The sequence below is a fragment of the Petromyzon marinus genome, chromosome 38 (genome assembly GCF_048934315.1).
Source record: "Petromyzon marinus isolate PM22_M1 ecotype Great Lakes invasive population chromosome 38, UKy_Petmar_22M1.pri1.0, whole genome shotgun sequence".
Taxonomy (NCBI): Eukaryota; Metazoa; Chordata; class Hyperoartia; order Petromyzontiformes; family Petromyzontidae; genus Petromyzon; species Petromyzon marinus.
In genome coordinates this window covers 4801701-5086700 of record NC_133704.1, presented here as the reverse complement: position 1 = coordinate 5086700, position 285000 = coordinate 4801701, and the positions used below count along the sequence as shown (strand labels likewise).

General features: G+C 51.0%; 3 protein-coding genes across 8 annotated transcripts; 2 read left to right on the top strand and 1 right to left on the bottom strand.

Annotated features, from left to right (window-relative positions):
• Nucleotides 1-23734: 23734 nt before the first annotated feature.
• On the bottom strand, nt 23735-51311 carry TOP3B (DNA topoisomerase III beta). 2 transcript variants are annotated; one of them, XM_032967453.2, is made up of 18 exons: nt 51051-51311; nt 48958-49089; nt 48353-48459; nt 47626-47700; nt 44806-44999; nt 44441-44597; nt 43940-44053; nt 42404-42494; nt 41162-41316; nt 40508-40613; nt 39641-39787; nt 38969-39142; nt 37701-37829; nt 36355-36504; nt 35648-35748; nt 31700-31901; nt 30529-30753; nt 23739-27863 (listed from the first exon to the last, which is right to left on the bottom strand). In XM_032967453.2, the coding sequence occupies exons 1-18, from the start codon at nt 51118-51120 to the stop codon at nt 27439-27441; spliced, it is 2754 nt and encodes a 917-aa protein (XP_032823344.2). In that variant the 5' UTR covers nt 51121-51311; the 3' UTR covers nt 23739-27438. The 2 variants fall into 2 exon arrangements, with proteins under 2 accessions (XP_075928691.1, XP_032823344.2); XM_076072576.1 differs by lacking the exons at nt 47626-47700; nt 48353-48459; nt 48958-49089; nt 51051-51311 and having other exon boundaries at nt 23735-27863; nt 44786-44949.
• A 16415-nt stretch (nt 51312-67726) lies between these two features.
• LOC116950057 (syntaxin-1A) lies at nt 67727-257582 on the top strand. 3 transcript variants are annotated; one of them, XM_032967466.2, is made up of 10 exons: nt 67727-68281; nt 77508-77585; nt 190436-190535; nt 220886-220960; nt 221820-221893; nt 223656-223764; nt 226352-226425; nt 227330-227467; nt 232796-232906; nt 234575-235927. In XM_032967466.2, the coding sequence occupies exons 1-10, from the start codon at nt 68252-68254 to the stop codon at nt 234641-234643; spliced, it is 858 nt and encodes a 285-aa protein (XP_032823357.1). In that variant the 5' UTR covers nt 67727-68251; the 3' UTR covers nt 234644-235927. The 3 variants fall into 3 exon arrangements, with proteins under 3 accessions (XP_032823357.1, XP_032823358.1, XP_032823356.1); XM_032967467.2 differs by having other exon boundaries at nt 67728-68281; nt 234578-235927; XM_032967465.2 differs by lacking the exon at nt 234575-235927 and adding an exon at nt 240288-257582 and having other exon boundaries at nt 67729-68281.
• Nucleotides 257583-260214: 2632 nt separating this feature from the next.
• On the top strand, nt 260215-277305 carry LOC116950056 (vacuolar protein sorting-associated protein 37B-like). 3 transcript variants are annotated; one of them, XM_032967464.2, is made up of 5 exons: nt 260215-260910; nt 263475-263648; nt 265347-265518; nt 273225-273310; nt 275710-277305. In XM_032967464.2, exons 2-5 carry the CDS (start codon nt 263475-263477, stop codon nt 275842-275844), a joined length of 567 nt encoding a protein of 188 aa, XP_032823355.2. In that variant the 5' UTR covers nt 260215-260910; the 3' UTR covers nt 275845-277305. The 3 variants fall into 3 exon arrangements, with proteins under 3 accessions (XP_032823355.2, XP_075928690.1, XP_032823353.2); XM_076072575.1 differs by lacking the exon at nt 260215-260910 and adding an exon at nt 260951-261205 and having other exon boundaries at nt 263475-263630; XM_032967462.2 differs by lacking the exon at nt 260215-260910 and adding an exon at nt 260959-261205.
• Nucleotides 277306-285000: the final 7695 nt, after the last annotated feature.

The following is a 285000-nucleotide window of genomic DNA, read 5'->3' as shown; positions in this document are numbered from 1 at the left end:
ATGTGTGTCCTCTGTGTGTGTCTCTCTCTGTCTCTCTGTCTATGTGTCTCTCTCCCTGTCTCTGTTTGTCTCTCTCTCTCTGGATATGTGTCTCTCTCCGTGTCTGTGTTTGTCTCTCTCTCTCTGGATATGTGTCTCTCTCTGTGTCTGTGTTTGTCTCTCTCTCTCTGTCTATGTGTCTCTCTCCGTGTCTCTGTTTGTCTCTCTCTCTGGATATGTATCTCTCTCCGTGTCTGTGTTTGTCTCTCTGTCTCTCTGTCTATGTGTCTCTCTCCGTGTCTCTGTTTGTCTCTCTCTGGATATGTGTCTCTCTCCGTGTCTCTGTTTGTCTCGCTCTCTCTCTCTCTCTGGATATGTGTCTCTCTCCGAGCTTGCATTCATTCATACCTGATGACGGAAGCTTGTGTTGCAATCGAAACGTCGTATTCTATTATTTATTTTATTTTCATTCTACGGGACTTTACCGAAAGAATCAAAGAGTAATTCCTGCAGTCACGAATGCTTCAAATGAAATGTACAGTAAGATGCAGTAAATTATATATATTCATATACAACCAATATTAACAGAATCTATCTCGTGTTTAACAACGCTATGCTAATGTGCAATAATAACCCCCCTATTCCCGCATCTAATTTCCATATAGCTCCCCCGCAGTAAGTTAAATGCATAGAACCATCATCATCATCATCCATTCTCAGCTCTCTCTTCTCCCGATTGCGTCCTCCCAGCACCCCCGGTGAATAAGAATAATCGTACCCGGGCTATCTTGCAACGCCACGGTGGCGGGAGCGGTGGCGCAGTGGTTAGCGGCTTCGCACAGTCCACGCAGACGACACGGCGGATCGAGCTTCGCCCCGCACGCCGAACGAGCAGTTGCCGGCGCTAGCCCCAGAGCGACACCGCTCCGACAGAGTCCACGTCAATCGCTGCTCGCACGCTCACTCGGTCAAATTAAAATATTCCCCACCGATCCCGCACACTCGCACCCTTTGTTAAAATTTATATTTTTTTAAACCGCACGACAGATACACCGCCCTTGTTGTTGCCGTTGTCATTCCGTCGTTCACAACCACTTTAGCTGACAAAACCATACAAATTAATTAATGCAATACAATCACATTCCCCCATCCTCCTCCTACCAATAGCCTCACTTAATAATCTCGATGGATCCTTTCAAGAATTCGCGGCATCGCGTCTTGGCGCGCGACTGAGGCAGCATCTCTTAATTGATTTGGCTTTTTTTATGAACTGGTAAATAATTCACTTGCAAGGTGGTGGTGGCGGTGTCGGTGGTGGCGGCAGTGATGGGTGTATATACACGCAACTTAATTACCAGTCGCATGGCGCAGAGAGAGAACGGATAAGTAAATTAGGTTTGTGATACGCACGCGTATCACTGTGCTGTGTATATAGATCCTTTGCGTGCAGTGGTTAGCACGCTGCACTTGCAACGCACAGGTCGCCGATTCGATTCTAAGAGTGTAAACAATTCCTTAATTGAATTTGTTTGGATCTCTCAGCTTCTCGATCAGCAGTCCATCGGCCTGAAGCTCACCTACTCACTCACTCACCCACCCACTCACTCACCCACCCACTCAGTCACACACCCACCGACTCACCCACCGAATCAACCACCGACTCACCCACTCACACACCCACTCACTCACCCACCCACTCAGTCACACACACACTCAGTCACACACCCACCGACTCACCCACCGAATCAAGCACCGACTCACCCACCGAATCAAGCACCGACTCACCCACTCACCCACTCACTCACTCGTAGCTAGCTGCCTGTAGCCGAGACACCTCCTCATCATCATCCTCATCATCATCATCATCATCCTCATCATCATCTCCCTCATCCCCATCCTTCGCAGCAGCAGCAGCGGACAGAGTGAGCAATTGCAGGGCTGCACTGCCTCTTCACCTCCTCATGCTCTTCTTTCTCCGCGAGCAGATTCAGATCGTTTAATAATAAAAAAATAAACAACCTCAACAACAACAACAACAACCCCCATCATAATCGCGTCTCTTTGTTGTCAGGAACTCAACGATTTCGGCTAAGAAATGACCGGCGAAAGTGCTGCTGTCAGAACCCGCCACTGCTGCAGGGCACAATACCAATTCCCCCCTCCTGTGCCTGCTCCCGCTCCTTTTGACATCGGTAATGATTCCTTGCTTGCCTTCGATTGCCAAATGCCGTGCCTGTACTCACAACAACAGCAGCAGCAACAGCAACAACAACCAAGAACCGCCGCTCGCCACTAAGTGGCCGGCGACGTCACGGGTAGAAACCTCGTGGTGGTCACGCCGAAGTTTCGAGGGCTAACGCGGCTGCTGACGCTGGCAGGAGGTCACGCGACAGACCCAGGCGACATTGGTGTTCAACGCGCGCGGGGGCTTCCGCGACCAATATTGTCCATAATAGAAGGGGGGGTCTTCGGGGAGGTCAGATCGCGGAAGTACAAAATGTGTTGACTGACTGCGCCAATGCGCTGCGATCTGGTCCGCCCGGCGCTCCCGCTCGTCGTCCGTGGGCGTTGCAACCTGCTCCGCCCATGCGGTGCTGTTGGCGGGCGACAGCCCTTCAAACCGCACGGAGGCGTCCTTCAGAGGCCCATCTTGACACCGCTGGCACCAGTCATCGGCAAGTCCAATCAGCTCGGTTGAAAACGTGTTTGATTAGAGCTGCGTTCTTGGCGTTTCGTCCGCTGTCCCTCCCCCGCAACTCCGATTGCCACGGTTGGCTACGTACGGTGCGAAAGAGGTTCAACTAATGCAAAGATCCCCCGTATATGGCCTGAACAGACCGTTGCGGCAAGTGATGTTAGCGAGCACCTATGAAAGCCGGCACGACACACGGGGAGGTGGGTGGCCAAACATCACGCCCGGTCGCCTTTGTCTCCCCAGTGGCGATGTTTACACACCGCACCAGGTACTCATTTGAGGCTGACTCGACCTAGGCGAGGTCCAGGACCGGTTCAAATAATCGTCACCGGTGTTTTGCCGTGAGCGGGAATCGAACTCGGGTCGCCGCGCTAACCGCTACACCACCGCTTCAACAACATACAAACAAACACACACACACCACCAAGACAATGATCCTCCCCCCGTGCAGCTGTTAACACAGCCCAGTAAATATGCCAACGCTGGCCCAACGTCCCACGTTTACTGGGAGCCAATTGCTTTTAGTTATTTTTTTGCGAGCGCCGGTGTAAGACCAACACGGCACACGAGCAAGTGGCTATGGCTCGAAGCACACCGGGCCGCCTTTGTCTCTCCACTGCTAATGCTTGACGACTAAAGTGACCATGCTGACGATGCTTCTGCTGCTACTGACGATGCTGCTGCTTCCGCTGCTGCTGATTCTTCTTCTGCTGCTGCTGATGATAATGCTCTTACTGATGACGATGATGATGATGACGATGATGATGATGGAGTGTGCAGCTGCTGATGCTGCCCCGTGACCTTGTCGGGAGCAGCTGAATCCTCGGGGGGAGGAGGGGGTGGGGGCGGGGAGGGGGCGGCAAGAGGGGGAAGGAGGGGGCGGGGAGGGGAGGGGGGCGGCAAGAGGGGGGGGAAGGGTGGGGGCGGGGAGGGGAGGGGGGCGGCAAGAGGTGGGGGGAGGGGTGGGGGCGGGGAGGGGGGCGGCAAGAGGGAGGGGGGAGGGGCTGGTGTGTGAGGTGGGCGGAAGTGGGGGCGATGCCCAGAAACACGAACACTTATTCACAACCATGGCTAATGACCTGATGAAGCTGGTTGCTGTTGTTGTTGCAATCACTGGCGAAACGCCACGGTCCTCGAATTCTAACTGTTGTGGGTTTGCTCTCCAACACGCAACCGGTGCTGCTGAAGTAGCAACGAATTGGCACGTCGTGTTGACGTGACAAACCTTGCTGATTGGTTGTGCGGTCGAGTGGTGGCGGGTTTATTGACACATTGATACGTAAACGATCTAACCCCCGCCTCCTCCAACCCCCCCCCCCCCCCCCATTTATTGTGTCTAGTTCCTTCTCTTCACGTAGGTACCACTATGAACAGTCTTCTTCATTTAGCCAGGAAAACCTCGTCGAGTCTCGAGGCTATTTTGCAGGAGGGTCTTGCCACGTGGGGGGTGCTTTGGCGAATGCAAGCCTGCCTTCGCGCGGGGACGGAATCAAAAACAACCTGGAGATAAACCCACCACGCGTACGACCCTGTAACGCTCAAAACCTCCGCACAGATATATTCGAGAATCCGTTGCTCTACCGCCTTCTCCTGGCTATCTCGCTCTTTAATCCCACAGCAGCCCCATACGCGCACACCAAAGATAACCCGTGCAGCCTTAACAGACTATCGGGGCAAGTGCTGTTAGCGAGTAGCATCTATGAAAAAGCTGGCACGGCACGCGAACGGGTGGCCAGCACCAGGCCCCGGCCGCCTTTGTCTCGGTCGTGGCGATGTGTTTATTCGCTTGCGGCTGAGTCGACCTATCGGAGGCCCAGGACCGGTTCAGATAATCGTCACTTGTGTTGGCCGTGAGCGGAAATCAAACTCATGCTGGGCCGGGGTTCGTAGCGCAGCGCGCTGACCGTTGCAATGACGCTCCCCACAACAAAGGCAACGACAAAGATCCCCCGTGTAGCCTTAACAGACAGTTGGGGCACACACCTAGACCTACACACACACACGCGCACACGGGCGCACACGTGTTTTCTTTGTTGCCGGAGACGATTGCCAACGTGACACCTTCAGCACCATGGACAGCTCCCTCTGTCGCCCACAAAGTGAACGCATCTGTTGGGTCAAGGAAACCCGGGATGCTTCGCCAGCGAGCTTCCACGTTCGACTTGATTTTGTTTCACCGGGCGACGACTCGGGAAACTCGCATGTAGTCTCAGGTGTAAGAGTGAGCAGAGTGAGTGAGAGGGGTGAGTGGGTGGGTGGGCGATTGAGTGAATGAGTTGCTGAGTGAAGAGATGGCGAGAGAGAGGAGAGACAGACAGAGGAGATTAAGGGAGAAAATTAAGAAAGGAGAGGGGGAGGTGGGTTTGATGGAGGGGGGGGGGGGGCTGCTCACTTTGAAGTTTCCGCCAGCTGGCATCTCGGCAGGGGGCGCTGGGGCGGCGGTTGGGGCTAAGGGGGGAGAGGGGGAGGTTGCGAACTCGGTGGTGGTGGTGGTGGTGCAGGTGGTGGAGGGGTGGGTGGGTGGTGGTGGTGGTGGTGGTGCAGGTGGTGGAGGGGTGGGTGGGTAGTGGTGGTGGTGGTCGTATTGGTGTTTTATGTGTATGTAATATTAGTGTTGATGGTGAGTGGTGTATGTGGATGTATATACTGAGCGTTGTGGTGGTGCTGCGACGTTTATAATAACGAGCGTGGCAGTGGTGTGTGTATGATAATCAGAGTGGTGTGACTGTAGTGGTGGTAGTGTTACGTGTTTATAATAATGAGAGTGGTGGTAGTGTTACGTGTGTATAATAATGAGAGTGGTGGTAGTGTTATGTGTCTATAATAATGAGAGTGGTGGTAGTGTTATGTGTGTATAATAATGAGAGTGGTGGTAGTATTATGTGTGTATAATAATGAGAGTGGTGGTAGTGTTATGTGTGTATAATAATGAGAGTGGTGATAGTGTTATGTGTTTATAATAATGAGAGTGGTGGTAGTATTATGTGTGTATAATAATGAGAGTGGTGGTAGTGTTATGTGTGTATAATAATGAGAGTGGTGGTAGTGTTACGTGTTTATAATAATGAGAGTGGTGGTAGTGTTATGTGTGTATAATAATGAGAGTGGTGATAGTGTTATGTGTGTATAATAATGAGAGTGGTGGTAGTGTTATGTGTGTATAATAATGAGAGTGGTGGTAGTGTTATGTGTGTATAATAATGAGAGTGGTGGTAGTATTATGTGTGTATAATAATGAGAGTGGTGGTAGTGTAATGTGTGTATAATAATGAGAGTGGTGGTAGTGTTATGTGTGTATAATAATGAGAGTGGTGGTAGTGTTATGTGTGTATAATAATAAGAGTGGTGGTAGTGTTATGTGTGTATAATAATGAGAGTGGTGGTAGTGTTATGTGTGTATAATAATGAGAGTGGTGGTAGTGTCAATTGTGTATAATAATGAGAGTGGTGGTAGTATTGTGTGTGTATAATAATGCGAGTGGTGGTAGTGTTATGTGTGTATAATAATGAGAGTAGTGGTAGTATTATGTGTGTATAATAATGAGAGTGGTGGTAGTGTTATGTGTGTATAATAATGAGAGTGGTGGTAGTGTTACGTGTGTATAATAATGAGAGTGGTGGTAGTGTTATGTGTGTATAATAATGAGAGTGGTGGTAGTGTTATGTGTGTATAATAATGATAGTGGTGGTAGTATTATGTGTGTATAATAATGATAGTGGTGGTAGTGTTATGTGTGTATAATAATTAGAGTGGTGGTAGTGTTATGTGTGTATAATAATGAGAGTGGTGGTAGTATTATGTGTGTATAATAATGAGAGTGGTGGTAGTGTTATGTGTGTATAATAATGAGAGTGGTGGTAGTGTTATGTGTGTATAATAATGAGAGTGGTGATAGTGTTATGTGTGTATAATAATGAGAGTGGTGGTAGTGTTATGTGTGTATAATAATAAGAGTGGTGGTAGTGTTATGTGTGTATAATAATGAGAGTAGTGGTAGTGTTATGTGTGTATAATAATGAGAGTGGTGGTAGTGTTATTTGTGTATAATAATGAGAGTGGTGGTAGTGTTATGTGTGTATAATAATGAGAGTGGTAGTAGTGTTATGTGTGTATAATAATGAGAGTGGTGGTAGTGTTATGTGTGTATAATAATGAGAGTGGTAGTAGTGTTATGTGTGTATAATAATGAGTGGTGGTAGTGTTATGTGTGTATAATGAGAGTGGTGGTAGTGTTATGTGTGTATAATAATGAGAGTGGTGGTAGTGTTATGTGTGTATAATAATGAGAGTGGTGGTAGTGTTATGTGTGTATAATAATGAGAGTGGTGGTAGTATTATGTGTGTATAATAATGAGAGTGGTGGTAGTGTTATGTGTGTATAATAATGAGAGTGGTGGTAGTGTTATTTGTGTATAATAATGAGAGTGGTGGTAGTATTATGTGTGTATAATAATGAGAGTGGTGGTAGTATTATGTGTGTATAATAATGAGAGTGGTGGTAGTGTTATGTGTGTATAATAATGAGAGTGGTGGTAGTATTATGTGTGTATAATAATGAGAGTGGTGGTAGTATTATGTGTGTATAATAATGAGAGTGGTGGTAGTGTTATGTGTGTATAATAATGAGAGTGGTGGTAGTGTTATGTGTGTATAATAATGAGAGTGTTGGTAGTGTTATGTGTGTATAATAATGAGAGTGGTGGTAGTGTTATGTATGTATAATAACGAGAGTGGTGGTAGTGTTATGTGTGTATAATGAGAGTGGTGGTAGTATTATGTGCGTATAATAATGAGAGTCGTGGCTGTAGTGGTGGTGGTTAAAACTGGGACGCTCTGGCAGGTGTCGGGAGAGCGGTGAGACTGGAGATGGGAACTCATACTAGACATGACCACGCTTTAAAAAAAACAAAATCCCCTGTAGAGCCTGAACAGACTTTTGGGGCAAGTGCTGTTGGCGAGTAGCAACCCGTTAGAAAAACAGACGATACTGCTTTTCACGAGGCAATGCGCCGTTCGACAGAATGCGAGTGAGAGACATCACAGCAATGCACCCCGCTACCCCCTGACGCGGCTATCTGGCGGGTAGGGTGGCCAAGCATCACGCCCGACCGCCTTTGTTTCCCCAGTGGCGACGTTTACACGCCGCACAGACCCAGAGCCATGCACACACACACACAGACACAGAGATAGCCTCGCCCCGGGTCACCACCTCTGACCCAGTCTTTGTTTAGACATAAAGGGCCACTCTTACCCTCCCGCGGTGAGCTCCATTGATCGCGCTGTTGTTTAATTTCTCCTTTAATCCCCTCCCCGTGTTCTTAGTCAATGAGCCGCCGATACCTTCACCCCCACACCTGACCCCCACCCCCGCAGTTAATTTTAGGACGCAGTAACGGAGCGGACAGCAGCAGCGCCTCCTTCTTAGATCCATAGCTGGGTCTGTACGGAAGTCTGTGGAGTCTGTTTGAAGGTCTATGGGTCTCTATGGAAGTCTATGAGTCTCTATGGAAGTCTGTGTATGTGTGAAGATCTATGGGTCTGTATGGAGGTCTATGGGTCTGTATGGAGGTATATGGGTCTGTATGGAGGTCTATGGGTCTGTATAGAGGTCTATGGGTCTGTACGGAGGTCTATGGGTCTGTATGGAGGTCTATGGGTCTGTATAGAGGTCTATGGGTCTGTATGGACGTCTATGGGTCTGTATGGAGGTCTGTGGGTCTGTATGGAGGTATGTGTGTCTGTATGGAGGTCTATGGGTCTGTATAGAGGTCTATGGGTCTGTATAGAGGTCTACGGGTCTGTATGGAGGTCTATGGGTCTGTATAGATGTCTATGCGTCTGTATAGAGGTCTATGGGTCGGTATAGAGGTCTATGGGTCTGTATGGAGGTCTATGGGTCTGTATAGAGGTCTATGGGTCTGTTTAGAGATCTATGGGTCTGTATGGAGGTCTATGGGTCTGTATGGAGGTCTATGGGTCTGTATGGAGGTCTATGGGTCTGTATAGAGGTATATGAGTCTGTATAGAGGTCTATGGGTATGTTTAGAGGTATATGGGTCTGTATAGAGGTCTATGGGTCTGTATGGAGATCTATGGGTCTGCATAGAGGTCTATGGGTCTGTATAGATGTCTATGGGTCTGTATAGAGGTCTATGGGTCTGTATAGAGGTCTATGGGTCTGTATGAAGGTCTATGGGTTTGTATAGAGGTCTATGGGTCTGTATAGAGGTCTATGGTCTGTATAGAGGTATATGGGTCTGTATGGAAGTATATGGGTCTGTATAGAGGTCTATGGGTCTGTATAGAGGTCTATGGGTCTTTATAGATGTCTATGGGTCTGTATAGAGGTCTATGGGTCTGTATAGAGGTCTATGGGTCTGTATGGAGGTCTATGGATCTTAATGGAAGTCTGGGTCTGTATAGAGGTATATGGGTCTGTATGGAGGTCTATGGATCTTAATGGAAGTCTATGGGTCTGTATAGAGGTCTATGGGTCTGTATGGAGGTCTATGGGTCTGTATAGAGGTCTATGGGTCTGTATGGAGGTCTATGGGTCTGTATAGAGGTCTATGGGTCTGTATAGAGGTCTATGGGTCTGTATGGAGGTCTATGGGTCTGTATAAAGGTATATGGGTCTGTATAGAGGTCTATGGGTCTGTATAGAGGTCTATGGGTCTGTATAGAGGTATATGGGTCTGTATAGAGGTCTATGGGTCTGTATAGAGGTCTATGGATCTGTATGGAAGTCTAGGGATCTTTATGGAAGTCTATGGGTCTGTATGGAGGTCTATGGGTCTGTATGGAGGTCTATGGGTCTGTATAGAGGTCTATGGGTCTGTATGGAGGTCTATCGGGTCTGTATACAGGTATATGGGTCTGTATAGAGGTCTATGGGTATGTATAGAGGTCTATGGATCTGTATGGAAGTCTAGGGATCTTTATGGAAGTCTATGGGTCTGTATAGAGGTCTATGGGTCTGTATAGAGGTCTATGGGTCTGTATGGAGGTCTATGGGTCTGTATGGAGGTCTATGGGTCTGTATAGAGGTCTATGGGTATCTATGGAAGTCTACGGGTCTGCTGCTGCCTCCTCGGCCGTCTGTAGTTCCTGCTCGCGCCTCCGACTCGTCCTCTCTCTCTGCGAGAGCGAGCGGTGTTCCGAGTTGAAGTTGTTGTAATGTATTACTTCAACAGAATGAGTAACGAATCGGACCTGCGGTTGACAATCGTTCATTCTGTTCTCACCCCCCACCCCTCAATCCCCCCGCCCCCATCTCCCCCCCCCCCCCAGCCCCTTCTCCCCCGCCATCCCCTCCACGGACCCACGTGCACCCCTTCCATAGCACGAAGTCGCGACACCCCTCAAAGCCATTTGCACATTCCGGGTGTGAAAAGGGTCTCTTGTGTAGCGAGGGACCCCCTGCAGAGGCAAGTTGGGGGAGGGGTTGGGTAGAGGAAGTGGTGGTCGAGGGGGGGGGGTGATGGTTCTGGGTGGGGTGTTTTGTGCGAATCGAGGGTGGTGTGGATCTTTAGCCCGACAGAGATTGAATCAATCTCCACCATCTCCACCACCACCACCGCCACCATCACCGCCTAAATACACGCGGGATTTGTGCTGATAGATTTTAATTACTCTGTTTGTAACACTACACTCTGACTAATTTTAATATGTACCGCTGGTTATCATTATTCTTATTTTCCTTTCATCGTGACCGTATTCTCCCGAATAGAAGACGCTCCGTGTTGTTCTGATCGCCAGGATAGTGCCTTTCCTGACATTCTCGTTGCTTTGCATCATCTTGCGGGAGATCTGTTCTCCGTAGCAATACATCATCCCCCCCCCCACAACACCCCTTTCACCTAGGCTTTTATGAGTCACCTCAGCCGTGCACCTAGCCTGGCACGAGCGCTGTGGTGAGGTTATCGCCAATTCGTGCATATATATATAAAAAGTCATTCAAAGACGCTCGTAAAACGGACAGGCAACACATTCACGACACCTCCTTGCTCCAGATCTCACCTTTCCCAAAACCCTTCCAGCCCCCCCCCTCCGCCCTCACTGCTCCCACACGACCCCCCGCGACGTCTGATAATGGAGGGCGGCAGCCGCGGACACGGTCCGAATGCCGTCGCTGAATTTGCAGCTCCGATGCGCGGCGAGTGAAGCGAGCGCCTTGGCGGTGGGCGGCTGCTGTTCCACGCGTACAGAGACGCGCGCACTCACGCGCGCGTGCCCACGTGAGTGTGAACATCGCCGCTAGGGAGACAAAGGCGGGCCGGAGAGGTGTTGGCCACCCACTTCTCTCGCGTGCCGTGCCGATCTTCATAGGTGCTTGCTGACAGCACTAGCCCCAGTAGCATGTGAAAGCGATACGTGGGATCTTTGTCTTGTGTGTGTGTATTAAGGCTATACGTGGGATCTTTGTCTTGTGTGTGTATGGGGAACCGTGGCACAGTGGTTAGCTCATTGCGCTATCAAGGCTACAAAGCCAGGTTCGTATTCCCGCTCCCGGCCAACATCAGTGACAAATATCCGAACCGGTGTTCTCCATATATCCCTCCCCCACGTCGAGTCGGCCTTAAAAAATCTATATGTTTAAAAATATATTATCTTTAATGATAGAATATCGTATTATCACAAGTATGACATAAGTATACCAAGTTTACAGTCAATACCACATTGGGAAGTGGCTCAAAATTGAGCTAGAAGATTTGAGGATACGACTCCGACAACAAGACAGCGTGAGTTAAATAAAAGCGTGCAAAAAAATTAATGAGCACCTGGTGCAGTGTGTAAGTATCCCCATTGGGGAGACACCACGCCTTTGTGTGCCGTGCCCAGCCTTAATAGGCGCTCGCGAACAGCGCTTTGCCCAAAACAGTCTCTGAAAGGCTAACACGGACGATCTTTCTTCTCTGTCGCATCTGTGAGTGTGCGGAGCGGTTGCGCAGTGCCTAGCGCGCTGCTCACACTCACACACAAAGACACCAATGACTGCGGCGCCGGTGTATAGGTCGCGTGTTTTTTTTTACAAAGGATGCGGAGTGTGCGGGATCGGTGGAGAATTTTTTTTAATTTGACCGAGTGAGCGTGCGAGCAGCGATTGACGTGGATTCTGTCGGAGCGGTGTCGCTCTGGGGCTAGCGCCGGCAACTGCTCGTTCGGCGTGCGGGGCGAAGCTCGATCCGCCGTGTCGTCTGCGTGGACTGTGCGAAGCCGCTAACCACTGCGCCACCGCTCCCGCCACCGTGGCGTTGCAAGAGAGCCCGGGTACGATTATTCTTATTCACCGGGGGTGCTGGGAGGACGCAATCGGGAGAAGGGAGAGCTGAGAATGGATGATGATGATGATGGTTCTATGCATTTAACTTACTGCGGGGGAGCTATAGGGAAATTAGATACGGGAATAGGGGGGTTATTATTGCACATTACCATCGGGTTTTTTTTCAAGACGAGATAAAATATGTTAATATTTGGTTGTATTTGAATATATAATGTAATGCCATTAAAGTCCCGATTTTAAATTGGCACTGTATGAATCCATCCTGGCTTCGTTCTTAGGCATCTCAGGACATTTCTGAAGAGGGAAACGTAAATTTGCTCAATCAAATGGGTGCCTGTGTGCGTCTCTTTGCATGTGTGCGTCTATATGTCTGTGTGCGTCTATATGTCTGTGTGCGTCTGTATGTGTGTGTGCGTCTCTATGTGTGTGTGTGTCTCTATGTGTGTGTACGTCTCTATGTGTGTGTGCGTCTCTATGTGTGTGTGCGTCTCTATGTGTGTGTGCGTCTCTATGTGTGTGTGCGTCTCTATGTGTGTGTGCGTCTCTATGTGTGTGTGCCTCTATGTGTGTGTGCGTCTCTATGTGTGTGTGCGTCTCTATGTGTGTGTGCGTCTCTATGTGTGTGTGTGCGTCTCTATGTGTGTGTGCGTCTCTATGTGTGTGTGCGTCTCTATGTGTGTGTGCGTCTCTATGTGTGTGTGCGTCTCTATGTGTGTGTGCGTCTCTATGTGTGTGTAGTGGGTTCCACGGAAGCACACACTTTATTATAACACCCCAACAGGGTTTCTACATCAACGTACACAGTTGCTAGACCCCAACAGGGTAACTATATAAACGGGTCAGGTCAGCAACACACTGCCCGATCCACGATGCCGAGCGTAACGACCGAAGACCGAAGAGACGTAGCACCGAGGGTTCCATTCCAGCAGACAGCCTTGATAGCTCTCGGGGCCTCCCTTTTATGCTCCCGACCGTGGCGTCGCTCCACCCTCGGCCACGCCCCCTTCTGGATCTCATCAGAAGGTTCTCGACCGAGCACCACGTGTCCCTCAAGCCACCCTTTGGGCCCTGTCGCTACCCTGCCCCGTTCACGTGCCCTCTCGAGTTCACCCAGACTATCACGTCCTTACTTGCCCTCTCTCTGACCGTAACCAGAACCATGCCCTCTAGGGCCCGCTTCCACGCCATAGCTACTCTGGTGCCAGAAAGAGGCCCAAGATGCACAGTTCCACTCTTGTGACAATAGCTGGCGCAAAACGCCATAGTGACTCCATTTACGTCACTACATATGTGTAGGGGTGTTGTGGGAAGGTAACACACAGTGTGGGAAGGTGACACACAGCCACACCTTGGTGGCTACAACCACGTCCGCTATAGCCCCGCCCTCAGTGGTGTATGGCTATAAAGGGCGGGGAGCCAGAGAGCTCGGGGCAGTCTGTTGGGGCCAAGAATAAAGAACCAGTGAAGAAGGAAGGCCGGCTAGATAGACCCTGGGACTTCCCTGACCGCTGTCCTTTTAAGGGCCGGCAGGGCAAGCCGGTGGTGCGGCCCCAGAGCCTCAGAGCCGGAGCCCTTTTAAGGGTCGGTCTGGTTGGTGGGTGCCGTGATCTGTGCTTGACCAGGGCCAGGTCAGATAGCCACCTCTAGCGCCTGTAGCTGGAGGAACTGGGAGCGCAGGAATTAGGCAAGATAGCCTAGGGGGTGTCCCAGCGTGTATACGGGTAAAGGGGCCGTTACCCCTTCCAGTGTAACCCTTGTTAAGTTGAATAAACAGTGCTGCCTCTACTCCACCGTCTCCGTGTCCCGTGAACCCACTACATATGTGTGTGTCTGTGCGTTTCTATGTATGTGTGCGTCTCTATGCTTGTGTGCGTGTGTGCGTCTCTATGTGTGTGTGTGTCTGTGCATCTCTATATATGTCATGTAGCCCGCATGCCCAGCCACCGTATGCCTAAACAGGTTTTGTTCGGCCGGATCGAGGGGGCTAAACGGGCGCGGTACGGGCTAGAGAAGAGATGGAGTGATGTGGTACAGGAGGATGTGGAGCTGAGTGGACTTGCCGATGACTGGTACCAGCGGTGTCAAGATCAGCCTGTGGAGGAGGCTCGTGAAGGACGCTGCTACTGGGCAGTTGGAGGCAGTCGTCCTCCAACAACAATGGATGGAGGATGAGTGACGCTCACAACAACGAGCAGAGCGCCGGGTGGCTAAAACACAGCAAGTTGGCACAGTGGGGGGCACAGGTGGTGCATCATCCAGTCATCTCTGTCAATCGACCCGTGGCACCTGGGTCTGCCCAGTGACCTCCTGCCAGCGGGCGTTCGACACCTCACGTGGCCTCAACGTGCACATAGCCTGGCACAAGCGTGTGCATGTCTTTGCCTGTGTGCTACGGCTTCCTCCGAACGTGTATAAACACTCGTTAATTGGCTGAACACATCTTAACACACTATAGAGAGAGGACGGCAAAGCTTGGGGCAGCTAATGGCAGCATGTGCTCACCGCGTGAATGGTGACAGACACCATATTTGCGTGAACGACGTCGCCCCTGCTCGCACAGAATGTTAACAAACAAAAAAACGAAACTAGAGAGTGCGATTTATTGTGGCGCTATAAGAACCGAGCGACGCGAGCTGAATGGGACCTGGGGTGCGTAAAAACATTTCACGGATCAACATTCCGGACTTTCCAGGACGCCGCGGTGGCTAGGATAATGTTATCTGTCTCGCCTGGTATGCAGGAGGTCGTGGGTTCGATCGCGACCCTGACGCCTGCTGCTGTATATTTGGAGTTGGCGTGTGTGTGCGTCTCTCGCTCTCTCTCTCTCTCTCATTCGCGGTGGTGTGGATTTTTCTCTGGGTCCTCCGGTTTCCCCCCCCCCCCCTCCACATTCAGAAAGACGCGTTTGGAGTATGGGCCACTTTGTTGAGCTGTCATTTGTGGCCAGGTCGCTTCTGAAAAAGAGCTACACAGCTCAGTGGGCCTGACCTGGTAAAATAAAAAATAAAACAGTTTATAGTTTTATAGTTTTGTTTAAATGGAATACTGTATCCACGTCTCCCACGTCTCCCCCGTCTCCCCCTCACTCCGCCCCCCCCCCCCCACTCCCCCCTCAATTCACACCACAACCACAGCCGGCCCTTTTACTTCTCACACTTTCGACACCATCATCATTATCACCACCACCGCCACCACCAACCTCCCTTCTCTGTCACTTAGTAAAATACACTGAGTGAGCGCGGGAGAGAGGGGTGATGTGTAGTGGGTTAGGGGGCTTGACGGGGAGGGGGGGGGGCAGGGGGGGACGAGGGGAGGGGGGAGAGAGGGGGGCATTGCGGTCCCTGTGGAGGGATACGAGCCTGGCATCTGCTGCACGATTGGCGTTGTCTTTGAAGTCTCCCCCTGATGATGACGATGATTTCCCGCACCACCGATTGGCACGCTTGGCTACGTACGGTGCGAAAAAGATTAAACAGCATCCATACGGTGATGGCGATGGTTAGGATGATGACGGCTGTTTATGACCGAGTTAGTTTAATTGTAATTCATTGTATCCGCGGGACATTGTTGGCAGTTTCAAATTGATCAAACAATAAGAGGAGGTTTTACCCAAGCGTCCTTGTGGCAAAACATGCGAACCAACCATGGTCTGTACGCATTGTCTTTGTATTTGTAGAGTCCGCGTGATGCAAGTGCAGCACACAAAGACAAATATCCCCCATGTAGCCTTAATAGACTGTTGGGGCAAGTGTGGAGGGGGGGGTGATTTGCACCTACGCCCGACCGCCTTTGTCTCCCCCACTGCTGATGTTTACAAACCGCGCCACAGTTAACTTGCCGCACGCGCATTTTGCAATGTCGCGCTGCGGTGACGAAATGTTAACTGCCTCTCTTGCTATACAGGAGATCGTGGGTTCGATCTCAACTCGGGCGCCTGCTGTACATTTTGAGGTTGCAGGTCTCTGGCCCCGTGGTCGCGTGGATCTTTATCGGGGTCCACCGGGTTTTCCCTCCACATTTAGAAAGCAAGTGCGCGTTTGGAGCATTTGGCTGCTATAAATGTCAACGTGATAAGCCCCTTCGCTGAGCTGTCGTTTGTTAGCCAAGTCGCTTCTGGACAACAGAGTGGCTCAGTGGGCCCTTACTTGGTAAGATAAAAAAAAAAATAGTTCGTAGTTTAGTGCTAGTTTCCATTGCTTTTCCATTGCGAAGTCTCCCCGAATCCCAAGACTCTCGTTTTCAGGAGGCTCCTGCCGCTTTGGAAGGCGAGGCCACGCAAGGATTGCCATCAATTATGAGAATTTGTCTTCGCGGGATGGGGATGCAAACCGGAGCGGTGGGGGACAGCTCCCACTCCACAGGCATTCGGTACGTATCGGCTCCGACTTGCTGTACCGTCATCTCGAAGGTAGCCCCGCGTATCTGTGAGCCATCGGCGTCAGGTGCACCGCCCTGCTCCTCTCCCTCCTCCTCCACGCACCCCTCCCCCTCACCACCCCTCCACCCCTCCGCATCTCCAATTAGTGCTCGGCGCAAATCAATATACCCGCCTCACCCCCCCACCCCCGCCCCCTATCCGCACAGACCGACATCATTTCATTGGCTTTGCTGTAATTACTAATTAGCCACTTAACCAATTACCGAATTACAGAGGGACACTGGGAACCCGAAAGCACCCTGCCTCGATCTCTCTCCGTCCCTCTCCCCTCTCCCTTTCTCTCTCGCTCTCTATTATCGCCTCTCTCCTCCTCGCTCTCCACTCTCTCCGTTCTCTTACCTCCCTCTCTGTCCTGCACCGGTCTTCTCTCTTGCATACTCCCACCCCCCCAACCTCACTTCCCTCCCTCCCCTCATCCCACGCTCTCTCCCCACTCTCTTCCCTTCCTTCCAACATCTCTCAATAATCGGCCATGATCATACTCTTTGGTTCTATTGGGTAAAGTCACCTTCATCAGGTGATGAAGGCCGCTTGTGTTGTGGCCGAAACGTCGTGATTTTTGTTATTTTATTTTTTACCTACGTGACTTTACCCAATAGAACCAAAGAGTATGGATCCTAGCAGTCACGAAAGCTTTAAATCTAGAACGGCCATGATCAATTTACTGCAGGATGAAAGCCTCCGCTCCGTGCCGTCGCCATCCTAACCCGAAGCTCACGATGTAACAATCCACGTAGCAATATGCCCACCAGCTGATTTCGCGTGCTCTCTCTCTCTCTCTCTACATGGCACTCCGTCCTTCGGCTCGATCACTTGGCCATCATCCATTCTCAGCCATAACGTGCCCCGCCAGAGCCTATATACTTGCTTAATAGTCACTATGATGTCTCCAATAGTATGTATGTCAACTTGTAACGCTGCAGTGCCACCGAATATTAATTCATTTCCTCGCTCTCTTTGAAAGGCGCGAGGAGGAACCACAGACGGCTACCAACAATTGCCCAACATCTGCGGTCCTCGATATATAGATATGAATATGCTTTCCGCCAATAATAAATGATGCCCGTTTAACACGTGGAATGTGGAGGGAGGAATTTGGAGCGCACGCAGTAAACTCACGCGTGCGCGTCCCGCGTTATAGTCGGCGCGTTCGGCGCTACAACGGGCGCGTTCCGCGTTGTGCCACAAGTGTCCCCGCGTAGGAGAACCGTGCGCTTGAGCGACAACGCGTTGCGTGAGCGAGCGCTTTAGCGATGACTCGCCGTATGTATGTGCATGCAAATGTAACTCTCTGTATTCATGTCCGTACGTGGCCTCGCGATGTGTGTGTGGGGGGGGGGGTGGTGGGGGGGTGGTGTGATGTATGAATGCATGAAATGTTGACATCAATCACCATCACCTTTTTTTGCTGGCAAGGTGATGATCTTACAAATGTATAAATAAATATATAAATGAATAAACACGTCAATTTACAATTCACCCCGGCGTGTCACCAACCCGAGTCATAATTCATTATTATAGATCATTGTACCGTTGCCATAGGGAACACACCTTGCGTGAGAGGCTTCCATCCAGCGATGGATTGATCATGGCTGTTTTTTTTTATTTCAAATCATGATTTACGTCTTCATCCAGGAAAGCCAAGGGCTGAGTGCCTGGCCCCTTTTTCAGGAGGGTCCTGCCGCCGCTACATTGAGGCCTTATTTTCATTATTTAAAATGTTTTCAGACAAATTAACGATATGTTGTGTTTATGATTCACGTGGGAAGGGGGTGTTGGTGGTGGTGGTGGGTGGGGTGAAGGAAAACGGAGCACCCGAAGGAAACACGCCCTGCGCGAGGCGGCAACACTCCATCCCCCCGGACAGATGGGCACAGATGGAGATCAGTCCCCTTGCTGTTACCGCCTTCCCTTGATTCATCACGATGGCCGTGGTGGTGATTGGTTGATGTTAATGACGGAGAATTTTCGAGGAGGGAACGAGGGAGATCGCGTCGCCGTGCTTGCCATGCGTGTGCGTCATCATCATTAGAAGCTGATCTATCAACTGCTGGATGGATGGCACTCCGAATTGAGGTCACCCTGTTGAAGATTCGTTTCCATTCACGCGTGAATCGGTGACGCATCACGTGACGAGACGCCGTCTGGATTTATGGCTGGAATGTTTTTTTTCACAGACAATGGAGATAGACAAAATACGTAGACACACACCCAGACATAGACACACATACATGGACACACAGACATGGACACACAGACATGGGGGCACACACACAGACATAGACACACAGACATGGACACACAGACATGGGGGCACACACACAGACATGGACACACAGACATGGACACACAGACATGGACACACAGACATGGGGCACACAGTCATGGACACATATACATGGACACACATACATGGACACACAGACATGGACACACAGACATGGGGGCACACAGTCATGGACACATATACATGGACACACAGACATGGACACACAGACATTGATCCCGCACCTCCGATTAGCACGATTGGCTACGTACGGTGTGAAAGTAGTACTCGCTACGTACATACATACACACACAGAGACATGGACACACACACACACGTGCGTGAGTGAGTGGGGCTGTTGTTGTTGTTGAGGCGATGCGTCGGGTCTCCCGTTATGGGGCCGGGGTCACGGCGTGAGGCGCGCGGCGTCTCTGCTCGTTAGAGTCAACCACGTGCTCCGGCAAAGATCCCCCGTATAGCCTATCACGGACCGTCGGGGCAAGTGCTGTGAGCGAGGAGCACCGATTGGAAGGCTGGAACGGCACACGAGGGGGTGAATGACCAGAACCACGCCCGACCGCCTTTGTCTCCCCAGCGGCGATGTTTTACACACTGCACCAGGTACTCATTTGAAGCTGAGTCGACCTAGGGGAGGCCCAGGACCGGGTTTAAATAATGCTCACCGTGAGCGGGAATCGATTTCGGATCGCCGGGTTCGTAGCGCCCTCACGCACACGTGGAGAAAGCGAGTAACAAAACAAAAAAAGTTTTAAACGATTGATTTTATCGTACCATTTTTATTTATTTTATTATGTTTTTTTTCTTCAGAATTGACCTAGCCACACATTTATTAGTTCAACCAAGTGGCTTATCATCGCGTGGACACTTATAGCAACCAAATACTCTTAAACGCGTGACGTTGATTCTAACTGTGGAGGGTGAAAAAGTAGAGGGCTCTGAGAAAATGCCACGCGACCACGGCTCGAGAGACACCGCAAACTCCAAATATACAGCAGCAGCAGCAGCAGGCGTCAGGGTCGAGATCGAACACACGACCTCCTGTATACCCGGCGAGGTAGTTAACATCTCATAGCCACCGTGATGATGATCATGATGAGAGAGACACCGCAAACTCCAAATATACAGCAGCAGCAGCAGCAGGCGTCAGGGTCGAGATCGAACACACGACCTCCTGTATACCCGGCGAGGTAGTTAACATCTCCTAGCCACCGTGATGATGATCATGATGAGAGAGACACCGCAAACTCCAAATATACAGCAGCAGCAGCAGCAGGCGTCAGGGTCGAGATCGAACACACGACCTCCTGTATACCCGGCGAGGTAGTTAACATCTCATAGCCACCGTGATGATGATCATGATGAGAGAGACACCGCAAACTCCAAATATACAGCAGCAGCAGCAGCAGGCGTCAGGGTCGAGATCGAACACACGACCTCCTGTATACCCGGCGAGGTAGTTAACATCTCCTAGCCACCGTGATGATGATCATGATGAGAGAGACACCGCAAACTCCAAATATACAGCAGCAGCAGCAGGCGTCAGGGTCGAGATCGAACACACGACCTCCTTTATACCCGGCGAGGTAGTTAACATCTCCTAGCCACTGTGGCGCCCAAGGTGGAGAGAAGGAAGGGGGATCGGGATGGGATTGTTTTGGATGATGAGGGAGGGATGGAGGGATGGATGGAGGGGTTTGTAAAAGCAAGGGCAGGAGGGAACACGTGGGGAATCGGAGTAGGAGGAGGTGATACAAAAGAGAGGCGCGGGGAAAGAGGGAAGGAGGTGGGGGAGAGAGGGAAGGGGAGGGAGGAAGGAGGGGAGGAGGGGAGTTGGACAAGCAAGAGCATGGACAAACACGTGGAGGAGAATGGGAGGGGGGAGAAATATGATGAGGTGATACAAAAGAGAGACGCAGGGAAGGAGGCGGGAGGGAGATGGGGGGAGCTGCGATACTTGATCTCATCTGACAGCAGCGAGCATCGTCTCCCCCACCCCGCCCATCAGCCCCGTCCCTCACCACACCCGCTTCCCACGGCGCTGGCGACTGTGGTGATGTTGGAAGTTGTGATGTCTTGGCACGCGTGTTCACTCACCAGCCGCGCTCTCAGGTGGAGCAACAACAACAACGTGAACAACATCGAGAACAACATCAACGACGAAAAAAAATGTCTATATAGCTCAGTGGGTCTTACCTGGTTAAAATTAAAAAAAAATAGTGTTTAATAGTTTTATTGTCAGAGCCGCCACTCTCGTGGCCGAGTTCGTCTCAGAGACACTCAGCCCGCACCGCTGAGGACCTGGGTTCAAGTCCTGGGTCAGGGTGTGTATATCTATCTCTGTAAGTATGGTTCATAATGGCCATGTCAGAGACACCGAGCCGGCACCGCTGAGAAGTTGGGCTCGCCGCATAGCACCAGACCTCGGAAGATAAGCAGCGTTAGGACCCGGTCCGTGCTTGGGATAGGAGACTGCATGGGTAAACCAGGCGTGGGAAGCAATGATATGGCAGCACTGCCTCTCCGAGTCTCATGAACGCGCTTTCTCAGGAGGGTCCTGCTACGTCGGGGTGCTTGTTCCATGGTTGGTGATTTTGGCTCGGTGTGGTCGCCGGGAGAAAAACCCCACCGGGCACACACCCGCACAGATGGATATAAGAATCCACTTGCGTCTACCTGCTGCTGCATTCCACCTGGATGCCTCCCCCCCCGCCCCACCAATCCGAACCCCGCCCAGAGGAGTCACTGTAGCGCGGGTCACAGTGACCCGCATTGTCACGGCGAAATGTTCATATCTCTTAAGTCTGTTCGAGTACATATATTTATTCTCATTTCAGAAGATTACCTTTCTCGGTACAACGAGTTCCTGATGGGTTTTTTATATTATTAATTCTATTCGGCAGTGGTCTGATTTAAGGAGAGCGATGTCTTGCTGCACGACACGACAGGAGATTGCGAGCGAGAGAGGTTCGCGGTCGGAAACCTGAGGGCCGCCCTGATTAATACTCACGATTGGGGAAGCTGCTGCTGCTACTGCTTCGTTGGCAGGGGTGCCCAAGCACAGCCAACAACAACAACAAAAGAGGCTCAACACACTCGTCAACAACACTGTGGCCTTAAAATCTAAAAAAAGATCAAATAAAATCGACGAATATATATGCTATGATGAATGGCCTTTGCCCGAAACGTCGCCGATTATAATTTTATTGAGGCCAGTGTTGTTGACAGTGTGTTCAGTTTATTTTATTGAACTCATACTGCGGCATTAAGCTTAAATAAATAAGTAAACGCACGCGACCGGTTATGTTTAACTCGTATTGGACGTTACAGATCCCGTGACCGTTATGCGCACCATTTGACAGTTGTGTGCCGGCCGGCCACGTGGTCCAAATTTGGCAAATTTGCAATTACACCGAAAATAATGACTCCCGTTGGGATTTATACGCAGCAGCAGCAACAACAACAATCGTCGCCACCCCTATTCAGAAAACCCGACAGGATCCTCCTGAAAATGAGTCCCACGACCCAGTGTTGATTCTCCGGGATAAATGAGCAAGAAGAGGCGGAGTTTTGTTTTTCTTCCGAATTTCGACAAGAAGCTCAATATTTCAAGAGCCGCGATGCACTGCATGGTGAATACGAGGACGGGTAGTTGTGGTCACGAAGCACAGTCCTTGAAGAGGCGGCACGCGGCTCTGGAGCCGCAGGCCGCCCACCCCAGATCTATACAGAGACAAAGGTCCCCCTACGGCGTAAGGTCACACAAACTTTTGGGGGAAGAGGGGGGGGCGAGTGCTGTTACGCCATTTGCGAGCAGCAGCAGCAGCACCAATGAAGGCCGTCACGGCACGTGCCGGTGGTGGGTGGCCAACACCACGCCCGGCCGCCTTTGTCTCTCCAGCGGCGACGTTTCCCAGCACAATTAAAATTCACGCCGCAGACGACAAAGCTCCCCCCCACCCGTGTTTCCACTGGTGCTGGTGGATATATCCCCACGCCCCCCCCCCTCTCGCTCCCCAACGCCTGTTACCTCCGCCGCCCCCCCCCCCCCCCCCCCCATTGAGTCGGTCAACACGCGCGACCTTTAAACCGCCGCCAATTATGCAGCGGCGAGGCGCGGCGCTGCCCTTTGGCGGCTGAAGCTTCGGAAAGAATCGGCGCCGTGGCGGAGGGCGGTGTCCCCGCGCCGCCTAAGTGGGCCCACTTTGTCGCGACGGGGCAGGAACGGTTCGGTGCAGGGAGGGACGAGAGGATGCCAGTACTCCCGCTACTGCTGCCGACGGTGATGAAGATGATGATGAGAACCAGGCAGCCGAGGGTGGGGGGGGGGGCAGAGATAACGCATTTATTCGTTCACTCACCCCGTGTCCATCGAAACCAATTTGGGCAGATGAGTGGCCACCATTTGTAAGGTGGGGTGAGTGGGCGGGGGGTGGAGGCTCAGCCCCCAGCCCGCTCGGTCATGACCACGGTGTTTAAATCATCATCATCATCATCATCGCTATCAGCTGTGCTGTGGTTGTTTTTGTACAGATTTCTATTGGTTTGGTGACCCCGGTCACTCTTGCAAACGAGACTCTATCCTGGTGTCTTGAGCTCTCTCACAGCTGGGTTAAACAAAATAAAACTTTTAACATTGAACTTGGTGGCTGGTGGTGGTGGTGGTGCGGGGGTGGCGTGAGTCGCCACTGCAACAGCGCCCCCTAGAGCGTAGCGTGCGCTATGGGAACGCCCGACTGGTGGGATTTACGCGTGCTGTAGCAGGGAGATAGTACGTAGGGGTGTTGCAAATGAATGGGGAAACATCACTGGAGATCCATTGCAATCTGGAGAAATCCTTCCATCTACCACCACAAAAGAACAAAGACTCCCCCCCCCCCGTATAGCCTTGACTGTTGGGGGCAAGTGATATAAGAATTGGTTTTACCCTTTCTGGCAATAAAATAGGTGTAAAGATGTTAAAACAAAAACAAAAAAACCTTTTGCAAGGAACCATGTCTGCATTAACCACACATAATTGTGGTGAACATGCAAACAAAAACAGAGCATTTTAATGTTTGGATATTCCAGCTGGAACATTACACACCGTGAAACGTGCTGCTACGACACAAACATGACCATCTTTCATAAAAAAAAAACGGAGAGTTTACGGAGTTCTTAAAAAAATATTTATGACATGTTCACCACAAGTACTGTGTGTGGTTAATGCAGACATGATTCCTTGCAAAAGGTTTCAGTCTGGTGTTCTGACATCTTAACACCCGTTTCATTTTTTTAAAATTTAAAGCTTTCGTGACTGCAGGGATTCATATTCTTGGTTCTTTCGGTAAAGTCACCACCACGTAGAAGGGAAACCTATTCTTATATTTTGATGGGGCAAGTGCTGTTAGTGAGCACCTATGAAGGCCGGCACGGCACACTAAGGGGTGGGTGGCCAGCACCACACCCAGCCGCCTTCGTCTCCCCAGTGGCGATGTTTACACACGGCACCCGGTACTCATTTGAGGCTGAGCCGATCTCGTAGAGGAGGCCCAGGACCAGTTCAAACAATCGTCACCGGTGTTGGCCGTGAGGGGATAATAAAACTTGGGTCGCCGAGTTCGTAGCGCAGCGCGCTAACCCACTGGGCAATCGCTCCCTATACCACCACCACCACCACACCAGACTCCCAGTGTCGTCCACACGTCCCCACAGATCTCCACGCAGAGAGGTCACTCGCAGGGAGGAAAGTGATGTTCCAGTGGCGATGAAGAGACGCGTCCTGTGACCGTCTGAGTGGTTTAATGAGCGAGGTGAAGAGTTCTTCTGGGTGGAGATTAAAGCCTTGGGACACAGATGATGATAATGATGACAAGCCAAGTGCATCCATTACACTACGAGTCGGCATTTAGAAAAATCGATAATTATATATAACCAAGGTTCGAATATCCCGGCTCGAACATTACGCACCGTGAAACGCACAACTACGATAGAAACATTACCATCTTTCATAAGACGGAGAAAGAGTTTACGGGGTTTTGAAATATTTATTGATAATTTCGCCCCCCCCCCCCCGTTCTTATGTACAATATTAAACGTGTAAAGCCATTTGCAAAAGGGTCATTTGTCGACTTGATGTCTTAATATTCGTACACTTTCTCACCACATCCCAGCTCGCACCCCCACACCACGGAGCTGTATAAAAGTTCTGGTGGCAGTAAAATGTAAAACCGCCGTGATAACTACAAACACATAGAGAGACAGCATCGACACACTCATGTAATGCCGCTTCCATTGTAACACCGATCACTGGCGGCACCCAAAGGGCCCCACCGAACTTCAAATCTCTTGTTCAGCGAGGAGTCCCGGCTACATCGGGATGATGTTCGGCTCCAGTTCTATTTACTCGCGAGAGTTTGGCTTCGTGTCGGGTGCTCATTTCAGGCTAAGTCGACCTAGGGGAGGCCCAGGACCGCTTCAGATAATCGTCAATGGTGCGTGTTGACCGTGAGCGGGAATCCGAACCTGGGTAGCCGGGGTTCCTAGTGTGGCGTGCTCACCGCCACAAGGCTACAGCTCCCCCCCACAACACTCAGCGATGCCATCTCCTGGCCACAACTCACAAGAGAAGCCCCACACCTACAAACACATGGTAAGCCACAGGGCTTGCCGTGTGTAATGGATATACATTGTTATTTATATGCATACATTAACTCCCCCAATCCCCTCTGGCCTTTGCACCCGATTGGCTCATAGGTGGCGACATCACATTTATATCCCTCTATTTAAGAACGATAACAGGAGGATTTCTCCACAAACCTGGCTGTCCGCCTGATGATGCTTGCTGTAATAACTGGTGAAACGTCGGGACTCCAATTGTAAATGTTGTGGGTTTACTCTCCAACACACCGGTGCACTGTACTAGTAACGAATTGGCACGTTCTGTTCACGTGACAAACCTTACTAATTGGCTGTGTCAGGTGGTGGCGGCTCTAACGACTCTTTCATATTCACGCGATCTGACGCAAAACAAAAACCTCTATTCCGGACATGGCAAGCTCCCCCCCCCCCTAAGTGGTTGGTCACGCATCTGAGTGACAACTCGCCAGGCTAAAAAAAAACCTGCTGAGACTTTCGAGAAGCGGGCGAGGTCGGGCGCCTTCGCGGAGGTGGGGGGGGGGGCTGTCGTGCGCCGAACGTGATCGCGTCTCTTCCTCCGGTGAATAAAGTGGTCTCAACGCCACCTTCGAAACTACACTCTTGCGCTGCATCACCCACGCAACCACACTCGGCAACAACAACAACAATCGCAACCAAGCTGCAGTCAGCAAAACACGACGAAACTCGTGATAAGGCCAAGGGCTCAGTTGCATAAAACGATTCGAGTTCAACATTCCCTTAGTACTCCCACCCCCAACATGTAAATCAGGAACTAAATAAACATGCAGATATTTCGCCTGCTTTACATAACTGTCCCTCCACATATAAAAGTGTTTTTTTTTATTCCACATCCCATTATGTAGATGTGCTGCAGTAGAATTATCTGCTTGTTTATTTTGCTACTAATATTCTCCATAACGACACGAATGATCATTCGGAATTAAACACATTATACTGCTGCTGCTGCGTTGGCAGTGGTGCATAAGCCCAGTTAACAACACACTCAAAAAAAGCAAGCCAACACATTTGTCAACAACACTGCGTGTGGCCTTAATGTGAACGAGCATACAATAAGGCGCCGTTTCTGGCAGTGGTCCTCCTTCATAGCACATATAGAGGCCAGAGAGGTACCTCCTCTGTTTATGTGCTGTGAATTAGCGGAATTTCAAGAAACGTTTGCCATTACTGAGTTTCCCAAAATCCACTCCTCACCCCCCACCACCAACACGCTCCGTTTTTCCACCAATTCACCCGCACGGGTCTCCACTCATATTCTCTCTCTCTCTGCCAATGCACCAAAAAACTGCCTGGAATCCCATCGCTTCAAACGCGCCCATTGGTTACCCTAACACCTCGATCACAATTTGATGCTAAGCTGCGATTTATTTACGATGAATTGAGTTGCAATTCCATTTGACGTCACACGTCCGTGTTTGTTCACATATTAGTATGGTACTATAGTCACCATATATCTCCTGATTAATGTTTCCCGCGGCTTAAGTTTTGTAATATTGTGCTGTCTGTGTTCAGTGTGGAGGAAAATCTTCCCGAGCAGATTTGCGCTTCTGGGAAATTATGTTTTGCAATATTTTTGTTATTCCTCGAAACGCGATAGACGCAGTTCTTTTAATTCTAGATTTAAAGCTTTCGTGACTGCTAGGATCCATACTCTTTGGTTCTATTGGGTAAAGTCACGTAGGTGCAGACAGGTCCAGACAGTCTCGTCCCTTCACCTGATGAAGGCCGCTTGTGTTGTGGCCGAAACGTCGTGATTTTTTGTTATTTTATTTTCACCTACGTGACTTTACCCAATAGAACCAAAGAGTGCAGTTCTTTTAGTTTTAGTTCTGATTTTGATTTGCTATGCTTTGGTACTTTTGATAAACCCAGGTTCACTCTTGCAAATTAAGGCATCGTGAAGTGTCAAAGGCTCACTGGCAGACATCACGGGACAGACCCGGCTGACATGGGTGGACTGACTGAGATGACTGGCAGATGCACCACCTGTGCGCTCCGCTGTGCCAACTTCCTGCATTTTAGCCAAGCACGCGCACACACACACACACGCAGGCACACGGGCACCACACACACACACACACACTCGGAAACGACCACCACCTCAAACGAAATATGCGTCCAACGCCGCCATCTTATCCCTGGGCTTCCTGCCCCCGCGGAACCCCCCTCCGCCCCCACCCCTTCCCCCCCTGCCCCCCACTGTGCCAGCTCCCGCCGGTGCCCCCCGGCCCCCACCACGCCGCGCCCTCTGCGCCCGCGCGTGCTTCAACTGCACAAGCGGCTCGAAGACGGGGTCGCAGAACACGCAGCCCACGTGCCGCGTCGCTCCGTCGGGCAGCGGCGACCTCACCACCTTTGCCCCGGCGGCCGCCGGCTGCTGTTGCTGGTTGTTGTTGTTGTTGTTGCCGGCGCCGGCTGGCGCCGCCGGGTACTCGACTTGGACGAGCGCTGCTTCGCACGACTCGCAGGCCCACGCCGCGCGGGCACAATCCTCCACGTCCGGCGGGTCCAGCTGAGCCTGCGTCCCTGTAACAGCGACGGCGGCGACATCCATTGAGCGCCGCAGGATGGCAAGCCTCTACAGCGCCGCCGAGTGGTGATGGTGATCATGATGCTGATGAGATTTTTGGGGGGCGCCGCAGCGGCGAGGTGTTAACTACCTCGCGTGGTATACCGGAGGTCGCGCGTTTTGATCCTGACCCTGTATGTTTGGAGTTTGCGTGACTCTCTCTCTTAATGGCCGCGTGGATTTTTCTCCGGGTCCCCTAGTTTTTTCCCCCTCCATATTTGGAATCAACAGCCTGCGTTCAAAAAGTATTTGGCTGCTACAAATGATAGGCCACTTCGTTGAGTTATCATTTGTGGCCAGGTGGGTTCGCTGAAAAAGAACTGTACTCCCCACTCTGCCACACGCAGACTTCCCTCACTTACACCGTCACGTTTAACATTCCGCGCACTAGTCAGGTCCTCGCGGCCACCAACGTGTTTTTATCTCTCAAACAACGGACGAGAGCAGCAACTTAATCAATTCATAGTAAAGGTTTTTGGGTTAGATCGCGTTTATTTATAAATGTGTCGTAACCCTCCACCACCGAACTTAATCAATGTCGAATAAACGCGAGTGCTTAGCGCCGCTCGGGCAGCTGGATAGCCGAGCTGTCACTTGCACCCGCCGTGAAGCCAAAGTCGCGCAGACGTGACAGGTTCAGATCCATCTGCCGCCTGATTGGGGGTTCTGCGCGAGTTATAAAGAGCACAAACTGATCTTGAGTGGAAATTAAAGACCCGGGTGATGTTAGTCGTCGTCAGCCAAGGATGAAGGACTCCCCACCGCCCACCCCCCACCGCAAGCCATCACCGCACCTTTACCTCCTCCCACAATCCTGCCACGCAAGATCCTGCACGCCTAGCTCCGACACACACGCATGCGTGTATGTACTGTATGTTGAACTTCTTTCACACAGTACGTAGCCAACCCTGCCAATCGGAGGTGCGGGAGAAGGAAAACAAACTAAACATGAAAATAATTCTTCAGAAAATGAGTTTTCAATCTAGATTTAAAAGTGTATAGCTCCAGTGGCTTCCTAATATCGGAAGAAAGAGCATTCCAGACGGACACAGAAGTGCATCTGAAAGTGCGCGATGCAGTGACTGTCTCTGTCTGCATGTGTGGCCTTCAAAGAAAACTCGATAATAGGTGACGTTTCGCGTAAAGGACCTTCGTCTAGTGCTCTGAAGTGTTCCTGAAGAATGCGTCGAGTCGCCTTCACGTTCTTAATGCTGCGGTGAATGCGTAGTGCCTCTAGTGGCTGTGGGAGTTATGTCAACCAATACTAACAAATCGTATTCATGATAAGCAGCAGCAGCAGCAGCCATGGTCTATCCACTGCTGGATGAAGGCCTCCCCACCAAAACGTTTCGGTGAACTTTCTGTTCTTGAGGTCGCCCTTGCAAGAGGGTTGACACAATGTCAATGCTAAACGGGCACTTGACAGGTTAACTTACGAGACAATTACCGTCGGTTAAATTAATTAAGGTTTAATGATTGAGCAGCGATCTCTCCCATCAGTGGGACCACGATGCGGAGGGGGGTAGTGAAGTCGGGAAATCAATGGCTCTATCGATAACGCCAAGGGGAAATATATGTGACGTGAATAACATAATTCAAGCAAAACTAATTATTATTGCGATTCCATTTTCTTACCCGGGAGGATCCTGCCAAGCTCTTTGTGCAGTAGCAGGCGGCGATGTCGCTGCCACGCGTGATCACAATTCAAGTAATTTTCCACGTCGTTTTGACGTAAAAATTGGGAAACGTGACACCGGCCATGCAACGGGCTACTCTTGCGAGTGACGTCGCGTGGTCTTTTGACATCCGCTGTGAGCGGAGGGGACGGCGCATGGATGTTGAGGACGGTGAATTCACACCGCGGCGTTAATCTTTAACGGGATGGGGTCATTGGAATGTTTGCGATTTTGTATTTTAATTTGTGCCAAAATGTATTTACATAGAGCATCGTCAGCCATGAGCAATCCACTGCCGCACGAAGGCATCTCCGTGCCACGTCAGTCACGGGGGTTGTTTTTGGCCGTACTTCACCACACGCTGGCCCAGAACCGCTTCAAATATTCACTCGCCACCGATGTTAGCCGCCACTGTGTCTGTCCCCCCTGTCCCTCCCTGCCCCTGGGTCTGTCCCGTACCTGTCTATCCCTGTGTCTGTCTCTCTCTGTCCCAGTACGTCTCGACAACCGTGCACGTACCTGTATCTGTCTGCATTTATCCCTGCTGTGTCTACATCTACATATGTCTGTATCTGTCTCTGCATCTGCTTCTCTCCTTGCATCTGTCGCTGAATCTGCACGTCTGTCTCCCTCTCCGCATCTCACACCTGTCCCTTGGGTCTCCCACCTGTCCCTTGGGTCCCCCGCCTGTCCCCAGCGTCTCCCGCCTGCCCCCTGCATTTCCCACCTGTCCCCGTCTCCCACCTGTCCACTGGGTCTCCCGCCTGTCCCCTGCGTCTCCCGCCCGTCCCCTGCGTCTACCACCCGTCCTCTGCGTCTCCCGCCTATCCCCACTCTCTCCCAGTCCCATACATCTACCCCCCCCCCCCCCGTATCCACCCCTCCATTCTTTCGTGGCACCTCGTCCTCGTCTCCGAACAGCAGTAGCGGCACCACAGGCGCTCACCCGACGATGACGATGACGCCGCCGCCGCCGCCACCACCTTGACGCGCAGGGCGCCGGCGAAGAAGTGCACGAGCACGCTGCAGCGGTTGCAAACCATGCGCCAGCGCGGGGCCGACAGCGGGTCGAAGACGAGCACCCCCGCCTCACACTCCACGCACTGGCCCACGCCCAGCGCCAGCAGCGAGTGGGCGCACGTCGGGTGCGTGCACTCGTTGCAGCCCATGCCTGCAGCGGGGGAGGGAGGGAGGAGGGAGATATAGAGGATGGGAGCGACAAGGGAAGAGTAGGAGGGAGGCATGAGGGGAGAGCGAGGGAGGGATGTGGGGGGGGCAGGGAGGGAGATGGAGGAAGGAGAGAGGAGGAGGAGGAGGAGGAGATGGTGAGAGAGGGGCAGGAGGAAGAGGGAAGGAAGCCCAGTAAGTGGGATTACGGGGCAGGATTACCCAGAGGATTACGATGACGGATTACACGGAGGACACGACGAGGATGGCACGAGGAGGAGGAGGAGGAGGATTACGGAGATGTTTTCACAGACGGACAGACACAAAGGGAGCGGAGGGAGGACACAAACGATAGCACAGAGCAAGACACCCAGGCATGCCGCTACTCCCCTTGCCCCTAGCGTGAGCGGAGATCCAGACAGCCGCCTCAGCGCCTCCGACACGGCCACTACGGACCGCCTGATACCCAGATTTGAACACATGATGTCACCAGCGATGGGCTCATTCTCTGTAACCCACCCAGCCACCCATCCACCGCTGAGCCACATGGCCACGACACCCAAGACTCCAGTCGTGTTGGTAAATGCCGTGAAACAGATATTACAGAGCTACTTCTTGGTACCCGTTCATCAACAATAATAAGAATTTACATTTGTAAGGCGCATTTCATCCGCAGATCCCATTGCACCACCCTGTTTGGAAAGCAGGAAATAAACAGAACCAGGATAAATTGACCAAAACTAGGGGTAAAGGCCAATTTAAAGAGGTGAGTTTTCAAGGCAGCCTTAAATATATCAAGATATATTGGGAGCTGCACTGACCACATTTGCTAAAACCACTGCAGGGCAATGCTCTAACCCGAGGGGCATGGTGGGGGGGGGGGGGGGGGGGGGGTTGTCTAGGTGGGAAGTGAAGGAGGGAGGGGGGGAACGATGACCACCCCCGCCCACCTTTCTTCATGTCGGGAAAGGGTGGGCGGCTGTAGCAGTAGGGGCACAGTGGGTAGCTCTTGCCGCGAGGCCCGGACGTCCACAGCACCAGCTCGAACTCGTCCAGCGGGCAGCGCAGCTCCTTGTAGAGTTTCAGGGCGCCGCCGTGGGGTAGGCTGTACGTGTCGTCGCAGTGCGAGCAGTGCAGGCGGCTCGGTTTCGCCTGCGCGGTAGGGGGGTGGGGGGTAGGGGGTGGCAGACATCGTAGCGGGAGGGAGGCGGTCGCAGAGAAGAACAAAGAAGGGAGTGATGATAATGATTGAATGTTGACAGAGCATCCTCCTGGAGCCATCTCAAGAGCGAGCTCTGCCCGCGATAGGCGGCTCGGTTTCGCCTGCTCGGGCGGGGGGGGGAGGGAGTTGGGAGCGGCAGAGATTGTAGTGTAGCGGGGGGGCGGGGGGGGAGAGGCAGTCGCGGAGAAGAGAAGGGAGTGGTGATAACAATTCGATGTTGATCGAACGTGTCTCAAGAGCGAGCTCGACCGGCGATAGGCCGCTTCCATCTCACCACGGTTTTTTTTGCAAAGGGCAACCCCCCCGAAGTGACAGCTGTGCCCTGTGTGGCACAAGGTGACTACTTCAGCAGCTGGTCTGTGAGAGGGCCTTTGGGTCTGCTATTAGGATGGGGTGGGGCTATGATTGCTCATCCCGATGAGGAACGGAGGAAGGTGTTGTGGTTCTGACAGGCGAAGTGGCGTCGTTCTACGAGAGATCACGTGACGTCGACGTCATCACAACCACCGACCAACACAAGAGGTAAAGGCGCAGCCCTGCAATTGCTCGCTCGTGGTGGCCAATGCTGGAGGGATAGGTTTTCACTGGAGCGAGCCCGAGAGACAGCCTCCTCCTCTCAGAGATATTTATGGCCAATTCTTCCGCACTGAGCAGACGTCTCGGAAGAATCAGAAAATTTAAGCTATTTTTCACACGTGTCCAGTTGAGGCAGGTCAGAACGCTACAACAACAAACAATAAAAAAAAACACAATATGGGTGAAAGGTCTAGGAAAGGTAAACAAATCACTTAAAAAATATATACAAATAAAACCAAACTATTTTTAGCTTCATCAGGTAAAGCCCACTGAGAGCTCTTAGTTGATTTTTCAGAAGCGACCCGGCTATTAAAAATGATAGACGTTTGGACTACCCACGCTCTACCCCGCCGGACACACGACCGCCCACCCGCCGACCAACTGCGGTGTCACTTGGAAAGCCCGCACCATCGTTGCAACTGCCGCCCGCACCGGGAGACGGGCGCGGAACAGGCGACCCCACCGGCAGGCCCCGTTTCGCTTCTCTCGTCTGATTCACGATCGCTCAGCGACCCGTGTCCTCCTCTCAGCGCAATTCCAAAGCGCGCGTCCCTCCGCCCGCTGCTTAAACACCATCCATCATCTGGCTTAATTTGCATGATTAGCAGCTGCACAGTGTGACTCTATATGTTTGTAATTACAGTTGCTAATTGAATGCCCTGAGGCCAGTAATGCACAGCAGCCAGCAAAATACACAGAGAGAGAGAGAGAGAGTGCGAGCACGTGCAAGGATAGCAAACCAGAGGTGACAAGCATCAGGTCACGCGACATTGTGAAAACAAAATTATAATTATAAGATCATTGATTTATCCAGGGAAGCCTCGCCGAGTCTCAAGACCCCAACTCTAGGTGGGTCTTGCTACACTGGGCTGTTTGGCCAATTCCGTTTCGTGAGACCGCATGGTGGTGGGAAAAAGCCACCGTGCAATACACGCAGGGGGACAACACTCAAAAAACTCCACACGGGGGGTGGATTTGAAAAATCGACTTGCTGTACTGGCCATCTCCTGGCCAGCTCACAGCCCGATATAAAGCATCGAGCTGTGCAATTGTGCAGAAATAACGACGTTGGCAAATCGGAATAAGGCGCCGTCTATGATTGATATTTTACGAGCTGACCGATCGGCGAGAATTGACGAAGCAATGGATCGTAGTCATAGCATTTGCATATACAGTGGTGTATGAGGTATCTTATCTAAGTTGTTCAGCAAGAGGAATAGACAATAATAAAAATAACACAAATGCTGATTTGCAATTTCTTTATCAATCCATTGCTGGATAAGGGCTTCCCCACGGCAGATCGATCAAAGGTATTGTTTTGACCATACCTCTCCATGCCGGCAAGGTACGGGTTTGGTGCAGTGGAGGAAAGGAGAAGTTGGAGTTACCCAAGACCGGTGCAGGTACGACTCGCCACTGACGTTAGCCGTTGCCGCAAAGCGAACCGGGTCGCTTAATGGATTCATAATCGCAATGCGCTAACCACTGTGCCACCGCTCCACCCACAAACAGAGAGCGTACGTATGTATGAATGTTTAACTTCTTTAACACCGCATGTAGCCAACCGTGCACACTGCAATAGCGTTGTTCATTATCATCCAATAACGTCCAGCGGTAGCCGACGCACCAAGCACTTTGACGATCCATTCTGGTGGATCTCAACGGGATTCCGATTCACCAGAAAGCTGTGACCATCAATTACGCAGATGGGTTAAAGCCTGTAATATACTTTAGCCATGAAAGCACTAGCGCCGTCTATTGGTAGAAGTTATTAAAACATTTTTAACGTATGAATTCTTAAGTTGGAGATTTCTACTTGCCATCAGCTGTAACGAGCACCATAGCTTTATCGCGCTTGCGATGTTAGCGTCCGTTCCGATTTTGTCTCGAGGTCCACAACGACATCGTGCATTCCATCCCGCGCATTGGTGGCCACCGAAGCAGATATGGTTCCCGGCGCTAGCAGAGGCTGTTTCTTTGAATGCTCACGTGCGATGCCAAAGACGCCTTTCTTGGCATCCCGATGCATCGACTTGGTCACAGCTGAAAACCGTTGCATCTACGAGAGCGGTCTCCTCGCAATGGAGAGCTTAGTCTGCCGGGGGAGCCGGCTGTGTCACTTTTTGGACACCGTTGCCCCGTCCTGCATGCTCAAAACTCCTGCAGCAGAGTGTGCACTTCGGGCTAGCCGTCGACGTCCCAAGCGGACTGCGATCCTCAAAAGGAATGGCACCGCCCCTGTGGTGGTCGCCCCTCCCCCCTCGCACACCCCCGCCGTGATCCATGTGAATAAAAAAAGAAAATCACTCCAGACGCCGGCGTATGACAGCAAGAGCAGTTCATGCGAATGCTGTCGCAAGAGGTCACACGTTTGGCGCAACGGTCCTTCGCTGACTGCGCGTGATGAATAAAGATACAACCGCTCTATTTTGGAACGCGCGCGGGCTTAAACAGATGCTGTTCGTACTCGCTACGACCGTTGTTCGCTGGTGTCTTGAACAAGCGCGGCCAATTGGATAAATCACCTAAATCACAAAAATTGCTTGATGGGTCCTTCCAGTGCACGCTATCTCCACTGACGACGGCATTTTGGCGGCACGGAAGAGAACGTTTTACGGGGGCGCACGGAGCGCGGTGTGGAAAGGGCGCGTGCTCACGTCACGTAGCTTCATCGCGGCTGTGTAACGGGACACAATTTCAAATGAGACAAGCCTCTTTTTCTCCCCCCCCCCCCCCCCCCGCGCATTCAAGATTCGCGGAGTTACGGAGAGGATTCTTTTTCACCCCCCTCACCGCAACCGCGAGCCAGCAGCGTCACGTGACGCGCCACGCACGAGCGGGCGACGACAGCTTTGACCGTTACTGGCACTGGGTGGTGCTATACGAGGAGGACGTGAGCTCGTGTTGAACGGCGCGTCGGGATTCCGAGCGTCTGACAAGGGCGGTGTGAGGTCGCGCAGAAAGAGAGGAAGAGTGAAGGATACACACACCAACCCCACTACTACGGAGAATGAGAAGTGAGAGTTGCTTGTGCAAACACCCACTCAACACCACCTCACCCCGCACCTACTACAACGGCACACGTAGGGCAACCTCTGACCTGGATGTACTTCATAAAGCGACGGCATTTCCCGCAGCGCGAGTGAGGTCTCCCAGTGGCGGCCAGCGGAGAAAAGGAGACCTCCATCAGCTCATCCATGCCTGTTCCACCACAAAGAGAAAGGCAAAGACCACCCGTGTAGCCTTTTAAAAGACTGTTGGGGCAAGTGCTGTTAGTGAGCACCTATGAAGGCCGGCACAGCACACAAGGGAGTGGGTGGCCAACGCCATGCCTGGCCACATTTGTCTCCCCAGTGGTGATGTTTACACACTGCAGCGTGCTCACCACTGCGCCACCGCTCCCCACAGATGAAAACACACACACACACACATACAGACACGTACAGACACACACACGCACAGAGAGCCATTCCCATGTTCCCAGCTCAATTACGTCTGCCAAGCAAGGATTAGTGTAAGGTTTATAATTACAATGATGATAATGATGATGACAATGATAATGATGATGACAATGATGACAATGATAATGATCATGACAATGACGACTAATGACAATGATGATGACGACCACGATCATGACGATGAGGAGGGTGACGATAATCATTACATTAAGGGTGATGAAAAGGCCACGATGCTGATGATGATGACGAAATAAATAACGGATGACGATCAAGCTCATGACAACTGTGAGAACGACGACGATGATGATGATGATGGCGGCGATGACTAGAGTAAGACAGCGCGCACCGGCAATGTGGTCGACGAAGTAGTGGAACTTGCGCTGGAAGATGCTGAGCGTGTGCTGCAGCACAGCCTGGAAGTCGGCCTTGCCCATGGCGATCAGATTCAGCTGCTTCTCCACCGAAGCCCGCATCGTGGGTAGCACAAGCTCCGGGTCTGCGTTTGCACAACCACACATTAGCCTTCACAGACTCTTGGGAAAAGTGCTGCGAGAGAGCGCCTATGAACGACGGCACGCGAGGAAGCGGGTGGCCAGCAGCACGCCCGACCGCCTCCCGTCTCCCCACGAGGTACTCTTTTCAGGCCGACTCAACGTAGGGGAGGCCCAGCACGGGTTCGGACATTCGTCACGGGCGATGGCCACGAGTGGAAGTCGGACGATGGCGCGCACGCAGGTATGCGCACGCACACACGCACACAACGTTCGGATGAGAACACTGGCAAAAACAATCTGGTAAAAAGGAGGAACATTTTGAAAGGCCACGGGTTGATTGTTGAATGCACACGAAGACTAATGGTGTGCGGTGGGGGTTTGGCCATCGTGCTAAAAGGGATGATGGAGTGGATTTGCGCGGCATGCAAATCCAATGTCCGCTGAGAGTGTTCAAGCCGAGCTCCGCGCAACTAACATCAGGAAGCGACACGGCCCGTTAGAGAGGGAAATGAGGCTGGCAGGGTGGGCACGGATGACGGTGGGGTGACATCAGTGTGACCACAGGTGAGGGAGGGAGTGAGTGTGGGACGGGTGAGAGCAGGCCGAGGATGAGATACGACTGCAGGTGAGGGAGGAGTTAGTAGGGGGTGGTGAGGGTGAGATTACAGTGCAGGTGGGAGAAGGGTGAGTGTAGGAGAGGTTTGTGTGACGGTGGGGTAAGAGGGAGGGGTGAGGGTGGAGTGCGGGAGTGGCGAGGCAGAGACGAGAGATGGGCGAGGTCAGATTGAGAGCCGGGGTCGTGAGGGAGAGGCAACGTTCCCATGAAGACGGCGTAATGGAACTAAACTACATAGCTCTTTTTCAGAAGTGACCTGGCCACACAAATGATAGCTCAATGAAGTGGCTTATCGTGTGGAAATTTACAGCAGCCAATTACCCTAAATGCACGTTTCGAAATGTGAAGAGGAAAAAAACGGAGGGCCCGGAGAAAAATCCACGCGATCGCCGGGAGAAGATGCAAACTCCAAATATGCACGCGTCAGTGACAGGAACAGAACCCATGCCCTCCTGTACACCAGGCGAGGCAGTCAACATTTCGCCACCGGAGTGAGAGGTGAGGGAGAGGCGAGGTCGCATGAGGGATGAGGCGAGTGTTCGGAAGTGAGGAGGGCGATGAGGTGGCGGCGAGGTTGCCCACCGATCTTGTGGTAGCCGTGCACCAGCACGATGCCCAGGTTGGTGGGCTTGAGGCGGCGACCGCTCTCCACCGTCACGTAGTTGCGCTGGCACACGTTGTTGATGTGCACGGGTATGCTAGCGTCCGTGCCTGGCAGAGAAGGGGTGGGGTGAGGGAGGGGGGCAGGGTGAGTTGGAGGGGGGGCGTCAAAGGTTAAGGCAAGTGCGAGTCGAGGTCCATTGCCGGGGTGCCTGTTAGGACGAAGGAGAAATTATAGCTTCTACGTGACTATTGTTAGACTCTATCCCTACGAAAGAATAGGCTTTACCCTTCCTCGCAAAAAAAACAGGACGTGTTAAGATGTTCAAACACCAAACAGATACCTGTTTGCAAGGCATCAAGTCTGCATTAACTACACATGCTTGTGGCAAAACATGCAAACAAACATGTGCTGATAATATGCATTGTCTTTGAAAATTATTGGGAGCGTCATGATGGTGCGTGTATGTATGTTGAACTATTTTAGCATCGTACGTAACCCACCGTGCTAATCGGAGGCGCGGAAGGCCAACAAGCTAAACATAAAAAAGCAGTTCTAAAGAAATTAGTTATCAATATATATTTACAAGTGCATAGCTCCAGTGGCTTCCTAATATCGGTAGCAAGAGCGTTCCAGACGGCCGCAGATGCGCATGTGAAAGCGCGCGATGCGGTCACCGTCTTTGTTCGACAGCCAGCCAAAAGCCGCTGCTGCTGCTCGGACGACTGGGGTACGCGCGATGGTTTATGCCCCTTAACGAGATCAGCGAGGTATTGCGGTTAAATTGTGGCGAGCACTTTGTGTGAAATAAATAATGGGAGACGTTTCTGGCAATGGCCCTTCGCCACAGCACACCGAGAGGCCACTCTACCCCTCGAGCCTCCGTGTGTGCACTGCAGAAGGGCCATACATTTTCTACTATTGGCAAATGTGTAGAGTTTTTAAAGATTATTCAGTGTCAATGAAGGCAGGTATGCAATCGAGGTGTTTTAGCGCAACAAATACGTTGTTTTTTCTGTTAAGGACATAGTGCTATTGACGGATGCGTTGTATCGCTTTGTGTTGTACTTCATTGCACTGCGTGGACCGCTACCCCGCGAGTGCCGTGGATGAGCACGCACAAAGACAAAGATCCCCTGTATAGCCTGCACCAAACTGTTAGGGAAAGTGCTGTTAGCGAGCACCTGTTAAGGCCAGCACGGCACACGACGAGGGAGGGAGGTTCTGTGTCGTTGTGCCGGTGTCGTACCAATGCCGTGCTTCTCCATGAGTGTGATGAGCTCGGCCTCGGTGAGGTAGTCCGGCGGCCCCGTCTGCCTCTCCAGTAGCGCCACGCTGTCCACCGGCAGCTCATCTCCGGCCACAACCGCCGGCAGGCTCTCCTCAAGCGGGATGGCCTGCCAGGGCATCACCTCTGTGTAGCCTGCGCGGTCAAACGGCATCACAAAAGACAAAGATCCACACCCCCCACCACCGGCACCGTATAGCCTCAAACGAACTGTTGTGGGGTAATCGCTGTTAGCGAGCACCTATTTCGGCCGGAACAGTGCACGAGGAGTTTGGTGTGGCCAACACCAAATCCCCCACACCTTCGATGAATACGGTTGGCTAGGTACAGTGTGAAAGAAGTTAAACACACATACATTCATACAGCCGCCTTTAGTTGTCTCCCCAGTGCTGATGTTTAAGTACCACGCCAGTCACTAATTTAAGGCCAAGTCGCTGACCAAGCGGGAGGGCCCATGATCGGTTCAGACGTTCCATCACTGAAATGTTGGTCGTGAGCGGGAATCTAACTGGTGTTGCCGCGTTCGTTGCAACGCGCTAATCACCGCGCCACTGCACACCCCACAGCACCACACACACAGGGGAGCCAACATTGGCCGGCACGCTCCGGCAAGCTCCGGCGACACCGACGTACCGGCCGACACGAGTGTCTTGCCCACGCAGTGGAAGGTCTCGCACGCCAGCGACAGCGTGATGGTGGTGAGCAGGTAGCGGCAGTCTTCGCTCACCGTGGCGATGAAGTGCCGTACGATGTAATCGTACAGACGCCACGCATCACCACCTGGCGATTGTAAGAAAACAAATACGTCCGGTGATTAAAAACCGCACGCTCACACGATCGGTTGTAGCTCGCTCGTCAACTGTCCACTCGCTCACACACTCACTCGTTAACTCACTCAGGCGCTCGCTTGCTCACTCCTTCAGCCACTGTCTTAATAAGTCACTCATTCGCTCACTCACCCACTTAGGTGCTCAATCGCTCACTCACTCCAGCACGTGCCACGTCACGAAATTCTCAATTTTGAGAAGTGAAATTTAGCTAAATTAAAGTGCAGAAAAACACGTTATGATAGGGTTTAATTATACCAGTCTTTGGGGAATGATCAGCTCAACTCACCACACTTGAGAACCTGGTTTTTAACGATTTTTTTTAATTTGGTGGCGATGCTGCTGCTACATTAGCATTGGTGCACGAGCCAAATCAACAAAAAGGACTAAACACCTTCATCAATAATAATATGGCCCTAAAAAGAACAAGCAATGGACCTTCACAGCACATAGATGGGACTCTTAACCTCTCCGGCCTTTCCCTGTGCCCTAAATACTGCCTATTATATAAATGTTATCTCTCTTTACGGCCACAAAACCGATTATTGACTAACGTACTGAGCTGGTTTAATCACAGGCATCTGAAAGCCGGAACTTGAGCCCCATGGTCTCAGCGGTGCCGTCTGGACCCTGGGTTTGTTGCGCACGCGCGCACGCACGCGCGCAGACCCACCCAGCTCGCTCTCCGTGGCCGCCCTCATGGGCGTGATGGGAGGGTGGTCGCCAGCGTCGCTCCCTTTGCGAGGTTTGTTCAGGCCCTGGGCCAGCAGGGCCCTCACCTGTGGGTGGCAAACGCACGCGACCGCACTCAAAAGACAAAGGTTCCCCGCATAGCCTTCACACACTGTTGGGGCGAATGCTGTTCAGAATAAGAATCAGAATATCTATGCATACTGGAGGAATCCGATGACCTATAAGGCTCTTTTTCAAAGGTGTCCAGTCGCGGCAGATCAGAACGTTACAACAACAAACAATACAAAAACACGAAAGGAGTGCAAAGAATAGGGAACGTAAACAAATCACTTAAAATATATATATATACAAATGAAACTAAACTAATGTTATCTTACCAGGTAAAGCCCACTGAGCTATTAGCTTCTTTATCAGAAGCGACCCAGCCAAAAACGATAGCTAAACAAAGTGGCCCATTATGACGAAATTTATAAAAGCAAAATAATCTAAACAATCCAAGCGAGCTGAGGCGAGTTTGGACGAGCTGGTGGTGAGGTATGCATGCATGTTGAACTTCTTTCGCACCGTACATAGCCAACAATGCTAATCAGAGGTGGGGCGAGCGGAGTGCTTATCCGGCCGGCGCTGGGCTTACCAAGTCCCCCCAGAAGGGGCTAGATGCCTGCTGGCGCAGCGCGTCCTTGAGGTCGAAGTTGTCGGGGTAGCTGGTGGTCTCCGTGCGCGGGTAGCTGATGTAGCCCTGGATGTAGAGCCGTTCCGCCACCTGCATGCTGTGCTGAGGCCCCATCCCTCGCATGACGCACGGAGAGATGAGCACAACAGACACGCGCCACCAACTCCTAAAGCAGTGTTCCTCATCGCAAGATCCCCCGTGTAGGCTTACAAGACTGATGGGGAAAGCGCGGGTAGCGAGTAGCTCCTATGACAGTGTTCTTCCACTGCAAGGAGCGCGTGGGCCACCAGCGGCCGCCGGTGGCCTTTGATGTAGTCCCTGACGTGCGGGCCCCCCCGGACAACAGACAAATGTGAAAACACCCCTTGTCGGCAGTGTGACGGCCGTCGCACTGATGTCTTATTGGCGAAAGTGACCCCCCCCCCTCCACTGAAAATAAGTGAAGAACACCGGGCTAAAGGATAGCAATTTACGCATCGCTTCACGTGACTCGAATCAATCGTGACCAATATATTTTTTTCCCACTGAACATCCTCTTAGCACTCATTTTCACCACTGTTTATGAAACGTTGGACCAGAGTATCTATTATTCACACAAACGTTCCGTTCAATAACGCTCATCTTTACGAGCGTTATCGCACTCTCGCCACCACCTGCCCCCCCCCCCACTCACCATTACAGATGGGTAATTGAATAAAACTTTCCCCTCTCGTACCCAATTAGTGCAGATAGGATTCTTGCAGTAAGGGGTAAATATCATTTAAGGGGCTCTTTTTCAAGCGGTAGGCCTCGTGCGACTGCGGGCCGTGTGAAACGAAGCCGCGGACAGTGAAGAATGAAGTAAACCGAACGATTTATTTTACCAGATAAGGCCCACTGAGTCATTACCTTTTTTTCGGAAGCAACCTGGCCACAAATGATAGCTCAACAAAGTCGCTTATCATGTGGAAATTTATAGCAGACAAATACTCTAAACGCATGTTGTTGATTCTAAATGTGGAGCTAAAAACTGAAGGACCCGGAGAAAAATCGACGCGACCATGGGGAGAACGTGCAAACTCAAAATATACAGCAGGCGGCAGGGTCAGGATCGAACCCACAACCTCCTGTATACCAAGCGAGGCAGTTAACATCTCGCCACCATGGCACCCCATTCCGGAAGGTTCCCCGTCCATGGTCGATCGCGATCAGCGACTCCCTTACCGAGAGAGGAGCTGGCTATGCGCAGCATCTCCACCGTGTTGAGAGCCAACGGACGCTGTTTCACCTTCTCCTTCTGAGTCACGGACAGCACCTGACCCACGCCGAGCCCAAGTTAAAATCAACATCTCCTGTGACAGACTATTACACACTTACACACACACAAAGGCAAGAGCCAAAGATCCCCCCCGTATAGCCTTTAACAGACTGTTGGGGCAAGTGCTGTTAGCGAGCACCTATGAAGGCCAACACCGCACACGAGGCGGAGGGTGGCCAGCACCAAGCCCGGCCGCCATTGTCCCCCCAGTGCAATCGACGAGAAATTACTTTCTTGAGCTGCGCGGCTGAGCGGCATGATACAGTATGCAGAATAACAGTTACACGGTGGGTACCCTTAATTATTTATCCCACTATCTTACTGTGAGTGCGTGGAACATAGTATCACGTCAAACTTTTTCGTTACATTATGAGGAAATTATTTTCACCTCAACACACATCTCCCTTAACGTAGCACTTTTCAGAAGCGCATCTACGACCGCGTTAAACGAGGGATTGTCGTATGCTACACACGGCGACCTTCGCTCGTACGCCAATTTATGAAGTGGCAAATGGCAAGCGAGCTGTACCTTACTCTCTGGTTCTTTCGGTAAAGTCACGTAGATAAAAAAATAATAAAAGAAAACACGACGTTTCGGTCACAACACAAGCGGCCGTCTTCAGGTGAGAAAAACGTTCCGCTGTTGTGGCTTCGGGAGGGGGGGGGAGGAGGAGTTTGGCTGTATGGGTTAGGCACGGGAGGGAAGGAGGAGTTTGGCTGTAGGAGTTAGGCACGGGAGGGAGAGGAAGGAGGAGTTTGGCTGTAGGAGTTAGGCACGGGAGGGAGAGGAAGGAGGAGTTTGGCTGTAGGAGTTAGGCACGGGAGGGAGAGGAAGGAGGAGTTTGGCTGTAAGAGTTAGGCACGGGAGGGAGAGGAAGGAGGAGTTTGGCTGTAAGAGTTAGGCACGGGAGGGAGAGGAAGGAGGAGTTTGGCTGTAGATAGTTAGGCACGGGAGGGAGAGGAAGGAGGAGTTTGGCTGTAGGAGTTAGGCACGGGAGGGAGAGGAAGGAGGAGTTTGGCTGTAGGAGTTAGGCACGGGAGGGAGAGGAAGGAGGAGTTTGGCTGTAGGAGTTAGGCACGGGAGGGAGAGGAAGGAGAAGTTTGGCTGTAAGAGTTAGGCACGGGAGGGAGAGGAAGGAGGAGTTTGGCTGTAGGAGTTAGGCACGGGAGGGAGAGGAAGGAGGAGTTTGGCTGTACGGGTTTACAGGGGAGAGGGGGAGGGTTTGTGGCGTGCATGGACGGGTGGGGCTGGAGAAATTATCAAGTAAATGGACTTGTAGTAATCGGACAACAAGACACACACGGGTGGGTGAGTGAAAATCATAGCAGTTGAAACTTAACGCGATTTATCACATCCTTCCAATGATTGCTCAATGTGAATCCATCTTCTCGAGTGTGGATTCCTGCAGTCACGAAAGCTTCAAATCAAGATTGAGCTGTACCTTGGCCACCGTGGCTCCCCGCACCATGGCGAGGAAAGTCTGCGCCACCTCCCGGTCGAACATGCGGCCCCTCTCCCACTCCAGAGTCAGAGCCTGGCCCGCCGCCGTGCTCACCTATACGCGTGTTTGCGTGCCACCACACACACGTGTGCAAATCAGCACATGTACACACGTGTACCACCGCACCCATATGCATAACAAGCAGACATGCGTCAGTCACCGAAATTCACATTTAACGTGATTTTGGGGTCCAAATACTATATCTTCACCTTATCCTGTAGTACCCAGTAACATCTCCTCTACCTTGGCCTGTAGCACCCGATACGTCTCTGCTATCTTGGCCTGTAGCACCCAGTACGTCTCTGCTATCTTGGCCTGTAGCACTGACTACGTCTCCTCTACTCTAACCTGTAGCACCCAGTACGTCTGCTCTACCTTGGCCTGTAGCACTGACTACGTCTCCTCTACTCTAACCTGTAGCACCCAGTACGTCTGCTCTACCTTGGCCTGTAGCACCCAGTATGTCTCAGGTTTGAACGACTGGATGCGGTCATGTCGCTCCACGCAGAAGCCCAGCGTGGGCGTCTGGCACGGCCCAAACGAGACGAGCGACGCATCCAGGTCGCCATACTTCCCCTGGAAGTACTTGGTCTGGAACCTGTGGTAACAAGACGTGCGTGTTGAAGGCACAGCAAATTCATAACCCCAATTAGTAAAAATCCATGTACACCCCTCTGATCACAAGACATCATCCAATCATCAATGCATCCCCCCCGTGCACCCCCCGCCCCCCGAATGTCAACAGTGGCGGCGACGGTGGCGAAGGCGGCAACTTGCGACGCCTACGTGGCAGCTGGCGCCGAGACCTGGTGAAGGCGCATCCGACGCGGAGGTCCACTTCCTGACGAGCGTCCACAGCCAGCGCCTCATAGCGGTTGGGCTCGGCCAGCTTGTTCATGGCGTTGTGGATGTCCGTGTCGGTGATGGCGCTGAACTTGGCTCGGAACACCACCTGCTCGGAGCCACGCTTCACTGGATACGGCGCGATGGCGTCCAGGACCTGCCGAGCCATGGGTGAGATGGGGGGGGGGGGGTGGCAGGGGGTGTGACGCCGTTGGGAGGCGGTGGTGAGAAACTACTGTCGAGCACGGAACCGCCGATCAATCAATTGATCGAACGCGGCACTCGAATCGTCGATGACAGATTAAATTAACTGTCGCAATGACGGTGTGCCTGTCTCAAAGGTTATATGAACATACGCTAGTCAAGCGTAGAGACCTAGGAACTGATGCAGGGATAACTCGTCACTGGCGTTGGCCATGGCTAGGAATCAAACTAATTTGTCAGGAGTTGTGGCGGAGTGCGCAAAACATTGTGTCATCACCCGAAACCCCCTCCCCGTCCCCCAAGTTCATTAACACTATGGATGTAATAGCGGGTTGGGGTGGAGTGATGCTGCAGTGGTTTGTGAACCCAGCAACCCGAGCTTGATTCCAGGCCACAGCTAACATCACTCACGAGTGACATCTGAACCGGTCCTGAGACCGCTTCCCTTAATCAACGCGCACTGGCCAGCATGGTGAGGCAAGGTAAAATAGTGTGGGGAGGCCTTCATCCAGCAGTGGATTGACAAAAAAGTATTAACTCATAGAAAGTCAGCTGGTTAGTTCGGGGGGTTCATAAATGGCGGTATAAATACAGTGAGGGAACAAAGTATTTGATCCCCTGCTGATTTTGTACGTTTGCCCACTGACAAAGAAATTATCAGTCTATCATTTTAATGGTAGGTTTTTTTGAACAGTGAGAGACATTCTGGCGAATTGCCCGATGATGCTGGAAGTATTTACCAGCGAAACGTCGTACTCAAACTGTAAATGTGGATTAACTCTTCAACACACCGGTGGGCTGAAGTAGTGAATTATTTGTCTTTTGTCAACGTGACACTTTTTTTGCTGATTGGCCGTGTCGGGTGGTGGAGGGTTACGACACATTTATAAATAAACGCGATCTAACCCAAAAACCTTTATTATGAGTGAGAGACAGTATAACAACAACAAAAAAATCCAGAAAAATGCATGTCAAAAATGTTATAAATTGATTTGCATTTTAATGAGGGAAATAAGTATTTGACCCCCTCTCAATCAGAAAGATTTCTGGCTCCCAGGTGTCTTTCACACAGGTAACGAGCTGAGATTAGAAGCACACTCTTAAAGGGAGTGCTCCTAATCTCAGCTTGTTACCTGTATAAAAGACACCTGTCCACAGAAGCAATCAATCAATCAGATTCCAAACTCTCCACCATGGCCAAGACCAAAGAGCTATCCACGGATGTCAGGGACAAGATTGTAGACCTAAACAAGGCTGGAATGGGCTACAAGACCATTGCCAAGCAGCTTGGTGAGAAGGTGACAACAGTTGGTGCGATTATTCGCAAATGGAAGAAACACAAAAGAACTGTCAATCTCCCTCGGCCTGGGGCTCCATGCAAGATCTCACCTCGTGGAGTTGCAATGATCATGAGAACGGTGAGGAATCAGCCCAGAACTACACGGGAGGATCTTGTCAATGATCTCAAGGCAGCTGGGACCATAGTCACCAAGAAAACAATTGGTAACACACTGCGCCGTGAAGGACTGAAATCCTGCAGCGCCCGCAAGGTCCCCCTGCTCAAGAAAGCACATATACATGCCCGTCTGAAGTTTGCCAATGAACATCTGAATGATTCAGATGACAACTGGGTGAAAGTGTTCTGGTCAGATGAGACCAAAATGGAGCTCTTTGGCATCAACTCATCTCGCCGTGTTTAGAGGAGGAATGCTGCCTATGACCCCAAGAACACCATCCCCACCGTCAAACATGGAGGTGGACAGATTATGCTTTGGGGGTGTTTTTCTGCTAAGGGGACAGAACAACTTCACCGCATCAAAGGGACGATGGACAGGGCCATGTACTGTCAAATCTTGGGTGAGAACCTCCTTCCCTCAGCCAGGGCATTGAAAATGGGTCATGGATGGGTATTCCAGCATGACAATGACCCAAAACACACAACCAAGGTAACAAAGGAGTGGCTCAAGAAGAAGCACATTAAGGTCCTGGAGTGGCCTAGCCAGTCTCCAGACCTTAATCCCATAGAAAATCTGTGGAGGGAGCTGAAGGTTCGAGTTGCCAAACGTCAGCCTCGAAACCTTAATGACTTGGAGAAGATCTGCAAAGAGGAGTGGGACAAAATCCCTCCTGAGATGTGTACAAACCTGGTGGCCAACTACAAGAAACGTCTGACCTCTGTGATTGCCAGCAAGGGTTATGCCACCAAGTACTAAGTCATGTTTTGCAAAGGGGTCAAATACTTATTTCCCTCATTAAAATGCAAATCAATTTATAACATTTTTGACATGCGTTTTTCTGAATTTTTGTTGTTGTTATTCAGTCTCTCACTGTTCATATAAACCTACCATTAAAAGTATAGACTGATCATTTGTCAGTGGGCAAACGTACAAAATCAGCAGGGGATCAAATACTTTTTTCCCTCACTTTATATATTAAAAATAACTGATTTTGAGCAATCATCTCTTTAATGCTTCTTTACATAGACATAACTAATTAGACAACACTAACACTTTTAAAGATAACTACACTGCTGGATTATGCTGTGTTTAACAATGAGACCACGTGTAAAGCCACCTCACCTCAAAACAAATGTTCTCTCCCTCTCGGTCACAGTCCAGCCACAGCACCACGTAGTCGCATCCTTTGCCCTCGATCTACGTCCCACACACACACACATACACACAAAATCACGCCGCCATCTATAGATGTATAACGCGCAAGTATCCGTCCGTGGCGCTGTGATTCCCCCAAACGGTACGTTGGATGAAAAAAAACATTGAAAAATAAATATTTCTCTTAGCGAGGACATTGCTGCAAAATTGTTGCCCCTTCCGAATAAACGTTTTACATCCACATTTTTTTTACAAAAATAACATGCAATACAAAGCAATGGGAGCCACAATCTTCCAGGAGAGATTCTTGCATTTCGTTGCCAGAATTGTCCGGAAGATGGGTCGCCTATTGACTTACATTGAAACCCACTGTTTAGGAATTACATCACCGTCCCTTCGGCCATGTGGCTTCACCGCGGTGACGTCAGCCTACAGGAGATGAGTACACTCCCAATGCTCATTTGAGCATAAAATCACTTTGAATTTCTTGACTGCACTGAATGTGGTGTCCCAGGTGAGGAAATATGTTCTGGGTCGATCACTCCCAAGGTGGTTTTTTAAAAATGCGTTCATCTTGATCTTTACAACAGAATTTCGCTTGAAGAAAACAGACTACACATCTTAAATTGGCTCTCACCTAGTTTTAATCAAGGACATGTAAATTGTTAATGTATATATGTATGCAAGTCATCACCTGCAAGAACTTCCCCATGCTGAGCTTGGGGTTTGCTTCCTTCTTCTCTGTAGGAGCCTTGCTGAACAGCTCTGCAGGATCAACCTGGTCCCAGTTGTTGTATTTGCCTAACACACAAAGACACGCAAAGATCCCCCGTATAGACCAAATGTACTGTGGGGGCAAGTGCAGCAAGCGAACACACACCTCAACCAGCACCACCACTACGAAGACATGAGTGCATCACAGGAGTTGCTGTGCTTTCATCGAGACTCCAGACTAACCTCATCCAGCACGCAGTGGGTTGTTTCAGTTTCTGTTTCATTTATTAGGTATAGCCCTGTGAACCATGCGGCTCTTGACTCGGGTGCAACCGCAACAAACAAAAACACGAACAAAGAAACATCTTAAAGTGACTACGGGCGACAGAAAAAAATCCAGGAAAAAAAACAGCAAAACCTTCCACAGAAAAAAAAACCACCGTAATCGGCATTAGCGCATAGCATGTGTTAGAGCACGGCGTGCACTAGCGCAATGTGGGTATTAGTGCAGTGCGAGCATCGGCATGGTGTGTGTCGGGCGCGTAGCACGCGTCGGCACGGGCGTTCGTAACACGGCGCCAGTACCGATGAAGTCGAGGGTCATGACGTGACCGCACACGGACGTCATCTTGAAGCGCGCGCTCTGCCCCTGGAACGTGCCCATGTACTCGTGCACCGAGCACGCACCGTTGAGCCCCTTGCGCGACGTCATGCTACCTGCGAGACAGCCAACGGCGCACCATGGAACACAATTCAAGACAACATCCTCGCAGCGGCTTCGTGGCTGGCCATCGAACAAAAGACGGTCACCGCCGCGCGCGCGCTCTTTAAATGCGCCTCTGCGGACGTCTGGAACGCTCTTCGTTCCGATATTAGGAAGCAACTGGAGCTACGCACTGTTAAAGCTAGATTGGAAAACTCGTTTAGTTAGAACTGCTTTTTGTGTTTGGTTTTGTTGTCCTTCCCCCCGCATCTCCAATTAGCACAGTTGGCTACGTATGGTGTAAAATAAGTTCAACATACATGCACACAAGGGCACAATGCTCCAAGGGTGTTGATCATATTTCACCGTGGTGGTTAGCGCGGGTTGAAGTAGATGACCCGGAGCGGTTCGGAAATAAATAGCATTATTATTAGCAAAGAATAATACGAACATTACTTACTTTCCCTGGAAAGCCAAATGGACTCATTTTTATCCTACAATATTGGTATGATTGACCCAGCACCGAGGGGAAATCTCAGAACATATATTTCTCCTGGAAGAATCTGATGAGTATATTAAGCTCTTTTTCACAGACGTCCAAGTAGAGGTGGATCAGCGAGTTACAACAATACAAAAAAAACGATAGGCGTGCAAAAGAGAGAAAAAGTAAGCAAGTCACGATAAGTAAAAAAATATTTTCTGCAGCCACACCTCTGAACATCCTTTCTTGTGAATGTAATCAAAATGAAGGGACGCAAGGTTTCCCCACTCAAACCAGTGTGCCGAGGTGTCCATCTCCAGAGCCAGTGGTGAAAATGCCACATTCCTATGACAGTGACATGTCCATCCACGGAATAACCATTGAATGGACGGCTCTGAATGTAGCGTTAATAGCTAAACCTGCGGCTATAAATGTATTGACGGAGTTACGTTTAACGAGAGGTTGTTTGGCCATACTTCGCCACGGTGGTCTGTGTGAGGATTCTGAAGTAGTGATGGTTAAGGGGTGGGGACCGGTTCAGATATCATACGCCTCTGATGTTCACCGTGGCCGGGAACTGAACTCAAGTCGCCGGGTTCGTAGCGCAATGTGTAACCAATTGCATCACCACTCGCTGATGGATGCGATTACGCGTGGCATATTAATAACGACAGTAGTGTAGACATTCCACGTTATTATGGCTGTGACAAGTGCATCCTGAGAACAACCTCTGTACCGTACCCATAGTAGCGAATGTAGTGTTAATAGTTAACGCTGTAGTATCAAACGTACTGAACAGAGAGGATAGTTAACATAATATCTATGAATAATATTGGTCGCGAAAGCCTACGTGTTAAACTGAGGATAGTTAACAACACACACGATGGCGAGTTGGAGCGTTTAGCGCACTAACCCCACCAACACCCTGCGAACCCGAGTTCGATTCCCGGCGAGGGCTAACATCGATGGCGAGAGATATCCGAAGCGGTCTTATCGCTCCCCCTATCACGCTTCGTCAACATTGACCAGCCTTGCTAAGTCGGGGTCAATCAACCCCAGCGGCCAACACGGCCTTGGGTAGTCCTCCATCCAGCAGTGGAAACACTTTTTTTTTTGGACTTGATGTCGTCCTCTGCCCCCGCACCTTTCTCGACTGGCACGGTCGGCTACGCGCGGCGCGAACAGAAGTTCAACATGCACACCGTGGCTACTGCTTGCAATGGCACAATGCGCGACTCGGTCGAGCCACGGCTAACATCAGTGGCGAGTGTCATCTGAATGAGTTTAAGGCAATCCCCAGGGCTCACTCCCACCACAACTCCCCCCCCACCACCACCTATCTTCACCGAACCCACGCTGGTACGACCAAACGGCTAGGACCGACAACACGGCCGGTGGTGTAGACCTTCATCCAGCAGCGGATAAGGACCGTGGCCTGCGGTGGGAAATGAATGAGAACCGCAATGGCGAGTGAACGGGGGCCTAAGCGGTCACCTTGCGACAGGATCTTTGCTATGGACTGAGACAGAGACGGCTTCTCCGCCACCATGAGCACCGTGCGCATGTCGAAGCAGTAGAGGTCACGGCGATCGCGATGTATTGCTTATTGCCCGGGTTACACTTTAACTGTTTTAAAAACTCTCGCCCTGGGGCTCGGCCTCGCTCGCTCCCTGTGTTGCCCTGGTGATGGCGAAGCCTGGATTGAGGGCCTCTGTTGGGATTGGCGGGCCGCGTCCCCCTGATTGGCTCGCGAACAAGCACGTGGTGCGTGATGTCACGCACCGCCGCGCTCACCCTCACAGCCCCCCCCCCCTCACAGCCCCCCCCCCTCACAGCCCCCCCCCTCACAGCCCCCCCCCTCACAGCCCCCCCCCCTCACAGCCCCCCCCTCACAGCCCCCTCCTCACAGCCCCCCCCTCACAGCCCTCCCCTCACAGCCCCCCCCCTCACAGCCTCCCCCCTTACAGCCCCCCCCCGCAGCCGCCCCCCCGCAGCCCCCCCTCACAGCCCCCCCGCAGCCCCCCCCGCAGCCCCCCCTCACAGCCCCCCCCGCAGCCCCCCCTCACAGCCCCCCCCGCAGCCCCCCCCGCAGCCCCCCCTCACAGCCCCCCCCGCAGCCCCCCCTCACAGCCCCCCCTCACACCACCCCCTCCCCCAATAGAATACGTGGTACCAGAGGTATCGATTAATCGAAGTATTCATCGAATAATTAATCGATTACATCAAGTCACATTTGCGGGAATCGATTCGCTGTAAAAGCGCGTGATCGAGTTCCGCATACTGTCCTGTATTGCATTGATTGATGAATCGATTAATCGATTTATAATCTGTTTACAAGAAACCACTCATCGTGTATGTCAATTACACTGTGGCCTTTAAAAGGAAACGAGTATCTAATAGGCGACGTTTCGAGAAATGGCCCTTCTTCATTGATGTGCTTTGAAGAAGGACCATTGCCCGAAACATCGTCTATTAGATCTGTTTATTTTCCTTTAAAAGCCACACAGAGTGTTGACACGGAGCAGGTTGAGCTGTGTGTGTTGGCTATACTTGTGGGGGAGCGGTAGTCTACCGCTGAGCGCACTGCGCTACGAACCCGGCGACTCCGAGTTCGATTCCCACTCACGGCCAACACCAGCGACGATTATCTGAACCGCCGGTTCTGGGCCTCCCCTAGGTCGACTCAGTCTCAAATGGGTGCCTGGTGCGGTGTGTAAACATCGCCACTGGGGAAGACAAATACGCCTCGGCGTGGTGCTGGCCACCCACCCCCTCGTGTGCCGTGCCGGCCTTCAGAAGTGCTCACTAACAGCACTTGCCCCAACGGTATGTTAAGGCTATATGGGGGACCTTTATCTTTGTTATACTTGTGCATCACCGTCAACGCAGCAGCAGCGCCGTATAATTTGATTGGAATATGAAACACCCACTACCCCGTATGGAACAAACACGCACCACCATACCGTACACAAAATGTAATCGTTCGCTTAAATAGAACATTGACGAAACGTGCATGAGAGCTACAAGGAAGAAGCAACGCCTCTTCCACCAGCTCAAGAAAAATAACACTGACATCAACAAGCTGAAATGTTCCCAAGCAAGAAACTTCTCCAACCAGGCTGAGAAGCAGGCTAGAAGGAACTCCAACATCAAATTCAAGAGCGAGCTTACTGATAATACCTTAGCCAGTGAGAAATGGTGGAGGCTCGTCAACTTCCTGTCTGGTAATAGCTCCACACTCTGACATCCTTGTCATTGTGCGCAACGATCTTGCCCATATCACAGCACGGGATGAAGCAGAAGTATTCTGTGAGGCTCTTGCAAAGAAATGTCGTCTCCAAGATGCAAAAGATCCGGCACCACAGATCGAGCTAAGCACTATCTGCTCAATTGAGAACATCACCTCCAAGCCCGAAGACATCAAAAGGCTCCTAAAGCAACTCAAACCAGGCAAAAGCAACCGGCCCAGATCTAATCCTCACCAAAGGAATGCGGTGCTGAACTTGCAAGCACTCCATGTCGCCTCTTCCACTGCTGCTTCTCAAACCAATGGAAGCTGCCCTCAGTAACCCAAATACACAAGAAGGACTCCAAAGCCGACCCATCAAAGTATCGCCCCACATCCCTTCTCAGCATCATTAGCAAGGCCATGGAGGCAGCAGTGAACAATCAACTTCAAAGGTACATGCTCAACGACAACCAGATCTCCTGCAGGCAGTTTGGATTCGGACCAGGTCACAGCACAGCGGATCTTCTGAATGTCTCCCTGGAAAAGTCTGTGTCACAGTTCTGGACATCAAAGGAGCCTTTGACAAAGTGTGGCGCAACGGCCTATGTGCCAAACTCTCCAACAGATCCATCAGAGTTGTATTGTCCGGCTAGGCCTCAGAACCACAAGGATCAATTCTAATTATCGGTCCACTTCTCTTCCCCATCTTCATTGAGAACCCGATCGATGCCTGCGAGAAACGGCTCTACCTCAACGCTGACGAGTCAACCCTCTATGCTCCAATAAGATAACCTGAAGGTAGTTAAATAGTTAAATATTTAATTTATAATAAAGTAATATATTGTAAACAAAATATTTGTTGACTTTTTTCATTGCTGTATTTATTGTATTCATAATTTGTATGCGACCTGTTGCAAACGTCTTTTTAATTTGACAGTCCTTTTGCTTCTTCACTCATAGGGCAATTCTAAATTAAATGTATCTGCAGAAAGCAACGCAGTGACACCTAGCCTGAACCAGGGATCTTCATCAAATTACCACCTGGGCAGACAAATGGACCTTCGAACCAACAAAGTGCCAGACCATGACACGATCTCGGAAGAAAATTTCATCTAAGCTGGATCTGCATTTTGGTGACTGTCAGCTCGCATCAACTGACAAGCTCGAGATTGTCAGTGTCATCATTGACAGCAAGCTGACGTGGTCCAAACATCTCACCAACATCTCCATCAGAGCAGGACAGAAACTGGGCGCACTGAGAAAGATGGCCAACAAATTTGACACAGAGGGCCGAGCCAGAGTCTACAAAGCTCAAGTTCGCGGTGTCATGGAGCACGCCTTTTTGTGCTGGATGAACGCCCGACCAACTCACCTCAACCTTCTTGACTACATCCAGGGGGAGGCGTTGAAAATAATTGGTGTTGTTGAAGCCATCGCCAGCACACAACTCACCATCCACAGCCGGCAACACCTTTGACAAATTGCTGCTGTTACGGTCCCTGTACAAAATGCACACCAACCATCACCCCCCCCTTCCCCCCCCCCCCCCACCATAGACCATCAGGCCATGCTACCACCCCAATATGAAAGACGCCGTGCCACCCGATTGTGCACAAGCCTTTTCATGTCTCGCACTTGCCTCCCCCCCCCCCCAGTTGCCAGAACATTGCTCCCTGGACAGAAGCTCCCTTCTTCACTCTGCTGTCCGGATATGGAACTGCCTCCCGGAAATACATTGTCGGCGAAATCACCGATATCGGTACCCATGGGCCTTCAAATTTCCTGAGCACGTGCACATCTCCTAACTTCACCGCACGCCTCTAGGGGTGAGTATTTGAGCTGCAGTGCACCAATGATTATGCCAATTATTAGTTGTACTGTCTGATATAGCTGTTGTTCACATTTGCACCCAATACAACAAAAAAAACAGGCGAGGTAGTTAACATCTCGCCACCGTTAGACCGTTAGAGGTTCCCCTCGCCGGTTAGGTTCCTGCTGAGTACGACTCTGAGCGCCTCCGCGGGGAGCCTGACCGGGTGGCTTAGCACGGAGGAGGAGAGGAGACGCAACGCCCACAGCACCACTGCGGGGTGGGTGGGTGGGGGGGGGGCACCGGGAAGATAAGACAAAGAGGGGAAGGGAGGGGGACACGGTGGAGAAGAGAGGAGACAGAGGGGAAGAGGGAAGACGCTGGGGAGAAGGTGGGGGGCATGAGAGAGAAGGGGGGCGGACGAAAGGAGAGGGGGTTCACGGGGAGAATCGGGGGGACACGGGCGGGGTGAGGGCTGAGACGAAGAAGAATGAAGGGTACGGGGGTAGTATGGGGACAAGGGGGAGGAGAGAGACATGGTGGAGCAGAGGGAGGGAGCGGAGACAGTGGGAACAGAATCTTGCACTTTGTGTATATTACACAGGCGACTCGACATGCCCAGAATGACCCCTTTCGCCCCGGCACTAATCCGATAATAACCCACGCATCACAGCTAATCGCCATCATCATCGTCATTACCGCGGAGAAACAAAGGCGGGCCGGCGCGCAGGGCGGGCAGGGAGCAAGTGCTGCTCCAACCAAGATAGCCACGCGGCGTCCCAACTCCTCCTTCAACGCGTACCTCGTGACCCCGAGGTACGGCATCGAAGAGTGGCCGGGCGAACTGGGGCACGGGGTCAAGGTCCCTCGTCGTCTTCATCATCAGCCGATCAATGAGTTGCGCATGCGTGTGAGAGGAATTCGGAGCACCCCACCCGGAGAAACCGACTCGTGCGAGGGTGCAACGTTCTATCCCCAAACAAATGGTGATTCGTCCGCACTCTGCTGTACCGCCTTCTGGCGAGCCTGGGTATGGCACCTTCACGCCCATGGACAGGGAGTTTCACCACATTTGTGCAGTGATCCACCAACCCTCGTGCATAGCCACTGACCGCCCGGAATAAGGGGAAATGTGATAGAGTCGTGGATCTAGATAAAAGATGGGGCCAAAGCTGTGGGCTATAAGCTAAGTCTATGGTTAAGATTATAACAGGAATTAGTGTCCATGCTGAAATTCAGTAGCGGGCAATCAGCGTCTCCCATCCCCACCGGTCCCCCTCTGGGATTCTCGGTCTCACCCTGGCAGGGGGTCGGGCAGAGGCAGTGGCCACCAGATTGGCCAGGTTGTTGAACCCGAGATTTAAGTTAAAGAGCTTCTGCTCCGTGGAGGTGTGCGGTGTGCCTGGACGGGTCCCCCGCGAGGCCCCCTGTGGACAGAAGACCCCCCCCCCCTCACATAACAGGTCCACATCTTCAGCAAAAGGGAATATCAAGATAACCTCTATTTGCACAGGAAGGAGTTAATAGATAGCAACATTATAGCTATGCTCGTTCACCCAGGAAAGCCTCGCTGAGTCTCAATACTCTCTTTCAGAAGGGTCCTGCCAAGTGTTTTGCAGTTTGGAGGGGGGGGGGGGGCGATGTTGCAGCTTCAACTGTAACTTGCTGGTGATTTCTCAGCAATGGAATGATTGGGCCAATGCCAGTTACCTTGCAAAAAATGTAGGGCTAGGAGGAAACCCATGCATTACAGGGAGAGAACATACACACTCCACACAGAAAGGTTTTCGAGCAGGGAATCGAACCCAGGCCCTTCTTCTTCTGTGGCGAAAATGTCACCACTGTGCCGCCCTAAAGGTGTAGCCCTGCAATTGCTCACGTCATGCCACTGCTGGTGGAAGGGCCTCCACTAGAGAGCGCCTCTAGTAGATATTTGGCCTACTCTTCCATATTGGCCAGACATGGTGTAAGTAACTTACGTTGGACAGTGAAATCACACGCAGCATTATGGACAGTGACATCACACTCAGCACCATGGACAGTGACGTCGCATTTAGCATCATGGACAGTAAAATCACATTCAGCACCATGGACAGCGACGTCGCACTCAGCACTGCGGACAGCGACGTCGCATTTCGCATCATGGACCGTGAAATCATACTCAGCACCATGGATAGCGACATTACATTCAGGCCCCTGGACAGCCACGTCGCTTTCAGCACCATCCTGCCTCCACAGTTGGTGGACTGCAGGCAGCCACGTGCAGCAGCGTAGCCACCACCAATGCCCGTCCGGTCGTGTGTGTGTGTGAATGAGCGGGCAGTTCTGTGCACGTGTAGGTGTATAACTATGACCAGAACGATCTCAGATACGTAAGATGTGGTGGTGGTTTGCTGCTGTAGTTTGTTTAGGCGATTTTTATGATGATGGTGATGACGGTGATGATGATGATGGTGCGGTGTGGAAACATCGCCACTATGGAGACAAAGGCGGCCAGGCGTGTTGTTGGCCACCCACCCCGGCATGCGCCATGCCGGCCTCCATAGGTGCTACTCGCTATAAGCACTTGCCCCAACAATCTGTTAAGACTATACGGGGGATTTGTTTGTCTTTGATGGTGATGACAGTGGTGGGTGGTGATTGAGTATGGTGTTGATGGTGGTGGTGGTGATAATGATGATGAGGTGATTATGGAGGTTAATGAAGCGTGATTGATGATGATGACGATTATGGTGACGCCATGGCCACACGTGTCTGGTCTTCGTGGTGAATCCGCCACGTGTGGTCCTCTCCCCACCACGCTCTCGACTCGCCTGTAGCCAGTAGGTGCCCTCCAGGACAATTGCCTGGACGGCACCCACGCGGGTTTAGCGGCAGAGACGGAAATAAACAGAGGGCAGTGACAAATCCGGTTAAGCGCTAAGAGTGCGACAGACGGATAGACACACAGACGCATACACATAGAGATCCCCCGTATAGCCTTCAATGGACTGTTGAGGGAAGTGCTCTTCGCGAGTAGCACCTATGAAGTCCGACACTGTACACAAAGGGGCGTGTTTGGTCAACACCACGCTCAGCCGCCTTTGTCTCCCTAGTGCAAAGCAATGGATACTATACATATGTAGTGTGCTAATTCACAGACACCAGTAGGAGGTACTCTCTCTCTCTCTTTTATTCCGGCCTTCACAGCCTTAGGGGATAACCACATAATGGGTCGGGACAGCCAACATGCTGCCAGATCCAAAGCTTGAAGAGGGCGAAGATCACGACGACGACGGCAAGACGAGTTCCACTCCAGATCGCAGCAGCCCCGACTGTGAGTCGGAGCTCGCCTTTTATCCTGCCCAGCGTGGCCAGGCTCCGCCCTCGGCCCCTCATCCCTCTGGATCCCCCAGAGGACTCCGTGCCTTGCCCACAGGTGCAACTGGTATAACGGGCTGCTGTTACCCCCAATCCCATTGTCTACCAATCTCCCAGCGGCATGCGCTACAGTGACTCATTCCCTGTCACTCCACATATATACACAAAGACATGAAGTGGAGTAACGGAGTGACAGACCGCTCTCTTCCCTATTCTCCACGTCTGTGGGCCAGGGAGTTGGAAGGACAGGTCAAGGTCAATAGGTCACCACAGCTCATGCTGAAAGCAAAATCTCCCAGCGACCAACAGCACCGATCGACTCCCGGTCAGACCTCCGAGGGACAACTCGCGCAGATTAATCGTCGTCGTCGTCACCACCACCACCTCCATCGTTATCACCATCATCGCCATCATCACCACCACTATCATCACAGCCAACAGCAGCAGCACGATCACCACCACGACTAGCAGCACGCAACGGAGATCATGGGCCGATGGGACCGTTTCTGTCGCCTGGGCTTGGCGCACCACCCCACGTGCACTGCACGTGCCACTGCCGCCAGATGGCGATGTTGAGCCGAATTATATGGTTCCACAGCACCTGGAGCACTTTGAAACTCTTCCACTTGGGGTACACGATCCGCCCACTACACGAAAGGGGTGGGGGGGGGGGGAAGGTTCGGATGAAGGTGAGGGTCAAGGTCACGGTGCGATGCCATGGCTATGGTTAATGAGGGAGAGAACAGCAGAGAATAGAAACTAAAACGAACCTGTTTTTTATTTACCAGGTAAGCCCCTCTGAGCTGCTAAAAAGCTCTTTTTCAGTAGCGCCCTGACCACAAATGATAGCTCAACGAAGTGGCTTATCGTGTGGAGATTTATAGCAGTAAAATACTCTAAACGCGTGTTTCTAAATGTGGTGGGAAAAACCGGAGGACTCGGAGAAAAATCCACGTGACCACGAGGGGAACATGCAAACTCCAAATATACAACAGGCGCCAGGGTCGGGATCAAACCCACGACCACCTGTAGACCAGGCGAGGGTGGTGGGTTTATGGTGGGAGCGGTTGGTTAAATATAGTCAGGGTCAGGGTAGGTTTAAGGCCAGGTGACCCGAGTTCGCTACCCGCTCACGACTGACATATTCGTAAAAAAATATCTTGAACCGGCCCTGGGCTTTCCCTAGGTCGACTCAGCCTCAATAGAATGCCTGGCGCGCTGTGTATAAGCAGCAGTACTGGGGAGACAAAGGCGGCCGGTGCGTGGTGTTGGCCACCCACGGTCTAGTGTGTTATGCCGGCCCAGATCAGTGCTCGCTCAGAGCACTTACCCCAGCAGTCTATTAAAGGCTATACGGGATAATATTTGTCTCTGTGTGTGCGTGTGACTAATTCTCACTCTGTGTCTAATGAGCGTCATTAGTCTCTTGCAGCACGCGCTGTGCTGCATCTCCTATAATCACGCAACGGTTTTACAGCGAAACACCTGCGGTGAGTTACGGCGAGAGGCGCGGAGTCACGGGTAGAAACAGAGACACAGGAAGAAGCGGAGAGACTCTGGGTGGAACATATACACTGGGAGGAACAGATAGGAGTAGCGGGTAAATAACAAAAACTAAACGGAACTATTTCTTTGTTATTTTACCGGGTAAATCCCACTGAGCTATGTAGCTCTTTTTTAGAAGCGACCTGGTCAGAAATGATTGCTCAACGAAGTGGGCTTATCACGTGGAAATGTATTGCAGACAAATACTCTGCACGCGTGTTGTTGATTCTAAATGTGGAGGGAAAAACTGGAGGACCCGGAGAAAACCCCACTCAAGCACGGGGAGAGAGACACGCAAAGTCTAAATATACAGCAGCAGCAGCCGTCAGGGTCGGGATCAAACCCGCGACCTCCTGTAGACCAGGCGAGGGAGTTAACATCTCATAGCCACCGTGATGATGATGAGAGAGATACGCAAACTCCAAATATACAGCAGCAGCAGGCGTCAGGGTCGGGGTCGAACCCACGACCTCCTGTAGACCAGGCGAGGGAGTTAACATCTCGCCACCGTCGAGACAGAGGGAGACACATTGAAAGGGGCACCCCCAGTGGCAGCACCTGTCCTTGTGTAAAAGAGCTGCGGTGGAGGGTGGAGGTGAATCACTCGGATTGTGAAATGAACCCCAATTGAGCGATTTACTCTCCACCTCGCCAGATTATCGGAGGCGCGATGCGCCGTGCTGGCCTTAATAGGCGCTCGCAAACAGTACCCGAGCCTCACAACGTGTCCACGTACGGCAAGCGTTCTTCAGTGCAAGACCCGCGGGGGCCGCTGGCGGCATCTAGGCGGCCTTTAGTGCGGCCCCCGACAATACCAAGATGATGACACCCCCTCCCCCACCCCCTCCATCATCACCATCGTGCTGCTGTCAAACCCCCAATGATTTCAAATGGTGTGGCGGCCCCCACGCTCATGATGTCTTATTGGCGAGAGTGCCCCCCCCACAGAACACTGGCGTGAGGCCACGTGGGTGATCTGTGTCTCTCTCCTCTCTCCTCTCTCACTCTGCCTCGCGAGGTTATTCCCAGGTGTCGATTAAAGCGCCTGGTGGTTCTGCGACGGGACACTCAGGCGGCTGCTAAAAGCCATGCTGGAGGGATGGGGGGAGGGGGGTAAGGGGGGAGGGGAGTGGGGGAGGAGGGGATGGGGGGGTGGGGGGAAATCAGTGTCATCTGCAAAGAGCCTGATGGATCTCGACGTTTGATTTACATATCACACTCTCATCGCCTCGAGACGGATCACGGCCCAGGTGGAGACTGAGCCCAGAGCGTGACACTGAAAACAAGGGGACAGATGGAAGAAGGTCAAGGGAGGCAAGCACTTGAGAAACATCGCGGAAGCATTGAGAAGCATCGCGGAAGCATTGAGAAGCGCCAGGGAAGCAGTGAGACGCACTATGGAAGCCTTGTGAAGCAATGTGGCAGCATCGGAAGCGATACGAAGCAGACTGGAAGCAAAGAGAAGGATGGTGGAGGCGTTGAGAAGCATCGCGGTAACCTTGAGGAGGGTCGTGGAAGCATGGAGAAGCATTATTTTGCTTATTCCACAGTGCTTCCCATGACTCTGGGAGGAACATTGTGCTTCTCAATGCTTTCCTGGTGCCTTTTCGTGCTTCCCTGGTGCTTCTCAATGCTTCCCTGGTACTTCTCAATTCTTCCCTGGTACTTCTCAATACTTCCCTGGTGCTTCTCAGTGCTTCCCTGGTGCTTCTCAATGCTTCCCTGGTACTTCTCAATGCTTCCCTGGTGCCTCTCCGTGCTTCTCTGGTGCTTCTCAGTGCTTCCCTGGTGCTTCTCAGTGCTTCCCTGGTGCCTCTCCGTGCTTCTCTGGTGCTTCTCAGTGCTTCCCTGGTGCTTCTCAGTGCTTCCCTGGTGCCTCTCCGTGCTTCCCTGGTGCTTCTCAGTGCTTTCCTGGTGCTTCTCAGTGCTTCCCTGGTGCCTCTCAGTGCTTCCCTGATGCCTATCCGTGCTTCTCTGGTGCTTCTCAGTGCTTCTCTGGTGCTTATCAATCCTTCCCTGGTGCCTCTCCGTGCTTCGCTTGTTGTTTCCCAATGCTTCCCTGGTGCCTCTCCGTGCTTCCCTCGTGCTTCTCAGTGCTTCCCTGGTGCCTCTCCGTGCTTCCCTCGTGCTTCTCAGTGCTTCCCTGGTGCCTCTCCGTGCTTCTCCGGTGCTTCTTAGTGCTTCTCTGGTGCTTCTCAGTGCTTCCCTGGTGCTTCTCAGTGCTTCCCTAGTGCCTCTCCGTGCTTCCCTGGTGACTCTCCGTGCTTCCCTGGTGCTTCTCAGTGCTTCCCTGATGCCTCTCAGTGCTTCCCTGGTGCCTCTCCGTGCTTCTCTGGTGCTTCTCAGTGCTTCCCTGGTGCCTCTCCGTGCTTCCCTGGTGCTTCTCAGTGCTTCCCTGGTGCCTCTCCGTGCTTTCCTGGTGCTTCTCAGTGCTTCCTTGATGCCTCTCCGTGCTTCTCTGGTGCTTCTCAGTGCTTCCCTGGTGCTTCTCCGTGCTTCCCTGGTACTTCTCAGTGCTTCCCTGGTGCTTCTCAGTGCTTCCCTGGTGCATCTCCGTGCTTCCCTGGTGCTTCTCAGTGCTCCCCTGATGCCTCTCCGTGCTTCCCTGGTGCTTCTCAGTGCTTCCCTGGTGCCTCTCCGTGCTTCCCTGGTGCTTATCCGTGCTTCCCTGGTGCCTCTCCGTGCTTCCTTGGTGCCTCTCCGTGCTTCCCTGGTGCTTCTCAGTGCTTCCCTGGTGCCTCCCCGTGCTTACCTGGTGCTTCTCAGTGCTTCCCTGGTGCTTCTCAGTGCTTCCTTGGTGCTTCTCAGTGCTTCCCTGATGCCTCTCGGTGCTTCCCTGATGCCTATCCGTGCTTCTCTGGTGCTTCTCAGTGCTTCTCTGGTGCTTATCAATGCTTCCCTAGTGCCTCTCCGTGCTTCGCTTGTTGTTTCCCAATGCTTCCCTGATGCCTATCCGTGCTTCCCTGGTGCTTCTCAGTGCTTCCATGGTGCTTCTCAATGCTTGCACGATGCCTCTCCACGCGTCCCTTGTACATCTCACTGCCGTCGCGACGAGGCCACCACGACGTGGCAGCTCTTGGAGATGATGATGATGAATGTGGTGATGGTGATGAAGTTGGTAAGGGGAATCGAACCAGGCGACCCGGGTTCGATTCCCGTTCACGGTCAACACCGGTGACGATTATCTAAAACGGTCCTGGACCTCTCCTAGGTCGACCCAGCAGTCTGTTCTGTGTGTGAGCCTGTGTGTGAGTCTGTGTGTGAGTCTGTGTGTGCCAGTGCAATTGTAGCAGTATCACTGTGTGTCTGCATCGGCCAGTCATCTCAGTCAGTCGACCCATGGCACATGGATCTGTTCCGTGACCTCCTGCCAGCGGGCATTCGACACTTCCGCGTGGCCTTAACGTGCACATAGCCTGGCACAAGCAACGTGGTGACGTAACCGCCACTTAGTGGCCAATGGCGGTTGTTTTTGTTTATGTCTATTTAATTGAGTCTCTGTCTCTCTGTGTGTGTGTACGTGTATCTGTATGTATGCGTGCGTGTATTTGCCTTTGTCTCTCTATCTGTGTATCTCTGTATCTGATTCTCTCTATGTCTATCTCGCTATGTGTCTGTGTGTATCTCTATTGTCCCCTCTGTGGCTCTGTATCTGTGAGTGTCTCTGTATCTCTGAGTATCTGTGACCCTCCTTAAAGAGAGTCGTGAGACACGGTGAGGCTTTCCTGAGTGAACTGTGACTCTGTGTCTGTCTCTCTGTATCTCTGAGTATCTGTGACCCTCCTTAAAGAGAGTCGTGAGACACATTGAGGCTTTCCTGAGTGAATTGTGACTCTGTGTCTGTCTCTCTGCGTCTCCTTTAGGAGTCGCTGGAGTTAAAGGTACGAGAAATACCCCCCCCTCTCTCCCCCGCCCCTCTCCCTCCCCACCCCCCTCTCCCCCGCCCCTCCCCCCGCCCTTCCCTCCTCTGCCCCCTCCCCCTCCCTGCCCCCCCCTCTCCCCCTGCCCCTCGCCCTCCCCACCCCCCCTCTCCCCCTGCCCCTCGCCCTCCCCACCCTACACCCCCTCTCTCCCTGCCACTCCCCCTCACCCTCCCCACCCTGCCCCCCGATCCGCCCTCCCCACCCTGCCCCCCTCTCCCCCTACCCCTCGCCCTCCCGACCCCCCCTCTCCCCCTGCCCCTCCCCCTCGCTCTCCCCACCCTGTCCCCCTCTCCCCCTACCCCTCGCCCTCTTCACCCTGCCCCCCCTCTCGCCCACCCCACTCTGCCCACCTACCCCTCGCCCTCCTCACCCTGCCCCCCCCCCGATACTCCTCGCCCTCTCCCCCCCCCTCTCCCCCTGCCCCTCCCCACCCTGCCCCCCCCCTCTCCCCCTACCCCTCGCCCTCCCCACCCTGCCCCCCCTCTCCCCCTGCCCCTCGCCCTCTTCACCCTGCCAGCCCCACCCCGTCCCTGTAAAGTGCAGTAGAACCCCTCTTAACGACGGTAATTGGTTCCACAAAACCGATCGTTAAGTGATTTGGTCGTTAAGCGAGTATAAGAAATGTACGTTAAAGACTGAATTCGTTCCAATAGCATCGAAAGTTACCCTTATTTTAGTTACCCTTATTTCACCCCCCAAAAATTACATTATAATATTTAAATAAGGGATATGAATACATATAGATACGAACAACATTATATGCACATGATATTGAAAGAAACATGGTTTATCAATGCATTCATTAATATTTACTGCACCGACAGCAGCCCGTCGTTAACAGGGGCATGGTCAGTATGCGAATACATTGGGCTGTATAGGGGCACTACACTATACACTACACTACTATACACTACATTATACACTACACTACTATACACTACACTATACACTACACATTGGGCTCTATAGAGGCGCGTCGTTAAGCGATTAGTCGTTAACATCGGTGGTGGTTAAGAGGAGTTCTACACTATGCACTACACTACTATACACTACACTATACACTACACATTGGGCTCTTTGGAGGCCCGTCGTTAAGCGATTAGTCGTTAAGAGGGATTCTACACTACTATACATTCCACTACTATACACTCCACTACTATACACTACACTTCTATACACTCCATTCCTATACACTGCACTATACACTACACTATACACTCCACTACTATACACTCCACTCCTATACACTCCATTCCTATACACTACACTACTATACACTACTATATACACTACACTACTATACACTACACTACTATACACTACACTATACACTACACTAATATACACTGCATCCCTATACACTACACTACTATACACTGCATTCCTATACACTACACTACTATACACTACACTACTATACACTACACTACTATACACTACACTATACACTCCATTCCTATACACTACACTACAATACACTACTATACACTACACTATACACTACACTATACACTACACCGTGGGCTCTATGGATGCCCGCCACAGCGGTGGTCAGTGAGGGGTTCTACAGTGTATGCGAAATGCATTAAATTCGATTACGGATCAAATTTAAAGTCCTGGGCGTTTCATTTGTGACCGGGCTGAGACCATTAACTAACAACCCTTTAGAACCCTGTTTAATCACCACTCAGTCTCTGTGAGTCTGTGGGTGTTTGTGTGTGTCTGTGGGTCTGTGTGTGGGGAGCGATAATGTAGCGGGTAGCGCGCTGCGCTATGAACCTGGCGACCTGGGTTCGATTCCTGCTCACGGCCAACACCAGTGACTCAGCCTCACATGAGTAGCTGGTGCGGTGTGTAAACATTGCCACTAGGGAGACAAAGGCGGTCGGGCGTGGTGCTGGCCACCCACCCCCTCGTGTACCGTTACCGGCCTTCATAGGTGCTCGCTAACAGCACTTGCCCCTACAGTCTGTTAAGGCTATACGGGGGATCTTTTGTGTCTGTGGGTCTCTCTGTGAGTCTATCGATCCCACTGTGAGTCTATGGGTCTCTATGCGAGCGTATGGATCTCTGTGAGTCATTGATGGCCCTGCTGCCGATATCAGCTCTCTACACAACACACTCGTCAATGTAATTACACGTATGGAATTATGACGACGTTTCAGGCAACGGCCCCTTTGCAGCCGCACAGCAATTCCTGCCAACGCGGCGTGTGAGCATCAATCGTGGGCGGCCGAACCCCGGTCACGAACCCAGGGCTTGGACGTGGCCATTTGTGAACCCCCGCCGAGCCAGGCGCAGCGGCGACGCGGCTGAGTGCGTGGTGACGTCTGGAGCTGTGTGACGTCGCCACGTCTTAGGCTGCTCCTGCTGCTGCTGATACTGATGCTGATTATGCTGATTATGGTGACGTCATGGATTTAACCGACCTCGCGGTGGTGGTGATGATGATTATTTTCAAAGCTGGCGTGTACACGCAGAAGCCTATGCGTGTACGCACACACACACACGCGAATGCATATAGACATACGCGCGCACACGTATTCCTATACTCGCGTGTTAGTGTGTACAGGGTTACACAGAGGCTTACGACAAAGCTGGGGGCACGTGCTGTTAGCGTGCAGCGGAGACTCAGGACCCGTTCAAGATAATCGTCCCCGATGTTGGCCGTGAGCGGGAATCGAACTCGGGACGCCGGACCCCGAGCGCATCGCGCTAACCACTGCCCCACCGCTCCTCCCATTTTATTATGCACACACGATATCTCTCCCGCGCGCGCGCGCGCGCGGATAGACACGTACACACAGGGATGCAAAGAAGACAAAGTTCCCCCGTGTAGCCTTAACAGACTGTTGGGGCAAGTGCTGTTAGCGAGCACCTATGAAGGCCGGCACGGCGCACGAGGCGGTGGGTGGTCAGCACCACGCCCCGCCGCCTTTGTCTCCCCAGTGGCGATGTTTACACACTGCACCAGATAGTCATTTGAGTCTGAGTCGACCTAGGGGAGGCCCAGGACCGAGTCAGATAATCGTCACTGGTGTTGGCCGTGAGCGAGAATCTAACCCGGGTCGCCAAGTTTGTGGTGCAATGCGCTAACCACTACACTACCGCTCCCCACTACACACATCCACAATGGCAAGTACACAACCAATGCATCCGTGACAAACACATACGTAATTCACACACACGTGCACATACATGCCACTTCCGATTAGCACGGTTGGTTACGTACGGTGCGAAAAAAGTTCAACATACACTCGTGGACACGTGCACTCGAACACGTGCATGCACACACGTGCACACCCATACATAATGTACACACGCGGATACACACGTGTACACACACATGTACACGAATACACGCGCGTACACACACACGTACACACACACACACGTATGCACACACACACGTACACACGCACACACGAACACACACACACGTACACACGCGTACGCACACACACACGTACACACGTACGCACACACCCACACGTACACACACACACACGTACGCACACACACACGTACACACACACACACGTACACACACACGTACACACACACACACACGTACACACACACACACACGTACACACACACACGTACGCACACACACACGTACACAGACACGTGCACACACACGTACACATGCGTACACACACACACGTACACAGACACGTACACACCCACCCCCGTCCCCTCGAGCGATTGTCAGCTCGTGGCTCTGGACGGATGTCAATTTTTTTGACGCATTTTTTTTAAAGCCGAGATTTCGGTTAAGAATCCCCATTGTAACTCACCCCCCAACGCCCCCCCCCCCCCACACCCGTGCCCCCCCCACACCCGTGCCCCCCACCCCCCCAAATGAAATACCCCCCCCCATCACCCCCACCCTCCCAGACACATTCATGCATGCGTTATGTGGCATCCATTCTCGCCGACTCGTGCCCGTGTTCGTATTCACGTCCATACCCTCGCTCTCCCCACTCCTCGCTCTCTCCCTCTGCGCCGCTCTCCCCTCTCTCTCCACGCTCCCTTCATCCCTCTCCCTCCTCGCTCTCCCCTCCCCGCTCGCTCTCTCTCCCATCCATCTCCAACGCACTCACGCTCGCTCCACTCTCTCCCCCCTTTCTCTCCCTCTCTCTCTCTGCGCTCTCTCCACGCCCCCCCCCCTCTCCACGCTCTCAAACCCCCCCCCCCTCTCCACGTTCTCTGCCGCTCTCCCCTCCCTCTCCTGCGCGTGCGTGTTCATTCCGAGCAACGATCGATTCCCGGAGCGCAGCAGCAGCACTGGCATCGTCACGCCCCTTCGTGTCCGTTCTCTCTCTCCCCCTCTCACTCTCCCTATATCTCTCCCTCTCTTCTTCTCTCTCCAGCTCTCTTCGCTCTCTCTCTTTCTCTCCCCGTCTCACTCCACCTCCTCTAGCTCCTGTCCATTTATCTCTTGTCTGCCCGCGTCTCCTATCTCCCCCTCTCGATTTCTCTATCTCTCCTCTCTCAAGCTATATCTCTCCCTATCCTCAACCCTCTCTCCCCCATTTATCTCTCTTTTCTCTCTCCGCCCTCTCTCCAGCTCACCCTCTCTCTCCCCCACCCACCCCTCTCTCTCTCTCTCCTTCCCTCCCTCCTCTCTCTGTCTCTCCCTCCCCCATCTCTCCTCCTCCTCCTCTCTCTCTTGCTCTCTCCCTCTCTCCCACCGTTCGTCGCCCCGGGTTCGTCTCTCCTTCTACGACAGCGGCGGCGGCATTGGCGGTAGTGGCGGTAGTGGCAGAGATCACGGAGAGAGAGAGGCGCAGAGAGCCAGACACCCGCTGCGCCTGCCGGCATCATGAAGGACCGAATGCAGGATCTGAAGGCGGTGAGCGACAGCATCATTGCTCCTCCTCCTGCTGCTGCTCCTGTTGTCTCTGTCTGTGTGTGTGTGCGCGTCTCACTCTCTGTGTGGTCTGCGCGATGCGGTAGCCTCATTTGTGTCAGTGCCGCCACCACCATCATCGTCAGAAGCAACCAACTATCATCATCATTATCACTAACCGTTATCATCACCAACCAACCGTCTTCAGAATCACGAACCATCTTCATCACCGACCGACCAACCACCATCATCACATCACCAATCGTCCACCAACCCAACCGTCGTCACCAACACCACCATCAGCACCAACCAACCATCATCATCACCACCACCATGACCACCATCACTATCGCAACCGCCTCTGCATAACCCGGCTACGGTAGCGAGGGGAGGGGGTGTATGGAAGGAGGGGGTTGTAGAGAGGGTTGAGGGGGGTGGGGGGAAGGGGGGTGGGGGGAGGGGCTGGAGGAGCCCAGCTGTTTCTGCTCGGCACGGGCGAGAGACTGAAATCCGCAAAAGCCTCCAGTCTCACTCCGCGCTTCCTGTTGTTCCTGGGTTTGTGTGTCACGGTGTGAGTGTGTGCGCGTGTCTGTCCGTGTGTGCTTGCATTTGTGTCTTGTGTGTGAGTGTCCGTGCGCTCAAATGTCTCATTGTATGAGTTTATGGTGTGTGTCTGCATCTGTCTCTGTGCGTGTGACTGTCATGTGTGACTGTCATGTGTGTGCGTGTGTCTATTTGTCTGTGCGCGTAAGTGTGCATGTGTGTGCCTCTGTGTCTTTGTGTGTGTGTTATATGCGTGTCTGTATTTGTGTCTCTTATGTCTTTGTGTGTATATCCATGCCAATGTCTCTGTGCGTGTTTGTGTCTGTCCGTGTTTTGTACGTGTGTGTGCTAGCCCAAATGGGGGAGCGGCAGTGCAGCTACAAACCCAGAGATCCGAGTTTGATTGCCGCTCACGGCCAACACCAGTGGCGATTATCTGAACCGGTCCTGGGGCTCCGCTAGGTCGACTCGGCCTCAAATCAGTACCTGGTTGTGATGTGCAAACATCGCCACTCGGGAGACAAAAGCGGCCGGGCGTGGTGCTGGCCTCCCACCGCTTCTTGTGGCGTGCCGGCCTTCATAGGTGCTCGCGAACAACACTTGCTCCTACAGTCTGTTAAGACTAGACGGGGGATCTTTGTCTTTGAGCCCAAATGGGGAAGTCGGTAGTGCAGCTACGAACCCAGAGGTCAGAGTTCGATTCCCGCTCACGGCTATTGTCAGTGGCGAGTGCTAATGAGCACATGTCCTGGGCCTCCCATAGGTCTCTACGGCCTTAAATGAGTACGTGGGTGCGGTGTATAACAAACAAAAATCAGCGCTGGGGAGATAAAGACGGCCGGGCGTGATGCTGGCCACTCACCCCCTCGTGCGTCGTGCCGACCTTAATAGGTGCTCGCTAACAGCACTTGCCGCAATATCCCGTTAAAAGCTACACAGGGGATCTTTATATGTGTTTGTGTGTCTCCGGGTTTGTGTGTGTGTGTTTGGAGAGCGATAGCCGAAGTGGTTAGCGCAATGCGCCTACGAACTTGGAAACCCCGTGTTCAATTCCCACTCACGTCGAACATCTGAACTAGATTCAGCCTTAAATGAATACCTGATTGTGGCGTGAGACAACTCAGCCGGGTGTGGTGGTGCTGGCCACAACATCCCTGTATCGCTGCACAGTGCCAGAAGAAATTCATAGGCGCTCGCTGACAGCTCTTGACCCCAGAGTCGGTGTTGCCTTTCTGGGTGATCTTTGTATACGGGCGCTTCTGTGTGGTGTGTCCACCACGCTCGTGTGTGTCCGCGTGTGCGTGCCTTTGTGTGTGTGTGTATATATTTGTATTCGCGCGTGTCTATGTGCGTGTAGGGAGCGGTGGTGCAGCGGTTAGCGCGCTAAGCTACGAAACCAGCCACCTGGGTTCGACTCCCGCTCACGGCCACCAACACGGGTAGTGACGATTGTCTGAGCCGGTCCTGGGCCTCCCCTAGGTCGATTCAGCCTCAAATGAGTATCCGGGTGCGACGTGTAAGCATCGCCACTCGGCAGACAGAGATGGCCGGACGTGGTGCTGGCCACTTTAGCCCCTCGTGTACCATACCGGCCTTAATAGGGGCTCGCTGACAGCACTTGCCCCCAACAGCATGTTGAAGGCTATACGGGTGATCTTGGTATTGTGTCTTTGTGTATGTGTGAATACACGTGTGTGACCATTGCCATTGTGTCTGCGTGTGCATGTACTCTACGTATACATGTTTTTATTTGCGTACGTAGCAGTGTCTGTGTGTGTGTCTGCGTGTGTTGTGGAGAGCGGTGGCGCAGTGGTTAGGGCTACACTGCGGGCTCCGGACCCGGCCACTGGACGTGTTCGAATCCCGCTAACGCCCAAAGTCGTTGACGAATATCTGAACCGGTCCCGGGTCCCCCCCCCCCCCCCTAGGTCGGCTTAGCCTGTGCAACAACAGCAAAAACAGGTAAAGGCGCAGCACCTGCAATTGCTCGCTCACGCGACTGCTGCTCCCGCGTGGTGCCGCGGTCTCCCCAGCTCAGGCACAGCTACTGGCAAGCCCAGACGTCTGTGTAAAGTGTGGGTGCTGGAGTAGCAGCACGCACACTTTACCCCAACGGCACGCGACCTGCCCGGTCGACATGCATACAATGTCTAGAAGTGTCGCAAAACCGGTAATGGCAAGTTGTTGTTTTTCTACCGGTTTTTTTGTATGCGATTATCGATATAACCGCGCGCGCACACTCACGCACACAAAGCCAACCACACTGCCATTGCTGTTAACCGCAACGTGGAACACTTCTCTCGGACCGGTGGCTCAGCGGTCGAGCGAGCGACTCCCAATCGGAAAGTTACAAGTTCAACTCCTGGGGTTGACTCAGCCCATCATCCCCTCTGGCGTCGATAAAACGAGTACCCCTTTCTGTGTGTGTGTGTGGAGTCAGCAGTTGTTTACGCTATGCACAGACTCTGTCGCGCATCAGCGATGTGGCATTTACACCAATGCCTCAATGCTCATTTGAGCAGCAAATCACTCCCAATGACGTTGACTTGCGGAGCAGGTGCGAAGCGATGGGAGTGTGAGAGAGGGAGGAGCGCGATAGGGAGTGGGAGTGAGAGAGGGATGGGAGTGAGATTGCGATGGCGGTGAGGGGGAGGGATAAGTGGAGGGGGAGCGGTCGATCGGTCCTCGTGGTACCGGACAGCGCATTCACGGGGCACACTGGGACAGATTTAAGCACAGGAGTACGCGTAGAGATGTGTACAGGGACCTACGTATAGACAAACACGCAGACTTAGACACACAGGCGTATTCACAGAGATAAAGCTCCCCCGCATAGCCTTAAGAGACAGTTGGGGCAAGTGCTGTTAGCGAGCACCTATGCAGGCCGAGAGGACACACGAGGGGGTGGGTTGCCAGCACCACGCGCGGCCGCCTTTGTCTCGCCAGTGGCGATGTTTACACACCGCATCAGGTATTCATTAAAGGCTGAGTCGACCTAGGGGAGGCCCAGGACCGGTTCAGATAATTGTCACCGATGTTGGTGGCCGTGAGCAGGAATCGAACTCACCACCAACGTTACCATCACTATGGGCTTACTAATAGCACCATCCTCAGCATCATCACCACCATCATTATCAGCACCATCATTATCAGCACCATAACTGTCATTATTAGCAATCTTATCGTCATCAGCACTACCATCGTCAGCACCACCATCAGCATCACCACCACCGTCATTATCACCACCATCATCATCACAAGCACCATCACCACCATCATCACCACCACCATCATCACCACCACCATCAGCACCATCATCATCAGCATCATCATCAGCACCATCATCAGCAGCACCATCATCATCATCATCAGCACCATCATCATCAGCACCAACAGCACCACCATCAGCATCACCATCGTCATCAACACCATCACCATCCTCACCACAATCATCATCAGCACCACAATCAGCACCATCATCACCACCAGCATCAGGACCACCATCAGCACCATCATCATCAGCACCACCGTCACCACCATCAGGACCACCATCAGGACCACCATCAGCACCACCATCAGGACCACTATCAGCACCATCAGCACCACCATCAGCACCACCATCAGCACCACCATCAGCACCACCATCACCATCATCACCACCATCATCACCACCACCATCTCTCCCCGTGGCTGTTGCGGGGTGCGGGCTCGCGCCGCATCAAACATGGCTGAGGGGGGCGGGGGGGGCGGGGGCGCGGGGTGGGTGCGGGGGGGAGGGTGGGGGTGAGGGGTGGGTGCGGTGGGCGGGGGGGGGGGGCGGGGGTGAGGGGTGGGGGCGGGGGTGAGGGGTGGTGGCGGGGGGGAGAGGGGGGGGGTGTTGCGGTATCACCGCGTGTTTGGTGTGGTTTGTGTACTGTCCGTGTGTGCGCTATGTGTGTGCTATGTGTGCGCTATGTGTGTGCTGTGGTGTGATGTGTGTGTTGTCTGTGAAGGTTATTGTTCCGGATGCTGTGTGTGATATCTATGTGTGTCAGTGTGTGTCTCTATGTATGTGTGTGTGGGGAACAGTTGTGTTGTGCCAAGCGCGCTGCGCTACGAACCCGGCTCACGGCCAACACCGGTGATGATTATCTGAACCGGTCTTGAGCCTCCCCTCGATCGACTCAGCCTCAAATGAGTACCTGGTGCGATGTGTAAACATCGCCACTGAGGAGACAAAGGCGGACGGGCGTGGTGCTGGCCACCCACCCTCTTGTATGCGGTGCCGGCCTTCATAGGTGCTACTCGCTAACAGCACTTGCCCCAACAATCTGTTAAAGGCTCTACGGGAGGGCTTTGTCTTTGTTTATCGATGTATAAATGTATGTGGTGCTTTCCATAAACGTGGTTTTGGAAAACAATTCTATAATTAATTGGCAGGGAATTTCACACAATGGCGAAATACAAATATCCCCCCGTATAGCCTTTAACAGAATGTTGGGCAAGTGCTGTTAGCGAGCACCAACCCTGCACTTCGAGGGGGTGGTGTGGCCAGGAGGACCACGCCCGGCCGCCTTTGTCTCTCCGATGCTGATATTCTCACATGGCAACCAGCTACTGATGTTAAGGCCGAGTCGACCTAGGGGAGGCCCAGGAGCGGTTCAAAATATTCGCCACTGCTCGTAATGGTCGTGAGTGCAGAATCAAACTCGGGTCTCCAAGCTCGTAGCGCAGTGCGCTAACCACGCCACGACCGAGATCCCCACATGGAATTTCACACACAGACATAGAGACCAATTTAACACACACACACAGACCAATGCAACACACAAACACACATACCAATTTCACACACACACAGACATAGAGACCAATTTAACACACACACACAGACCAATGTAACACACAAACACACATACCAATTTAACACACACACAGACCAATTTAACACACACACACAGACCAATGTAACACATAAACACACATACCAATTTAACACACACACACATAGAGACCAATGTAACACACACAGACCAATGTAACACACACACAGACCAATGTAACACACACAGAGCAATGTAACACACAGACCAATTTAACACACACAGAGACCAATGTAACACGCACACAGACCAATGTAACACACACACAGACCAATGTAACACAAACACAGACCAATGTAACAAACACACAGAGCAATGTAACACACACACAGACCAATTTAACACACACACCAATGTAACACACACACAGACCAATTTAACACACACACACCAATGTAACACACACACAGACCAATTTAACACACACACACACCAATGTAACACACACACAGACCAATTTAACACACACAGACCAATGTAACACACACACAGACCAATTTAACACACAAACACACAGACCAATGTAACACAAACACAGACCAATGTAACAAACACACAGAGCAATGTAACACACACACAGACCAATTTAACACACACACACCAATGTAACACACACAGACCAATTTAACACACACAGACCAATGTAACACACACACAGACCAATTTAACACACAAACACACAGACCAATGTAACACACACATAACAATTTAACACACACAGACCAATGTAACACACACACAGACCAATTTAACACACAAACACACAGACCAATGTAACACACACATAGCAATTTAACACACAAAAAACAAAATAGCAATCCCCTTTCTGTCATCCTCATGACCTGCTTAGCGAGCACCAAATAAACCTAGCACTGGCCACAACCACGCGTGGCCGCCTTTGTCTCCCCAGTGTTGAAGCTGATACGCAGCGCCAGGCTCTCGTTAAAAAAAACTAAGTCCTGAGTCGACTTAAGGGAGACATAGCGCCCGTTCAGATTTCACTCGCTACTAACTCTTTAGTCTGGGGGTGGGAATCGAACTCAGGGACGGCAGGTTCATAGCCCATCGCGCTAACCACTGCGCCATCGCTCTTCACCCCAACAGACGCAACAACAAAGGTTTTGGGGGCAAGTGCTGTTAGCGAGCACCTATCCAGGTCAACATGACGCACTGTGGAGGAGGGGTGGAGGTGGGGTGTGAGCGAAACCACGCCCGGCCGCCTTTGTCTCCCCACACACAAACACGTACATAAACAAGCGTGTAACAAGTTAAGTACAGGCACACACACACGCGCGCGCGCACACACACATGCAAGTATAGTGTCAGGAATTACACGATCACACTCACGCGTAATTACACTGCGAAATTGGACAGCACGCACAGAGACTGCTGGGGGGCGGGGTGTCGGGAGGGGGTCAGCCCCTCCCCTCTATCCCCCCCACCCCTCTATCCCCCCACCCCTCCCTCCCTCCCTCCTACCCCACCCCGCCTTAGACCCCTCCCCTCGCGTTATGCAATGTTATGCAATGTTACTGCAAGTAACGCGTTACTCGAGAATGATCGGGCGTGTAACAAGATACGCACCACAGCTACACTGGCTGGATGAATCGTGACGACTCGTCCTGGCGATTCTGATAAATAATCGAAAAAGTTCGTTTTGCATTTTATTTTGTGTATTACGCGTGCACAGCTGTTTGTGTGTGTGGCTCATTCGGCCAAATTGTCAGATGAGCAATCTCATTTGCATGCCATGTTTTTTTTTTGTCCTTCCCCGCACCTACGATTAGCACGGTTGGCTACGTACGGTGCGAAAGAAGTTCAACGTACACAATTTTATCGATATCGCGGCATCATCATCGTGGCCAAAGCCGTTGTTGATTCCACCGCCACCATTACCAGCAAAGCCGCCACCACCACCGCTACCATCACCGCCACCACCACCAACCATCACTGCCACCACCCCCACCATCACTGCTGCCACCACCACCGTGCCAACGCGTTCTGCCCTCCGCCAGATCCCGCAGCTGCTGCACAGGAGACGCGCGGCGACTTCCCAAGATTCTGACCTGACAGCCTCCATCACCAACTACTTGGCCTTAGACTCACACAGAGACCCGTAGGTTCACCCAGGGTCTCACAGACTCACAACAGAGGCCCATACATCTGCCCCAGCAGAATCTCACCATCTCTCACCATCTGTTCATAGACTCACACAGAGACCCGCAGGCTCACCCAGAGACTCACAGACTCACAACAGAGGCCCATACATCTGCCCCAGCAGAATCTCACCACCTGTTCATAAACTCACAGAGAAACCTATAGACTCACACAGAGGCCCATAGACGAAGAGAGAAATACCCCCAAAGACTCACAGGGATCCATTACTCTGCCCTGACAGTCTCCTCCACCATCTGCCCAGAGGTCTTCCCTTCGACGCCACGCGAATCGTCACCCCCTCTAACTGGCAGACCGATGTCCATGGAAAATGGAAATTCGATTCATCCTCGTCCCTCTCACCTGGGTAGTTACGCGCGACCTGGCCCACGTAGGCCACGTCGCTACGTGACTACTTTTCATCGTCAAGTTCGTCTTTCCGCACGCGGTCGAGGGAGCTAAGACACACGCACACACACGCACGCGCATGCGCGATGTCACCGGTGTCGGTCAAAGATCCCACCGCTGCAAGAGTTACCTGCAAATTACTCAATTGGGATTGCACAGAGCAACCCCCTGTTGGGCTCACCGTTGGCGCGTGGCCCAACGTTGGGCCACACGTTCCATGTTTACTGGGAACAACGCGCCCCCCCCCCCACCCCACGCCAAATCGCGACCCCACAACTATGCTGCGACAATCTGAATATTCATTTATACTGGAGGAGGAATCCGATGATCCTTATGAAGCTATTGTTCACGTATGTCCAATCGACTTCGGCAGAAGCCCCCTGCAAAACGAGTCTGGATACTCAGTGGGGCATTCGTGGGTAAAATAGCGCAATGATCAAATCAATAATAATTATAGTATTATTATTACCAGCTGCACGAGGTTCACAGACGCTGCTGTGGTTTTCAGCCAATCGCAGACGACGTCACGGCCTCAGTGACGCGTGTGGCACGTGACCTCTGTGCGCACCTGTCTATCGGCAGGTGTAGCGGAGCGGTAGTGTAGCGGTTAGCGCGCTGCGCTATGAACCTGGCGACCCGGGTTCGATTCCCGCTCACGGCCAACACCGGTGACGATTATCTGAACCGATCCTGAGCCTCCCCTAGGTTCAACTCAGCCTCAAATGAGTACCTGGTGCGGTGTGTAAACATCGCCACTGGGGAGACAAAGGCGGCCGTGCGTGGTGCCGGCCACCCACCCCCTCGTGTGCCGTGCCGGCCTTCATGGGTGCTCGCTTAACAGCACGTGCTCCAACAGTCCGTTAAGGCAATGCGGGGGATCTTTATCTTGGTTGATTTTTTTTTGCGACCTCTGCGTGCGCACGTGTCTACCGGCAGGTGACCTCTGTGCGCACGTTGTCTTTTGCGGGGGCGCTGCGGCCACGCCCCGTGCGCTCTGTGACGATCGCGAGGGTGCGATCGCTCGTGCGTTCGCTGCGGGTTTTTTTTCCTTCCGCTCGTTTGCTGCCTTTACGCGCGTACTTGTTTCCGCAGAAACGTCGATTGAAAACTCAATTCCTCGTAACCTTTTTCCGTCGTTCACTTTGGTCGTCCTCCCCCTCACCTCCGTACGTAGCGCGGGTGCCTACGAAAGGTGCGAAGGAAGTTCAACGTACACACACACACAGCGCACGTAACATGTGTTTGTTTGTTCGCGTGTGCAGGGGAAGGACAGCGACGATGACGAGGAGGTGGCCGTCATCGTTGACCGGGACCACTTCATGGATCAGTTCTTCGAACAGGTGCGTGCGTGTGTGTGTGTGACATTTGACCAAATTTTTTTATGAATACCTCGGGAGACAAAGGCGGCCAGGCGTGGTGTTGCCCACCCATCCTGTCGTATGCCGTGCTGGTCTTCATAGGTGCTGCTCGCTAGCAGCTCTTGCCCCAAAAGTCTGTTAAGGCTATGCGGGCGATCTCTGTCTGTGTGTGTGAGTCCATCGACGTATGTGCTGATGATCTGGCAATTGCTGCCCGTTCTGGAAACGTAGTTGGAGATGTCACTGCCGCATCTGGAGGGCGCCAATAAGCGGTGGGGCCGTACCATCAGCCTCATCAAATGATGCACCCCCTTAACTCCCTATGAGTTGTGGGATAGTTGTGGAGAGAGTGGAGACGTCTCCATACCTGAGCAGTAAGCCTATGACCAGCTCCAGTTTGGCAGCAGATGTCTAACTCCGAATCAGTCGAGTGGCATTATCTTTTCATTGGCTGCATAACGCCGTGTGGAGGCTACCTGGTATATTGCTTCAAATGAATCTCCGGGTTTTCTCGGCCACAGTTACGCCGTCCCTTCTCGATGTTTGTGATACATGAAGCCCTTTAAAGAAGCATCAATCGAGTGAAATCCAAAGGCTCACAACAACGAGCGGAGGGTCGGGCGGTTAAACGCAGAAAGTTAGCACAGTGGGGAGCACAGGCGGTGCATCTGCCTGTCATCTCAGTCAGTCAAACCATGGCACCTGGGTCTGTAACGTGACCTCCTGCCAGCAGCGAGCCTTTGAATCTTCACGTGGTCTCAAGGTGCACCTGGCCTGGCACAAGCGCCGTGGCGACGTCACCGCTACTTAGTCGTGAACGATGGTTGTTGCTGAGTCCATCGCTGATTAAGTATGTGTGCGTGTATCCGCATGCCAATGAGTGTTTGAGTGTTGTCCGTGTGTCTATGAGTTTGTCAGTCCTTCCGTGGTCTATGAGTGCGTGAGTTAATCGATGACGCTATGAGTGTGTCTATGAGTTTGTCAGTCCTTCCGTGGTCTATGAGTGCGTGAGTTAATCGATGACGCTACGAGTGTGTCTATGAGTTTGCCAGTCCTTCCGTGGTCTATGAGTGCGTGAGTTAATCGATGACGCTACGAGTGTGTCTATGAGTTTGCCAGTCCTTCCGTGGACTATGAGTGCGTGAGTTAATCGATGACGCTACGAGTGTGTCTATGAGTTTGCCAGTCCTTCCGTGGACTATGAGTGCGTGAGTTAATCGATGAAGCTATGAGTGTGTCTATGAGTTTTTCAGTCCTTCCGTGGACTATGAGTGCGTGAGTTAATCGATGACGCTACGAGTGTGTCTATGAGTTTGCCAGTCCTTCCGTGGACTATGAGTGCGTGAGTTAATCGATGACGCTATGAGTGTGTCTATGAGTTTGCCAGTCCTTCCGTGGTCTATGAGTGCGTGAGTTAATCGATGACGCTACGAGTGTGTCTATGAGTTTGCCAGTCCTTCCGTGGACTATGAGTGCGTGAGTTAATCGATGACGCTACGAGTGTGTCTATGAGTTTGCCAGTCCTTCCGTGGACTATGAGTGCGTGAGTTAATCGATGACGCTATGAGTGTGTCTATGAGTTTGTCAGTCCTTACGTGGTCTATGAGTGCGTGAGTCCATCGATGGCGACCCTATGAGTGTGCGAGTGCTAACGATTATCCGGGTGCGTCTGTGCGTCTGCGAGTCTGTGTGTGTGTGGTATGAGATAGGCGAGTGCGGCGGGGAGAGTGGGAGGGGGTAAGGGGAGGGGGGAGGAGGAGGGGGAGGTCTGAGGGGGGTGGGAAGGGAGGGGTCTTCGTTGCTTCCACGTGTCCAGTCTCCCGTGGGGGTCATTTGTGAGCCCATCTAACGGTGCCTCCACAGCTGTGCTCATCTCCCGCGAATGATGTATCTATGTGTGTGTGTGTGTAAAATGTGTGTACGTGTGTGGGATTAGTGTTTGTGTGGGGGGGGGGGGGTTAAAGTGGGTATGTGTGTAATGGTGATTGTGTGTGGGTGTAATGTGTGTGTGGGATGTGTTTGTGATTTTGATGGGAGCGGCAGTGTCTAGCGTTTAGCGTGCTGCTGCGCTACGAACCTGGCGACCTGAGTTTGATTCCAACACCAATGACGATTTTTTGAACCGGACCTGGGCTTCTGCTAGGTTGACTCAACCTTAGCAATGAGTACCTGGTGCGGTGCGTAGTAAACATCGCCACTGTGGAGACAAAGGCGGCCGTGCGTGGTTCTGGCCATATCACCCCCTCGTGTGCCGTGCCGGCCTTCATAGGTGCTCGCGAACAGCACTTGCCCCAACAGTCTGTTAAGACTATACGGGGGATCTTTGTCTTGTCTTGTTTTGTGTGTGTGTGTGACGATGGCTGTGTGTGGGTGTAATTTGCGCGCGTGTGGCTTCATGTGAATGTGTGTTTGTGATGCGTGTGCGTGGCTGTGTGAGTGTCTAATTGGTATGTGTGTGTGTGATGAGCATTTGTGGGGTGTCTGTAGGGGGAGGGAGCGGTGGCACAGTGATTAGCGCGCACTGCGCTACAAAGCCGGCGAGCAGCACTTTCCCCCAGCGGCCCGTGTAGGCTGCACGGGCGGGGGCGGGGGGACATTTGTCTTTGCCTTTGTGTGCAAATGGCCCGCGGGTCGGGATATTGGCTCGATTAATACTGCGGCGAGTGGCTATTGTTGAAGGCACTGACAGTGCCATCGGGGGCCCTGTCTGCATTAGCCGGGACCCTGAGAGCATCTGTATCCATTGGCATGGGGGACTGGGGGGCGGAGGGGAAGGGGTGAGGGGAAGGTTGCTGGCGTGCACCAGAATGCAACCATGATCATCAGCAGCAGCATCAGGAGCAGCATCAGTAGCAGCAGCAACATCATTATCACCATCATCAGCAGCAGCAACATCATTGTTATCGCCATCATTATCAGCAGCAGCAACATCATCATTATCACCATCATTATCACCATCTGCAGCAGCAACATCATCATTATCACCATCATTATCACCATCATCAGCAGCAACATCATTATCACCATCATCACCACCAATGGCGGAGCCAGAATTTTCAGGTAGAGGGGGAAACCCCTCCAGCAATGAAAAATGATAGAGGAGTTGTTAGTAAGTAAGGAGTTGTTAGTAAGCAAGGAGTTGTTAGTAAGTAAGGAGTTGTTAGTAAGTAAGGAGTTGTTAGTTAGAGAGGAGTTGTTAGTAAGTAAGGAGTTGTTAGTTAGAGAGGAGTTGTTAGTAAGTAAGGAGTTGTTAGTTAGAGAGGAGTTGTTAGTAAGTAAGGAGTTGTTAGTTAGAGAGGAGTTGTTAGTAATAAGGACTTGTTAGTTAGAGAGGAGTTGTTAGTAAGTAAGGACTTGTTAGTTAGAGAGGAGTTGTTAGTAAGTAAGGAGTTGTTAGTTAGTAAGGAGTTGTTAGTTAGAGAGGGGTTGTTAGTAAGTAAGGAGTTGTTAGTAAGTAAAGAGTTGTGAGTAGGTAAGGAGTTGTTAGTAAGTAAAGAGTTGTGAGTAAGTAAGGAGTTGTTAGTAGGTAAGGAGTTGTTAGTTAGAGAGGAGTTGTTAGTAAGTAAGGAGTTGTTAGTAAGCAAGGAGTTGTTAGTAAGTAAGGAGTTGTTAGTTAGAGAGGAGTTGTTAGTAAGTAAGGAGTTGTTAGTTAGAGAGGAGTTGTTAGTAAGTAAGGAGTTGTTAGTTAGAGAGGAGTTGTTAGTAAGTAAGGAGTTGTTAGTTAGAGAGGAGTTGTTTGTAAGTAAGGAGTTGTTAGTTAGAGAGGAGTTGTTTGTAAGTAAGGAGTTGTTAGTTAGAGAGGAGTTGTTAGTAAGTAAAGGACTTGTCCCTTGCTTTTTTATTGGACGCGTGTGCGGCGATGGTGCAGCCATCGATCGAGGGTCGAATTCGAACCGCGTTGTGTGATCGGCATCGCCTCTCGCTGGAGGTGTTGATGCCTTCAGGGAAGTCGTGTCCTGTATACGCAACTGCGCACAATTCTGTGAGTCACTTATAACTGCTTTGGCAATTATGGACTCAGACTCTTGTCCTATAATCTCATAGAGTCCCTGGCACGTAATAATATGCTACACAGTGACAGTGGGGGTCGCAAAATGCCGATGTATTACTAATAAACCCCACTGGCTCTGCCTGTGATTCATTGTATCATAGTTTCATTTATTTGGTATAGCCCTGTGAGCCATTCGGCTCTTAACTCGGGTGCAACCGCAACAAACAAAAAACAAAAACACGAACAAGAAAAACATCTTAAAGTGACTATGTGACTGTGCAAACAGAAAATGCAGGAAAAAACATCAAAATATTCCTGAAATAGCACCGTACACCAACGCTGTGTGCAAAAATCCCAGTGGGATGCAAGTCAATCAACAACAACAATAACCACCACAAGACAACTAAGATTAAGGCCATCAGTCTAACTCCGTACTACAATAAACAAAAACATGGCCAAACCAAAAAAAGTTTGTAAATCACCAAAATAAAGCCATAAATGCAATGTAACAGTGATCATAGGGACTATGACCACCATCATTAGCAGCAGCAACATCATCACTATCACCATTAGCAGCAGCAACATCATCATTATCACCATTAGCAGCAGCAACTTCATCATTATCACCATTAGCAGCAGCAACATCATCACTATCACCATTAGCAGCAGCAACACCATCAATATCACCATTAGCAGCAGCAACATCATCATTATCACCATTAGCAGCAGCAACATCATCACTATCACCATTAGCAGCAGCAACATCATCATTATCACCATTAGCAGCAGCAACATCATCATTATCACCATTAGCAGCAGCAACATCATCACTATCACCATTAGCAGCAGCAACACCATCATTATCACCATTAGCAGCAGCAACATCATCACTATCACCATTAGCAGCAGCAACATCATCACTATCACCATTAGCAGCAGCAACACCATCATTATCACCATTAGCAGCAGCAACATCATCACTATCACCATTAGCAGCAGCAACTTCATCATTATCACCATTAGCAGCAGCAACACCATCATTATCACCATTAGCAGCAGCAACATCATCATTATCACCATTAGCAGCAGCAACATCATCACTATCACCATTAGCAGCAGCAACATCATCATTATCACCATTAGCAGCAGCAACATCATCATTATCACCATTAGCAGCAGCAACATCATCACTATCACCATTAGCAGCAGCAACACCATCATTATCACCATTAGCAGCAGCAACATCATCACTATCACCATTAGCAGCAGCAACACCATCACTATCACCATTAGCAGCAGCAGCAACATCATCACTATCACCATTAGCAGCAGCAACATCATCACTATCACCATTAGCAGCAGCAACACCATCATTATCACCATTAGCAGCAGCAACATCATCATTATCACCATTAGCAGCAACTTCATCATTATCACCATTAGCAGCAGCAACACCATCATTATCACCATTAGCAGCAGCAACATCATCATTATCACCATTAGCAGCAGCAACATCATCACTATCACCATTAGCAGCAGCAACATCATCACTATCACCATTAGCAGCAGCAACATCATCACTATCACCATTAGCAGCAGCAACATCATCATTATCACCATTAGCAGCAGCAACTTCATCATTATCACCATTAGCAGCAGCAACATCATCACTATCACCATTAGCAGCAGCAACATCATCACTATCACCATTAGCAGCAGCAACATCATCACTATCACCATTAGCAGCAGCAACATCATCACTATCACCATTAGCAGCAGCAACATCATCACTATCACCATTAGCAGCAGCAACATCATCACTATCACCATTAGCAGCAGCAACACCATCACTATCACCATTAGCAGCAGCAACATCATCACTATCACCATTAGCAGCAGCAACATCATCACTATCACCATTAGCAGCAGCAACATCATCACTATCACCATTAGCAGCAGCAACACCATCATTATCACCATTAGCAGCAGCAACATCATCATTATCACCATTAGCAGCAACTTCATCATTATCACCATTAGCAGCAGCAACACCATCATTATCACCATTAGCAGCAGCAACATCATCATTATCACCATTAGCAGCAGCAACATCATCACTATCACCATTAGCAGCAGCAACATCATCACTATCACCATTAGCAGCAGCAACATCATCACTATCACCATTAGCAGCAGCAACATCATCATTATCACCATTAGCAGCAGCAACTTCATCATTATCACCATTAGCAGCAGCAACATCATCACTATCACCATTAGCAGCAGCAACATCATCACTATCACCATTAGCAGCAGCAACATCATCACTATCACCATTAGCAGCAGCAACATCATCACTATCACCATTAGCAGCAGCAACATCATCACTATCACCATTAGCAGCAGCAACATCATCACTATCACCATTAGCAGCAGCAACACCATCACTATCACCATTAGCAGCAGCAACATCATCACTATCACCATTAGCAGCAGCAACATCATCACTATCACCATTAGCAGCAGCAACACCATCATTATCACCATTAGCAGCAGCAACATCATCATTATCACCATTAGCAGCAGCAACTTCATCATTATCACCATTAGCAGCAGCAACACCATCATTATCACCATTAGCAGCAGCAACATCATCATTATCACCATTAGCAGCAGCAACATCATCACTATCACCATTAGCAGCAGCAACATCATCACTATCACCATTAGCAGCAGCAACATCATCACTATCACCATTAGCAGCAGCAACATCATCATTATCACCATTAGCAGCAGCAACTTCATCATTATCACCATTAGCAGCAGCAACATCATCACTATCACCATTAGCAGCAGCAACATCATCACTATCACCATTAGCAGCAGCAACATCATCACTATCACCATTAGCAGCAGCAACATCATCACTATCACCATTAGCAGCAGCAACATCATCACTATCACCATTAGCAGCAGCAACATCATCATTATCACCATTAGCAGCAGCAACACCATCAGCGACTGCAGCTGCACCCGACATCACCATAGGCATCATCAGCCCAGCCGTGTTCTATGCACTGCTGGATGAATGCCTCCCTAGAGATTTCTCAATTACACTTGGCTAATAAAATTCCAACGCAAAGAGAATTATATAAATACTAGTCTTTTGCCCGTCCAAGGATGGGTGTATTTCAATAAATCTGAAACTTGCAAGCGATAAGCAGACTGCGACGTGATATTCATTGCATTAATTCCTGTGCAAATGACGCCCTTTTTACTTCTATGTCTCAACAGCGTTACGGAGATCGCGTGACGTGGGGGTTCTGCCTTTGTAGTGAGGATTGTAAGTTGATGCTGAGGAGGGGGAAGGAGGCGCCTCACCCCCCCCCCCCCCCATGTGGCGTGACGTCACCCGCTAATTATTATTAATTAGGGGGGGTGTACATTTGGAAGACGTCGCCTCTTCATGATTATTAATGTGGGGGGCTGTTCGATGTGGAGTGACTTCACCTGCTCATGATTTTAATGAGGAGGGGGGGGTGCTACATGTGGAGTGACGTCACCTGTTCATGAGTATTAATGAGGGGGCCCGGCCGACGTGGAGTGACGTAACGCACGCGACATACAGGCATTATTGGCTCATTATAGTAGTAAACGTGAATACTTTTGTTATGAATGATTTTACATCTGTGTAAAAGGAATGTGTTGTAAATTTCACGCTAAAACTACGTGGACATTTGGGCATGAGATGTTGGTGAGCCCCGTGGTGAGTTTAGTACTGGTGTTGCTGTACTGTGTGAGTGAGTTTAGTACCAGTGTTGGTGAGCTGTGTGGTGAGTTTAGTACCGGTGTTGGTGAGCTGTGTGGTGAGTTTAGTACCGGTGTTGGTGAGCTGTGTGGTGAGTTTAGTACCGGTGTTGGTGGCCATGTGGTGAGTTTAGTACCGGTGTTGGTGAACCGTGTGGTGAGTTTAGTACCAGTGTTGGTCAGCTGTGTGGTGAGTTTAGTACCGGTCTTGGTGAGCTGTGTGGTGAGTTTAGTACCAGTGTTGGTGCTCATGTGGTGAGTTTAGTACTGGTGTTGGTGAGCTGTGTGGTGAGTTCAGTACCGTGTTGGTGAGCTGTGTGGTGAGTTTAGTACCGGTGTTGGTGGCCATGTGGTGAGTTTAGTACCAGTGTTGGTGCTCATGTGGTGAGTTTAGTACTCGTGTTAGTGAGCTGTGTGGTGAGTTTAGTACCGTGTTGGTGAGCTGTGTGGTGAGTTTAGTACCGGTGTTGGTGGCCATGTGGTGAGTTTAGTTCCGGTGTTGGTGAGCTGTGTGATGAGTTTAGTACCAGTGTAGTGGGTACAGAGGGAGAGCGAGGCTTCTTGGAGGCAACACGGTTTATTATAACAACATCTGCTAACACAAGGGGTAGCTGCCCCTTTCACCAGGTAACTGGGGAGGTAGTCCCTCCGGACTAACTCGCCCTCACGCGACTGGGGAGGGGAAGCCGTCAAGCCGGACTCCGACTCGAGTCCTGGTCTTGATCCCGGGGCTTCCTCTTCAGGAGGACGTCTTCGTGTCTTCAAACCAGCAACAACCGCCGGACCCGTTCAGATAGACCGGCTTATATCCCCAGGCCCGGGGCTTCCTCCGCCCCTGGGCACGCCTCCCTTCTCGACCTTTCCAAAGGCCCCTGGAAACCGGTCCCGGGGTCCCCCAGCCCCTCTTTTTGGGGGCCCACCCCCGGTACCTCCAGCCACCGGCCCTCCGGGTTCATCCGGAGTGCCATGGCCCCCTGTCACCCCTGCACCGCCCCCGGCGCTCTCGCCCCCTAGCCTCCAAGGGCTGACACTGCACACGGAGTGCACGTTGCATAAGTGCCGTGCTGTATGTAGGTGGTGTGAGCAGAATGTCCCGTGCTTCACACACGGGCCGGCCTAACGTGGCATGCAGTCGCATCCTCCGATGCCACTACACCGGTGTTGGTGAGCCGCGTGGTGAGTTTAGTACTGGCGTTGGTGAGCTGTGTGGTGAGTTTAGTACTGTGTGGTGAGTTTGGTACTGGCGTTGGTGAGCCGCGTGGTGAGTTTAGTACCGGTGTTCGTGAGCTGTATGGTGAGTTTAGTACCAGTGTTGGTGAGCCGCGTGGTGAGTTTAGTACCGGTGTTGGTTTCGCTGTGTGGTGAGTTTAGTACCGGTGTTGGTGAGCCACGTGGTGAGTTTCGTACCGGTGTTGGTGAGCTGTGTGCTGAGTTGAGTACCGTGTTCGCGAGCCACGTGGTGAGTTAATTACTGGTGTTGGTGAGCCGCGTGGTGGGTTTAGTACCGGTGTTGCTGAACTGTGTGAGTGAGTTTAGTACCGGAGTTGGTCAGCTGTGTGGTGAGTTTAGTACCAGTGTTGGTGAACTGTGAGTGAGTTTAATACCGGTTTTGGTGAGCCGTGTGGTAAGTTTAGTACCGGTGTTGGTGAGCCGCATGGTGGGTTTAGTACCAGTGTTGGTGAGCTGTGTGGTGAGTTTATTACCATTGTTGGCGAGCCGAATGGTGAGTTTAGTTCGGTGTTGGTTAACTCACTCACACAGTTGCTGGACTGTGTGAGTGAGGTTAGTACCTGCATTGGTGAGCTGTGTGGTGAGTTTGGTACAGCGTTGGTGAGCCGCGTGGTGAGTTTGGTACCGGTGTTCGTGAGCAGTATGGTGAGTTTAGTACCAATGTTGGTGAGCCGCATGGTGAGTTTAGTATCGGTGTTGGTGAGCCACGTGGTGAGTTTCATACCGGTGTTGGTGAGCTGTGTGGCGAGTTGAGTACCGTGTTCGCGTGCCAGGTGGTGAGTTTAGTACCGGTGTTGTTGAGCTGCGTGGTAGTTTTAGTACCGGTGTTGGTGAGCTGTGTGGTGAGTTTAGTACCAGTGTTGGTGAACTGTGTGGTGAGATTAGTACCGGTGTTGGTAAGCTGTGTGGTGAGTTTAGTACCAGTGTTGGTGAACTGTGTGAGTGAGTTTAATACTGGTGTTGGTGAGCCCTGTGGTAAGTTTAGTACCGGTGTTGGTGAGCTGCATGGTGGGTTTAGTTCTGGTGTTGGTGAGCCAAGTGTTGAGTTTAGCACTGGTATTGGTTTGCTGTGTGGTGAGTTTAATACCGGTGTCAGTGTGCCACGTTGTGATTTTATTACCGTGTTGGTGGTCGTGTGGTGCATTTACTACCGGTGTTGGTGACCTGTGTGGTGAGTTTTGGACCGGTGTTGGTGAGCTGTGTGGTGAGTTTGGTACTGGTGTTGGTGAGCTGTGTGGTGAGTTTAGTACCAGTGTTGGTGAGCTTTGTGGCGAGTTTAGTACCACTGTTGTTGAGCTGTGTGGTGGTTTTAGTACCGGTGTTGGTGAGCTGTGTGGTGAGTTTAGTACCAGTGTTGGTGAACTGTGTGGTGAGATTAGTACCGGTGTTGGTAAGCTGTGTGGTGAGTTTAGTACCAGTGTTGGTGAGCTTTGTGGCGAGTTTAGTACCACTGTTGGTGAGCTGTGTGGTGAGTTTAGGACTGGTGTTTGTGAGCCGCGTGGTGAGTTGTATACCGGTGTTGCTGAACTGTGTCAGTGAGTTTAATACCGGTGTTGGTTAGCCCTGTGGTAAGTTTAGAACCGGTGTTGGTGAGCCGCGTGGTGGGTTTAGTACCGGTGTTGCTGAACTGTGTGAGTGAGTTTAGTACCGGAGTTGGTCAGCTGTGTGGTGAGTTTAGTACCAGTGTTGGTGAACTGTGAGTGAGTTTAATACCGGTTTTGGTGAGCCGTGTGGTAAGTTTAGTACCGGTGTTGGTGAGCCGCATGGTGGGTTTAGTACCAGTGTTGGTGAGCTGTATGGTGAGTTTATTACCATTGTTGGCGAGCCGAATGGTGAGTTTAGTTCGGTGTTGGTTAACTCACTCACACAGTTGCTGGACTGTGTGAGTGAGGTTAGTACCTGCATTTGTGAGCTGTGTGGTGAGTTTGGTACAGCGTTGGTGAGCCGCGTGGTGAGTTTGGTACCGGTGTTCGTGAGCAGTATGGTGAGTTTAGTACCAATGTTGGTGAGCCGCATGGTGAGTTTAGTATCGGTGTTGGTGAGCCACGTGGTGAGTTTCATACCGGTGTTGGTGAGCTGTGTGGCGAGTTGAGTACCGTGTTCGCGTGCCAGGTGGTGAGTTTAGTACCGGTGTTGTTGAGCTGCGTGGTAGTTTTAGTACCGGTGTTGGTGAGCTGTGTGGTGAGTTTAGTACCAGTGTTGGTGAACTGTGTGGTGAGATTAGTACCGGTGTTGGTAAGCTGTGTGGTGAGTTTAGTACCAGTGTTGGTGAACTGTGTGAGTGAGTTTAATACTGGTGTTGGTGAGCCCTGTGGTAAGTTTAGTACCGGTGTTGGTGAGCTGCATGGTGGGTTTAGTTCTGGTGTTGGTGAGCCAAGTGTTGAGTTTAGCACTGGTATTGGTTTGCTGTGTGGTGAGTTTAATACCGGTGTCAGTGTGCCACGTTGTGATTTTATTATCGTGTTGGTGGTCGTGTGGTGCATTTACTACCGGTGTTGGTGACCTGTGTGGTGAGTTTTGGACCGGTGTTGGTGAGCTGTGTGGTGAGTTTGGTACTGGTGTTGGTGAGCTGTGTGGTGAGTTTAGTACCAGTGTTGGTGAGCTTTGTGGCGAGTTTAGTACCACTGTTGTTGAGCTGTGTGGTGGTTTTAGTACCGGTGTTGGTGAGCTGTGTGGTGAGTTTAGTACCAGTGTTGGTGAACTGTGTGGTGAGATTAGTACCGGTGTTGGTAAGCTGTGTGGTGAGTTTAGTACCAGTGTTGGTGAGCTTTGTGGCGAGTTTAGTACCACTGTTGGTGAGCTGTGTGGTGAGTTTAGGACTGGTGTTTGTGAGCCGCGTGGTGAGTTGTATACCGGTGTTGCTGAACTGTGTCAGTGAGTTTAATACCGGTGTTGGTTAGCCCTGTGGTAAGTTTAGAACCGGTGTTGGTGAGCCGTGTGGTAAGTTTAGTACTGGTGTTGGTGAGCTGTGTGGTGAGTTTAGTAACGGTTTTGGTGAGCTGTTTGTTGAGTTTAGTAACGGTGTTGGTGAGCTGTGTGGTGAGTTTAGTAACGGTGTTGGTGAACTCTGTGGTGAGTTTAGTACCGGTGTTGGTGAGCCGCATGGTGGGTTGAATTCTGGTGTTGGTGAGCCACGTGGTGAGTTTAGTACCAGTGTTGGTAAGCCACGCCATGAGTTTAGTACTGGTGTTGGTGAGCCAAATGGTCAGTTTAGTTCGGTATTGGTGAGCTGAGGGGTGAGTTTCGTACCAGTGTTGGTGAGCTGTATGGTGAGTTGAGTACCGGTGTTGGTAAGCCACGTAATGAGTTTTAGTACCAGTGTTGGTGGCCGTGTGGTAAGTTTAATACCAGTGTTGGTGAGCTGTGTGGAGAGTTTAGTACCGGTGTTGCTGGGCTTGTGGTGAGTTTAGTACTGGTGTTGGTGGCCGTGTGGTGAGTTTAGTACCGGTGTTGGTGAGCTGTGTGGTGAATTTACTACTGGTGTTGGTGGGTGTGTGGTGAGTTTATTACCGTTGTTGGTGGGCGTGTGGTGAATTTAGTACCGGTGGTGTTGAGCTACGTGGTGAGTTTGGTACCGGTGTGGTGGGTGTTTGGTGAGCTTAGGACCGGTGTTGGTGAGCTGTGTGGTGAGTTTAGTACCGGTGTTGGTGGTCGTGTGGTAAGTTTAGTACTGGTGTTGGTGAGCTGTGTGGTGAGTTTAGTACCGGTGTTGGTGGCCATGTGGTGAGTTTAGTACCGGTGTTGGTGAGCTTTGTGGTGAGTTTAGTACCACTGTTGGTGAGCCACGTGCTGAGTTTGCTACCAGTGTCGGTGATCTGTGTGGTGAGTTTAGTACCGGTGTTTGTGAGCCACGTGGTGAGTTGTGTACCGGTGTTGCTGAACCGTGTCAGTGAGGTTAATACCTGTGTTGGTCAGCTGTGTGGTGAGTTTAGTACCAGTGTTGGTGAATTGTGTGAGTGAGTTTAATACCGGTGTTGGTTAGCTAGGATGTGAGTTTAGTACTGTTGTTGGTGAGCCGCATGTTCGGTTTAGTACCGGTGTTGGTGAGCTGTGTGGGGAGTTTAGTACCGGTGTTGGTGAGCGGTGTGGTGAATTTATTTGAGGTGATGGTGAGCTGTTTGGTGAGTTTAGTACTGGTGTTGGTGAGCTTTGTGGTGAGTTTAGTACCACTGTTGGTGAGCCACGTGGTCAGTTTAGTACCAGTGTCAGTGATCTGTGTGGTGAATTTAGTACAGGTGATGGTAAGCTGTGTGGTGAGTTTATTACCAGTGTTTGTGAGCTGTGTGGTGAGTTTAGTACCGATGTTGGTGAGGCGCGTTGTGAGTTTAGTCCTGGTGTTGGTGAGCCGCATGTTGGGTTTAGTTCCGGTGTTTGTGAGCTACGTGTTGAGTTAGCACTTCTATTGGTTTGCTGTGTGGTATGTTTAATACCGGTGTCAGTGCGCCACGTGGTGATTATAATACCGTGTTTGTGGTCGTGTGGTGCGATTAGTACCGGTGTTGGTGAGCTGTGTGGTGGGGTTTGGTACCAGTGTTCGTGAGCCATGTGGTAAGTTTAGTACTGGTGTTGGTGTGCCACGTGTTGATATTAGTACGGGTGTTGGATAGCTGTATGGTGAGTTTAATTCAGGTGTTGGTGAGCCGTGTAGTGAGTTTAGTACTGCTGTTGATGAGCTGTGTCGTAAGTTTAGTACCGGTGTTGCTGAGCTGTGTGGTGAGTTTTGGGCCGGTGTTGGTGAGCTGTGTGGTGAGTTTAGTACAGGTGAATTTGAGCTCTGTGGTGAGTTTAGTTCCAGTGTTGGTGAGCTGTGTGGTAAGTTTAGTACTGGTATTGCTGAGCTGTGTGGTTAATTTAGTACCGGTGTTGGTGCCCATTTGGTGAGTTTCATACCAGTTTGGTGGTCGTGTGGTGGGTTTAGTACCAGTGGTGATGGTCATCTGGTGATTTCAGTACTGGTGTTGGTGGTCGTGTGGTGATTTTAGTACCGGTGTTGGTGTGTATGTGGTGAGTTTAGTACCCATGTTGGTGAGCTGTGTGGTGAGTTTTATACCGGTGTTGGTGAGCTGTGTGGTGAGTTTCGTACCAGTTTTGGTGGCTGTGTGCTGCGTTTAGTACCAGTGTTGATGGTCGTGTGGTGATTTCAGTACCGGTGTTGGTGGTCGTCTGGTGATTTTAGTACCGGTGTTGGTGTGCGTGTGGTGATTTGAGTACCGGTGTTGGTGGTCGTGTGGTGAGTTTAGTACCCGTGTTGGTGGGTGTGTGGTGAGTTTATTACCGTTGTTGAAGGGCATGTGGTGAGTTTAGTACCGGTGTTGGTAGTCGTGTGCTGAGTTTATTACCGGTGTTGATGAGCTGTGTGGTGAGTTTACTACAGGTGTTGGTGGTCATGTGGTGAGTTTAGTACCATGTTGGTGGTCGTGTGGTGATTCTAGTACTGGTGGTGGTAAGCTATTTGGTGAGTTTAGTAGCGGTGTTGGTGGTCGTGTGGTTAGTTTAGTACCGGTGTTGTTGAGCTGTGTGGTGAGTTTCGTACCAGTGTTGGTGAGCTGTGTGGTGAGTTTAATACCGGTGTTGGTGGCCGTGTAGTGAGCTTAGGGCCGATGTTGGTGAGCTGTTTGGTGAGTTTAGTACTGGTGTTGGTGAGCTGTGTGGTTAATTTAGTACCGGTGGTGGTGGCCATTTGGTGAGTTTCGTACCGGGTTTGGTGGCCCTGTGGTGCGTTTAGTACCAGTGTTGATGGTCATGTGGTGATGTCAGTACCGGTGTTGGTGGTCGTGTGGTGAGTTTAGTACCGGTGATTGGTGTGCATGTGGTGAGTTTAGTACCCGTGTTGGTGAGCTGTCTGGTGAGTTTAGTACCGATGTTGGTGGTCATGTGGTAAGTTTAGTACCGGTGTTGTTGGTCGTGTGGTAAGTTTAGTACTGGTGTTGGTGAGCTGTGTGGTGAGTTTAGTACTGGTGTTGGTGGGCTTGTGGTGATTTTAGTACCGGTGTTGGTGAGCTATGTGGTGAATTTAGTACTAGTGTTGGTGGGTGTGTGGTGAGTTTATTACCATTATTGGTGGGCGTGTGGTGAGTTTAGTAGCGGTGGTGGTGAGCTATGTGGTGAGTTTAGTACCGGTGTTGGTGGTCTTGTGGTAAGTTTAGTACCGGTGGTGGTGAGCTGTGTGGTAAGCTTAGGACCAGTGTTGGTGAGCTGTGTTATGAATTTAGTTCCGGTGTTCGTGGCCGTGTGGAGAGTTTAGTACCGGTGTTGGTAAGTTGTGTGGTGAATTTAGTACCAGTGTTGGTGGCTGTGTGGTGAGTTTAGTACTGGTGTTGGTGAGCTGGGTCGTTAATTTAGTACCGTTGTTGGTGGCCATTTGGTGAGTTTCGTACCAGTTTTGGTGGCCGGGTGGTGCGTTTTGTACGAGTGTTTTTGGTCGTGTGGTGATTTCAGTACCGGTGTTGTTGATCGTGTGGTGATTTTAGTACCGGTGTTGGTGTGCATGTGGTGAGTTTAGTACCCGTGTTGGTGAGCTGTGTGGTGAGTTTTATAGGGGTGTTGGTGAGCCGTGTGGTGAGCTTAGCACCGGTGTTCGTTAGCTGTGCGGTGAGTTTAGTACCAGTGTTGGTGAGCTGTGTAGTGAATTTAGTACTGGTGTTTGTGGGTGTGTTGTGAGTTTATTACCGTTGTTGGTGGGCATGTGGTGAGTTTCGTACCGGTTTTGGTGAGCTGTGTGGTGAGTTTCGTACCGGTTTTGGTGAGCTGTGTGGTGAGTTTTGTACCAGTTTTGGTGGCCGTGTGCTGCGTTAGTACCAGTGTTGATGGTCGTGTGGTGATTTCAGTACCGGTGTTGGTGGTCGTGTGGTGATTTTAGTACCGGTGTTGGTGTGCGTGTGGTGAGTTTATTACCGGTGTTGATGAGCTGTGTGGTGAGTTTACTACCGGTGTTGGTGGTCATGTGGTGAGTATAGTACCATGTTGGTGGTCATGTGGTGATTTTAGTACTGGGGATGGTAAGCTATTTGGTGAGTTTAGTAGCGGTGTTGGTGGCCATGTGGTAAGTTTAGTACCGGTGTGGTGAGCTGTGTGGTGAGTTTAGTACCGGTGTTGCTGGCCGTGTGGTGAGTTTAGTACCGGTGTTGGTGAGCTGTGTGGTGAATTTACTACCGGTGTTGGTGGCTGTGTGGTGAGTTTAGTACTGGTGTTGGTGAGCTGTGTGGTTAATTTAGTACCGGTGTTGGTGGCCATTTGGTGAGTTTCATACCGGTTTTGGTGGCCATGTGGGGCGTTTAGTACCAGTGTTGATGGTCATGTGGTGATAGTACCGGTGTTGGTGGCTGTGTGGGGATTTTAGTACCGGTGTTGGGGTTCGTGTGGTGATTTCAGTACTGGTGATGGTGGTCGTGTGGTGAGTTTAGTACCGTATGTTGGTTGTCGTGTGGTGAGTTTAGTACTGGTGTTGGTGAGCTGTGTGGTAAGCTTTCGACCGGTGTTGGTGAGCTGTGTGGTGAGTTTAGTACTGGTGTTGGTGGCCGTGTGGTGAGTTTAGTACCAGTGTTGGTGAGCTGTGTAGTGAGTTTAGTACCAGTGTTGGTGAGCTGTGTGGTGAATTTAGTAATGGTGTTGGTGGCCGTGTGGTGAGTTTAATACCGGTTTTGGTGAGCTGTGTGGTAAGTTTAGTACCGGCGTTGGTTAGCTGTGTGGCGAGTTTTAGTACCGGTGTTGGTGAGCAGTGTGGTGAATTTAGTACCAGTGTTGGTGGGTGTGTGGTGAGTTTATTACCATTGTTGGTGGGCGTGTGGTGAGTTTAGTACCGGTGGTGGTGAGCTTAGTTGTGAGTTTAGTACCGGTGTTGGTGGGTGTTTGGTGAGCTTAGGACCGGTGTTGGTGAGCTGTGTGGTGAGTTTAGAACCGGTGTTGGTGGTCGTGTGGTAAGTTTAGTACCGGTGTTGGTGAGCTGTGTGGTGAGCTTAGGACCGGTGTTGGTGAGCTGTGTTCTGAATTTAGTTCCGGTGTTTGTGGCCGTGTGGTGAGTTTAGTACCCGTGTTGGTGAGCTGTGTGGTGAATTTAGTACTGGTGTTTATGCCGGTTGGTGAGTTTAGTACCGGTGTTGGTGGTCGTGTGGTGAGTTTAGTACCGGTGTTGGTGAGCTGTGTGGTGAGTTTAGTAACGGTGTTGGTGGCCGTGTGGTGAGTTTAATACCGGTTTTGTTGAGCTGTGTGGTGAGTTTAGTACCGGTTTTGGTGAGCTGTGTGGTGAGTTTAGTACCAGTGTTGGTGAGCTTTGTGGTGAATTTAGTAACGGTGTTGGTGGCCGTGTGGTGAGTTTAATACCAGTTTTGTTGACCTGTGTGGTGAGTTTAGTACTGGTTTTGGTGAGCTGTGTGGTGAGTTTAGTACCAGTGTTGTTGGGCGTGTGGTGAGTTTATTACCCGTGTTTTTGAGCTGTGTGGTGAGTTTTGTACCGGTGTTGGTGAGCTGTGTGGTGAGTTTCGTACCGGTTTTGGTGAGCTGTGTCGTGAGTTTTGTACCAGTTTTGGTGGTCGTGTGCTGCGTTTAGTACCAGTGTTGGTGGTCGTTTGGTGATTTTAGTACTGGTGTTGGTGTGCGTGTGTTCATTTCAGTACCGGTGTTGGTGGTCATGTGGTGAGTTTAGTACTTGTGTTGGTGGTCGTGTGGTGAGTTTATTACCGGTGTTGATGAGCTGTGTGGTGAGTTTACTACCGGTGGTGGTGGTCATGGGGTGAGTGTAGTACCATGTTGGTGGTCGTGTGGTGATATAAGTACTGGTGGTGGTAAGCTATTTGGTGAGTTTAGAAGCGGTGTTGGTGGTTGTGTGATAAGTTTAGTACCCGTGTTGGTGAGCTGTGTGGTGAGCTTAGGACCAGTGTTGGTGAGCTATGTGGTGAGTTTAGTACCGGTGTTGGTGGCCGTGTGGTGAGGTTAGTACCGATGTTGGTGAGCTGTGTGGTGAATTTAGTACCGGTGTTGGTGGCCGTGTGGTGAGTTTAGTACTGGTGTTGGTGAGCTGTGTGGTTAATTTAGTACCGGTGTTGGTGGCCATTTGGTGAGTTTCGTACCGGTTTTGGTGGTCGTGTGGGAAGTTTAGTACCGGTGGTGGTGAGCTTAGTTGTGAGTTTAGTACCGGTGTTGGTGGGTGTTTGGTGAGCTTAGGACCGGTGTTGGTGAGCTGTGTGGTGAGTTTAGAACCGGTGTTGGTGGTCGTGTGGTAAGTTTAGTACCGGTGTTGGTGAGCTGTGTGGTGAGCTTAGGACCGGTGTTGGTGAGCTGTGTTCTGAATTTAGTTCCGGTGTTTGTGGCCGTGTGGTTAGTTTAGTATCCGTGTTGGTGAGCTGTGTGGTGAATTTAGTACTGGTGTTTATGCCGGTTGGTGAGTTTAGTACCGGTGTTGGTGGTCGTGTGGTTAGTTTAGTACCGGTGTTGGTGAGCTGTGTGGTGAGTTTAGTAACGGTGTTGGTGGCCGTGTGGTGAGTTTAATACCGGTTTTGGTGAGCTGTGTGGTGAGTTTAGTACCAGTGTTGGTGAGCTTTGTGGTGAATTTAGTAACGGTGTTGGTGGCCGTGTGGTGAGTTTAATACCGGTTTTGTTGACCTGTGTGGTGAGTTTAGTACCGGTTTTGGTGAGCTGTGTGGTGAGTTTAGTACCAGTGTTGTTGGGCGTGTGGTGAGTTTATTACCCGTGTTTTTGAGCTGTGTGGTGAGTTTTGTACCGGTGTTGGTGAGCTGTGTGGTGAGTTTCGTACCGGTTTTGGTGAGCTGTGTCGTGAGTTTTGTACCAGTTTTGGTGGTCGTGTGCTGCGTTTAGTACCAGTGTTGGTGGTCGTTTGGTGATTTTAGTACTGGTGTTGGTGTGCGTGTGTTCATTTCAGTACCGGTGTTGGTGGTCATGTGGTGAGTTTAGTACCTGTGTTGGTGGTCGTGTGGTGAGTTTATTACCGGTGTTGATGAGCTGTGTGGTGAGTTTACTACCGGTGGTGGTGGTCATGGGGTGAGTGTAGTACCATGTTGGTGGTCGTGTGGTGATATAAGTACTGGTGGTGGTAAGCTATTTGGTGAGTTTAGAAGCGGTGTTGGTGGTTGTGTGGTAAGTTTAGTACCCGTGTTGGTGAGCTGTGTGGTGAGCTTAGGACCAGTGTTGGTGAGCTATGTGGTGAGTTTAGTACCGGTGTTGGTGGCCGTGTGGTGAGGTTAGTACCGATGTTGGTGAGCTGTGTGGTGAATTTAGTACTGGTGTTGGTGGCCGTGTGGTGAGTTTAGTACTGGTGTTGGTGAGCTGTGTGGTTAATTTAGTACCGGTGTTGGTGGCCATTTGGTGAGTTTCGTACCGGTTTTGGTGGTCGTGTGGGAAGTTTAGTACCGGTGTTGGTGAGCTGTGTGGTGAGTTTAGTACTGGTGTTGGTGAGCTGTGTGGTGAATTTAGTACCCGTGTTGGTGAGCTGTGTGCTGAATTTAGTACTGGTGTTTATGGCCGTTTGGTGAGTTTAGTACCGGTGTTGGTGGTCGTGTCGTGAGTTTTGTACCGGTGTTGGTGAGCTGTGTGGTGAGCTTAGGGCCGAGGTTGGTGAGCTGTGTGGTGAATTTAGTAGTGGTGTTGGTGGCCATTTGGTGAGTTTAGTACCAGTGTTGGTGAGCTGTGTGGTGAATTTAGTAGTGGTGTTGGTGGCCATTTGGTGAGTTTAGTACCAGTGTTGGTGAGCTGCGTGGTTAATTTAGTACCGGTGTTGGTGGCCATTTGGTGAGTTTCGTACCGGTTTTGGTGGCCGTGTGGTGCGTTTAGTACCAGTGTTGATGGTCACGTGGTGATATCAGTACCGGTGTTGGTGGTCGTGTGGTGAGTTTAGTACCGGTGATTGGTGTGCGTGTGGTGAGATTAGTACCCGTGTTGGTGAGCTGTCTGGTGAGTTTAGAACCGGTGTTGGTGGTCATGTGGTAAGTTTAGTACCGGTGTTGGTGAGCTGTGTGGTGAGCTTAGGACCGGTGTTGGTGAGCTGTGTTCTGAATTTAGTTCCGGTGTTTGTGGCCGTGTGGTGAGTTTAGTACCCGTGTTGGTGAGCTGTGTGGTGAATTTAGTACTGGTGTTTATGGCCGTTTGGTGAGTTTAGTACCGGTGTTGGTGGTCGTGTGGTGAGTTTAGTACCGGTGTTGGTGAGCTGTGTGGTGAGCTTAGGGCCGAGGTTGGTGAGCTGTGTGGTGAATTTAGTACCAGTGTTGGTGAGCTGTGTGGTGAGTTTAGTACCGGTGTTGGTGGCCGTGTGGTGAGGTTAGTACCGATGTTGGTGAGCTATGTGGTGAATTTAGTACTGGTGTTGGTGGCCGTGTGGTGAGTTTAGTACTGGTGTTGGTGAGCTGTGTGGTTAATTTAGTACCGGTGTTGGTGGCCATTTGGTGAGTTTCGTACCGGTTTTGGTGGTCGTGTGGGAAGTTTAGTACCGGTGTTGGTGAGCTGTGTGGTGAGTTTAGTACTGGTGTTGGTGAGCTGTGTGGTGAATTTAGTACTGGTTTTGATGACCATTTGGTGAGTTTCGTACCGGTTTTGGTGGCCGTGTGGTGCGTTTAGTACGAGTGTAGATGGTCACGTGGTGATTTCAGTACCGGTGTTGGTGGTCGTGTGGTGAGTTTGGTACCGGTGTTGGTGTGCATGTGGTGAGTTTAGTACCTGTGTTGGTGAGCTGTCTGGTGAGTTTTATACCGGTATTGGTAAGCTGTGTGGTGAGTTTAGTACCGGTGTTGGTGGTCATTTTGTAAGTTTTGTACTGGTGTTGGTGAGCTGTGTGCTGAGTTTATTACCGGTGTTGGTGGACTTGTGCTGAGTTTAGTACCGGTGTTGGTGGCCGTGTGGTGAGTTTAGTACCCGTGTTTGTGAGTGTGTGGTGAGTTCATTACCGTTGTTGGTGGGCATGTGGTGAGTTTAGTACCGGTGTTGGTGGTCGTGTGGTGAGTTTCTTACCGGTGTTGATGAGCTGTGTGGTGAGTTTACTACCGGTGTTGGTGGTCGTGTGGGAAGTTTAGTACCGGTGTCGGTGAGCTGTGTGATGAGCTTAGGACCGGTGTTGGTGAGCTGTGTGGTGAGTTTAGTACTGGTGTTGGTGAGCTGTGTGGTGAATTTAGTACCGGTTTTGATGACCATTTGGTGAGTTTCGTACCGGTTTTGGTGGCCGTGTGGTGCGTTTAGTACCAGTGTTGGTGGTTGCGTGGTGATTTATGTTCCGGTGTTGGTGTGTGTGTGGTGACTTTTGTACCCGTGTTGGTGAGCTGTGTGGTGAATTTAGTACTGGTGTTTATGGCCGTTTGGTGAGTTTAGTACCGGTGTTGGTGGCCATGTGGTGAGTTTAGTACCAGTGTTGGTGAGCTGTGTGGTTAATTTAGTACCGGTGTTGGTGGCCATTTGGTGAGTTTCGCACCAGTTTTGGTGGCCGTGTGGTGTGTTTAGTACCAGTGTTGATGGTCATATGGTGATATCAGTACCGGTGTTGGTGGTCGTGTGGTGATTTTAGTACCAATGTTGGTGTGCGTGTGGTGAGTTTAGTACCTGTGTTGGTGAGCTGTGTGGTGAGTTTTATACCGGTGTTGGTGAGCTGTGTGGTGAGTTTCATTCCGGTTTTGGTGAGCTGTCGTGAGTTTTGCACCAGTTTTGTTGGCCGTGTGCTGCTTTTAGTACCAGTGTTGATGGTCGTAAGGTGATTTCAGTATCGGTGTTGGGGTCGAGTGGTGATATTCGTGCCGGTGTTGGTGGTCGTGTGGTGAGTTTAGTACCCGTGTTGGTGGGTGTGTGGTGAGTTTATTACCGTTGTTGATGGGCATGTGGTGAGTTTAGTACCGGTGTTGGTGAGCTGTGTGGTGAGTTCAGTAACGGTGTTGGTGGCCGTGTGGTGAGTTTAATACCGGTTTTGTTGAGCTGTGTGGTGAGTTTAGTACCGGTTTTGGTGAGCTGTGTGGTGAGTTTAGTACCAGTGTTGGTGAGCTGTGTGGTGAATTTAGTAACGGTGTTGGTGGCCGTGTGGTGAGTTTAATACCGGTTTTGTTGAGCTGTGTGGTGACTTTAGTACCGGTTTTGGTGAGCTGTGTGGTGAGTTTACTACCAGTGTTGTTGGGCTTGTGGTGAGTTTAGTACCGGTGTTGGTGATCGTCTGTTAAATTTAGTACCGGTGTAGGTGAGCAGTGTGGCGAGTTTAGTACCGGTGTTGGTGAGCAGTGTGGTGAATTTAGTACCGGTGTTGGTGGCCGTGTGGTGAGTTTAGTACCGGTGTTGGTGGCCATGTGGTGAGTTTAGTACCAGTGTTGGTGAGCTGTGTGTTTAATTTAGTACCGGTGTTGGTGGCCATTTGGTGAGTTTCGCACCAGTTTTGGTGGCCGTGTGGTGCGTTTAGTACCAGTGTTGATGGTCATATGGTGATATCAGTACCGGTGTTGGTGGTCGTGTGGTGATTTTAGTACCAATGTTGGTGTGCGTGTGGTGAGTTTAGTACCTGTGTTGGTGAGCTGTGTGGTGAGTTTTATACCGGTGTTGGTGAGCTGTGTGGTGAGTTTCATTCCGGTTTTGGTGAGCTGTCGTGAGTTTTGCACCAGTTTTGTTGGCCGTGTGCTGCTTTTAGTACCAGTGTTGATGGTCGTAAGGTGATTTCAGTATCGGTGTTGGGGTCGAGTGGTGATATTCGTGCCGGTGTTGGTGGTCGTGTGGTGAGTTTAGTACCCGTGTTGGTGGGTGTGTGGTGAGTTTATTACCGTTGTTGATGGGCATGTGGTGAGTTTAGTACCGGTGTTGGTGAGCTGTGTGGTGAGTTTAGTAACGGTGTTGGTGGCCGTGTGGTGAGTTTAATACCGGTTTTGTTGAGCTGTGTGGTGAGTTTAGTACCGGTTTTGGTGAGCTGTGTGGTGAGTTTAGTACCAGTGTTGGTGAGCTGTGTGGTGAATCTAGTAACGGTGTTGGTGGCCGTGTGGTGAGTTTAATACCGGTTTTGTTGAGCTGTGTGGTGACTTTAGTACCGGTTGTGGTGAGCTGTGTGGTGAGTTTACTACCAGTGTTGTTGGGCTTGTGGTGAGTTTAGTACCGGTGTTGGTGGTCGTCTGTTAAATTTAGTACCGGTGTAGGTGAGCAGTGTGGCGAGTTTAGTACCGGTGTTGGTGAGCAGTGTGGTGAATTTAGTACCGGTGTTGGTGGCCGTGTGGTGAGTTTAGTACCGGTGTTGGTGGGCGTGTGGTGAGTTTAGTACTGGTGTTGGTGAGCTGTGTGGTGAATTTAGTACTGGTTTTGATGACCATTTGGTGAGTTTCGTACCGGTTTTGGTGGCCGTGTGGTGCGTTTAGTACGAGTGTAGATGGTCACGTGGTGATTTCAGTACCGGTGTTGGTGGTCGTGTGGTGAGTTTGGTACCGGTGTTGGTGTGCATGTGGTGAGTTTAGTACCTGTGTTGGTGAGCTGTCTGGTGAGTTTTATACCGGTATTGGTAAGCTGTGTGGTGAGTTTAGTACCGGTGTTGGTGGTCATTTTGTAAGTTTTGTACTGGTGTTGGTGAGCTGTGTGCTGAGTTTATTACCGGTGTTGGTGGACTTGTGCTGAGTTTAGTACCGGTGTTGGTGGCCGTGTGGTGAGTTTAGTACCCGTGTTTGTGAGTGTGTGGTGAGTTCATTACCGTTGTTGGTGGGCATGTGGTGAGTTTAGTACCGGTGTTGGTGGTCGTGTGGTGAGTTTCTTACCGGTGTTGATGAGCTGTGTGGTGAGTTTACTACCGGTGTTGGTGGTCGTGTGGGAAGTTTAGTACCGGTGTTGGTGAGCTGTGTGATGAGCTTAGGACCGGTGTTGGTGAGCTGTGTGGTGAGTTTAGTACTGGTGTTGGTGAGCTGTGTGGTGAATTTAGTACCGGTTTTGATGACCATTTGGTGAGTTTCGTACCGGTTTTGGTGGCCGTGTGGTGCGTTTAGTACCAGTGTTGGTGGTCGCGTGGTGATTTATGTTCCGGTGTTGGTGTGTGTGTGGTGACTTTTGTACCCGTGTTGGTGAGCTGTGTGGTGAATTTAGTACTGGTGTTTATGGCCGTTTGGTGAGTTTAGTACCGGTGTTGGTGGCCAGGTGGTGAGTTTAGTACCAGTGTTGGTGAGCTGTGTGGTTAATTTAGTACCGGTGTTGGTGGCCATTTGGTGAGTTTCGCACCAGTTTTGGTGGCCGTGTGGTGCGTTTAGTACCAGTGTTGATGGTCATATGGTGATATCAGTACCGGTGTTGGTGGTCGTGTGGTGATTTTAGTACCAATGTTGGTGTGCGTGTGGTGAGTTTAGTACCTGTGTTGGTGAGCTGTGTGGTGAGTTTTATACCGGTGTTGGTGAGCTGTGTGGTGAGTTTCATTCCGGTTTTGGTGAGCTGTCGTGAGTTTTGCACCAGTTTTGTTGGCCGTGTGCTGCTTTTAGTACCAGTGTTGATGGTCGTAAGGTGATTTCAGTATCGGTGTTGGGGTCGAGTGGTGATATTCGTGCCGGTGTTGGTGGTCGTGTGGTGAGTTTAGTACCCGTGTTGGTGGGTGTGTGGTGAGTTTATTACCGTTGTTGATGGGCATGTGGTGAGTTTAGTACCGGTGTTGGTGAGCTGTGTGGTGAGTTCAGTAACGGTGTTGGTGGCCGTGTGGTGAGTTTAATACCGGTTTTGTTGAGCTGTGTGGTGAGTTTAGTACCGGTTTTGGTGAGCTGTGTGGTGAGTTTAGTACCAGTGTTGGTGAGCTGTGTGGTGAATTTAGTAACGGTGTTGGTGGCCGTGTGGTGAGTTTAATACCGGTTTTGTTGAGCTGTGTGGTGACTTTAGTACCGGTTTTGGTGAGCTGTGTGGTGAGTTTACTACCAGTGTTGTTGGGCTTGTGGTGAGTTTAGTACCGGTGTTGGTGATCGTCTGTTAAATTTAGTACCGGTGTAGGTGAGCAGTGTGGCGAGTTTAGTACCGGTGTTGGTGAGCAGTGTGGTGAATTTAGTACCGGTGTTGGTGGCCGTGTGGTGAGTTTAGTACCGGTGTTGGTGGCCATGTGGTGAGTTTAGTACCAGTGTTGGTGAGCTGTGTGTTTAATTTAGTACCGGTGTTGGTGGCCATTTGGTGAGTTTCGCACCAGTTTTGGTGGCCGTGTGGTGCGTTTAGTACCAGTGTTGATGGTCATATGGTGATATCAGTACCGGTGTTGGTGGTCGTGTGGTGATTTTAGTACCAATGTTGGTGTGCGTGTGGTGAGTTTAGTACCTGTGTTGGTGAGCTGTGTGGTGAGTTTTATACCGGTGTTGGTGAGCTGTGTGGTGAGTTTCATTCCGGTTTTGGTGAGCTGTCGTGAGTTTTGCACCAGTTTTGTTGGCCGTGTGCTGCTTTTAGTACCAGTGTTGATGGTCGTAAGGTGATTTCAGTATCGGTGTTGGGGTCGAGTGGTGATATTCGTGCCGGTGTTGGTGGTCGTGTGGTGAGTTTAGTACCCGTGTTGGTGGGTGTGTGGTGAGTTTATTACCGTTGTTGATGGGCATGTGGTGAGTTTAGTACCGGTGTTGGTGAGCTGTGTGGTGAGTTTAGTAACGGTGTTGGTGGCCGTGTGGTGAGTTTAATACCGGTTTTGTTGAGCTGTGTGGTGAGTTTAGTACCGGTTTTGGTGAGCTGTGTGGTGAGTTTAGTACCAGTGTTGGTGAGCTGTGTGGTGAATTTAGTAACGGTGTTGGTGGCCGTGTGGTGAGTTTAATACCGGTTTTGTTGAGCTGTGTGGTGACTTTAGTACCGGTTTTGGTGAGCTGTGTGGTGAGTTTACTACCAGTGTTGTTGGGCTTGTGGTGAGTTTAGTACCGGTGTTGGTGGTCGTCTGTTAAATTTAGTACCGGTGTAGGTGAGCAGTGTGGCGAGTTTAGTACCGGTGTTGGTGAGCAGTGTGGTGAATTTAGTACCGGTGTTGGTGGCCGTGTGGTGAGTTTAGTACCGGTGTTGGTGGGCGTGTGGTGAGTTTAGTACCGGTGGTGGTGAGCTATGTGGTGAGTTTAGTATCGGTGTTGGTGGGTGTTTGGTGAGCATCGGAACGGTGTTGGTGAGCTGTGTGGTGAGCTTAGGACCGGTGTTGGTGGTCATGTGGTGAGTTTATTACCATGTTGGTGGTCGTGTGGTGAGTTTATTACCAGTGTTGATGAGCTGTGTGGTGAGTTTACTACCGGTGTTGGTGGTCGTGTGGTAAGTTTAGTACCAGTGTTGATGGTCATGTGGTAATATCAATACCGGTGTTGGTGGTCGTGTGGTGATTTTAGTACCGGTGTTAGTGAGCTGTGTGGTTAATTTATTACCCGTGTTTTTGAGCTGTGTGGTGAGTTTTATACCAGTGTTGGTGAGCTGTGTCGTGAGTTTTGTACCAGTTTTGGTGGTCGTGTGCTGCGTTTAGTACCAGTGTTGGTGGTCGTGTGGTGATTTTAGTACTGGTGTTGGTGTGCGTGTGTTCATTTCAGTACCGGTGTTGGTGGTCATGTGGTGAGTTTAGTACCCGTGTTGGTGGGTGTGTGGTGATTTTATTACCGTTGTTGTTGGGCATGTGGTGAGTTTAGTACCGGAGTTGATGAGCTATGTGGTGAGTTTACTACTGGTGGTGGTGGTCATGGGGTGAGTGTAGTACCATGTTGGTGGTCGTGTGGTGATATAAGTACTGGTGGTGGTAAGCTATTTGGTGAGTTTAGAAGCGGTGTTGGTGGTTGTGTGGTAAGTTTAGTACCCATGTTGGTGAGCTGTGTGGTGAGCTTAGGACCGGTGTTGTTGAGCTGTGTGGTGAGTTTAGTACCGGTGTTGGTGGCCGTGTGGTGAGGTTAGTACCGATGTTGGTGAGCTGTGTGGTGAATTTAGTACTGGTGTTGGTGAGCTGTGTGGTTAATTTAGTACCGGTGTTGGTGGCCATTTGGTGAGTTTCGTACCGGTTTTGGTGGCCGTGTGGTGCGTTTAGTACCAGTGTTGGTGGTCGCGTGGTGATTTTAGTTCCGGTGTTGGTGTGTGTGTGGTGACTTTAGTACCCGTGTTGGTGAGCTGTGTGGTGAGTTTTATACCGGTGTTGGTGAGCTGTGTGGTTAGCTTAGCACTGGTGTTGGTAAGCTGTGTGGTGACTTTAGTACCGGTGTTGGTGAGGTGTGTGGTTAATTTAGTACTGGTGTTGGGTTGGTGTGTTGTGAGTTTATTACCATTGTTGGTGGGCGTGTGGTGAGTTTAGTACCAGTGGTGAGCTGTGTGTTGAGTTTAGTACCGGTGTTGGTGAGCTGTGTGGTGAGTTTAGTACTGGTGTTGGTGGTCATGTGGTAAGTTTAGTACTGGTGTTGGTCAGCTGTGTGGTGAATTTAGTACCGGTTTTGGTAGCCGAATGGTGAGTTTAGTACTGGTGTTGGTGAGCTGTGTGGTAAATTTAGTACTGGTGTTGGTGGCCATTTGGTGAGTTTCGTACCGGTTTTGGTGGCCGTGTGGTGCGTTTAGTACCAGTGTTGATGGTCATGTGGTGATATCTGTACCGGTGTTGGTGGTCGTGTGGTGATTTTAGTACCGGTGTAGGTGTGCGTGTGGTGGGTTTAGTACCCGTGTTGGTGAGCTGTATGGTGAGTTTTATATCGGTGTTGGTGTGCGTGTGGTGAGTTTAGTAACGTGTTGGTGAGCTGTGTGGTGAGCTTAGCACCGGTGTTGGTGAGATGTGTGGTGAGTTTAGTACCGGCGTTGGTGAGCTGTGTGGTGAATTTAGTACTGGTGTTGGTGGGTGTGTTGTGAGTATATTAACGTTGTTGGTGGGCGTATGGTGAGTTTAGTACCCATGTTGGTGGGCGTGTGGTGAGTTTAGTACCGGTGTTGGTGGCCGTGTGGTGAGTTTAGTACCGGTGTTGGTGGGCGTAAGGTGAGTTTAGTACCGGTGGTGGTGAGCCATGTGGTGAGTTTAGTAACATTGTTGGTGGTCGTGTGCTGCATTTAGTACCAGTGTTGATGGTCGTGTGGTGCTTTCCGTACCGGTGTTGGTTGTCGATTGGTGATTTTAGTACCGGCGTTGGTGTGCGTGTGGTGATTTCAGTACCGGTGTTGGTGGTCGTGTGTTGAGTTTAGTACCCGTGTTGGTGGGTGTCTGGTGAGATTATTACCGTTGTTGGTGGGCATGTGGTGACTTTAGTACCGGTGTTGTTTGTTTTGTGGTGAGTTTAGTACCGGTGTTGGTGAGCTATATGGTGAATTTAGCACTGGTGTTGGTGGCCGTGTGGTGAGTTTAGTACCAGTTTTGGTGAGCTGTGTGGTGAATTTAGTAACGGTGTTGGTGGCCGTGTGGTGAGTTTAATACCGGTTTTGTTGAGCTGTCTGGGGAGTTTAGTACCGGTGTTGATGAGCTGTGTGGCGAGTTTAGTAGCGGTGTTGGTGAGCAGTGTGTTGAATTTAGTACCGGTGTTGGTGGCCGTGTGGTGAGTTTAGTACCCGTGTTGGTGGGCGTGTGGTGAGTTTAGTACCGGTGTTGGTGGCCGTGTGGTGAGTTCAGTACCAGTGTTGGTGGGCGTGTGGTGAGTTTAGTACCGGTGGTGGTGAGCTATATGGTGAGTTTAGTACCGTTGTTGGTGGGTGTGTGGTGAGCTTTGGACCGGTGTTGGTGAGCTGTGTGGTGAGTTTAATACTGGTATTGGTGGTCGTGTGGTAAGTTTAGTACTGGTGTTGGAGAGCTGTGTGGTGACTATAGTATCGGTGTTAGTTGGCCATGTGGTGAGTTTAGTACCAGTGTTGGTGGCCATGTGGTAAGTTTAATACCGGTGTTGGTGAGCTGTGTGGTGAGTTTAGTCCCGGTGTTGGTGGCCGTGTGGTGAGTTTTGTACCAGTTTTGGTGGCCGTGTGCTGCGTTTAGTACCAGTGTTGATGGTCGTGTGGTCATTTCCGTACCGGTGTTGGTTGTCGCGTGGTGATTTTAGTACCGGCGTTGGTGTGCGTGTGGTGATTTTTAGTACCAGTGTTGGTGAGCTGTGTGGTGAGTTTAGGACCGGTGTTGGTGGCCGTGTGGTGAGTTTATTACCATTGTTGGTGGACATGTGGTGAGTTTAGTACCGGTGTTGGTTGTTGTGTGGTGACTTTAGTACCAGTGTTGGTGAGCTTTGTGGTGAATTTAGTACTGGTGTTGGTGGCCGTGTGGTGAGTTTAGTACCAGTGTTGGTGAGCTGTGTGGTGAATTTAGTAACGGTGTTGGTGGCCGTGTGGTGAGTTATTACCGGTTTTGTTGAGCTATCTGGTGAGTTTAGTACCGGTTTTGGTGAGCTTTGTGGTGAGTTTAGTACCGTTGTTGGTGGATGTGTGGTGAGCTTTGGACAGGTGTTGGTGAGCAGTGTGGTGAGTTTAGTACCGGTGTTGGTTGGCCGTGTGGTGAGTTTAGTACCGGTGTTGGTGGCCGTGTGGTAAGTTTAATACCGGTGTTGGTGAGCTGTGTGGTGAGTTCAGTCCCGGTGTTGGTGGGCTTGTGGTGAGTTTAGTACTGATGTTGGTGGCCGTGTGGTGAGTTTAGTACCTGTGTTGGTGAGCTGTATGGTGAATTTAGTACTGGTATTGGTGGGTGTGTGGTGAGTTTATTACCGTTATTGGTGAGCGTGTGGTGAGTTTAGTACCGGTGTTGGTGAGCTATGTGGTGAGTTTAGTGCCCGTGTTGGTGGGTGTTTGGTGAGCTTAGGACCGGTGTTGGGGAGCTGTGTTATGAATTTAGTACCGGTGTTCATGGCCGTGTGGTGAGTTTAGTAACGGTGTTGGTGAACTGTGTGGTGAATTTAGTACTGGTGTTGGTGGGTGTGTGGTGAGTTTATTACCGTTGTTGGTGGGCGTGTGGTGAGTTTTGTACCGGTGGTGGTGAGCTATGTGGTGAGTTTAGTACCGGTGTTGGTGGGTGTTTGGTGAGTTTAAGACCGGTGTTGATGAGCTGTGTGGTGAGCTTAGGACCGGTGTTGGTGAGCTGTGTTATGAATTTAGTACCGGTGTTCGTGGCCGTGTGGTGAGTTTAGTACCGGTGTTGGTGAGCTGTGTGGTGAATTTAGTACTAGTGTTGGTGGCCGTGTGGAGAGTTTCGTACCAGTTTTGGTGAGCTGTGTGGTAAGTTTTGTACCAGTTTTGGTGTCCGTGTGTTGCGTTTAGTACCCGTGTTGGTGGGTGTGTGGTGAGTTTAGTACCGGTGTTGGTGGGTGTGTGGTGAGTTTATTACCGTTTTTGGTGGGCTTGTGGTGAGTTTAGTACCGGTGTTGGTGGTCGTGTGGTGTGTTTATTACTGGTGTTGATGAGCTGTGTGGTGAGTTTACTACCGGTGTTGGTGGTCATGTGGTGAGTTCAGTACCATGTTGGTGTGGTAATTTTACTACTGGTGGTGGTAAGCTATTTGGTGAGTTTAGTAGTGGTGTTGGTGGTCGTGTGGTAATTTTAGTACCGGTGTTGGTGAGCTGTGTGGTGAGCTTAGTACCGGTGTTGGTGAGCTGTGTGGTGAGTTTAGTACCAGTGTTGGTGGCCGTGTGGTGAGTTTAGAGCCGGTGTTGGTGAGCTGTGTGGTGAATTTAGTACCGGTGTTGGTGGCCGTGTGGTGAGTTTAGTACTGGTGTTGGTGAGCTGTGTGGTTAATTTAGTACCGGTGTTGGTGGCCGTGTGGTGAGTTTTGTACCAGTTTTGGTGGCCGTGTGCTACATTTAGTACCAGTGTTGATGGTCGTGTGGTGATTTCCGTACCGGTGTTGGTTGTCGCGTGGTGATTTTAGTACTGGCGTTGGTGTGCGTGTGGTGAGTTTATTACCATTGGTGGTGGACATGTGGTGAGTTTAGTACCGGTGTTGGTTGATGTGTGGTGACTTTAGTACCAGTGTTGGTGAGCTTTGTGGTGAATTGATTACTGGTGTTGGTGGCCGTGTGGTGAGTTTAGTACCAGTGTTGGTGAGCTGTGTGGTGAATTTAGTAACGGTGTTGGTGGCCGTGTGGTGAGTTTAATACCGATTTTGTTGAGCTATCTGGTGAGTTTAGTACCGGTTTTGGTGAGCTTTGTGGTGAGTTTAGTACCAGTGTTGTTGGGCTTGTGGTGAGTTTAGTACCGGTGTTGGTGGTCGTCTGTTAAGTTTAGTACCGGTGTTGGTGAGCTGTGTGGCGAGTTTAGTACCGGTGTTGGTGAGCAGTGTGGTGAATTTAGTACCGGTGTTGGTGGCCATGTGGTGAGTTTAGTACCGGTGTTGGTGGGCATGTGGTGAGTTTAGTACCGGTGGTGGTGAGCTATGTGGTGAGGTTAGTACCGTGGTTGGTGGGTGTGTGGTGAGCTTTGGACCGGTGTTGGTGAGCTGTGTGGTGAGTTTAGTACTGGTGTTGGTGGCCGTGTGGTAAGTTTAATACCGGTGTTGGTGGCCGTGTGGTAAGTTTAATACCGGTGTTGGTGAGCTGTGTGGTGAGTTCAGTCCCGGTGTTGGTGGGCTTGTGGTGAGTTTAGTACCGATGTTGGTGGCCGTGTGGTGAGTTTAGTAACTGTGTTGGTGAGCTGTGTGGTGAATTTAGTACTGGTATTGGTGGGTGTGTGGTGAGTTTATTACCGTTATTGGTGGGCATATGGTGAGTTTAGTACCAGTGTTGGTGAGCTATGTGGTGAGTTTAGTACCGGTGTTGGTGGTCGTGTGGTAATTTTAGTACCAGTGTTGGTGAGCTGTGTGGTGAATTTAGTACCGGTGTTGGTGGCCGTTATGGTGAGTTTTGTACCAGTGTTGGTGGCTGTGTGGTGAGTTTAGTACCGGTGTCGGTGAGCTGTGTGGCGAGTTTAGTACCAGTTTTGGTGGCCGTGTGCTACATTTAGTACCAGTGTTGATGGTCGTGTGGTGATTTCCGTACCGGTGTTGGTTGTCGCGTGGTGATTTTAGTACTGGCGTTGGTGTGCGTGTGGTGAGTTTATTACCATTGGTGGTGGACATGTGGTGAGTTTAGTACCGGTGTTGGTTGATGTGTGGTGACTTTAGTACCAGTGTTGGTGAGCTTTGTGGTGAATTGATTACTGGTGTTGGTGGCCGTGTGGTGAGTTTAGTACCAGTGTTGGTGAGCTGTGTGGTGAATTTAGTAACGGTGTTGGTGGCCGTGTGGTGAGTTTAATACCGATTTTGTTGAGCTATCTGGTGAGTTTAGTACCGGTTTTGGTGAGCTTTGTGGTGAGTTTAGTACCAGTGTTGTTGGGCTTGTGGTGAGTTTAGTACCGGTGTTGGTGGTCGTGTGGTAATTTTAGTACCAGTGTTGGTGAGCTGTGTGGTGAATTTAGTACCGGTGTTGGTGGCCGTTATGGTGAGTTTTGTACCAGTGTTGGTGGCTGTGTGGTGAGTTTAGTACCGGTGTCGGTGAGCTGTGTGGCGAGTTTAGTACCGGTGTTGGTGAGCAGTGTGGTGAATTTAGAACCGGTGTTGGTGGCCATGTGGTGAGTTTAGTACCGGTGTTGGTGGGCATGTGGTGAGTTTAGTACCGGTGGTGGTGAGCTATGTGGTGAGGTTAGTACCCTGGTTGGTGGGTGTGTGGTGAGCTCTGGACCGGTGTTGGTGAGCTGTGTGGTGAGTTTAGTACTGCTGTTGGTGGCCGTGTGGTAAGTTTAATACCGGTGTTGGTGGCCGTGTGGTAAGTTTAATACCGGTGTTGGTGAGCTGTGTGGTGAGTTCAGTCCCGGTGTTGGAGGGCTTGTGGTGAGTTTAGTACCGATGTTGGTGGCCGTGTGGTAAGTTTAATACCGGTGTTGGTGAGCTGTGTGGTGAGTTCAGTCCCGGTGTTGGTGGGCTTGTGGTGAGTTTAGTACCGATGTTGGTGGCCGTGTGGTGAGTTTAGTACCTGTGTTGGTGAGCTGTATGGTGAATTTAGTACTGGTATTGGTGGGTGTGTGGTGAGTTTATTACCGTTATTGGTGGGCGTGTGGTGAGTTTAGTACCGGTGTTGGTGAGCTATGTGGTGAGTTTAGTACCGGTGTTGGTGGGTGTTTGGTGAGCTTAGGACCGGTGTTGGGGAGCTGTGTTATGAATTTAGTACCGGTGTTCATGGCCATGTGGTGAGTTTAGTAACGGTGTTGGTGAGCTGTGTGGTGAATTTAGTACTGGTGTTGGTGGGTGTGTGGTGAGTTTATTACCGTTGTTGGTGGGCGTGTGGTGAGTTTTGTACCGGTGGTGGTGAGCAATGTGGTGAGTTTAGTACCGGTGTTGGTGGGTGTTTGGTGAGTTTAGGACCGGTGTTGATGAGCTGTGTGGTGAGCTTAGGACCGGTGTTGGTGAGCTGTGTTATGAATTTAGTACCGGTGTTCGTGGCCGTGTGGTGAGTTTAGTACCGGTGTTGGTGAGCTGTGTGGTGAATTTAGTACTAGTGTTGGTGGCCGTGTGGAGAGTTTCGTACCAGTTTTGGTGAGCTGTGTGGTAAGTTTTGTACCAGTTTTGGTGTCCGTGTGTTGCGTTTAGTACCCGTGTTGGTTGGTGTGTGGTGAGTTTAGTACCGGTGTTGGTGGGTGTGTGGTGAGTTTATTACCGTTTTTGGTGGGCATGTGGTGAGTTTAGTACCGGTGTTGGTGGTCGTGTGGTGAGTTTATTACTGGTGTTGATGAGCTGTGTGGTGAGTTTACTACCGGTGTTGGTGGTCATGTGGTGAGTTCAGTACCATGTTGGTGTGGTAATTTTACTACTGGTGGTGGTAAGCTATTTGGTGAGTTTAGTAGTGGTGTTGGTGGTCGTGTGGTAATTTTAGTACCGGTGTTGGTGAGCTGTGTGGTGAGCTTAGTACCGGTGTTGGTGAGCTGTGTGGTGAGTTTAGTACCAGTGTTGGTGGCCGTGTGGTGAGTTTAGAACCGGTGTTGGTGAGCTGTGTGGTGAATTTAGTACCGGTGTTGGTGGCCGTGTGGTGAGTTTAGTACTGGTGTTGGTGAGCTATGTGGTTAATTTAGTACCGGTGTTGGTGGCCGTGTGGTGAGTTTAGTACCAGTTTTGGTGGCCGGGTGCTACATTTAGTACCAGTGTTGATGGTCGTGTGGTGATTTCCGTACCGGTGTTGGTTGTCGCGTGGTGATTTTAGTACTGGCGTTGGTGTGCGTGTGGTGAGTTTATTACCATTGGTGGTGGACATGTGGTGAGTTTAGTACCCGTGTTGGTTGATGTGTGGTGACTTTAGTACCAGTGTTGGTGAGCTTTGTGGTGAATTGATTACTGGTGTTGGTGGCCGTGTGGTGAGTTTAGTACCAGTGTTGGTGAGCTGTGTGGTGAATTTAGTAACGGTGTTGGTGGCCGTGTGGTGAGTTTAATACCGATTTTGTTGAGCTATCTGGTGAGTTTAGTACCGGTTTTGGTGAGCTTTGTGGTGAGTTTAGTACCGGTGTCGGTGAGCTGTGTGGCGAGTTTAGTACCGGTGTTGGTGAGCAGTGTGGTGAATTTAGAACCGGTGTTGGTGGCCATGTGGTGAGTTTAGTACCGGTGTTGGTGGGCATGTGGTGAGTTTAGTACCGGTGGTGGTGAGCTATGTGGTGAGGTTAGTACCCTGGTTGGTGGGTGTGTGGTGAGCTCTGGACCGGTGTTGGTGAGCTGTGTGGTGAGTTTAGTACTGGTGTTGGTGGCCGTGTGGTAAGTTTAATACCGGTGTTGGTGGCTGTGTGGTAAGTTTAATACCGGTGTTGGTGAGCTGTGTGGTGAGTTCAGTCCCGGTGTTGGTGGGCTTGTGGTGAGTTTAGTACCGATGTTGGTGGCCGTGTGGTGAGTTTAGTACCTGTGTTGGTGAGCTGTGTGGTGAATTTAGTACTGGTATTGGTGGGTGTGTGGTGAGTTTATTACCGTTATTGGTGGGCTTATGGTGAGTTTAGTACCGGTGTTGGTGAGCTATGTGGTGAATTTAGTACCGGTGTTGGTGGCCGTGTGGTAAGTTTAATACCGGTGTTGGTGGCTGTGTGGTAAGTTTAATACCGGTGTTGGTGAGCTGTGTGGTGAGTTCAGTCCCGGTGTTGGTGGGCTTGTGGTGAGTTTAGTACCGATGTTGGTGGCCGTGTGGTGAGTTTAGTACCTGTGTTGGTGAGCTGTGTGGTGAATTTAGTACTGGTATTGGTGGGTGTGTGGTGAGTTTATTACCGTTATTGGTGGGCATATGGTGAGTTTAGTACCGGTGGTGGTGAGCTATGTGGTGAGGTTAGTACCCTGGTTGGTGGGTGTGTGGTGAGCTCTGGACCGGTGTTGGTGAGCTGTGTGGTGAGTTTAGTACTGCTGTTGGTGGCCGTGTGGTAAGTTTAATACCGGTGTTGGTGGCCGTGTGGTAAGTTTAATACCGGTGTTGGTGAGCTGTGTGGTGAGTTCAGTCCCGGTGTTGGAGGGCTTGTGGTGAGTTTAGTACCGATGTTGGTGGCCGTGTGGTAAGTTTAATACCGGTGTTGGTGAGCTGTGTGGTGAGTTCAGTCCCGGTGTTGGTGGGCTTGTGGTGAGTTTAGTACCGATGTTGGTGGCCGTGTGGTGAGTTTAGTACCTGTGTTGGTGAGCTGTATGGTGAATTTAGTACTGGTATTGGTGGGTGTGTGGTGAGTTTATTACCGTTATTGGTGGGCGTGTGGTGAGTTTAGTACCGGTGTTGGTGAGCTATGTGGTGAGTTTAGTACCGGTGTTGGTGGGTGTTTGGTGAGCTTAGGACCGGTGTTGGGGAGCTGTGCTATGAATTTAGTACCGGTGTTCATGGCCATGTGGTGAGTTTAGTAACGGTGTTGGTGAGCTGTGTGGTGAATTTAGTACTGGTGTTGGTGGGTGTGTGGTGAGTTTATTACCGTTGTTGGTGGGCGTGTGGTGAGTTTTGTACCGGTGGTGGTGAGCAATGTGGTGAGTTTAGTACCGGTGTTGGTGGGTGTTTGGTGAGTTTAGGACCGGTGTTGATGAGCTGTGTGGTGAGCTTAGGACCGGTGTTGGTGAGCTGTGTTATGAATTTAGTACCGGTGTTCGTGGCCGTGTGGTGAGTTTAGTACCGGTGTTGGTGAGCTGTGTGGTGAATTTAGTACTAGTGTTGGTGGCCGTGTGGAGAGTTTCGTACCAGTTTTGGTGAGCTGTGTGGTAAGTTTTGTACCAGTTTTGGTGTCCGTGTGTTGCGTTTAGTACCCGTGTTGGTTGGTGTGTGGTGAGTTTAGTACCGGTGTTGGTGGGTGTGTGGTGAGTTTATTACCGTTTTTGGTGGGCATGTGGTGAGTTTAGTACCAGTGTTGGTGGTCGTGTGGTGAGTTTATTACTGGTGTTGATGAGCTGTGTGGTGAGTTTACTACCGGTGTTGGTGGTCATGTGGTGAGTTCAGTACCATGTTGGTGTGGTAATTTTACTACTGGTGGTGGTAAGCTATTTGGTGAGTTTAGTAGTGGTGTTGGTGGTCGTGTGGTAATTTTAGTACCGGTGTTGGTGAGCTGTGTGGTGAGCTTAGTACCGGTGTTGGTGAGCTGTGTGGTGAGTTTAGTACCAGTGTTGGTGGCCGTGTGGTGAGTTTAGAACCGGTGTTGGTGAGCTGTGTGGTGAATTTAGTACCGGTGTTGGTGGCCGTGTGGTGAGTTTAGTACTGGTGTTGGTGAGCTATGTGGTTAATTTAGTACCGGTGTTGGTGGCCGTGTGGTGAGTTTAGTACCAGTTTTGGTGGCCGGGTGCTACATTTAGTACCAGTGTTGATGGTCGTGTGGTGATTTCCGTACCGGTGTTGGTTGTCGCGTGGTGATTTTAGTACTGGCGTTGGTGTGCGTGTGGTGAGTTTATTACCATTGGTGGTGGACATGTGGTGAGTTTAGTACCCGTGTTGGTTGATGTGTGGTGACTTTAGTACCAGTGTTGGTGAGCTTTGTGGTGAATTGATTACTGGTGTTGGTGGCCGTGTGGTGAGTTTAGTACCAGTGTTGGTGAGCTGTGTGGTGAATTTAGTAACGGTGTTGGTGGCCGTGTGGTGAGTTTAATACCGATTTTGTTGAGCTATCTGGTGAGTTTAGTACCGGTTTTGGTGAGCTTTGTGGTGAGTTTAGTACCAGTGTTGTTGGGCTTGTGGTGAGTTTAGTACCGGTGTTGGTGGTCGTCTGTTAAGTTTAGTACCGGTGTTGGTGAGCTGTGTGGCGAGTTTAGTACCGGTGTTGGTGAGCAGTGTGGTGAATTTAGTACCGGTGTTGGTGGCCATGTGGTGAGTTTAGTACCGGTGTTGGTGGGCATGTGGTGAGTTTAGTACCGGTGGTGGTGAGCTATGTGGTGAGGTTAGTACCGTGGTTGGTGGGTGTGTGGTGAGCTTTGGACCGGTGTTGGTGAGCTGTGTGGTGAGTTTAGTACTGGTGTTGGTGGCCATGTGGTAAGTTTAATACCGGTGTTGGTGGCCATGTGGTAAGTTTAATACCGGTGTTGGTGAGCTGTGTGGTGAGTTCAGTCCCGGTGTTGGTGGGCTTGTGGTGAGTTTAGTACCGATGTTGGTGGCCGTGTGGTGAGTTTAGTAACTGTGTTGGTGAGCTGTGTGGTGAATTTAGTACTGGTATTGGTGGGTGTGTGGTGAGTTTATTACCGTTATTGGTGGGCATATGGTGAGTTTAGTACCGGTGTTGGTGAGCTATGTGGTGAGTTTAGTACCGGTGTTGGTGGCCGTATGGTGAGTTTTGTACCAGTGTTGGTGGCTGTGTGGTGAGTTTAGTACCGGTGTCGGTGAGCTGTGTGGCGAGTTTAGTACCGGTGTTGGTGAGCAGTGTGGTGAATTTAGAACCGGTGTTGGTGGCCATGTGGTGAGTTTAGTACCGGTGTTGGTGGGCATGTGGTGAGTTTAGTACCGGTGGTGGTGAGCTATGTGGTGAGGTTAGTACCCTGGTTGGTGGGTGTGTGGTGAGCTCTGGACCGGTGTTGGTGAGCTGTGTGGTGAGTTTAGTACTGGTGTTGGTGGCCGTGTGGTAAGTTTAATACCGGTGTTGGTGGCTGTGTGGTAAGTTTAATACCGGTGTTGGTGAGCTGTGTGGTGAGTTCAGTCCCGGTGTTGGTGGGCTTGTGGTGAGTTTAGTACCGATGTTGGTGGCCGTGTGGTGAGTTTAGTACCTGTGTTGGTGAGCTGTGTGGTGAATTTAGTACTGGTATTGGTGGGTGTGTGGTGAGTTTATTACTGTTATTGGTGGGCTTATGGTGAGTTTAGTACCGGTGTTGGTGAGCTATGTGGTGAATTTAGTACCGGTGTTGGTGGCCGTGTGGTAAGTTTAATACCGGTGTTGGTGGCTGTGTGGTAAGTTTAATACCGGTGTTGGTGAGCTGTGTGGTGAGTTCAGTCCCGGTGTTGGTGGGCTTGTGGTGAGTTTAGTACCGATGTTGGTGGCCGTGTGGTGAGTTTAGTACCTGTGTTGGTGAGCTGTGTGGTGAATTTAGTACTGGTATTGGTGGGTGTGTGGTGAGTTTATTACCGTTATTGGTGGGCATATGGTGAGTTTAGTACCGGTGTTGGTGAGCTATGTGGTGAATTTAGTACTGGTGTTGGTGGCCGTGTGGTGAGTTTTGTAATGGTGTTGGTGAGCTGTGTGGTGAGTTTACTCCCGGTGTTGGTGGTCATGTGGTGAGTTCAGTACCATGTTGGTGGTCGTGTGGTAATTTTAGTACTGGTGGTGGTAAGCTATTTGGTGAGTTTAGTGGTGGTGTTGGTGGTCGTGTGGAAATTTTAGTACTGGTGTTGGTGAGCTGTGTGGTGAGCTTAGTACCGGTGTTGCTGAGCTGTGTGGTGAGTTTAGTACCAGTGTTGGTGGCCGTGTGGTGAGTTTAGTACCGGTGTTGGTGAGCTGTGTGGTGAATTTAGTACCGGTGTTGGTGGCCATGTGGTGAGTTTAGTACTGGTGTTGGTGAGCTGTGTGGTTAATTTAGTACCGGTGGTGGTGGCCATTTGGTGAGTTTCGTACCGGGTTTGGGGGCCGTGTGGTGCGTTTAGTACCAGTGTTGATGGTCACGTGGTGATTTCAGTACCGGTGTTGGTGGTTGTGTGGTGATTTTAGTACCGGTGTTGGTGTGCATGTGGTGAGTTTAGTACCCGTGTTGGTGAGCTGTGTGGTGAGTTTTATACCGGTGTTGGTGAGCTGTGTGGTGAGTTTAGTACCGGTGTTGGTGAGCTGTGTGGTGAGTTTAGTACCGTTGTTGGTTGTCATGTGGTAAGTTTAGTACCGGTGTTGGTGAGCTGTGTGGTCAGCTTAGGACCGGTGTTGGTGAGCTGTGTTATGAATTTAGTACCGGTGTTCGTGGCCGTGTGGTGAATTTAGTACCGGTGTTGGTGAGCTGTGTGGTGAATTTAGTACTGGTGTTGGTGGCCGTTTGGTGAGTTTCGTACCAGTTTTGGTGAGCTGTGTGGTGAGTTTTGTACCAGTTTGGTGGCAGTGTGCTGCGTTTAGTACCAGTGTTGATGGTCATGTGGTGATTTCCGTACCGGTGTTGGTTGTCGTGTGGTGATTTTAGTACCTGTGTTGGTGTGCGTGTGGTGATTTCAGTACCGGTGTTGGTGGTCATGTGGTGAGTTTAGTACCCGTGTTGGTGGGTGTGTGGTGAGTTTATTCCCGTTGTTGGTGAGCATGTGGTGAGTTTAGTACCGGTGTTGGTTTTTGTGTGGTGAGTTTAGTACCGGTGTTGGTGAGCGTGTGGTGAATTTAATACCAGTATTGGTGAGCTATTGTGGTGAATTTATTACTGGTGTTGTTGGCCGTGTGGTGAGTTTAGTACCAGTGTTGGTGAGCTGTGTGGTGAATCTAGTAACGGTGTTGGTGGCCATGTGGTGAGTTTAATACCGGTTTTGTTGAGCTGTGTGGTGAGTTCAGTACTGGTTTTGGTGAGCTGTGTGGTGAGTTTAGTACCAGTGTTGTTGGGCTTGTGGTGAGTTTACTACCGGTGTTGGTGGTCGTCTGTTAAGTTTAGTACCGGTGTTGTTGAGCTTTGTGGCGAGTTTAGTACCGGTGTTGGTGAGCAGAGTGGTGAATTTAGTACCGGTGTTGGTGGCCGTGTGGTGAGTTTAGTACCAGTGTTGGTGGGCGTGTGGTGAGTTTAGTACCGGTGGTGGTGAGCTGTGTGGTGAACTTAGGACCGGTGATGGTGAGTTGTGTGGTGAGTTTAGTACCGGTGTTGGTGGTCGTGTGGTAAGTTTAGTACTGGTGTTGGTGAGCTGTGTGTTGAGTTTAGTACCGGTGTTGGTTGGCCGTGTGGTGAGTTTAGTACCGGTGTTGGTGGCCATGTGGTAAGTTTAATACCGGTGTTGGTGAGCTGTGTGGTGAGTTCAGTCCCGGTGTTGGTGGGCTTGTGGTGAGTTTAGTACCGATGTTGGTGGCCGTGTGGTGAGTTTAGTACCTGTGTTGGTGAGCTGTGTGGTTAATTTAGTACTGGTGTTGGTGGGTGTGTGGTGAGTTCATTACCGTTATTGGTGGACGTGTGGTGAGTTTAGTACCGGTGTTGGTGAGCTATGTGGTGAGTTTAGTACCGGTGTTGGTGGGTGTTTGGTGAGCTTAGGACCGGTGTTGGTGAGCTGTGTTATGAATTTAGTACTGGTGTTCGTGGCCATGTGGTGAGTTTAGTACCGGTGTTGGTGAGCTGCGTGGTGAATTTAGTACTGGTGTTGGTGGCCATGTGGTGAGTTTCGTACCAGTTTTGATGAGCTGTGTGGTGAGTTTTGTACCAGTTTGGGTGGCCGTGTGCTGCGTTTAGTACCCGTGCTGGTGGGTGTGTGGTGAGTTTATTACCGTTTTTGGTGGGCATGTGGTGAGTTTAGTACCGGTGTTGGTGGTCGTGTGGTGAGTTTATTACTGGTGTTGATGAGCTGTGTGGTGAGTTTACTACCGGTGTTGGTGGTCATGTGGTGAGTTCAGTACCATGTTGGTGGTCGTGTGGTAATTTTAGTACCGGTGTTGTTGAGCTGTGTGGTGAGCTTCGTCCCGGTGTTGGTGAGCTGTGTGGTGAGTTTAGCACCAGTGTTGGTGGCCGTGTGGTGAGTTTAGTACCGGTGTTGGTGAGCTGTGTGGTGAATTTAGTACCGGTGTTGGTGGCCATGTGGTGAGTTTATTACTGGTGTTGGTGGCCGTGTGTTGAGTTTAATACCGGTTTTGTTGAGCTGTGTGGTGAGTTTAGTACCGGTTTTGGTGAGCTGTGTGGTGAGTTTAGTACCAGTGTTGTTAGGCTTGTGGTGAGTTTACTCCCGGTGTTGGTGGTCGTCTGTTAAGTTTAGTACCGGTGTTGGTGAGCTGTGTGGCGAGTTTAGTACCGGTGTTGGTGAGCAGAGTGGTGAATTTAGAACCGGTGTTGGTGGTCGTGTGGTAAGTTTAATACCAGTGTTGGTGAGCTGTGTGGTGAGTTTAGTCCCGGTGTTGGTGGGCTTATGCTGAGTTTAGTACCGGTGTTGGTGCCCGTGTCGTGAGTTTAGTACCTGTGTTGGTGAGCTGTGTGGTGAATTTAGTACTGGTGTTGGTGGGTGTGTGGTGAGTTTATTACTGTTGTTGGTGGGCGTGTGGTGAGTTTAGTACCGGTGGTGGTGAACTATGTGGTGAGTTTAGTACCGGTTTTGGTGGGTGTTTGGTGAGCTTAGGACCGGTGTTGGTGAGCTGTGTGGTGAGTTTAGTACTGGTGTTGTTGGTCGGGTGGTAAGTTTAGTACCAGTTTTGGTGAGCTGTGTGGTGAATTTAGTACTGGTGTTGGTGGGTGTTTGGTGAGTTTATTACCATTGTTGGTGGGTGTGTGGTGAGTTTTGTACCAGTTTTGGTGGCCGTGTGCTGCGTTTAGTACCAGTGATGATGGTCGTCTGGTAATTTCAGTACCGGTGTTGGTGTGAGTGTGGTGATTTCAGTACCGGTGTTGGTGGTCGTGTGGTGAGTTTAGTACCCATGTTGGTGGGTGTGTGGTGAGTTTATTACCGTTGTTGGTGGGCATGTGGTGAGTTTAGTACCGGTGATGGTGGTCGTGTGGTGAGTTGAGTACCATGTTGGTGGTCTTGTGGTAATTTTAGTACTGGTGGTGGTAGCTATTTGGTGAGTTTAGTAGTGTTGTTGGTGGTCGTGTGGTAATTTTAGTACCGGTGTTGGTGAGCTGTGTGGTGAGCTTAGTACCGGTGTTGGTCAGCTGTGTGGTGAGTTTTGTACCGGTGTTGGTGGCCGTGTGGTGAGTTTAGTACCGGTGTTGGTGAGCTGTGTGGTGAATTTAGTACCGGTGTTGGTGGCCATGTGGTGAGTTTATTACTGGTGTTGGTGAGCTGTGTGGTTAATTTAGTAATGGTGTTGGTGGCCATTTGGTGAGTTTTGTACCGGTTTTGGTGGCCGTGTGGTGAGTTTAGTACCCATGTTGGTGGGTGTGTGATGAGCTTAGGACCGGTGTTGCTGAGCTGTGTGGCGAGTTTAGTACAAGTGTTGGTGGTCATGTGGTAAGTTTAGCACCGGTGTTGGTGAGCTGTGTGGTGAACTTAGGACCGGTGTTTGTGAGCTGTATTTTTAATTTAGTACCGGTGTTCGTAGCCGTGTGGTGAGTTTAGTACCGGTGTTGGTGAGCTGCGTGGTGAATTTAGTACTGGTGTTGGTGGCGGTGTGCTGAGTTGTGTACCAGTTTTGGTGGCCGTGTGCTGTGTTTATTACCAGTGTTGGTGGTCGCGTGGTGATTTCCATTCCGGTGTTGGTTGTTGCGTGGTGACTTTTGTACCGGTGGTGGTGTGCGTGTTTTGTGATTTCAGTACAGGTGTTGGTGGTCACGTGGTGAGTTTAGTACTCGTGTTGGTGGGTGTGTGGTGAGTTTATTACCGTTGTTGGTGGGCATGTGGTGAGTTTAGTACCGGTGTTGGTGGTCGTGTAGTGAGTTTAGTACCGGTGTTGGAGAGCTGTGTTGTAAGCTTTCGACGGGTGTTGGTGAGCTGTGTGGTGAGTTTAGTACCAGTGTTGGTGAGCTATGTGGTGAATTTAGTAACGGTGTTATTGGCCGTGTGGTGAGTTTAGTACCAGTGTTGGTGAGCTGTATGGTGAATTTAGTAACGGTGTTGGTGGCCGTGTGGTGAGTTTAATACCGGTTTTGGTGAGCTGTGTGTTGAGTTTAGTACCGGTGTTGTTGAGCCTCAAGATGAGTTTAGTACTGATTTTGTTGAGCCATATGGTGAGTTTAGTACCGGTGTTGTTGAGCCTCTTGGTGAGTTTAGTACCCGTGTTGGTGAGCTTTGGGGTGAGTTTAGTACTGGTGTTCATTAGCTGCGTGGTGAGTTTAGTACCGGTGTTGGTGAGCTGTGTGGTGAAATTAATACCGGTGTGGGTGAGCTATGTGGTGAGTTTACTACCATTCTAGGTGAGCTGTGTGGTGAGTTTAGTACCAGTTTTGGTGAGCTGTGTGGTGAGTTTAGTACCAGTGTTGGTGGGCTTGTGGTGAGTTTAGAACCGGTGTTGGTGGTCGTCTGTTAAGTTTAGTACCAATGTTGGTGACCTGTGTGTCGAGTTTATTACCGGTGTTGGTGAGCTGTGTGGTGAATTTAGTACCAGTGTTGGTGGCCATGTGGTGAGTTTAGTACCGGTGTTGGTGAGCTGTGTGGTGTGTTTAGTACCAGTCTAGGTGAGCTGTGTGGTGAGTTTAGTACAGGTGTTGTTGATCCTCATGGTAAGTTTAGTACTGGTGTTGATGAGCCTCTTGGTGAGTTTAGTACTGGTGTTGTTGAGCTTTGTGGTGAGTTTATTACTGGTGTAATTAGCTGTGTGGTGAATATAGTACCGGTGTTGGTGGCCGTGTGGTGAGTTGACTACCGGTGTTGGTGAGCTGTGTGAGTTTAGTACCAGTCTAGGTGAGACTTGTGGTGAGTTTAGTACCGGTGTTCTTGAGCCTCTTGGTGAGTTTAGTACCGGTGTTGGTGAACTTTGTGGTGAGTTTAGTACTGGTGTTGGTGGGCTGTGTGGTGAATTTAGTGCTGGTGTTGGTGGCCGTGTGGTGAGTTTTGTACCAGTTTTGGTGGCCGTGTGCTGCGTTTAGTACCAGTGTTGATGGTCGTGTGGTGATTTCCGTACCCGTGTTGGTGTGCGTGTGGTGATTTGAGTACCGGTGTTGGTGGTCGTGTGGTGAGTTTAGTACCGGTGTTAGTGAGCTGTGTTGTAAGCTTTCGACCAGTGCTGGTGAGCTGTGTGGTGAGTTTAGTACCGGTGTTCGTGAGCTATGTGGTGAATTTAGTACCGGTATTGGTGGCCGTGTGGTGAGATTAGTATCAGTGTTGGTGAGCTGTGTGGTGAGTTTAGTACCGGTGTTGTTGAGCCTCTTGGTGAGTTTAGTACCGGTGTTGGTGAGCTATGTGGTGAGTTTAGTACTGGTGTTGATTAGCTGCGTGGTGAGTTTAGTACCGTTGTTGGTGGGTGTGTGGTGAATTTAGGACCGGTGTTGGTGAGCTGTGTGGTGAGTATAGTACTGGTGTTGGTGGTCGTGTGGTAAGTTTAATACCGGTGTTGGTGAGCTGTGTGGTGAGCTTAGGACCGGTGGTGGTGAGCTGAGTTGTGAATTTAGTACCGGTGTTGGTTTGTGTTTGGTAAACTTACGACCAGTGTTGATGAGTATTGTGGTGAGTTTATTACCGGTGTTGTTGGTCGTGTGGTAAGTTTAGTACTGGTGTTGGTGAGCTGTGTGGTGAATTTAGTACCAGTGTTGGTGAGCTGTGTGGTGAGTTTAGTACCGGTGTTGTTGAGCCTCTTGGTGAGTTTAGTACCGGTGTTGGTGAGCTATGTGGTGAGTTTAGTACTGGTGTTGATTAGCTGCGTGGTGAGTTTAGTACCGTTGTTGGTGGGTGTGTGGTGAATTTAGGACCGGTGTGGGTGAGCTATGTGGTGAGTTTACTACCATTCTAGGTGAGCTGTGTGGTGAGTTTAGTACCAATTTTGGTGAGCTGTGTGGTGAGTTTAGTACCAGTGTTGGTGGGCTTGTGGTGAGTTTAGAACCGGTGTTGGTGGTCGTCTGTTAAGTTTAGTACCAATGTTGGTGACCTGTGTGTCGAGTTTATTACCGGTGTTGGTGAGCTGTGTGGTGAATTTAGTACCAGTGTTGGTGGCCATGTGGTGAGTTTAGTACCGGTGTTGGTGAGCTGTGTGGTGTGTTTAGTACCAGTCTAGGTGAGCTGTGTGGTGAGTTTAGTACAGGTGTTGTTGATCCTCATGGTAAGTTTAGTACTGGTGTTGATGAGCCTCTTGGTGAGTTTAGTACTGGTGTTGTTGAGCTTTGTGGTGAGTTTATTACTGGTGTAATTAGCTGTGTGGTGAACATAGTACCGGTGTTGGTGGCCGTGTGGTGAGTTGACTACCGGTGTTGGTGAGCTGTGTGAGTTTAGTACCAGTCTAGGTGAGACTTGTGGTGAGTTTAGTACCGGTGTTCTTGAGCCTCTTGGTGAGTTTAGTACCGGTGTTGGTGAACTTTGTGGTGAGTTTAGTACTGGTGTTGGTGGGCTGTGTGGTGAATTTAGTGCTGGTGTTGGTGGCCGTGTGGTGAGTTTTGTACCAGTTTTGGTGGCCGTGTGCTGCGTTTAGTACCAGTGTTGATGGTCGTGTGGTGATTTCCGTACCCGTGTTGGTGTGCGTGTGGTGATTTGAGTACCGGTGTTGGTGGTCGTGTGGTGAGTTTAGTACCGGTGTTAGTGAGCTGTGTTGTAAGCCTTCAGCCAGTGCTGGTGAGCTGTGTGGTGAGTTTAGTACCGGTGTTCGTGAGCTATGTGGTGAATTTAGTACCGGTATTGGTGGCCGTGTGGTGAGATTAGTATCAGTGTTGGTGAGCTGTGTGGTGAGTTTAGTACCGGTGTTGTTGAGCCTCTTGGTGAGTTTAGTACCGGTGTTGGTGAGCTATGTGGTGAGTTTAGTACTGGTGTTGATTAGCTGCGTGGGGAGTTTAGTACCGTTGTTGGTGGGTGTGTGGTGAATTTAGGACCGGTGTTGGTGAGCTGTGTGGTGAGTATAGTACTGGTGTTGGTGGTCGTGTGGTAAGTTTAATACCGGTGTTGGTGAGCTGTGTGGTGAGCTTAGGACCGGTGGTGGTGAGCTGAGTTGTGAATTTAGTACCGGTGTTGGTTTGTGTTTGGTGAGCTTACGACCAGTGTTGATGAGTATTGTGGTGAGTTTATTACCGGTGTTGTTGGTCGTGTGGTAAGTTTAGTACTGGTGTTGGTGAGCTGTGTGGTGAATTTAGTACCAGTGTTGGTGAGCTGTGTGGTGAGTTTAGTACCGGTGTTGTTGAGCCTCTTGGTGAGTTTAGTACCGGTGTTGGTGAGCTATGTGGTGAGTTTAGTACTGGTGTTGATTAGCTGCGTGGTGAGTTTAGTACCGTTGTTGGTGGGTGTGTGGTGAATTTAGGACCGGTGTTGGTGAGCTGTGTGGTGAGTTTAGGACAAGTGTTGGTGAACTGTGTTGTGAATTTAGTACCGGTATTGGTGGCCATGTGTTGAGATTAGTATCAGTGTTGGTGAGCTGTGTGGTGAGTTTAGTACCGGTGTTGTTGAGCCTCTTGGTGAGTTTAGTACCAGTGTTGGTGAGCTATGTGGTGAGTTTAATACTGGTGTTGGTGAGCTGTGTGGTGAGTTTCGTACCGGTCTTGGTGGCCGTGTGGTGCGTTTTGTACCAGTGTTGATGGTCATGTGGTGATTTCAGTACCGGTGTTGGTGGTCGTGTGGTGATTTTAGTACCGGTCTTGGTGTGCATGTGGTGACTTCAGTACCGGTGTTGGTGGTCGTGTGGTGAGTTCAGTACCCGTGTTGGTGGGAGTGTGGTGAGTTTATTACCGTTGTTGATGTGCATGTGGTGAGTTTAGTACCAGTGTTGGTGGTTGTGTGGTGAGTTTATTACCGGTGTTGATGAGCATGTGGTGATTTTAGTACCATGTTGGTGGTCGTGTGGTGATTTTTGTACTGGTGGTGGTAAGCTATTTGGTGAGTTTAGTAGTGGTGTTGGTGGTCATGTGGTAAGTTTAGTACCGGTGTTGGTGAGCAGTGTGGTGAGCTTAGGACCGGTGTTGGTGAGCTGTGTGGTGAGTTTAGTACCGGTGTTGGTGGCCGTGTGGTGAGTTTAGTAGCAGTGATGGTGAGCTGTGTGGTGAATTTAGTACCGGTGTTGGTGGCCGTGTGGTGAGTTTAGTACTGGTGTTGGTGAGCTGTGTGGTTAATTTAGTTCCGGTGTTGGTGGCCATTTCGTGAGTTTTGTACCAGTTTTGGTGTCCGTGTGGTGCGTTTAGTACCAGTGTTGATGGTCATGTGGTGATTTCAGTACCGATGTTGGTGTAGTGTGGTGATTTTAGTACCGGTGTTGGTGTGCGTGTGGTGAGTTTAGTACCCGTGTTGGTGAGCTGTGTGGTGAGTTTTATACAGGTGTTGGTGAGCTGTGTGGTGAGCTTAGCACCGGTGTTGGTGAGCTGTGTAGTGAGTTTAGTACCGGTGGTGGTGTTCATGTGGTAAGTTTAGTACTGGTGTTGGTGAGCTGTGTGGTGAGCTTAGGACCGGTGTTGGTGAGCTGTGTTGTGAATTTTGTACCGGTGTTCGTGGCCATGTGGTTAGTTTAGTAGCGGTGTTGGTGAGCTGTGTGGTGAATTTAGTACTGGTGTTGGTGGCCGTGTGGTGAGTTTTGTACCAGTTTTGGTGGGCTTGTGCTACGTTTAGGACCAGTATTGATGGTCGTGTGGTGATTTCAGTACCAGTGTTGGTGGTCGTGTGGTGAGTTTAGTACCCGTTTTGGTGAGCTGTGTGGTGATTTTTATACCGGTGTTGTTGAGCCTCTTGGTGAGTTTATTACCGGTGTTGGTGAGCTTTGTGGTGAGTTTAGTACTGGTGTTGATTAGCTGTGTGGTGAGTTTAGTACCGTTGTTGGTGGGTGTGTGGTGAATTTAGGACCGGTGTTGGTGAGCTGTGTGGTGAGTTGAGTACTGCTGTTGGTGGTCGTGTGGTAAGTTTACTACCCGTGTTGGGGAGCTGTGTGGTGAGCTTAGGACCGGTGTTGGTGAGCTGTGTTGTGAATTTAGTACCAGTGTTGCTGGGTGTGTGGTGAGCTTAGGACCAGTGTTGGTGAGCTGTGTGGTGAGTTTAGTAGCAGTGTTGGTGAGCTGTGTGGTGAATTTAGTAGCGGTGTTGGTGGCCATGTGGTGAGTTTAATACTGGTGTTGGTGAGCTGTGTGGTTAATTTAGTTCCGGTGTTGGTGGCCATTTCGTGAGTTTCGTACCGGTTTTGGTGGCCGTGTGGTGCGTTTAGTACCAGTGTTGATGGTCATATGGTGATATCTGTACCGGTGTTGGTGGTCGTGTGGTGATTTAAGTACCGGTGTTGGTGTGCGTGTGGTGAGTTTAGTACCCGTGTTGGTGAGCTGTGTGGTGAGTTTTATACCGGTGTTGGTGAGCTGTGTGGTGAGCTTAGCACCGGTGTTGGTGAGCTGTGTGGTGAGTTAAGTACCCGTGTTGGTGAGCTATGTGGTGAATTTACTACTGGTGTTGGTGGGTGTGTGGTGAGTTTAGTACCGGTGTTGGTGTTCATGTGGTAAGTTTAGTACCGGTGTTGGTGAGCTGTGTGGTGAGCTTAGGACTGGTGTTGGTGAGCTGTGTTGTGAATTTAGTACCGGTGTTCGTGGCCATGTGGTTAGTTTAGTACCTGTGTTGGTGAGCTGTGTGGTGAATTCAGTACTGGTGTTGGTGGCCATGTGGTGAGTTTCGTACGGGTTTTGGTGAGCTGTGTGGTGAGTTTTGTACCAGTGTTGATGGTCGTGTGGTGATTTTAGTACCGGTCTTTGTGTGCATGTGGTGACTTCAGTACCGGTGTTGGTGGTCGTGTGGTGAGTTCAGTACCCGTGTTGGTGGGAGTGTGGTGAGTTTATTACCGTTGTTGATGGGCATGTGGTGAGTTTAGTACCAGTGTTGGTGGTTGTGTGGTGAGTTTATTACCGGTGTTGATAAGCTGTGTGGTGAGTTTACTATTGGTGTTGGTGGTCATGTGGTGAGTTTAGTACCATGTTAGTGGTCGTGTGGAGATTTTTGTACTGGTGGTGGTAAGCTATTTGGTGAGTTTAGTAGTGGTGTTGGTGGTCGTGTGGTAATTTTAGTACCGGTGTTGGTGAGCTGTGTGGTGAGCTTAGGACCGGTATTGGTGAGCTGTGTGGTGAGTTTAGTACCGGTGTTGGTGGCCGTGTGGTGAGTTTTAGTAGCAGTGTTGGTGAGCTGTGTGGTGAATTTAGTACCGGTGTTGGTGGCCGTGTGGTGAGTTTTGTACCGGTTTTGGTGGCCGTGTGGTGCGTTTAATACCAGTGTTGATGGTCATGTGTTGATTTCAGTACCGGTGTTGGTGGTAGTGTGGTGATTTTAGTACCGGTGTTGGTGTGCGTGTGGTGAGTTTAGTACCCGTGTTGGTGAGCTGTGTGGTGAGTTTTATACAGGTGTTGGTGAGCTGTCTGGTGAGCTTAGCACCGGTGTTGGTGAGCTGTGTGGTGAGTTTAGTACCGGTGTTGGTGAGCTGTGTGGTGAATTTAGTACTGGTGTTGGTGGGTGTGTTGTCAGTTTTATTACCGTTGTTGGTGGGTGTGTGGTGAGTTTAGTACCGGTGGTGGTGAGCTATGTGGTGAGTTTAGTACCGGTGTTGGTGGGTGTGTGGTGAGCTTAGGACCGGTGTTGCTGAGCTGTGTAGTGATTTTAGTCTCGGTGGTGGTGTTCATGTGGTAAGTTTAGTACTGGTGTTGGTGAGCTGTGTGGTGAACTTAGGATCGGTGTTGGTGAGCTGTGTTGTGAATTTTGTACTGGTGTTCGTGACCATGTGGTTAGTTTAGTAGCGGTGTTGGTGAGCTGTGTGGTGAATTTAGTACTGGTGTTGGTGGCCGTGTGGTGAGTTTTGTACCAGTTTTGGTGGCCTTGTGCTGCGTTTAGGACCAGTATTGATGGTCGTGTGGTGATTTCAGTACCAGTGTTGGTGGTCGTGTGGTGAGTTTAGTACCCGTGTTGGTGAGCTGTGTGGTGATTTTTATACTGGTGTTGTTGAGCCTCTTGGTGAGTTTATTACCGGTGTTGGTGAGCTTTGTGGTGAGTTTAGTACTGGTGTTGATTAGCTGTGTGGTGAGTTTAGTACCGTTGTTCGTGGGTGTGTGGTGAATTTAGGACCGGTGTTGGTTAGCTGTGTGGTGAGTTGATTACTGCTGTTGGTGGTCGTGTGGTAAGTTTACTACCCGTGTTGGGGAGCTGTGTGTAGAGCTTAGGACCGGTGTTGGTGAGCTGTGTTGTGAATTTAGTACCAGTGTTGCTGGGTGTGTGGTGAGCTTAGGACCAGTGTTGGTGAGCTGTGTGGTGAGTTTAGTACCGGTGTTGGTGGGCTTGTGGTGAGTTTAGTACCGGTGTTAGTGGCCGTGTGGTGAGTTTAGTGCCGGTGTTGGTGAGCAGTATGGTGAATTTAGTACTGGTGCTGATGGGTGTGTGGTGAGTTTATTACCGATGTTGGTGGGCGTGTGGTGAGTTTAGTACCGGTGGTGGTGAGCTATGTGGTGATTTTAGTACCGATGTTGGTGGCCGTGTGGTGAGTTTAGTAGCAGTGTTGGTGAGCTGTGTGGTGAATTCAGTACCGGTGTTGGTGGCCATGTGGTGAGTTTAATACTGGTGTTGGTGAGCTGTGTGGTTAATTTAGTTCTGGTGTTGGTGGCCATTTGGTGAGTTTTGTACCGGTTTTGGTGGCCGTGTGGTGATTTCAGTACCGGTGTTGGTGGTCATGTGGTGATTTTAGTACCGGTGTTGGTGTGCGTGTGGTGAGTTTAGTACCCGTGTTGGTGAGCTGTGTGGTGACTTTTATACCGGTGTTGGTGAGCTGTGTGGTGAGCTTAGCACCGGTGTTGGTGAGCTGTGTGGTGAGTTTAGTACCCGTGTTGGTGAGCTGTATGGTGAATTTAGTACTGGTGTTGATGGGTGTGTGGTGAGTTTATTAAAGTTGTTGGTGGGCGTGTGGTGAGTTTAGTACCGGTGGTGGTGAGCTATGTGGTGACTTTAGTACCGGTGATGGCGGTCGTGTGGTAAGTTTAGTACCAGTGTTGGTGAGCTGTGTTACGAAGTTAGTACCGGTGTTCATGGCCGTGTGGTGAGTTTACTACTGGTGTTGGTGAGCTGTGTGGTGAATTTAGTACTGGTGTTGGTGGGTGTGTGGTGAGTTGAGTACCGGTGTTGGTGGTCGTGTAGTAAGTTTAGTACCGGTGTTGGTGAGCTGTATGGTGAATTTAGTACTGGTTTTGGTGGCCGTGTGGTGAGTTTTGTACCGGTTTTGGTGAGCTGTGTGGTGAGTTTTGTACCAGTTTTGGTGGCCGTGTGCTGCGTTTAGTACCCGTGTTGGTGAGCTGTGTGGTTAATTTAGTAGTGGTGTTGGTGGGCGTGTGGTGAGTTTAGTACCGGTGGTGGTGAGCTATATGGTGAGTTTATTACCGGTGTTGGTGGGTGTGTGGTGAGCTTTGGATCGGTGTTGGTGAGCTATATGGTGAGTTTATTACCGGTGTTGGTTGTCGTGTGGTGATTTCAGTACCAGTGTTGGTGGTCGTGTGGTGAGTTTAGTACCCGTGTTGTTGAGCTGTGTGGTGAGTTTTATGCCGGTGTTGGTGAGCATGTGGTTAGTTTAGTACCGGTGTTGGTGGTCATGTGGTAAGTTTAGTACCGGTGTTGGTGAGCTGTGTGGTGAGCTTACGACCGGTGTTGGTGAGCTGTGTTGTGAATTTAGTACCGGTGTTCATGGCCGTGTGGTTAGTTTAGTAGCGGTGTTGGTGAGCTGTGTGGTGAATTTAGTACCGGTGTTGGTGGTCGTGTGGTGAGTTTAGTACCGGTGATCTGTGTTGTAAGCTTTCGACCGGTTTTGGTGAGCTGTGTGGTGAGTTTAGTACCGGTGTTGGTGAGCTATGTGGTGAATTTAGTACCGGTGTTGTTGAGCCTCTTGGTGAGTTTAGTACCGGTGTTGGTGAGCTTTGTGGTGAGTTTAGTACTGGTGTTGATCAGCTGTGTGGTGAGTTTACTACCGTTGTTGGTGGGTGTGTGGTGTATTTAGGACCGGTGTTGGTGAGCTCTGTGGTGAGTTGAGTACTGGTGTTGGTGGTTGTGTGGTAAGTTTAGTACCTGTGTTGGTGAGCTGTGTGGTGAGCTTAGGACCGGTGTTGGTGAGCTGTGTTGTGAATTTAGTACCGGTGTTGGTGGGTGTGTGGTGAGCTTACGACCAGTGTTGGTGAGCTGTGTGGTGAGTTTAGTACCGGTGTTGGTGGGCTTGTGGTGAGTTTAGTACCGGTTTTTGTGGCCGTGTGGTGAGTTTAGTACCGGTGTTGGTGAGCTGTATGGTGAATTTAGTACTGGTGTTGATGGGTGTGTAGTGAGTTTATTAAAGTTGTTGGTGGGTGTGTGGTGAGTTTAGTACCAGTGGTGGTGAGCTATGTGGTGAGTTTAGTACCAGTGTTGGTGGGTGTTTGGTGAGCTTAGGACCGGTGTTGGAGAGCTGTGTGGTGAGCTTAGTACCGGTGATGGTGGTCGTGTGGTAAGTTTAGAACCAGTGTTGGTGAGCTGTGTTATGAATTTAGTACCGGTGTTCATGGCCGTGTGATGAGTTTACTACTGGTGTTGGTGAGCTGTGTGGTAAATTTAGTACTGGTGTTGGTGGGTGTGTGGTGAGTTTGTTACCGTTGTTGGTGGGCGTGTAGTGTGTTGAGTACCGGTGGTGGTGAGCTATGTGGTGAGTTTAGTACCGGTGTTGGTGGGTGAATGGTGAGTTTAGGACCGATGTTGGTGAGCTGTGTGGTGAGTTTAGTACCGGTGTTGGTGGTCGTGTGGTAAGTTTAGTACTGGTGTTGGTGAGCTGTGTGGTGAGCTTAGGACCGGTGTTGGTGAGTTGTGTTATGAATTTAGTACCGGTGTTCGTGGCCATGTGGTGAGTTTAGTACCGGTGTTGGTGAGCTGTATGGTGAATTTAGTACTGGTGTTGGTGGCCGTGTGGTGAGTTTCGTACCGGTTTTGGTGAGCTGTGTGGTGAGTTTTCTACCAGTTTTGGTGGCCGTGTGCTGCGTTTAATACCAATGATGATGGTCGTGTGGTGATTTCAGTGCTAGTGTTGGTAGTCGTGTGGTGATTTTAGTACCGGTGTTGGTGGTCGTGTGGTGATTTTAGTACCGGTGTTGGTGGTCGTATGGTGAGTTTAGTACCGGTGTTGGTGGGCTTGTGGTGAGTTTAGTACCGGTTTTGGTGGCCGTGTGGTGAGTTTAGTACCGGTGTTGGTGAGCTGTATGGTGAATTTAGTACTGGTGTTGATGGGTGTGTGGTGAGTTTATTAAAGTTGTTGGTGGGCGTGTGGTGAGTTTAGAACCGGTGGTGGTGAGCTATGTGGTGAGTTTAGTACCGGTGTTGGTGGGTGTTTGGTGAGCTTAGGACCGGTGTTGGAGAGCTGTGTGGTGAGTTTAGTACCGGTGATGGTGGTCGTGTGGTAAGTTTAGAACCAGTGTTGGTGAGCTGTGTTATGAATTTAGTACCGGTGTTCATGGCCGTGTGGTGAGTTTACTACTGGTGTTGGTGAGCTGTGTGGTGAATTTAGTACTGGTGTTGGTGGGTGTGTGGTGAGTTATTACCGTTGTTGGTGGGTGAGTGGTGAGTTGAGTACCGGTGGTGGTGAGCTATATGGTGAGTTTATTACCGGTGTTGGTGGGTGTGTGGTGAGCTTTGGACCGGTGTTGGTGAGCTGTGTGGTGAGTTTAGTACCGGTGTTGGAGGTCATATGGTAAGTTTAGTACCGGTGTTGGTGAGCTGTGTGGTGAGCTTAGGACCGGTGTTGGTGAGCTGTGTTGTGAATTTAGTACCGGTGTTCGTGGCCGTGTGGTTAGTTTAGTAGCGGTGTTGGTGAGCTGTGTGGTGAATTTAGTACTGGTGTTGGTGGCCGTGTGGTGAGTTTAGTACCCGTGTTGGTGAGCTGTGTGGTGAGTTTTATACCGGTGTTGGTGAGCATGTGGTTAGTTTAGTACCGGTGTTGGTGGTCATGTGGTAAGTTTAGTACCGGTGTTGGTGAGCTGTGTGGTGAGCTTACGACCGGTGTTGGTGAACTGTGTTGTGAATTTAGTACCGGTGTTCATGGCCGTGTGGTTAGTTTAGTAGCGGTGTTGGTGAGCTGTGTGGTGAATTTAGTACTGTTGGTGGCCGTGTGCTGCGTTTAGTACCAGTGTTGATGGTCGTGTGGTGAGTTTAGTACCGGTGTTGGTGGTCGTGTGGTGAGTTTAGTACCGGTGTCGGTGAGCTGTGTTGTAAGCTTTCGACCGGTTTTGGTGAGCTGTGTGGTGAGTTTAGTACCGGTGTTGGTGGGCTTGTGGTGAGTTTAGTACCGGTGTTGGTGAGCTGTATGGTGAATTTAGTACTGGTGTTGATGGGTGTGTGGTGAGTTTATTAAAGTTGTTGGTGGGCGTGTGGTGAGTTTAGTACCAGTGGTGGTGAGCTATGTGGTGAGTTTAGTACCGGTGTTGGTGGGTGTTTGGTGAGCTTAGGACCGGTGTTGGAGAGCTGTGTGGTGAGTTTAGTACCGGTGATGGTGGTCGTGTGGTAAGTTTAGAACCAGTGTTGGTGAGCTGTGTTATGAATTTAGTACCGGTGTTCATGGCCATGTGGTGAGTTTACTACTGGTGTTGGTGAGCTGTGTGGTAAATTTAGTACTGGTGTTGGTGGCTGTGTGGTGAGTTTGTTACCGTTGTTGGTGGGCGTGTAGTGTGTTGAGTACCGGTGGTGGTGAGCTATGTGGTGAGTTTAGTACCGGTGTTGGTGGGTGAATGGTGAGTTTAGGACCGATGTTGGTGAGCTGTGTGATGAGTTTAGTACCGGTGTTGGTGGTCGTGTGGTAAGTTTAGTACTGGTGTTGGTGAGATGTGTGGTGAGCTTAGGACCGGTGTTGGTGAGTTGTGTTATGAATTTAGTACCGGTGTTCGTGGCCATGTGGTGAGTTTAGTACTGGTGTTGGTGAGCTGTATGGTGAATTTAGTACTGGTGTTGGTGGCCGTGTGGTGAGTTTCGTACCGGTTTTGGTGAGCTGTGTGGTGAATTTTGTACCAGTTTTGGTGGCCGTGTGGTAAGTTTAGAACCAGTGTTGGTGAGCTGTGTTATGAATTTAGTACCAGTGTTCATGGCCGTGTGGTGAGTTTACTACTGGTGTTGGTGAGCTGTGTGGTAAATTTAGTACTGGTGTTGGTGGGTGTGTGGTGAGTTTGTTACCGTTGTTGGTGGGCGTGTGGTGAGTTGAGTACCGGTGGTGGTGAGCTATGTGGTGAGTTTACTACCGGTGTTGGTGGGTGTTTGGTGAGTTTAGGACCGGTGTTGGTGAGCTGTGTGGTGAGTTTAGTACCGGTGTTGGTGGTCGTGTGGTAAGTTTAGTACTGGTGTTGGTGAGCTGTGTGGTGAGCTTAGGACCGGTGTTGGTGAGTTGTGTTATGAATTTAGTACCGGTGTTCGTGGCCATGTGGTGATTTTAGTACTGGTGTTGGTGAGCTGTATGGTGAATTTAGTACTGGTGATGATGGGTGTGTGGTGAGTTTATTAAAGTTGTTGGGGGGCGTGTGGTGAGTTTAGTACCGGTGGTGGTGAGCTATGTGGTGAGTTTAGTACCGGTGTTGGTGAGTGTTTGGTGAGCTTAGGACCGGTGTTGGAGAGCTGTGTGGTGAGTTTAGTACCGGTGATGGTGGTCGTGTGGTAAGTTTAGAACCAGTGTTGGTGAGCTGTGTTATGAATTTAGTACCAGTGTTCATGGCCGTGTGGTGAGTTTACTACTGGTGTTGGTGAGCTGTGTGGCAAATTTAGTACTGGTGTTGGTGGGTGTGTGGTGAGTTTGTTACCGTTGCTGGTGGGCGTGTGTTGAGTTGAGTACCGGTGGTGGTGAGCTATGTGGTGAGTTTACTACCGGTGTTGGTGGGTGTTTGGTGAGTTTAGGACCGGTGTTGGTGAGCTGTGTGGTGAGTTTAGTACCGGTGTTGGTGGTCGTGTGGTAAGTTTAGTACTGGTGTTGGTGAGCTGTGTGGTGAGCTTAGGACCGGTGTTGGTGAGTTGTGTTATGAATTTAGTACCGGTGTTCATGGCCATGTGGTGATTTTAGTACCGGTGTTGGTGAGCTGTATGGTGAATTTAGTACTGGTGTTGGTGGCTGTGTGGTGAGTTTCGTACCAGTTTTGGTGAGCTGTGTGGTGAGTTTTGTACCAGTTTTGGTGAGCTGTGTGGTGAGTTTTGTACCAGTTTTGGTGGCCGTGTGCTGCGTTTAGTACCAATGATGATGGTCGTGTGGTAATTTCAGTACCAGTGTTGGTAGTCGTGTGGTGATTTTAGTACCGGTGTTGGTGGTCGTGTGGTGATTTTAGTACCGGTGTTGGTGGTCGTGTGGTGAGTCAAGTACCGGTGTTGGTGGGCTTGTGGTGAGTTTAGTAGCGGTTTTGGTGGCCGTGTGGTGAGTTTAGTACAGGTGTTGGTGAGCTGTATGGTGAATTTAGTACTGGTGTTGATGGGTGTGTGGTGAGTTTATTAAAGTTGTTGGTGGGCGTGTGGTGAGTTTAGTACCGGTGGTGGTGAGCTATGTGGTGAGTTTAGTACCGGTGTTGGTGGGTGTTTGGTGAGTTTAGGACCGGTATTGGTGAGCTGTGTGGTGAGTTTAGTACCGGTGTTGGTGGTCGTGTGGTAAGTTTAGAACCAGTGTTGGTGAGCTGTGTTATGAATTTAGTACCGGTGTTCATGGCCGTGTGGTGAGTTAACTACTGGTGTTGGTGAGCTGTGTGGTGAATTTAGTACTGGTGTTGGTGGGTGTGTGGTGAGTTTATTACCGTTGTTGGTAGGCGTGTGGTGAGTTGAGTACCGGTGGTGGTGAGCTATGTGTTGAGTTTAGTACCGGTGTTGGTGGGTGTTTGGTGAGTTTAGGACCGGTGTTGGTGAGCTGTGTGGTGAGTTTAGTACCGGTGTTGGTGGTCGTGTGGTAAGTTTAGTACTGGTGTTGGTGAGCTGTGTGGTGAGCTTAGGACCGGTGTTGGTGAGTTGTGTTATGAATTTAGTACCGGTGTTCGTGGCCATGTGGTGAGTTTAGTACCGGTGTTTGTGAGCTGTATGGTTAATTTAGTACTGGTGTTGGTGGCCATGTGGTGAGTTTCGTACCGGTTTTGGTGAGCTGTGTGGTGAGTTTTGTACCAGTTTTGGTGGCCGTGTGCTGCGTTTAGTACCAATGATGATGGTCGTGTGGTGATTTCAGTACCAGTGTTGGTAGTCGTGTGGTGATTTTAGTACCAGTGTTGGTGGTCGTGTGGTGATTTTAGTACCAGTGTTGGTGGTCGTTTGGTGAGTTTAGTACCAGTTTTGGTGGCCATGTGGTGAGTTTAGTACCGGTGTTGGTGAGCTGTATGGTGAATTTAGTACTGGTGTTGATGGGTGTGTGGTGAGTTTATTAAAGTTGTTGGTGGGCGTGTGGTGAGTTTAGTACCGGTGTTGGTGGGTGTTTGGTGAGCTTTGGACCGGTGTTGGAGAGCTGTGTGGTGAGTTTAGTACCGGTGATGGTGGTCGTGTGGTAAGTTTAGAAGCAGTGCTGGTGAGCTGTTTTATGAATTTAGTACCGGTGTTCATGGCCGTGTGGTGAGTTTACTACTGGTGTTGGTGAGCTGTGTGGTGAATTTAGTACTGGTGTTGGTGGGTGTGTGATGAGTTTATTACCGTTGTTGGTGGGCGTGTGGTGAGTTGAGTACCGGTGGTGGTGAGCTATGTGGTGAGTTTAGTACCGGTGTTGGTGGGTGTTTGGTGAGTTTAGGACCGGTGTTGGTGAGCTGTGTGGTGAATTTATTACCGGTGTTGGTGGTCGTGTGGTAAGTTTAGTACTGGTGTTGGTGAGCTGTGTGGTGAGCTTAGGACCAGTGTTGGTGAGTTGTGTTATGAATTTAGTACTGGTGTTCGTGGCCATGTGGTGAGTTTAGTACCGGTGTTGGTGAGCTGTATGGTGAATTTAGTACTGGTGATGGTGGCCGTGTGGTGAGTTTCGTATCGGTTTTGGTGAGCTGTGTGGTGAGTTTTGTACCAGTTTTGGTGGCCGTGTGCTGCGTTTAGTACCAATGATGATGGTCGTGTGGTAATTTCAGTACCAGTGTTGGTAGTCGTGTGGTGATTTTAGTACCGGTGTTGGTGGTCGTGTGGTGACTTTAGTACCGGTGTTGGTGGTCGTGTGGTGAGTCGAGTACCGGTGTTGGTGGGCTTGTGGTTAGTTTAGTAGCGGTTTTGGTGGCCGTGTGGTGAGTTTAGTACAGGTGTTGGTGAGCTGTATGGTGAATTTAGTACTGGTGTTGATGGGTGTGTGGTGAGTTTATTAAAGTTGTTGGTGGGCGTGTGGTGAGTTTAGTACCGGTGGTGGTGAGCTATGTGGTGAGTTTAGTACCGGTGTTGGTGGGTGTTTGGTGAGTTTAGGCCCGGTATTGGTGAGCTGTGTGGTGAGTTTAGTACCGGTGTTGGTGGTCGTGTGGTAAGTTTAGTACTGGTGTTGGTGAGCTGTGTGGTGAGCTTAGGACCAGTGTTGGTGAGTTGTGTTATGAATTTAGTACCGGTGTTCGTGGCCATGTGGTGAGTTTAGTACCGGTGTTGGTGAGCTGTATGGTGAATTTAGTACTGGTGATGGTGGCCGTGTGGTGAGTTTCGTATCGGTTTTGGTGAGCTGTGTGGTGAGTTTTGTACCAGTTTTGGTGGCCGTGTGCTGCGTTTAGTACCAATGATGATGGTCGTGTGGTGATTTCAGTACCAGTGTTGGTGGTCGTGTGGTGATTTTAGTACCAGTGTTGGTGGTCGTGTGGTGAGTTTTGTACCAGTGTTGGTGGGCTTGTGGTGAGTTTAGTACCGGTTTTGGTGGCCGTGTGGTGAGTTTAGTACCGGTGTTGGTGAGCTGTATGGTGAATTTAGTACTGGTGTTGATGGGTGTGTGGTGAGTTTATTAAAGTTGTTGGTGGGCGTGTGGTGAGTTTAGTACGGGTGGTGTTGTGCTATGTGGTGAGTTTAATACCGGTGTTGGTGGTCGTGTGGTAAGTTTAGAACCAGTGTTGGTGAGCTGTGTTATGAATTTAGTACCGGTGTTCATGGCCGTGTGGTGAGTTTACTACTGGTGTTGGTGAGCTGTGTGGTGAATTTAGTACTGGTGTTGGTGGGTGTGTGGTGAGTTTATTACCGTTGTTGGTGGGCGTGTGGTGAGTTGAGTTCCGGTGGTGTTGAGCTATGTGGTGAGTTTAGTACCGGTGTTGGTGGGTGTTTGGTGAGTTTAGGACCGGTGTTGGTGAGCTGTGTGGTTAGTTTAGTACTGGCGTTGTTGGTCGTGTGGTAAGTTTAGTACTGATGTTGGTGAGCTGTGTGGTGAGCTTAGCCCCGGTGTTGGTGAGTTGTGTTATGAATTTAGTACCGGTGTTCGTGGCCATGTGGTGAGTTTAGTACCGGTGTTGGTGAGCTGTATGGTGAATTTAGTACTGGTGTTGGTGGCCGTGTGGTGAGTTTCGTATCGGTTTTGGTGAGCTGTGTGGTGAGTTTTGTACCAGTTTTGGTGGCCGTGTGCTGCGTTTAGTACCAATGATGATGGTCGTGTGGTGATTTCAGTACCAGTGTTGGTAGTCGTGTGGTGATTTTAGTACCGGTGTTGGTGGTCGTGTGGTGATTTTAGTACCAGTGTTGGTGGTCATGTGGTGAGTTTTGTACCGGTGTTGGTGGGCTTGTGGTGAGTTTAGTACCGGTTTTGGTGGCCGTGTGGTGAGTTTAGTACCGGTGTTGGTGAGCTGTATGGTGAATTTAGTACTGGTGTTGATGGGTGTGTGGTGAGTTTATTAAAGTTGTTGGTGGGCGTGTGGTGAGTTTAGTACCAGTGGTGTTGTGCTATGTGGTGAGTTTAATACCGGTGTTGGTGGTCGTGTGGTAAGTTTAGAACCAGTGTTGGTGAGCTGTGTCATGAATTTAGTACCGGTGTTCATGGCCGTGTGGTGAGTTTACTACTGGTGTTGGTGAGCTGTGTGGTGAATTTAGTACTGGTGTTGGTGGGTGTGTGGTGAGTTTATTACCGTTGTTGGTGGGCGTGTGGTGAGTTGAGTTCCGGTGGTGTTGAGCTATGTGGTGAGTTTAGTACCGGTGTTGGTGGGTGTTTGGTGAGTTTAGGACCGGTGTTGGTGAGCTGTGTGGTGAGTTTAGTACTGGTGTTGTTGGTCGTGTGGTAAGTTTAGTACTGATGTTGGTGAGCTGTGTGGTGAGCTTAGCACCGGTGTTGGTGAGTTGTGTTATGAATTTAGTACCGGTGTTCGTGGCCATGTGGTGAGTTTAGTACCGGTGTTGGTGAGCTGTATGGTGAATTTAGTGTTGGTGGCCGTGTGGTGAGTTTCGTACCGGTTTTGGTGAGCTGTGTGGTGAGTTTTGTACCAGTTTTGGTGGCCGTGTGCTGCGTTTAGTACCAATGATGATGGTCGTGTGGTGATTTCAGTACCAGTGTTGGTAGTCGTGTGGTGATTTTAGTACCGGTGTTGGTGGTCGTGTGGTGATTTTAGTACCGGTGTTGGTGGTCGTGTGGTGATTTTAGTACCGGTGTTGGTGGTCGTGTGGTGAGTTTAGTACCGGTTTTGGTGGCCGTGTGGTGAGTTTAGTACCGGTGTTGGTGAGCTGTATGGTGAATTTAGTACTGGTGCTGATGGGTGTGTGGTGAGTTTATTAAAGTTGTTGGTGGGCGTGTGGTGAGTTTAGTACCGGTGGTGGTGAGCTATGTGGTGAGTTTAGTACCAGTGTTGGTGGGTGTTTGGTGAGCTTAGGACCGGTGTTGGAGAGCTGTGTGGTGAGTTTAGTACCGGTGATGGTGGTCGTGTGGTAAGTTTAGAACCAGTGTTGGTGAGCTGTGTTATGAATTTAGTACCGGTGTTCATGGCCGTGTGGTGAGTTTACTACTGGTGTTGGTGAGCTGTTTGGTGAATTTAGTACTGGTGTTGGTGGGTGTGTGATGAGTTTATTACCGTTGTTGGTAGGCGTGTGGTGAGTTGAGTACCGGTGGTGGTGAGCTATGTGGTGAGTTTAGTACTGGTGTTGGTGGGTGTTTGGTGAGTTTAGGACCGGTGTTGGTGAGCTGTGTGGTGAGTTTAGTACCGGTGTTGGTGGTCGTGTGGTAAGTTTAGTACTGGTGTTGGTGAGCTGTGTGGTGAGCTTAGGACCGGTGTTGGTGAGTTGTGTTATGAATTTAGTACCGGTGTTCGTGGCCATGTGGTGAGTTTAGTACCGGTGTTGGTGAGCTGTATGGTGAATTTAGTACTGGTGTTGGTGGCCGTGTGGTGAGTTTCGTGCCGGTTTTGGTGAGCTGTGTGGTGAGTTTTGTACCAGTTTTGGTGGCCGTGTGCTGCGTTTAGTACCAATGATGATGGTCGTGTGGTGATTTCAGTACCAGTGTTGGTAGTCGTGTGGTGATTTTAGTACCGGTGTTGGTGGTCGTGTGGTGATTTTAGTACCGGTGTTGGTGGTCGTGTTGTGAGTTTAGTACCGGTGTTGGTGGGCTTGTGCTGAGTTTAGTACCGGTTTTGGTGGCCGTGTGGTGAGTTTAGTACCGGTGTTGGTGAGCTGTATGGAGAATTTAGTACTGGTGCTGATGGGTGTGTGGTGAGTTTATTACAGTTGTTGGTGGGTGTGTGGTGAGTTTAGTACCGGTGGTGGTGAGCTATGTGGTGAGTTTAGTACCGGTGTTGGTGGGTGTTTGGTGAGCTTAGGACCGGTGTTAGAGAGCTGTGTGGTGAGTTTAGTACCGGTGATGGTGGTCGTGTGGTAAGTTTAGAACCAGTGTTGGTGAGCTGTGTTATGAATTTAGTACCGGTGTTCATGGCCGTGTGGTGAGTTTACTACTGGTGTTGGTGAGCTGTGTGGTGAATTTAGTACTGGTGTTGGTGGGTGTGTGATGAGTTTATTACCGTTGTTGGTGGGCGTGTGGTGAGTTGAGTACCGGTGGTGGTGAGCTATGTGGTGAGTTTAGTACCGGTGTTGGTGGGTGTTTGGTGAGTTTAGGACCGGTGTTGGTGAGCTGTGTGGTGAGTTTAGTACCGGTGTTGGTGGTCGTGTGGTAAGTTTAGTACTGGTGTTGGTGAGCTGTGTGGTGAGCTTAGGACCGGTGTTGGTGAGTTGTGTTTTGAATTTAGTACCGGTGTTCGTGGCCATGTGGTGAGTTTAGTACCGGTGTTGGTGAGCTGTATGGTGAATTTAGTACTGGTATTGGTGGCCGTGTGGTGAGTTTCGTACCGGTTTTGGTGAGCTGTGTGGTGAGTTTTGTACCAGTTTTGGTGGCCGTGTGCTGCGTTTAATACCAATGATGATGGTCGTGCGGTGATTTCAGTACCAGTGTTGGTAGTCGTGTGGTGATTTTAGTACCGGTGTTGGTGGTCGTGTGGTGATTTTATTACCGGTGTTGGTGGTCGTGTGGTGAGTTTAGTACCGGTTTTGGTGGCCGTGTGGTGAGTTTAGTACCGGTTTTGGTGGCCGTGTGGTGAGTTTAGTACCGGTGTTGGTGAGCTGTATGGTGAATTTAGTACTGGTGTTGATGGGTGTGTGGTGAGTTTATTAAAGTTGTTGGTGGGCGTGTGATGAGTTTAGTACCGGTGGTGGTGAGCTATGTGGTGAGTTTAGTACCGGTGTTGGTGGGTGTTAGGTGAGCTTAGGACCGGTGTTGGAGAGCTGTGTAGTGAGTTTAGTACCGGTGATGGTGGTCGTGTGGTAAGTTTAGAACCAGTGTTGGTGAGCTGTGTTATGAATTTAGTACCGGTGTTCATGGCCGTGTGGTGAGTTTACTACTGGTGTTGGTGAGCTGTGTGGTGAATTTAGTACTGGTGTTGGTGGGTGTGTGGTGAGTTTATCACCGTTGTTGGTGGGCGTGTGGTGAGTTGAGTACCGGTGGTGGTGAGCTATGTGGTGAGTTTAGTACCGGTGTTGGTGGGTGTGTGGTGAGTTTAGGACCGGTGTTGGTGAGCTGTGTGGTGAGCATAGCACCGGTGTTGGTGAGTTGTGTTATGAATTTAGTACCGGTGTTCGTGGCCATGTGGTGAGTTTAGTACCGGTGTTGGTGAGCTGTATGGTGAATTTAGTACTGGTGTTGGTGGCTGTGTGGTGAGTTTCGTACCGGTTTTGGTGAGCTGTGTGGTGAGTTTTGTACCAGTTTTGGTGGCCGTGTGCTGCGTTTAGTACCAATGATGATGGTCGTGTGGTGATTTCAGTACCAGTGTTGGTAGTCGTGTGGTGATTTTAGTACCGGTGTTGGTGTTCGTGTGGTGATTTTAGTATCGGTGTTGGTGGTCATGTTGTGAGTTTAGTACCGGTGTTGGTGGGCTTGTGGTGAGTTTAGTACCGGTTTTGGTGGCCGTGTGGTGAGTTTAGTACCGGTGTTGGTGAGCTGTATGGTGAATTTAGTACTGGTGTTGATGGGTGTGTGGTGAGTTTATTAAAGTTGTTGGTGGGCGTGTGGTGAGTTTAGTACCGGTGGTGGTGAGCTATGTGGTGAGTTTAGTACCGGTGTTGGTGGGTGTTTGGTGAGCTTAGGACCGGTGTTGGAGAGCTGTGTGGTGAGTTTATTACCGGTGATGGTGGTCGTGTGGTAAGTTTAGAACCAGTGTTGGTGAGCTGTGTTATGAATTTAGTACCGGTGTTCATGGCCGTGTGGTGAGTTTACTACTGGTGTTGGTGAGCTGTGTGGTGAATTTAGTACTGGTGTTGGTGGGTGTGTGGTGAGTTTATTACCGTTGTTGGTGGGCGTGTGGTGAGTTGAGTACCGGTGGTGGTGAGCTATGTGGTGAGTTTAGTACCGGTGTTGGTGGGTGTTTGGTGAGTTTAGGACCGGTGTTGGTGAGCTGTGTGGTGAGTTTAGTACCGGTGTTGTTGGTCATGTGGTAAGTTTAGTACCGGTGTTGGTGAGCTGTGTGGTGAGCTTAGGACCGGTGTTGGTGAGTTGTGTTATGAATTTAGTACCGGTGTTCGTGGCCATGTGGTGAGTTTAGTACCGGTGTTGGTAAGCTGTATGGTGAATTTAGTACTGGTGTTGGTGGCTGTGTGGTGAGTTTCGTATCGGTTTTGGTGAGCTGTGTGGTGTTTTGTACCAGTTTTGGTGGCCGTGTGCTGCGTTTAGTACCAATGATGATGGTCGTGTGGTGATTTCAGTACCAGTGTTGGTAGTCGTGCGGTGATTTTAGTACCGGTGTTGGTGGTCGTGTGGTGATTTTAGTACCGGTGTTGGTGGTCGTGTGGTGAGTTTAGTACCGGGGTTGGTGGGCTTGTGGTGAGTTTAGTACCGGTTTTGGTGGCCGTGTGGTGAGTTTAGTACCGGTGTTGGTGAGCTGTATGGTGAATTTTAGTACTGGTGTTGATGGGTGTGTGGTGAGTTTATTAAAGTTGTTGGTGGGCGTGTGGTGAGTTTAGTACCGGTGGTGGTGAGCTATGTGGTGAGTTTAGTACCGGTGTTGGTGGATGTTTGGTGAGGTTAGGACCGGTGTTGGAGAGCTGTGTGGTGAGTTTAGTATCGGTGATGGTGGTTGTGTGGTAAGTTTAGAACCAGTGTTGGTGAGCTGTGTTATGAATTTAGTACCGGTGTTCATGGCCGTGTGGTGAGTTTACTACTGGTGTTGGTGAGCTGTGTGGTGAATTTAGTACTGGTGTTGGTGGGTGTGTGGTGAGTTTATTACCGTTTTTGGTGGGCGTGTGGTGAGTTGAGTACTGGTGGTGTTGAGCTATGTGGTGAGTTTAGTACCGATGTTGGTGGGTGTTTGGTGAGTTTAGGACCGGTGTTGGTGAGCTGTGTGGTGAGTTTATTACCGGTGTTGGTGGTCGTGTGGTAAGTTTAGTACTGGTGTTGGTGAGCTGTGTGGTGAGCTTAGGACCAGTGTTGGTGAGTTGTGTTATGAATTTAGTACCGATGTTCGTGGCCATGTGGTGAGTTTAGTACCGGTGTTGGTGAGCTGTATGGTGAATTTAGTACTGGTGTTGGTCGCCGTGTGGTGAGTTTCCTACCGGTTTTGGTGAGCTGTGTGGTGATTTTAGTACCGGTGTTGGTGGTCGTGTGGTGAGTTTAGTACTGGTGTTGGTGGTCATGTGGTAAGTTTAGTACCGGTGTTGGTGAGCTGTGTGGTGAGCTTAGGACCGTTGTTGGTGAGCTGTGTGGTAAGTTTAGTACCGGTGTTGGTTAGCTGTGTGGTGAGCTTAGGACCGGTGTTGGTGCGCTGTGTGGTGAATTTTGTACTGGTGTTGGTGGTCGTGTGGTGAGTTTAGTACCGGTTTTGGTGGCCGTGTGGTGAGTTTAGTACCGGTTTTGGTGGCCGTGTGGTGAGTTTAGTACCGGTGTTGGTGAGCTGTATGGTGAATTTAGTACTGGTGTTGATGGGTGTGTGGTGAGTTTATTAAAGTTGTTGGTGGGCGTGTGATGAGTTTAGTACCGGTGGTGGTGAGCTATGTGGTGAGTTTAGTACCGGTGTTGGTGGGTGTTAGGTGAGCTTAGGACCGGTGTTGGAGAGCTGTGTAGTGAGTTTAGTACCGGTGATGGTGGTCGTGTGGTAAGTTTAGAACCAGTGTTGGTGAGCTGTGTTATGAATTTAGTACCGGTGTTCATGGCCGTGTGGTGAGTTTACTACTGGTGTTGGTGAGCTGTGTGGTGAATTTAGTACTGGTGTTGGTGGGTGTGTGGTGAGTTTATCACCGTTGTTGGTGGGCGTGTGGTGAGTTGAGTACCGGTGGTGGTGAGCTATGTGGTGAGTTTAGTACCGGTGTTGGTGGGTGTGTGGTGAGTTTAGGACCGGTGTTGGAGAGCTGTGTGGTGAGCATAGCACCGGTGTTGGTGAGTTGTGTTATGAATTTAGTACCGGTGTTCGTGGCCATGTGGTGAGTTTAGTACCGGTGTTGGTGAGCTGTATGGTGAATTTAGTACTGGTGTTGGTGGCTGTGTGGTGAGTTTCGTACCGGTTTTGGTGAGCTGTGTGGTGAGTTTTGTACCAGTTTTGGTGGCCGTGTGCTGCGTTTAGTACCAATGATGATGGTCGTGTGGTGATTTCAGTACCAGTGTTGGTAGTCGTGTGGTGATTTTAGTACCGGTGTTGGTGTTCGTGTGGTGATTTTAGTATCGGTGTTGGTGGTCATGTTGTGAGTTTAGTACCGGTGTTGGTGGGCTTGTGGTGAGTTTAGTACCGGTTTTGGTGGCCGTGTGGTGAGTTTAGTACCGGTGTTGGTGAGCTGTATGGTGAATTTAGTACTGGTGTTGATGGGTGTGTGGTGAGTTTATTAAAGTTGTTGGTGGGCGTGTGGTGAGTTTAGTACCGGTGGTGGTGAGCTATGTGGTGAGTTTAGTACCGGTGTTGGTGGGTGTTTGGTGAGCTTAGGACCGGTGTTGGAGAGCTGTGTGGTGAGTTTATTACCGGTGATGGTGGTCGTGTGGTAAGTTTAGAACCAGTGTTGGTGAGCTGTGTTATGAATTTAGTACCGGTGTTCATGGCCGTGTGGTGAGTTTACTACTGGTGTTGGTGAGCTGTGTGGTGAATTTAGTACTGGTGTTGGTGGGTGTGTGGTGAGTTTATTACCGTTGTTGGTGGGCGTGTGGTGAGTTGAGTACCGGTGGTGGTGAGCTATGTGGTGAGTTTAGTACCGGTGTTGGTGGGTGTTTGGTGAGTTTAGGACCGGTGTTGGTGAGCTGTGTGGTGAGTTTAGTACCGGTGTTGTTGGTCATGTGGTAAGTTTAGTACCGGTGTTGGTGAGCTGTGTGGTGAGCTTAGGACCGGTGTTGGTGAGTTGTGTTATGAATTTAGTACCGGTGTTCGTGGCCATGTGGTGAGTTTAGTACCGGTGTTGGTAAGCTGTATGGTGAATTTAGTACTGGTGTTGGTGGCTGTGTGGTGAGTTTCGTACCGGTTTTGGTGAGCTGTGTGGTGTTTTGTACCAGTTTTGGTGGCCGTGTGCTGCGTTTAGTACCAATGATGATGGTCGTGTGGTGATTTCAGTACCAGTGTTGGTAGTCGTGCGGTGATTTTAGTACCGGTGTTGGTGGTCGTGTGGTGATTTTAGTACCGGTGTTGGTGGTCGTGTGGTGAGTTTAGTACCGGGGTTGGTGGGCTTGTGGTGAGTTTAGTACCGGTTTTGGTGGCCGTGTGGTGAGTTTAGTACCGGTGTTGGTGAGCTGTATGGTGAATTTTAGTACTGGTGTTGATGGGTGTGTGGTGAGTTTATTAAAGTTGTTGGTGGGCGTGTGATGAGTTTAGTACCGGTGGTGGTGAGCTATGTGGTGAGTTTAGTACCGGTGTTGGTGGATGTTTGGTGAGGTTAGGACCGGTGTTGGAGAGCTGTGTGGTGAGTTTAGTATCGGTGATGGTGGTTGTGTGGTAAGTTTAGAACCAGTGTTGGTGAGCTGTGTTATGAATTTAGTACCGGTGTTCATGGCCGTGTGGTGAGTTTACTACTGGTGTTGGTGAGCTGTGTGGTGAATTTAGTACTGGTGTTGGTGGGTGTGTGGTGAGTTTATTACCGTTTTTGGTGGGCGTGTGGTGAGTTGAGTACTGGTGGTGTTGAGCTATGTGGTGAGTTTAGTACCGGTGTTGGTGGGTGTTTGGTGAGTTTAGGACCGGTGTTGGTGAGCTGTGTGGTGAGTTTATTACCGGTGTTGGTGGTCGTGTGGTAAGTTTAGTACTGGTGTTGGTGAGCTGTGTGGTGAGCTTAGGACCAGTGTTGGTGAGTTGTGTTATGAATTTAGTACCGATGTTCGTGGCCATGTGGTGAGTTTAGTACCGGTGTTGGTGAGCTGTATGGTGAATTTAGTACTGGTGTTGGTGGCCGTGTGGTGAGTTTCCTACCGGTTTTGGTGAGCTGTGTGGTGATTTTAGTACCGGTGTTGGTGGTCGTGTGGTGAGTTTAGTACTGGTGTTGGTGGTCATGTGGTAAGTTTAGTACCGGTGTTGGTGAGCTGTGTGGTGAGCTTAGGACCGTTGTTGGTGAGCTGTGTGGTAAGTTTAGTACCGGTGTTGGTTAGCTGTGTGGTGAGCTTAGGACCGGTGTTGGTGAGCTGTGTGGTGAATTTAGTACTGGTGTTGGTGGGTGTGTGGTAAGCTTACAACCAGTGTTGGTGAGCTGTATGGTGAGTTTAGTACCGGTGTTGGTGGGCTTGTGGTGAGTTTAGTACCGGTATTGGTGGCCGTGTGGTGAGTTTAGTACCGGTGTTGGTGAGCTGTGTGGTGAATTTAGTACTGGTGTTGGTGGCCGTGTGGTGAGTTTCCTACCGGTTTTGGTGAGCTGTGTGGTGAGTTTTGTACCTGTTTTGATGGCCGTGTGCTGCGTTTAGTACCAATGATGATGGTCGTGTGGTGATTTCAGTACCAGTGTTGGTAGTCGTGTGGTGATTTTAGTACCGGTGTTGGTGGTCGTGTTGTGATTTTAGTACCGGTGTTGGTGGTCGTGTGGTGAGTTTAGTACTGGTGTTGGTGGTCATGTGGTAAGTTTAGTACCGGTGTTGGTGAGCTGTGTGGTGAGCTTAGGACCGTTGTTGGTGAGCTGTGTGGTAAGTTTAGTACCGGTGTTGGTGAGCTGTGGTGAGCTTAGGACCGGTGTTGGTGAGCTGTGTGGTGAATTTAGTACCGGTGTTGGTGGGTGTGTGGTAAGCTTACAACCAGTGTTGGTGAGCTGTGTGGTGAGTTTAGTACCGGTGTTGGTGGGCTTGTGGTGAGTTTAGTACCGGTGTTGGTGGCCGTGTGGTGAGTTTAGTACTGGTGTTGGTGAGCTGTGTGGTGAATTTAGTACTGGTGTTGATGGGTGTGTGGTAAGTTTAGTACTGGTGTTGGTGAGCTGTGTGGTGAGCTTAGGACCGGTGTTGGTGAGTTGTCTTATGAATTTAGTACCGGTGTTCGTTTCCTTGTGGTGAGTTTAGTACCGGTGTTGGTAAGCTGTATGTTGAATTTAGTACTGGTGTTGGTGGCCGTGTGGTGAGTTTCGTACCGGTGTTGGTGAGCTGTGTGGTGAGCTTAGGACCGGTGTTGGTGAGCTGTGTGGTGAGTTTAGTACCGGTGTTGGTGGGCTTGTGGTGAGTTTAGTACCGGTGTTGGTGGCCGTGTGGTGAGTTTAGTACTGGTGTTGGTGGTCATGTGGTAAGTTTAGTACCGGTTTTGGTGAGCTGTGTGGTGAGCTTAGGACCGGTGTTGGTGAGCTGTGTGGTGAATTTAGTACCGGTGTTGGTGGGTGTGTGGTAAGCTTACAACCAGTGTTGGTGAGCTGTATGGTGAGTTTAGTACCGGTGTTGGTGGGCTTGTGGTGAGTTTAGTACCGGTGTTGGTGGCCGTGTGGTGAGTTTAGTACCGGTGTTGGTGAGCTGTATGGTGAATTTAGTACTGGTGTTGATGGGTGTGTGGTGAGTTTAGTACCAGTCTAGGTGAGACATGTGGTGAGTTTAGTACCGGCGTTCTTGAGCCTCTTGGTGAGTTTAGTACCGGTGTTGGTGAGCTTTGTGGTGAGTTTAGTACTGATGTTGATTAGCTGTGTGGAGAGTTTAGAATCGGTGTTGGTGAGCTGTGTGGTGTGTTTTGTACCGGTCTAGGTGAGCTGTGTGGTGAGTTTAGTGCCGGTGTTGATGAGTCTCATAGTGAGTTTAGTACCGGTGTTGGTGAGCCTCTTGGTGAGTTTAGTACCGGTGTTGGTGAGCTTTGTGGTGAGCTAACGACCGGTGTTGGTGGCCATGTGGTGAGTTTAGTACTGGTGTTGATTAGCTGTGTGGTGAGTTTAGTATCGGTGTTGGTGAGCTGTGTGCTGTGTTTGGTACCGGTCTAGGTGAGCTGTGTGGTGAGTTTAGTGCCGGTGTTGATGAGCCTCACAGTGAGTTTAGTACCGGTGTTGGTGAGCCTCTTGGTGAGTTTAGTACTGGTGTTGGTGAGCTTTGTGGTGAGTTTAGTACTGGTGTTGATTAGCTGTGTGGTGAATATAGTACCGGTGTTGGTGGCCATTTGGTGAGTTTAGTACCGGTGTTGGTGAGCTGTGTGGTGAGTTTAGTACCAGTCTAGGTGAGACACGTGGTGAGTTTAGTACCGGTGTTCTTGAGCCTCTTGGTGAGTTTAGTACCGGTGTTGGTGAGCTTTGTGGTGAGCTTACGACCGGTGTTGGTGGCCATGTGGTGAGTTTAGTACCGGTGTTGGTGAGCTGTATGGTGAATTTAGTACCGGTTTTGGTGGCCGTGTGGTGAGTTTATTACCGGTATTGGTGAGCTGTGTGTTGAGTTTAGTACCAGTGTTGGTGGGCATGTGGTGAGTTTAGTACCGGTGTTGGTGGTCATCTTTAAGTTTAGTACCGGTGTTAGTGACCTGTGTGGCGAATTTAGTACCGGTGTTGGTGAGCTGTGTGGTGAATTTAGTACCGGTCTAGGTGAGGTGTGTAGTTAGTTTAGTCTCGGTGTTGGTGAGCCTCATGGTGAGTTTAGTACCGGTGATGGTGAGCCATGTGGTGAGTTTTGTACCGTTGTTGTTAAGCCTGTTGGTGAGTTTAGTACCGGTGTTGTTGAGCTTTGCGGTGAGTTTAGTACTGGTGTTGATTAGCTGTGTGGTGATATTAATACCGATGTTGGTGAGCTGTGTGGTCAATTAAGTACCGGTGTTGGTAAGCTGTGTGGTGAGTTTAGTACCAGTCTAGGTGAGCTGTGTAGTGAGTTTAGTGCTGGTGTTGTTGAGCCTCATGGCGAGATTATTACCGGGGTTGGTGAGCTGTGTGGTTAATTTAGTGAAAGTGTTGGTAGCCGTGTGATGAGTTTAGTACCGGTGTTGGTGAGCTGTGTGGTGAGTTTTATAACGGTGTTGGTGAGCTGTGTGGTGAGCTTAGCACCGGTGTTGGTGAGCTGTGTGGTGAATATGGTACCGGTGTTGGTGGCCATGTGGTGAGTTTAGTACCGGTGTTGGTGAGCTGTGTGGTGAGTTTAGTACCGGTTTTCTTGGGCCGCTTGGTGAGTTTAGTACCGGTGTTGGTGAGCTTTGTGGTGAGTTTAGTATTGGTGTTGATTAGCTGTGTGGTGAGTTTAGTATCGGTGTTGGTGAGCTGTGTGGTGTGTTTGGTACCGGTCTAGGTGAGCTGTGTGGTGAGTTTAGTGCCGGTGTTGATGAGCCTCATAGTGAGTTTAGTACCGGTGTTGGTGAGCCTCTTGGTGAGTTTAGTACTGGTGTTGGTGAGCTTTGTGGTGAGTTTAGTACTGGTGTTGATTAGCTGTGTGGTGATTTTAATTCCGATGTTGGTGAGCTATGTGGTCAATTTAGTACCGGTGTTGGTGACCTGTGTGGTGAGTTTAGTACCAGTCTAGGTGAGCTGTGTAGTGAGTTTAGTACTGGTGTTGTTGAGCCTCATGGCGAGATTATTACCGGTGTTGGTGAGCTGTGTGGTTAATTTAGTGAAAGTGTTGGTAGCCGTGTGATGAGTTTAGTACCGGTGTTCTTGAGCCTCATAATGAGTTTAGTACCGGTGTTGGTGAGCCTCTTGGTGAGTTTAGTACTGGTGTTGGTGAGCTTTGTGGTGAGTTTAGTACTGGTGTTGATTAGCTGTGTGGTGAATATGGTACCGGTGTTGGTGGCCATGTGGTGAGTTTAGTTCCGGTGTTGGTGAGCTGTGTGGTGAGTTTAGTACCAGTCTAGGTGAGACATGTGGTGAGTTTAGTACCGGTGTTCTTGAGCCTCTTGGTGAGTTAGTACCGGTGTTGGTGAGCTTTGTGGTGAGTTTAGTACTGGTGTTGATTAGCTGTGTGGTGAGTTTAGTATCGGTGTTGGTGAGCTGTGTGCTGTGTTTGGTACCGGTCTAGGTGAGCTGTGTGGTGAGTTTAGTGCCGGTGTTGATGAGCCTCATAGTGAGTTTAGTACCGGTGTTGGTGAGCCTCTTGGTGAGTTTAGTACTGGTGTTGGTTAGCTTTGTGGTGAGTTTAGTACTGGTGTTGATTAGCTGTGTGGTGAATATAGTACCGGTGTTGGTGGCCATTTGGTGAGCTTAGTACCGGTGTTGGTGAGCTGTGTGGTGAGTTTAGTACCAGTCTAGGTGAGACACGTGGTGAGTTTAGTACCAGTGTTCTTGAGCCTCTTGGTGAGTTTAGTACCGGTGTTGGTGAGCTTTGTGGTGAGCTTACGACCGGTGTTGGTGGCCATGTGGTGAGTTTAGTACCGGTGTTGGTGAGCTGTATGGTGAATTTAGTACCGGTTTTGGTGGACGTGTGGTGAGTTTATTGCCGGTATTGGTGAGCTGTGTGTTGAGTTTAGTACCAGTTTTGGTGGGCTTGTGGCGAATTTAGTACCGGTGTTGGTGAGCTGTGTGTTGAATTTAGTACCGGTCTAGGTGAGGTGTGTAGTTAGTTTAGTCTCGGTGTTGTTGAGCCTCATGGTGAGTTTAGTACCGGTGATGGTGAGCCATGTGGTGAGTTTTGTACCGTTGTTGTTAAGCCTGTTGGTGAGTTTAGTGCCGGTGTTGTTGAGCTTTGCGGTGAGTTTAGTACTGGTGTTGATTAGCTGTGTGGTGATTTTAATACCGATGTTGGTGAGCTGTGTGGTAAATTTAGTACCGGTGTTGGTGAGCTGTGTGGTGAGTTTAGTACCAGTCTAGGTGAGCTGTGTATTGAGTTTAGTACTGGTGTTGTTGAGCCTCATGGCGAGATTATTACCGGGGTTGGTGAGCTGTGTGGTTAATTTAGTGAAAGTGTTGGTAGCCGTGTGATGAGTTTAGTACCGGTGTTGGTGAGCTGTGTGGTGTGTTTGGTACCGGTCTAGGTGAGCTGTGTGGTGAGTTTAGTACCGGTGTTCTTGAGCCTCATAATGAGTTTAGTACCGGTGTTGGTGAGCCTCTTGGTGAGTTTAGTACTGGTGTTGGTGAGCTTTGTGGTGAGTTTAGTACTGGTGTTGATTAGCTGTGTGGTGAATATGGTACCGGTGTTGGTGGCCATGTGGTGAGTTTAGTTCCGGTGTTGGTGAGCTGTGTGGTGAGTTTAGTACCAGTCTAGGTGAGACATGTGGTGAGTTTAGTACCGGTGTTCTTGAGCCTCTTGGTGAGTTTAGTACCGGTGTTGGTGAGCTTTGTGGTGAGTTTAGTACTGGTGTTAATTAGCTGTGTGGTGAGTTTAGTATCGGTGTTGGTGAGCTGTGTGGTGTGTTTGGTACCGGTCTAGGTGAGCTGTGTGGTGAGTTTAGTGCCGGTGTTGATGAGCCTCATAGTGAGTTTAGTACCGGTGTTGTTGAGCCTCATGGTGAGTTTAGTACCGGTGTTGGTGAGCCATGTGGTGAGTTTTGTACCGTTGTTGTTAAGCCTGTTGGTGAGTTTAGTACCGGTGTTGTTGAGCTTTGCGTTGAGTTTAGTACTGGTGTTGATTAGCTGTGTGGTGATTTTAATACCGATGTTGGTGAGCTGTGAGGTCAATTTAGTACCGGTGTTGGTGAGCTGTGTGGTGAGTTTAGTACCAGTCTAGGTGAGCTGTGTAGTGAGTTTAGTACTGGTGTTGTTGAGCCTCATGGTGAGATTATTACCGGTGTTGGTGAGCTGTGTGGTTAATTTAGTGAAAGTGTTGGTAGCCGTGTGATGAGTTTAGTACCGGTGTTCTTGAGCCTCATAATGAGTTTAGTACTGGTGTTGGTGAGCCTCTTGGTGAGTTTAGTACTGGTGTTGGTGAGCTTTGTGGTCAGTTTAGTACTGGTGTTGATTAGCTGTGTGGTGAATATGGTACCGGTGTTGGTGGCCATGTGGTGAGTTTAGTACCGGTGTTGGTGAGCTGTGTGGTGAGTTTAGTACCAGTCTAGGTGAGACATGTGGTGAGTTTAGTACCGGCGTTCTTGAGCCTCTTGGTGAGTTTAGTACCGGTGTTGGTGAGCTTTGTGGTGAGTTTAGTACTGATGTTGATTAGCTGTGTGGAGAGTTTAGTATCGGTGTTGGTGAGCTGTGTGGTGTGTTTTGTACCGGTCTAGGTGAGCTGTGTGGTGAGTTTAGTGCCGGTGTTGATGAGTCTCATAGTGAGCTTAGTACCGGTGTTGGTGAGCCTCTTGGTGAGTTTAGTACCGGTGTTGGTGAGCTTTGTGGTGAGCTTACGACCGGTGTTAATGGCCGTGTGGTGAGTTTAGTACCGGTGTTAGTGAGCTGTATGGTGAATTTAGTACCGGTTTTGGTGGCCGTGTGGTGAGTTTATTACCGGTATTGGTGAGGTGTGTGTTGAGTTTAGTACCAGTGTTGGTGGGCTTGTGTTGAGTTTAGTACCGGTGTTGGTGGTCATCTTTTAAGTTTAGTACCGGTGTTAGTGACCTGTGTGGCGAATTTAGTACCGGTGTTGGTGAGCTGTGTGGTGAATTTAGTACCGGTCTAGGTGAGGTGTGTAGTTAGTTTAGTCTCAGTGTTGTTGAGCCTCATGGTGAGTTTAGTACCGGTGTTGGTGAGCCATGTGGTGAGTTTTGTACCGTTGTTGTTAAGCCTGTTGGTGAGTTTAGTACCGGTGTTGTTGAGCTTTGTGGTGAGTTTAGTACTGGTGTTGATTAGCTGTGTGGTGATTTTAATACCGATGTTGGTGAGCTGTGTGGTCAATTTAGTACCGGTGTTGGTGAGCTGTGTGGTGAGTTTAGTACCAGTCTAGGTGAGCTGTGTAGTGAGTTTAGTACTGGTGTTGTTGAACCTCATGGCGAGATTATTACCGGGGTTGGTGAGCTGTGTGGTTAATTTAGTGAAAGTGTTGGTAGCCGTGTGATGAGTTTAGTACCGGTGTTGGTGAGCTGTGTGGTGTGTTTGGTACCGGTCTAGGTGAGCTGTGTGGTGAGTTTAGTACCGGTGTTCTTGAGCCTCATAATGAGTTTAGTACCAGTGTTGGTGAGCCTCTTGGTGAGTTTAGTACTGGTGTTGGTGACCTTTGTGGTGAGTTTAGTACTGGTGTTGATTAGCTGTGTGGTGAATATGGTACCGGTGTTGGTGGCCATGTGGTGAGTTTAGTACTGGTGTTGGTGAGCTTTGTGGTGAGTTTAGTACCAGTCTAGGTGAGACATGTGGTGAGTTTAGTACCGGTGTTCTTGAGCCTCTTGGTGAGTTTAGTACCGGTGTTGGTGAGCTTTGTGGTGAGTTTAGTACTGGTGTTGATTAGCTGTGTGGTGAGTTTAGTATCGGTGTTGGTGAGCTGTGTGGTGTGTTTGGTACCGGTCTAGGTGAGCTGTGTGGTGAGTTTAGTGCCGGTGTTGATGAGCCTCATAGTGAGTTTAGTACCGGTGTTGTTGAGCCTCATGGTGAGTTTAGTACCGGTGTTGGTGAGCCATGTGGTGAGTTTTGTACCGTTGTTGTTAAGCCTGTTGGTGAGTTTAGTACCGGTGTTGTTGAGCTTTGCGGTGAGTTTAGTACTGGTGTTGATTAGCTGTGTGGTGATTTTAATACCGATGTTGGTGAGCTGTGTGGTCAATTTAGTACCGGTGTTGGTGAGCTGTGTGGTGAGTTTAGTACCAGTCTAGGTGAGCTGTGTAGTGAGTTTAGTACTGGTGTTGTTGAGCCTCATGGCGAGATTATTACCGGTGTTGGTGAGCTGTGTGGTTAATTTAGTGAAAGTGTTGGTAGCCGTGTGATGAGCTTAGTACCGGTGTTCTTGAGCCTCATAATGAGTTTAGTACCGGTGTTGATGAGCCTCTTGGTGAGTTTAGTACTGGTGTTGGTGAGCTTTGTGGTGAGTTTAGTACTGGTGTTGATTAGCTGTGTGGTGAATATAGTACCGGTGTTGGTGGCCGTTTGGTGAGTTTAGTACCGGTGTTGGTGAGCTGTGTGGTGAGTTTAGTACCAGTCTAGGTGAGACACGTGGTGAGTTTAGTACCAGTGTTCTTGAGCCTCTTGGTGAGTTTAGTACCGGTGTTGGTGAGCTTTGTGGTGAGCTTACGACCGGTGTTGGTGGCCGTGTGGTGAGTTTAGTACCGGTGTTGGTGAGCTGTATGGTGAATTTAGTACCGGTTTTGGTGGCCGTGCGGTGAGTTTATTACCGGTATTGGTGAGCTGTGTGTTGAGTTTAGTACCAGTGTTGGAGGGCTTGTGGTGAGTTTAGTACCGGTGTTGGTGGTCATCTTTTAAGTTTAGTACCGGTGTTAGTGACCTGTGTGGCGAATTTAGTACCGGTGTTGGTGAGCTGTGTGGTGAATTTAGTACCGTTGTTGTTAAGCCTGTTGGTGAGTTTAGTACCGGTGTTGTTGAGCTTTGCGGTGAGTTTAGTACTGGTGTTGATTAGCTGTGTGGTGATTTTAATACCGATGTTGGTGAGCTGTGTGGTCAATTTAGTACCGGTGTTGGTGAGCTGTGTGGTGAGTTTAGTACCAGTCTAGGTGAGCTGTGTAGTGAGTTTAGTACTGGGGTTGTTGAGCCTCATGGCGAGATTATTACCGGTGTTGGTGAGCTGTGTGGTTAATTTAGTGAAAGTGTTGGTAGCCGTGTGATGAGTTTAGTACCGGTGTTGGTGAGCTGTGTGGTGTGTTTGGTACCGGTCTAGGTGAGCTGTGTGGTGAGTTTAGTACCGGTGTTCTTGAGCCTCATAATGAGTTTAGTACCGGTGTTGGTGAGCCTCTTGGTGAGTTTAGTACTGGTGTTGGTGAGCTTTGTGGTGAGTTTAGTACTGGTGTTGATTAGCTGTGTGGTGAATATGGTACCGGTGTTGGTGGCCATGTGGTGAGTTTAGTACCGGTGTTGGTGAGCTGTGTGGTGAGTTTAGTACCAGTCTAGGTGAGACATGTGGTGAGTTTAGTACCGGTGTTCTTGAGCCTCTTGGTGAGTTTAGTAGCGGTGTTGGTGAGCTTTGTGGTGAGTTTAGTACTGGTGTTGATTAGCTGTGTGGTGAGTTTAGTATCGGTGTTGGTGAGCTGTGTGGTGTGTTTGGTACCGGTCTAGGTGAGCTGTGTGGTGAGTTTAGTGCCGGTGTTGATGAACCTCATAGTGAGTTTAGTACCGGTGTTGGTGAGCCTCTTGGTGAGTTTAGTACTGGTGTTGGTGAGCTTTGTGGTGAGTTAGTACTGGTGTTGATTAGCTGTGTGGTGAATATAGTACCGGTGTTGGTGGCCGTTTGGTGAGTTTAGTACAGGTGTTGGTGAGCTGTGTGGTGAGTTTAGTACCAGTCTAGGTGAGACACGTGGTGAGTTTAGTACCGGTGTTCTTGAGCCTCTTGGTGAGTTTAGTACCGGTGTTGGTGAGCTTTGTGGTTTGTTTCGTACCGGTGTTGGTGAGCTGTGTGGTGAGTTTAGTACCGGTCTAGGTGAGGTGTGTAGTGAGTTTAGTCTCGGTGTTGTTGAGCCTCATGGTGAGTTTAGTACCGGTGTTGGTGAGCCATGTGGTGAGTTTTGTACCGGTGTTGTTGAGCCTCTTGGTGAGTTTAGTACCTGTGTTGGTGAGCTTTACGGTGAGTTTAGTACCAGTGTCAATTAGCTGTGTGGTGAGTTTAGTACCGATGTTGGTGAGCTGTGTGGTCAATTTAGTACCGGTGTTGGTGAGCTGTGTTGTGAGTTTATTACCAGTCTAGGTGAGCTGTGTAGTGAGTTTAGTACCGGTGTTGTTGAGCCTCATGGCGAGTTTCTTACCGGTGTTGGTGAGCTGTGTGGTTAATTTAGTAAAAGTGTTGGTGGCCGTGTGATGAGTTTAGTACCGGTGTTGGTGAGCTGTGTGGTGAGTTTTGTACCAGTTTTGGTGGCCGTGTGGTGCGTTTAGAACCAGTGTTGACGGCCGTGTGGTGATTTCAGTACCGGTTTTTATGGTTTTGTGGTGATTTCAGTACCAGTGTTGGTGGTCATTTGGTGATTTTAGTACCGATGTTGGTGTGCGTGTGGTGAGTTTAGTACCCGTGTTGGTGAGCTGTGTGGTGAGTTTTGTACCGGTGTTGCTGAGCTGTATGGTGAGTTTAATACCAGTCTAGGTGAGCTGTGTGGTCAGTTTACTACCGGTGTTGGTGGTCATGTGGTGAGTTTAGTACGATGTTGGTGGTCGTGTGGTGATTATAGTACTGGTGTTGGTGAGCTATGTGGTAAGTTTAGTACCAGTGTTGGTGGGTGTGATGAGTTTATTACCGTTATTGGTGGGCATGTGGTGAGTTTAGTACCGGTGTTCGTGCTCGTGTGGCGAGTTTAGTACCGGTGTTGGTGAGCTGTGTGGTGAGCTTACGACCGGTGTTGGTCGCCGTGTGGTGAGTTTAGTACCGGTGTTGGTGACCTGTGTGGTGAATTTAGTACCGGTTTTGGTGGCCGTGTGGTGAGTTTAATACCGGGTTTGGTGAGCTGTGTGTTGAGTTTAGTACCATGTTGGTGGGCTTGTGGTGAGTTTAGTACCGGTGTTGGTGGTCGTCTTTTAAGTTTAGTACCGGTGTTGGTGACCTATGTGGCGAGTTTAGTACCGGTGTTGTTGAGCCTCATGGTGAGTTTAGTACCGGTGTTGGTGAGCCATGTGGTGAGTTTTGTACCGTTGTTGTTAAGCCTGTTGGTGAGTTTAGTACCGGTGTTGTTGAGCTTTGCGGTGAGTTTAGTACTGGTGTTGATTAGCTGTGTGGTGATTTTAATACCGATGTTGGTGAGCTGTGTGGTCAATTTAGTACCGGTGTTGGTGAGCTGTGTGGTGAGTTTAGTACCAGTCTAGGTGAGCTGTGTAGTGAGTTTAGTACTGGTGTTGTTGAGCCTCATGGCGAGATTATTACCGGTGTTGGTGAGCTGTGTGGTTAATTTAGTGAAAGTGTTGGTAGCCGTGTGATGAGCTTAGTACCGGTGTTCTTGAGCCTCATAATGAGTTTAGTACCGGTGTTGATGAGCCTCTTGTTGAGTTTAGTACTGGTGTTGGTGAGCTTTGTGGTGAGTTTAGTACTGGTGTTGATTAGCTGTGTGGTGAATATGGTACCGGTGTTGGTGGCCATGTGGTGAGTTTAGTACCGGTGTTGGTGAGCTGTGTGGTGAGTTTAGTACCAGTCTAGGTGAGACATGTGGTGAGTTTAGTACCGGTGTTCTTGAGCCTCTTGGTGAGTTTAGTACCGGTGTTGGTGAGCTTTGTGGTGAGTTTAGTACTGGTGTTGATTAGCTGAGTGGTGAGTTTAGTATCGGTGTTGGTGAGCTGTGTGCTGTGTTTGGTACCGGTCTAGGTGAGCTGTGTGGTGAGTTTAGTGCCGGTGTTGATGAGTCTCATAGTGAGTTTAGTACCGGTGTTGGTGAGCCTCTTGGTGAGTTTAGTACTGGTGTTGGTGAGCTTTGTGGTGAGTTTAGTACTGGTGTTGATTAGCTGTGTGGTGAATATAGTACCGGTGTTGGTGGCCGTTTGGTGAGTTTAGTACCGGTGTTGGTGAGCTGTGTGGTGAGTTTAGTACCAGTCTAGGTGAGACACGTGGTGAGTTTAGTACCAGTGTTCTTGAGCCTCTTGGTGAGTTTAGTACCGGTGTTGGTGAGCTTTGTGGTGAGCTTACGACCGGTGTTGGTGGCCGTGTGGTGAGTTTAGTACCGGTGTTGGTGAGCTGTATGGTGAATTTAGTACCGGTTTTGGTGGCCGTGCGGTGAGTTTATTACCGGTATTGGTGAGCTGTGTGTTGAGTTTAGTACCAGTGTTGGAGGGCTTGTGGTGAGTTTAGTACCGGTGTTGGTGGTCATCTTTTAAGTTTAGTACCGGTGTTAGTGACCTGTGTGGCGAATTTAGTACCGGTGTTGGTGAGCTGTGTGGTGAATTTAGTACCGTTGTTGTTAAGCCTGTTGGTGAGTTTAGTACCGGTGTTGTTGAGCTTTGCGGTGAGTTTAGTACTGGTGTTGATTAGCTGTGTGGTGATTTTAATACCGATGTTGGTGAGCTGTGTGGTCAATTTAGTACCGGTGTTGGTGAGCTGTGTGGTGAGTTTAGTACCAGTCTAGGTGAGCTGTGTAGTGAGTTTAGTACTGGGGTTGTTGAGCCTCATGGCGAGATTATTACCGGTGTTGGTGAGCTGTGTGGTTAATTTAGTGAAAGTGTTGGTAGCCGTGTGATGAGTTTAGTACCGGTGTTGGTGAGCTGTGTGGTGTGTTTGGTACCGGTCTAGGTGAGCTGTGTGGTGAGTTTAGTACCGGTGTTCTTGAGCCTCATAATGAGTTTAGTACCGGTGTTGGTGAGCCTCTTGGTGAGTTTAGTACTGGTGTTGGTGAGCTTTGTGGTGAGTTTAGTACTGGTGTTGATTAGCTGTGTGGTGAATATGGTACCGGTGTTGGTGGCCATGTGGTGAGTTTAGTACCGGTGTTGGTGAGCTGTGTGGTGAGTTTAGTACCAGTCTAGGTGAGACATGTGGTGAGTTTAGTACCGGTGTTCTTGAGCCTCTTGGTGAGTTTAGTAGCGGTGTTGGTGAGCTTTGTGGTGAGTTTAGTACTGGTGTTGATTAGCTGTGTGGTGAGTTTAGTACAGGTGTTGGTGAGCTGTGTGGTGAGTTTAGTACCAGTCTAGGTGAGACACGTGGTGAGTTTAGTACCGGTGTTCTTGAGCCTCTTGGTGAGTTTAGTACCGGTGTTGGTGAGCTTTGTGGTTTGTTTCGTACCGGTGTTGGTGAGCTGTGTGGTGAGTTTAGTACCGGTCTAGGTGAGGTGTGTAGTGAGTTTAGTCTCGGTGTTGTTGAGCCTCATGGTGAGTTTAGTACCGGTGTTGGTGAGCCATGTGGTGAGTTTTGTACCGGTGTTGTTGAGCCTCTTGGTGAGTTTAGTACCTGTGTTGGTGAGCTTTACGGTGAGTTTAGTACCGGTGTCAATTAGCTGTGTGGTGAGTTTAGTACCGATGTTGGTGAGCTGTGTGGTCAATTTAGTACCGGTGTTGGTGAGCTGTGTTGTGAGTTTATTACCAGTCTAGGTGAGCTGTGTAGTGAGTTTAGTACCGGTGTTGTTGAGCCTCATGGCGAGTTTCTTACCGGTGTTGGTGAGCTGTGTGGTTAATTTAGTAAAAGTGTTGGTGGCCGTGTGATGAGTTTAGTACCGGTGTTGGTGAGCTGTGTGGTGAGTTTTGTACCAGTTTTGGTGGCCGTGTGGTGCGTTTAGAACCAGTGTTGACGGCCGTGTGGTGATTTCAGTACCGGTTTTTATGGTTTTGTGGTGATTTCAGTACCAGTGTTGGTGGTCATTTGGTGATTTTAGTACCGATGTTGGTGTGCGTGTGGTGAGTTTAGTACCCGTGTTGGTGAGCTGTGTGGTGAGTTTTGTACCGGTGTTGCTGAGCTGTATGGTGAGTTTAATACCAGTCTAGGTGAGCTGTGTGGTCAGTTTACTACCGGTGTTGGTGGTCATGTGGTGAGTTTAGTACGATGTTGGTGGTCGTGTGGTGATTATAGTACTGGTGTTGGTGAGCTATGTGGTAAGTTTAGTACCAGTGTTGGTGGGTGTGATGAGTTTATTACCGTTATTGGTGGGCATGTGGTGAGTTTAGTACCGGTGTTCGTGCTCGTGTGGCGAGTTTAGTACCGGTGTTGGTGAGCTGTGTGGTGAGCTTACGACCGGTGTTGGTCGCCGTGTGGTGAGTTTAGTACCGGTGTTGGTGACCTGTGTGGTGAATTTAGTACCGGTTTTGGTGGCCGTGTGGTGAGTTTAATACCGGGTTTGGTGAGCTGTGTGTTGAGTTTAGTACCATGTTGGTGGGCTTGTGGTGAGTTTAGTACCGGTGTTGGTGGTCGTCTTTTAAGTTTAGTACCGGTGTTGGTGACCTATGTGGCGAGTTTAGTACCGGTGTTGGTGAGCTGTGTGGTGATTTTTGTACCGGTCTAGGTGAGCTGTGTAGTGAGTTTAGTCCCGGTGTTGTTGAGCCTCATGGTGAGTTTAGTACCGGTGTTGGTGAGCTTGTTGGTGAGTTTAGTACAGGTGATGGTGAGCTTTGCGGTGAGTTTAGTACTAGTGTTGATTAGCTGTGTGGTGAGTTTAGTACCGGTGTTAGTGAGCTGTGTGATCAATTTAGTACCGGTGTTGGTGAGCTGTGTGGAGAGTTTAGTACTGGTGTTGATTAGCTGTGTGGTGAGTTTAGTACTGGTATTGGAGACCTGTATGGTGAGTTTAGTACCTCTGTTGGTCAGCTGTATAGTGAGTCTAGTACCGGTCTTGGTGAGCTGTGTGGTGAGTTTTATACCGGTGTTGGTGAGCTTTGTGGTCAGTTTAGTACCAGTGTTGATGGTCGTGTGGTGATTTCAGTACCGGTGTTGGTGGTTGTGTGCTGATTTTAGTACTGGTGTTGGTGAGCTATGTGGTGAGCTTAGTATCGGTGTTGGTGGGTGTGTTGTGAGTTTATTACCGTTGTTGGTAGGCGTGTGGTGAGTTTATTACCGTTTTTGGTGGTCGTTTGGTAAGTTTAGTACCGGTGTTGGTGACCTGTTTGGTGAGCTTAGGACCGGTGTTGGTGAGCTGTGTGGTGAGTTTAGTACCGGTGTTGGTGAGCTGTGTGGTGAATTTAGTACCGGTGTTGGTGGCCGTGTGGTGAGTTTAGTTCCGGGTTTGGTGAGCTGTGGTGAGTTTAGTACCGCTGTTGGTGTGAGCTGTGTGGTCAGTTTAGTACCAGTGTTGGTGGGCTTGTGGTAAGTTTAGTTCCGGTGTTGGTGAGCTCTGTGGTGAGTTTAGTACCGGTCTAGGTGAGCTGTGTGGTGAGTTTAGTACAGGTGTTGTTGAGCCTCTTGGTGAGTTTAGTACCAGTTTTGGTGAGCCACGTGGTGAGTTTAGTACAGGTGTTGTTGAGCCTCTTGGTGAGTTTAGTACCAGTGTTGGTGAGCTTTGTGGTGAGTTTAGTACTGGTGTTGATTAGCTGCATGGTGAGTTAAGTACCGGTATTGGTGAGCTGTGTGGTGAATATAATACCGGTGTTGGTGAGCTGTGTGGTGAGTTTAGTACCAGTCTAGGTGGGCTGTGTGGTGAGTTTAGTACCGGTGTGGTTGAGCCTAATGGTGAGTTTAGTACCGGTGTTGGTGAGCCATGTGGTGAGTTTAATACCGGTGTTGTTGAGCCTCTTTGTGAGTTTAGTACCGGTGTTATTGAGCTTTGTGGTGAGCTTAGTACTGGTGTTGATTAGCTGCGTGGTGAGTTTAGTACCCCTGTTGGTGAGCTTTGTGGTCAGTTTAGTACCAGTGTTGATGGTCGTGTGGTGATTTCAGTACCGGTGCTGGTGGTTGTGTGCTGATTTTAGTACTAATGTTGGTGGGAGCCATGTGGTGAGTTTAGTATCGGTGTTGGTGGTCATGTGGTGAGCTTAAGACCGGTGTTTGTGAGCTGTGTGGTGAGTTTAGTACCGGTGTTGGTGAGCTGTGTTATGAATTTAGTACCGGTGTTGGTGGCCGTGTGGTGAGTTTAGTTCCGGTTTTGGTGAGCTGTGTGGTGAGTTTAGTGCCGGTCTTGGTGAGTTGTGTGGTGAGTTTTGTACCGCTGTTGGTCTGTTCTGTGTGGTCCGTTTAGTACCAGTGTTGGTGGGCTTGTGGTGAGTTTTGTACCGGTGTTGGTGAGCTCTGTGTTGAGTTTAGTACCTGTGTTGTTGAGCCTCATGGTGAGTTTAGTACGGGTGTAGGTGAGCCATGTGGTGATTTTAGTTCCGGTGTTGTTGAGCCTCTTGGTGAGTTTAGTACCGGTGTTGGTGAGCTTTGCGGTAAGTTTAGTACTAGTGTTGATTAGCTGTGTGGTGAGTTTAGTACCGGTGTTGGTGAGCTGTGTGGTGAATTTAGTACCGGTGTTGGTGAGCTGTGTGGTGAGTTTAGTACCAGTCTAGGTGAACTGTGTGGTGAGTATAGTACCGGTGTTGTTGAGCCTCATGGCGAGTTTAGTACCAGTGTTGGTGAGCTGTGTTGTGAGATTCGTACCTGTGTTGGTAGCCGTGTGCTGCGTTTAGTACCAATGTTGGTGAAATGTGATGTCAATTTGCTACCGGTGTTGGTGAGCTGTGTCGTGAGTTGTGTACCGGTGTTGGTTGTCATGTGGTGATTTTAGTACCAGTGTTGGTGAGCTGTGTGGTGAGTTTTGTACCGGTCTTGGTGGCCGTGTGGTGAATTTAGTACCAGTTTTGGTTAGCTGTGTGGTGAGTTTAGTACCAGTGTTGGTGGTCGTGTGGCGAGTTCATTACCGGTGATGGTGGTCGTGGGGTGACTTTAGTACTGGTGTTGTTGGGCGTGTGGTGAGTTTTGTACCGGAGTTGGTGGCCGTTTGGTGAGATTTGTAACGGTGTTCGTCAGTTGTGATGTGAGTTTAGTACCGGTGTTGGTGAGCTGTGTGGTGAGTTTAGTACCAGTGTTGGTTACCTGTGTGGTGATTTTAGTACCGGTCTTCGTTAGCTGTGAGTGAGTTTACTACCGCTGTTAGTGGTCATGTGGTGAGTTTAGTACCGTGTTGGTCAGGTGTGTGGTGAGTTTAGTACCAGTGTTGGTGAGCTCTGTGGTGAGTTTCGTACCGGTCTTGGTGAGTTGTTTGGTGAGTTTGCTCCCGGTGTTGGTGGTCATGTGGTGATTTTGGTACCGGTGATGCTGTGCATGTGGTGAGTTTACTACCACTGTTGGTGAGCTGTGCGGTGAGTTTAGTACAGGTATCGGTGAGCTGTGATGAGAGTTTCGTCCTGGTGTTGGTTGTCGTGTGATATGTTTAGTACCAGTGTTGGTGAGCTGTGTGGTGAGTTTAGTACTGGTGTTGGTGTCCGTGTGGTGAGTTTAGTACCGGTGTTGGTGGGCGTGTGGTGAGTTCAGTACCATTTTGGTGAGCTGTGTGGTTTGGTGAGTTTAGTACTGGTGTTGTTGAGCTGTATGGTGAGTCTAGCACCGGTCTTGGTGAGTTGTGTGGTGAGTTTACTACCCGTCTTCGTGGTCATGTGGTGAGTTTGGTACCGGTGTTGGTAGGCGTGTGGTGAGTTTAGTACCAGTGTTGGTGAGCTGTGTGGTGAGTTTAGTACCGGTATTGGTGAGCTGTGATGTGAGTTTCGTACCGGTGTTGGTTGTCGTGTGGTGAGTTTAGTACCAGTGTTGGTGAGCTGTGTGGTGAGTTTAGTACCAGTGTTGGTGATTGTGTGGTGAGTTTAGTACTGGTGTTAGTGAGCTGTGTGGTGAGTTTAGTACCGGTGTTGGTGGGCATGTGGTGAGTTTAGTACCGGTGTTGGTGGGCGTGTGGTGAGTTTAGTACCAGTCTTGGTGAGCTGTGAGTGAGTCTACTACTGCTATTGGTAGTCATGTGGTGAGTTTAGTACCGTGTTGGTCAGGTGTGTGGTGAGTTTAGTACCAGTGTTGGTGAGCTGTGTGGTGAGTTTAGTACCGGTATTGGTGAGCTGTGATGTGAGTTTTGTACCGGTGTTGGTTGTCGTGTGGTGAGTTTAGTACCAGTGTTGGTGAGCTGTGTGGTGAGTTTACTACCGGTGTTGGTGGTTGTGTGGTGGGTTTAGTACCGTGTTGGTCAGGTGTGTGGTGAGTTTTTAGTACCAGTGTTGGTGGTCATGTGGTGAGTTTAGTACTAGTGTTGGTGGGTGCGTGGTTAGTTTAGTACCAGTGTTGGTGAGCAGTGTGGTTTCAATTTCAGTTTCATTTATTAGGTATGACCCTGTAAGCCATGCGGATCTTGACTCGGGTGCAACCGCAACAAACAAAAACATGAACAAGAAACATCTTAAAGTGACTACACGCAACAGAAAAATCCAGGAAAAAACAGCAAAGTCTTCCTGAAAAAACATTGTTTTTCAACGCTGTGTGCAAAAATCCCAGTGGGATGCAAGTCAAACAATAACCATAAGACAATTTAGATTAAAGTTATCAGGCTAACTCTGTACTCCAACAAACAAACAAGGCGAAACTAAAACGTTTTAAAAATCACCAAAATAAAGCTATAAAAACAATGTAACAGGGATCATAGGAACTGTGATTCAAATTTAACAATAAACGATATACATAACATGTACGACCAAACTTTGCAGCCATAGCTGACTGCATGAGTCACTCCATAGCAGCAGGAGTATCAGTAGCAGTATCAACATTTTTCAATACACCTTTAAAGATCAGCAAACTATAATCAAAACTCATGATCATACTTTGCAGCAGTCATCTGAAACGATACATTTGATTTCAGGCCATTCTGAATAGCAGTGGCAGCTAGGGGTGTACATCTCCTCTAGAGCAGTTGTGAGTGAAGATCTCACAGGTCGTGATCCAAGTTGCAGTTTATTGGCGATAGCATTCCAGACCCTGGGTGCATCAATAGAAAAAGCCCTTCCTCCAGTATTTGTACGGCAATCAGGAATGTGAATCTGGTAAATGAGCAAAAACCTTAGGTCGCATTTGTTCTTTGAAACAGTGAGGAGATCCAGCAGGTATTCTGCTGATTTTTTCGTAAGTACATTGTGAATGAATAAAATCGGATGCACCAGGCGTCGAACATTAAGAGAAGTTAAGTTTCACCCAATGTAGAGATCGCAGTGGTGGGTCCTACATGGGCAGTTCAATGCAAATCTTAAGGCCAAGTGATCAATTGATTCAAGCTTCTTCAGTACAGTACTGGGGGCTGATTCATATATACGATGTCACAGTAATCAAGTAGAGGCAGTATGGAAGCAGTGCATGTGTCGATATTGAATACCAAGTTTTTCTATTTTGTCTTTTTACCAATATAATCAATGTGATCTTTAAAAATCAGTTTTGAATCAAAGATGACCCCAATATACTTATAGGTCTTGACTTGCTCTATTTGATGATTATTTAAGGACTATAATTGGGGGGAAATAACTTCCTGCTTTAGTCCTGGTGAGAAGCATAGCACCTTGATTTTGGAGGTATTCAGGACTAGTTTATGAGCAACTAGCTGATGTAGTTTGTTGAAATCACCCTGGAGATTAGCAATCACGTAATCTGGAGAGCGGCCAGCAGTAATAAGTATCGTGTCATCTGCAAACAGATTTACCCGGGAATTATCCAGGTCAGTGCCCAAGTCATTGACATAAAGAGAGAACAAGAGGGGGCCGAGGATGGAACCCTGTGGAACCCCTTTTGTTATCTTAACCATCTATGATTACAGTTTGGGTGCGAGAAGAGAGGAAACAATTTTAAACATTCTACTACTTGTTTGGAGAAATGGAGGCAACTTAGTTTACTAAGCAGGGTGTTGTGGTCGACTGTATAAAAAGCTTTGGACAAGTCAAGAAAAAGACTGGGGCAGTACTGCTTATTATCAATGCTACTGTAAATGTGATTCAGATAATCTAATGCAGCAGATGTGGTGCTGTATTTTTTTCGGAACCCAGATTGGTTTCGATGTAATAGATTATCGGACAGAAAAATGCTAATTTGGTAGTTCAATAATTTTTCAAAAAATTTTCATCAACATGGACAAAATTGAGATAGGTCGGTAGTTATTTGGATCATCTTTAGGGCCCCCTTTGGGAAGTGGACGAACATAGGAATGTTTCCATTCTAGAGGTACTGATGCTTCTTTGATGGACAGGTTTAAAATATGGGTTATAGGTTTGTATATTAGGTGACCAACAGTTAGCAGAGCAAAGACGAGAATACTATCCGCTCTGGTAGAGGAGGACCCTTTGAGCTAGGACAGTTGTTTCAGAACATTACTTTTGTGGATAGGTTGGAAACTAAATTCGTTTAATGTTTGGAAAGGGGTGTAGGAAATTGCATGAACAGGGGTAACTCCGAATACATTATCGAAAAAGGTCACCAGCTTCAGAAAAATGAAGGTTAAAATTGTCGACTATTTTTTGGGGCTCTGAAAAATAGCCCCATTTAGATTAAGCGCAATGGGCAGATTATCTGTGTTAGATGCCTTTTCGATAAATTTGATTGTTTTCCAGAAGATCCTGCCATGGCCATGTGATTCCAGGAGAATGGAGGAAAAGTAAGCATTTTTTTGCATGCCATATTTTTTTGACGTATCTATTCCTTAAAATCCTGTATTCTCGCCAGTCATTGACCAAATCACTTTTCTGGGCACATGCCCAAGCCTTGTCCCTAGTTTTCATAAGCTTAGTAATCAAAGGCTCAAACCATGGTGGGCGGTTGCGTTTAATTTTACATCTAACCAACGGAGCATGTTTGTTAAGAATTTGGAGAAACGTGTACCTGAATGTCTCCCAAGCCATAATCAGGTTGGGGATATCACAGACCTTGTCATTATCTGAGTGAAGCACATCATTAGTAAATGCCTGTATGCTGACGTGTCTCATGGAGTTTCTATCAATCAATTTAGGGGGGCTTTGGGTCTGGCTGATGATCTCACCCCAAATATAAAGGAGTGATCACTAAGGTTATTACCCAGAACACCAGTAAGTGTGAAATTGTGAGGGGCATTAGTCAATAGGACGTCAAGCAGAGATGACTGTGCCGGATTTTTTTAGGTTGGGTCTTGTGGGGACATTTATTAATTGAAATAGGTTAAATTCATCTGCAAAATTTGTGGCCACGGCCACCGGATTTAGCCAATTCCAATTCAGATCACCCACTAAAACTATTTCACCTTTTAGGGAGGCCCCCAAAAAGCTCTCTCAGTGCAGATGCAGCTTCAACATCCTTTCCACTAGGCGGTCTATTTGCAGCACACTACCAATATCTTTTGATTATTTGGGAGAGTTATTCTGAGAGCCAGACCTTCAAAGCAAATTTTTTTTAACAAGGAGTGAGCTGGTGAACATGCAATAGTATTTTGAACATAGATGGCAATTCCACCTCCTTTAGACCCTCAGTCAAGCCGAAAAAGGTTGTAGTTGTCAATCGTAATCTGCAAGTCATTTACGACAGGAGAAATGTTTCTGTAATTCCAAAAATTTCCGGGTCCAGATTTTCCACTTACAGTTTTAGTTGACTTAATTTTATCACAAGCCCTCTGATTTTGATGTGTAGAACACCAACACCTTTTCTGCCAGAAAAATCTACAGAATTACATGAGTTCTTTACATTTGGGATGTTTGTGAGTGTTGAGTTGAATATCTGCGCGGTTTTAAACGTCCCGGGAGGCCTGCCTATGACCCGTCCTGGGTGTCACAAGGCCGTCTCGTGTGAGCAGCTCACAGACCCACAGTGAGGGAAAAAAGTGTTTGATCCCCTGCTGATTTTGTACGTTTGCCCACTGACAAAGAAATTATCAGTCTATAATTTTATTGGTAGGTTTATTTGAACAGTGAGAGACAGAATAACAACAACAAAATCCAGAAAAACGCATGTCAAAAATGTTATAAATTGATTTGCATTTTAATGATGGAAATAAGTATTTGACCCCTCTGCAAAACATGACTTAGTACTTGGTGGCAAAACCCTTGTTGGCAATCACAGAGGTCAGACGTTTCTTGTAGTTGGCCACCAGGTTTGCACACAACTCAGAAGGCATTTTGTCTCACTCCTCTTTGCAGATCTTCTCCAAGTCATTAAGGTTTCGAGGCTGACGTTTGGCAACTCTAAACTTCAGCTCCCTCCACAGATTGTCTATGGGATTAAGGTCTGGAGACTGGCTAGGCCACTCCAGGACGTTAATGTGCTTCTTCTTGAGCCACTCCTTTGTTGCCTTTGCCGTGTGTTTTGGGTCATTGTCATGCTGGAATACCCTTCCACGACCCATTTTCAATGCCCTGGCTGAGGGAAGGAGGTTCTCACCCAAGATTTGACAGTATATGGCCCCGTCCATCGTCCCTTTGATGCGGTGACGTTGTCCTGTCCCCTTAGCAGAAAAACACCCCCAAAGCATAATGTTTCCACCTCCATGTTTGACGGTGGGGATGGTGTTCTTGGGGTCATAGGCAGCATTCCTCCTCCTCCAAACACGGCGAGTTGAGTTGATGCCAAAGAGCTCCATTTTGGTCTCATCTGACCACAACACTTTCACCCAGTTGTCCTCTGAATCATTCAGATGTTCATTGGCAAGCTTCAGACGGGCATGTATATGTGCTTTCTTGAGCAGGGGGACCTTGCGGGCGCTGCAGGATTTCAGTCCTTCACGGCGTAGTGTGTTACCAATTGTTTTCTTGGTGACTATGGTCCCAGCTGCCTTGAGATCATTGACAAGATCCTCCCGTGTAGTTCTGGGCTGATTCCTCACCGTTCTCATGATCATTGCAACTCCACGAGGTGAGATCTTGCATGGAGCCCCAGGCCGAGGGAGATTGACAGTTCTATTGTGTTTCTTCTATTTGCGAATAATCGCACCAATTGTTGTCACCTTCTCACCAAGCTGCTTGGCAATGGTCTTGTAGCCCATTCCAGCCTTGTGTAGGTCTACAATCCTGTCCCTGACATCCTTGGAGAGCTCTTTGGTCTTGGCCATGGCGGAGAGTTTGGAATCTGATTGATTAATTTCTTCTGTGGACAGGTGTCTTTTATACAGGTAACAAGTTGAGATTAGGAGCACTCCCTTTAAGAGTGTGATCCTAATCTCAGCTCGTTACCTGTATAAAAGACACCTGGGAGCCAGAAATCTTTCTGATTGAGAGGGGGTAAAATACTTATTTCCCTCATTAAAATGCAAGTCAATTTATAACATTTTTGACATGCGTTTTTCTGGATTTTGTTGTTGTTATTCTCTCTCACTGTTCAAATAAACCTACCATTAAAATTATAGACTGATAATTTTTTTGTCAGTGGGCAAACGTACAAAATCAGCAGGGGATCAAATACTTTTTTCCCTCACTGTACATTGAACTTATTTTGCACCGTACACAGCCAACCGCGATAATCGGAGGTGCGGGAGAAGGACAACTGAACACGCAAAAAACTGTTCTAAAGAAAGTAGTTTTCAATCTGCCCCAGTGACTTCCTCATATTCATTCATGAACCTTAAAGGATAATAAACACACAATACAAAAAGCCTGAAGCCTAGGGCTTTTGACGAGGCACTGGCGAACTAGGCCTTGGTAATTTTTAACTCGATAAACAAAGTAAATACACTTTAAATTTGAATATATCCGTTCATTTGTATTATAATAAATATAGACATGTACATTTATATTTGAAAGTGCATAAATGTACACAAATTAACATAAACTAAAAAGAAAAAGCTGGGGCTTTAGGCGAGGTCCTGATGGACTAGGCCTTTATCACATTTAAACTCAATAAACAAAGTGAATAAATTAGAATTTATATGTGTATTTGTATCTTGTTGCATTGTGAACCCAGTGACCCGAGTTCATGTATTTGTAATAAATACAGACGATGCATTTATATCTGAAAGTGCATAAATTTACACAAATTAACAAACTCCTCAAAATAATTTACAAAAAGCTGTGGGCTTTAGGGGAGGCACTAACGGACTAGGCCTTAATCACATTTAAACGAAATTTAAAAACCTTCAATGAGAATAGATAAACGTGCACAAGTATTGTAATGAATACTGTAATGAATACAGACACGTACATTTATGTTTGCACTCACGAGAGAGATGAAGGAAAGAGATGATGATGGAGAGATGGAGAAAGAACACACGATTAAACCAGACTAAACGATTAAACCCCCCTGCACCCGCCAATCTCAATTTAAACACACACACAGCTCACTCACACACAAAGCTCACACACACACACTCACACGCAGCTCATACGCAGCTCATTCTCACTCATTCTCACGCACAGCTCACACTCACACAGCTCACTCACACGCCGCCGCACATAGCCGTGTGGAGAGTTTAGTACCGGTGTTGGTGGACATGTGGTGAGTTTAGTACTGGTGTTGGTGGGCTGTGTGGTGAATTTAGTGCCGGTGTTGGTGGCCGCGTAGTGAGTTTAGTACCAGTGTTGGTGAGCTGTGTCATGACTTTAGTACTGGTGTTGGTGAACCGCGTGGTGAGTTTAGTACCAGTGTTGGTTAGCTGTGTGGTGAGTTTAGTACCGGTGTTGGTGAGCTGCGTGGTGAGTTTAATACCGGTGCTGGTTAGCTGTGCGGTGAGTTTAGTACCGATGTTGGTTAGCCACGTGGTGAGTTTAGTACCGGTGTTGGTGGTAGTGTGGTGAGTTTAGTACTGGTGTTGGTGGGCGTGTGGTGAGTTTAGTACCGGTGTTGGTAAGCCACGTGATGAGTTTAGTAACGGTGTTGGTGAGCCACGTGGTGAGTTTAGTGCCAGTGTTGGTGAGCCAAGTGGTTAGTTTAAAGCCAGTGTTGGTGAGCCACGTGGTGAGTTTAGTACCATTATTGGTGAGCTGTGTGGTGAGTTTAGTACAGGTGGTGGTGAGCCACGTGGTGAGATTAGTACCATTGTTGGTGGGCGTGTGGTGAGTTTAGTACCGGTATTGGTGAGTTTAGTAACGGTGTTGGTGAGCTTTGTGGTAAGTTTTGTACTAGTGTTGGTGAGCTGTGTGGTGAGTTTACTACCGGTGTTGATGGTCACGTGGTGAGTTTAGTACTGGTGTTGGTGGCCGTGTGGTGAGTTTTGTACCGGTGTTGGTTGTTGTGTGATGAGTTTAGTACCGGTGTTGGTGGTCGTGTGGTGAGTTTAGTACCGGTGTTGGTGGCCGTTTGGTGAATTTAGTACCGGTGTTGGTGGTCATGTGGTGAGTTTAGTACCGGTGTTGGTATGCTGCGTGGTGAGTTTAGTACCGTGTAAGTGAGCTGTGTGGTGAGTTTAGTATCGGCGTTGGTAAGCCACGTGATGAGTTTAGTATCGATGTTGGTGAGCTGTGTCGTGAGTTTAATACCAGTGTTGGCAAGCCATGTGATGAGTTTAGTACCGTTGTTGGTGAGCTGTGTGGTGAGTTTAATACCGGTGTTGGTGAGCCACGTGGTGAGTTTAGTACCAGTATTAGTGAGCTGTGTGGTGAGTTTAGTATCGATGTTGGTGAGCTATGTGGTGAGTTTAATAACAGTTTTGGTTAGCTGTGTGGTGGGTTTAGTACCAGGGTTGGTGAGCTGTGTGGTGATTTTAGTAACGGTGTTCGTGAGCTGTGTGGTGAGTTTAGTACCGGTGTTGGTGGACGTGTGGTGAGTTTATTACCGGTTTTGGTGGCAGTGTGGTGAGTTTAATATCCGTGTTGATTAGCTGTGAGGTGAGTTTATTGCCGCTGTTGGTGAACGACGTGGTGAGTTTAGTACCAGTATTGGTGAGCTGTGTGGTGAGTTTAGTACCAGTGTTGGTGAGCCACGTGGCGAGTTTAATGCCAGTGTTGATTAGCTGTGCGATAAGTTTAGTCCCGGTGTTGGTGAGCCTCGTGGTGCGTTTAGTTCCGGTGTTGGTGAGCCGCGTTGTCCATTTACTACCAGTTTTGGTTAGCTGTGCGGTGAGTTTAGTACCGGTTTTGTTTCGCTGTGTGGTGAGTTTAGTACTGGTGTTTTTGAGCCTCGTGGTGAGTTTAGCACCCTTGTTGGTGAGCTTTCTGGTGAGTTTAGTTATGGTGTTGGTAAGCTGTGTAGTTAGTTTAGTACCGGTGTTGGTGAGCTGTGTGGTGGCTTTAGTACCAGTGTTGGTGAGCTGTGTGGTGAGTTTACTACCGGTGTTGGTGGTCACGTGGTGCGTTTAGTACCGGTGTTGGTGGGCGACATGGTGAGTTTAGTACCGGTATTGGTGAGCTGTGTGGTGAGTTTTGTACCGGTGTTGGTGAGCCGCGTGATGAGTTTAACATCGGTGTTAGTTAGCTGTGCAGTGAGTTTAGTCCCGGTGTTGGTGAGCTTCGTGGTGAGTTTATTACCGGTGTTGGTGAGCTGTGTGTTGAGCTTAGTACAGGTGTTGTTGAGCTGTGTGGTAAGTTTTGTACCAGTTTTGGTGAGCTTTGTGGTGAGTTTAGTACCAGTGTTGATGGTCATGCGGTGAGTTTAGTACTGGTGTTGGATGGTGTGTGGTGAGTTTAGTACCAGTGTTGGTATGCTTTGTGGTGAGTTTAATACCGGTGTTGGTAAGCCACGTGATGAGTTTAGTACCAGTGTTGGTGAGCAGTGTGGTTTCAGTTTTATTTATTAGGTATAGCCCTGTGAACCGTGCAGATCTTGACTCGGGTGCAACCGCAACAAACAAAACATGAACAAGAAACATGTTAAAGTGACTACACACAACAGAAAGATCCAGGAAAAAACAGCAAAGTCTTCCAGAAAAAACATCGTATTTCAATGCTGTATGTAAAAATCCCAGTGGGATGCAAGTCAAACAATAACCATAAGACAATTTACATTAAAGTTATCAGGCTAACTCTGTACTCCAACAAACAAACAAGGCTAAACCAAAACGTTTTCAAAATCACCAAAATAAAGCTATAAAAACATCGTAACAGTGATCATAGGAACTGTGATTCAAATTTAACAATGAACGATATACATAACATAACATGTAAAATTGAGATGGATCGGTAGTTATTTGGATCATCTTTAGGGCCCCCTTTGTGAAGTGGATGAACATAGGAATGTTTCCATTCTAGAGGTACTGATGCTTCTTTGATGTACAGTATTCCCGTCTTAGCAGAGCAAAGACGGGAATACTATCCGTAGAGGAGGACCCTTTGAGGCAGGACCGTTGTTTCAGAACATACTTTTGTGGATACGCTGGAAACTAAATTCGTTTAATGTTTTGACAGGGGTATAGGAAATTGCATGAGCAGGGGTGACTCCCAATACATTATCAAAAAGGTCACCAGCTTGAGAAAAATTAAGGTTAAAATTGTCGACTATTTTTTGGGGCTCTGAAATATAGTCCCCATTTAGATTAAGCGCAACGGGCAGATTATCTGTGTTAGATGCCTTTTCGATACATTTGGTTCTTTTCCAGAAGATCCTGCCATGGCCATGTGATTCCAGGAGAATGGAGGAAAAGTAAGCATTTTTTGCATGCTGTATTTTTTGACGCATCTATTCCTTAAAATCCTGTATTCACGCCAGTCATTGACCAAATCACTTTTCTGAGCACATTCTCAAGCCTTGTCCCTAGTTTTCATCAGCTTAGTATTCAAAGGATCAAACTATGGTGGACGGTTGCCTTTAAATTTAAATCTAACCAACGGAGCATGTTTGTTAAGAATTTGGAGAGACGTGTACCTGAAAGTCTCCCAAGCCGTAATCAGGTTGGGGATATCACAGACCTTGTCATTATCTGAGTGAAGCACATCATTAGTAAATGCCTATATGCTGAAGTGTCTCATGGAGTGCTTATCAATCAATATAGGGGGGGCTTTGGGTCTGGCTGATGATCTCACTCCAAATATAAAGGAGTGATCACTAAGGTTATCACCCAGAACACCAGTAAGTGTGAAATTGTGAGGGGCATTAGTCAATGGGACGTCAAGCAGATATGACTGTCCCGGATTTTTTAGGTTGGGTCTTGTGGGGACATTTAGCAATTGAAATAGGTTAAATTCATCTGCAAAATGTGTGGCCACAGCCGGCGACTTTTGCCAATTCCAATTCAGATCACCCACTAAAACTATTTGACCTTTAGGGAGGCCCCCAAGAAGCTGAGCACCGCCCTCAATGTGTCATCAAAGCAAGAGATCACTATTGATCATAGTATTGGAGGTGAAGCTGAAGAGGGTGGCATGCTCATTGACGGCCTTTAGCTTCTCGCTGCACTCGGACGGAAGCTTAAAGGTTTCCAGTTCGTTGAGCGAGCGCTGGAGGGCGGCTCCGTGCTTGCCGATCAGGTCCTTGCATGTGCTCATATCCTCGAGCTTGGAGGACAGCAAGCGGAGCGTGGTCTGCAGTTCCGTCTTGTCGGCCTGTGCACCTGATTTCTCATCGTCCGAGTCACATGCTTGCAGCACGCTTGTAGAGCCAGCCCTCCTTTACCACCGTCACCTCCGCCATGGAGTCGTAGTCCTTCTACCATGGCTCTCTCGGTCTGCTCAAGCACTCCGCCACAGACTCTCCGTGCACCTCACATGAGCATGAGCAACACGTCACTCCTCGCCACCATGACCACGGCGGTCCGCAGGGCCCTGGGTGCTGCTCCCTGTGACTTCGGGAGACAAAGGCGGCCAGGCCTGGTGCTACCCACACACCTCCTCCTGTGCCATGCCGGCCCCCATTTATGCTGCTCGGGAACAGCACTTGCCCTAAAAACACGTTAAGGCTAAATGGGGATCTTCGTCTGAGTGTGTATGTGTGTCAGTCGACCCATGGCACCTGGCTCGTGCACATACCCTGGCACAAGCGTCGTGGTAACGTCACCGCCATTTAGCGGCAAATTGCGGTTGTTGTTGTTGTCACTGTTGGTGTGTTTGTGACGGTGAACGGGCCCGGGTAAAACTACGTGGCCGGGAGTCAGAGCGATTCCCTGTACACCTAGGGGTGCGACAGGGATGTCCTCTGGCTCCCACATTATTTAAAATCTATTTTGACCACGTAGTTCGTGAAGCCTTCAATAGCTGTACCGGGGGAATTTCCATTTGGTACAGATATAATGGGAGGCTGATCGATGCCCGGGAGCGGTCAAGGGATGGCTCCCTATTGCTCAACCACGTTTTGTATGCTGATGATTTGGTAATAGCTGCTCATTCAGAGGAGGAGTTGGAGATGCTGCTGCTGAGACTGGAGCATGCCACTAAGAGATGGGGCCTTACCATCAGCCCCACCAAAACTAAGCACCTGCCTGGGTATTTTGTACCATCGGACACTCCACCCCCACAACTCCCAATTGGTGATGGGGCAGTTGTGGAGAGAGCGGAGAGTTTCCCATACCTGGGCAGTGTGCTTATGACCGGCTCCAGTTTAACAGCAGAGGTCTCACTCCGAATCAGTCGAGGGGAAATATCTTTTCATCAGTTGCTTAATGCTGTGTGGAAGCTACCTGGTCTGTCGTTCCGCACTAAGCTTCAGGTCTTCTCGCCACGGTCATTCCCTCCCCTTCTCTACGCTTGCGAAACGTGGACCCCCTTAATGGAGCATCTTCGCCAGTTGGAAACATTTAGGCTGACCTGCCTACATTCCATCCTGGGTTTAACCAGGCTGGATTGTGTGAGGAGCTCAAAAATCCTTGAAAGATCTGGGCAAGGTCCCATCGGTAAGCTCCTCCGGCAGGCAAGGCTGCGTTGGCTGGGTCATGTAGCCCGCATGCCCAGCCACCGCATGCCGAAACAGCTTTTGTTCGGCTGGATCGAGGGGGCTAAACGGGCGCGGCACGGGCTAGAGAAGAGATGGAGTGATGTGGTACAGGAGAACGTGGAGCTGAGTGGACTTGCCAATGACTGGTGCCAGCGGTGTCAAGATCGGCCTCTGTGGAGGAGGCTCGTGAAGGACGCTACTGTGCAGTTGGAGGCAGTCGCCCTCCAACAACAACGGAGGGCGGAGGAGCAACGCTCACAACAACGAGCGGAGCGCCGGGTGGCTAAAGCACAGCAGGTTGGCACAGTATGGGGCACAGGTGGTGCACCAGCCAGTCGTCTCAGTCAGTCGACCCGTGGCACCTGGGTCTGCCCCGTTACCTCCTGACCGCGGGCGTTCGACACTTCACGTGGCCTCAAGGTGCACATAGCCTGGCACAAGCGTCGTGGTGACGTCACCACCACTTAGTGGCGAATGGCGGTTGTTGTTGTTGTGTCTTTGTATGTGGGTGTTTGTGAGTGTTGAGGTTAATATCTGCGCGGTTTTAAACGTCCCGGGAGGCCTGCCTACGACCCGTCCTGGGTGTCACCAGGCCGTCTTGTGTGAGCAGCTCACAGACCTACGTTGAACTTCTTTCGCACCGTACACAGCCGACCGTGATAATCGGAGATGCAGGGGAAGGACGACAAACTGAACACGCAAACAAAACTGTTCTGAAGAAAGTAGTTTTCAATCTGCCCCAGTGGCTTCCTCATATTCATTCATAAACCTTAAAGGATAATAAATACACAATACGAAAAGCCTGAAGCCTAGAGCTTTAGACGAGGCCCTGGCGAACTAGGCCTTGGTAATTTTTAACTCAATAAACAAAGTAAATAAACTTTCAATTTGAATAAATATCCGTTCATTTGTATTATAATAAATATAGACATGTATATTTGAAAGTGCATAAATGTACACAAATTAACAGAAACTAAAAAAAAACAATACAAAAAGCTGAGGGCTTTAAGCGAGGTCCTGATGGACTAGGCCTTTATCACGTTTAAACTCAATAAACAAAGTGAATAAATTATAATTAATATACGTGTATTTGTATCTTGTTGCTGCATTATGAACCCGGTGACCCGAGTTGATGTATTTGTAATAAATACAGACAATACATTTATATCTGAAAGTGCATAAATTTACACAAATTAACAAACTCTTTAAAATAATTTACAAAAAGCTGTGGGCTTTAGGGGAGGCACTAACGGACTAGGCCTTACTCACATTGTAACTCAAAACTCAATAAACTGAATTAATAAACCTTAAATTAAAATAAATATACGTGAATATGTATTGCAATGAATACTGTAATGAATACAGACGCGTACATTTATGTTTACACTCACGAGAGAGATGAAGGAGAGAGATGATGATGGAGAGATGGAGAAAGAACACACGATTAAACCCGACTAAACTATTAAACCGCCCTGCACCCGCCAATCTCAATTTAAACACACACACAGCTCACTCACACACACTCACACGCAGCTCATACGCAGCTCATTATGACGCACAGTTCACACTCTCACAGCTCACTCACACGCCGCCGCACATAGCCGTGTGGTGAGTTTAGTATGGGTGTTGGTGAGCTACGTGGTGAGTATAATACCGGTGTTGATTAGCTGTGCGGTGAGTTTAGTACTGGTGTTGGTTAGCCATGTGGTGAGTTTATTTACGGTGTTGGTGAGCCAAGTGGTGAGTTTAATACCGGTGTTGGTGAGCTGTGTGGTGAGTTTAGTACTGGTATTGGTGAGCTGTGTGGTGAGTTTAGTACCAGTGTTGGTGAGCTACGTGGTGAGTTTAATACCGGTGTTGGTTAGCTGTGCAGTGAGTTTAGTCCCGGTGTTGGTGGCCATGTGGTGAGTTTAGTACCGGTATTGGTGAGCCGCGTGGTGAGTTTAGTACTCGTGTTGGTGAGCTGTGTGGTGAGTTTAGTTCCGGTGTTGGTGAGCTGTGTGGTTAGTTTAGTACCGGTGTTGTTGAGCTGTGTGGTGGGTTTAGTACCAGCGTTGTTGAACTCTGTGGTGAGTTTAGTAATGGTGTTGGTGAGCTGTGTGGTGAGTTTACTACCGGTGTTGGTGGTCGTGTGGTGCATTTAGTACCGGTGTTGGTGGTAGTGTGGTGAGGTTTGTACTGGTGCTGGTGGGCGTGTGGTGAGTTTAGTACCGGTGTTGGTGAGTTGTGTGGTGGGTTTAGTACCAGTGTTGGTGAGCTGTGTGGTGAGTTTAGTAACGGTGTTGGTGGCCGTGTGGTGAGTTTAGTTCTGGTGTTGGTGGCCATGCGGGGTGTTTAGTTCTGGTGTTGGTAAGCTATGTGATGAGTTTAATACCGGTGTTGGTAGTCGTGTGCTGAGTTTAGTACAGGTGTTGGTGGGCATGTGGTGAGTTTAGTACCGGCATTGGTGGTCATGTGGTGAGTTTAGTAACAGTGTTAGTGAACTGTTTGGTGAGTTTGGTGCTGGTGTTGGTGGTCATATGGTGGTGAGTTTAGTACTGGTGTTGGTGAGCTGTGTGGTGAGTTTACTACCGGTGCTGGTGAGCCAAGTGGTGAGTTTAGTAATTGTGTTGGTGAGCTGTGTTGTGAGTTTACTACCGGTGTTGGTGGTCATGTGATGAGTTTAGTGCCTGTGTTGGTGAGCGTGTGGTGAGTTTAGTACCGGTGTTGGTGGTAGTTTGGTGAATTTAATACCGGTGTTGATTAGCTGTGCGATGAGTTTAGTACTGGTGTTGGTTAGCCATGTAGTGAGTTTAGTACTTGTGTTGGTGAGCTGTGTGGTTAGTTTAGTACCAGTGTTGGTGAGCCACGTGGTGAGTTTAATACCGGTGTTGGTTAGCTGTGCGATGAGTTTAATCATGGTGTTTGTGAGCCTCGTGGTGGGTTTAGTACCATGTTGGTGGTCCTGTGGTGAGTTTAGTACCTGTGTTGGTGAGCTGTGTGGTGAGTTTAATACCGGTGTTGATTAGCCGTGCGATGAGTTTAGTACTGGTGTTGGTTAGCCATATAGTGAATTTATTACTGGTGTTGGTGAGCCAAGTGGTGAGTTTAATACCAGTATCGGTGACCATGTGGTGAGTTTAGTACCGGTGTGGGTGAGCTGTTTGATGAGTTTACTACCAGTGGTGTTGGTCATGTGGTGAGTTGAGTACCAGTGTTGGTGGTCGTGTGTTGAGTTTAGTAACGGTGTTGGTGAGCTGTGTGGTGCGTTTAGTACCAGTGTTGATGGTCATGTGGTGATTTTAGTACTGGTGTTGGTGGTTGTGTGGTGAATTTATTACCGGTGTTGTTGAGCAGCGTGGTGAGTTTAGTGCCATGTTGGTGGTCGTGTGGTGAGTTTAGTACTGGTGTTGGTGGCCGTTTGGTGAATTCAGTACCGGTGTTTCATGGTCATGTGGTGAGTTTAGTACCGGTGTTGGTATGCCGCATGGTGAGTTTATTACCGTGTTAGTGATCTGTGTGGTGAGTTTAGTATCGGTGTTGGTGAGCTGTGTGGTGAGTTTAGTACCAGTGTTGGTGAGCAGTGTGGTTTCAGTTTCATTTAGGTATGACCCTGTGAGCCATGCGGATCTTGACTCGGGTGCAACCGCAACAAACAAAAACATGAACAAGAAACACCTTAAAGTGACTACACGCAACAGAAAAATCCAGGAAAAAACAGCAAAGTCTTCCAGAAAAAACATCGTATTTCAACGCTGTGTGCAAAAATCCCAGTGTAATGCAAGTCAAACAATAACCCTAAGACAATTTAGATTAAAGTTATCAGTCTAACGCTGTACTACAACAAACAAACAAGGCTAAACCAAAACGTTTTCAAAATCACCAAAATAAAGCTATAAAAACAATGTAACAGTGATCATAGGAACTGTGATTCAAATTTAACAATAAACGATATACATAACATGTACGACCAAACTTTGCAGGCATAGCTGGCTGCATGAGTCTCTCCATAATAGCAGGAGTTTCAGTAGCAGTATAAAAAAAAATACACCTTTAAAGACCAGCACACTATAATCAAAACTCAAGATCATACTTTGCAGCAGTCATCCGGAACGATTCATTTGATTTCAGGCCATTCTGAATAGCAGTGGCGGCTAGGGGTGCACAACTTCTCGAGAGCAGTTTTGAGTGAAGATTTCACAGGTCGTGATCCAAATTGCAGTTTATTGGCGATAGCATTCTAGACCCTGGGGGCATACATAGAAAAGGCCCTTCCTCCAGCATATATACGGAAATAAGGAATGTGAAGCTGGTAAATTAGCGAAGACCTTAGGTCACATTCGTTCTTCGAAACAGTGAGGAGATCCAGCAGGTAGTCTGCTGATTTTTTTGTAAGTACATCGTCAATGAATAACATCTGATGCACAAGCCGTCGATCATTAAGAGAAGTTAAATTTGACCCAATGTAGCAATCGCAGTGGTGGGTCCTATTTTGGCAGTTAAATGCAAATCTTAAGGCCGAGTGATAAATTGAGTCAAGCTTCTTCAGTATAGTACTGGGGGCTGATTTATATACGATGTCACAGTAATCGAGTAGAGGCAGTATGGTAGCTTTTATCAATTCCAAGCAGAACATAGAGGGGAAGCTGTGCTTGTGTCGATACAGAAAACCAATTTTTTTATTTTGTCTTTTTACCAATATATCAATGTGATCTTGAAAATTCAGTTCTTAATAAAAAATGACCCCAAGATACTTAGAGATCTTTGACTTGCTCTATTTGATTATTATTTAAGGAATATAATTATGGAACCCCTTTTGTTATCTTAACACTGTTTGATCTCTAACCATCTATGATTACAGTTTGTGTGCGAGAAGAGAGGTGATTTTTTAACCATTTTACTGCCTGTTTGGAGAATCGGAGGCAACTTAGTTTACCAAGCAGGGTGTTGTGGTCGACTGTATCAAAAGCTTTGGACAAGTCATGAAAAAGACTGGCGCAGTACTGCTTATTATCAAGGCTACTGTAAATGTGATTCAGAGAATCTAATGCAAGAGATGTACTGATGCTTCTTTGATGGACAGGTTTAAAATATGGGTTATAGGTTTGTATATTAGGTGACCAACAGTTAGCAGAGCAAAGACGGGAATACTATCTGCTCTGGTAGAGGAGGACCCTTTGAGGTAGGACAGTTGTTTCAGAACATTACTTTTGTTGATAGGCTGGAAACTAAATTCGTTTAATGTTTGGAAATGGGTGTAGGAAATTGCATGAGCAGAGGTGACTCCCAATACAATATCAAAAAGGTCACCAGCTTCAGAAAAATGAAGGTTAAAATTGTCGACTATTTTTTGGGGCTCTGAAAAATAGTCCCCATTTAGGTTAAGCGCAACGGGCAGATTATCTGTGTTAGATGCCTCTTCGATAAATTTGATTGTTTTCCAGAAGATCCTGCCATGGCCATGTGATTCCAGGAGAATGGAGGAAAAGTAAGCATTTTTTGCATGCCGTATTTTTTTGACGCATCTAGTCCTTAAAATCCTGTATTCTCGTCAGTCATTGACCAAATCACTTTTCTGAGCACATGCCCAAGCTTTGTCCCTAGTTTTCATAAGCTTAGTAATCAAAGGATCAAACCATGGTGGGCGGTTGCGTTTAATTTTACATCTAACCAACGGAGCATGTTTGTTAAGAATTTGGAGAAACGTGTACCTGAAAGTCTCCCAAGCCGTAATCAGGTTGGGGATATCACAGACCTTGTCAATATCCGAGTGAAGCACATCATTGGTTAAATGCCTATATTCTGAAGTGTCTCATGGAGTGCTTATCAACCCATTTAGGGGAGGCTTTGGGTCTGGCTGATGATCTCACCCAAAATATAAAGGAGTGATCACTAAGGTTATCACCCAGAACACCAGTAAGTGTGAAATTGTCAGGGGCATTAGTCAATGGGACGTCAAGCAGATATGACTGTCCCGGATTTTTTAGGTTGGGTCTTGTGGGGACATTTATTAATTGAAACAGATTAAATTCGTCTGCAAAATTTGTGGCCACGGCCGGCGAGTTTTGCCAATTCCAATTCAGATCACCCACTAAAACTATTTAACCTTTAGGGAGGCCCCCAAGAAGCTCTCTCAGTGCAGATGCAGCTTCAACATCCTTCCCGCTAGGCGGTCTATAGCAGCACACTACCAATATCTGTTGATTATTTGGGAGAGTTATTCTGAGAGCCAGACCTTCAAAGCAACATTTTTTTAACAAGGAGTGAGCTGGTGAACATGCAATAGTATTATGAACATAGATGGCAATTCCACCTCCTTTAGACCCTCAGTCAAGCCGAAATAGGTTGTAGTTGTCAATCTTAATCTGCAAGTCATTTACGGCAGGAGTGAGAAATGTTTCTGTAAGGCAAAAAATGTCCGGGTCCAGATTTGTCACTTCTAGTTTTAGTTGACTTAATTTAATCACAAGCCCTCTGATGTTGACATGTAGAACACCAAGACCTTTTCTGCCAGAAAAATATACAGAAGTATACGTATGAGTTCTTTACATTTCGGCCAGGATGAAGCTCAATGCCTCCCAGAAATAAGAAAAGTAGAATTAATAGTTTTCACAGGTATTTTCTCTGAAAGGATGAAGAGCGGCGAACCTTGGACGAATAGCAGCAGCTCGCAGATGGCGACATTTTAAAGAGCAGAATGAAGTTTGGAAGGAGTGCTGGTTAAGTAATGGGACAGAGATAGGGTTTAAAATGATACAATGATGGAGTGTAGAAGTGTCTATAAGCTGTTTCATTAGCAGGTGTAGTGGCAAATTGAGCAACAAGTATGGACGAGAAATAACGAGGGTTGCCGGTGGTAGAGTTGAGTGTGGCACTAGATATGGCCGGGAGGGACAGCAGTAGGATACACAGCAGGAGAACTGCCATCTTTAAAATATCAAGGGTACACACAGTTTAACACACAAGCGAAAAAAAATACTTGTAGGCCGAGCGCGAGAAACGTCTTTTGCCGCACTCGTCACACATGCACGGCTTCTCGCCCGTGTGCTTGAGTTTTTGGAGATGAACACCGCCCTCAATGTGTCATCGAAGCAAGAGATCACTATTGTGCATAGCATGGGAGGTGAAGCGGAAGAGGGTGGCATGCTCATTGACGGCCTTTAGCTTCTCGTTGCACTCGGGTGGCAGCTTAAGGGTTTCCAGGTCATTGAGCGAGCGCTGGAGGGCGGCTCCGTGCTTGCCGATCAGGTCGTTGCATGTGCTCATATCCTCGAGCTTGGAGGACAGCAAGCGGAGCGTGGTCTGCAGTTCCATCTTGTCGGCCAGTGCGCCTGACTTCTCATCGTCCAAGTTACATGCTTGCAGCACGCTTGTAGAGCCAGCCCTCCTTCACCACCGTCACCTCCGCCATGGAGTCGTAGTCCTTCTGCCGTGGCTCTCTCGGTCTGCTCAAGCACTCCGCCACAGTCTTTCCGTGCACCTCACACGAGCATGAGTGACGCGTCACTCCTCACCACCACGACCACGGTGGTCCGCAGGGCCCTGGGTGCTGCTCCCTGTGACTTCGGGAGACAAAGGCGGCCAGGGCTGGTGCTACCCACACACCTCCTCCTGTGCCATGCCGGCCCACATTTATGCTGCTCGGGAACAGCACTTGCCCCAAAAACACGTTAAGGCTAAATGGTGGTCTTCGTCTGAGTGTGTATGTGTGTCAGTCGACCCGTGGCACCTGGGTCGTGCGCATAGCCTTGCACAAGCGTCGGGGTGACGTGACTGCCATTTAGCGGCAAATTGCGGTTGTTGTTGTTGTCACTGTTTGTGTGTGGGTGTTTGTGAGTGATGAGTTGGATATCTGCGTGGTTTTAAACGTCCCTGGAGGCCTGCCTACGACCGGTCCTGTGTGTCACCAGGCCGTCTCGTGTGAGCAGCTCACAGACCTACGTTGAACTTCTTTCGCACCGTACACAGCCGACCGTGATAATCGGAGATGCGGGGGAAGGACAACAAACTGAACACGCAAAAAAACTGTTCTAAAGAAAGTAGTTTTCAAATTGCCCCAGTGGCTTCCTCATATGCATTCATAAACCTTAAAGGATAATAAATACACAATACAAAAAGCCTGAAGCCCTCAGCTTTAGACGAGGCGCTGGTGAACTAGGCCTTGATATTTTTTTACTCAATAAACAAACATACTCCTTGGTTCTTTTGGTAAAGTCACGTAGGTATAAAATTAAATTAAATCACGACGTTTCGGGCGTAACACAATCGTCCGTCATCAGGTGGGACAACCACAGCAAGAAGCAATTGCTGAAGTGGGCAAAAGTGCTGCTGTAACAGCAATTGTTTCTTGCTGTGGTTGTCCCACCTGATGACGGACGCTGGTGTTGCGCCTGAAACGTCGTGATTTAATGTTATTTTATACCTACGTGACTTTACCGAAAGAACCAAAGAATATGGATCCCTGCAGTCACGAAAACTTACAATCTAGATTAAATAAACAAAGTAAATTAACCTTAAATTTGAATAAATATCCGTGTATTTGTCTTATAATAAATATAGACACGTACATTTATATTTGAAAGTGCATAAATTTGCACAAATTAACAAACACATTCACACGCAGCTCATAACGCAGCTCATTCTAACTCATTCTCATGCACAGCTCACACTCACACAACTCACTCACACGCCGCCGCCATCTTAGTAGTTGGTGAGTTTAGTACCGATGTTGGTTAGCCACGTGGTGAGTTTAGTGCCGGTGTTGGTGAGCTGTATGGATAGTTGAGTACCAGTATTAGTAAGCTGTGTGGTGAGTTTTAATACTGGTTTTGGTTAGCTGTGTGGTGGGTTTAGTACTGGTGTTGGTGAGCCTCGTGGTGAGTTTACTACCAGTGTTGGTGAGCTGTGAGGTGAGTTTAGTACCGCTGTTGGTGGTCATGTGGTGAGTTTAGTACCAGTGTTGGTAAGCTCTGTGGTGAGTTTAGTACTGGTGTTGGTAAACTAAATTATGAGTTTAGCACTGGTGTTGGTGAGCCATATGGTGAGTTTAGTACCGGTGTTGGTCAGCTGTGTGGTGAGTTTAGTACCGGTGTTGGTGAGCTGTGGTGTGAGTTTAATACCGGTATTGTTGAGGCATGCGGTGAGTTTAATACCGGTGTTGTTGAGTACCGGTGTTCGTGGTCGTGTAGTGCGTTTAGTACTGGTCTTGGTGGGCATGTGGTAAGTTTAATACCAGTGTTGGTGGTAGTGTGGTGAGTTTAGTTCCGGTGTTGGTGGGCATGTGGTGAGTTTAGTACCAGTGTTGGTGAGCTATGTAGTGAGTTTAGTACCGTGTTGGTGGTCATGTGGTGAGTTTATTTCTGGTGTTGGTCAGCTCTGTGGTGAGTTTAGTACTGGTGTTGGTGAGCTGTGTCCGAGTTTAGTACCGGTGTTGGTGAGCTGTGGTGTGAGTTTAATACCGGTGTTGTTGAGTACCGGTGTTCGTGGTCGTGTAGTGCGTTTAGTACTGGTCTTGGTGGGCATGTGGTAAGTTTAGTACCGGTGTTGGTAGTAGTGTGGTGAGTTTTACTCCCGGTGTTGGTGGTCGTATAGTGCGTTTAGTAACAATGTTCATGGGTGTGTGGTAAGTTTAGTAACGTGTTGGTGGTAGTGTGGTGAGTTTAGTACCGGTGTTGTTGGGCATGTGGTGAGTTTAGTACCAGTGTTAGTGAGCTGTGCGGTGAGTTTACTACCGGTGTTGGTGGTCATGTGGTGAGTTTTTTACCAGTGTTGGTGAGCCGCATGGTGAGTTTAGCACCGGTGTTGGTCAGATGTGTGGTGAGTTTAGTACCGGTGTTGGTGAGCTGTGATGTGAGTTTAGTACCGGTGTTGGTGGTCATGTGGTGAGTTTTTTACCGGTGTTGGTGAGCCGCATGGTGAGTTTAGTACCGGTGTTGGTCAGATGTGTGGTGAGCTTAGTACCGGTGTTGGTGAGTTGTGTGGGAGTTTAGTACCGGTGTTGGTTAGCTGTGTGTTGAGATTAGTACTGGTGTTGGTTAGCCACGTGGTGAGTTTAGTACCAGTGTTGGTGGTCGTGTAGTGTGTTCAGTACCAGTATTGGTGGATATGTGGTAAGTTGAGTACCGGTGTTGGTGGTAGTGTGGTGAGTTTAGTACCGGTGTTGGTGGGCGTGTGGTGAGTTTTAGTACCAGAGTTGGTGAGCTGTGCGGTGAGTTTAGTACCGGTGTTGGTGGTCATGTGGTAAGTTTAGTACTGGTGTTGGTGAGCTGTGTGGTGAGTTTAGTACCGGTGTTGGTGGTCATGTGGTGAGTTTGGTATTGGTGTTGGTGAGCTGTGTGGTGAAATTTTTTCCGTTGTTGGTGAGCTGGCGTGTTGAGTTTAGTGCCGGTATTGGTATGCTGCGTGGTGAGTTTAGTACCAGTGTTGGTGGTCGTGTAGTGTGTTTAGTACCAGTATTGGTGGGTGTGTGGTAAGTTGAGTACCGGTGTTGGTGGTAGTGTGGTGAGTTTAGTACCGGTGTTGGTGGGCGTGTGGTGAGTTTAGTACCAGTCTTGGTGAGCTGTGTGGTGAGTTTTGTACCGGTGTTGGTAAGCAATGTGATGAGTTTAGTACCAGTGTTGGTGAGCCGCATGGTGAGTTTAGTAGCAGTATTGGTGAGATGTGTGGTGAGTTTGGTACCGGTGTTGATGGTCTGTGTGGTGAGTTTAGTACCGGTGTTGGTAAGCTAATGATGAGTTTTTTACCGGTGTTGTTGAGCCGCATGGTTATTTTAGTACCGGTATTGGTCAGATATGTGGTGAGTTTAGGACCGGTGTTGGTGAGCCGCGCGGTGAGTTTATTACCGGTGTTGGTCAGCTGTGTGCTGAGTTTAGTACCGGTGTTGGTGAACTGTGGAGTGAGTTTAATACCGGTGTTGGTGAGCCATGTGGTGTATTTAATACCGGTGTTGTTGAGGCACGCGGTGAGTTTCGTACCGGTGTTGGTGAGCCACGTGCAGCGATTAGTACCGGTGCTGGTGAGCCCCATTGTGAGTATATTACCGGTGTTGGTCAGCTCTGTGGTGAGTTTAGTACTGGTGTTGGTGACCTGTGGTGTGAGTTTAATACTAGTGTTGGTGAGCTGTGTGGTGAGTTTAGTAAAGGTGTTGGTGGTCGTGTAGTTTGTCTAGTACTGGTGTTGGTGGTCGTGTGGTTGGTTCAGTACTGGTGTTGGTGGTCATGTGGTGAGTTTAGTACCGGTGTTGGTGAGCTGTGTGCTGAGTTTAGTACCGGTGTTGGTGGTCATGTGGTGAGTTTTATATCGGTCTTAGTGAGCTGTTTCGTGAGTTTAGTACTGGTGTTGGTAAGCTACGTGATGAGTTTAGTACCGGTGTTGGTGATCCACATGGTGAGTTTAGTGCCAGTGTTGGTGAGCTGTGTGGTGAATTCTATTCCAGTGTTGGTGAGCCACATGGTGAGTTTAGTACCGGTATTGGTTATCTGCGTAGGGTGAGTTTAGTACCAGTGTTGGTGATCGTGTAGTGTGTTTAGTACCAGTATTGGTGGGTGTGTGGTAAGTTGAGTACTGGTGTTGTTGAGTCACGTGGTGAGTTTAATACCGGTGTTGCTGAGTCACGTGGTGAGTTTAATACCAGTGTTGGTACGCCGCGTGGTGAGTTTAGTACCGGTGTTAATGAGCTGTGTGGTGAGTTTAGTACCGGTGTTGGTAAGCCACCTGATGAGTTTAATATCGGTGTTGGTGAGCTGTATGGTGAGTTTGGTTCATGTGTTTGTGAGCTATGTGGTGAGTTTAGTACCGATGTTGGTAAGCCACGTTATAAGTTTAGTATTGGTGTTGGTGAACTGTGTGGTGAGTTTAGTACCAGTGTTGGTGAGCTGTGTGGTGAGTTTAGTACCAGTGTTGGTAAGCTACATGAAGCGTTTAGTACCAGTGTTGGTGAGCCGTGTGGTGAGTTTATTACCGGTGTTGGTCATCTGTCTGGTTTGTTTAGTACCAATTTTGGTTAGCTGTGCGGTGAGTTTAGTTCCAGTGTTGGTGGGCCAAGTGATGAGTTTAATATCAGTGTTGGTGAGCCGTGTAGTGAGTTTAATACCGGTTTTGGTCAGTTGTGCAGTGAGTTTAGTACCGGTGTTGGTGAGCCGTGTCGTGAGTTTAGTTCCGGTGTTGGTGAGCCTTGTGGTGAGTTTACTACCGTGTTGGTCAGCTGTGTGGTGTGTTTAGTACCAGTGTTGGTGCGCTGTGTGGTGAGTGTAGTAATGGTATTGGTAAGCTGTGTGGTGAGTTTAATACCGGTGTTGGTGAGATACGTGGTGAGTTTAATACCAGTGTTGGTTAGCTGTGCGTTGAGTTTAGTACCGGTGTTGGTTAGCCATGTGGTAAGTTTAGTACTGGTGTTGGTGAGCTGCATGGTGAGTTTAATACCGGCTTTGCTCTGCTGTGCGGTGAATTTAGTACCGGGGTTGGTGAGCCTCGTAGTGAGTTTAGTACCAGTGTTGGTGAGCGTCGTGGTGAGTTTAGTACCAGTGTTAGTGAGCTGTGTGGTGAGTTTATTACCGGTGTTGGTCAGCTGTGTGGTGAGTTTAATACCAGTGTTGGTGAGCCATGTGGATAGTTTAGTACCGATATTGGTGAGCTGCATGGTGAGTTTAGTAACGGTGTTGGTTAGCCACGTGGTGAGTTTAGTACCGGTGTTGGTGAGCCTAGTGGTGAGTTTATTACTGGTGTTAGTGAGCTGTGTGGTGAGTTTAGTTCCGATGTTGGTGAGCTGTGTGCTGTTTAGATCCGGTGTTGTTGAGCTCTGTGGTGAGTTTGGGACCAGTGTTTGTGAGCTGTGTGATGAGTTTAGTTCCGGTGTTGGTTAGCTGTATGGTGTTTAGTACCAGTGTTGGTGAGCTGTGTGGTAATTTTATAACCAGTGTTGGTGAGCTGTGTGGTTAGTTTAGTACCGGTGTTGGTTAGCTTTGTGGTTATTTTAGTGCCAATGTTGGTGAGCTGCGTGGTCTGTTTAGTACCGGTGATCCTCGTGGTGAGTTTAGTACCAGTTTTCGTGAGCCAAGTGGTGAGTTTTATACTGGTGTTGGTGAGCCACATGGTGAGTTTAGTACCGGTATTGGTGAGCCACGTGGTGAGTTTATTACCGGTGTTGGTCAGCTGTGTGGTGAGTTTAATACCAGTGTTGGTGAACCGCGTGGTGAGTTTAGTACCGATATTGGTGAGCTGTATGGTGAGTTTAGTAACAGTGTTGGTTAGCCATGTGGTGAGTTTAGTACCGGTGTTGGTGAGCCTCGTGGTGAGTTTAGTACCGGTGTTAGTGAGCTGTGTGGTGAGTTTAGTACCGGTGTTGGTGGCCGTGTGGTGAATTTAGTACCGGTGTTGGTGAGCTGTGTGGTTAGTTTAGTACCAGTGTTGGTGAGCCACGTCGTAAGTTCAGTACCGGTATTGGTGACCTGTGTGGTGAGTTTAATACCGGTGCTGGTGGTCATGTGGTGAGTTTAGCTCCAGTGTTGGTGAGCTGTGTGCTGCATTTAATGCCAGGGTTGGTGGGCATGTGGTGAGTTTAATACCGGTGTTGGTGAGTTGCGTAGTGAGTTTATTACCGGTGTTGGTGGTCATGTGGCGAGTTTAGTACCGGTGTTGGTAAGCCACGTGATAGTTTAGTAATGGTGTTGGTCAGCTGTGTAGTTAGTTTAGTACCGGTGTTGGTGAGGTGTGTGGTGAGTTTAGTACAGGTATTGATGAGCTGTATGGTGAGTTTAATAAAGGTGTTGGTGAGCCACGTGGTGAGTTTAGTACTGGTGTTGGTGAGCGTGTGGTGAGTTTAGTACAGGTGTTGGTGAGCTGTTTGGTGAGTTTAGTACCGGTGTTGGTGATCGTGTGGTGAGTTTAGTACCAATAACCTACCTCCCCACCCACCCCCCAATAACCCCACCTACCCCCACCACCCCAGGCAGGTCATGTGAGTGAGCAAATCAGACTCAATTGACGCCTAAATGAAGCAGTAATTGATGCGCGCGAGGGATCAATGACGGCGCGCGTCCGTGATTCGTGGAGGCGGAGAGCAGCGGTGATGTTGCCGGTGCTGATGGTGATGTTGTTGGTGGTCGTGATGATGATACCGATGATGATGGTGGAGGTGGTGATGATGGTAATGGTTGTGATAGCGGTCGTGGTAATGTTGGTGATGGTTGTGATGGTGGTGGTGATGATGGTGATGGTTGTGACAGCGGTGATGTTGGTCTTGGTGGTGATGATGGTAATGGCTGTTATAGCGGTGATGATGATGTTGGTGGTGGAGTTAATGGTGGTGGTGATGATGATGTTGCTGATGACGATGATGCTGATGTTGGTATCGCAGTGGTTGGCGCACTGCACTATGAACCGTTCGGGCCGCGTTCGATTATCGCTCACGTCCAACGTCATTGGCGAATATCTGAACCAGTCCTGGGTGTCCCCGAGGTTGAATCAACCTTAGAAATTAGTACCTAGTGCGGTGTGTAGTTAACGTCAGCACTGGGGAAACAAAGGCTGCCGGGCAATGTTCTGGGCACCCACTCCCTCGTGTGCCATGCCGGCCTTCATAGGTGCTCGCCAACAGCACTTTCCCCAAACGTTTGTTGAGACTATACGGACGATCTCGGTCTTTGTGGCGATTGCAGTGATGGTGACTGGGGTCATATAAGTGATAATTGTAGCTATGATGGCGATAACAAGGTGGTTATGGTTCATGTTGAAGTTCAAGTTATTTAAGCAGGTGATAAATCGAGAGAGAAGGTAAGTGAGTAAGGGAATGTGTGACTGAAGGAATGAGTGAGTGAGATTGTGAGTGAATGAATGGATGAGTGAAATGGTGGGTGGGTGGGTGGGTAAATCATTGACTGAGATGATGAGTGAGTGAGCAGATGAGTGAGTTTAAGTGTCCAGTTAATTTTGTGTAACCAGGTGAGAGAAAAATTTTGATTTAAAGCTTTCGTGACTGCAGTAATTCATATTCTTAGTTTTTTCGGTAAAGTCACGTTGAAGAGAAACAACAAAATAACAAAATATATATAAAACAATAAAAAATTCTCACGACGTTTCGACCATAACTCAAACGGTCATCATCAGGTGTGTCGGTTTGCATAAGACAATTTCAACCGAGAAGATGGATTCTATCTTAGCAATCATTGGAAAGATTTGATAAATCATTTCAGTTCTTGATTGATTGTTCACGCTTACAGTGGCTTTCAGACAGCATACAAAAAAAAAATTTCGTCTCCCCCCTCCTCTTTTCAAAAAAATAGATGGACTAGTCCTGGGCAAACTGCCAATCGCTGCGCGTGACGCAAACGTTTTTTTTTAAATAAATAAATATGCCGTTTTTTTAAAATAAATTTATGCAAACCGACACACCTGATGATGACCGTTTGAGTTATGGTCGAAACGTCGTGAGAATTTTTTATTGTTTTATATATATTTTGTTATTTTGTTGTTTCTCTCCAGGTGAGAGAACTCAAGATGTAATGATAGGAGTCTCATTTGTCTGAGTGAGTGAGTTATTGAATGGGTGGGAGAGTGAGTGAGTGAGATGGTGAGTCAATGAATGGGTGAGTGAGATGGTGGGTGAGTGGGTAAATGATTGAGTGAGGTGACAGGATGGTGGTGATAGGAGTGATGGGTGTAGTGGTGGCGATGATTGTTGGTGATGGTGTTGATGACAGTGATGATAATGGTGATGATTTTGATGTCGATCACAATGATGCTAACGACGGAATTGATAATGATGATTGTAATAATGGTGATCATGTAGATCATGAACATTTTGTAGATGATAATCATAATGATGATATCTAAGGTATGTAGAAATACAATAAAATTACCGAAAAAACCAATGAGTAATTTTATGCAGTCACGAAAGCTTTAATACATTATGATATCTAAGGTGTTGATCATGGCGATGATGACAATATTATCATCATGATCATCGTCATCATCAAGATTATGATGATCACAATGATGATATCGACAGCATTGATGATGGTAATAATGATGGTCATGAAGGTCATGAGGATATTGCTGATGATGATGACAATATTGATGGTGATCATATCGGTGATGATAATGATGACGATGATAACGTTCACAGGTGGAAGAGATCCGCGGGGACATCGAGAAGGTGGCCGAGAATGTTCAGGAGGTGAAGAAGAAGCACAGCGCCATCCTGTCAGCACCCAACACGGACGAGAGTGAGTGGCCGGGGCCACCGCCCATGGCACATCTCCCGGTGCGGCAGTCGAACCACAACTGGCCACGTGTCGTAACCAAACCACCCACCCACCCACCACACCTGCGTCTTCTAGTTGTTTTATCCCCATACTCTTTGGTTCTATTGGGTAAAGTCACGTAGGTGAAAATAAAATAACAGTGATTTTTTGTTAAATAACAGTGATTTTTTTGTTATTTTATTTTCACCTACGTGACTTTACCCAATAGAACCAAAGAGTATGGATCCTAGCAGTCACGAAAGCTTTAAATCTAGAGTTGTTTTATCCCCCTCCACATTTCAACGTCACTATGCGCGTTAGGAGTATTTGGCCGCTGCTATAAATTCCCACGCGATGATGATGATGAGCTACTTCGTTGAGCTATCGTTTGTGATCGCCAGGTTGGATCTCCAAAAGAGCTGTATAGCAGCTCAGTGGGCCTCACCCGGTAAAATAATAATAATAGTTGCTATGGCTGCCTCTGTGCGATCATATCGCTCTCGGTGTGATTCTGTGGCTCTCTGTGCGATCCCATGGGTCGTTATTTGAGTCTGTTGGTCCCTGTTATGATCCCACGGGTTTCTGTGTTAGCCTCTTGGTCTCTGCAAGTTTCCGTGCTCCTCGCTGTGACTCTGTGAACCTCGGTGCGATCGACTAGCCTCGGCGGTTGACGGTGAACCCCGAGGGAGCTATCGTCTGGCGAAATATTTGGAGTTTGCATGTTCTCCCCGTGGTCACCTTGATTTTTACTCCGGGTCCTTCGGGTTTTCCTTCCACATTCAGAATCGCCACGCGTTTAGAGTATTTGGCTGCTATGTATTTCCATACGGTCATAAGCCACGTCGTTGAGCTGTCATTGGTGATACCCAAATCGCTTCTGAAAAAAAGAGGCTATATTGCAGTTCAGTGGGGCCTTTCCTGGAAATAGATATATGTGTAAAAACCTTTTTTTTCTTATTAAATAGTGTAATACAGTAGTTTAATAGCCCTACGGGCGTCGGTCATTCACACCAAACCCAGTGGCCACGTGTGTCCGACGTGGTGCCTGGGGTCTCACCACCAGGCCGTGGGCTTCTGCGCAGTTGCACCGCCTGCACACTCGGCATCCGCACCGCTGGGTTCGTATTGAATGGCCTTTTTTTTCATACTCTTTGTTTTTTTTCGGTGAAGTCACGTGTTGCGCCCGAAACGTCGTGGTTTAATTTATTTTAATTTTTTTACCCACGTGACTTTACCGAAATAACCAGAGAGTATGAATCCTTGCAGTCACGAAAACTTCAAATCTAGAACTTTTTTTTCGTTCTTTGAATTACAACGCCCTTTATATTTAAACAACGCCGGATTGAAGGAGGTTTGTTTATTCATAGGTAGAGAGCGAGAGGAGAGAGGCAGTCATAGACAGAGCAGGAGAGGAGGGTCTGGACTTGAACATGACCAAGGGAGTCGACAGCACGGATGGCTGGGGGAAGAGAGAGCTCCAGACCGTCGATGGGGGGGGGGGGGGGTGAGCGACCTCCCACTGAGCTAAGATTTATTGTTCGTTGTGTCTTGAAAGGCTGACTGGAGGGGCTTCGGGTAAGTTGAGAGGTAGGAGAGCGCGCGGAGGGGAGGAGAGTGAGATGAGAGAGGATGTGTTCAGAAAATGAACATTTCCACCCCCTCGTGTGCCGTGGCGGCCTTCATAGATGCGCGCTAACAGCACTTACCCCCAACAGTCTGTCCGGGCTATACGGGGGAGCTTTGTCTTTGGTGAAGACGGTGATGGTTTTATTGGCCCCCTGGGTCTCGGGACTCCGTTCCAGGAGAGTGTCCACAACGCTGGGATGTCTGGCCAACTCCTTGTTACCCAGTTCACTCCCTTTGTACCACGCTCCGGGCCGTGGTGGTGGTGATGATGATGGTGATGATGGTGGTGGTGATGGTAGTGGTGATGATGGCAATGGTGGCAATGGTGGTGGTGGTGATGGTGATGGTAGTGGTAATGGTGATGGTGATGGCTATGGTGGGCGTGATGATAATTATGGTGGGCGTGATGGTGGTGATGGTGGTTATGGTGGCGGTGGTGGTGATTATGGTGGCCGTGATGGTGGCCGTGATGGTGATGATGATGACGGTGGTGATTCACGTCTCTGCTGCTCGGGTTGCGGGTCGCGGTGTTTATTCCGCGCACGTCGCGAGTCTCGGTGACCCCTCCCCCACCCTGCCCATCCCGCCCCCCACCTGCCCCCTACCCCTCCCCCCGCCCCCCTGCCCCGCCATCCCCCCCTGCCCCTCCCCCCCCCAACTCCCTCTCTCCTCCCTCCCTTCCTGCATCAGTGGCTCCTTGCATCAATGATTCTCCGCCTACCGCTGCTGATGCACAATCCCTGACGATTCCCTGCTGCAGTCCGCCGCCTGTGTGTGCCCCCCGTCACTCTCACCCCGTCACTCTCACCCCGTCACTCTCACTCCGTCACTCTCACTCCGTCACTCTCACCCCGTCACTCTCACCCCGTCACTCTCCGTCACTCTCACCCCGTCACTCTCACTCCGTCACTCTCACTCCGTCACTCTCACCCCGTCACTCTCACCCCGTCACTCTCCGTCACTCTCACCCCGTCACTCTCACTCCGTCACTCTCACTCCGTCACTCTCACCCCGTCCCTCCGTCACTCTCACCCCGTCACTCTCACCCCGTCACTCTAACCCCGTCACTCTCACCCCGTCACTCTCACTCCGTCACTCTCACCCCGTCACTCTCACTCCGTCACTCTCACCCCGTCACTCTCACTCCGTCACTCTCACCCCGTCACTCTCCGTCACTCTCACCCCGTCACTCTCCGTCACTCTCACCCCGTCACTCTCACCCCGTCACTCTCACCCCGTCACTCTCACCTCGTCACTCTCACCCCGTCACTCTCACTCCGTCACTCTCACCCCGTCACTCTCACCCCGTCACTCTCCGTCACTCTCACCCCGTCACTCTCCGTCACTCTCACCCCGTCACTCTCACCCCGTCACTCTCACCCCGTCACTCTCACCCCGTCACTCTCCGTCACTCTCACCCCGTCACTCTCACCCCGTCACTCTCACTCCGTCACTCTCACTCCGTCACTCTCACCCCGTCACTCTCCGTCACTCTCACCCCGTCACTCTCACCCCGTCACTCTCCGTCACTCTCACCCCGTCACTCTCACCCCGTCACTCTCCGTCACTCTCACCCCGTCACTCTCCGTCACTCTCACCCCGTCACTCTCACCCCGTCACTCTCACCCCGTCACTCTCACCCCGTCACTCTCACTCCGTCACTCTCACCCCGTCACTCTCACCCCGTCACTCTCACCCCGTCACTCTCACTCCGTCACTCTCACCCCGTCACTCTCACCCCGTCACTCTCACCCCGTCACTCTCACCCCGTCACTCTCACCCCGTCACTCTCCGTCACTCTCACCCCGTCACTCTCACCCCGTCACTCTCCGTCACTCTCACCCCGTCACTCTCCGTCACTCTCACCCCGTCACTCTCACCCCGTCACTCTCACCCCGTCACTCTCACCCCGTCACTCTCACCCCGTCACTCTCACCCCGTCACTCTCACCCCGTCACTCTCACCCCGTCACTCTCACTCCGTCACTCTCACCCCGTCACTCTCACCCCGTCACTCTCACCCCGTCACTCTCACCCCGTCACTCTCACCCCGTCACTCTCACCCCGTCACTCTCACCCCGTCACTCTCACCCCGTCACTCTCACTCCGTCACTCTCACTCCGTCACTCTCACCCCGTCACTCTCACCCCGTCACTCTCACCCCGTCACTCTCACTCCGTCACTCTCACCCCGTCACTCTCACCCCGTCACTCTCACCCCGTCACTCTCACTCCGTCACTCTCACCCCGTCACTCTCACCCCGTCACTCTCACCCCGTCACTCTCACCCCGTCACTCTCACCCCGTCACTCTCACCCCGTCACTCTCACCCCGTCACTCTCACCTCGTCACTCTCACCCCGTCACTCTCACCCCGTCACTCTCACCCCGTCACTCTCACTCCGTCACTCTCACTCCGTCACTCTCACCCCGTCACTCTCACCCCGTCACTCTCACTCCGTCACTCTCACCCCGTCACTCTCACCCCGTCACTCTCACCCCGTCACTCTCACCCCGTCACTCTCACCCCGTCACTCTCACCCCGTCACTCTCACCCCGTCACTCTCACCCCGTCACTCTCACTCCGTCACTCTCACTCCGTCACTCTCACCCCGTCACTCTCACCCCGTCACTCTCACCCCGTCACTCTCCGTCACTCTCACCCCGTCACTCTCACCCCGTCACTCTCACCCCGTCACTCTCACCCCGTCACTCTCCATCACTCTCACCCCGTCACTCTCACCCCGTCACTCTCCATCACTCTCACCCCGTCACTCTCACCCCGTCACTCTCACCCCGTCACTCTCACTCCGTCACTCTCACCCCGTCACTCTCACCCCGTCACTCTCACCCCGTCACTCTCACCCCGTCACTCTCACCCCGTCACTCTCCGTCACTCTCAGCCCGTCACTCTCCGTCACTCTGACCCCGTCACTCTCACCCCGTCACTCTGACCCCGTCACTCTCACCCCGTCACTCTCACCCCGTCACTCTCCGTCACTCTCACCCCGTCACTCTCACCCGTCACTCTGACCCCGTCACTCTCACCCCGTCACTCTCACCCCGTCACTCTCTATCACTCTCACCCCGTCACTCTCACCCCGTCACTCTCCATCACTCTCACCCCGTCACTCTCACCCCGTCACTCTCCATCACTCTCACCCCGTCACTCTCACCCCGTCACTCTCCATCACTCTCACCCCGTCACTCTCACCCCGTCACTCTCACCCCGTCACTCTCACCCCGCCACTCTCACCCCGTCACTCTCACTCCGTCACTCTCCGTCACTCTCACCCCGTCACCCTCACCTCGTCACTCTCACCCCGTCACTCTCACCCCGTCACTCTCCATCACTCTCACCCCGTCACTCTCACCCCGTCACTCTCTATCACTCTCACCCCGTCACTCTCACCCCGTCACTCTCACCCCGTCACTCTCACCCCGTCACTCTCACCCCGCCACTCTCACCTCGTCACTGTCACTCCGTCACTCTCCGTCACTCTCACCTCGTCACTCTCACTCCCTGCTGCTACTGCTACAGCTGCCCTCCCTGTCCCCGCGTCTTTCTCTTCGTGCACTTCTCATGATTGAGGAGGAGGAAGAGGAGGGAGGTGAAGGGGGGTGCAGTCACAGCAACAGCATCGATAGCAGCGCCTGCTACATCTACGGCTCTATCCATAGCGATTAGCAGCGGCAGGAGCAACAGCGCGACGAGACGACCTGGGGGACAGCAGCGCATAAGCAACAGCTGTAGCATCGGCCAAAGCAACATCCGCCACAATACCGGTGGATGCAAACAGCAACGATGGCATACGCGCCTCTAGCCACCGTCCGCAGTAACAGCTACATGTATATAATGAATAGCTGTAATATCTCAATGGTGCCATCTGTGTGTGGTTGTGTGTGTGCTGGATAGCGCTGCGCTATAATCCCAGCGACACGAGTTCAATTCACGCTCACGGCCAACGCCAGTGACGATTATCTGAACCGGTCCTGGGCCTCCCCTAGGTCGACTCAGCCTCAAATGAGCACCTGGTGCGGTGTGTAGTAAACATCGCCACTGGGGAAACAAAGGCGGCCGGGGGTGGTTCTGGCCACCCACCCCCTCGTGTGCCGTGGACGCCGACATTCATAGGTACTACTCGCTTACAGCACTTGCCCCACAAGGCTGTTAAGGCTATGCGGGGAGGTGGGGGGGGGTCTTTATCTGTACCTTGTGCACGTGTGTAATGCATCTGCGATTGAGTTCTCGTGAGTGATCGGGAATCCCAGATTTGAACAGTGCGCAAAGAAGCGTGGGTCGAGGCGCACGCTTTGTAGAATGTCTGTGTGCGCATGCGTGTTGCACTTCTTTTGCACCGGGCGTAGCCACAATAAACTAGACACAGCAAAAAGCAGTTCTAAAAAAAATAGTTTTCAATCAAGATGGTTTAAAAGTGTGCAGCTCCAGTGGCGTACTGATTAATTCATTATCGGAGGGAAGAGCGTTCCAGACGGCCGCAGAACGTGCGCGATGCGGTGATCGTCGTCTCTCTGTTTCGATGGCCGAGCAGCCAAAAGCCACCGCCGCTGCGAGGATGACGAACGGAGTTGGCGTGATTGAGGTTTATTTTCCTTGGACGAGATCGGCGAGCGAGGCGTTGTTGTTGTTGTTTGCGAGCAAGGGATGACGAGGAGGGCGTGGGGGGACACTGGGAGCCGGGAGAGAACCCCCTAGGAGACGCGGTGACATCTCGCTGGCTGTTGAGTGAAGGAGTGAGGCTTGGGCAGGAGGTGTCAGGGGGTGGAAGGGGACTGACAGTGGCCCCGGGGTCGATAACTGGGGGGGGGAGGAGTGAGGAGAGATCAACCGGGATAGCGAGGAGAGAGGGAGAGAGGTCGTAGCGCAGCGGAGATGGAGCGATGAAATTCCGCCACGTGCAGGAGTCCCCAGTGGATGCATTTGCTGCATCGCGAAACTGTGGAGACGTCTTCAGCCAGCAGCAGATGATGTGTGTATATCTATTACACACATCGTAATCAACAGCAGCAGCCACGATCCGCATCTACTGCTGGATGAAGATATAGTATATGTGTGTGTGTGTACGATGTGTCATCGCTGCTCCTCGCTAACAGCACTTGTCTCCCGACAGTCTGTTAAGGCTATGCGTGGTGTGCATATACGTGCGGTCATATCTGCGTGCATATCGTCTCTGTGTATGGACACGTGTGTGTGTGTGGGGAGCGGTGGTGTCGCGATTAGCGCTACGCTGCGCTACGAACCCGGCGACCCGAGTCAGATTCCCACTCACGGCCAACAGCGCCAGTGACGAATTATCTGAACCGATGCTGGGTCTCCCTTGGGTAGACCCGGCCTCAAATGAGTACCTGGTGCGGTGTGTAAACATCGCCACTGGGGAGACAGAGGCGGCCGGGCGTGGTGCTGGACCACCGACCCCTTCGTGTGCCGTGCCGGCCTTCATAGGTGCTCGCGAACAGCAACTCGCCCCCTACCAGTCTGTCAAGGCTACACCGCTGGGTGTCTTTGTATCTCGCTATGCGCGCGTGGTAAAATCCAGTGGGTGCGCTCCTGGTGCCAAGAATGCCGCACGCGATCCCCGCTCCGACTCCGCCTCCTCCTCGCTGCGTTAAAAAAAAACAACAGCGCACGGAGAGATGCACTGACGCACTGCAATGGGAGGCTCATCCGGGTATTTTGTCGCAAATATCTCTCCAATCATTGTCTCCCTCGAGAAAGAGGAGCCGGTGGGGGGGGGGGGGGGTAGCGGGGGGATGGGTTGGGGAGGGGCGGGGCGAGGTCTATACGAGGGGTGGGGGGGGGATGTAAGGGGAGGGGCAGCCCATCTCGAATGACCGTTTTGGGCCCGTGATTGATACACGCATCGTAACATGCACCACCCACACACCCTCACACCCTCACACCCCCCACACCCCACACACCGTCACACACCCACACCCCCCACATCGTAGAAGCCCCCCGCCCCTCCATCCCCCCCACCCTCCCCACCGCAGCCCCCCCCGCTCCCACACCCCGCACTCACGCGCTCCGCATCCCATTATGATCGTGTCAATCACGGGGACTGCGCGCTCCAGATTAGCAGTCGTATCGCTCGCAACGCGTCTCCCATTCATTCGATGAATACCTTTTATTGTTTGCGATTCGATTCCAGAATCGATTATTATTGGGTGGGTGGGTGGGTGGGTGGGTGGGTGGGTGGGTGGGTGGGGGGGGGGCGAGGTTGTCTTTGGTGGCGGGAGCGATTTGTAAATTGTGCCGCGCGTTTTCTTACCAAAGCGCGTTCGGTGAAACGTCGCTGTCACTCGCGACTGCGAGGGTGATTCACGCGATCCCCGTAGGCCGTCGCGACACGCGCGACTGAGGCTCGGCGCTCGTTGTTCCCCGAGATTCACGACTCGAGTCTTGCCTTGAACCCCACTCCCTCCCTCCCTGCCTCCCCGAGCTTCTGCCACAGCCCGCCGAGCTGCTGCGCGCGCAGCGTGCTTAGTTTCATTTGCCGCCACCGCTGTTGCTGCGTTGACAGTTGTGCACAAGCACCGTCAGTGAGAACAACAACCACAGCAACACTCAACCGCATTGGTCAACAACAACAACAACAACACCGAGGCGCGTGTGTGTGGGGAGCGGTGGTGTAGCGGTTAGCGCTACGCTGCACTGCGAACCCGGCGACACGAGGTCGATTCCCCGCTCACGGCCAACACCGGTGACGATTATTGGAACCGGTCCATGGCCTCCCGTAGGTCGACTCGGCCTCAAATCGGTAACCTGGTGCAAAAACATTGCCAATTTTGGAGAGGAAAAAAAGGCGTCCGGGCGTGGTGCTGGCCACCCACCCCCTCGTGTGCCGTGCCGGCCTTCATAGGTGCTACTACTCGCTCACAGCACTTGCCCCAAACATCACGTGGAGGCTACACGGGGCACATCTATCTTTGTGAAATAACCAGTCACACGGAGCACTGCGTTGCATACAAAGCACTCGCGCATCTGTGAGCCCCCCCCCCCCGCCGCCCCCACGTGCCCCCCCACTCCTCCATCACCCCCCTCTCACCATTGCCCCCCCCCTCATTGCATCTCTCTCACTTCATACTCCCCTAACATGGGGTGCCACGGTGGAGAGATGTTAACTACCTCGCCTGGTATACAGGAGGTCGTAGGTTCGCTCCCGACCCTGACGACGCCTGCTGTCTATTTGGAGTCTCTCTCTTTCTCTCTCCCCGTGGCCGCGGGGATCTTTTTTCCGGGTCCTCTGGTTTTTGCCATCCACATTCAGGAACACGCGTCTTAGAGTATTAAATACTCTAAAACATGCGTCTTAGAGTATTTGGCTGCGATCCATGTCCTCACGTTGAGAAGCGACTTTCGTTGAGCTATCATATCTGGCCAGATCGCTTCTGAGAAAGAGCGCTACATAGCTCAGTGGGCTTTACCTGGTTAAAACAAATTGTTTTACTTGTTTTAGTTTAGCTACCTGCCACACACAACGGCGATTCGCTTTCTTATCGTTTTTTTTTTTATCAGGAATCACTGTTTTATATACAGTAAAGGTTTTGTATAGCGTCTTCAGTACTGTCGTTGTGCAATTTCTCACGGGGTATTTTCCGGTGGCCGGCCCGGGACAGCTCCGGCTGTGAGTAACCCATTGGGTGTAAACAGCCATGCAGGGACTCACACGAAGACCCCAATTTGGACACCGTCCTAATGAACGGAGGAGACGGGGAGAGAAGAGCGGGGGAGGGGGGGGGCAGCAGAGGCGGAACCAATGGGTGAGCAGAGCGAGAGTATAAGGTAGAAGGAGGCAGGGGTGGGAGCAAGGGGGAGCAGAGGCAAAGCAGAGAGGGGAGGGGGCAGCAAAAGGTGGGGGGCAGAAGGAAGCAGAGAAGCATGGGGGAGCAGAGGGTGGGGGCAGATGGGGGAGCAGAGGGGGCAAGAGATGGGGGGGGGCAGAGGGGGCAAGAGGTGGGGAGCAATCAAGGAGCAGAGGAGGAGCAGAGGGGCGAGCAGAAGGAGCAGCGAGGGAGAGAGGGAGGGGCCTCATGCGGATTGATTGGGATGCGCGGAGTGACCTTGAGCGAGTCGGGGCACTGTAAACCACTCCCGCAGATGATGATGATGATGGTTATGGTGATGATGATGGTGATGATGATCATGACGATGGTGTTGGTAATGTTGGGGGTGATGGTGAAAGTTGTTATGATTTTGATGGTGGTGATCGTCTTAGTGGTGGTGGTGGTGGTGATGATAGGCAATTGTCATGATGGTGGTGGTGGTGATGATGCTGGTTGTGGGATGAGTTATGGTAATCATGACGATATGGTGATGTGTGGTGGTGTCTGCCTGGTGGTGATGATAGGGGGTAATGTTGGTTATGGGATGAATGATGGTAATTATAATGATGAGGCTGATAGACGATTACCATGATGAAGGCGGTGGTGGTGTTGGTGGTGATGATCATGGCGATGATATTGATGATGGGAATGGTGATGATGATAATAGTGGAATTTCAATTAATGTTATAGGCGCAGAGGTCTCACACCCTCATGCAAAGGCCAAGATCGCACATATATGCTTTATAGACTGTTGGGGCAAGTGCAGTTTGCGAGCACCTATTATAACGAGCACAGCACCCAAGGGAGGGGTGGGCAACTCCACGGCCGGCCGCCTTTGTCTCCCGAGTGGCGATGTTTACACACTGCACCAGGTGCTCATTTGAGGCTGAGTCGACCTAGGGGAGGCCCTGGACCCGCTTAGATAATTGTCACTGGGTGTTGGTGGCCGTGAACGGGAATGGAACTCGGGTCGCTGGTTTCGTAGCACGGCGCGCTAACCACGGCGCCACCGCTCCCCACGTGCACACCATCACACAAAGACAAAGATCCCCCGTATAGCCATCGCAGACTCGTGTGGCACGTGCTGTTAGCGAGCAGCACCTATGACGGTCCGGCACGGCACACGAGCGGGTGGGTGGCCACAGTGGCGATGTTTACACACCGCACCAGGTACTCATTTGAGGCTGAGTCGACCTAGGGTCTGTTCTCCTTCCCCGGCACCTCCGATTAGCACGGTTGGCTACGTACGGCACGAAAGAAGTTCGGCATACATATGTAAGGGGAGGCCCGGGGACCGGTTCACACACACGCACACACGCATAGCGCTTTCACTTTCTCCATCGCACACACTTTTACACTCACGCCCACGCAGCCTCGAGTCGATTATCCCAAGGCGGGCAGCGCGCACACCGATACACGAGGAAGGGATGATCAATTCACAATAGAATCGTGATCTCGAATCGTGCCAATCAATCGATCCCGATTGACCATTCAGAGGGCCGAATGGGCTATCGATCCGGGCCCCTGGCTGTCGCGCGCTGTTCGTGCTGCGTGAACGGCAACACGCGTCCCGAGTAGCCAATCAAGAGTCGGGCTTTCGTCGTAGACCCGATCCGCACGTGATGCGCGATGACGAAGAGTGATGGAAGTTCCACGTGCATACAGTGCATGACCGCGATCATGATGGTGATTGCCAGTGATCAATTCAGTGATGACAATGATGATGGTGATGACCTCGAATGTGATCATGACGGCGACGATGATCATGGTGATTTACAAAGATGAAGTCGGTGGTGATGATGATGATAGTGACGATGGTGGTGGTGATGATGACCTCTAATGTGGCAATGACAGCGGCGATAGCGATGGTGATTACGACGATATGACGATGTATGTATATTGAACTTCTTTCGCGCCGTACGTAGCCAACCGTGCGAATCGGAGGTGCGGGTGATGGTGATTACGATGCCGCCGCCGCTGATGATGATGATACTGCTGAATATTGCGGGGGTCCCGTACGGAGGCAGCGCGTGGCAGGGCAGCAAGCGCGTCCGTGAGCGAGCGAGCGAAGTGAAGTGAAGTGGAGTGAGTGAAGTGAGTGAAGTGAAGTGAGTGAAGTGAAGTGAGTGAAGTGAAGTGAGTGAAGTGAAGTGAGTGAAGTGAGTGGAGTGAGTGAAGTGAAGTGAATTGAAGTGAAGTGAGTGAAGTGAAGTGAGTGAAGTGAAGTGAATTGAAGTGAAGTGAAGTGAGTGAGTGAAGTGAGTGAAGTGAGTGAGTGAAGTGAAGTGAGTGAAGTGAGTGAAGTGAAGTGAGTGAGTGAAGTGAAGTGAGTGAAGTGAGGTGAGTGAAGTGAAGTGAGTGAAGTGAAGCGAGTGAAGTGAAGTGAAGTGAGTGAAGTGAAGTGAGTGAAGTGAAGTGAGTGAAGTGAAGTGAGTGAAGTGAGTGAAGTGAGTGAAGTGAGTGAAGTGAAGTGAAGTGAGTGAAGTGAGGTGAGTGAAGTGAAGTGAAGTGAGTGAAGTGAAGCGAGTGAAGTGAAGTGAGTGAAGTGAAGTGAAGTGAGTGAAGTGAGTGAAGTGAGTGAAGTGAAGTGAGTGAGTGAGTGAGTGAAGTGAAGTGAAGTGGAGTGAGTGAAGTGAGTGAAGTGAAGTGGAGTGAGTGAAGTGAGGTGAGTGAGTGAAGTGAGTGAAGTGAAGTGAGTGAAGTGAAGTGAGTGAAGTGAGAGAAGTGAGTGAAGTGAGTGAAGTGAGTGAAGTGAAGTGAAGTGAGCGAAGTGAGGTGAGTGAAGTGAAGTGAAGTGAGTGAGTGAAGTGAAGTGAGTGAAGTGAAGTGAAGTGAGCGAAGTGAGTGAAGTGAGTGAAGTGAGTGAAGTGAAGTGAAGTGAGTGAAGTGAGAGAAGTGAGTGAAGTGAGTGAAGTGAGTGAAGTGAAGTGAGTGAAGTGAGTGAAGTGAAGTGAGTGAAGTGAAGCGAGTGAAGTGAAGTGAGTGAAGTGAAGTGAGTGAAGTGAGTGGAGTGAGTGGAGTGAAGTGAAGTGAAGTGAGTGAAGTGAAGTGAGTGAAGTGAGTGAAGTGAGTGAAGTGAAGTGAAGTGAGTGAAGTGAAGCGAGTGAAGTGAAGTGAGTGAAGTGAAGTGAAGTGAGTGAAGTGAAGTGAGTGAAGTGAAGTGAAGTGAGTGAAGTGAGTGAAGTGAAGTGAGTGAAGTGAGTGAAGTGAGTGAAGTGAAGTGAGTGAGTGAGTGAAGTGAAGTGGAGTGAGTGAAGTGAGTGAAGTGAAGTGGAGTGAGTGAAGTGAGGTGAGTGAGTGAAGTGAGTGAAGTGAAGTGAGTGAAGTGAAGTGAAGTGAGTGAAGTGAGAGAAGTGAGTGAAGTGAGTGAAGTGAGTGAAGTGAAGTGAAGTGAGCGAAGTGAGGTGAGTGAAGTGAAGTGAAGTGAGTGAGTGAAGTGAAGTGAGTGAAGTGAAGTGAAGTGAGCGAAGTGAGTGAAGTGAGTGAAGTGAGTGAAGTGAAGTGAGTGAAGTGAAGTGAAGTGAGTGAAGTGAGAGAAGTGAGTGAAGTGAGTGAAGTGAGTGAAGTGAGTGAAGTGAAGTGAGCGAAGTGAGTGAAGTGAGTGAAGTGAAGTGAGTGAAGTGAAGTGAGTGAAGTGGGTGAAGTGAAGTGAGTGAAGTGAAGTGAAGTGAGTGAAGTGAAGTGAGTGAAGTGAAGTGAGTGAAGTGAAGTGAGTGAAGTGAAGTTAGTGAAGTGAATTGAGTGAAGTGAGTGAAGTGAAGTGAGTGAAGTGAAGTGAGTGAAGTGAGTGAAGTGAGTGAAGTGAAGTGAGTGAAGTGAAGTGAGTGAAGTGAGTGAAGTGAGTGAAGTGAAGTGAGTGAAGTGAAGTGAAGTGAGTGAAGTGAGTGAAGTGAAGTGAAGTGAGTGAAGTGAGTGGAGTGAGTAGAGTGAGTGGAGTGAAGTGAAGTGAGTGAAGTGAGTGGAGTGAAGTGAAGTGAAGTGAGTGAAGTGAGTGGAGTGAGTGGAGTGAAGTGAAGTGAAGTGAGTGAAGTGAGTGAAGTGAAGTGAAGTGAGTGAAGTGAGTGAAGTGAAGTGAGTGAAGTGAGTGAAGTGAAGTGAGTGAAGTGAGTGGAGTGAGTGGAGTGAGTGGAGTGAGTGGAGTGAAGTGAAGTGAGTGAAGTGAGTGGAGTGAGTGAAGTGAGTGAAGTGAGTGAAGTGAAGTGAGTGAAGTTCGCCTCTCTCATGAAGGGTCACCGTGGCTTGGCGTCTACACCGTGAACTCTCCTCCACCCCCAACCGCTCCGTCATCAACTCTCACATCCTGCACTCGCGTATTCGAGCGCCCCCCCCCCCCCACATTACCCCCCCCCCCCCGCCTCTCCCCTCCCGACCCCCACCCCGCAATCAATACCTCGAGCTATTCGGGGCATTTGCAGCAGCAGCATCAGCAAGTGCGGTTTAATGACGATCTCTTAGAATATATCATCACGACCCATCACTCGCATCACATCATCCCCATCATCACATCCCATCATCACATCACTCGTGTCACTCACGTCACCCGCGTCATCACATCCCATCACTCACATCCCATCATTCACGTCACTCACATCACCCACATCATTACATCCCACCACTAGTATTGACCATCGTCATTAACTTCTATTTTTAAAAATAATTCGTGTTTAAAAATACAATATTGGGCGAGAGAGGGCAGGCTAGACCTTGTGCCCCCTAAATCAATATCATACATGACCCCCCCCCCCGTCTCCCACCCCCCCCCCCACCAGCTCCCCCCACCGTGATTCTATCTTCGAAGTTTGAACTTCTCTGTGCTATTTCCGACTCGAGTTCAAATCGATAGCAGAGGATCTGGTGTGAGACCTGGGGGAGGCAGGGGGATGGGGGGAGGGGGAGCATGGGGGGGGGGGTGGTGGAGGTCAAGGGTGGGGGCGGGTGGACTCGGTTCGGGTGAAGGGATTCTGAAGTTGTCGATTCGATTATTCGAGTTGCCCTTGCCACGCATGCAGATTGAGTGAGCGGCGATGTGAATGTGTGGAGACTCACTGTTCCTCCTTCACGCTCTCCCTCTCTCTCACACTCTCTCTCTGTTACTGTCTCACGCTCGCTCACACTCACTCTCACACTCCCTCTCACACTCCCTCACACTCTCACACTCCCTCTCACACTCTCTCACACCCCCTCTCACACTCCCTCGCACTCTCACACTCCCTCTCACACTCCCTCACACTCCTTCACGCTCTCCCTCTCTCTCACACACTCTCTCTGTTACTGCCTCACGCTCGCTCACACTCCCTCTCACACTCGCACTCCCTCACACTCTCCCTCTCACACTCTCACACTCTCCCTCTCACACTCTCACTCTCACACTCTCTCTTATACTCACACTCCCTCTCACACTCGCACTCCCTCACACTCTCCCTCTCACACTCCCTCTCACTCACTCCCTCTCACACTCCCTCTCACACTCACACTCCCTCACACTCTCCCTCTCACTCTCCCTCTCACACTCCCTCACACTCCCTCACACTCTCTCTGTTACTGCCTCACGCTCGCTCACTCTCACACTCCTTCTCACACTCACACTCCCTCACACGCTCACTCTCACACTCCCTCGCACTCTCCCTCGCACTCTCACACTCCCTCACACTCTCACACTCCCTCGCACTTTCACACTTCCTCTCACACTCACACTCCCTCTCACTCACTCCCTCTCACACTCCCTCTCACACTCCCTCTCACACTCCCTCACACTCTCACTCTCCCTCTCACACTCCCTCACACACTCTCTCACACTCCCTCACACTCTCACACTCCCTCTCATACTCTCCCTGGCACTCTCCCTGACTCGCCGCCGCTGCACCGAGTGACGGCGCCCTCCGCTGTGCAATCCCCGTGGTGAGCCCCGTGGTGAGCCCCTTGGTGAGCCCCGTGGTGAGCCCCGTGGTGAGCCCCGTGGAGAGCCCCGTGGTGAGTCCCGTGGTGAGCTCCGTGGTGAGCCCCGTGGTGAGCCCCGTGGTGAGCACCTTGGAGAGCCCCGTGGTGAGCTCCGTGGTGAGCCCCGTGGAGAGCCCCGTGGTGAGCCCCGTGGTGAGCCCCGTGGAGAGCCCCGTGGTGAGCCCCGTGGTGAGCCCCGTGGTGAGTCCCGTGGTGAGCCCCTTGGAGAGCCCCGTGGTGAGTCCCGTGGTGAGCCCCTTGGTGGGCCCCTTGGTGAGCCCCGTGGAGAGCCCCGTGGTGAGCACCTTGGTGAGCACCTTGGTGAGCTCCGTGTATCTACGGCTGCTGCGGACCGCACCGGGCCCTTCCGGGGGGTGGGGGGGGGGTGGTTGGGGAATAGTGGGGGGTCGTGATGATCGTTTTGGTGGTGGTGATGGTGGTGGTGATAATAGTGCTGACGATTGTGGCGGTGGTGGTGGTGATGATTGTGGTGGTGATGATTGTGGTGGTGGTGGTGGTCGTGTCAATCGTAAGAAAAGCGATGATAGTGGTAGTGCTGATGGTGGTGGTGATTGCGATGGTAACAGGCAGACCTCGCTTTAGCGCGACCCCGTGGAACGCCGATTCGTTACAGCGCTCTTAACAACCCCCCCCCCCCCCCAAATCACAACACGTACGCGTCTAATGGTTTTAATAGAGGCAGACGAGTGAGAAGGCTGGTGGCGCTCTTGTGTGAATCTCGAACTGAGACTCCCAACGAGCCGGAGTGGATGGCCAGAAGCAGCGGTGGCCACATTGGGGGGGGGGGGGGGCGGTCGAGACTGCGGAACGGAGTGGCAGCCAAAGGAGGGAGAAGCCGCCCGGCAGAACGCTGGGACGATGGTCGAGGGGGTTGTCTTGGGATGGCGACGGCTTGGAGGGAGAGGGAGGAGAGGGTGGGAGGTCTGGTGGGAGACCTTAATCCAGCAGTGGATTGATAATGGTTGATGATGATGATGATGCCGATGGTGGTAGTGGGTTGAGATGAAGATCAAAGGCTGTGAGAGCGATGATAAACGATCGGAATTACAAGTGTTTTTATGTAATAATAACGATGCTGCTGCTGATGCATATTTTTGACGTTATTCTTAGGTAGCGGGCGGTGATGATTATGCTGGCTGATGATGATGATGATGATAAATCAATCAGGAGTTAAAAACAAGGGGGCATTTCTTGCAGCACAAAGCGAGGCGGGGGTGGGCGGTGGAGTAGTGAGGGAGGAGGGGGGAAGAGTCGAAGGCCTTGGCTGATCCAAACACACAGGATGCACATGAATGATGCATGCAGCCGGGGTGGAGTGGGGGGAGGGGTGGATGGGGTGCATGTGGGGAGGGGCGGGGGGAGTTAATGGCCCCGCGAGATGGTGTCTCGCCCGTGTTTGATCCACAGCGCTTTCGGGACAAGGGATGGTGGATCAAAATTTTGTCGACTGAAAACTTCCCCAGACTCCCACCAGGCTTGAGCGGTTGGGGAATGGCAGTACAGCAAGTCGGATCGCAATGCTGTAGAATACACAGCGCTGGACTGTAAAGTGAACGATGATATTCATATGGAGATATTGTATCTTCAAACGAATGATTCGCTGCATGTATCATCACCGCAATAATGGATTTTTCATAAATAAATCATCTAATCTCTAACACGCGCGCGCACTCACACACGCACACACACTCTGACACACACACACTCTGACACACACGCACACACACTCTGACACACACGCACACACACTCTGACACACACGCACACACACACTCTGAAACACACGCACACACACTCACGCATACACTCACACACACGCATACACTCACACACACACACGCACACACACTCTGACACACACACTCTGACACACACACACACTCTGACACACACGCATGCACTCACACACGCACACGCACGCTAATGCATGTCCACCACCTCGGGGTTGATATTTCACTGGGTGATGCTGCTCCAAAACCCTTACCCTCTCCTTCTGCTCTATTGCCTCCATTTGCTTCTCCCTTCCTCTCTGTTCTCTTTATAAACTCTCTCTTCCTCCTCTCTCTCCCCTCCTCCTCCTCCTCTCTTTTTTTTACGATCAGAAGAAACAAGAAGATGCTCGGTGTAGTCGGCACTTTGCTCCGTTCATCATTTCGTTTTTTTTTATGCTTTGCTTTATGTAACCCCCCCTTTTAAATGAAAGACCCAACAAAAATTTTTTTCTTCTATTTTTCTGCTCTCCTTACCCCTTCCCTCTCTCTCCACCCCCCTCTCTGCCCCTCCTCTCTCTCTACCCCCCTCTCTGCTCCCCCTCTCTCTCTCTGCCCCCTCTCTTCCTACTCCATTTCGCTCTCTCTCGCCCACTCTCTCGCTCTTTCTCTCTTTTTTATAACTACGACAAGTGCTGCATCTGCACGCAGCCCTTCCCAAAGTCAAACGGCCTCCGACGGGTAGCTCACAATCTGCATGCAGAGCTCTCTACCGTCATCTGCCACCGAGCACACGGCCTCCTCCAGCGCCCACTGCTCCTTGAAGGCCGGCACGGCGTGGGTCAGCCGCGCACGGCGGAACTCCGGCCCACACACCCTGGCTCTGACCAGAGCGCGGAAGATGCCCAGGCTGCTGGCCAGACGTTGCCCCTCCAGGGCCACCTTCCTCGCCCTGTATATGGCGAGTTTGGCGTAGCTGAAGAGCACGTTGACCAGCCCCTGAAGATGTTGGGGTCCGTCGCCCTTCGGGTATCCAAAGATGACCGTCTCCACCTTACCGCAGAACCGACACTCCGGGGACGTGTCGGTGAAGCACGCCAGGGAGGCATTGGTGGTGACGGTGCCGTGGGCGATGCTCCAGCTGAGGTCGCCGATGCGGTTGTACGTCGGGCTGGAGTAGAGTTGCCTCCAGCGAGGCCTCTCCGGAGAGATGCAGGGCAGGGCTCTCCTCCAGGCATGGTCCTTGTGGCCCCTCAGGGTGTCCTATTGGTGAAACTGGACCATGTAGGAGTAGAGCACCTTCCTCTTTACATTTGCGAAGGCCACCTCCGGCAGGTCTTCCAGCCGGCACAGGTTGTGATCCGCCTTCGTTTGTCGGCATTGGCAATGCAGTGGCACGACTGAGAGCTCCGGTGGAGGGGGACCAAGAGGGGCCTCGTCATCCCCAACGCCGATGGGGGTGGCATTCTCCCCGCTGCCGCTGAGAAGGCCCCCTTGGCTTCGGCCAGGATCCGGGCAGCCACCCGGAGCAACTGCAGCCCCCCTGTCTTTGCGGCCATGTCTGCTGGTCCGAGCCACCGGCCCCGTGTTTCAGGCTCCACCACCCATCCTGGTGAGCCGCGCGTTGGCCAGGCGCCTCTCCATGCCTGGGGTGGCAGTGGTGGATGGCAGCTTTGTCTGTGGGTTCCTGAGGATCGGTTCGAAGACCAGATCCTCGGCCGATCGCGGTTGGTTCAGCCTCCTGACGGCAAGGGAGCCCCATGTCTGCAGGACGCTTCTGTAGAAGGGTGGCAGCTGTCCCAGTGGGAAGCCCTGCAGGTCCAATAGTTGTTTGGAGCACTGCAGATCCCCCAGCTGTTTCAGGAGGAAGGAGGTCGTGACGCTCCAGGCCGGTGCTGGGGCGGCGTGCAGGAACTTTTGCGCGGCCTGCAGTCGGAAGGTGGCCAGCTGACTCCGCACGCACACCAGCCCGTGACCGCCCTCGTCCAGTGGCAGGGCCAGGACCCCAGCCGCGACCCGGTGTCCTCCACCCGACCAGAAGAAGTCGAGGACTCGCTTCTGAAGTGCGTTGACGAGGCTCATGGGGGTGCAGGGAGAAAAGTCGGTGCCACACCATGGACGTCACCAGCTGGTTCACCACCAACGTCTTTGTCCTGAAGGTGAGGAACTTGCACAGGCGACTCCAGGTGCCCAGCCGCTCCTTCACCTTCTCCTCCAGCTCGACCCAGTTCCTCTGCGGTGGTTCCTCCTCCGGTCCGCAGAACACCCCCAAGTGGGGCAGCGATGTTGTGCTCCAATTGATGGCTTTTGCCTACTCGGGACACTCGGTCATGTCCCACGCTCCAACCAGCAGGCCGCTGCACTTTTGCCAGTTCATTTTTCATGAGGAGGCTTTCGAAAAGACCTCCTGGCACTCATGCAGCAGGGCGACATCATCCAGGGAGCGCAGGATGAGGAGGACGTCGTCGGCGTATGCCGTCAGGACCAACTTGACGCTTGGTTCCTCACTCTCCCCTCTACCTCCTCTCTCTCCTCTACCTCCTCTCTCTCCCCTCTTCATCCTCTCTCTCCGCTCTTCATCCTCTCTCTCCTCTTCCTCCTCTCTCTCCTCTACCTCCTCTCTCTCCTCTACCTCCTCTCTCTCCTCTATCTCCTCTCTCTCCTCTACCTCCTCTCTCTCCTCTACCTCCTCTCTTTCCTCTACCTCCTCTCTCTCCTCTACCTCCTCTCTCTCCTCTACCTCCTCTCTCTCCTCTACCTCCTCTCTCTCCTCTACCTCCTCTCTCTCTCCTCTACCTCCTCTCTCTCCCCTCTTCATCCTCTCTCTCCCCTCTTCATCCTCTCTTCCTCCTCTCTCTCCCCTTCTTCCTCTCTCCCCTCTTCATCCTCTCTCTCCCCATCTCCCCCCCCCCCATCTCTCCTGTCTCCTCGTTTCTTCATTTGCTTCTCTCTCCAACCTCCCTTCTGCCCTAGATTTCTCTCCTCATCTCCTCCCTCTCTCTGTCTCTCTCCACTCTTCTCTTTTATTCATTTGCCTCTCTCTGCCTCTCTCTCTTCTACCCCCTTCCCCCCTCTCAATCCGCTCTATTGATTGATGTTCGTGCAATATTTTTGGGATTTCTCATGTGGCACGATTGCTTTTGTGCTGATTTATATTTAGCTTAATTACTGGTACAGTGCACATTTTCGATTTAAAGCTTTCATGACTGCAGGGATTCATATTATTGGTTCTTTCGGTAAAGTTACGTAGGAGAAAAAAATAAAATAATACATTTTATTTCGTGTTGTTTTATTTTTATTATTGTATTATTTCCCTTCTACGTAACTTTACCGAAAGAACCTGGTACAGTGCTTCACGGTTTCCATTTTACCTTTGTCGATGAGTAGACCCGGGTAAATGTTGAAAAGCAGAATCCTCTCCCTGTCTTCCAGACAGTCTCGTCCCTTCACCTGATGAAGGCCGCTTGTGTTGTGGCCGAAACGTCGTGAGAATTTTATTGTGTTATTTTATTTTATCAATGTATTATTTTATTCTCATTCTACGTGACTTTACTGAAAGAACCAAAGAAGACCTCTCCCTGTCTCTCTTGGGTTCTCACCCGGTGAAACAAAATGTACCTTGTTTTCCTTGAACTCGTCCTCTTTCATTTGCTCCTGATTTGATATATAAACTATTTAAACATATATATTTTACCAGAAAAGGCCCACTGAGCGACGCTTACTCCACTGCTGGATGAAGGCCATCCCCCAAAGCCACCGCCACTACCACCTCGATGCCTACGATGCAACAAATCTATCCTTGCACTTGCACACACAACGCACACAGCACACACAACACATACAACACACACAACACGCCCCACACACAGCACACACAGCACACACAACACATACACAGCACACAACACACACAACACGCACCACACACAACGCACACAGCACACACAACACATACACAGCACACAACACACACAACACGCACCACACACAACACACACAACACACACAACACGCACCACACACAACACACACAGCACACACAACACACACAGCATACAACACACAGCACACACAACACGCACAAAGCACACAACACACACAGCACGCACAGCACGCACAACACGCACCACACACAGCACACACAGCACACACGCACAGCACACAACACACACAACACACACGCACAGCACACACAACACACACGCACAGCACACACAACACACACACAGCACACACAACACACACACAGCACACACAACACACACACACAACACACACGCACAGCACACACAACACACACAGCACACACAACACACACACAACACACGCACAGCACACACAGCACACACAACACACACACACAGCACACAAAACACACACACAGCACACACAGCACACACACACAACACACACACAGCACGCACAAAACACACACGCACAGCACACACAACACACACACAACACACACACACACAACACACACGCACGGCACACACAACACACACGCACAGCACACACAACACACACAACACACACAACACACACACACAACACACACAACACACACGAGTCGATTTCATCATCGCTCCATCTCCCCGCTCGGTGGGCAGTCCTCTAATTCCCAGACGCGTTCCCTTCCTCGGCTGCCACTCCGAGATTACCCTTGACCTCCCCCTGTAACGTGACCCGTACCTGTCCAGGAACCACACTCACACGATATGGCACCAACCTGCCTCTCTAGTGCAAACCATTATTCAGGAGTGTATGTTGTGATTTTTTTTATTTTAGTAAAAAAAACCTTATCTACGGCATACAGTGTTATAACGAATCAACATTGTACGGGGTCGCGCTAAGCGAGGCCTGCCTATTACCACCACGATCATCATCATCATCATCACCACCAACAACATTCTCATTGACACCACCAATACCGATATCCCCATCATCACCACCACTACCATCATCCACGTGCTCCTCTGTCCTGTCACTCAATGTTATGCCCGCACCTCCGATTAGCGCGAATGACTACGTACGGTGCGACAGAAGTTCAACATACGTACGTAGTACATGTATGCCAAGCGCGGCTCTCTGCCCGCGCTTCTTTGCGCAACTTTCCGCAACTTGAGAATAGGTTCTCCCCTTTTTTCTGGCAACAAAACAGGTTTATTGTTTCCCTTCTACGTGACTTTACCGAAAGAACCAAGAATATAACAAAACAGGTGTAAAGATGTTAAAACACCAAACTGAAACCTTTTACAAGGAATCACGTCTGCATTAACCACAATGCTTGTGGTCAGAATGCAAACAAAAAACAAACTCTGATAATCTATGCATTGTCGTTGAAACTGATTGGTCCACACCAGAGAGACAGCTTTCTTTTGAGCCTCGTCTCAAAACGGTGTTAGACCAGAGGACGCCAAAACTTTCCAAGTTTGTTTGTTCCGCTGCTGTTCGCTGTTCACCACCATCTAGTCAGTAACGATAGACTCTAATAAATAACACTCGCATTCTTGATTTGAATCTTTCGTGACTTGCAGGAATCCATACTCTCTAGTTCTTTCGGTAAAGTCGCGTAGATAGAAATAATAATGAAAGAAACACAACGTTTCGGTCGCAGCGTCCATCACCTGATGACGGACGCTTGTGTTGCGACCGAAACGTCGTGTTTCTTTCATTATTGTTTCTACCTACGTGACATTACCGAAAGAACCATGGAGTAACACTAGCATCCACACGTCAGCTTTCTCCACAGCGGGAACGAAATGTATATTTAGGGGGGTTTTTTCGTTAAAGTTATTTCTTACGCGCCCCATCAGCCACGCGTCCTTTCCCCCTCTCGAGACCGTGCGTCGTGGTGTGTACCGCAAAGGTTTGTTTGAAGCAAAAGCGGGTTTCGACACGCAGCGTCTCATCAGCGAGAAACGTCAATTATTATGAATCGGTGACGACTTGCGGAATCGTCACGGACCCCCCCCTTCCCACTTCCCTCCCCTTTCTTCTTATTCGTTGTCACCTTGTGCGCATTCGGACGCTCGTGATTGTTAAATCTCTCGCGCAGGGCTATTGACCCAGTCTGCGGGCGGAGCCAATTAACTTAGCCAGCCAATTAATCAGTCGGTAGAGTCGAGCAGCAACTTCGGTCACGCGGTAATGCAATTACGAAAGTAGGAGGTAGCGTTGCCCCCCCTTCCCCCTCTCTCTCACTCCAACCCATCAATTCTGGACATCTGTGGAAAAAAAGAGCTTCATAGCTCATCGGATTCCTCCTGCAGTCTAAACAAAGATTCTCGCCAAGATTTTAATCGTAAACGATTCTTTCGTTTTTACTTTTGTGTGGCGAATGTAGCGGCCCCTAGCGGATGCGGAGGAGATATTTCAACTTTGGTCCGTACGAATGACAAAATCATAAGGGAGTCGAACTCATTAGTTTTCGGTTACGGTTCGTAATTTTCGGTTTCCGGTTAATAGTTTGCCTCGGTAACCGAATTATTCTTATTATTGAGATTATTATGGTTTTACTTTCCCGTTCCAGAGCTAAATTTCTGTTGTGTGTGTTTTTTTTTATCGGTACGTTTTTCGGTTTCGGTTCATGAAAAAGCGGTTAATTCTGGTTTTCGGTTCGACTGTGTGCAACATAACGAATCGATAAACGATTCGGTTCTTACGCTCGCGCACTTCCTGCGAGATTAATAATCCAGCGATAATCGATTCCTAATCAATGCGCCATTATCACGGTTCTCCCATTGCCACATGGGTGGCCGAAATTTACGATGCATTTATCAGTCATCGATTATAATCGATTACTCAGTTATCACTGGAGAGACAAAGGCGGCCGGACTTGTATTGTAATCTATTAATCGCATGGGCTTGGCCCAGGACACATCGCGTATAAGGATGCCGCGGTGATGAGATGTTAACTACCTCGCCTGGTATACAGGAGGGCGTGGGTTCGATCCTGACCCTGACGCCTGCTGCTGTATATTTGGAGTTTCCATGTCTCTCTCTCTCTCTCTCCCCCCGTGGTCGTGTGGATTATTTTCCGGGTCCTCCGGTTTTTCCCCTCCACATGTAAAATCAACACCAGGCGTTCAGGGTATTTGGCTGCTATAAATGTTCACGTGATGGGCCACTTCGTTTGGGCTATCGTTTGAGATCGCCGGGCCGCTTCTGGAAAAAGAGCTGTGTAGCTCATTGGGCCTTACCTCGTAAAAAAAAAAATAGTTTAGTTGTATGATGGAATCTCGGCCCGACGGACGAGCCTCGCGACGGAATCGCAGTCGAAGGAGTGAGACGAGGCCAAGAGGAAGACCATCACGGGGATGGAGCGACGGTGCAGGAGTGCAGACGGACGCCTGACAAAGGGTACTGGGGTCTTGATGGATAGACAATGGCTGATAATGATGACGGTGTACGCTCTGGCGTCTCTTCGTGTGCTCTGACGAAGGGCCATTGACCGAAACGTCGCCTATTACATCTATTTTTAAGGCCACAGTGTTATCGACGCATGTCTGAGGTTTTGTTCGTTATTATAGTTATTCCATCTGAATTACGGCAATTAATCGAATCGCCGCGGAAGAGGGTGGAGATTTATCCTTACATCGTGGACATTGATTTAGGGTTTTTTCTTCTGCAAAAATCAATGCCGCCCGATTTGCTGCGCCCAGCACAAACGGTGATAGGGAGAGTGGGGGGAGTGGTGGGGAGAGTGGGGGGAGAGTGGAGGGAGTGGGGGGGGAGAGTGGGGGGGAGAGTGGGGGGAGGGAGAGAGACGTCTCCCCGACAGGCGGGGTCATTAACGAGAGCAACGGAGCTGGAAATGTATAGAGAGGGTGGGAGAGAGGTGATGGAGAGAGGGTGGGAGAGTGGGAGAGAGGTGAGGGAGAGTGGTATAGTGGGAGAGTGGGAGGGAGAGTGGGAGGGAGAGACGGTGAGATAGTCAGAGGGAGGGAGGTGAGGAAGGGAGGGCTAGTGGGAGGGAGGAAGAGTGGGAGAGAGGTGAAGGAGGGAGGGTGGGAGGGAGAGAGGTGAGGGAGGGAGAGTGGGAGCCAGAGAGCAAGCAATGTTTATCCTTTTTTGTAAAATCTAGTAAACAGACTAAACATCTACACCTTGAAAACAAACTCAATCACACGAACAACAAAAGTATTCTTACACATCCCATCAGCCACCGCACGGCCTTCTGGAAGTGCATGAAATCGACAGCAGTGAGTCAAGACGAGCAAATCTCTGGGCCGGTTTCGATACGCAGTGTCTCATCGGCAGCAGAGCCAAGCTTTCGTGCACCAAATCGGCTTGCTTATCTTGAATCCATGCCGCTGTAATCACGCACTGGATTGTCTGCTGCTCCTGTTGCTACTGCTGATCATACTGCTGCTGCTGATGATGGTCATAATGACTCTACCACTGTTGATGATGCTACTGCTGATCATGCTGCTGCTGATAATGATGGTCATAATGACTCTACCACTGTTGATGATGCTACTGCTGATCATGCTGCTGCTGATAATGATGGTCATAATGACTCTACCACTGTTGATGATGCTACTGCTGATTATGCTGCTGCTGATGATGATGATGGTCATAATGCCTCTACCACTGTTGATGATGCTGCTGCTGATCATGCTGCTGATGATGATGGTATTGCGAGTGACAATAAAAAAAACTAGACACATTCGTCAAAGGCAATGCCCCAGGGATGAACAAATAAATAATAGGCGACGTTTCGGGCAATTGCCCTTCAACGTAGCAGAGATCATTGGTGACAGTGCTCGCCTTGCCGCTGTTGAGAGACCCCCTGTGCCAAATCCCCGTGGATTCAGTTCGCTCCTCGAGTTGTAATCACAGCTCCAGCGCACAGCACTAACCACGTGCCCGTTCATTAGTAATCCCTCCCGTGTCTGAGAGTGTGAGTGAGTGTGTGAGTGAGTGCGCGAGTGAGTGTGCGAGTGAGTGTGCGAGTGACTGTGTGAGTGTCTGAGTGTGCGAGAGACTGTGTAAGTGAGTGTCTGAGTGTCTGAGTGTGAGAGTGTAACTGAGTGTCTGAGTGTGAAAGTGAATGTGTAAGTGAGTGTCTGAGTGTGCGAGTGAGAGTGTGAGTGTCTGAGTGTATATGAGTGTGCGAGTGTACGTGGGCGAGTGCGCGAGTGTGTGAGTGTATAATGTGTTGCGGTAGTATAGCAGGTAGCGCGCTGCAGTGTGTAAAACATCGCCACTGGGGAGACAAAGGCGGCCGGGCGTGGTGCTGGCCTCCCACCCGCTCGTGTGCCGTGCCGGCCTTCACAGGTGCTCGCTAACAGCCTGTGCAGGCTATACGGGGGATCTTTGTCTCGTGCAATGTGTTCGTGAAGAGCGGTGGCCGCGGTGGTCGGCGGGAGTTCGACCAGTGTCGGTGACGAATATCCGAACGGGACCCGGACCTCGCCTACGTCGCCTCGGCCTTGAATCAGTTTCCTGGGGCAGCACTGTAAACACCAGCGGTGGGGAGACAAAGGCGGCCTGACGGGGTGCGGTGGGTGGGGGTGGGGGTGGTGGGGGGTGGTGGTGGGTAGGGGTGGTGGGTAGGGGTGGTGGTGGGTAGGGGTGGTGGTGGGTAGGGGTGGTGGTGGGTGGGGGTGGTGGTGGGTAGGGGTGGTGGTGGTGGTGGGTAGGGGTGGTGGTGGTGGTGGGTAGGGGTGGTGGTGGTGGGTAGGGGTGGTGGTGGTGGTGGGTAGGGGTGGTGGTGGTGGGTAGGGGTAGGGGTGGTGGTGGGTAGGGGTGGTGGTGGTGGTGGGTAGGGGTGGTGGTGGTGATGGGTAGGGGTGGTGGTGGTGGTGGTGGGTAGGGGTGGTGGTGGTGGGTAGGGGTAGGGATGGTGGTGGGTAGGGGTGGTGGTGGTGGTGGGTAGGGGTGATGGTGGTGGTGGTGGGTAGTGGGTAGGGGTAGGGGTGGTGGTGGTGGTGGCTAGGGGTGGTGGTGGTGGTGGTGGGTAGGGGTAGGGGTGGTGGTGGTGGGTAGGGGTGGTGGTGGTGTTGGTGGGTAGGGGTGGGTAGGGGTAGGGGTGGTGGTGGTGGGTAGGGGTAGGGGTGATGGTGGGTAGGGGTGGTGGTGGGTAGGGGTGGTGGTGGGTAGGGGTAGGGGTGGTGGTGGTAGGTAGGGGTAGGGGTGGTGGTGGTAGGTAGGGGTAGGGGTGGTGGTGGTGGGTAGGGGTGGTGGTGGTGGTGGTGGTGAGTAGGGGTGGTGGTGGTGGTGGTGGTGGGTTGGGGTGGTGGTGGTGGGTAGGGGTGGTGGTGGGTAGGGGTGGTGGTGGTGGTGGGTAGGGGTGGTGGTGGTGGTGGGTAGTGGTGGTGGGTAGGGGTGGTGGGTAGGGGTAGGGGTGGTGGGTAGGGGTGGTGGTGGTGGGTAGGGGTGGTGGTGGTGGGTAGGGGTAGTGGTGGTGGGTAGGGGTAGGGGTGGTGGTGGGTAGGGGTGATGGTGGTGGGTAGGGGTAGGGGTGGGTAGGGGTGGTGGTGGTGGGTGATGATGGTGGTGGTGGGTAGGTCGTAGGGGTGGGTAGGGGTAGGGGTGGTGGTGGTGGTGGGTAGGGGTAGGGGTGGGTATGAATGCACTTTGCACCGTTACTGAAACGGCCACGACGGCGCCTGTCGCCGTGCCCGGTGAGACCCCCGGGCGTGCCCACCGCTCCAGAGGCGGCGGGCGCGGTGTGTGGGAGGGCGTGTCCAAGATATGTCGACGACTTCAGTTGCCGCGCCCGGAGATCGTGTCGCGTGGAGCCGAATGGGCCATACCCCCCCCCATACCCGAGAGCCCACCTCCCCTCCCCGTGCCCTCGGGACGACAGGCTCGCGTCAGGGGTAGGGGAGATGGCGATTTCCAATTTCCTCGGCGGAAATTAGCGCAGTGCTGGACAGCCGGCAGAGGAATGTGGATTTGATGAAGACACGAAGTCTATAGCAGCTCCGGGGAGAGAGAGAGAGAGAGGAGAGACGGAGCCCGTGATTAACTCTGCGATTGGGGCGAGGCAAACATCCTTTGGGGGTGGTGTATGTGGTGGTAGTGGTGGCGGGAGGGGTTTAGGGGTCTACAAAACAATTTGCTTGAGCACGGCGCGGGCAGCAACGTGACCAGGGGGGGCACTGACAATCAGCGCCGTCAACGTTGTCACAAGACAGGAGTCGTCGCACGATGATTGATCATTATTATTTTTTAAGCGAGCGAGCATTTTTGCGTTACGAGAGTTTGGGGGAATTTAAGCGGAGCGGGAGGTCGATGAGACGATGGTGATGATGGTGATGGTGGTGATGATGGTGGAGATGATGGTGGTGGTGATGGTGATGATGATGATGGTGGTGATGATGGTGGGGATGATGGTGTTGGTGGTGATGGTGATGATGGTGATGGTGATGATGATGGTGGTGGTGGTGGTGATGATGGTGGTGATGGTTATGATGGTGGTGGTAGTGATGCTGGTGATTGGTGGTGGTGGTGGTGGTGGTGAGGAGTGGTGGTGTAGCGGTTAGCGCTACGCTGCGCTACGAACCCGGCGACCCGCGTTCGATTTCCGCTCACGACCAACATCAGCGACGATTATCTGAACCGGTCCTGGGCCTCCCCTAGGTCGACTCAACCTCAAATGAATACCTGGTGCGGTGTGTTAACATCGCCACTAGGGAGACAAAGGCGGTCGGGCGTGGTGCTGGCCACCCACCCTCTTGTGTGCCGTGTCGGCCTTCATAGGTGCTCGCTAACAGCACCTGCCCCAACAGTCTGTTACAGGCTACACGGGGGGATCTTTGTCTTTATTTATTGATGGTGGTGATGGTGGTGATGGTGGTGGTGATGGTGGTGATGGGAGAGAATTCCCAAATTGGTCCCCTGCTCGCGCGACTTTGGGCCGATGCTTTGAGATTGGTTACGTCTCAAGCTCGCCTGATACGCATGAGGTTTCCGTGGGTTCGATCCCGGACCCTGGCGATGCCTGTTGTTGTGTATTTGGAGTTCCGCGTGTTTTCTCTCCCTCCCTCCTCGTGTGGTGGTGGCGTGGATTGTTCTCCTGGTTCCGCCTCCGGGTTTGCCCCCCCAACCCCCACCACAAGAAACAACAACACATTTAGGATCATTTGGCTGCTGCTATATATCCCCCACGTGATGACGATGGTGATGATTAAAATAGTGATGATGATGATGTCAGCCACCCCGATGATGAGCTGCTATCATCATCATTTTCGCGTGCTCAAAGCTCAGTGGGGTTTTACTTGCTGCGTTACCTGGTGAATAACAGCATCGTTTAGCTTGGACTTCCCATCGTGTTCTCACCTTTCACCTGCCCCGCTGTGGCTCCGTCCAGCTGCGGGGTTTGTTTGCGTGCCTTGCCGATGAACGCCAAAAACCAAGGACCCCATCGAGCAAATTAATTAACGGAACGAAACCAAACATCTGTAGGCGTGCGTCAGTAACGCGGTGTGGCCTTGAAATAATGCAATATACATCAGACGACGTTTCGAACCATAACCTTCTTCATAACACATCCTGTATGGGGTGGGTGGCGGGGGTGATGTCGACTCAGGCCATCGTGACTGTGGGAGGAGGTCGACGAAACGAGTGCCGCTTTGTGTTGTGGGGGTTGTTTACTTCCGGATAGACTCGCCCGCGCCATAGGAATGTGGAATTTCCACCGCCGTCTCAGGGCTGTCAATGGGAGATGAGCACCAGTGCCTCAATGCGCATCAAAGCGGGGAATGGCCATGTGTTGTACGGTACTATACTGCTATGCGTTCACGCCTGTGCTAAACCCCCGCGTTCGAGGTTCAAGTTGATTTTGTTGAACCAGTTGAGTAACTCAAGAGACCGGGATGGAGAAGTCTCATTCGCAGGAGTGAGTGGGTGAGTGAGTGGGTGGGTGGGTGAGTCAACTAATGAGTGGGTGAGTAAGTCACATGAGTGGGTAGGTGAGTGTCCAATTTGACTTCGCTTAGCCAGGTGAATAACTCAAGAGACCGGGGACGGAGAAGTCTCATTCGCAGGAGTGATCTGGATGTCACCAAAAAAGGACAAAAGCCATAAATAAAAAAATAAAACCAACTAATCAAATAAAGTACAGCAGCAGCGTGCACCAAACAAGCGTGGTAAAGTATGGTCAAACGAACCCCCCCTCCTCCCACCCCCGCTCAAGCGTGTGAAGGTCCACTCACGAACTTCGCTGCACTGCTGCCGTTTGCACAGAGACCAAGCAGGAACTGGAAGACCTGATGGCAGACATCAAGAAGACAGCCAACCGCGTGCGCTCCAAGTTAAAAGGTTCGTGTCGTCGTGGTTCGTGATGGCTATGGCCAGGTGGGGGGGGGGGGCGGGGGGGTGTAGGTAACCTGAGGCCGAGCGCGGCTCTTGAAGGGCCAGCTTCCGTCACGTTCCGTATGAAGGGCTCACCGCTGTCACGTAGTCACCACCACGGTGCATTGCGGCTCTGAACATATTTGCGGGGAGGGGGTTCTTTTTTTTGTTTAAACCGAATTCGGAAAAAAATGTTTCTTTGCGTGCTGTTTTGGTTTGCCGTGTTCCCTTGGCCGTGTCGGAGTCAGTTTCGTTGCGAGCCTAAGTTCGAGTCCAGGGTCTGGGTGTCTCTCTCTCTCTCTCTCTGAGTCTAAGTCTCTCTAAATACATACACACAGGTGAATCACACTCACTAACCACACTCACTAATCGCACACGCAATACCCACGCACACACACACTAGCCACACACACACACACTCACCACACACTCACCACACACACACACTCACCACACACACACACAACAACCACACACACTCACCACACACACACCAACCACACACACACTCACCACACACACTCGTCACACACACACTCACCACACACACACTCACCACACACACTCACCACACACACACACTCACCACACACACTCGTCACACACACACTCACCACACACACACTCACCACACACACTCGTCACACACACACTCACCACACACACACCAACCACACACACTCACCACACCCACACACTCACCACACACACACTCACCACACACACACACACACCACACACACACCAAGCACACACACACTCACCACACACACACACTCACCACCCTGTCTAACCACCCGGCGCCGTGACCACTGCTCTCCCACAGCCATCGAGCAAGACATCGAGAAGGAGGAGACGGAGAATCGCTCCTCGGCCGACCTGAGGATACGCAAGACGCAGGTGCGGGGGGAGGGGGTGGGGGGCGTCTTCGTTGTAGCATTGCACAAGGAGCGGCGGGACATATTTACGAGTGGCATTCGTGGTCGTGGTAGTGACTGAAAGTGTTGGTAGGAATGGCGACATCATTAGCCCCCGCTGCCCCCACTCCATCCCCTACAGACCACCCCCTTTCCCCCACTGCCCCCCCCCAAATCCCAATCCCCCCCCGCCCCCCATTACTCCGCCACTATCCCCACTCCATCCCCCACGAATCCCCTGCTGTTCTCACCCCCCATACCTCGCTACCCCCCAGATCCCACCCGTGCCCCTTCGCCCCCCCCCCGATGCCCCCCCCGCTCCCCCCCCCGCTGCCCCCACTCTATCTCCTCCGCCCCCCCCCCACCCCGCGAGTGTCCCTGCACGCCCCAGCGACCCACACTGAATTATTTTTTTTATCGGGGATGTGGGGAGGAACGTGGAAGGAGGGGGTTCGTGTCGATGTCTGTATTGTCTACCTCGTTGGTAGAGCCACATGGACACGCATTAGAGACAGAGACACGCGCAAGAGATACGTCGTCGATACAAAGGTCCCAGACTGTTGGGGCAAGTGCTGCTAGCGAGCACCCAGTGAAGGCCGGCACGGTGGCACACGAGGGGGTGGGTGGCCAGCACCACGCCTGGCCGCATTTGTTATCCCCAGTAGCGATGTTTACACACACGCACCAGATACCCATTTGAGGCTGGGTCGACCTAGGGGAGGCCCAGGACCGGTTCAGATAATTTGTCACTGGTGTTGGCCGTGAGCGGGGAATCGGACTCGGGCCGCCGAGTTCGAAGCGCAGCGTAGCGCTACCCGCTACACCACCGCTCCAGACACACAACACACATTTTAAAAGCTAACAAACATACGGAATACATAATTACGTGGTTGTAACTGACGCAGTTAAATCAACGTTCTTTACCAATCATCGGGCTCGCTAACAGCACTTGCCCCTACGGCCTGTTCAACGCTACACGGGGGATCTTTGTCTCTGTGGGTGGGTGGGGATGGGGGCAGTCGTTAATACTGTGGGAGTGATGTCCGCCGAGCGCTATTGGCGACTTCCCTTATCTCGTCCGCACAGGACCCCCGGCAAACAGCGCGGCTACAAAGGGGAACCCCGCCCTAAAGCTCCTGACCCTTTAAGGGGGTTCTGGGAGCGGAGGAGGGGGGATGAAGGGGCGGAGATGGGGGGGGGGCATACGCAGAAAGGCTCACAGATCCTCCCACGCGGCGCGGACTTCATTAGTTGATGAGAGCAGTTTTGTTGATATCAGCTTTGTCGATAGCAATTTTGTTGATAGCGATGTCATTGAGAGCAGTTTTGTTGATATCAATATTATTGATAGCAGTTTTGCTGACAGCAGTTTCGTTGATAGCAATTTTTTTTGCGTAGCAATGTTGTTGATAACAATTTTGTTGATATCAATTTTGTTGATAGCAATATTGTTGATTGCAATTTTGGCGTTGAAAGTTATTTTGTTGAAAGCGATATTGTTCAAAGCAATATTGTTGGTGGCAATTCGGTCGATGGCAATGTTGCTGTTGATGGCAATTTTCCGTCTGTTCGTCCGTTCATCCGGCCCGTCAAGCGTCAACCCATCTGCCTGTCCCTGTCCTTCTATTGTCCCTATCTCTCCGTCTGCCCGTCCCGTCTGACTCTCCACCTGCCACCTCTGCTTCTCTACTTGCTGACTTCACGACTGACCCCCCTCCTCGTCCCCCCCCCCTCTCCCCGCGTAGCATTCAACCCTGTCGCGCAAGTTCGTGGAGGTGATGACGGAGTACAACTCGACACAGTCGGACTACCGCGAGCGGTGCAAGGGGCGCATCCAGAGGCAGCTCGAGATCAGTACGAGAACTCCGCGCGCACGCTCCATGATCAGTCCACTGCTGGATGAATGCCTCCCCAACGTGAACGCCCCCGTACCCTCTCCGTCACTGCCTCCGTCATTCAATCACTCGTTCGCCTCCCTCCATCACTGCTGCCTTCCCTACCATTGCTCCCTCCTTCGTCACTCACTCCATCTCTCACTCCTTCACTTCCTCTTTCACGCCGTTCTCCGTTTGTCCTCTCCATCACCGCATGCCTCCCTCGCTCACTCCATTACTCACTCCATCATCACTCCCGGTTTCCCTCCCTCCCTCCCTCGCACCATCCAGCGGTGGATCAATGCACACTTTATTTAATACTTTACGTTTTCAGCGTCACCCTCCCCAACTCTTGAACCCCTCCCTCCCCTCCCCCCCTCACGTGTCCCGCGTGAGTGGCGTCCTCTCGTCACCTCCAAGTGGCTCGCTCAGGGGTGGAGGTCGGCCAAGGTCAAATGAACTCACGCAGACATGACCTTCAAAGACAAAGATGCCCCCGGGTAGCCTTCAACGGACCCTCGTTGGGGCAAGCGCTGTGTCGCGAGTGGCGCACCGAATGAAGGCCACCACGGCACACGACGGGGGACGGTGTGGCCAGAAACCACGCCCGGCCGCCTTTGTCTCCCCTGTGCCGATGTTGAACTGCTATTGTATGCACGCCGCACCAGGTGCAGGACTCACTTAAGGCCGAGTCGACCTGGGGGAGGCCCAGAACCGGTTCAGATATTCGCGCACCCCTCCCTCCCCCCCCACACTTTCTGCCCCCCCCCCCCACCAGCTCTATTTACCAACTATTTACCAACCTGCAATGACCAGCGTGGTGAAGTATGGTCAACCCCCCCCCCCCCCATGACTAACACATAGCGTGGGAGGTAAGGGTTTGGGGGTGTCCCAAAATTTCAAGCTTATTAAAAAAAAGTGCCCCCCCCCAAAGTGATAATAATACATTTTAAAACGCAATGTATTCCCACTGCTACGCGACACAACAACAGAGAAGCACTACATCTTCGGGTATGCGGGGGGGGGGGGCAGGGGGAGGGCGGTTACCCCCTCACACCTCCCGACCCACCATTGTGAGGTGTCGGGAGGGAGAGAGGGGGGTGCGGGGTGCCGTCGTAATCCAGCAGTGGAGTGGCCCGCGTGTGTCGCGCGTGCGGATGAGAGAGAGAGAGAGAGGGGGCGTGAGAGGCACGCGCGCGAAAAGGTCGCGCGCTGACCGGCTCGCTGACGTCAGCACCGAGGGCCCGTGAGTGATTGTCCACGTGATTCATGGCCTTAATTAGCGGGCAGCCACGCGGGCCCTGTCAGCCCCCGCCAACCCCCCCCCACACTCCCACTCAGTCTCCTCCACTTCACCACGGCCACCCACTAGCCCCCCCCCCGCGCGCTCCACTCATCCACGGTGGCCTCGCCTCCCACGCAGCTCCCTCTTCCTTCATCTTTGATCCCCCTCCAACCCCCACTCTTAGCCCCCCACCACCTTCCACTCATGGCCCCTCCCCTCCACTCCTCCACCCTCGCCTCTCAACCCCCCTCGTCCCCGAGATGTTAACTCCCTCGCCTGGTATACAGGAGGTCGTGGGTACAATCCCGACCCTGACGCCTGCTGTATATTTGGAGTTTGCGGTGCCTCTCTCCACGTGGTCGCGTGGATTTTTTCTTGATCCGCGTCCTCCGGGTTTTCCCTCTCACATTCGGAATGAACGTCACGCGTTTTGAGCGTTTTGCTGCTTTAAACGTCCACACGGTGATGACAAGCCACGTTCGTTGAGCTATCATTTGTGGCCAGGTCGCTTCTGAAAAAGAGCTACACATCTCAGTGGGCCTTAGGTGGTGCAATAAAATAAAAATGGTTTTAAAATAGTCGTTTAATTCACCATCACGTGGATACTCCCACATCTTAGCCCCCACCTCCCCTCTCCCCACTCCTCCCCCCCCCAGCCCCCTCCCACCTCCACCCCCGCCCCCTAGGGCCACCCGCGCGGGAAAATAAACTATCGGGGTCTTTGTCGGGGTCACGTGTGGCACGCGGAGTCACGTGATGATGGTACTGATGATGATGCTGCTGCTGCTGATGGTATTTGTCGTGATTAAGTTGTTTCGCGATAACAATGCTGATGATGCTGATGGTACGATGCTGCTGATGATGGCCGTGATGGTGAGATGTATGATGCTGATGATGACCGTGATGATGAGATGTATGATGCTGATGATGACCGTGATGGTGAGATGTATGATGCTGATGATGATCGTGATGGTGAGATGTATGATGCTGATGATGACCGTGATGATGAGATGTATGATGCTGATGATGACCGTGATGGTGAGATGTATGATGCTGATGATGACCGTGATGATGAGATGTATGATGCTGACGATGACCGTGATGGTGAGATGTATGATGCTGATGATGACCGTGATGGTGAGATGTATGATGCTGATGATGACCGTGATGATGAGATGTATGATGCTTATGATGACCGTGATGGTGAGATATATGATGCTGATGGCTGTGATGGTGAGATATATGATGCTGATGATGCTGCTGATGTTGCTGCTGTGTTCAGCCGGGAAGACAACCACTAATGAGGAGCTGGAGGACATGCTGGAGAGTGGCAACCCTGCAATCTTCACGTCCGGGGTGAATGCCAGACTCGCACAATGTCGCCTCCAACAGACTGTTGGGGCCGAGTGCTGTTTTGCAAGCGCCTGTGAAAAGGGGAAAATAAACACAGACGCACGCGGATACAGAGACACAGACACGTGGAGATGCAGAGGCAGAGACACGGGCACACATAGATACAGACACAGACAAACAGAAACATAGACACAGATGCAGACACACTTTCTCATACAGATACAGACGTAGATACACACAGATACAGAAACACAGACACACAGATGCAGATAGAGAGATACAACCACACATAGATACAGACACAGACACACAGAAACATAGACACAGATGCAGACACACTTTCTCATACAGATACAGACGTAGATACACACAGATACAGAGACACAGACACACAGATGCAGATATAGAGATACAAACACACATAGATACAGACACAGACACACAGAAACATAGACACAGATGCAGACACACTTTCTCATACAGATACAGACGTAGATACACACAGATACAGAGACACAGACACACAGAGATGGAGATAGAGAGATACAAACACACAGATATAGACACAGAGACACACATATATACAGACACACAGAAACAGAAGCACACAAACGCACAGACACACGTACAGATAAAGGCATAGATACAGACATAGATACACACAGATACAGTAATACAGACACACAGACACACACAAACGCACAGGCGTACAGATACAGACATAGATACAGAGACACAGAAACATAGTCCGAGAGAAACACAAATACAGACACACAGAGACATGCGAAGAAAGTTCTAGGGGATGCGGGGGGGGGAGCTTCAGAAGTTGGTGTGGGGGGTTCTAAGGTGCGATCTGACCTCTTGACCCTGCCCCACTCCCCACCCCCCCTCCCTTCACGCCGCCTAGATCGTGCTCGACTCCAAGATCGACAAGCAGGCTCTGAGCGAGATCGAGTCCCGGCACAACGACATCATCAAGCTGGAGACGAGCATCCGCGAGCTGCACGACATGTTCCTGGACATGGCCATGCTGGTCGAGAGCCAGGTACATCCCTGTGTGTGTGTCTGTCTGTGTGTGTGTATTAGTGTGTCTGTGTGTGTCTGTTGTATTAGTGTGTCTGTGTGTGTCTGTCTGTGTGTGTGTTTGAGTCTCTGTGTGTGTCTGTGTGTGTCTGTGTGTGTCTGTGTGTCTGTTAGTGTGTCTGTGTGTGCATGTGTGTGTGTTAGTGTGTCTGTGTGTGTCTGTCTCTGTGTGGGTATTAGTGTGTCTGTGTCTGTCTATGTGTATGTGTGTATTAGTGTGTGTGTGTCTGTCTGTGTGTGTATTTGTGTGTCTGTTTGTGTGCATGTATTAGTGTGTCTGTGTCTGTCTGTGTGTATGTGTGTATTAGTGTGTCTGTGTCTGTCTGTGTGTATGTATTAGTGTGTCTGTGTGTGAGTGTGTATTAGTGTGGCTGTGTCTGTCTGTGTGTATGTGTGTATTAGTGTGTCTGTGTGTGTCTGTCTGTGTGTTTGTGTATTAGTGTGTCTGTGTGTGTGTGTCTGTCTGTGTGTGTGTATTAGTGTGGGGAGCGGTAGTGTAGCGGTTAGCGCGCTGCGCTATGAACCTGGCGACTCGGGTTCGATTCCCGCTCATGGCCAACATCAGTGACGATTATCTGAGCCGGTCCTGGGCCTCCCCTAGGTCGACTCAGCCTCAAATGAGTACCTGGTGCGGTGTGTAAACATTGTCACTAGGGAAACAAAGGCGGTCGGGCGTGGTGCTGGCCACCCACCCCCTCGTGTACCGTTCCGGCCTTCATAGGTGCTCGCTAACAGCACTTGCCCCTACAGTCTGTTAAGGCTTTATGGGGGATCTTTGTCTTTGTTGTGTATTAGTATGTCTGTGTCTGTCTGTGTGTATGTGTGTATGTGTGTATTAGTGTGTCTGTGTGTGTCTGTCTGTGTGTGTCTGTATTAGTGTGTCTGTGCCTCAAATATTGGAAGAAGTCACCCCCTGTGAGTGGCTGGCTGAGGTGCCATCTGTTGAGGAAGTATTGAAGGCGATCCGGAGTCTGAGACCAGGAAAGGCAGCGGGCAGAGATGATCTCCCAAGCGAAATGCTGAGGGAGGCCGGCGTTTGTGCACAGACTGCCCTATATGACATCATAACAACAGTCTGGACCACTGGACGGGTTCCGCAGGATTGGAAGGATTCCCTGGTGGTCCCCCTTTTTTAATAAGGGGGACCACACAGACTGTAACTACAGGGGCATCTCACTCCTCAGTGTGCCGGGAAAGGTCCTGGCAAGGATTATTCAACATCGCCTTGCCAGGCACGCTGAGGAGAGGCTTGCGGATCCCCAATGCGGTTTCAGGAAAGGGCGGTCCTGCACAGATGCCATATTTTCTGTCCGTCTGCTACAGCAGAGGTGTAGGGAATTCCAACAAGACCTACGTCTCTGCTTTATTGACCTGGTCAAGGCCTATGATACCATCAGTAGGCCTGGGCTCTGGGTAGTTCTTCGTGCCTTTGGAGTACCTGACCCTCTGCTCACGATCATTAAGGACCTTCATGATGGTGAGCGGGCCTGGGTAAAACTACGTGGCCAGGAGTCAGAGCCATTCCCTGTACACCTTGGGGTGCGACAGGGATGTCCTCTGGCTCCCACATTATTTAGCATCTATTTTGACCACGTAGTTCGTGAAGCCTTCAATAGCTGTACCGGGGGAATCTCCATATGGTACAGATATAATGGGAGGCTGATCGATGCCCGGGTGCGGTCAAGGGATGGCTCCCTATTGCTCAACCACGTTATGTATGCTGATGATTTGGTAATAGCTGCTCATTCAGAGGAGGAGTTGGAGACGCTGCTGCTGAGACTGGAGCGTGCCACTAAGAGGTGGAGCCTTACCATCAGCCCCACCAAAACTAAGCACCTGCCTGGCTATTTTATACCATCGGACACTCCACCCCCACAACTCCCAATCGGTTATGGGGCAGTTGTGGAGAGAGTGGAGAGTTTCCCATACCTGGGCAGTGTGCATATGACTGGCTCCAGTTTAACAGCAGAGGTCTCACTCCGAATCAGTCGAGCAGCAATATCTTCTCATCGGTTGCGTAACGCTGTGTGGATGCTACCTGGTCTGTCGCTCCGCACTAAGCTTCAGGTCTTCTCGGCCACGGTCATTCCCTCCCTTCTCTACACTTGCGAAACGTGGACCCCCCTAATGGAACATCTTCGTCGGTTAGAAACATTTAGGCTGGCCTGCCTACGATCCATCCTGGGTTTAACCAGACTTTATTGTGTGAGGAGCTCACAAATCCTTGAAAGATCTGGGCAAGGTCCCATCGGTGAGCTCCGGCGGGGAAGGCTGCGATGGCTGGATCATGCAGCCCGCATGCCCAGCCACCGCATGCCGAAACAGCTTTTGTTCGGCCGGTTTGAGGGGGCTAAGCGGAGTGATGTGGTACAGGAGGACGTGGAGCTTAGTGGACTTGCCGATGACTGGTACCAGCGGTGTCAAGATCGGCCTCTGTGGAGGAGGCTCGTGAAGGACGCTACTGGGCAGTTGGAGGCAGTCGCCCTCCAACAACAACGGAGGGCGGAGGAGCGACGCTCACAACAACGAGCGGAGCGCCGTGTGGCTAAAGCACAGCAGGTTGCCACAGTAGGGGGCACAGGTGGTGCATCAGCCAGTCATCTGAGTCTGTCGACCCGTGGCACCTGGGTCTGCCCCGTGACCTCCTGCCAGCGGGCGTTCGACACTTCACGTGGCCTCAGGGTGCACATGGCCTGGCACAAGCGTCGTGGTGACGTCACCGCCACTTAGTGGCGAATGGCGGTTGTTGTTGTTGTGTGTATTAGTATGTCTGTGTCTGCCTGTGTGTATGTGTGTATGTGTGTATTAGTGTGTCTGTGTGTGTCTGTCTGTGTATTAGTGTGTCTGTTTGTGCGTGTTAGTGCGTCTGTGTCTGTGTTAGTGTGTCTGTGTGTGGTGGCATAGCGGTTGGCGCGCTGCGCTACAAACCCCGGCGACCCAAGTTCGATTCCCGCTCACGGCCAACACCAGTGACGATTATTTGAACCGGTTCTGGGCCTCCTCTAGGTCGACTCAGCCTGAAATGAGTACCTGGTGCGATGTGTAAACATCGCCACTGGGGAGACGAAGGCGGCCAGGCGTAGTGCTGGCCACCCACCTCCTCGTGTGCCGTTCTGGCTTTCATAGGTGCTCGCTGACAGCACTTGCCCCAACAGTCTGTTAAGGCTATAAGGGGCTTCTTTGTTTTTGTGTATTAGTGTGTTTGTGTGTGTCTGTCTGTGTGTGTGTGAGTATATTAGTGTGTCTGTGTGTGTCTGTGTGTGAGAGTGTCAACCCATGGCACCTGGGTCTGTCCCGTGACCTCCTGTCAGTGGGCGCTCGACACTTCACGTGGCCTTAACGTGGTGATGTCACCGCCACTTAGTGGCTAATGGCGGTTGTTGTTGTCTGTGTGTGTGTGAGCGTGTCTGTGTGTGAGTTTTAGTTTGAGTGTTTTTATGTGTGTGAGTGTCTGTGTGTCAGCGGGGGAGTGGTAGTGCAGTGGTTAGTGCGCTGTGCTAAGAACCCAGAGGTCGTTTCTCGCTCACGGCCAACGGCAGTCACAATATTATCTGAATCCGTACTGGGCCTCGACTAGGTCGACTCAACCTCAAATGAGGACCTGGTGCGGTGTGTGACAATCTCCACTGGGGAGACAAAGGCGGCCGGGCGTGGTGCTGGCCACCCACCCCCTCGTGCGTCGTGCCGACCTTCATAGGTGCTCGCTAACAGCACTTGCCCCAACAGTCTGCTAAGGCTATTCGGTGGATCTCTGTCTTTCTACCTAAGTGTGTGTGTGAATGTGTCTGTGTGTGTGTGTGTGAATGTGTCATCTTAGCATTTCATATCATCTTAACATTTAACATCATCTTCGACCACGTAGTTTTAGAAGCCTTCCGTGGCTGGACTAGTAGAATTTATATCTGGTACAAACACAATGGGTGGCTGATCAATGCTCGGGTGTGGTCAAGGGATGGCACCCTACTGGTCTACCATGTTACGTACGCTGATGATCTGGTTGTTGCTGCTCACTCTGAGAAGGAGTTGGAGCTTCTGCTGCTGAACCTGGAGCGTGCCACTTAACATCAGGCCCACAAAAACTGAGCACCTCCCTGCGTATATTGTATCGTCCAATACTTCACCCCCTCAACTCGCCATGAGTGATGGGAACGTTGTGGAGAGAGTGGAGAAGTTTCAGTACCTGTCTCGTGTGTCTATACCCACCTTCGGTTTGGCAGCAGAGGTCTCACTCTGAATCAGCCGAGTGGCATTATTATTTTTCGTCAGCTGCATAACGCTGTGTGGAAGCTACCTTCTCGGCCACGGTCATGCCCTCCCTTCTCTACGCTTGAGAAACGTGGACTCCTCTCATGGGTCATCTGCGCCAGTTTGAAACTTTCAGGCTGGCCTGCCTACCATCCATCCTGGGTTTACTCGCAAATGCTTCAAAGATCTGGACAGATTATCATCAGTGAGCTCCTCTGGCAGGCGAGGCTTCTTTTGGCCGGGTCATGTAGCCTGCATGTCCATCCACCGCATGCCCAAGCACCTTCTATTTGGCCGGATAGAAGGGGCTAAATGGGTGTGGCACGGGCTGGTACCAGCGGTGTCAAGATCGGCCTCTGCGGAGGAGGCTCGTGAAGGACGCTGCTACTGGGCAGTTGGAGGCAGTCGCCCTCCAGCAACAACGGAAGGCAGAAGAGCGACACTCACAACAACGAGCGTAGCGCCGATATGGCTAAAGCGCAGCAAGTTGGCACAGTAGGGGGTACAGCTGGTGCATCAGCCAGTCATCTGAGTCAGTGAACCCATGGCACCTGCTGGGTCTATCCCGTGACCTTCTCCTGCACCTAGCCTGGCACAGCAGCAGCACAACCCACGGCACCTGCTGGTTCTATCCCGTGACCTTCTCCTGCACCTAGCCTGGCACAGCAGCAGCACAACCCACGGCACCTGCTGGTTCTATCCCGTGACCTTCTCCTGCACCTAGCCTGGCACAGCAGCGGTACAACCCACGGCACCTGCTGGTTCTATCCCGTGACCTCCTCCTGCCATCAGCGAGAGCCTTCCACAATTTGACGCGACGGCTGCAAAGCGCACCTAGCCTGGCACGAGCGCTGTGGCGGCTGTTGGCGTCAACGCGACGCTCTCCAAAGGCTTCTGAACGTTCTATTCGGCCTTGGGTAAGGGAACGGCATCCAGCCCCGAGCGTACAAGACTGTCATCCGAGTCGCACTGTGACGTCTCACCGATGCTTCTGTTAACATCTCCCCAATGTCCCCCCACCCACCCGCCCACCCCCGACTCTCAGGGAGAGATGATTGACCGCATAGAGTACAACGTGGAGCACTCGGTGGACTACGTGGAGAGGGCCGTGTCTGACACCAAGAAGGCCGTCAAATACCAGAGCAAGGCGCGCCGGGTGAGTCCCTGGACGAGGCACCAGGAGGAGCCCCCCGCCCCCCTGCGCGACCCCCACCCTGTCACCCGCCCCGCCCCTCGCTCTGTCCCTCCCTCCTCCTCCTCTGTGCGACATCATGGTTCATAGCCTCCATAGAGCGCGGTTCCCCGTAATCCATTCCGACTTCAGTCCCTCCCTCTCGTGCCTCTTCACTCTCCCTCAATGCCACCCCCTCACTCCTTCCCTATCATTCCTCTCCTCACTCTCTCCCTCCCCTCACTCCATCCCTCGCTCTGCTTCCTCTCCTCACTCCATCCCTCCCTCTCCTCTCTCTTCTCCCCCCCCCTCACTCCATCCCTCCCTCTCCTGCCTCTTCTCCCTCCCTCCCCTCACTCCATACCTCTCTCTTCTACCTCCCCCCCTCACTCCATCCCTCCCTCTCCTCTCTCTTCTCCCTCCCTTGCCCTCCTCCCCCTAATTTCCTTCCCCATCTCTCCCTAATCCTCTCCTCAAATCCACTCCCTCCCTCACTCATTCTCCCGTCTCCTCCCCAATTAATCGTCCCCCACCAGCACCACCTCCTCCAGCCTTTCTACTCCCCCCTCCCTCCCATACGTTCCCGTGTGTGTGTTTGTTATTGTTTGTGGATCATTGGGCCTCCCCTAGGTCGACTCAGCCCCAAACCGGTACCTGGTGCGGTGTGTGGTAAACCTCGCCGCTGGGGAGACAAAGGCGGCCGGGCGTGGTGCTAGCCACCCCATCCCCCCGTCGTGCTACTCGCTCACGGCACTTGCCCCCAAAAGTCTGTTAAGGCTATACGGGCGAGGGGGGATCTTTACCTTTGTTGTCTTGGACAATTGTCGAGTCGGTAGGTTTCTCGTTGTGAGCGAGCGATCAACGCAGCTGACGCGACAGCGGCTACTCAGCGTGGAGAGAAACTCTCGACTCCGGTGCCTGCCGCGGGCACTGCTGTTAACGTCGCAATGCATATACATTATGAGCAGCAAATAAATGCACGGATACAGCCGAGGACGAACGCGTGGTGGAAACTAAACTGCCTAAACCAAAGCTAAACATTTTTTTTTATTTTACCAGCAAAGGCCCACTGAGCTACGTAGCTATTTTTAGAAAAGGACTTTGCCACATATGATAGCTCAACGAAGTGGAGCATTTGGAAATGTATAGCAGCTAAAGCGCTAACAGCACTTGCCCCCAAACGTCTGTTGAGGCTATACGGCGAGCCTTTGCCTTTGTGTGCTGGGTAGCGCGCTGCGCTCTACGACCCAATTACAGTGGCGAATATGTGAGCCGGTCCTGGGCCTCCCCTACGTCGACTCGGCCATCGTGAATACTTGTGAGAGCATCGGCAGTGGGGAGACAAAGGCGGTCGGGCGTGGGGTTTGGCCACACCACTCCTCTCGTGCGCCGTGCCAACCTTCATAGGTGCCACTCGCTAACGGCACTTGCCTCAACGGTCTGTTAAGACTATACGGGGTATCTTTGTCATTGTGTTTTTTATTCCTTTGCTTTCTTTATGATTTGTCTGACACGTATGCGGTTTTTGTTTATTCCCGGCTCCCTACCCCCCTCCCCGTTCCCCCCCTCCTCTCCCTCCACGTCACCCCCTCACCCTCACGGCGACCCCCGCTACTCCTCCTACCCTCCTCGCTGGGGTTGGGGTCTCGACAGAAGATGATGATAGTTGGGGCGATCATCGTCACCCTCGTGGTGATGGGGGCCGTGATCGCCTTCGCGTGACCCGGTCCCTACAGTCCTCACCCCGACACTCACCCCGTCCTCTCACCGCTCCTCACCCCTACACTCACCACTCATCACCCCTACACTCACCCCGTCCTCTTACCACTCCTCACCACTACACTCACCACTCCTCACCCCGACACTCACCACTCCTCACCCCTACACTCACCACTCCTCACCCCTACACTCACCACTCCTCACCCCTACACTCACCGCTCCTCACCCCTACGCTCACCACTCCTCACCCCTACGCTCACCACTCCTCACCCCGACACTCACCCCGTCCTCTCACCGCTCCTCACCCCTACGCTCACCGCTCCTCACCCCTACACTCACCACTCCTCACCCCTACACTCACCGCTCCTCACCCCTACGCTCACCACTCCTCACCCGTACGCTCACCACTCCTCACCCCGACACTCACCCCGTCCTCTCACCGCTCCTCACCCCTACGCTCACCACTCCTCACCCTTACACTCACCACTCCTCACCCCTACACTCACCCCGTCCTCTCACCGCTCCTCACCGCTACACTCACCCCCTCCTCTCACCACTCCTCACCCCTACACTCACTACTCCTCACCCCTACACTCATCACTCCTCACCCCTACACTCACCACTCCTCACCCCTACACTCACCCCATCCTCTTACCACTCCTCACCACTACGCTCACCCCGCCCTCACCACACCTGACCACTTCTCACCCCCTACACTCGCCCCATCATCACCACACCTCACCCTACACTCACCGCATCCACGCCACTCCTCACCCCTACTCTCACCCTTGTCTTGAGATGCGTTACGTCTCAAGCTCGCCTGATACGCAGGAGGTTTTCGTGGGTTCGATCCCGGACCCTGGCGATGCCTGTTGTTGTGTATTTGGAGTTCCGCGTGCTCTCTCTCGCTCTCTCCGTGTGGTGGTGGCGTGGATTGTTCTCCGGGTTCATCCTCCGGTGTTGCTGTCCCGGCCCCTTCCAACACTTAGAATCAACGCGCCGCAAGACGATTTGGCTGCTGCTAGAAATCCCCCACGTGTGGTGATGATGATTATGATGATATCAGCCACTTTGGTAATGAGCTATCGTCACGCGTGGCCAGGTCGCCTCTGAACGAGAGCTCATAGTTCAGTGGGGCTGAAACCTGGTGGTTAAAAAGGATAAAATGAAAGGGCTGAGATGAACGCGTCTTTATTTAATACTTTACCAGCGTTGTGTCTCAACGTTTAAGCACTTTAGTCGCCCCCTCGATAGCTTCAATGCATTCGCTGCGGTTGGCCCCCCCACCCCCATCCACCCACCTACCCCTCCCTCCCCCCACCTACCCCCCCCCTTCCACCCTCCCTCCCCCCACCTCCACCCTCCCTCCCCCCACCTCCACCCTCCCCACCCCCCCAGCTCCGCCCCCCCACCTCCACCCCTCCACCTCCGCCCCCCCCACGATCTTCGAATTTGGAGGCATCGCTAACATCGCCATGTATCGCGTGCCAATCAAACAGGATGTATATGCTGTATAGATACTGTATATATACTGTATAGATAATCTGACAGATGCTACTTTTTTGCCAACTTAAGTGGAAAGCCAAATTAAGGATGTGAGCCCGGATGGGGTAGGAGGGTGGATGTGGTGTCTTTGTGCAGTCGCCGTTGAACCGGGCTGAGACCAACCACTCGCTACCCTTGAGAACCCGGTTTGTGTCAGTCTATGGATCTCTGTGTTAGTCTATGGTCTCTGTGTGAGTCCATGGGTCTTTGTGTGAGTCCATGGGTCTCTGTGTGAGTCCATGGGTCTCTGTGTGAGTCTATGCGTCTTTATATGAGTGTATGGGTCTTTTGTGAGTCTATGGGTCTACGGGTCTCTGTGTGAGTCAATAGGTCTGTGGGTCTTTCTGTGAGTCTACGGGTCTCTCTGTGAGTCTACGGGTCTCTCTGTGAGTCTACGGGTCTCTATGTGAATCTATGGGTCTCTACGTGAGTCGTTGGGTCTATGTGTGAGTCTGTGGGTCTCTGTGTGAGTCCATGGGTCTTTGTGTGAGTCCATGGGTCTCTGTGTGAGTCCATGGGTCTCTGTGTGAGTCTATGCATCTTTATGTGAGTGTATGGGTCTTTGTGAGTCTATGGGTCTACGGATCTCTGTGTGAGTCAATAGGTCTGTGGGTCTTTCTGTGAGTCTACGGGTCTCTCTGTGAGTCTATGGGTCTCTCTGTGAGTCTACGGGTTTCTATGTGAATCTATGGGTCTCTACGTGAGTCGTTGGGCCTTTGTGTGAGTCCATGGGTCTCTATATGAGTCTATGGGTATCTATGTGAATCTATGGGTCTCTGCGTGAGTCGTTGGGTCTATGTGTGAGTCTGTGGGTCTCTGTGTGAGTCCATGGGTCTTTGTGTGAGTCCATGGGTCTCTGTGTGAGTCCATGGGTCTATGTGTGAGTCTATGCGTCTTTATGTGAGTGTATGGTTCTTTTGTGAGTCTATGGGTCTACGGAACTCTGTGGGAGTCAATAGGTCTGTGGGTCTTTCTGTGAGTCTACGGGTCTCTCTGTGAGTCTACGGGTCTCTCTGTGAGTCTACGGGTCTCTATGTGAATCTATGGGTCTCTACGTGAGTCGTTGGGTCTTTGTGTGAGTCTATGGGTCTCTGTGTGAGTCTGGGTCGTTCTGTGAGTCTACGTATCTCTGTATGAGTCTATGGGTTTTTCTGTGAGTCTATGGGTTTTTCTGTGAGGCTATGGGTCTCTATGTAAGTCAATAGGTCTCTGTGTGAGTCTATGGGACTCTGTATGAGTCTATGGGTCTCTGTGTGAGTCTATGGGTCTGTGTAAGTGGGGAGCGGTGGCGTAGCGGGTTAGCCACTGCGCTATGAACCCAGCCACCAGAGTAAAATTTCCCGCTCACGGCCACCAACACCAGTGACGATTATCTGCACCGGTCCTAGGCCACCCCTAGGTCGAATCAGCCTCAAATGAGTACCTGGTGCGATGTGTAAACATCGCCACTGGGGAGAAGGCGTCCGGGCGTGGTGCTGGCCACCCACCCCCTCGTGTGCCGTGCCGGCCTTCATAAGTCCTCGCTAAGAGGACTTGCCCCAACAGTCTGTTAAGGCTATACGGGGGATCTTGTGTTTGTGTAAGTCTGTGGGTTTCTGTGTGAGTCTATGGGTCTCTGCCTGAGTCTATGGGTCTCTGCGTGAGTCGATGGGTCTCTCTGCAAGTCTATGGGTATGTACGTGAGTCACTGGTGACCGGCCTGAGACCATCAACTCACTGCGCTTGAGAACCCGGTTTAATTCGCGTTATAACAGTGCTGCTTCCCCGTTATAACGGCGCGCGTTCCCCAATGGAAGATCCGCGTTCTTAGCGAGAACGCGTTCTACTGTGAAAACCGCGCGAGGACTGGCCCTACAAAGGCCCTGTCTGTGATTAATTATTATTTAACGACCGAGTGAATGTATAGTCCTATAATTTTCGCGAAGGGATAGAGAGCTGCACTATGGCACTACGTTAGGTCGGCGAGGCACTGCTGATGACCATAACAACGAGCGAAACCCGATTTGCTTTTTTGTTTTCTCAAATTTGGACCCCCCCCCATCCAACCCCCCCATGCCCCCCCATGCCCCCCATGCCCCCCCATCCCCATGCCCCCTCCTCGTCATACTCACCTCCACGTGACGCTCAAGTCTATAGAACGCGGAGCCGCCCCCACCTTCCCCCCCCCCTCCCCGCGTCCTTACTCCTCACCGCTGCAGTATATACATAGACTGTATGTACCGTATATACATAGACTGTATGTACCGTATATACATAGACTGTATGTACCGTATATACATAGACTGCATGTACCGTATATACATAGACTGCATGTACCGTATATACATAGACTGCATGTACCGTATATACATAGACTGCATGTACCGTATATACATAGACTGCATGTACCGTATATACATAGACTGCATGTACCGTATATACATAGACTGCATGTACCGTATATACATAGACTGCATGTACCGTATTTACATAAACTGCATGTACCGTATATACATAGACTGCATGTACCGTATATACATAGACTGCATGTACCGTATTTACATAGACTGCATGTACCGTATATACATAGACTGTATGTACCGTACGCACGCTTCGCACCTTACGGAATAAACGCGGCCGTCACGGCCCAACAGAACTCGCGAACTGCACTTGCCCCATCAGTCTCTCGAGGCTACCTGGGGGGTATTTGTCTCTGTGCGTGCGTGTGAGGAGCGAAAGCGCCGTGGGTCAGCACGTTGCGCCTTGAGCCCGGTGGCCCGAGTTCGATTTCCGCTCACGGCCACTAACACCGGAGACGAATACCTGAACCGGTCCTGGTGTCTCCCCTAGGTCGACTCAGCCTCAAATGAGTACCTGGTGCGGTGTGTAGTAAACATCGCCACTGGGGAGACAAAGGCGGTCGGGCGTGGTGCTGGCCACCCACCCCTTCTTGTACCGTTCCGGCCTTCATAGGTGCTCGCTAACAGCACTTGCCCTAACGTCCTGTTAAAGGCTATATGGGGGGTCTTTGTCTGTCTGTGTGCATGTGTTTGTGTGTATCTGTTTGTACCTGGTGTGATGTGCGAACATCACCACTGGGGAGACAAAGGCGGTCGGGCGTGGTGCTGGCCACCCACCCCTTCTTGTACCGTGCCAGCCTTCATAGGTGCTCGCTAACAGCACTTTGCCCTAAAAGTCTGGTGAGGCTATACGGGGGCTCTTTGTCTTTGTTTTGTCTGTCTGTGCTCTCTGTGCGGGTATGCTGGACCTCTTTCAAACATTTACATATATACACATCTGTCCATATATATACACACACCTGTCCATATATACACACCTGTCCATGTATATACACACACACACTTGTCAACATGTTGAACCCCACGCACCAGGTGAGTTGCAGACTGCCCCCCCAGACCCCAGCCCCTTGCAGTCGGGGGCTCGACTCCGGTCCGTGTCGACGCCTCGCGCTAAGTGAGAGTTGACTTCTCGTGTTGCCCGTGTCTATTGATCGCTGCGCTTCATTCAGATACTAACACTTGCGTGCCTGTGTACCTCTGCGTCTGTCTGTCTGTCTGCGTGTCTGTCTGTCCGTCTGTCCGTCTACCTGCATGCTTGCCTGTCCTTTCATCCGTCTGGCTGTCTGTGTGAACCTCCGCCTACCTACCTGCGTGTGCTGCCTGCCTACGTGCCCGCTCTCCTACCTCTCGACCTACCTGCCTGCATGCCAATATGTTTGCCTGCCTGTCTGCACGTTTGTATTCTTGTTGTCTGTCTGTCCACCTCCCTGTCCGTCTACCCCCCCCCCCCCACCCCCGGCTGTCCACCCCCCTTCCTGTCTGTCCATGGTCCTATTTTTATATCAACCTTGCGATCTGCCTGTCCCACCACCTTGCCTCCCTGTCCATCCCGTCTGTCCACCCCCTCGCCTGTACGTTTGTCCGTCCACCTCCTTGGCTCCCCCTCCCCGCCTGTGCGTGTGTCCCCTTGTTGCCTCTCCTGTCCATCTGCCTGTCCCGTGCCTGACCGTCCGTCTCCGCTTTGCCTTTGGCCCGCGTCCACGCCCGCGGGTCCCGCATCTCCTTCTTCCTCCTGCCGCCGCTCCTCGTCCCCGGCCGAGCAGAAGAAAATCATGATCATCGTGTGCTGCGTGGTGCTAGGCGTGGTCATCGCTTCCACTTTCGGTGGCATTTTCGGATAAGCCACGAGACGCAGCACAAAAGCAGCGCCCCTTCCCCCTGCTCCCCCATCCCCCCCTCCCCTCTAGGCCCCCCCCCCTCGCACAACCCGCCCCGCCGCCCCCCACCACCACCACCACCCCCCCCCCACTCTGATAAAAAAAAAATCTCTCCCCGCCTCTCTCTCGCTCTCTCTCCAACACCACCGGGGGCCCGCGCCTGCAGCGATCAAGTTGCGCGACTCGGTTGCATGCCACCGAATCGCTCGCGAGAGCTTGTTGTGTGTGTTTGTTGTGTACGCTGTTGTGTGGACGTCTCTCTGCAACGAGTTGCGAGCAGTTGTGCAACCCCCCCCCCCTCCCCCCCCCCCCCCCCGGTCGTTCGCTGTCGAGGCTGCGACGTGCGGGGGGGCGGGGGGGGGGGCGCAGTTCCCGCCGCGCCTTCTGTGCCGAGACAGCGGCGGCGGCGGCAGGAATCGCGCGACTGTTGCTCCCCCGCTTGTAGCCACGATCTATTATGCTCCCCTTTAACTGGGCCCCGTTGCGCAACTGCTCGCTCGGACGCGGACAAAGCAGTTGCAGGCCACATGGTTGCCACAACTGATCGCTTCGGGTTAAGACCCCCCCCCACCCACCCCGGCCCCGCCCCTGCCCATCCCTAGGCTTAAATTTCAAAATGTCCCCTCGTTGCTCCGTCGTCATCTGACGCGAAGCTGTCCTGTCCACTTTACTCTTTCTCCGTCTTGGCATCTCTCCTCTCTCTCTCTCTTTTATCTCTCTCTCCCTCTGTCTGTAACTTCCCCCCCACCCCCCCCTCTGATCCACCCGTTCCAACCCCGCCCCCCCCTGGCCCCCCATCCCCCGCCCCCTCCCGTGTGCACCGACCCCCACCGAGAGACGCAGTAGCAGCGGTGGACTATACCGAGGACAAATTCTCGCCAGCACGTGGCCACGCATTTGGCTCCGACCTTCGTCGGCAGAGTCGGGCGCGTGTCGCGTGCGCGTCATCGTCGCCACCACTCATGGCCAGCGATGGGGGGCTCCGCGCGATTTAGCGCCCTGCTTGTAAAATAACCCAAAGGGAAGACCGCGCGTCATCGTTATCCGCTGCTGTTGAGCATTGTGGGTAATTAAATTTGAAAAATATGCAGCCGCTTTGATTGATTGTATACGTAATTACCCGCAACCCTGCACCAGGAGCGCATAATGAGCGGCGCACGCTTAATTGCCACGCGCCTCGCTTGATGTCGGCCAATTCGAGAAAGTTGCTAGCAACTTGAATCTGATTCAGAATTTGAGATGGTCCAAGATTAATGGGCAGAGGTTTTAAGACGACCCCAGTGAAACAATTTAGATTTTCAAGAACCAATCAACTCGCTCCGCGTCACCCCACCGGGGGACCAATCGGGAAACCGGACGTCGACTCGCGATTCCTTTTTAAAATCAGAATCTTTATTTAGAGTGGAGGAGGAACCCGATGGGGCTATAAAGCTCTTTTTTTTTCATAGGTGTCCGGTGTAGGCAGGTCAGCGAGTTCGCGTGGCCACGTGATCTGAAACGCCCAAATCGATTTTTTTTTGTTTTCATTATTTATAATTATTTATATATTGGAGTAAAATAACAGTGAAGATCTGAATAATGTGCAAGATATGAAGTACAAAATTTAAGGGTCATGGCGTGGGAAAGTTGGGCGTTAAAATAGTGCCACCAATTGATGCAAAAGAGACTTTAAGTTGAAGTTTATCATTCATGGTAATTTTGTTTCTTATAGTGAGTGGACTGCAAGTGATCCACTTGATCTGGGCATTAGGCAAATTCTAGGCATGTGACGATGAATCGATTTCAAAATATATATTATTTACACTCACGATGAATGAATGCATGCCTTGTATCGTGCGCGTAAGAGATTTGATTACTGGCGATCTGTGTGATTAGGTGATTTGTTATGTGTGTAGATTTATATGAAAGCATTTAGGCCAGCGGAGCGAACGAGACAATAAAAACGAGACAATACAAACGAGACAATACAAACGAGACAATACAAACGAGACAATACAAACGAGACAATACAAACGAGACGATACAAACGAGGCAGAACAAAGGAGACAATACAAACGAGGCAGAACAAACGAGACAATATAAACGAGACAATACATACGAGACAATAAAAACGAGACAATACAAACAAGACAATACAAACGAGACAATACAAACGAGACAATACAAACGAGACAATACAAACGAGACAGAACAAAGGACACAATACAAACGAGACAATACAAACGAGACAATACAAACGAGAATACAAACGAGACAATATAAACGAGACAATACAAACGAGACAATACAAACGAGACGGAACAAACGAGACAATACAAACGAGACAATACAAACGAGACAATACAAACGAGACAATACAAACGAGACAATATAAACGAGACAATACAAACGAGACAATACAAATGAGGCAGAACAAAGGAGACAATACAAACGAGACAATACACAGGAGACAGAGTGGATGAAAAAGCTACAAACGATGCAGACAATACAAGCGAGACGTAACTAAAGAGACGGAACAATCGAGGCAACGTGAACGAGAGAGAACAAACGGAGACGAACAATCAAAATGAGGCAGAACAAAACGAGTCGGTGGAAAACGATTTAAACAAAAAAAAAGTCTTGCATTGAACCGAATAATTAATCTCGGTTTGCGATACGGGAATCGTCACGTGCCTACCCTGAGTGTCCTGTCTGCTGTCCCCGAACCGACCTCTCACCTCTATTGCTCGACGATGATTGGTTACAAAATTTGCGCCTTCGTGAGGAAATGTAAAAAAACGCGTGGCGTTTGTTTTTGGACGTGACGTCACAACGGATGGATGTGCCCACGTGCGCGCGTGCGCAGCAAATCAACCATTGTGTCGCCATTTTGCCTTCGCCGCCGCCACCAATCACGTGCCAGCGTTTAAAAAAGAAATTCCCACGAAACAATAGAGCACTTCGGTGACGTCACCGACGTCCATGTGGGGGAAGGGGGGGGGCGGGCGTAAGGGGGGTTATCGGGGGGGTGTTGGTGCACACTTGGGGCTAGGCAGCCAGACTTAGCCCCTATATCCGTTGTATAAAACAAAAAAAAACAAAAAAAAACAAACACGTGTTTTGAAACAATTGATGCATGGCGTTCTGTGATTAGTTTGAGAGCAAAAAAAAAAACATTTAAGTCAAAACTAAAAAAAAATCCTTCGTGTTGTATTGGTTGATAAGTGCTGGGAAGCGCCGGTCATTCGCAATGTAGGGAATGCTGATGTGTTCATCGTGTATTGGTAATTTCACGACAAATACCCCCCACCCTCCTGCCCCCTCCCCTCAACCCCCTCTTCCCCGTCCTCCCCTCCTCAACTTCCCCCCCCCCTCCCTCCTTCCTACTACTCCCCCCCCCCCACCCGCCATCTACTCCCCCGAAGGCTCCCCCCAAAGAACCTTAGCCCCACAATCGACATAACCCAGGCTCACTCTTCCCCAAAAACTCCCCCCGTAATGCCAACACGGGCTGTTGGGGAAAGTGCCGGTTAGCGGGCAGCACCCGTGAGGGCGGTGGTGGCAGTGTGGTCTCCACCACTACGCCCGGCCGCCTTTGTCCGCCTCCCCCCACCCCCCCACCCCCTTCGCTACTGATGCTTTACACACCGCACCATCAGGGGAGCTTCCCATGACAGGTTCAGCTGTTCGCTTCCGATGTTGGCCCGCGAGCGACAAATCAAAACCAGGGTCGCCGGGTCCGTCGTGCAGCGCGCTGACCTCTGCGCCGCCGCTCACCTTCTCGCGCGACGCGTGGTCACGTGCACACGCGTCACGTGCACACGCGTCACGTGCACACGCGTCACGTGCACACGCGTCACGTGCACACGCGTCACGTGCACACGCTTCACGTGCACACGCTTCACGTGCACACGCTTCACGTGCACACGCTTCACGTGCACCCGCTTTCATCTCACGCGCAACGCTCGCACGATCGAGACACGTGACCCCGTTACTGTCTCGTCACTTCTTACCCGCAGCCAAGGCTGGCTATGAGTAGGGATGATTGGCATGAGGCACTGCCGCTGGAGTACAGAAGCATGGCGATTCATTTTGTGTGGGAAGTCAAAGATGATTGCCCTGTGGATAGACTCGCCCCCCCCCCCCCCTTGCTCCGCACCCCGCCATAGGAATGTGAAATTTCCAACATTGGCTCTCCAGGGCTGTCTTCAGTTGATGAGCACCGATGTGTCAATGTTTATGTGAACAAGAAATCATCACTTTGGAGTTTTGGCTCTTCATACTAAGTATAAACAATTGTCCATAGGATCAAAGGAATATGTTAATAGGATTGTAGAATTATTTACCCAATGTTCCGATACCCCTATGAAGCGGGGGAGTAGGGGGGAGGGGGGGGATAGGTTATAAACAATTTACGAGGTCAAATTATTAGGGTGAGATGGATTTGTGTGTGACCTACGGTAAGGATCAGGGTTAGGGTAAGGGTTAGCGTGTGACCTAGGGTTTGGGTCAGGGTTAGGTTATGAACTAGGATTAGGGTGTGACTTAGTTTTAGATTGTGACCTAGGGGAAGGGTGATATGGGTTAGCACCGGATTTGCTAAGTAAGCTATAGATTATGGCCTCACGTTATGCATATCCTCAAAATACGTATAAAACGATCTAAAGCGTTAATTTGCATTCTCATATGATAAAATATATATTCAGCAATTCCTCGACGGGGGGGGGGGGGCCTCTTAAGCTTGACTTAGCCTGAGGGCCCCAGCAGTGCCATACAGCCCCTGGTCAGGGTGTGGCCGAGGGTCAGGGTGTGACCGAGGGTCAGGGTGTGGCCGAGGGCAACATCACTCAACACAACTCAACCCAAACACAAAACCGCTCAAGATGCTCCAGCTCCACGCTTTGTGGGACTTTAAACTCCCCCCACCCTCCGCTCCCCCCCACTCCCATCACCCCCCTACCCTCCCCTCCCGTCTAGAATTTAAGTAACTTCCACCCGTAGGCGTGTTGAGTATGTAGTGACAGCAGCAGGCATTTTGCAATACGTGACCAAATAATAATATTAATAATAATTCTAATAATAATTCATAATGACGACGATGATGATGATTATACTGATGGTGATGATGATGATGATAATTATTATTATTGTATAGATGTTATACAAACATACAAAGCACAAACAAAACATGTCGTTACACCAAGCCACCAGTGAACGGGGGGGGGAGCTCTTACTGCATCGCTCGTTTCAAGGCTCGACCAGTGCTGGACTCAGCACGCAGGGCAGTGGGCTCGTCTCCAGCGGGGTATTGTCGAGACGAACTCGGGATGCGCATGCATTCCATATAGCGAGCGGATGGACGCTCTGGTCGCTGGTGATGTCTTCAATGAGTGTCTCTGGCTGGAGTGTGTTCACTAAATTCCCTACCGCCAGAGCACCGTACCGCCGCGGATCACCGCGCATTCTGCTCGGGCTACGGTAAATACTTGGATGTTCATTCACAAGGGCAATATTTTTTTAATGAGCACACGCACGCACGCACATGCACACACGCGTCCACACACTGCCACTCTCGTGTGAGCATCCGTTGCGCGTGACACTTTACGCACATGCATACGTGCACGCAGTTTCACGTGCACGCAGTATCACGTGCACGCGCACACCACTTGCACACAACAGCAGTAGCAGCGGCAACTATTCGCCACTAAGTGGCCGTGACATTGCCACGGCGCTCGGTGCCAGGCTAGGTGCTAGCACCTTTGAGGCTCTTGCTGCGCAGGCAAAGAGAGGTCACTGACCCCCCCCCCCCCCCCACGTGTGTAGTACGTGGCTTGACGCCTCACCGAGATGTACATACACAGAATAAGGCAAAGGTCACCCCGATAGCCCCTGAACACGACTGTCGGAGGGCAAGTGCCGTCGGCGAGCACCGAATTGAAGTCCGGCACGGCGCACGACTTAGGTGGGGGGGGGGGGGCAGCACCACGCCCGACCGCTTTTGTCTTTCTCGCACGTCACGCGGAAACTCTGCACTCTCTCCGTGCAAGTGCCACAACAACGTGTTCGCCCAAATCTCTCGAGCTGCTCGGTGGACAGCTGGAAACTCGCGAAGGCTAAGCGGATGTCGAGCCTGGTTGCGTACCCGCATTGGGTGACCGCCACCACCAGGGCTTGCCAGGTGGTGTAGGCTGGGGGGAGGGTGTTGTGAAACGCGACCAGCATCCTTCAGTGTGGAGCTTTGAATGTCGCCATCCCCCCCCCCCCCCCCTCGTATAGAGCGCGGTGTTTATTCAATTGGCCGGACATCCCCAATGTTGGCAGCACCCTTCTGAAGAAAGAGTCTTGGTGATTGTTTAAGAAGGAGCATCACTCATCGAGGGGAGGAGACGATTTTCATTCACGTTTCTATTTCATTCGCGTAATAAGACCCCCACCGCCCCCGCCCCCCCCCCTTCAGCCCACCGCCCGCCGACCCAGGCCGTAGTCGTTTGACCATACTTCACCACGCTGGTCAGTGCTGGTTGATGAAGTTCTCAGTGGGTGGATTGGTGGTTGGTGGAGTAGGATCGGATCGGATCTCGCTCGCTCGTTCACCCGCCACTGATGGTAGCCGTGGCTGTTGGGGTCGAATCCAGGTGGCACGGTGGAGGGGTGGGTGAGCGGTGGTGGGGTGGGGGGGAGTCGTAGCGCAGTGCGCTAACCATTGCGCCACCGCTCTCATCCCGTGTTTTCAACAAAATTGCAAAACAAATAATAGTAATAAATTTAATCTCCCCCCACCACCACAAAGCAATTGGCAGAAATCCCACAGCTGTTCCAGAGCCTTAAATAATTCTACTTGTTTTGCCTCGAGCAGTTACAGTGTGAATTTGTGAACAGACGACATGCATTCAGACACTCACACGTGAACAAATATATTTTACGCACATACATACCGAAATGCGGCCACACGCATAAGTGAACAGACATACATACAGACATATACTGTAAATACACGCACGCACACAGGTGAACACACACACATGGAGATCCATGGATGGGTACATATAACACACACACAAAGACAAAGGTCACCTGTATAGCTTTAACAGACTGTCGGGGCAAGTGCTGTTAGCGAGCACCTATTAATGGCCGGAACAGCACACGAGGCGGTAGTTGTGCCCATATCCACGCCCGACTGTCTTTGTCTCCCGAGTGGCGATGTTTACACATTGCACCAAGTACTCATTTGAGGCTGAGTCAACATAGGGGAGGCCCAGGAGAGGTTCAGATATTCGTCACCGGTGTTGGTGGCCGTGAGCGGAAATCGAACTCGCGTCGCCGGATTCCTAACGCAGCGTAGCGCGAACCGCAACACACACAGACACACATCGAGACGAATTGACACGTACACACACGCAACATACTCGTACACGCACACTCACGCACACAAACACGCGACAACAACAACAACAACCGCCGTTCGCTGTGAAGTCACCACGGCGCTTGTATCACGCTCGGTGCACACTCACAGACAGACACACACACATTCATTTAAACACACCACCTCCACCCCACAAAGCACAGACACACACAGACACAAACACGCAGCAAATATGTCAAACAGATTGCGTCCACAAAACCGCTCACGAGATCTGCTCGTTTCAGCTCAGAGGGTATAGCAACCGTCATCGGCATCAGCAACAACATCGGCATCAACAACATGGACATCGACAACAACAACAACAGCAGCAGCAACAACATGGACAACTGGATGAGCGAACTTACACGTTCAGCAGAGCCAGGGAGTTGCTGTTCTCGATTCGTATCGACACCAGGTGGTTTTCATCGATCCAAACGAAGCGAATCAAACACACGCACGTGGGCGCGCGCGCACCGACGACGTCACAATAAGCACGTGGGCGCGCGCGCGCGCGCACCGACGACGTCACAATAAGCACGCGCACGCGCGCGCACCGACGACGTCACAACGAACGCGTGCGCGCACCGACGACGTCACAACGAACGCGTGCGCGCACCGACGACGTCACAACGAACGCGTGCGCGCGGTGCCACGCGTTTCCACGGCGTTCTTCCACATCCCGTGAGTCGCGTCGCGGAGAGTCCGAGTCGAGTTTGTCACGCCGTGGGCCGCGCTGTGTTGCAAAAAGTCGCGCCGCTTCCGTGAGTTTCGCCCCTTCCCTCCCACCCCCCCACCCACCCCACCCCCCCCCCCCAAGTTGACGCTTTAGCTCGCGCGTTATGTTGCGTTTGTCGGGGGTCGAGTCGCGACAAGTCGCCCCGAGTTGCCGCCCCAACTACCCTCCCTGCTACACCTGTCCCCACCCCCCACCCCCCCCCGCCCCGTTCCCCACAAAGTCGCGGCAAGTCGCTCGCGTTCGTGTTGTTGCGCGGTGATTAAGCGCGTGTTGCCGGGCGTTGCGAGGTTTAGAGTCGGAAGAGTTTGAATTCCCCCGATGCGACCACTGAGCCTTTTCGCAGGCGCGAGCGTGACGTCACAGCGACCTCGCCGTGACGTCGCCGTGACGTCACGAAGAGGGCGTCGAAGCGAGGTGTCGTTTTAAGCTTCCTCCCTCCACCGGTGGCGATGATGATGAGGGCTAGAGATGGCGTTTCTCTGCTGAGTTAACTCTGTCGACAGAATGTTACCGCTGCACAAGCCCGAGCCGACGTAACTGCGTCGGCGTCAGTAGCGACGACGGTTAAACTTTACTTTGCGCTACGAGGATGCCCAGTGACGTCGACACAAGGCAGCGCGAGTGAAAACGCCAAGTGCCGCATTCGTTCGGGGGAATAACCGGAAACCAGTGATGGACCAGAAATCCATTCGACTCAGTTCCCGCTGGGGGTGAGTCGACTCGGAACTGATATTCCTTTCTACACCCTGCCCTCAGACCGACCCCCCCCCCGTGCCCCCGCCCCCTTACCCTCCACCCCCTTGTCCCCCCCCCCCCTGCCCAGCCCCGCCTCCCACCCCATTCCTTCCTCTCTCAAACTACCACTCAGTATTTTCTCACACAAAACAGACAGATGGATCCTCTATTGTTTCACGCAGATGAGAACCCATCGATACACAGGCATCTTCTTTTTTTCCCCACTGGCACATTCAAGCCACGCTTGCACCGTGCGGAGCCAGCCCGGTGCCGCTCAGGAAGCGCCAGGTTGTCTTTTTTTCCACTGCAGAAGCCGAGCCGCGCCGCTACTAACGTGACATACAATGCACGAGGCGAGATGCGTTGTGTCCTCACGGTGTTATGGGCTGCCGTCACAAGCAACAAACGCGTCATTGGCCACGCCCATGGCCCTGCTTGGACTAGAGTCCGATTCAGGCGCCTCCTTGGTGAGGCCAGCGTAGCACGATTTGGTTTCTAGCTCAGATCGGCAAATATCCAGTTAAAAAACTGTGAGGGCCCTGGCTCGGCTCGGATGTGCCAGTGGAAATGAAGAACACCGAGATAATTTTCAAGGGAGATGTGGGACATGCAGAGGCAAATGCAGGGATGATTACAATTGTCAAAGACGTTGAATTCGATGAAAAACATCCTAAAGTGAGATTCAATATAAAAACACCCCCACCTCACCACCTCCCACCCACCTCCCTCGACTGTTAACAAATCTGCCGATTGTCATTCGGGGTGTAACGATGCAATGAGACGCCAAAAATGAGACAAAAAAGAATCGCTTATAGAATTTAAGTTGCTGACATTAATCGAATCGCTTGGGGGTGTTAATTGTTACACACAGAATTGGTTTTATTCTCATGCCGATTATTTCCGTATTCTCCCTATTATAAGACGCATTATTTCCACCCCCACCCCCTGATGACGAGACCCAGTGTGGAGGTGGTGGTGGAGTAGATGGAGATGGTGGAGAGGTGAGCTGGAATTGACATGACCTGGTCCTGGATTTGAACTTATTCGATCAATAACCCTTAACATTTGCCACTTGCATTATCTCAGTCCTAAGACAGTATTCTAACACGTCATTATTACCGTGCATATTTCAAAACAAACCCATTAATACTATCGCTAACACAAACACGTGCGCGCGAACACACACCGCTGATCAATCTCACGCATTGCCCCCCGCTCTGAGTGGTGTCGAGTTGACATCCCGTTTAGGAACCCCCACGGGGGGTGGAGGCGGGGGGGGGGAGAGCGGAGGGCATTTGCGAGCAGAACAAACGCAGGGGCGTAATGTTTGCCGGATGGAGGCAACGAGACGCGGGTGGGGGGGGGGGGGTGCACGATAGTGATTTCTGCGTCGATGAGCGCGTTGCGAGAATCGGTCAATGTACGCCGAGGTTTCAATAAGGCGCAACTTTGTCGCGGGCAACTTGCGGACGGACATCGCAAACGTTGGGCCCAACGTTGAGCAAACGTTTGGCCCAACGTTCCACGTTTACTTGGCTCGTCCATTCGTGCAACCGAACCGCGCCAGGCTGGCCCGAGCCCGTGCCCGTGCCCGTGCCCGTGCCGAGCCGTTGCAACAAAGTTGCGCGCGGGTTCCAGACGCAAATGGAACCTTCGTTCCCCGGTTCGCGAACGAAACAAAGTTGCACCGCTCGAGTCCGGATTGCAAGTTGCCGGGAATCGTTTCGGTTGCGTCAAAGTTGCGTGCGACCCCAGTGGACAGGCAAGGTCTGAGCTTGACTCTGGGTGCAGAGGCAGTGACCTATGACCTATGCAGTCCGTGGGCAGCCATAGCCAGAGCAGGGTCCATATACCACCTGTGGGTGCCACCTGAGGTGTGGCATGAAGTTAGCGGTTCCGGTTGCTTTATGTGATCAACGACGGTGAATAATGTGATGGCCACTTGAAATTAGTGGGGTTGTCAAATAATTCGCTCCCTATTGTCCAGATAAATAAATGGGCAAGACGAACGCTTTTTTTCTACCTTAGGTGGTACCCCTTTCTGCTCTCGCCGATGGACTAAAGTGGTGAGTGGCTGACAGTTTGATGAGCAACATGATGATGATGATGATAATAACAAGAGTTGTTGTTGTTCGAGTGCAAATGTAAAAGTCAAAGCGTCTGGCCTGCTCAATTCGAGTAGTGGGACGTCCAGATCCACATTCCCACGGCGGAGCCCAGTTCATCCAAATGTTCACCACTTGTTGAATTGTCACAAAGTGGTACGAATTAATTTTGGCCACGTCGGAGATAAAATTATGATGGAGATGATAATGGGGACGGTAGTGATGACGGTAATGATGGTAATGTTAATTATGATGGAAATTATGGTGACGATGATGATGATACATCATCTCCCTTGTCAACAAAACAACTACAACAACAAGCATCCCATTACCGCAACCACCACCACGACCCTGCTATACCTCACCCTGGACTCAAACCCACTCCTCTTATGCTGCAGACGAACTCGCCACGCAACCTCCTTGTCTGCCCGTAAACGAAGATGGTCAACACTTGAACGACGAGGTTACTCAACCTGGTTGCATGCAACGCAATCGCGTACATACGTGTGTTGGGACGTCTCTGCAACCAGTTGCGCAATCAGTTGTATGCAACCAATTCACACGCGTGGAAGTCTCTGCAACCAATTGCAGGCAATTGCGCTACCAGCTGCATGCAAGGGAATCACTTTCGTGTGGAATTCTCTGCAACCCGTTGCGAGCAGTTGCGCAACCAGTTGCATGGGTTAGTGTTAGAGTCAAATAGTCGACTTTAAAGAAAAAAGTGGAATTGAATTTTATTGACTTACATTCCTGGTCGGAACGATGTTTTAACCGCCCGTACGCGTGGGGGATGATTGGTTTTCGTGAGGACTTTTTTTCCGACAAAGTCTTAAGAATGAGGCTTTACTCCAGCATCTTAATTGACTCGGATCTTGGTTAGTGTAGTTATTGATTACGACATTGATGATGATTAATTAATTAACAGGGCTTAATTTCGCGGTGGGTGGAGGGAGAGCGGTTGAGCGTGCAGAGCAAAGCGGCTCGCAAAGCGGATTGGTTCGCGAGTTCGAATCATGGTTGTTGCGGGTTCACTCAGCCCATCATTCTGCCGGGGCCGATACAATGAGCACCACTGTTGTGGGGATGATAAACGGTGGATTTCCCTCTTTGAGAGGCTCGCCCCCCGGCATAGTCACGTGGAATTTCCTCCACTGACTTGTTTGAGCAAGAAATGGTAACTCCCGTAACCACGCACCCCCCCCCCCCACCCCATCCACGACATGTGGGGGGAGGGGAGGAGAGTATTTTCTGTAGCTCAGCCCTGGACAGCTCCAGCTCGACATTAAGCCCTGGTGGTTAATCTATAGCGGTAGGAAGAAGCGTGATCGGGTTTCGCTTCCGTCTTTCTCCGCACAGCTCTGCATGCATGAGCTGTGTTCGACACCAGTTGCCCGTGCGAAGTACAAAACCTGTACATAGCCCCGCACCCCCATCTAACCCCACCGTACCCCGCCCCCTGAACCCCCTAAATTCCCCGCCCGTCCCCCCTTTAATCTCCCCCCCTTCCCGCCCCCAATTCCCCCATTCAATTCACTGCGTCCGTGTGATGTCAAATGCATGTTAATTTTACGAATTGAACGATGGGTGTTTAACTTTTTACGTCGAATTTAAGTTCCTTGTTCCGTCGTATTGAACTGAGAGAACAACACACACACAACACACACGCGCATACACAATGCGTTCAATAAATATGATCAAAATATCAAATACATATATATCAAATCAGTGATAGAAAACACATTAAGCGTTCAACCTGGAACCGACATGGCATCGGTTAACGCGGCGACGTCAGCGTGACAAGAGGAGTAATTGAATTACTAAGTGGCGAATTAATTAATTCATTGCGAGATCAGCAGTTGATTGAGTTTTATTTATTTTTGTCTCCCCGATGAGTAGAAATGTCACCGCAGTGGGGTCGATACCTCCGCCTTAGTCTCCTCTCTCTCTCTCGGCTCCCTCGTTATCCATCGCCCCTTTGGTATCACACCACCCATACCTTGACGCCCCTTTTGCCTTACGGACAACAGTCGACCCTTGCGATTGGGGGGCGGGCGGGCGGCGTTAATTCGTTCACCGATTTGACCGTTTCACGTGAACCACGGCTGCTGAACACACAAAGACAACGATCCCCCCCCAGCCCCATGTAGCCTTGACAAACTGTTAGTGGCAAGCGCTGTTAGCGAGTAGCACCGAGACGGGGCTGGGTGGCCAGCACCACGCCCGTCAAGCACAAAGACAAAGGCCCCCCCCCCCATATAGCCTTCACATACTGTTGGGGCAAGTGCTGTTTAGCGAGTACACACGCACACACGCGCACAGCCAACAGGCCCAAAGAGACAAGCGCCCAGCAACAACCAGCACCTCCCAGCAATAACAACGGCAGCTTCATTCGTTCCTGTTTGGGGAAAACTGACATCCAGATGCAATCACGAGGCCACATGTCCATCGTGATGAGAATTTTTATTTCGACTGCAGGAGGAATCCGACGAGCTATGAAGCTATTTAACACAGATGTCCAGTAGGGGCGGCTCAGCGAGTTACACCAGGAAGCAACAGAAAGACACGACAGGAGCGCAAAATAGAGAGCAGGTAAGCAAGTTATTAAAACAGATTTATAGATTAAGTATATTAGTACATTTTGCATAAATCCCTGCCGATACATTTTCCGCGTCGTCAAGACACCAGTTGCGGCGCTTCTGTCGGTGGTAAATCAATAGGAGTCGACCACCACTTGCCTTGGCATTGAGTGAGAATATAAACTATTTGTAGCCGTGGCACCACCACCACCAGCAGCAGCAGCACGACGGGAAGGGGAGGAGAGTCAAGGCTGCGATGGGTGGGACAAAGAGCAAGGGGGCGGGAGAGAGAAGAGAATGGGGGGGGGGGGAAGAAGGATGGAGGAGGAGTGGAGAAACGCGAGCGAAGGGGTCAGGGGAAGTGAGGAGATGGAGGGGAGGAGAGAGAGAGGCTACATCAGGGCCTGGACGCTGCTGCTGCTACACGGACGGAGGAGGCGGCGTCTGTTTTCACAGTGGGCGGGCTGCACGGGGAGGGGGAGGGGTTCAGAGTGGGGGTGGCCACACACACAAGCCACGTGGTTTGCGGGAGGCTTGAGCTGATTTAGATAATGAGATTTTCAGAGCTTGCGAGGGCGAGACGATGATGATGGGAGGAGAGTATTCCAAAGTGGAGCAGTGTGAGGGAAGAAGCGGAGAGAGTGAAGTGAGGGGTGAGCTGCAGTGCCGTGGTGGTGGTGGTGTTGGGGAGCGGTAGTGTAGTGGTTAACGCACTGCGCTACGAACCCGGCGACCACAGGTTCGATTCCCGCTCACGGCCAACAGCCGTGACGATTACCTGAACCGGTCATGGGCCTTACCAAGGTCGACTCAGCCTCAAATGAGTGTATGGTGCGGTGTGTGAACATCACTTACACCAACGGTCTATGAAGGCTACACGGGGGATCTTTTATCTTTGTTGGTGGTTGAGTAACCGTGCGGTGGGTGGCACGGAACAGTCAGTGTCTGGTGGAGACCGAGTCCCCAACACGGACGGTGGAGGAATCGGCGAGGGAAGTTCACGGCAAGGGTCACCGTGGCAGTAGTAGCGATAGAAGAGTGATAGGGAGGCGACTGAACTCAACTAAGCTATGTTTATTGCACCAGGTTAGGCCCACTGAGCTTGTATTGCTCTTTTTCAGAAGCGACCTGGCCACACAAATGAAGTGGCTTGTCACGTGCAAATGTATAGCAGCCAAATTACTCTATGAACGCATGTTGACTCTAAATGTGGAGGGGAAAAACCGGAGGTACCGGAGAAAAATCCACGCGATCACGGGGAGAGCACGCAACCTCCAAATAGACAACAGGCGTCAGGGGTGGGGATCGAACCAACGGCCTCCTGCACACCAGGTGAGGTAGTTAACATCTCGCGATCGTGGCGAGATGACTGAGCGCCCGTCAGCGAGTGACCCAATGTAGCACGTGGATAGCCGACTCGAAATATATTTAATAGTCCACCCTATAGACTTCAAGGATATCATCATCAGCAAGCATCATCACCAGCGGCATCGGCATCTTTGGCAGCAGCAATCAGCAATTGTCATCAACACCATCGTCATCATTCATTGCATAATCATCGCAGTATCATCAGCAGTCGTATGAGCAGTTGTAGCCGGAGCAGCAGCGGTAATAAAATCATGATTATTAACAGCAGCAGGCGCATTATCATCAGGATCATTGTCCTCAGCAACAGCAGCAGTAGCAGCATCAGCAACAGTAGCAGGATCATCATCATCATCACCAGTAGCAGTATCAGCAGCATCTGCAGCAGCAGGATCAGCAGTATCTGCAGCAGCAGCAGGATCATCATCAGCAGCAGCAGAATCTACTGTGTAAAAGTAGGCGAGGATAACGTAGAGAGGGAGAGCGCGGTGATGGGGGGGCTTCCTGATCACCACCGCCACGTGCACCGGTTGAGTCGCCCAGACATTAGGCATCTTTAGCCACGACCTCAAACTCCCACCCAAACCAGAGTAGCCAACCAAACACCCCCCTCTCACCCTACCCAACTAGCACTACCCCTTAGCCACGATAGCCAACTAGACACTAGCCCCTACCATACTAGCCCTAACCCTAGCCACGATAGCCAACTAGACACTAGCCCCTACCCTACCATACTAGCACTAACCCTAACCACGATAGCCAACCAGACACTAGCCCCTACCCTACCATACTAGCACTACCCCTAACCATGATAGCCAACCAGACACTAGCCCTTACCCTACCATACTAGCACTAACCCTAATCACGCTACCCAACCAGACACTAGCCCCTACCCTACCATACTAGCACTACCCCTAACCACGCTTGCCAACCAGACCCTAGCACTACCCATGACCCCGACCCAACCTCTAGCCCTATCCCCCCCCCCCCCCTTCTTCGTCAGCGCCATCCCGCACGTCCCCGCGACTCTTCTGCCGATCTACGGCGCAGCAGCGGAGAGGGAGAGAGAGGGAGACGGACAGAGGGGGCAGAGACCAATCCAGCAGTGACCAATCCAGCAGTGACCAATCCAGCAGCGGCCCGCCGCAGTGACCAATCAGCAGTGACCAATCCAGCAGCGACCAATCCAGCAGTGACCAATCCAGCAGCGGCCCGCCGCGGTGACCAATCAGCAGTGACCAATCCAGCAGCGGCCCGCCACGGTGACCAAACCAGCAGTGACCAATCCAGCAGTGACCAATCCAGCAGCGGCCCACCGCAGTGACCAATCCAACAGTGACCAATCCAGCAGTGACCAATCCAGCAGCGGCAAATCCAGCAGTGACCAATCCAGCAGTGACCAATCCAGCAGTGACCAATCCAGCAGCGGCCAATCCAGCAGTGACCAATCCAGCAGTGACCAATCCAGCAGTGACCAATCCATCAGCGGCCCGCCGCGGTGACCAATCAGCAGTGACCAATCCAGCAGTGACCAATCCAGCAGCGACCCGCCGCGGTGATTCTCCTACTCGGCGAGAATTTAAGCTCACAACTCACGCCCTGGGCAGCAGCCTCCTTGGCCGCAATTTCTATCACTGAAGCACTCCTCCTCCCCCTCTTAACGACACGGGCGAGGCCAATGCGTGTTCCCTCTCTCTTTGTTTTTTTCGTATTTTGAAGATATACGGTAATGGTGCAGTATTAGATTCGCATGGTTTCAATGTTATGGCTGTTTGCTACGCAGATTCTCTCGTGTGTGTTGATAATGATGATGATAAAAGAAAAAATTTGACTTTCTTTTATGACACCCCCCCCAACTTCCACATCCACCCCCTTCCCCCCATCACTTCCATTCCGATCCTCCCCCCCACACCAAGCACCCCCCCCCCCCACTCACTCTCCCCACACCACTTCAATCTAGACCCTCCTCCTCCAACACCGAGCCCCGCCATCCCCGCCCCCCACCCATCACCCACCAGCACCCTCAACCACAACCACCACCCCTACCACCTCCCCCCCCCTTGCCCCTACCCCTCCCCTGCTGGGTGTTTCTTGATGATGATAATAACTATGCATTCGGCTGGATGGGTGTTGTTCTCTGTGACTGGAGGAGGTCGCTGGCTGAGACGCGCGTCTCGTTGTGTGCGCGGTCACTGATTGATGTCCCTCTCTTTTTTTTCGAACATTATTATTGTTACATAATTATATTGTAGCGGTCAAAACAACAACAACAAACGAACACTCCACCGGCGTGCGCCACGATTTATTTCCGTCGACTCGCTCTGGCTCCTCTGCTTGTTGTGGTTGGTTGTCCGACGGTGGTGGCTGTGATGGTGGTGGTTCGTGGTGGTTGTGAACGGCACTTGGGAGAGGGTCTTTGTGTGTGTGTGTGTGTTGGTGTGTGTTGGTGTCTTTGTTGTGGGTCTTAGTGTAGCGGTTAGCGCGCTGCGCTATTAACCTGGCGACCCGGGTTCGATTCCCGCTCATGGCCAACACCAGTGACGATTATCTAAACTGGTCCTGGGCTTCCACTAAGTCGACTCAGACTCAAATTAGTACCTGATACGATGTGTAAACATCGCCGGGCGTGATGCTGGCCACCCACCCCCTCGTGTGCCGTACCGGCTTTCATAGGTGCTCGCTATCCGCACTTACCCCAGCAGTCTGTTAAGGGCTTAAGGCTAGATGGGGGATCTTTGTCTTTGTATTGCCTTTGGTTGTCGTGGTTGTCGTGGTTGTCGTGGTTGTCGTGGTTGTCGTGGTTGTCGTGGTGGTGGTGGTTTTTGTTGGTGTTAATTTGATGGCCAGGGAAAAGAAAAAAATGGGGAGAACAAATATATTGTGAAGACGGAGTGATGCGATCAGTGCAATGGCGCAGCCCTGCAAGTTCTCATTTCACGCCACTGCTGGCGGAAGAGTCCTCCACTAGAGGGAGCCCCCCCCCCCCCCTACAGTGTGTATTTTGGCCTACTCCTCTACGCCGGCCACCAGACGTCTTGGGAATGATGGGAGCACCTACACTTTACCCCACCGGCGACTAACTGCGGTGTACCCCAAATTGTGCCGGAATTCCGCTAATAAATGGACAGAGGGCGTGGGGACTTGAAAGTTGGCCGTGGGCTTGAACTGCCGCGCCGGAAGAAATGACCCGGCGACCTCTGGATTGCAAGTCCAGAGCGTTGACCGTCACGCAACGTCAGCAGGGTCCCGTTCGGATCGGTGTTGAACAAAAGTCAACGCATGGACAGGTATAACTCAGCCCTAGGCCTGCCCCTGACCGTTAACACCACCTCCAGAACCCGTTAGTCCAAACGCTACCATTATGTTAACCCTATAATTACACCTAACCCTGCTCCTAAGCCCAGGAGTCGGCACACCTGCGGCGCCTAAACCGCATGCTTCGTGACGTTATTTATTAAGGACAACCACCGTCTCGCATTCACCACCGCCATCACCACGGCGCATTGCGGCTCATGAAATATTGAGGGGTTTTTTTTTTTACGGAATTCGAGAAAAAAATGTCTCTTCTTGTTATTTCGTTTGCCGATCCCCTGCCCTAAACCTATCACTACATCAACCTCTGATACTACCCCTTAACCTTACACCTGATCCTAACACTATCCAACCCCTAACACGACTGCTACCCCTAACTCTACCCCTAGACCTGTAGCCACCATTAGTCCGACTCAGGGCCCCAGCCCTGCTCTAAAACTAGCCCCTACCCCGGTCTTTAACACCTCCAAAAAGTTCACAGCAATGTCCTGCTCATATGAGCACTGGGCAGCCCTAAGCGGGTGTTGGCGTAAATTCCACATTCCTACGACAGGGACGAGTTTATTCACAGCACAACCGCTGTTGACTTCACGACAAAGTGGTACTGATTTTAGCGACACCGGAGAGACGATGGGCTGAGTCCCCCCCCTTCCTCCTCCTCCCATCACCCCGACCAGGATGTGAACTCGCAACCATTCCGATTGCTGCTGCGAGCGGCTGGCTCCAGCGCTGAGCCACCCCTGACCCCGCCCGTGACCCCGCCCCTCGCCGCAATGCAGCCAAGATGCGCTCGCGTCACCATGGTGACCGTGGTCCGTGGCCATGGCAACGCGCGCGCTATTGGCTGCAGGATCGCAGTGCGGAGGAGACTGTGGGGGGCGGGGCTGCGGGGGGAGGCGAGGGGCGGGGTGTGGGGGAGGAGAGGGAGGGGGTGGGCGAGTGGCGGGGCGTCGGGCTGGCTCCCCCAGAATTTTAGGAAAACGACACCGATATCAAAATGCGTGTGTGTAGATGTGTGTATGTGTGTGTGTGTACGTGGCTGTTTGCGTGGGGAGTGAATGGGCGTCCGTGTGTGTGGGCGTCCATGTGTGTGGGTGGGTGTGGGTGTGTGAATGGTTGTGGGGCAGCGGTAGTGTAGTGGTTCGCGCGCTGCGCTACGAACCCCAGCGACCTGAGTTCGTTCGATTCCCGCTCCAAGCCACCAACACCAATTGCGATTTTCTCAACCGCTAGTGGGCCTCCCCACTGTCGACTCAGCCTCAAATGAGTACCTTGTGCGGTGTGTAAACATCGCCACTCGGGAGACAAAGGCGGCCGGGCGTGGTTCTGGCCACCCACCCCCTCGTGCCGGTCTTCATAGGTGCTCGCTAACAGCACTTGCCCCAACAGTCTGTTAAGGCTATACGCGGGATTTTTATTATTATGCGTATGGGTTTGTATGTGAATGTTGGTGTGTACACACATTGCCACTCGGGAGACAAAGGCGGCCGGGCGTGGTACAGGCCACACCACCCACCTCGTGTGCCGTTTCGGCCTTGATAGGATGCTCGCTAACAGCACTTGCCCCAGCAGTCTGTTAAGGCTATACGGGGGGTTCTTTGTCTTTGTACATTCGGGCGTGGTCCTGGCCACACCACATCTCCGTGCGTTCTCGCTAACAGCACTTACCCCAATAGTCTGCTCGAGGCTATAGAGGACCTTTGTCTTTGTGTGTGTTTCTATCGGCGTATGTGTGTATTGGTGTGTGTGTGTATGTCGCTTTCATTCATGCAGTCGTCACTCACAGTCGCGTATGCGCACGTACACAGTCACGTATGCGCTCGCACTCAGCCCCTATGTACACGCACACATGCAAATACAAGTATCCCCCCAAATGCCACCTCCAACCACCAAGCCCAGCCGTCTTTGTCTCCCCAGTGCTAATGTTTACATGCCGTAAAAAAAAACACGCGTCGATTCTTACACAATCGAATCGATTTTGGGATACTATGAGTTTTAGTCGATATGTCAATCGATTAACCGTTACATTGAACAAAACCCACGAACGATAAGATTCGAGATCATAGATTCTATCGAATACTCGATATTTGATTCTTGCCATGAGCATTAAGAACAAGGTTATTGAAGCTGCTCCCGTTGACCGCGCGGATGGCTCGGCGAGAGAGAGAGCTGGGTCCCAAACTCGACACGAAGACGTTGGTGACGTCTGAGGCCACAAGTCCAGACTTACGGATCTTGGGAATCCCGTGGGCGAGACGGGAGAAGCCGTGCACAGGTGCGGAGGAGAACACGGGGCAAGGTGAGTGCCGCTGAGGGCCATACGACTCGGCATGGGTGGGACCCCCCCAACTCCGGATGGGACCCCCAACTCTGGATGGGACCCCCCCAAACCGGGAATGAACCCCTCCCCCGGATGGGACCCCCCCGGATGGGACTCTCCACCTCCCCTGTGTGTGCACGGCGGGGTGAGGGGCCCGGCCACCGGAGCGGTCTCCTTGAGTCTGGTGGCCAAGGGGAAGAGAAGACCTCGGGGCAGATGGTGGCGGAGAACTGTCGGAGCAGAGCGATGGCTCCCTGCGATTCTGTGGCTCTCTGTGAGTCTTTGGCTCACTGTGTGTGAGCTTGTGGGTCTCTGTGTGAGTCTGTGGGTCTCTGTGTGAGTCTGTGGGTCTCTGTGTGAGTCTGTGGCTCTCTGTGTGAGTCTGTGGCTCTCTGTGAGTCTTTGGCTCACTGTGTGTGAGCCTGTGGGTCTCTGTGTGAGTCTGTGGGTCTCTGTGTGAGTCTGTGGGTCTGTGTGAGCCTGTGCATCTCTGTGTGAGTCTTTGGCTCACTGTGTGAGTTTGTGTCTCTCTGTGAGTTAATGGCTCACTGCGTATGGGCCTGTGGGTCTCTGTGTGAGTCTGTGGCTCTCTGTGTGAGTCTGTGGCTCTCTGTGAGTCTTTGGCTCACTGTGTGTGAGCCTGTGGGTCTCTGTGTGAGTCTGTGGGTCTCTGTGTGAGTCTGTGGGTCTGTGTGAGCCTGTGGATCTCTGTGTGGGTCTTTGGCTCACTGTGTGTGAGCCTGTGGGTCTCTGTGTGAGTCTGTGGGTCTCTGCGTGAGTCTGTGGGTCTGTGTGAGCCTGTAGATCTCTGTGTGAGTCTTTGGCTCACTGTGTGAGTTTGTGTCTCTCTGTGAGTTAATGGCTCACTGCGTATGGGCCTGTGGGTCTCTGTGTGAGTCTGTGCGTCTCTGTGTGAGTCTTTGGCTCACTATGTGTGAGTCTTTGGCTCACTGTGTGTGAGCCTGTGGGTCTCTGTGTGAGTCTTTGGCTCACTGTGGGCCTGTGGGTCTCTGTGTAAGTCTGTCTCTCTGTGAGTCTATGGCTCACTGCGCGTGAGTCTGTGGATCTCTGTGTGAGTCTGTGTCACTCTGTGAGTCAATGGCTCACTGTGTGTGGGCCTGTGGGTCTCTGTGCGAGTCTGTGGCTCTCTGTGAGTCAATAGCTTATTATGTGTAGGCCTGTGGGTCTCTGTGTGAGTCTGTCTCTCTGTGAGTCAATGGCTCACTGCGTGTGGACCTGTGGGTCTCTGTGTGAGTCTGTGGGTCTCTGTGTGAGTCTGTGGGTCTCTATGTGAGTCTGTGGGTCTCTGCGTGTGGGCCTGTTGGTCTCTGTGTGAGTCTGTAGCTCTTTGTGAGTCTTTGGCTCATTGTGTGAGTCTGTGGGTCTCTGTGTGAGTCTGTGTGTCTCTGTGTGAGTCTTTGGCTCTCTGTGAGTTTATGGCTCACTGTGTGTGAGCCTGTGGGTCTCCGTGTGAGTTTTTGGCTCACTGTGTGTGAGCCTGTGGGTCTCTGTGTGAGTCTTTGGCTCACTGTGGACCTGTGGGTCTCTGTGTAAGTCTGTGTCTCTCTGTGAGTCTATGGCTCCCTGCGCGTGAGTCTGTGGGTCTCTGTGTGAGTCTGTGGGTCTCTGTGAGTCAATGACTCACTGTGTGGGCCTGTGAGTCTCTGTGCGAGTCTGTGGCTCTCTGTGAGTCAATAGCTCATTGTGTGTGGGCCTGTGGGTCTCTGTGTGAGTCTGTCTCTCTGTGAGTCAATGGCTCACTGCGTGTGGACCTGTGGGTCTCTGTGTGAGTCTGTGGGTCTCTATGTGAGTCTGTGGGTCTCTGCGTGTGGGCCTGTGGGTCTCTGTGTGAGTCTGTGGGTCTCTGTGTGAGTCTGTGGGTCTCTATGTGAGTCTGTGGGTCTCTGTGTGAGTCTGTGGGTCTCTATGTGAGTCTGTGGGTCTCTGCGTGTGGGCCTGTGGGTCTCTGTGTGAGTCTGTGGGTCTCTGTGTGAGTCTGTGGGTCTCTATGTGAGTCTGTGGGTCTCTGTGTGAGTCTGTGGGTCTCTGTGTGAGTCTATGGCTCTCTGTGAGTCTATGGCTCACTGTGTGTGAGCCTGTGGGTCTCTGTCATCACCATCACCACCGTCATCATCATCACCACCGTCATCATCACCACCATCATCACCACCGTCATCATCATCACCACCGTCATCATCACCACCATCACCACCACCGTCATCACCATCACCACCGTCATCATCATCACCACCGTCATCATCACCACCATCATCACCACCGCCTCCATCATCATCACCACCTCGTCGTCCTCGCAGCCACTAGGGGGCACTACCACACCGAACATCGCAACGGGGGTGAAACACCCCCCCCCCCGCTACAGCGTGGTAAACAAAATATTAACTAAATTATCAAATTAGTCGACGATACAAGCGGCCGACGCGCGCGCCGGAAGCGGATTTTCCGTCGAAGCGGATTGACCGGAACCCAGCGCCCCCCACCCCCTCCCCACCCCCTCCGCACCCCCTCCGCTCGTCGGATGAAAGATGAACGCGCAGTGGGGCGCGCCACAGGGCACGGGGGTCCCCGCGGGTCCCCTGACACCCGGGAGTCCCTCGGAGGTGACGTTCCAGAAGCTGGAGTTCCTGAGCCTGCAGCAGCTGCGGGGACTGCTGGAGAACGAAGAGAAACTCGCGGAGATGGTGCGAGAGCGAGACGAGGTCAGGGGGCTCACGGGGGCTGGTGGCGCGGGGGGGGGCTGGTGGCGCGGGGGGGGGGGCTGGTGGCGCGGGGGGGGCTGGTGGGGGGGGGCTGGAGAAGGGATAGAGGGTGGCGAGGGGGGGTGACGAGGTAGAGGGGATAGGGGACGAAGGGGATTGGAGGGGATAGGGGAAGTGAGGTAGACTGTGGGGGTAGAGGGGGAATTGGGGTACAGGGGGAAGGGTAGCGAGGGAGAGGGGATTGGAGGAGAGGGGATAGGGGAAGTGAGGTAGACTGAGGGGGGGGGTAGAGGGATATTTGGGGATGGGGGGGGCAGAGTGGGGTCACGAGAGAGGGGGGGGGCTATTATGAGACTGCGATCGTACGGGGGGAGGTGGGCGAGAAGTCCGTGCACTCTCCGTGTAGGCGGCTGCCATTGACTCGCACGGCGTGCGAGGTGTAGGGATTTCCCGCCCACCCGAAACAGTTCGGAATTTACAATTTAGTGTGGGGGCAATGAGGGGGGCAATGAGGGGGGGGGCAATGAGGGGGGGCAGTGAGGGGGGGTATAGAATGGGGGGGGGCTGCTTAAATCCGTATGTAAACTGCTATTCAGTTTAACACCTAACAGAGTTTCGCGACCAATATCCATAATATATTTTTATTTTATCTACGTGACTTTACCGAAAGAACCATAGAATATGAATTCCTGCAGTCACGAAAGTTTTAAGTCAAAATCATCCATAATACAGGTTTTTCTTTTTTGGGGGGGTAGGGGGGTGTGGAAGGGAGCGTGTTAGGTCGCGTAAATAAATACATGTGTCGTTGAACCCTCCACCACCCGACACAGCCGAGGTGTGGCGATTCGATGCTCTGGCGCGTCAATTTCTCTTCTCGCTGACGTTGTTCGCCTCGCCCGTATGCTTTTTTGTGTCTTGCGCGACGTTTCGTAACAATCGCCTAAACGTGCCGCGTGTGTGATTTTTCATTCATCTAAACTACAACTGGAGGCCTTGCAAGTGTGGTGGTCAATGCCATACGTTGGGGAGCGGTGGTGCAGCGGTTAGCGCTACGAAACCCGGCGACTCCCGAGCTCGATTCCCGCTCACGAACACCGCCAACGCCCGTCGTGGCGATTGTCTTGAAGCGGTCGTGGGCCTCCCCTAGGTCGACTCAGCGATGTGTGAACATCGTCACTTGGGGAGACAAAGGCGGCCGGGCGTGGTGCTGGCCCACCCACCCCCTCGTTGTGCCCTGCCGGCCTTCATATGTGCTCACTAGCAGCACTTGCCCCAGCAGTCTGTTAAGGCTATACGGGGGATCTTTGTCTTGTGTGTATGGGTTTGTGTGTGGATGTTTGTGTGCACAAACATTGCCACTCGGGAGACAAAGGCGGCCGGGCGTGGTACTAGCCACACCACCCATCTCGTGCTGTGCTACTCGCTAACAGCACTTAAAGGCTATAAACCCAAAAGCCTGTTAAGGCTATACGGGCGGGGGGGGGGGAGTATTTGTAAACAGAGAGATAATCCCGCTGGTGGATGAGCAACTCGAGTTAAGCACTTGCAGGGCTGCGCCTTTATACCCTTCCCCCCCCCCCCTCTCCAAATCCCCCCCCCCCCCCGCCGCCGCCGCACCCCTGACCCCACCCCCGACCCTGACCCCACCACCCCCCCCCCACGTTGTTGTTTCGGGGGGGCCGTGTCGGTGCTTGGCAGGTGCAGTGCGTGGAGCTGGAGCGGTGCACGGCCGTGGCGAGCACGCGGAGCCTCGCGGAGCTCAACTTGGGCCTGGAGCCCCAGCTGGCGCTGTCGAGGGCCGTGCTGAGCAGCAAGTACCAGCAGCTTCACGAGCTGCTGCGCCACTACCAGCGCAAGCAGCGCCAGCTCGGTACAAAGTGATTAAACTGTGCTGACGCGCGGTAGGCTTTCGCGAACCGGTGTCGTCCGTGATAGAGGGTTTTTTTTTGGGGGGGGTTAGATCGTATAAGTATATAAATGTTGTGTCGTTAAAACCCCGCCAACACCCGACACAGCCAGCTAGTAAGGGTCGTCACGTAAACAGAACGCGCCGTGGACAGGAAGGGCAACAGCAAAGGGCTCGCATAAATGCGCATGCGTAATGTGGACTTCTCCACAAATCTGGCTGTCGCCTGATGAAGCCGGTTGTAATTACCGGCGAAACGTCGTACTCGGATTGTAAATGTTGTGGCTTGGTTCTCCAACACACCGGTGTGCTGTACTAGTGACGAATTGGCCACGTTCTGTTTACGTGACAACCCTCACTAGTTGGCTGTATCGGGTGGTGACGGGTTTTAACGACACATATATTTACACGATCTAACCCAAAAAAACCTCTATTATGGACTATACTAACTAAAAACATTTTTTGGGGAGGGGGGGTATTTTACCAGGTAAGGGGTCCCCCACTGAGCCCGCTTTATGTCGCTATTTGTAAGACCTGGCGAGCACGGACCTGGCGGTCACAAATGATAGGTCAACGAAAGTGGCTTGTCGTCGCGTTGACATTCATAGTAGCGGCCAAATACCCCGAACGTGTGACGTTGATCCTTAACCTTGGAGGGAAAAACCGGAGGACCCGGGGAAAAATCCACACGACCACGGGGAGACAGAGAGACATGCAAACTACAAATATACAACAAGCTATGACCTCCTGTATACCAGGCGAGGTGGCTTACATCTGGCCACCGTGGCACTGCTGTTGGGGGTCACACACAGCACGCGCCTAGCGTGGGGTTACAATGCTGTGGTCGTGTCGGCTTTTGTGAAACAAACACCACGCTGCTGCCAGGCACCGCACAGTGTCATCGCCTGTCGAGGAGAGGGGACGACTCTTCCCCCCCCCCCACCGCCGCCGCCGCCGAGTGAGTTGGTGGTTGCGTGAGCGGGAGGGTGAGTAGGTGGGTGGGTGGATGAGTGAGTAGGTGAGTGATTGGCCGAGTGAGTGTACAGTAGTAAAACGATAAAGGTGTGCAGCCTTTCAATCGCGAGGGTATCAACCCGCTTGCTGTACTGCCATCGTACCCTGGCCAGTCAGGGGGTGGCGACATCAACGCTCACGGGGCGGGAAGGAGAAGGGAGTTTCACGAGTGCGTGCGTGTGGTGCACGAACCCGCACTGCCCCCACAGTGCTGGGTTACAGGTCACGTGACGCACAGATACAGAGGGCCGGCTGGCAGGTCACCGGCCAGCAAGTCATGGGGGGGAAATTAATTCTGCTTGGTCGTTCATAACAATGAAACTGGATCGTGTCCTGGGCAAAAGGGCATCGAATATATTTTTTTGTACATGATATACCGTTAATTATAACAGGGATTTGCTTCGGCAGGATCGTGACAATTGCAGCAATTTCCTCCTCTCGGATTCATCCCGGGAAGAGGGCACGGAATCAACGCACTCGGTCCCAGTGTTGTTGTGGTCGCGGCGGCCAATCAGGAGACGGCGTAGCCTCTCGTCCCACTCCTGGTCCACTTACACCCCCCCCCGCCGTCCCCTCCGGGTCTGTCCTCGTTCCAACCCTCATCGCCCCACAGCCACATTACCCCGCTTGTTGTACACAGCAGTGAAAGCAACCACCACTCCCGCCGCCGCCAGCAAGAGCAGAAGTGGCCAGGCAGTAGCTCAGAGATCAGAGACGCCATTGAGCCGGCACCGCTGAGATCCTGGCTTCCATTCTGGGTTTCAGCCGCACGCATGTGGTTAAAGCGGGTTCACGAGTTTATCGCCTCAGCCCCGATGACCGCAAACTCGCAAAGAGACCAACAGACTCGGAGAGACCCACAGACCCGCATTGAGACCGTGACACTTGCATATAGACCCACAGAGACTTACAGGCTAGCACAGAGACCCACAGAATAACTTAGACACCAACAGACTTTCATAGAGACCCGTAGACTTGCCAAGACCAACAGACTTACATAGCAACCCTCAGACTCGCATAGAGACCCACAGACTTGCATATACAGACTCCTAATTACAACTCTGGCTGTCTGCCTGATGATGCTAGTTGTAATTACTGGCAAAACATCGTACTCGAATTGTAAATGTTGTGGGTTTTACTCTCCAACACATCGGTGTACTAAACTAGTAACGAATTGGCATGTTCTGTTTACGCGACAAACCTTACTAATTGGCTGTGCCGGGTGGCGACGGGTTTAACGTCACATTTATATTTACTCGATCTAACCCTAAAACCTCTATTATGGATTCCAGAGGTCTGTTCCTAGGTCGATTTGTTCGTAAGTGCAACTTTACCCCCGTCGATTCCAAACATGTTGTACAGCATTCACACTAAACACGGGGATTGACTTTAAAAGTTATATAATCTCCTGCAGATGTACAATGAGGGAAAAAAATATTTGATCCCCTGCTGATTTTGTACGTTTGTCCACTGACAAAGAAATTATCAGTCTATAATTTTAATAGTAGGTTTATTTGAACAGTGAGAGACAGAATAACAACAACAAAAATCCAGAAAACGCATGTCAAAAATGTTATAAATTGATTTGCATTTTAATGAGGGAAATAAGTATTTGACCCCTCTGCAAAATATGACTTAGTACTTGGTAGCAAAACCCTTGTTGGCATTCACAGAGGTCAGACGTTTCTTGTAGTTGGCCACCAGGTTTGCACACATCTCAGGAGGGATTTTGTCCCACTCCTCTTTGCAGATCTCCAAGTCATTAAAGTCTCGAGGCTGACGTTTGGCAACTCGAACCTTCAGCTCCCTCCACAGATTTTCTATGGGATTAAGGTCTGGAGACTGGCTAGGACACTCCAGGACCTTAATGTGCTTCTTCTTGAGCCACTTCTTTGTTGCCTTGGCCGTGTGTTTTGGGTCATTGTCATGCTGGAATACCCATCCACAACCCATTTTCAATGCCCTGGCTGAGGGAAGGAGATTCTCACCCAAGATTTGACGGTACATGGCCCCGTCCATCGTCCCTTTGATGCGGTGAAGTTGTCCTGTCCCCTTAGCAGAAAAACACCCCCAAAGCATAATGTTTCCACCTCCATGTTTGACGGTGGGGATGGTGTTCTTGGGGTCATAGGCAGCATTCCTCCTCTTCCAAACACGGCGAGTTGAGTTGATACCAAAGAGCTCCATTTTGGTCTCATCTGACCACAAGACTTTCACCCAGTTGTCCTCTGAATCATCAGATGTTCATTGGCAAACTTCAGACGGGCATTATATGTGCTTTCTTGAGCAGGGGGACCTTGCATGCGCTGCAGGATTTCAGTCCTTCACGGTGTAGTGTGTTACCAATTGTTTTCTTGGTGACTATGGTCCCAGCTGCCTTGAGATCATTGACAAGATCCTCCCGTGTAGTTCTGGGCTGATTCCTCACCGTTCTCATGATCATTGCAACTCCACGAGGTGAGATCTTGCATGGAGCCCCAGGCCGAGGGAGATTGACAGTTCTTTTGTGTTTCTTCCATTTGCGAATAATCGCACCAACTGTTGTCACCTTCTCACCAAGCTGCTTGGCAATGGTCTTGTAGCCCATTCCAGCTTTGTGTAGGTCTACAATCTTGTCCCTGACATCCTTGGAGAGCTCTTTGGTCTTGGCCATAGTGGAGAGTTTGGAATCTGATTGATTGATTGCTTCTGTGGACAGGTGTCTTTTATACAGGTAACAAGCTGAGATTAGGAGCACTCCCTTTAAGAGTGTGCTCCTAATCTCAGCTCGTTACCTGTATAAAAGACACCTGGGAACCAGAAATCTTTCTGATTGAGAGGGGGTCAAATACTTATTTCCCTCATTAAAATGCAAATCAATTTATAACATTTTTGACATGCGTTTTTTCTGGATTTTCTTGTTGTTATTCTGTCTCTCACTGTTTAAATAAACCTACCATTAAAATTATAGACTGATCATTTCTTTGTCAGTGGGCAAACGTACAAAATCAGCAGGGGATCAAATACTTTGTTTTCCCTCACTGTAGATGCCACTGGTGCTGCACGTTCTGCAGATGTAGGTGCCACCACCGCCGTATATTGCGCGGTGATTGAACTTACGACTCTCGGTCCAAACAGGCAACTGGACATGCGGACAGGTTTGTTCGTGTCTCTGAAAGTTCGTAAGTCGAATGTTCGTAAGTAGAGGCGTCCTTGTATGGAGTTGTAATGAGACCGGGCTCTCGGGTGATCTGTGTCACTGTTTTTAGAGAGAGGTTTGGGGCAAAAGTATGCCCCATTGCCTTGGGGTCAGAGTGGTGGTGGTGGTGATAAATGTTGGTGCTGGTTGTGGTGAGGGTGGAGCTCATTATGGTGAAGGTAACATCGTGGTGAGGGTGTTTATGATTGTGGTGCTGTTGCATCAGCGTGGTGAAGTATGCTCAAATAGCTCCCCACGACTCCGCAGACATCCCTCATGCATCAGTGGGTTTACAAAAGGGGTTGCATGTGCATGTTCACATGTTCGTGTGCATGTTCACATGTTCGTGTGCATGTTCACATGTTCGTGTGCATGTTCACATGTTCGTGTGCATGTTCACATGTCCGCGTGCACGCATGACGCTGCGCTACAAACCCGGCGACCTGAGGTCGATTCCCCCTAACGGCCAACACCGCGACGATTATCTGAACAAGGCATGGACCTCCCCTAGGTCGACTCAGCCTCGAATGATTACCTGGTGCGTTGTGTAAACTTCGCCACTGGGGAAACAAAGGCGGCCGGGTGTGTGGTGCTGGCCACCCACCCACCGGTGTGCCGTTCCGGCCTTTCGTAGGTGCTCGCGAACAGCACTTGCCCCATGAGTCTGTCAAGGCTATACGGGGGATTTTTGTCTTTGTGTGCGCATGTCCACGTGTTCTCGTGTTCCGTCTCGACCGCAGTGGCGTGAGTCACGCGCGTCGGCTGAGAGCCAATGCTGTGGCCAGCTGCCGTTTCGTGGGTGTGTCACAGGGGCCGCTGCTGATTGGCTAGGGAGGGGGTTGTTGGGGGGGAGGAGGCTGGGAGGTGTGAGCGAGCGGACGCTGCCCATTGACTGAAGTGTGGGGGGGCTAGCTATAAAAAGGTGGTGAGTAACATTGAATGGGTGTGGCCACGGGGAAAGTGGGTGGAGCTACAGGGAGACGGGGTGGAGCCCAATTGGGTGGCACCACTGATGGAGTGGGTGGAGCCACAGAGAGACTGGGTGGACCCACATTGAATGGGTGGAGCGGCTGATTGAGTGGGTGGAGCCACATGGAGACGGGGTGGGGCCACATTGAATGGGTGGAGCCATTGGGAGAGTGGGAGGAGCCACATGGGGATGGGGTGGAGCTACATCGAATGGGTGGAGCCATAGGAACATGGACTGGCGCCCCTGGGGAAATTCGATGGAGCCACTGGAGCGAGTGGGTTGGGGCCCCAAAGAAAAAGCGGGTGGAGCTACTGGGGGGAGTGGGTGGAGCCACGTGGAGGCACGTGAGGGCTGTGTACGAACATCACCTCCCCGCGCCACACTCGCACGTTTTGCCACGTGTGCCCGAGTCTCGCGTTTCCATCGCCTGGGGTCAACCGCAGTTACGCAACCGGGCCCGTGTGCGAGCCTGAGGGTCTTTGTGTATGTCATTAGGGGGAGCGGCGGCGCAGTGGTTAGCGCGCTGCGCTACGAACCCAGCTACCCGAGTTCGGTTCCCTCTCGTGGCAAATATCGGTGGCGAATGTCATCTGAACCGGTGTTGTGCCTCTCCTAAGTGAACTTTGTGTGTAAACATCAGCACTGGGGAGACAAAGGCGGCCAGGCGTGGTGTTAGCCACACCCACTTGCTCGTGCGCTGTGCTGGCCTTAATACATCCTCGCATACAGCACTTGCCCAAACCGTCCCTTTAGGCTATAGGGGGGTTCTTTGTCATTGTTCAGCCTGGGTGGTTGAGTGGAAGCCAAGAGAGAGACTGCTGCATAATCACCACGCTCCACTCTGCATGACGTTGGCCGGCATTCACGGATTTTCCCAAGAGTAGCCACAGCCCTACAGCGAGAGGTGATACCGGATGTGGCATGCCGGGCACAGCAATACATACTTGAAATGTGTTCCGATCACGCCGGTCAATCTGATAATCTCTCCATGCTCTGAAATTAGTTTTCATTTTGTTGGCCTGTGCTTGTGCACCGCTGCCAACGCAGCAGCAGCAGCATCAGCAACATCCCCAAATAAATGTAATGATACGCACGTTCAGAGACATCGTCAGAATTGACTGTTGGGAAAATCGAAGCGAGTTTGGAGAATGAAGGCCACTTGGTCGAGACTGGCTACGGAGTGGCAGCCAAAGGGTACGTGGGGAACGCGGAGATGGAGCGGTGGCGACGGCTTGGAAGAGGCCGTCATCCAGCAGTGGATAGACCGTGCCTGATGATGATTGTTATGATTCCAGGAAGTGTTGCGAATTACGTGTGATCCCGACGAAGCTATTGGCTTGGACACGGGTCTGCAAACAAAATAACAATGAGAGCCAATTTTTTCAAATTCGGTAAAAAAAAAACATTTCAGGAGCCACAGTGCAACGTGAATAACGTCATGAAGCGGGTCCTTAAAAGAGCCGCATTCGGCTCCGGATCCGCTGGTTTGCCGACCCCTGGACTAGAAGCTGGAGGGAAGGCGATCTGTGTGAGAATAGGTGAGGGGGAGGAGTTGGGGGGGTTTGAGGTGCCGGGGGGGGGGGGGGAGGTAAGGGGGTAGCTGGGGGGTGAAGATGCCCGATTTCGCCGCGGTGATTGGAAGAGATTGCGAAACCTCGCGTGCGGCCTGGGCCTAACGTGAGTCCCAGAGGGACACCCATCAATCACCCGGTTTGCGCTAACGGGGACGATTGAATCATCCACCTGATGGGGTTTCCTCGGAGGTTAACGGCCCAGGTTGACCCGCTGCCTCACCCATCCATCCACCCACCCACCCATCCACCCGCCCGCCCACTCTACCAAAACCTCGACCGCCTTAAGCAAACCAGCCCGGGCCCGCAGCGCTGATTGAACGCTCACGGCTGCCCGTGATGACACCATAAATAACCACCGTGGCCCTAAAAGTAAACAATACTTAAAAATGTACAGTGTATATAGATATAACAGGCAACGTTTCGGGCAATGGCCCTTCATGGCATTATTGCCTGTTGTATGCGTTTTTACTTATTAGGGCAACTGTGTTATTATTCGTGAATGTTTTTAGTTGTAGTCTGTGCTTGTGCACCACTGCCCATTTACAGTAACAACAAAAACAACAGCGGCCACTCGGTGGCGGTGATGCCACCGCTGCGCTTGTGCCAAGTGCTAGGTGCACTTTGAGTTCACCAGTGAAGTATCGCACACACATCAACGCGCACACACACGGACACACGCGCGAAATTGTGATTATACCGATTTCTCGAGTGCAGTGAGACGATGCTGTCAGGCCGGTCGCCAATTACTACACCAAGTTCTGCACTCACGTTGGTGTGATCATCAAGTTGACAATTCTATTGAAGATTCAAGAATCCCTTTTTGTGCCACCCTGCCCAATCTTCCACCCACCCTCGGGCCTCCTCTCTGCTGCACTCTGCCCTCTCCCCCCCCCCGCCCACTCTCCCCTACCCCCCCACCGCCCACTCATCACAGCCGAGAGTTTTGACGGCAGCTGCTGCCCGGAAACGCTGCTCGCGCTGCTTCAAGCGGAAACAGCCAAGGCTGAGGAGGAGGCCGAGGTGAGTGATTGGCGATCGAGAGACGAGAACACGGAGAGAGAGAGAGATGAGGGGACACACAGCTCGGGGAAGATGTAAATACTCGTCCCTCCACTCCTTCCCGTTCCTCCCCTAACCTTTCGTGATCCCTCACAACCCTCTATTACTGTCACTCGTTTCTCAATCCTCTCACGCCCCTATTAACTACATCATTCCATTCTGTCACCGTTCTGTAAGCTGTGCCAAGCTTCTTGTGTGAAGGCACTCTATATATAAATTAGATTAATATATAAAGAACTGCAGAGCTTGGGCAATTGTTGGTATGGACTAGCGGCTGTCTTCTCCTCCCATCTGCGATTCCTCCTCCTCCTCGTGTCTCCGAGTCGTCGTGCTGCTCCCTCTCTTCGGGAGCGAGCGACAACTGTGCTGTTTGCCCCGTTGCCAGCTAGGGGATCGCCCCTGAATGGCACTGTGCCTGCCATGCGCCGACGGGCTGTTGACGGCCTGCATCACCCGGAGAGCAGGCGCCGGCAGTGAGGAGGGCGGCACGGCCATCCAGCCACCACCACCACGCTCCCCCTTCCCCACTCCGCCCCCCTCCTCTCCTCTCTCTCTCTCTGCCCTCTCCTTTACTCTCTCCTCCATCTCTGCTACCTCCTCCCCTCCCTATCCTCTCTTCCCCTTCTTTCCGTCTCCTCTCCTCCCCTCGCCTCTCCCATCTGCTCTCTCTTCCCCTTCTCTCCCCCCTCCCCTCGCCCCCCCTCCCCTCTCCTCCCCTCTCCCCTCCTAAGTGAACCAGGCTGCGTACGGTGCACCCCCAGCCTCAACCACCATCTGCTACCCTCCCCGCCCCCCGTGGTTATTGTGCTACACACTGGCATAGGATTGAGATGGGGCGGGGATGTGGTTAGTGAGCAATTGGCGATTCTGGTGTGGTGGGAGGGGGGGCGAGGGCACACGGGGGGACTGGATTTATTCAAGGAGAGCGTCTGTCTGGCCCGGTCGCTATCCGGGCCTAATAGCGGATTAGCCGCGTCTTAGCGCAAAGCTCCTTTACCCACAAACACCCTTGGTGCTGATAAAAAATGAAAAAATTCGCTCGTGTTTTCATTCTTATTATCATCATCGTTTTATTTGCGCTCGTTCGCCCAGGGAAGGCCTCGCCGAGTCTCGTGACACTCGTCTAAAGAGGGTCCTGCCAGGTATTCACGACGGAAGATTGCGTCGGACCAGCGACCTCTGCCAAAAGAATGCGGTCAAACTAGAGTCGTGCGTTTATGAGACTGGCGGTGGGAGTGGCGGTGGGAGCTGTGGTGGCAACGAGGGTTGGCGGATCACGCAGACCACCCTCGTGCAGCTCCATCCCTCCACGTGGTGTCACGCCACCTCCTGGCTTTCCAGCGTACGTACGGTGGCAGAACAGCAAGCGGGTTGACATCCGTCTGTGATGGGGCCTAAGTGTGGGTACTGCCACCGCTTTAAAGACGTCCGGCCGGCGTGGAAGAGTAGGCCAAACATCCTTGAGTGGAGAACCAATAGGCAGCAGTGTGTCGCGAGCAGCCGAGCGATTACAAGGCGACTCCTTTGCCTCGTGCCTTTTATAAATGATGCTTATGACCGCGCTGAGCCTGTCTCACGTGATCCGCTCCGAGCTCTGGCTCTTACGCCCGAGCGTTTTTGGCATCGAATTTAAATATCATCCACGCTCTCTCCGGAGTTAGCGTCAGTCCCAGGCTGGGTTACAGCGATGCGGCGGGGCAGTGGAGTGGCTGTGAATTCCTGGACCTTGTCACCAATCACCGTCACTGACAGATTCCGGCTTCACGAGCGCACGATATAATTACCAAGCGCAATTTGTTGCTTTACTAAAATAAAAATAATCTTCGCTGCTATTGTTTTGCCGGTGATGTCACTTCGGTTTTTTTTTTTTGGCTCAATGCAAACGGGACGCCAATTTTCAGATCATCAGAAATTGTAATTTCCGGATAAATCGACGGTGCAAATTTTGCTAAATTGGACACCGCACCTTACTCGATTGCATTCACACACACACAGCAGCAATCATCACCCCCTACCGGCAGACCAAAGTATGTTAAACTTCCTTCGTACTGTGTGTAGCCAACCGTGCTATTTGGAGATGCGGGGGAAGGACAACAAACTAAACACAAAAATCTGTTCTAAAGAAATTAGTTTTCAGTCCAGATGAAAACAATTTTTTTTAGAACAGTGGCTTCCTAATATCGGAAGGAAGAGCGTTCCAGATGGCTGCAGAAGCGCATCTGAAAGTGTGCGATGCAGTGACCGTCTTTGCTCGATGGTTAGCCAATGCTTGATACTTGAAATCTGAAAATTGGGAGCTCATCCCTAATTTTTTTATTTTCATCTGGCCGGCTGGGCGCGCGCGCCCGGTGTCTCCGCAGGCCGTGGCCGAGAGCTTCCTGGCGGGCGAGCTGCCGCTGGACGACTTCGTCGAGAGCTTCCTCGCCCGACGCTCGCTCATCCACTTGCGGCGCGCCAAGGCCGACAAGCTCAAGGAGATGCTGCTCGACCAGTGAGGGGGTGAATGTGGCACCACAGACCCAGGGTGCGGACGGACGGACGATCAGGTGCGGTTGAACCCCTCCACCGTGAAACGAGACCCAACCTGGGAAGGGACTTCATGGAGAGACCCTCCTCGTGAAGTTCCGACCGCGAAACCACCACCGTGACAGCCCTGCATTGTAGCGTGATCCGTTGTGTGGGTGTCGTTGATCGCGTGCCGCTGGGAATTTCTGCTCGGTAATGCCGGGCAGCTTACCCGGCGATGCTGTTGCCAGTGGTGCACAAGCACAATGAAAACTAAACTTTTTCTGTATTTTACCACGTAAGGCCCACTGAGCCGCTGTATAGCTATTTTTCAGAAGCGACCAGCTACAAATGGTAGCTCAGCAAAGTGGCTTACCAGGTGGAAATGTATAGCAGCCAAACAATCTAAACGCATTTTTCTAAATTTGGAGGAAAAACCGGAGAACCCGGAGAAAACTCCACACGCCCACGGTGAGAGAGACGCAAACTCCAAATATACAGCAGCAGGTGTCAGGGTCGGGAACGAACCCACGACCTCCTGCATACCAGGCGAGGTATTTAACATCTCCTAGTCACCGTGGCGCAAAAGCAAACTCTATGATCCCCTCGCCAACCAGCGTCAAGAGAGCACAGAAAGGGACACCTCGTCCCCTTTCTAAGGCTGGTCGCTTAGCCCCCCTCACCATCCAACTTCCACGTACAAGGTTAATCAACGATACAGCCTATAACACCTGTTACGCATGGTGGTCGCCCATCCAAACAATGTCCAAGCCTCCATAGATTCCGAGATGGGATGAGATCGGGGGCAGCACGTGCGCTAGTTTAGTCATAGACTAGCATCCCCTTTGCAGCATAAAATCTATACAGTATAATCATTCCTTATATACAAATGGTACGCGAATGAGTGGAGCGTTGGCGCAAGCAGTGGTTATCGCGTTCACTGCGTTACGAACCCAGTGAACTTTTGCTTCCGGCCACGGCGCTATTTTGGCGGCGAGCGATGATCTTGAACTGATAATTCACTCGCCACCGGCGGGTGCCAGCCGTGGCGGGTCCAGCACCAGTGGAGACTAGGCTCTAAGAAAAGCCGTCTCGGGTGTGGACCAATCAAATTCAAGGACAGTGCATATTATTATGATCAGAGTTGTCTCTTTTGTTTGCATTTTGACTGCTTGTGTTGTGGTTATTGCAAACATGATGCCTTGAATAAAGGTGTCAGTTTTTGTGCCAGTTAAAAGGGTAAAACCTATTACTAAAACTCAAAGGGTCGCTGCGTTCGTAGAGCAGCAGAATGCACTAACCACCACGCCACCACTCCACCCCACCAAGAAGTGTACTTTGTGAAAGTGTTCACATTAATAGGTTCATGGAGCCGTGTGACATGAGCTGTGATGTGTTCGTTATTTACTTATTTAATTGTCTGTCTCAAAATTAAATTGAGTTGACCAATGTTTTGCGTGTTGAATGCATTTCTTTGCTGTCTTATCGAAACGAGTCTTTTCCTGCCATAGAAATGTGGAAATACCACCATTAGCACGGGGCAGTTCTCACTTCGGGGGTTGGGGGAGGGGGCACTTACAATCCTCTACAGAAAAATTCTGGTAACTGATTTTTTTGTAAATCGTATTCATTGAAAAAAATAAAATTATGTAATGGGGGGATATGTGTGTGCGAGTTTGATATCACTATGTAACACGATTTTTGTTCCTGGGTAGTCAGTGTTATTTTCTAATTGCTTATGCCTCAAAAGTATAGACAATTCCTATTATTCCCCACAAACTTTGCTTTTGTTACATAGTGTATTTAGTAGAAGAGGTGGGGGGGGGGGGTGTGGTAACTTTCGTGAAGATGAACAAATACGAACGAAACTTTAGAGCTAAGTTGCGATTCGGGACTCTCCCTGTTGGAGATCGGGACAAATTAAAGGCTTGACAAAACACGCGTAGACAAAACCTGGAGCTAAGTTGATTTAAGTGGCGTGTACGCAAACGCACTTTGCCCTGGGTTCGCCTTGTGTGTGGGCTTCCGTGTAGCCGAGTAAATACTTCCCAAACTGAACAAATGATTATTCGGTGACGCTGCTGCGTTGGCATTGGTGCACAAGAAACACACACAAGCTCGGCACGTTCTTCGATAACACCGTGGCCTTAAAAGCATGATGTTTCGGGCAATGGCCCTTGTTCATAGCATATAGAGAGACAGAATGGATGATAAGAGTTGGAGACTGTACTTTCAACATGTTATGGACCCTGACGCCTGCATATTTGGAGTTTGCATGGTCTCTTTCCCCGTGGTCGTGTGGATTTTTCTCCGGGACCTCCGGTTTTTCCTTTCACGTTGAGAATCAGGCGTTTACACACTTTGGCTGCTATACATTTCCACATGATAAGCCACTTTGTTGAGCTATCATTTGTGGCCAGGTCGCTTCTGAAAAAGAGCTACATAGCTCAGTAGGCCTTGCCTGGTAAAACGAAATAAAACGTTTAGTTCATATCATGGGGGCCTGATCAGTTTTTATATATATAGTTTTACTTAAAATGTTTTCTGATGACCAGCCATTCAAATTTGAATAGTTGCACCGATAGTAGCTATTGAGTAACATAAGGCAACCCCTTCAATAATTTGTATAATGAAACGAGTATTGCTCATGAACTTGTAAACAAAAAATGTTGCCGGAACATTGCATTGTGGGGAACATTCCTTCTTGCGAGGGCGAGGCACGCGGTCCGAAGCGATAAATTCCTCGAACGCGGGATAACGGACGGCGTTCCGAAATCAGCGCGTCTTGACGAGTTTTCTTCCTCGCGTATAATGTACATGTTTTTTTTTGTTCTTTAAACAAAAAAAACTGAATGCGCGCTTGCATTTGTACAAGCGGGCGACCGCCGTTGAGTTATGCACCCCAGCGACCCCGCGGGACTGGTTCTGCAGGTCGAATGGGTTCACACACGCAGTGCCGTGCCGCACGTGCCCGTGGCAGCAGATGACGTGGGCGGCAAGCGTCGGAGTACGAGCGGCACCCCCCCCCCCCCGTGACCCCCCCCCGTGACCCCCCCCGTGACCCCCTCCCGTGACCCCCCCTGCGACCCCCCCAACTCCCGCGACATTTAACGCGGAGTGTACACGTGGTCGATCCTGGTGGCATTCAACGTAATAAACAAACCCACATCGATTAAAAAACGTCACGTGGCATTTAAACGTGAAGCACGTGCGTGTACAAGTGGTCGAGCCTGGGTGGGACATGAAGCCCGCATGCCCAGTCACCGCATGCCAAACCAGCTTTTGTTCGGTTGGATAGAGGCTAAACGGGCGCGGCACGGGCTAGAGAAGAGATGGAGTGATGTGGTACAGGAGGATGTGGAGCTGAGTGGACTTGCCGATGACTGGTACCAGCGGTGTCAAGATCGGCCTCTGTGGAGGAGGCTCGTGAAGGATGCTACTGGGCAGTTGGAGGCAGTCGCCCTCCAGCAATAATGGAGGGCAGAGGAGCGACGCTCACAACAATTAGCGGAGCGCCGGGCGGCTAAAACACAGCAAGTTGGCACAGTAGGGGGGGCACAGGTGGTGCGTCAGCCAGTCATCTCAGTCATCTGAGTCTGTCGACCCGTGGCACCTGGGTCTGCCCCGTGACCTCCTGCCAGCGGGCGTTCGACACTTTCACGTGGCCTTAACGTGCACATAGCCTGGCACTTAGTGGCGAATGGCGGTTGTTGTTGATCCTGGGTGACGTTCGACGAAATAAATAAATAAATCCCCACGTCAAATGTAACAATTATCGCCATTACGCGGGTTTACCGAGGAAAGCCTCGAGACTTTTTTTTAGGAGGGCCGTGCCAAATGTTCGCAGTACGGAGCGATGCTTGCTGCTGTGTATGTATAATCCCAATCGAGTAACTTGTGGCGTAATATGTTTTCTTTGGCAAATTCGGATCATGACGCCGGCAGGCGATGGACTACTTTTGCGAATCCCGTCACTGGGATCTTTAAAGTCCACTTACCAAACTGGCGGCGCGCAGTATTTTAACGGTTATTACACGGACCGCATTATTAATCAGGGCGTCCGCTGGAATCGAACCGTGGACCTCTGCAACAACAAGCGCTACAGCTCGACCACGTCACCCACCTCATTAAAAATAATTATTTTCGCATCCCGAGGAAACTCTGCATGGCACAACAACCTCATCGGAGCTGTCATAGAACAGTTTTGTTACTCGTCTGGCTAAGAAGGCGTCGAGGATGCTTGATTTCCCGTGCCAGAGTCTCCTGCAACTCCGAACAATTTTCGCCACTGCTGCACACAGCACAGATCCGGCCAAAGTTGGAATCCTATTACCATATCTGGAGTGGAGCAGCCAGTTCCTACCACACTGTACTCCATGGAATTAAATGCAAAGTCGTCACGGTTTATTTATCCAGCACTCACCGATTCACTCCAGTCGCTCGCTCTCGCTCAGCGGCGGTCAGTCACCTCCTTATCACTCTTCCATCGCTACTGCTACTACCATGGTTACTGTTCCCGTGAACTTCCCTCGATGATTGCTCCATCCGTGTTGAGGACTCTTGTTCTACCAGACTGTGTCGTCTCATCCACACACAGTTGAACCACCACCACCACCACACTTACACATCACAACAACACCCGCTCAATCCCCGACTCACTCGGACACTCACTCACTCGCTCACCCACTCACATACTCACTCGCCACAGGAAAGCTCAGCTCACCGAACCTTCTGGTTCTTCCCTCGCGCAGCTCCGCTGTGGAATTCCTCTTCCCATCGTCGTCGATGGGCGTTGAGAGGCCTTGGGGGCTGTGCCCAGCCCTCATGATATACGACCAAAAAGACGTCAATCCACTGCTGGATGAGCGCCTCCCCACACCGTGCGGATCGTGTGGTGGGGGATTATTTGAGCAAACTGCACCGCCCGAGTGAGTAGGGTTCGGTCATGGCGGGAGAGCGTGGAAGCCCTTACAACAATGCATTTTGCTCCACTCCCCACCATGCAACAGCGTGACCTGTAAACAAAATACCGTGCGCACCGTGGTTGCACATCCAAGCTCCATCCAGGCTCAACGCTTGCTTCGCTTCCAAAATGTGGCGAGTATATGGGTGCATTGTGGCTGGTTAGTTCATAGACCGAGTTAAATGATGGACCAGGAGAGTAGGTTAGCTCGTTTCTGGAAAGCTAAATCGTAGACTTAAAACAACTGTATGCCAACGTGCCTGAATAAGACCCATTTCGCACCCCCGATTCGCACGGTTGGCTTAGTATGGTGCGAAAGAAGTTCAACCTACATGCATTTCAGTTTAGCACGTAGGCTTTCGCGACCAATATCATCCATAATAGAGGTTTTTGGGTTAGATCGCGTAAATATATAAATGTCGTTAAAAACCCGCCACCATCCGACACATCGATGCCTCTATATAAGGAACGAAACAGGAGGACTTCTCCACAAATCTGGCTGTCGCCTGATGAAGCTAGTTGTAATTACTGGCGAAACGTCGTACTCAGATTGTAAACGTTGTGGCTTGGCTCTCCAACACACGCCGGTGTGCTGTACTCGTGACGAATTGGCCACGTTCTGTTTACGTGACAACCCTTACTAGTTGGCTGTGTCGGGTGGTGACGGGTTTTAACGTCACATTTTCTATTTACGCGATCTAACCCAAAAACCTCTATTATACATGCATTTCATATAATATTAGGTTTTACCCTTTCCGGCAATACAACAGGTGTGTTAAGACGTTAAAACACCTTGCAAAAGAAACCTTTTGCGAGGAATCGTGTCTGCAAGAGACATCGCAGTGGCCCGCGTGAAGGAGATTAAGAGGATTTGGGCCAGGCTTTGTCACGGCTGGATAGGACAGTAGCCGGCGGCTGAAGATTTTAGCGACGGATTGGCAGCCAAAGGTGGAGGCGGGACACGCCCCGGGATGACGCCCGGCCAGGCGAGATGGAGTGCTGAAATGAGCTCGCGTGCAGGGTCTAGAATATGGATCGCTGTGTCGCGAGACCGTGAGAGATGGCGAGGGCCTTCAATCCAGCGGTGCGCAGATCGCGGCTGCTGATCATGATGATGGTTAAAAAGTATACAGGCGTATGTGTGCGAAGTTCACAGGAGAGGACGTGCGTGGCATTAATTTTCTCACTCAACATTTCACGGCATGGAGCGCTGTACACGCAATAAGCGACAGGCTACTTGCGATCAAGCATCGGAAAGGACACCCCTGGTGGCAGCTGCCCCTGTACGGTGCAAGGTGACTGCACCCGGCCTTGCGAGCGGACATTTAGTGTGCCAGGTGGGGAACTATGAATGGTGATTGTCATTTCTTCAAAGGTGGTCAAATCGGACCATGACAGTGGCCGTGCTGGCACAGACAAAATTGCCGACTCGCTTCGAATGACGTTGCGGCATGTTTCACGTCAACCGTGAAGCAGACGGCACGTATTTGATACGGTTGATGCACCCGCACTGATTTGTCACAACCAGCACGTCCTGCCGGGCTCAGACCGCGAACCTCTGCAACAGAGCGGCCGTACGCGCTCCCCGCTGGGCCGTGTCACCGCTGCCAATTATAATTATCGCACGAACTTGGGGAATGGCACACGAGGGAGGGTCGCGCAAGGGCAATGGCTTGGGGGATAGGGCCACGTCTCTGGGCCACGTTTCGCAAGCCGTGCGTAACAACACGTGGCAAAGTTGGCCGCGTTCATGTGTTTCGCGGACAAGGGAGTCAGTCGATTGCGTTGCCTGTCTGATGAATAGAGGCGATCTATATGTATCTAATTATGCACTGGCGCCTGTTAGACAGGTTACTATTTTGTGGAAACCGTGTCGGCAGTGGTCCAAGAGAAGGCTTAACAACAAAAAAACAACTCCGTCTCCCCGATGGACGCCCCCTCCGACGATTTCCCTACTTTGTCTGCAGCTCCGACGTTTCGGGCAACGGGCCCTTCTTTTCACAGCACGTGAATGAAGAAGGGCCATTGCACTCATTTATAGTGCTATCAGGAAGGGTCATTGAACGAAACGTGATCACCCATTATATGTTTACCGGGTTGTTTCCTTTTCAGGCCACGCACACAGTGTTATCGATGAATGTGTTGAGTTTGTTTGCGTTAACTCTGCTTGTACACCACTGCCAACGCAGCAACAGCAGCGTCAAGCGCGATGCAAATGTTGTCCTGCCTTGTTGAACGCAAAAAAAAGAGTCACCGTTCCTTTAAAGGGAAGTTGTCCGACAGATAACTCACTAATCATTCGTGTGTGATTTTTTTTATCAGTCCCAGATTCATCTGGTTAATAGTTTTGTTGGGTGCAAACCATAAAACGCTCTGTGCTCATGCATTTCAGTGTCCCCTCGCACACCCACCCGGCAGTAGCAATTTATTAAACACGTTGGAGGAAGTATGATTCAAGTTTGGCTGTGGTGTTGTTAATTATTTCCAGAAATTCCCCCACTTACCAACCGATCGCTGTACTTTGTACTGCTGCTGCTGATCTCCGTTACCCAAACCTTGGGAGGGAGGTTTTTTTTCACGATGCTTGCTGGGATGAGTGATGGTGGGTGGGGGTGGTGGTCGAGGCGAACTACGGAGTGGGAGACAAGGAAAGGAGAGGGCATCTACCGAGAGAGATCGGGCAGTATTATCAATGGATGCATAGGTCAAAGTCAAGACAATTTCCTGCTCAAATGAGCATTGAAACAATGGTGCGTGGTCCTTTCCAGATTTTAGACCTGCAGAGTCGGTGGTGGAAATCCCACATTCCTATGGCGGGGACAAGTTTCCCCATAGGACAACCGGTGGTAACTTATCAAAACGTATCCATGAAGTGGTGCTTATTTTAATGACCCCGGAGGGATAATGGGCTGAGTCAACAAAGAAAACAGATCCCCCTTTTGCATTTAACAGACTGTTGGGGCAAGTGCTGTTAGCGAGTAGCACATATGAAGGCCGGAACGGCACATATGAAGGCCGGTACGGCACACATGAAGGCCGGCACGGCACATATGAAGGCTGGCACGGCACATATGAAGGCCGGCACGGCACATATGAAGGCCGGCACGGCACATAAGGGGGGTGGGTGGCCAGCACCACACCCGACCGCCTTTGTCTCCCGAGTTGCAATGTCAACACCCCCTCACACACACACACCAGCGGCTCTAAGCCGCCTGGTCGATTTTGTGCAACCGCTGGGTAGACCCTTAAATCGCACGATCGGGAGTGGTGACGGCGGCGCAGGGAGGCCTTGATACAGCGGTGGATCGAGCATGGGCGAGATGATGGAGGACGTTAATGGTGAATTGTTTTATCGGTTGTTCGCCTGGCTCAGGATAAAGGGGGTTTTGGCGACGCTTTCTCTAGCGACAGCGACAACGCAACGGTGGCAGTCGGGGCGTGTGTATGTGTTCGTCGCTGGACGTTCTTCTTGTTTGTGTTGTCAAGGTGCCTTACCTTCAGACCACGCACCTTCAGTAGGCAAACTGCACGCCTGTGTGTGAGTCGGGGGAGCGGTGAGCGCGCTGCACTACGCATCCGGCGACCCGAGTTCGATTCCCACTGTCACGGCCAACACACCAGAGTGAAGATTTTCTGAGCCGGTTCTGGGCCTCCCCTCCATCGACTCAGCCTCAAATGAGTACCTGGTGCGGCCGGGCGTGGTGCTGGCTGGCCACCACCCCCCTCTCGTGTGCCGTGCCGGCCTTCCTAGGTGCTTCCTACCAGCACTTGCTCCAACAGTCTGCTAAGGCTATACGGGGGAATAGGGGGATCTTTGTCATTGCGTGAGCAAACCTTTGTCATTCCACTGTTGGATGAGAGTCGCCCCACGCCATGCCGGTTTATGGGGATTATTTTAACCACGCTGCACCAGTGCGGGTTGGTGAAGGTGTGGAGCAAAGACGTGGGAACATAGAAGCATTGCACAACATTTGATTCTCACAAGGGCTCACCAGCCTGAAGGCTGAGCTTCTGAGTTCTGACGGCATCGGGCGCATCCCAGGTGACGTGGGTCATCGCTGAACGTGTCTTTCAGAGCATAATGAAAGGAATTAATATACAGGTACATACCCGAGCAGTGTGATTTGGCTGAAGATAAACCGAACGAAATATTAATAATAATATTATTTACCAGTCCTTTGTC

Excerpts from the sequence above, each read along its gene's own strand:
- LOC116950056 (XM_032967462.2), top strand. The coding sequence starts at position 261,008 with ATGAACCCCTCCCCCGGATGGGACCCCCCCGGATGGGACTCTCCACCT. Across the intron at positions 263,649-265,346 it reads TGGTGCGAGAGCGAGACGAG|GTGCAGTGCGTGGAGCTGGA; the intron begins GTCAGGGGGCTC and ends GGTGCTTGGCAG. Across the intron at positions 273,311-275,709 it reads AGGCTGAGGAGGAGGCCGAG|GCCGTGGCCGAGAGCTTCCT; the intron begins GTGAGTGATTGG and ends GTGTCTCCGCAG.
- LOC116950057 (XM_032967465.2), top strand. The coding sequence starts at position 68,252 with ATGAAGGACCGAATGCAGGATCTGAAGGCG. Across the intron at positions 226,426-227,329 it reads CTGCAATCTTCACGTCCGGG|ATCGTGCTCGACTCCAAGAT; the intron begins GTGAATGCCAGA and ends CACGCCGCCTAG. Across the intron at positions 232,907-240,287 it reads ACCAGAGCAAGGCGCGCCGG|AAGAAAATCATGATCATCGT; the intron begins GTGAGTCCCTGG and ends CCGGCCGAGCAG.
- TOP3B (XM_032967453.2), bottom strand. The coding sequence starts at position 51,120 with ATGCGCACGGTGCTCATGGTGGCGGAGAAGCCGTCTCTGTCTCAGTCC. Across the intron at positions 47,701-48,352 it reads GCATGGGGAAGTTCTTGCAG|ATCGAGGGCAAAGGATGCGA; the intron begins GTGATGACTTGC and ends TGTGGGACGTAG. Across the intron at positions 30,754-31,699 it reads CTTTCCCGACATGAAGAAAG|GCATGGGCTGCAACGAGTGC; the intron begins GTGGGCGGGGGT and ends CCCCCGCTGCAG.